The 285,613-nt window shown below is 39.7% G+C and overlaps 17 protein-coding genes and 2 long non-coding RNA genes across 51 annotated transcripts; 6 read left to right on the top strand and 13 right to left on the bottom strand.

Annotated features, from left to right (window-relative positions):
- Window positions 1-38,370: 38,370 nt before the first annotated feature.
- On the bottom strand, window positions 38,371-46,593 carry LOC127376975 (NLR family CARD domain-containing protein 3-like). Its single transcript, XM_051424470.1, has 5 exons — window positions 45,064-46,593; window positions 42,782-42,955; window positions 40,244-40,420; window positions 39,466-39,512; window positions 38,371-39,089 (listed from the first exon to the last, which is right to left on the bottom strand). Exons 1-5 carry the CDS (start codon window positions 46,530-46,532, stop codon window positions 38,563-38,565), a joined length of 2,394 nt encoding a protein of 797 aa, XP_051280430.1. The 5' UTR covers window positions 46,533-46,593; the 3' UTR covers window positions 38,371-38,562.
- A 739-nt stretch (window positions 46,594-47,332) lies between these two features.
- LOC127376990 (NLR family CARD domain-containing protein 3-like) lies at window positions 47,333-51,703 on the bottom strand. Of its 2 annotated transcripts, XR_007887596.1 has the most exons (6): window positions 51,544-51,703; window positions 51,282-51,386; window positions 50,901-50,977; window positions 49,708-50,328; window positions 48,636-49,343; window positions 47,333-47,540 (listed from the first exon to the last, which is right to left on the bottom strand). XR_007887596.1 is itself a non-coding variant. In XM_051424501.1 (5 exons), the coding sequence occupies exons 2-5, from the start codon at window positions 51,335-51,337 to the stop codon at window positions 49,057-49,059; spliced, it is 1,041 nt and encodes a 346-aa protein (XP_051280461.1). In that variant the 5' UTR covers window positions 51,338-51,386; window positions 51,544-51,703; the 3' UTR covers window positions 48,449-49,056. The 2 variants fall into 2 exon arrangements, 1 of the variants encoding a protein (XP_051280461.1); XM_051424501.1 differs by lacking the exon at window positions 47,333-47,540 and having other exon boundaries at window positions 48,449-49,343.
- Window positions 51,704-66,823: 15,120 nt separating this feature from the next.
- On the top strand, window positions 66,824-69,162 carry LOC127377450 (uncharacterized). Its single transcript, XR_007887692.1, has 2 exons — window positions 66,824-66,911; window positions 67,293-69,162. It is a non-coding gene; the product is annotated as an uncharacterized LOC127377450 (long non-coding RNA).
- Window positions 69,163-69,839: 677 nt separating this feature from the next.
- selenok (selenoprotein K) lies at window positions 69,840-72,568 on the top strand. 2 transcript variants are annotated; one of them, XM_051425323.1, is made up of 5 exons: window positions 69,841-69,957; window positions 70,466-70,556; window positions 71,016-71,087; window positions 71,610-71,705; window positions 71,899-72,568. In XM_051425323.1, exons 1-5 carry the CDS (start codon window positions 69,939-69,941, stop codon window positions 71,900-71,902), a joined length of 282 nt encoding a protein of 93 aa, XP_051281283.1. In that variant the 5' UTR covers window positions 69,841-69,938; the 3' UTR covers window positions 71,903-72,568. The 2 variants fall into 2 exon arrangements, with proteins under 2 accessions (XP_051281284.1, XP_051281283.1); XM_051425324.1 differs by lacking the exon at window positions 71,899-72,568 and having other exon boundaries at window positions 69,840-69,957; window positions 71,610-71,700.
- Window positions 72,562-77,754, bottom strand: actr8 (actin related protein 8). The gene is made up of 13 exons (XM_051425322.1): window positions 77,512-77,754; window positions 76,845-77,015; window positions 76,611-76,721; window positions 75,900-76,004; window positions 75,587-75,760; window positions 75,059-75,152; window positions 74,808-74,940; window positions 74,482-74,635; window positions 74,240-74,335; window positions 73,958-74,098; window positions 73,533-73,842; window positions 73,147-73,310; window positions 72,562-72,999 (listed from the first exon to the last, which is right to left on the bottom strand). Exons 1-13 carry the CDS (start codon window positions 77,644-77,646, stop codon window positions 72,877-72,879), a joined length of 1,911 nt encoding a protein of 636 aa, XP_051281282.1. The 5' UTR covers window positions 77,647-77,754; the 3' UTR covers window positions 72,562-72,876.
- A 2,311-nt stretch (window positions 77,755-80,065) lies between these two features.
- On the bottom strand, window positions 80,066-85,327 carry LOC127378154 (uncharacterized). Of its 4 annotated transcripts, none has more exons than XM_051426838.1 (10): window positions 85,222-85,327; window positions 85,028-85,124; window positions 84,903-84,927; window positions 83,313-83,429; window positions 82,672-82,775; window positions 82,397-82,445; window positions 81,821-81,847; window positions 81,562-81,714; window positions 81,134-81,408; window positions 80,066-80,941 (listed from the first exon to the last, which is right to left on the bottom strand). In XM_051426838.1, exons 2-10 carry the CDS (start codon window positions 85,109-85,111, stop codon window positions 80,528-80,530), a joined length of 1,248 nt encoding a protein of 415 aa, XP_051282798.1. In that variant the 5' UTR covers window positions 85,112-85,124; window positions 85,222-85,327; the 3' UTR covers window positions 80,066-80,527. The 4 variants fall into 4 exon arrangements, with proteins under 4 accessions (XP_051282798.1, XP_051282796.1, XP_051282797.1 ...); XM_051426836.1 differs by having other exon boundaries at window positions 82,397-82,523; window positions 85,222-85,326; XM_051426837.1 differs by having other exon boundaries at window positions 81,821-81,850; window positions 85,222-85,326.
- chdh (choline dehydrogenase) lies at window positions 85,214-94,609 on the top strand. Its single transcript, XM_051426830.1, has 10 exons — window positions 85,214-85,345; window positions 86,613-87,036; window positions 87,185-87,415; window positions 87,672-87,838; window positions 87,975-88,126; window positions 88,570-88,699; window positions 88,924-89,058; window positions 89,462-89,604; window positions 91,055-91,157; window positions 91,321-94,609. The coding sequence occupies exons 2-10, from the start codon at window positions 86,642-86,644 to the stop codon at window positions 91,737-91,739; spliced, it is 1,875 nt and encodes a 624-aa protein (XP_051282790.1). The 5' UTR covers window positions 85,214-85,345; window positions 86,613-86,641; the 3' UTR covers window positions 91,740-94,609.
- On the bottom strand, window positions 94,288-182,147 carry cacna1db (calcium channel, voltage-dependent, L type, alpha 1D subunit, b). Of its 18 annotated transcripts, none has more exons than XM_051426811.1 (50): window positions 180,928-182,147; window positions 174,253-174,721; window positions 173,649-173,754; window positions 143,929-144,068; window positions 142,746-142,888; window positions 139,018-139,170; window positions 137,113-137,309; window positions 134,865-134,968; window positions 134,409-134,578; window positions 128,945-129,019; window positions 127,098-127,185; window positions 126,912-126,938; window positions 126,278-126,438; window positions 125,942-126,167; window positions 125,521-125,728; window positions 125,065-125,185; window positions 124,708-124,822; window positions 124,501-124,561; window positions 124,288-124,348; window positions 123,903-124,050; window positions 123,639-123,768; window positions 122,749-122,808; window positions 121,092-121,198; window positions 120,810-120,897; window positions 120,552-120,659; window positions 120,342-120,394; window positions 120,081-120,227; window positions 119,629-119,830; window positions 119,129-119,287; window positions 118,587-118,697; window positions 117,373-117,456; window positions 113,761-113,802; window positions 112,732-112,860; window positions 112,190-112,255; window positions 111,986-112,077; window positions 111,714-111,873; window positions 111,472-111,599; window positions 111,203-111,299; window positions 110,927-111,029; window positions 109,116-109,217; window positions 104,858-104,994; window positions 104,242-104,358; window positions 103,436-103,887; window positions 101,233-101,259; window positions 100,838-100,978; window positions 100,409-100,566; window positions 100,028-100,140; window positions 99,704-99,838; window positions 98,885-99,070; window positions 94,288-98,667 (listed from the first exon to the last, which is right to left on the bottom strand). In XM_051426811.1, exons 1-50 carry the CDS (start codon window positions 181,058-181,060, stop codon window positions 98,362-98,364), a joined length of 6,846 nt encoding a protein of 2,281 aa, XP_051282771.1. In that variant the 5' UTR covers window positions 181,061-182,147; the 3' UTR covers window positions 94,288-98,361. The 18 variants fall into 18 exon arrangements, with proteins under 18 accessions (XP_051282771.1, XP_051282769.1, XP_051282773.1 ...); XM_051426809.1 differs by lacking the exon at window positions 122,749-122,808 and adding an exon at window positions 122,603-122,662; XM_051426813.1 differs by lacking the exon at window positions 122,749-122,808 and adding an exon at window positions 122,603-122,662 and having other exon boundaries at window positions 123,903-124,011.
- LOC127378155 (uncharacterized) lies at window positions 109,227-111,600 on the top strand. Its single transcript, XR_007887872.1, has 2 exons — window positions 109,227-110,129; window positions 111,170-111,600. It is a non-coding gene; the product is annotated as an uncharacterized LOC127378155 (long non-coding RNA).
- On the top strand, window positions 179,249-188,875 carry dcp1a (decapping mRNA 1A). Of its 3 annotated transcripts, none has more exons than XM_051426832.1 (9): window positions 179,249-179,414; window positions 179,780-179,820; window positions 180,479-180,606; window positions 182,679-182,745; window positions 182,883-183,021; window positions 183,489-183,590; window positions 183,953-184,573; window positions 184,704-184,925; window positions 186,239-188,875. In XM_051426832.1, exons 1-9 carry the CDS (start codon window positions 179,283-179,285, stop codon window positions 186,317-186,319), a joined length of 1,533 nt encoding a protein of 510 aa, XP_051282792.1. In that variant the 5' UTR covers window positions 179,249-179,282; the 3' UTR covers window positions 186,320-188,875. The 3 variants fall into 3 exon arrangements, with proteins under 3 accessions (XP_051282792.1, XP_051282793.1, XP_051282794.1); XM_051426833.1 differs by having other exon boundaries at window positions 179,250-179,414; window positions 183,956-184,573; XM_051426834.1 differs by lacking the exons at window positions 179,249-179,414; window positions 179,780-179,820; window positions 180,479-180,606 and having other exon boundaries at window positions 182,295-182,745.
- A 1,908-nt stretch (window positions 188,876-190,783) lies between these two features.
- On the top strand, window positions 190,784-206,528 carry LOC127378151 (transketolase). The gene is made up of 14 exons (XM_051426829.1): window positions 190,784-191,057; window positions 193,099-193,216; window positions 193,723-193,836; window positions 194,916-195,013; window positions 198,061-198,252; window positions 198,998-199,116; window positions 200,015-200,211; window positions 200,428-200,592; window positions 201,550-201,706; window positions 202,575-202,705; window positions 202,876-202,959; window positions 203,151-203,244; window positions 203,360-203,482; window positions 205,718-206,528. Exons 1-14 carry the CDS (start codon window positions 190,951-190,953, stop codon window positions 205,903-205,905), a joined length of 1,887 nt encoding a protein of 628 aa, XP_051282789.1. The 5' UTR covers window positions 190,784-190,950; the 3' UTR covers window positions 205,906-206,528.
- Window positions 206,529-209,117: 2,589 nt separating this feature from the next.
- On the bottom strand, window positions 209,118-214,917 carry LOC127377319 (uncharacterized). Of its 2 annotated transcripts, XM_051425079.1 has the most exons (8): window positions 214,788-214,917; window positions 214,477-214,656; window positions 213,470-213,570; window positions 212,272-212,358; window positions 211,719-211,866; window positions 210,930-211,009; window positions 210,729-210,822; window positions 209,118-210,304 (listed from the first exon to the last, which is right to left on the bottom strand). In XM_051425079.1, the coding sequence occupies exons 2-8, from the start codon at window positions 214,586-214,588 to the stop codon at window positions 209,895-209,897; spliced, it is 1,032 nt and encodes a 343-aa protein (XP_051281039.1). In that variant the 5' UTR covers window positions 214,589-214,656; window positions 214,788-214,917; the 3' UTR covers window positions 209,118-209,894. The 2 variants fall into 2 exon arrangements, with proteins under 2 accessions (XP_051281039.1, XP_051281040.1); XM_051425080.1 differs by lacking the exons at window positions 214,477-214,656; window positions 214,788-214,917 and adding an exon at window positions 213,728-214,415.
- A 150-nt stretch (window positions 214,918-215,067) lies between these two features.
- Window positions 215,068-217,928, bottom strand: nsun5 (NOP2/Sun RNA methyltransferase 5). Its single transcript, XM_051425078.1, has 4 exons — window positions 216,772-217,928; window positions 215,878-216,088; window positions 215,543-215,707; window positions 215,068-215,353 (listed from the first exon to the last, which is right to left on the bottom strand). The coding sequence occupies exons 1-4, from the start codon at window positions 217,694-217,696 to the stop codon at window positions 215,164-215,166; spliced, it is 1,491 nt and encodes a 496-aa protein (XP_051281038.1). The 5' UTR covers window positions 217,697-217,928; the 3' UTR covers window positions 215,068-215,163.
- A 477-nt stretch (window positions 217,929-218,405) lies between these two features.
- On the bottom strand, window positions 218,406-228,511 carry mybl2a (v-myb avian myeloblastosis viral oncogene homolog-like 2a). 5 transcript variants are annotated; one of them, XM_051425073.1, is made up of 14 exons: window positions 228,435-228,511; window positions 228,217-228,287; window positions 227,915-227,974; window positions 225,871-225,973; window positions 225,538-225,609; window positions 225,219-225,311; window positions 224,876-225,096; window positions 224,583-224,703; window positions 224,209-224,262; window positions 223,723-223,964; window positions 222,835-223,537; window positions 221,584-221,826; window positions 220,407-220,607; window positions 218,406-220,258 (listed from the first exon to the last, which is right to left on the bottom strand). In XM_051425073.1, the coding sequence occupies exons 2-14, from the start codon at window positions 228,225-228,227 to the stop codon at window positions 219,659-219,661; spliced, it is 2,724 nt and encodes a 907-aa protein (XP_051281033.1). In that variant the 5' UTR covers window positions 228,228-228,287; window positions 228,435-228,511; the 3' UTR covers window positions 218,406-219,658. The 5 variants fall into 5 exon arrangements, with proteins under 5 accessions (XP_051281033.1, XP_051281034.1, XP_051281032.1 ...); XM_051425074.1 differs by having other exon boundaries at window positions 224,876-225,042; window positions 228,217-228,495; XM_051425072.1 differs by having other exon boundaries at window positions 228,217-228,494.
- A 3,501-nt stretch (window positions 228,512-232,012) lies between these two features.
- Window positions 232,013-245,719, bottom strand: sgk2a (serum/glucocorticoid regulated kinase 2a). 2 transcript variants are annotated; one of them, XM_051425646.1, is made up of 13 exons: window positions 245,466-245,719; window positions 243,316-243,383; window positions 242,645-242,703; window positions 242,261-242,318; window positions 241,388-241,471; window positions 239,057-239,188; window positions 238,126-238,238; window positions 237,899-237,935; window positions 237,698-237,784; window positions 237,373-237,468; window positions 236,236-236,391; window positions 235,710-235,799; window positions 232,013-235,260 (listed from the first exon to the last, which is right to left on the bottom strand). In XM_051425646.1, the coding sequence occupies exons 2-13, from the start codon at window positions 243,334-243,336 to the stop codon at window positions 235,099-235,101; spliced, it is 1,095 nt and encodes a 364-aa protein (XP_051281606.1). In that variant the 5' UTR covers window positions 243,337-243,383; window positions 245,466-245,719; the 3' UTR covers window positions 232,013-235,098. The 2 variants fall into 2 exon arrangements, with proteins under 2 accessions (XP_051281606.1, XP_051281605.1); XM_051425645.1 differs by having other exon boundaries at window positions 242,645-242,706; window positions 245,466-245,718.
- A 1,474-nt stretch (window positions 245,720-247,193) lies between these two features.
- On the bottom strand, window positions 247,194-266,201 carry l3mbtl1 (L3MBTL histone methyl-lysine binding protein 1). 2 transcript variants are annotated; one of them, XM_051425828.1, is made up of 22 exons: window positions 266,128-266,201; window positions 264,253-264,448; window positions 262,500-262,687; window positions 261,013-261,142; window positions 260,141-260,303; window positions 259,455-259,593; window positions 259,248-259,296; window positions 258,422-258,510; window positions 257,797-257,901; window positions 257,511-257,646; window positions 256,665-256,756; window positions 255,913-256,064; window positions 254,767-254,843; window positions 254,322-254,407; window positions 253,763-253,873; window positions 253,206-253,347; window positions 252,511-252,616; window positions 252,167-252,355; window positions 251,994-252,043; window positions 251,334-251,491; window positions 251,170-251,232; window positions 247,194-248,974 (listed from the first exon to the last, which is right to left on the bottom strand). In XM_051425828.1, exons 2-22 carry the CDS (start codon window positions 264,416-264,418, stop codon window positions 248,840-248,842), a joined length of 2,526 nt encoding a protein of 841 aa, XP_051281788.1. In that variant the 5' UTR covers window positions 264,419-264,448; window positions 266,128-266,201; the 3' UTR covers window positions 247,194-248,839. The 2 variants fall into 2 exon arrangements, with proteins under 2 accessions (XP_051281788.1, XP_051281789.1); XM_051425829.1 differs by having other exon boundaries at window positions 252,511-252,613.
- A 269-nt stretch (window positions 266,202-266,470) lies between these two features.
- On the bottom strand, window positions 266,471-271,414 carry LOC127377719 (serine/arginine-rich splicing factor 6). Of its 2 annotated transcripts, none has more exons than XM_051425834.1 (6): window positions 271,221-271,414; window positions 270,627-270,787; window positions 268,837-268,955; window positions 268,507-268,709; window positions 268,273-268,359; window positions 266,471-268,100 (listed from the first exon to the last, which is right to left on the bottom strand). In XM_051425834.1, the coding sequence occupies exons 1-6, from the start codon at window positions 271,325-271,327 to the stop codon at window positions 267,653-267,655; spliced, it is 1,125 nt and encodes a 374-aa protein (XP_051281794.1). In that variant the 5' UTR covers window positions 271,328-271,414; the 3' UTR covers window positions 266,471-267,652. The 2 variants fall into 2 exon arrangements, with proteins under 2 accessions (XP_051281794.1, XP_051281795.1); XM_051425835.1 differs by having other exon boundaries at window positions 270,654-270,787.
- A 1,072-nt stretch (window positions 271,415-272,486) lies between these two features.
- Window positions 272,487-278,601, bottom strand: eif2s2 (eukaryotic translation initiation factor 2, subunit 2 beta). Its single transcript, XM_051425836.1, has 9 exons — window positions 278,457-278,601; window positions 276,670-276,853; window positions 276,248-276,348; window positions 275,934-276,063; window positions 275,749-275,849; window positions 275,194-275,342; window positions 275,030-275,086; window positions 274,796-274,881; window positions 272,487-273,924 (listed from the first exon to the last, which is right to left on the bottom strand). Exons 1-9 carry the CDS (start codon window positions 278,469-278,471, stop codon window positions 273,749-273,751), a joined length of 999 nt encoding a protein of 332 aa, XP_051281796.1. The 5' UTR covers window positions 278,472-278,601; the 3' UTR covers window positions 272,487-273,748.
- Window positions 278,602-279,178: 577 nt separating this feature from the next.
- On the bottom strand, window positions 279,179-284,744 carry LOC127377722 (charged multivesicular body protein 4b). Its single transcript, XM_051425840.1, has 5 exons — window positions 284,404-284,744; window positions 282,392-282,569; window positions 281,591-281,705; window positions 280,859-280,985; window positions 279,179-280,547 (listed from the first exon to the last, which is right to left on the bottom strand). The coding sequence occupies exons 1-5, from the start codon at window positions 284,585-284,587 to the stop codon at window positions 280,483-280,485; spliced, it is 669 nt and encodes a 222-aa protein (XP_051281800.1). The 5' UTR covers window positions 284,588-284,744; the 3' UTR covers window positions 279,179-280,482.
- Between the last annotated feature and the right edge of the window lie 869 nt (window positions 284,745-285,613).

Genomic DNA, 285,613 nt, shown 5'->3' with positions numbered 1-285,613 from the left:
CTCTCTCTCACACACACACACACACACACACAGGACTCCTGCCTGTCCTGATTAAGTTGTGACCCTGCTGCCACTGACCACTGGACACTAAACACTCCCAGACCAGGATAAAACACAGCTGACGCACTGGGGAGACCACATGGGGACTTCCATTATGCAGAAAAAAGAAAAAAAACTGAGCTGTGGAACTGCATGAGGAAGTCATTTAAAGTTCCTTGTTCTGCTCAAACTGGGCGTAATTTCAGTTCACTGCAGCAGGATGCGAAAGTTTCCTGCCATAATGACATTTGGTCCTTTTACACTCGAAACGTTTGCTGGCGTCAAATTAATGTGCTCTGAATTACTGTCATGACTGTCATCAGTTGTCATCAGAACACAGTTTCATTTTAATTTGATACAAAATTCTTACTTTATGCTCTTTATTATCCTCAGTGTTCCTCTCTGTTATATCAAAATTAATATTAGAAGTAAATAAATTCCTTAAAAATACACCATGTATTTTTCCTGGACAGTGAGTGTGGTGGGGTCATTTTCAGACAGATTTCGCTGCCATAGAAGTTCCTCATGTGTACATTGTAAGATGTCTGCAGCTCTGCTCTTTAAACATATTGATATATAAATAATTATTTTCCACCACTGGAAAGATTCCTCATATACTACCAGCATATGCCAAATTTCATATACTTGTTGAAATGTGAACTTGTTCTCCACTTTGTTCTGAGAGATAATTGTCTCTAATGTATAATTTACTCCAGGTTTTCCCAGAAACCAACTGGATTGTGTCCTGTGGTGGGAGGAGCAAAGGCGGGTCAAGACAGACAAACAACATCTTTATTCTTGTGCCAAACACCTACACACTAAGACACAGAACCCCACACATATTGTTGGAAGATCCTGTCCTTAACTTTGTTTCATCCTCATTCCCTTTAAATAGCTCCTTAAAGTGAAAAGCACCATGTTCTCACTTAATATCCATGTCCTACTGTAGTATCTCTGTGAGGAAACCTGGTTCTTGTAAGGATTTCAATACAAGAATAAACACACACATGCGCACACAGATAGCTTTATCCTGAGTTAAATCCCAATTGAGCAACCTCTCCTGTCCTCAACCTCCTCTCCCTCATCTAAATCATCCACCTCTCTCTCGTCCCCTCTCCCCCGCAGTGAGCACTCAGTTGGTTTCCAGTTGAAAGCATAAAAACAGCATGTGAGGAGAAAAACTACCAGTGACTTCATTATCAAAAAAAATGCCAACATAAATTGTCCGAATAGCTTCTCGGAATACATTTTCCTGTATCTGGCATTCCTTAGCAAACATTTAAAACCCTAATGTGCATTTTAGACACTAACAAAATGCAGGAAAGTGACTAATGTAAATACATCATATTCGGTCTAACTTGAGAATGGCTTTAATTACGTACCAGTAGCTGCAGGAATATAAGCATGTATGTACAACATTACATATGACAAGCAGGGGCTAGTAATAAAGTACAAGTGCTGTACTGTAATTTTGAGATACTTTTCTTGAGTAAATCAATTTTATGCTACTTTATTCTACTGGACTACATTTCACAGGGAGGCCTGGTACCTTTTACTTCCCTCTACATTTATTTTAAAGCTTTAGTTACAAGTGACTTTACCAATTATTAAGGCAAAATATAAGCAGTACGTAGCCTACAGTAGTTATAATTAGCCCCACTTCTAACACCTGCAATATTCAAGTGATGCTTACTGTACACATCAGGGTCGATAATTATAAGACATTATTCTGAAATTCTGAATGTGTAATTTTACTTTAATTTAAGTACATTTTAATGCTAAGACTTCTGCACTTTTACTTAAAGGGCAACTTGGTATAACAATCTGGGTCAGTCAGGAGCAAAAACAAGCACTTTTAATGGTCGTATTTTAATGATACGCAACTGCCAAGGATTACGTTTCATGTTCAGCCTGTTTCACAGCTGCAGACTGCTCTCACTCAATACTGGACCAAATTCAAACTTGTTGTCACCATTAGTCACTTTGACATAAAAACATGGTTGTGTAATGTAGGACTTTTACTTGTAATGTAATAGTTATTTCTACACTGTTGTATTGTTACTTTTACTTAAAATAGAAACAAGGAACTTTAATTCTTTGTTGATTCTGGCGGCCCCTGTAGATAAAAGTTCTATTTTTTCCACCACCTCATTTCATTAATTTCAAGGGTAACCCAACCAAATCCAGCCAACCTTCCTGCTGATGGTCTCGTTTGTGTTTATGTAGGTCATATAAAGGCATCAATATTAAATTGAGACTATTTAATAATCGGTTAAGAGTCATTGTAGTATGTTTAGTAAAAGTTCTGTGTCCTACTTCCACCTCTGACTATAAGTGATTATCTGCATGACTAGTTTTTAGTTTTGCCCTCAGTGTTAGCATCAGAAGACACTGAATGAAGACAGCAGATAAAATCCTTTTTGTGCAGTTTAACTACTGGTTGTTCTCAGATATCTGTTGAAGTGTCTGTAGTTGGCAGTATTCTTTGTTAAACCCATAAATGTTTTATTAATAACTGTACACCAGACCCCAAGATCCTGCCCATTCATTCCAATAAAAGTTACTCACCCTACACATGCAGCACTGTAGTGCGTGTGTGCATTGGTGTCCTTTTACCCAGCCTGTTTGTCCCATAGACCACAGAGAGACAAGCCACTCACATAAAAACAGCTTTATGAGGTTCTATGAAAGTTTTATAACTAATTCCTAAAATCAGAAAATAATATTTGATCTATCAAAAGTTATATTGATGTCTCTTTTATAGTGGAGAAAAAGTGCTTTTTGGGCCGCATCAAAAAAAAAAAATCTGACTACAGCTGTTGCTGATGCATAAAGAAAAAAAATACATTGCTTGCCTCTATCGCCTTACACTCTCCTCCCAGTGCTTCCAGTCTTACCTGTCACTCATCACAATTTACCATCTACAAATGTAGAGAAGACTTAAACAATAATCATTAAATTAAAACAAACAGCCTGGTCGTGTGCGTCCACTCTGTGAGGACAAAGTGATGACTGTTGTGTGGTTTCTACAGCACGCCGAGGTCACGACCCAGAACTAAAGGTTAATGTGGTTGATCAGTATGATGGTGTCATTAACACGTAGACACACACACACACACACACACACACACACACACACACACACACACACACACACACACACAAAGACATTGGCCATGGTCTGTAACCTCTTGACCCATAGATCACGGTGCCAGATGTTTATTTGTTGATTCCCTCCTTAAAGACATCCATCATCACTGTCAGAGTGGAGGAGGAGAGTGTGTGTTTGTGTGTATGAGTGTGACTGTAGCATTATGGGTGCTGAGTGATATGCTGTGTGTCAATATTTAGATCCAATAAAATTTAAGAGATGACATGGGTGGTCGTGGTGTGTGCATGTGCTCTTGCACTTGACTAGTTTGAGGTTCAGACTTTATAGTGAGGATATGTCTGGACAGTTAAAGGGTTGTTAGAGGATTAAAATTAAAAAGCTATTATTAGATTATGGGACAACAGTTTGGGCTAGGCATGTAAATGTGATGGTTGAGATTAGGGGTTAGAGAATGCACAAGAATAGAAGTTCAAATGTGTGTTTGTATATAAGATTGATAGGTTACCCATGTATTAATCTCATTTAGCAGTGTCACCTTTACTACTCCCCTGCAGACAACGCACACACACATAAACAGTCTACACACTACCAAGACTAAACACACACACCTCACAAATGTTTAACACTCCCTGAAGATTAATGAAAACCTCTGAAAAACTGAAACATGCTTCAGAAAATAGAAAGAAACATTAAATAGTTTGTGTTTATTTCATGTTCAAATAAAACAGCACTGCTGTGTACTGCTGTACCTACAGTGCATTTCACCTATTAGTCTCATTGACTTCAGCCAGTGATTTGCTACATTTTCCAAAATTACTTTAACAACCCCCAACATTCAGCTGATAAGATAATAATTAAGAGGATGAGAGTGAGACATTCTGAACATGTGTTGTGGCTGCATGGAGTGGACAACAAGAGATTTCTGCAAGTCTGCCCAAATGTTTTCGACTATAAGATGTCTTGGTTGTTTCTGTTTCAGTTGGTTAATTAGTCATGTGACTCCCCAGTATTACAGTCCGAATTAAAATCATACAAAATGTGAAAAAGTATTGCATTATTTCAAAGCATAATGCCTTTATTTCTGTCAGTTCCCTGAGTTGTGGAACACAACACACACACATTTTTAAAAACACACCTTTTCTAGACCAATTTATTGGTTGAAAATCTTTTTGCCATTAAACTCTTTTGTGGTTGTGTTTGGCCCCAGCATAAATAATTCAAGTTCATCATCAACAGCTGATTCTAACATTTTCATTACAGATAATCACCGTCAGACCAGAGCTATTAATTTCTCTGTTATTAAAATTACATTTCATTTTGGTATTTTAAGTACTTGTGGATAGGATTGAACAGTCTGCTACCAACACTGACTCTGTTGTTAATGAGCAGTGATGTCACATAGCCAAAACTAACAGCTAAAGTGGATTGACTGAAATAATATTTTTCTAGGTTACATATCACATTTTTCAAAACTTAACTTGCAAGTGGTGAACACACACTCCAGACGCAACACACTGCCAGAGGTTACTGGCCAACTAAATCAAACTCAGTGTATTGACAAATGAAAACATTCAATTTACAACAAACTTTTCACTTCTGATTAAATGAAAGTCACGAGCCAAATTTCTAACATTTCTTTTCAAATATATTATTTTGCCTAGAGATGATAAACACCAGCCCTGCCGCTTCTGCGGTCCCACTCCAGGCTTTAAAGGTGGGCTGTTTAATGTCCCCTAACCCTCACTGCGTAATGGTTTTCAAACCTCTGAAACAGGGAAAAACAAGGTGCCACCTTAAAATTTATGAGACATTAAATTTCTTTCCATTAAATCTCAGCCAATCCATCATCATTAAGGCTTATCGAAATAATCACCAAGCCTGTAAAACAACTTCACTAGTGTTTCGGCTGAGGCGATAGGAAGAGGTGTGTGTGAGTTTATGTATGTGTGTCACCCTCTGACTTTCTTTCAGTATAGGGAAGGAATACGTGTGTGGCTTAGTTGTCTTTCACCCTTTAATCTCCATGTATTTCTCTTTGTTCTCCACCTATTTCCATCATCACAGGCTTTAATAGCTCTGTAACCTCCCTCTGTGTGTGTGTGTGTGTGTGTGTGTGTGTGTGTGTGGGTAGATAGCATATGTTGTAACCTGCGATGATATGAGCTTTTTGTTCCCCTTATCTGTCTCTAATTCTTACATCCCTGCACATAATTAGATACACATAAATCCTTCTCAGTCCAGTCAGAATTATAAAAGGAACCAGTGCTTTTATTTAGATGAAACTTATATTGAATTAAATTGAATTTTCTTATATGGAAAGTGGACTGATGTGGCAGCGGTTAATAACAGATAGAAGTAGCATATTATTGAGAACAGATATATATACATATGATGTAAAATGTGCATAAAAATGTATTTGATGGCCTGGGATTAGAACAAGTTGCCTATGTCTACCTTTACAGGTTGGTCTGGACCACTTGTAAATTCCGTACCTAAAAGAAATATAAATACAAGACAGGGTGGAGTTTATATTTAATAGCAGAAACAGTCCAAGAACGAGGTCTCCAGGTGGATTGGATACTTTGTTTTTGGACCCTTGAAGGATATCAGTTGTTCTAATGAAGAACAAAAATTCCGTCTCTTCATGTTTCACTTTCCCACCCTCCGCTGACTCTCCTCTTTTCTAAGTTCTAAACACTTTCGGTCACTTTCACTGTCACAGTCTCTATGCTTCGTTGACACTCAGTCAAGCGCCCCCGCTTTTCCTCTCCTCTTAAAAGCCAACACCGCCTTTCCCTGTCGATAGACCGAGCCAGTGGATGCTATAGAGCGTGCCCAGTGGAGCCCGATTACAGCCCCCAAAGGTTTCTGCTTGGCAGATCACAGCTTTATTAAAACTTTAAAATAAAAACAGTTTCTAAAGCTCATTGTAGCTCAGCTCAGAGTCGTCATCTCGACATTTCCTGCCAAAATTTACTTAACACTTTTTTCGGCATTTGACAACTGCCAAATCAGCTCCTCTGTTGCCAACATTGCAACCTAAAGTGAAAACCACAGCACCTTGATCCGAGACATGTTTATGTTAATAATGTATAAATGCTTAAAGTGTGATTTCCCCTTTCTCTGACAACAAAATGGTAAAGAAATCTCTTTATATCTATTGAAGAAAATGGAATGTGACATATTACTGACCAAAATGAAGCGCCACATTTAGCTTTGATAACAGTTGTGTGTTTATCCACTAGCAGAGGTCAGTATATGCCAATGTAAACATAACTAGGCCTACTTTCAGTTTATTTTCTACTTTTAGTATAACTCTGTGCACTTCTTATTGAGAAACTTGTAGCTTGCATGTCTGCTCCTACCACAGTTGGCAGCTTCATCATATGACTTGGAACCAGAGCCAAACTCACAGTATTGAGACATTTATTTGCAGAGCTGTATTCAGCAGCGGTTCAGTGTCTTTCCATCACAGTGACATTATTTGTCAACGTGTGATCACAAAGAAGTCAAGGGAATATTGCTGAAAGCTTTACAGTACAATAAAGGGTTAATTTAAAGGTCCAGTTTGTAGGATCTAGTGGCATGTAGCGGTGAAATTACAAATTGCAACTAACTGAACATCGCTCGCGTCAGTGTTCAATGACCTGGGAATGATAAAGGGCTATGAAGTGTGTTGAAAAAAAACTAAAAACTTGCATAAAAAACTTCATGGTCCTATCTTCAGCCAGTGTTTTGTTTGTCTCTTCTGGGCTACTGTAGAAACATAGTTATATGAATATTATATTCCATTTCTGCCAATAGAGCCTCTTAAATGTTACACACGGGACTTTTAATATAAATAATATAGAGCTATATAAATCATTTACACTGTGTATATTATTAATGTATTAAATAGATTCAGTGTACACTGTGCATTCTGATCCTCTGTACAGTGACGATTTGTCAGCACATTGTCAACTTTGGTTAAACTTTCATCAATCTCAGTTGTACTATATTTTGAGCAAAAAGCTAACTTTAGCATGTTAGCATACTACTTCCATCAACACAATGGTCTTGGGCAATTAAGAATTATACCAATTAGCTAAACAACAATCACCTGAAGAGAAACATCTGTTTAACCTGTATTGTGACGAGTCTGACTATACCACTATGACTAGTCGCCATAACATTAGACTCAATTTATACTTTGAATTTTGCATTGAATCTCCCAAATAAACTTCAAACTATGTAACAGAAATTCTAGAGTGATACTTCTTTTGAACTCTCAGATATGTTTAATTTCATGTCACTTTGAAAGATATAAACATTGTTCCATTATTCAGGTAATCAGCAGCTATGATGTGATTTTCCATTTGGACTTTTGATCATTTCCTTCCTTCCTTGAGACACCCAAATATAAAACCACGTCCTCATCAGAGTAGCTAAAGACTGGACTGGTGAAATATATGTAATCATGTAAAAGTAAGGCAACAAGATTTAGGGAAATGTGGTCTTAATTTTGATAAACTCCAATGTTCTTTCACTGGTATGACACAGTGGCTGACTTTTCAAACGTTATCATTGATGTATGTTGACTTAATATATGTTACATTTTGCACTTTTAACTTTTAACTCTTTGTCCATCTGGCTCGCTCTCTACCTTTTTAAGTCTTTCTGTAATTTCTTCTTTATGGGGGTTGAAAGTTTATCTAATTTATTTCCCATTGTCTCCTTTTAATTTCATGAAGCAATATTTCTTTCTTTCACTGCCAGCCTCTCTATGACCCCATTCATCTCTCTCTCTCCGCTTCCCTTTCATCACAAGCTCTCTGACACTGATGTCCTCAGTATTTCCTTCCTTCCTCTGTCTGTTCTCCTTTTCTTTCCCGTGCTCTTTTATCTCCACACTTTCCTTTAATTTGTTCTTATTAGTCTTTCTGAATGTATTCCTCTTCCCCCGTCTAACATCCACCAGCCCTGTCTGCCTGTCTGGACACATACACACACACACACACACACACACACACACACACACACACACACACACACACACACACACACACACACAGTGCTTCTGAACAGCTTGACGGGCAGCCACATGAATGAATTACATAAAGTTTGATGGTGTGTTAATGTAATATATTACATCCAAAGTCAATGCTTGACGCAAATTCATTTTTACTCTACTGTGAACTAAGTTATCATAGCCCTGATCAATCCGACAAGCATTTTAAAAGACCCGACAAAGTATTAATTCAGATTTTTTACTAATCATGATGTAGTCATTTCGGCATCCTTTTGATCAGTTCATTGCACCGAAATCACAGCAAAATCTGTTTATTTTGGGCTCATACCATTGTTATAAGGCAGATTAAAGGGCAAATATTCATCTTGCATTACTTGCATGAGTAACATGAGTAAATACAAATGCATTTGGTGCAAACACACCATTATTGCATTATGCTATGCAGTATGTTTTAATTTTTTTGTTGATTTTTTAATTTTAAAAATATAATTTTTACCTTATACCATCTTTACCTCTCTTACCTTTATTTTATCAAAAACATGAACATACACCAATAGCTGAGCAGGAAACAAGCTGATAATTTTACTGTTTCCTATGTTTACCTAAAACTTCCTCTGTTTCTATTGACATTTTACTCATAGTTTTTACTTTCTTTACCTCTGATGTTTCTCTCTGTGACCCGGTGTATGACCACCTGAAGTAATTGTTTGCTCCACATGGTACCAATCCATTTAAACATTCAGATACATTACACCGGTGTGTGTGTGTGTGTGTGTGTGTGTGTGTGTGTGTGTGTGTGTGTGTCTGTGTGTGTGTGTGTGTTCTTTCACACTTACACTGAAAGTGAGATGGTAAAAAAGAAATATACTCCCATTATGAGAATTTAAACCTTTAGTGATTTACAACAGGTGTCCAGTCCAATTACCTCTTCCATATCCTAAAACTTTACTGCACCTCTCACTACACCTGAGAGACCTAGGTCACAAGGTTTATGGCTTGAGGTAAAGAAGGGCGGCAAGAGGAATGGCAGAGCTGAGGAACAGAGGGAAAAAAGCGGCTGTAGATGAAAACTGAGAACTGAGAGAGGAGATAGAAAAAGATAGATGGAGGAGCAGAGAAATGTAGCCAGAGTGGAGGCATGAAAATGGAAAACAGGGAAAGAAGGAAGGTGTCCATAAGTAAGACAAGTGAGGTAAAGAACTGAGGAAAATTAGAAAAAACAGAGAGGAAGGAAATGTTGAAAGGACAACAAAGCGAGGGATGGAGGTGGAATATATATAAGCAGCGGTATGAAGTGTGATTTTTCTTCTGCTTTCCAAGACAAACAGAAATACTCTTAGTGGAAACAAAGTAGCACTGACTGCTCATTCTTTTTGACTTTTAATGACTCTATATTTGGTTGAATATATGAAAATACTCTTAAGGTCTGAAATAAAAACATAAGGTTGAGGTGAAAGTCCCATTGAGCACAAGGCTTCTGTTTCTGGACAGAAGTAATTACACACCAGGATAAATACAAAAAAAAATTACTTTTATCCTGTATCAGCTTTATTATCGATCATCCTTTCATACTGGTTCTTCCACTATCTTCAGACTCACATTTCTGACTTTGGGAGTCATGGGCACTGCAAAAGTTGGTTATCAAGAGATGGAGTTTGCCCTCCTACAACTTGATCCAGCAGCTTCAGAGTTTTCCATTTTCAACTTTCTGTATGCCTGAGGATTCCTGCTGCCAAAATTTGACAGTATGAAAAAGTGTAGCAACATATATAGTAACGCTGAATTACATTAATTTTTCAAAACCATTTCCTCTTGTTTTTCTGGTTCTTCCTGCTCTGAAAGTAACAAACAGATTTCTTAATCAAAACCAGAAAATATTGGTCAATAATTACTAAGTCATTTGATTATTTATCCAACCTTTAAAAAAAATAAAACTAGGGTGATGTTTTGTTAAATATTTTGTTGTACCCTTTTTACAGAATGAACTAATGGTTGAAGATACATCTGTAGCCTACCTGAGGAAATCATACTGCTCTTCTCCACTTGCTGATTTTCATTTCCTAGATATAAAGTGAAGGGATTATTCTGTTATTATTTCTAGAGGGACTAATAATCAAATTAAATCATTTCTGAAAGGTAACCACTGTGTGTATAAATCAAAACTGTAGTCTGTTACATCACACTTTACTGGGATGTAATAATTTGACTGGAACTTGTTTTAATCTAAACTATGTGAACACAATCCTGAAATAAAACAACTGGGACAAAAATCTGGAGTACACGTCCGTTTGATGGCAGTCTTTGATAATGAGTGGCTTTTAAACCTTAATTGTTGGTTTTAAAATGGGCTTTAATGGATGGTTTTAACCAAATAAGCTTCACCATTATATTTAATGATGATGGTTTTACCCATCTAAACATGAGAGTGTGATTTAATGAGCCGCTTTACCCACATAAACATTAATGTTTTTAATGGCAAGTTTTAACTGTAGAAATATGGGTTTGTTTTTTCTGCGGTTTTGACACTTCTTCTGATCCTGCCAATCCTGATGAAGCACAGACTGCCCCTTTAATCCCTCACAGTCCCCCCACCTCACCTTTAAGTCCGGCTAATATAGTACGGCAAACATAACTCACAGCCAGGACGCTTAACGTTTTCCTCCAGTGAATGAAACCCATTTTAGTTGTAAAGCTGAAGTCGACTGGCTACGTTTATAGTCTATAGGCAGTCACATAAACACACACATCAAACATACATGGAGACCAAAACCACTCTCCATATGCACAACAAAAACAGCCCACAGCCAACACTGTCAGCTACACATTATGTTTATATGCAGCTATCCTGCATTAGTGATGTGGAAGTGGTCTGATATTCATATGGAGCAGTGAAAAGAGATGGTGAATGAGTAAGCTTTGGCTTTTCACACAAGTTGTTTGTGTCTTGTATTACACCGTACCTAATAATTTTTTCAATATTGCACTATTGATTGAAATTTGTGCTGAGCAGGTAGTGTAAGGTGGGTTTTTAAAGCTTTTTCAGATAACAGAACAGCTGCCTGCTGCAGCCGAATACAATTACAAATATACATACATTATTGTTATAATGTATGGATTATAACCACTTTAGCTTTGGTCAGATGCTTCATTAAATCCTGTAATTACAGTACTGGTAACCATGAAAAAGTCACAGATGGGGAAGTGAAGATGTTGGATGTTATTCATATTCTATGGCTGAAGAAAAAATTTATTCCGGCAGTTTCTATGGATGTTGAAAATACAAAATAACTGCATTCTTTTCATTCTTAATCACAACTCTGGAACTACTCTTAATGTACTGAATGACTAGACAATACCTGTGGAGTAGGACCTTCTCAATGCTTTTAAAAAGAGCAAGAAGCATTGGTTACTGAAGATGAATTACACTACAGCTGTAAAACTGTCTCCAGGTCTGTTTTTGATGCTGAACGATAAGTAACCAGAGGTCATAGGTCTGGAGACCCTCAATAAAACCTGTGTGAGGTGATTAACACCCACTGTCTTCAAGAGTAGTGGAGAAGAACACATTTGTATTTCCATTTTCTTTTTCAAGGGGCAACATATATTTTGGCTTCTGTTCACACACATATCCACACACACACACACACACACATCAGCCCACACATCAATTTCCATGAAGGCACGCTCATTCACACACATACACACACACACACACACACCCCTCTTCAGCCCTCAGGCTAATTTTCTATTTCCATGCGGTGCCTTGTCCTAATCCTTGGTTTGACTGGTGAAATGACTCCCGAAGCTAAACCATACACACACAAACACACTCTTACACACACAAACACACACACACATAGACGGCAACCTTCCCACCAGCAGCCCTGAGGAAGCCCTGAAGGCCTGTTCAACCTCCACTCACAGATGCAGATGTGTTTAGGTTGCGTGAGGTCGTTGTAGGTATATATTATCATGGACTTTGCTTTGACAGTTATTGGTTAATGAATATATACTTTTTAAAACTTTGCAATGTTTAAATGCATTTTAATATAATTTTGAAGACACATGGTATCATAAGGAAATAAGAATCCAGAAATTTTTTAGCTGTTATGTATTGCACTGGGATTTCACAGGACAGTAATTCAACCATTAGCCGGTTTGTGAGGTAAGATACATAAAAGCACATGTGGATTGAGATGATAAGACGATGAAGCAGTTGATAAAGAGTATGCAGAAAAACAAAAATATCCATGCACAATATTTGCATTAGATTTATAAACCCCTGCTCAAGGATAATTCCATACAAGACATCTCAGTCAACATGAACTGTGCACACATGTCTGATGCCCAGCTCACAATTATACATAGATGTCAGCAACAGATCATCAGAGTGCCAAAGCACACACTGTGAACTAGTAGACGACATGAGCCTTTTGATTGGTGGCACGAAAATTTAGAGCTTATTAATGAATAGATTCCAATGCAATTTGTTTTTTAATCTCTATAAATAGACACACACACACACATACACACCTACAGTATAAAAGTTAATTTATGTTGTTTATACATTCTGAAAACATGAAAGCTTATCATCAAAAATATCACCCTGAATATTTTGTCCTTCTATAATACACTTACCTCACTAACAAAAGTTTGTTTGCAAACCTGCAACTAGGCACCCCTATTCTTGAAGCAAGTGCTTTTTTGAGTGGGTGCTTTCATAAATACTAGTTCCATTTAGAAAGTGCCACATATAATCTTTATGTAATCATGCAGTGGCATTAAACAATGTATGGTAACTTTTATGATTTGAGAGAAGGAAACAATAAATGTTATTTCCAGATGCAGCAACACATCAGAAAACATGGTAGTTGAAGTTGAGCAGCAATAGCCACCATGACTGAACAACAAATCATCATCAAAACTCCATGGAAAAAGAAGATAGTCCACAGAGTGTTTAATGGCCAGGATAACTCTGGCATTTTTCCTCTTTTCCCTTTGAACTGTCTCTCCAGTGTGAGCAGCTCCTCTGTGACATCGCCCACTCTGCACAACAGAGAGAGAAAAAGAAATTCCACCATTTATGAAACAGATTCGAATGGATTTGATTTGGTACAAAACATCAAAGAGCAAAAAATTGCTGTCTGTTGCTAAGCAAACACATTGTTGATGACCCTGAAAAAGAGACCACAGATACAGAAACGAACACACACACACACTGTATACACACAAACACACACACACACGCCACAGGCATACATAGAGTTGGTATTTTGCTTCCTGATGTGAAAAGTCTTAATCACAACTCAATGGAGCAGTCAGATTGAGAGAGACAGCTTGGTGTGCACAGTAGTAGGTCTGACACACACATAGACACACACACACACACACACACACACACACACACATAATTCATACAATTCATTCCACAAACTCAGACCAGTGGTGGGCCCTGCAGACTCCCTGGGGACTCGCAGATTAGCCTTGGCCAAAGCCACTAATCCCCTCACATACCTGCACACACACACAAAGTGAACCAAGCCCAGCCTCAGTCAGTGCCTCTGCCCTGTGCTGGCCACATGCAGTCTCATTCAAACGAGTCACTGAAAGGTGAGGGGGATCTACTTCAGAGTGGCCTTCTACACACACACACACACACACACACACACACACACACACACACACACACACAGAAGAAATGAGGAATGGAAACTGAGGGAGAGAGGTGAGGGGGTTTGTCTCCAGAGGGTTTACTGAAACCGCTCTGCTCTACCTTTAACCTTTCTGTTCTATCTGCCATCTGAAAAAACCCATGTCAGGAGAAGAAAACATGAAATGCTTTCTGAATTTTGTTAGAGTCTGACACATGAGCAAAATCAATGATCCACATTTTAATGCCCTCTCAAGACGAATGCATGGGAGGGGAAGATTAGGCCCACTGTAAGATTTCTAGTCTGATGATCTTGTCCTATTAGGCAGAGCAGTACATGCATGCTGGTGAAGATACAACTTTGCAAGTGTACAGCTATGTTGAAAGAAATCACATGTCTTGATTTGTCTGCTGTTCACTCCTCCTCCAACACATATATTAAGCCCATTTGCGTCCTTGTTGAAAGGTCGGATAAGAATTTTGCTCTAAACAATGTGCAGCAAGAGTTTTGAAAGTGGAAACTAAATGGGTGTGCTCGCAGAACAAAATTATTTCAAAAAGAGTTCCAGTATCAAGAAATATACTTCTAACATGCAATGCACCATGTAAAATAACCTACACTTGCACTTGATTCAGGTAGGTGGTTAAACAACATATAATCACTCGGGGTAAAACTTTACCACAAGTATCTGATGGTTTCACAGCGGCTAAGCTAACTGCGGCGTAACTAAGACGAGGTCATGAGGTCAAAGGTTAAAACCACACTGGCTCCTACTGGGAGATTCAGTTTCCTAAGGTGTGTGTGTGTGTGTGTGTGTGTGTGTGTGTGTGTGTGTGTGTGCACAACTTGTTTAGCCACCTCAACACACCGTAACAATCACTCTCCTCCTACTGACCACCAACTCAATATCCTGTGTGGTTCGGTATGTTGGTTCAGAGATGTTTGCTTCTCTTCTTTGCTTCTTTTCTTCGTCTTTTGTAGCCGTAAACTTTTTTTCTTATTTACATTTGTCATTCTTTCACTCGTCTCTTGTTACTTTCAATATGTCCCTCATTATTCCTTTCTGTACTTGCGTTTCATTCAAATCATCCACAGTCTCTTTTATTCTTTTTCACTTGCATCGTGTTTGTTTCTTTCTGGCTCTCTCCTTTTTTTTTGTTTTACAATAGGCTTTTCAATTCTTCCACTTATGCACTCAATCCATCATCTAGACCCGCTCTCAGATCCCCAGATGCCTGTTGGGGGACAAATCCAGCACCAAACTAAAAGCAGATTACGCTTCCTTCTTAAAACGGGAAGATGAAGAGAGAGAGAACAAGAGGCGGTCCACTTTTAAAGGATTATTGGTTTTAGCCCCTAAAGAAAGAAAGGGATACCCTTCCAATTTTAAAGGATTACCTTTCTGCCTTGAAAAATGGACAATGCCCAAGAAGAAACAAAAATCCGCCCTTTGGGTCAGGGTTTACTAACAAGAATCTGTGCATTTTGCTTCAGGATTATCATTGTATTACACCTCTTCTGTGGCCTGTTGGTGGTCTGTTATAAAACCTGAGCCCAACACAGTCCCACTCTACTAGTGCTGGGCACTATGAACAAAAGTGTGCTTCTACTGTCGGATTACAAAGGTTTTCTTGGCCCCACAAAATTATACAATATATTCAGGAATCAGAACGCACGAAACTGTTATTGTTATAATTATTTATATTTATAACTATTGTGTAACTATTAATACAACATTCTTGAATCTGTGGAACATGTATTTTGTAAAAAAAAAAAAAAAAAAAGAAACATTTTCCAAGTAAAGGTTTACAGCACCTCTTTGTCCCTTGTATTGAACACATCATTTTCGATGGATGTTGCAACCACCAACTTTAAAATCTGTCCCTGCCTGGATTCATGACCTCCATTTTTCTAAAATCCTGGCTATGGTCCTAAACATAACCACTCTTATTCACAGTAGCCCATCAAGAGACAAAGACAGAAAAAGGGAGGAGAGCAGAAAATAAAAACCAGCAGGCAGAAAAGTTACAAAACAAAGAGGAGAAAGTAAAAAAGAAAGAAGCGATTAATAGATAGTGAAAGTGTAGAGGGAAGGGTTGGGATCCGACTGAAGAGTCAAAAGAGGGAAGATAGAAGAATAATGATAGAGGAGAAAGGATGAGAAAGGAGAATATAAAGACAGTGGGAGGGCTCTTGGTATCCATGGAGGTAAATAATGAGAATCTCATGACATGGGGCCTCCAGGAAATCGTCCCACTTTTCTCTATCCTCCTCCCTTTCTCTTCCTCCCTTTCTCTCATTCCACCCCTCCTCTTCTCTCTGTTGTTTTCATCTGTGCCCCTCTTAACTGACTCCCCTTTCTCTTCCAAAATCCTTCCTGCCTTTCTCTCAACCCACACATGTATAAATTAATCTCAGTCTGATTTGCATAAGAAGAGACCTCTTTTTTTTTTTATTATTCCTCTTGAAGTGGATCAGTCATTAATGATTAAACAGTGATTACTGACGTGTCTCCCTTTTGACTCTCTCCTGTCTGGAATGTCATGAATAAAAAGCTAATCTGTGACACAAATTGGCTTTGCTGATATCGGTGCCTCTAGAGGAATATAACTGCTGTTTTCCCCTCGTGAGACCTTGATCTTTATTTGATATTTATCACCTTTATGACTTCATTTTCTTGCTGATCTTGATTATATACTCAGCCTATTTGCTGCAAGCAAAAAACAATTAAATCATTTTGACCACTAGGGGGCAGGAAGACATCAAAACAAATTCATAACAATAAACAAGTGAAACCATAACCTAACATCAAACAGAGCAATATGGACATCCTTGTGGAATTTCATCCTGATAAACCTTATGGCTTTACAGCTTTATAGCTCTGTTTTCATCCACCAAGTGAGTTCAAATATGTGTGGGTAGAGTATTGTTATCTCTTGTGCTGGGAGAGGCTGCCCAGTTTTATACAAAGTTGTATTGCTATGGTTTTGTTCGTTCAGATAATAAAACAATGAGTTGAAAGCAGTGGTAATAGGCTGGGAAATCTCTGCAGCTCTGTCAGTATTTTGGATGATGCTTGTGTGAGAGGACACTGTCTCTTTTGTCCTGTTTGACAGGGTGAAATGTTGTTGTTATGTTTTGAGGAGAAACTCACATCTTGCACGTTAATTTCCCCAGTACAAACCACAATGAGAACACATTTTTTTCATGACTGACTGTGATGGACTGTGAATTCAGGTCATAAAGAGGAACAAGCCCAAAGGTAAATATATAAAGATGAGTTTAGGTCTTTGTTTATAACCGCCCAAAGCAACTTTCCAATCCCCTTCTGTCCCTCTGTCCAGTATCCACCAAGCTTCATTTCCTTCTCTTCTTTCCCCATATGTTGCCTTAACCCTCTCTCCTCTCTTTTTCTCCAAGATCCCTCTGTTATAAAATTCCATTGGGCTGCTAAGGTGATAATAAAACCATGGACATGCTGTGTCTCTCTCTCTCTCTCTCTCTCTCTCTCTCTCTCTCCTCTCTCTTTCTGTTGCTCTTTCGTCTCCCTGTGAGTGAGTATATCTGTGTGTGCTGATGAGATCATGTGATGATTTAAGAGTGTTTATACCATTGGATTGACTTAAGAGTCAAACCACGGGTTGACTTTACATAAACCTTCCGGAAACATCCCCAGACCTACCAGTATGTGTGTTTATGTGTGTGTGTGTGTGTGTGTGTGTGTGTGTGTGTGTGTTGTCCGTAATGGATGTGTCTTCACTTTGGGGTCAGCGGGGGTAATCCCCACCTTTAGAGCAAGGATAATCAGACCCATCACTACAAATGAAAATCCTACACAAACACACACAGACACACACAAATTCACACACATGCTCATTGTAAAAGGATTTCTGCAGTTTTGATGAACATTATCCTTACTTTACTCACTGGCTTGTTTTCATTTGAAATGGTTTTGGATGATTTACACTCCTTTATCATTCAATTATCTAAACCCTGAGTCTGGCATATGTTGCATGTGTAGATGCCAGTTAACCCTGTTTTGGTATTGATTGATTGCTGAATCATTTAATAATATCTAATATATCAAATCCAAATTTCAGAGAAGGGTCTGATTCAATCCAACATTTAGCATCTATGTATACACACACACACACACACACACACACACACACATATATATATATATATATACATACAATGCCTTCTCTGTAGTTTCTTCACAATAAAAGCCTCCATGTGATTCGCCTTTGCAATCATGTGAAACAGGTCCCGACAGTGCTAGGAGAGTATTCTGAATGGTGAAAAATAACAAATTATCTTTCAGCTAAAATGCCTCAAGATCGACTTCAAACTCTTCAGAATCAACCAGCTGATAGCAGTTGACGGATTGGTGACTGCATTTTTGGATTTTCATTCTGGCCCGTCGAATGCCTTCTCTCGTGTGTGTGTGTGTGTGTGTGTGTGTGTGTGTGTGTGTGTGTGTGTGTGTGTGTGTGAGAGAGAGACTGTTAGGAGTGTGTGTTTCCATAGGCTACTTTGTCCATGACGAGGATTTCCCTGATATGTCCAGCATTGTGACAACAAGCATTACACCCTCATCATTCTACTGTGCACAACTGTCACTACACATTAAAAGCAACATACACAAACACACGTTCTCATATGAAAAAACAAACATTCATACTTTTAGCGAATATATTCACAGACACTCGACCTTTCATGGCATGTTACAAATACATGCACACATTCTAAACAAGGCATCCCATCATAACCTGCAGCACACACACTCTTCATTCCCCCAAACTCTCTCTCTCATCACTTCCAGAACTGAACCCAACTTTGTTAGTGTGCGTGTGTGTGTGTGTGTGTGTGTGTGTGTGTGTGTGTGTGTGTGTGTGTGTGTGTGTGTGTGTGTGTGTGTGTGTGTGTGTGTGTGGTTTTTTTTACGCATGCTCTCCCCTGCTGAGTGACAGATATCTCTGCCAAAGAGGCAATCCTTCAAGCCTACATGCACACGCACACACACATACATACTGTGTGTTATGAAGATTGAATATCACAGTAGCCTCAGATGATCCAAACCAATTCTCATCCTGAATTCTTGTATGAACCTGCAGTGATACACAGATCACAGCAGGAATGCGTGTTAAAAATGATCCAGACCAGAGGAATGTGTTGATGTGTGAGTGAACAATACACACACACAGCAAAACACAAATGGTCTTGCACATGCTAACACACACACATGCTATAGTTGGAACGGAGCGCTCTGATTTGGTCCGCTCAGCAGGGAATCTGTTGTCACAGTAAAGTTTCCCATGGCTGGACTTAAGATACTATTATTTTCACATCCTCTGGCACAGGGACGAACACTGAGCCTTATACACTGCCTGGCATCCACAGGGAAAATGTTTAAAAGAACATACAACTTCTGCCACAATTAATCAGCTACGGGTCATGTTTGAGGAATTCCACATGTAAATGGTTGATTTCTTTGAACAATCTCAGTTATGTGTTAAAATTCTCCAAAATGAGATCCTTCCATTGCATTGTCCCTCTGGAGAACTGAAATTCACACTTTTTAAAGGTGCTAGGTGCCATTTTAAAATCAATAATCACCAAAAGTTGATTGTATTTCAACTTCTTTGCACAGGTCCACTGCCTTTTGTTTTGTTTTTTTCACCCAGTTTGGTCTGAATACAGCCTAGGTTACAGATCACCTAAATTATCAACATTTAAAGTAAAAAGTAAGTGGGTCCTGATAACTCTTAACTTATATTCTGTAGTTGGGCAATGTAGAAAAACCTATTTTCACTTTTTCACTGCTCCACTGTAAAATCTCATGATACTGATGATGATGATTAAATACACGTTTATTTTGTTATAAAAGGTTCAGTGTGTAACATTTAGGAGGATCTATTGGCAGAAATGGAATATAACATTCATAGGTATGTTTTTATCTACAAAGGCCGCAGTGTTGAACCGCCATGCCTGTACAGTAGGCCAGAACAGAAAAAATCACTAACATCACACTAGAACACTGGCTCTGGTCACATTTCATGACCACCTTAGTTTTTCCCTCACAGTTGGAAAGGGAGAGTGATTTCTGATCTAATTTATCTTATTTTACAGAAAATTCAGTTAACATCCCTGTGCATGTATTTATTTGGCACTAACACAAATGTAAATGTGATCATTAAAAGGATTTATGCATGTAGATATGACTGCCTACAGCATTTTCACTGGGATTCTTTGAGAAAACTGCTCATGGAATAGTCTGGAGATATCTGATAAACAAAATACATACCCAGGTTTACATAGGTGATCGGAGTGAGTGGCTAAAATACAGTTAATATTTTACAGGATAACATTAATTATTTCCAAATTGTTTGGTCATTTTAATGAATCTCCAGGGGTTTCCATGACTCGAAAAAAAATTAGTCTCTAAATGTCTTTGTTTTTTCACGACAGGAACTGTGAGTATTATTTTTTGTAAGGTTTACTGAAGCTTAACATGACATGGTTAAACTGTTACAAATGCAGTTGCGAGAACAAAAGAAAATAAATGTCCACTCATATCTTCAAATGTTTGATTTGAAAGAGACCATATTCTGTTTTATGACTTATTAAGCCCCGTCTTTCATTTTTTTCTATCTGGGGGATGTCTGTAATTTTTTTATGACTTATAAGTGTTATGTAAGAGTGATTGTTATTTGGAGAGCCTAACTGTGCACTCTCCTTCATGCCTCTGGGCGCATGGAGAGCTATTTTCTCTCCTACTCTGTTCTGGACTGTTATAGTGCATAACCATTGTCTCTGCAGTAGGTTTTATGTGATTTTACAGTCTCATTCCCTTATTTTAAATATCAGTTGTCAACACATTCTCATTCAAGGTTGCCAAATACTGACATTGATTTGCCATGTACCTCATAAGCACCAGGTAAGGTACCCTTCAGTATTTGACGCACTGGGAATGACAACAGGCTGGTATTGCTGGCTACTGTCTGTGCCATATGTGCACATACAGTGTGATGTACTGCGATGTGCTATTGCTTCGTCTGGCTACAATCACTGCTGCCATGATCAAGTCTGAGTGTGACACCCCTCAGATACCACCAACTCTCTGAAGTCTATCATTTTCACCAAACTGAATGTGGCTATTAGCACTGTTTTTTTGGGGGGGAGGGGGGGGCGTTGCAATTAGGCTCACTTGCATGGAAAGAGGCCAATATTGCAGCAACTGTATGCATATTACATAACATAAGTGCTTTGAGAGTTTCACAGTTTCTTTTTTTTTTTTTTTGTTCTGATGATGTAAAAAAAACGATGTTAGTCTAACTTGGAATATGTAACTAAAAACTTAAAGTTGAATTTAACTCAAAGCCTAAATTTAGGAAATTGAGTTAAAAAAAAAAAAAATTTGTTTGCTGCCTTGAAATTTTGGGTTTTATCAACTTTTGAAAGTTGAATGGAGTGTAGACACTGCTGGTGGTGAAAGAGTGAAGAAGTGACAATCGGGATTTATATCACCTGGAGCAATATACAAATAGAACCCAATGGACATCTGTTTCTGATGAAATGTGAAAGGGGTGGAGATGGAAGATATCAAAATGACAGCTAAGAGCAGAAAGGAACAATTTTAAATAGGGTGATAACAAAGAGATGATTGGCTCACATATTGTAGCAAAATGAACACCCTCATTATTTGGCTGCAGAAAGGGGTTCTTAAGAAGTTCTTTATTTGTTTTGAAAACTAGGTGGAATAACAGTATTATGAATTGTAATAATCATGCTCTTATTTGTGGTATGGTAACCTAGAATCAGAAATCACAAGAAAGATCATTTTAAGAATTCTTTACTTGGCCCATCGACACATTGCGCACAATCTCAATGAAATCTGCCTATGTGTTGTAGACATTCAGTGTATTTAGATAATATGTGTAATTCTACCCACTGAACACATTAATTATACAGAAGGTGACTCTGTCAAACTACTGGATGATTCTAAGAGGATCAGTCTCCTGACTAAAAGTACAGCTGTAAGAAGCCCCACTGAATGTAAAGTTTAGACAAGCATTTCCCACAGAGTTAGTCTCCCATTTAGTATCAGCAGAGCAGCTCCAGGTTATTCATCTTAATGACATTACATTCTTCCAGTCCTCTCCTCTGGTTTGTGGCTTTGGAATAGAGTTGTTCATGTTCACAGAGGCTGAACGGTCTGTCCCAAAGACCCCAGAATAACAAATTTCAAAGTTGGTATGTGCCTTTCTAAGTTCAGCTGGTATTTGCCTTTAAGCTCTTACCAGCATTTATATATACAATACTGCACAAGGGCAGAAAACCTCCCTGAGAGTTTATTTGTGTATGAGAGGAGCAGGATGGTCCCTTAACTCACTTTATAAGCCTGGTAGATTCTACTGAGTTTTTACACAAAAACACAAACTGTAATATTTCCATCACGGTCCAGCACAGAAGAATCAGACTCTGTATGTTTTCTCTCTCTTTAGACATAAATGAAAATACCTGACAGGCATATACTGTTCTGTGCACTTCAGACACACATTCTCTCAGTTATAACCAAACCATCTGCAGCACCCACTGCTGCATTAAGCCTGCAGGTATGTCGGACAGTGAATGGGAGTGATTTGCAATGTATGTTTGAACGTTTTGAACATTAATCACTCTTTCAGAAACATGATAATCGTTCCCTGGGTACGTTGGTCTGTCCTGCGGGGGAATTTGTATAGGTTTGCAAAACGTTTTGTGGGATTTTAGTCCTGCATACCAAATCAATGATTAGTTTAGCTGATTTACGTCCCAAGAGTTGGAGAACTTATGTTGGACATATGAACCGCTGCTGCTCTATATTTCTTTTGTTTCCAGGGGTTTTACGCTGGTCAGTCTTGATTTAAATCTCTGCATGTATCCTGAACTTCTTAACATTAAATTTTGTACTGTGATTTATTAGATTAATAAAGGTTATACGACCAGAATTTATTGGCTCAATGATTTACAATACATTTATAAATATATTTTTCAGTTATATCTACACCACTTAATTAAAACACCTTTAAATAACTGCAGATATGTGTCCTTATTTTCCCCTTGGAGAGTCTGCATCACTTTGAAGGTCTTACATATTGAGCCTCTAAAGAAGCCTCTTTTTGAAATATCTTGCCTGAGGGTACATCCATTTTAAGTTAATTGAACTTTCACCTTTTGTGGCTATTTTTCACTTAAATCTGACCATTAATTCCAAACTATCATAACATTTCAGGAGTGGTTGATTTGATGTTTGGTAAGAGAGTCACTGTCTCTTTACTGTATCATGTGCAATTTGTCGTGTTTTCCTGCTCTATTTACATCATCCAGCTCCATTGGGCAAGATATTTATGTAAAAATAAAGCAGCTTGTGGAAAGCTGAAATAGTGAAAGCTCATGATGCATTCAAGTGATGGATTTTAAGGAACTGGTTGTGCAAACTTTATAAAATTATAATGTTACACGGCAAACAACACAAGTATTTTTTCCAGGATGTAGGAGGCAAGGTGGAGTGCACGCTGTCAGCTTCCACAGTGGTTCTCACAAGGATCGGCCTGCCTTCACTGACTTTGCCATATGTGTTTTTGTAATTATGCTCCATTACTTTGTGCAATTTTGAAATAAGGGAGAGTTGAGACAGGCACTAACTGGTCCATTTCTTGCAACATTGCTTATGGTAGCTTTATTCCCACAGCACTGCTTCCCAGATTTCTAATTTATTTGCAGTTTTTCAAAGTTTTAGATCACAGAGAGCATTGTGAGCCATTCTCTTAAAAGAACATTACTTTCACTTCAGACGGCAGTGTGTATGGCCTTCCTTCACGTGTCTGCTGATTTAATGCAGTGCTGTAATTAGAAACACCTCTGATGGTATGATAAGCAACACCTGAAAACGTGCAAAAAAATAAAACCTTATTGAAGTCGACGGTAATATTTTGTGCTGGACATGAGTTGGTGTTGATTTTGGCCTTCTCTTGCACTTGACTGTCTGTCAAATTCTTGCTGGAATGAATTGAGCCTGAACAACCTTTATCCTACAGATCTCTATAATTTAATCAAACCATCCATTTCCAAGAAACTGGTCTTCAGCTGAGGCTGCAGCTGTCATGACTCTGACCTCTGCACTAACCTGTTAAATATAAAATACAAAAACAGCTGAGGAGAGAAACGGGGAGAAAAGGTTGAAAAGATGAACGTAGACAGAAAGAGACCAAAAAGAGACAGATGAAGAGACAGAGACAGAGCACTGTCGATGGTATATTGAATCTGGAGGTCCCAATGGAATAGGAAAGAGGGTTCTGAACGCGCTGACCCTCAACACTGTTCTTCCACACCGCTTCACTTCTTCTGATTTATCACCCCATCATCCATCTTTCCACAGCAGAGGAGGAGAAAATGGGTAACAGTGAAACAAAACAGAAGAGGAAGGAAAATCTTACCGAAAGAAGGAAACATTAAAGGTGAAATGGAAAGGAAGAAGGACGAGAGCACTGAAAAATTGGAGTGACACTTAATTGTAATGTATCTGTTGTAGTCAAGTCTTTTCTCTGTTAATGAAGTTTGAATTTGTGTTGGTGGTGTCACTACTAACACAGATTTTCTAAACAAACAGCTGTTAATGCATCAAGACACATTCCTCCAGACTGCCAAAGGGGGAAAGTTCAGGGAAAGTAAGTACAGAGTTTGAATAAAGAATAACAAAACAGATGCTTATTCACAAAAAATGCAGAATTTGACTTAAATAAGAACCTGATATTGTTAAATAAATTAAATGGAATTAGGATTTGGAATTAGAATCACAATATTTGTCATGGCAAGTTGGGGAGAGGATCATAAGAGGAGGGCAAGACAAAAAAGGGGGTGAACATTGGAAAGAAAATGGATGAAAAAGTCAAAAAAATCCACAGGGTGAGGAAGAAGAGATGAAGGCAGGAGGGAGGGATGAAAAGAAATGAGGACAGCGCTCAGGGACCAGCAGCCGTTTCAGAGGTGATAAATGTTGTTTTGACACGTGTGTATCCACAGGCCCGAAGGTCACAGTTTAACAGAGGGAATGAGGGTCAGTTTAAAGTCTGGGTCAAGTAAAATATGATTCCCTAAGTGACGGGTTTGGAATTAAAATGTATGGGTCAGTGTAGCTCGATAGGTGAAGCATGGCATGAGAGTAAAAACAGTTAAGGTTTTTGGGTTTGATTACCTGACGGGTCACATTTAGCAAAATGAGCGTAGTGGCTGTAAAGTAAGATAATGTGTAAAAAGAAATCCACCAGAGGGAAAGGAGGAAGGGAATACATGTAAGATACATACACAGAAAACAAATAATTTAAACAAAGAAAATAAATCCTTTTTTTAAGTAATTTGCTCAAATGTTGATCGACTGCACAAAATGTTGGAAATATACAAATGAAACTAAGTGAGATAGATATTTAAAGGGACATTGTGTAGTGTTTTAAGTATTTTATTAGCTAAAATCAATGTCTTCATTCATAAATGTGTCCTCATTGGTGTAAAATTACCTTTGCCATGATCTGACTTATCCTCGTAAGCGAAGAATTTCTTATCTGTATATACATTGGACGGGCAAGGCCATGGAGGCTTTCATGTCGTTCCGCCATTTTGAAAAACTATAATCTTCGAGAGGGACATAAAGCACTAGCCTACCTGTCTAGCTAATCTACAACGTTTTCGTTCGGAGCCAGCATCACTTGACTGAAACCAGCTATAACGGAGAAGGAGATCAGTGAGAGGCGCTTGTCACTGCCCCGGCACATTTGAAAGTCTGCACTGCACTTTGGTTAATAATGGAGGATCACACTTATGCCGAGCCACAGGAGAAGGAATCCTCGTCGCCAAAAAAGTGAAAAAGGGAATTAAAAAGGCAACGTGACCGGCAAATTCAAAAAACAAAGGTAAACATCGGGGTAGCTTTTCCCAGGTGGAAACAGCTAATGAAAGAGAAAGACTTTCAAAGGGACGCTGAAGTTGCCTGCTTTCTCCTCGACAGGTAGGCTTCTTGGTACACAACAGCTACCGTAGTTGCAATATGCATTTGAAAACGTGAGGCACTAGAGAGCACTATTCGTTTGAATGCAAAATACAATTTCACCGCTAGATGGGAGAAATTCCTACACAATGTCCCTTTAAAATATATTTATAGAGACATGAGAATAAGGAAGGTTGACAGGAAGAGAGGTAGAGCAAAGTAAAGAAAGGAGAGAACATATGCATAGGAAAAAATGGGAAAGAAGTAAACAGTTTTACAAAAAGGAATGAAGGGAAAATATGTTTGTCATCAGTGGTTTTTACTGGTCACTATCAGCCTCCATGATAACTGTGTTAATTAAATGCTTATTGTTGTTGCACTTTTGACCAGGAGACACAGACGCCAACTCACACACACACACACACACACAAAATCTGGAACCAATTACTCTTTACCTGCAGGCGGCTCTCATCGAACACACTGTGTTTGGACATGGGTAATCAACACTACTCTGCCTGTGTGTGTGTGTGTGTGTGTGTGTGTGTGTGAGGGAGGGAGAGAGAGAGAGGAAAAGAAGGAAGGAGTCTCCACCATGCAGAGCAGTGGCCATGGAAAGACACAGTAATTGTTAAGTCTGATGTAAGCTACCTGCAGGAAGTGGAAAGCGTGTGATTCCCCACGTCACAAACACACATGTCTTGACCTTGACTTTACAACACACAGCCCTGCTAATGTAAATAAGGTTATATCATGTCCGACCGCGGGGGAAATGGAACAGATTACTGAGACGGAGCACACGCTACGAGACTCTGACACCAGTCCAACATGTCAGGACCACATAGATTGGTGGATTGTTCTTTGTCTCCAAATAAATTTATTTTGGTCTGGTCTCTGATATTGTCTGTGCTCTTGGCTTGTATTTCGGCCAAAGGCTAACAAAAATAAGCTTGAAGAATTGCATCAGAATCACAACATGCGCTCTCTCCATTCTCTTATGTATCAGGTTTAAAACCACTTTTGAACTGTCCACCCGCTATTTTGGTTTTACTCAAGTTTGCCCTGTCTCTCTCTCTGACTTTGCCTTGGAACTTAGTTTTGGCTGAAACCTGACTGCACAAATGAGATTGGCTCATCCTGAAATCAACAACGGGTGATTGCAGTTCAAGATCACACACATTGTGTCTGCCTGGAGCAGCTGGAACAGAGAGGGGGGTAAAGCTCTTCAAATCAATTACACTTTACTTATTACAGGTTTAAAGATAACCACACTATGTTACTAATCTGTCAAAAAGTAGTTTGTTAGTTTTGTCAAGATACTCAAAGGCCACCACAGCCATACGTCGCTTTCTCCTCATTCAAGATTGACAAATCGAAAACAAGACATTTTGGAGGTATTTGCTGGCAATGAACTCCTAGCTTAGCCCCAGTGACACATGCAGCACTCCAGTGAGTTTTCACCTTCCAACTCAAGCTTAAAAGACACCACATGTAATTAAGACAACTCTGAAATTACCAGAAAGCATATGTTGGCTCTTTTGACAGATACTAGCGATCTCCCGATCTGGGTAATAGTCTCTTTTATGTGGAGTCAATTACAATGTATGTATGTAATGTAAACTTTTGTCACTGCACTCAAATATTAAATCAAAATCCAAAAATTGTCTAAATACTTCAAAGCAAAACTTTCTTTCACAATTTTCTGATTTCAGTCTAATATGTTTTATTGCTCTCAAATACAATTTATTTGACTGCACATTAACAAAACAAAGATTAGACCCCTTGACTCCAGCCCTGCACCACATCCACATCTTGGACCAGTCTCTGCAGTGACACACAGAGACAACATTGAGACACCTGTCTAGTGTGTATTAGATAACATAATAGTTTGACTACTTGAGCAGAATTCATAATGCACCATCTCCAGAGCAGCTGCATTGCTGATCTTACAGGAGGGAGGAGGAAATAAACTTTCTTAAAGGATCAAGAGTAGCATATTATTATTAATCTAGACAACTCTTTTAAAAACCTAACATACAAATGTCAATATTCACATCAGGTTTCATCTAAATATGTTCACAACAACATAACTGGGGCTAAACCTGGTCCAAAGCTGATCAAAGCTTTCACTGTACATTTGCGTTGTTTAGGAAAACCATGCAGCATGTCTTTCTTCACCATTTTTCTCAAAAGTGACAGAGACATAACTTTACAATGAGCTCTTCCAGGGTTTCCTGTCCTTGGCAAGACTGTACGCTACAGCTGTCCCTAAGAGACACTCAGATATCCGGATGAAACGTATCCAGTCACAACAAAGAAAATCAGACAAGCTAAGCACAAAATATATGCATAAATATGACACTGCTGCACACATATGAGGCTTCATAATGTCCTTGCTGCCCAAATACAACCTCCCTACGAGTCAACATAGTTTTAGTCTTTATGTATACGCTTGAGATCTCATCATGACACGCGTGTCTTATAAATGGGTTCCTTCCCCTGTGTCATAGCATCTTATTAATCATAACATCCCTGGTGTTCTTTACCTCCCCATTCTCCTTTCATTCGTGAAAGCCAGCCACCTCCACCAGCCCTGCAGTGACCTCGTTCTTCCAACCATTACTCAGATCACCTATTCCTCACCCCTCATTACCCCTGAAACCCCTGCCTTTGCCTCTCCTCTACCAACCTGTTTTTTGTCCTTTTTTTTTGCCTGCTGTAAATGAACTTGTCTGATTCTACATCTGAGTTGTGCATTTTGAGTCCCCAGCTGTTTACTGAGGCTTGACAGGTTTTGCTTGTTTTGATCAACCCAAAGCCTTAAAAAATACATACTCTTTAATTCCCCTCTGTTTATTTCGCACTTATTCTCAATTGCTGATCAACTGTGATTTGCAATATCAATGTCATTTAAAAAAAAGGATTTCAATTTTACTGATTTTACTGCATAATGTACCTTATTAAGTAAATAGCTGTTTTAAAAATAGACTGAACTCAGTGACCTTGTTAGTGGTTAAGAAAGCTGTTGCAAAATGTCACATATTTCATCAAATATTGTATTTTTATGAACAATATAATGCGTAAATGTCCTACAAAAACAGTCTTTGGAAAGATTTTAAAGTTTTGAAAAAATGTTTTATATCTTGTCGATAAAAGACATTTAATATATATATTTAATATGTTTGCTGTGTGGATTGTACACAACAACAACGCATTTTACATTTTGTTCTTTCCCATACATGTAATAGTGTGCATATGTGACAGGAATGGTCATATATCCTTCAACACTCCCTGATTCTCTTCTCCATCCTGACTGTCTGCACTCTGTCTCTCAGCAAGCGTGTGTGTGTGTGTGTGTGTGTGTGTGTGTGTGTGTGTGTGTGTGTGTGTGTGTGTGTGTGTGTGGAGGGGAGAGAGAGAGAAAACAGGCTGATGGTGGATCATAAATAAAAGGACACTGCTGTATGTTCTTAGTGTGTGCTTCACATGAAAGGGGGAGCCAATACATGGAAACACATGTTGCCTATGTGATAACCTCTGTCATAAATTTACAAAGAAAACAGGATGCAAAAGAAGTATGGAAGAGAAGGAGAGGGAGACAATGAATGAGATGAAAGAAACAGATGCAACAATAGCATTATGAATCAATCTTAATTTAGATCATTCCAGACTTAAAATATGTCTGATGAGCCTATAAAAATCCACCAGTGGAAGAAATTGAAGTGGGTCATATAACAAACAGACACAGACAGGCTTCCCCACTCATGTTTCTGACAGGAGATAAATGAGGAAATAGAGACATATTAGATCAGAAGCTTTCAGTAGAACACAGTAGATTATAATAGAAAGAGGAAAGCAGAGGCAGAAAAGATTTATTTGCTCTGTCAACTCTTTTCTGATCCTTTAAGTGCCTCTCTGGCTTCAATCCAAATTCAAAATCACAACTGTGCGCTAACACACACAACTGTCACCCATGCACAGTCCATCCCATGATCCGTCTATGAGGATTAAGTGTCATGTGTGTTCCAGATACTCTTGGCTAAATGATTTGTAGTCAGCAGTGGCATTGCAGCATATCAGATTTTGTTTATTCAAGTGGATCTTTAAGTTTGAATATTCTAAACTGGTTTGCAATGTTTAAGGACAAAGGAGAGGAGTTCAGATATCTAGAAAGAGCTCAAAGTAGAACTACAGCTCCTTTGCATTAAAAAGGAGCCAGTGAGGGTGGTTTAGCTTCTGATTGGGATGCCTTCACGATGGCTCCCTGTGGCTGAAAAGAGGAGACTCTGGGGGCCACTAAGAACATGTTGGAGGGACTAATATGCCATATGGCCTGGGAACCCCTCAGGGTTCCTCAGATAGAACTGCAGAAAGTGGCTGAGACAATGTGGCAAGTAGGAGCCACTGGCTACAATACATCTTACACCCTTAACCCCGAAATCTGTTCCATTACTGTCTCAACAGGACAGTGAAAACATGGTGGCAGTGATATAGATCCTCTTAAAGAACACAGTGCTGCTTAATGAGGAGCTCAACAATTGTTGTGTATTCTAACATGCTTATATTTCTCTTTTACTAGCCGTGAATGAATAGCTGCTGGTAGTAAGGTGCGTGATGTTAAACAAATCAGACAGTGAGAGAGGAGAGGCTGATCTTATTACCGATTATGTCTTATTACATCTCATCAAGCATTTCATCTTTGTCCTGAACAACATAAAAGGTTTGAGCTGGATTTCCTGACTCAGACTTGGTTTTAGGGTTAATATTACAAGAAAATTCAGGTTTAAGGATTGGGATTCAGGAATTATGTTAGGAAATGCCTGTCAGTGAGGGTTCTCATGAATAGACGTGTGTACACCTAATAAAACATACAAATGTTTTAATAGAAGGTATTTTAATGTTCTTTCTCCCTCTCTCTCTTTATCCCTTCCTATCTTACCCCATCAGCTCTCATCTAATCACTGAAGTACCAAAGGGGGGTGACCTCATCACCCCAACGCCATGGTAACGCCCCGCAGCCGTGCACCCTGGGTCCCTGGGATCCTGGGAAGGTGGAGGAATGTGGAATGCGATTGGTCTGTGAGAGGCGGAGTGGACGTGCAGGGTGGGAGCAACCACCTGAGGATGGATGGATTAAATGACAGCTTGAATACACACACACACACACACAAACACACACACACACACACACACACACACACACACACACAATAACACAACTCAGATGTACAAACTGTGCTAATACATATCACACAGACACACAGGCAAACACACAATATGTTACTTCTGTTGGCCAAAGTATTAAATGACATAACACTTTGGACCCACACACTCACACACACACACACACACACACACACAAACATTATTACACAAATGTGATACGTGTAAAGAAACAGCTATCAGAGTCTAATTCACTTTGTCTGTCCGGGCTGCAGGGCACGGGTTTGGAGTGGTGGAAGTGAAGGGTGCTGAAAGCCCTTATTTTCATTCATTCACACAATGTCAAAGTTGAAATATTTCAAATACTTGTGTTGCACTCGCTTTACTGTGGCTTACTAAATCACAGCACAATTACAGCTTCCTTTTTGAACTGTTAAAGCAGTTCTGATGTGCCTGACAATGTAAATCAAGCGAACCTCACATAGTTGACCCTGCCAGTGAATGGGATCTATGCCGGGGAACCAAACAGCCGGTTAAAAAGAGACACACAAGAGCAGACAGTAAAATCACAAATCATTGTTCCGAATGAATGTTCAGGTTAATATTTAGAGAGGCTTTAAGGTTTAAATATTTAGTTTAGACTCAAACAGGGAAAAGAGAGAGAAGTCACGAAGAGACAGTCAGATGTGGAGGAAAGTAAATGAGGTCTACAGCCAGCTTTGAGACTTCTGCACACTATCTTTATAAGGACCAAGTTTTGAAGACATTTTGGAGAAAAAAGGATATTCTGGACAATCGTTATTTCTCTGCATGGCTTTTTGAAGGTTAGAACTTGGTTGGGGTTAAGGATAAGCTTACATTTTGAATGTTTAAGATCATGCAAAGGGTTGGGACCATGGGGTAGGATAAGGATATGATTAAAGAACTCCCGAAAACTTCCTGGAAAAACTGTTCCTTTATATAAAACAGTGCATCTTCTTCTCTCAGGTGTATTTTAAACAAATGGCCTATATACTTCTACATACAAAACATGTGAGATTGTGGTAATGCAGATCAGGTAGCACAGTGTAATTGTGCTTATAAAATCATGCTTGCATTTTTACCTACTCAAAACACCTCTCATTGCAAACAATGGCACAAGGAGCAGTTCTTATGATTTAAGTTGGCTTTAATGCATGCACAGATCTATCCGACAACTGTGTCATGTATCTTAAGATTAGCTTTCACTTTTTTCATTTTGATTTATTTACAGTTTCTAACTTAAGTTCTAAAGCAGTGACATTCATACATTCAAAGCCCTTGTTTCCATTCAGCACACCCACACAAACACTCATTCATTCAGCTCATGGCTTGCTGTCTAATCAAAACAAAATCTTCAGGGACAGAGGCAGAGCGAGACAGAAAGAGCGTGAGGCACTCTGAATGTGTTGTCAATTAGCAGCAGCAGATCAATGGTAGTGAGAGACAGAAGCCGAAACAGGAAAGATCCTGAATGAATCAAACAGGTCTGTTGTTTTTATGAGGTCTCTGATGTGGACCCAGAACTAAATGTTCAATTGTTGGTTTTTCAGCCTCTTCAAAGATTTGGTCAAGAATTAGGTTTATAGAGACACTGAGGCAGCTTGTGCAAAGAGGCCTTCAGTTTGCTGGTTGCTACATTGTCCCCGACGTCTCCTTTCAGTGCACATTTTCCCCTCCTTTTGCTCCAGCTTTCATTCTGGCCTCTCCTTCATGGGTGTAATTCATTACCGCCTACATTCAGATGCTCACACACATGCACACAGACTTGCACGCACATGCATTCTGCTGTGAAAGAAAGAGAGGCATGAATAAATGAAATGCGGCATTAAATGTTATATAAACACTGTGTGTGAAAGTCTGTGTCTTATAGGAATCATGTATAGTTATACTACTAGTTTACTACTTTTGTAATCTGTCTATTTTTAAGTACACATGTTTATAGCAGTATGTGAATTGGCCTCCAGGACAACAACCCGAGTTTCTTATTTGAGCTGAAATTATAAAATAATGTTAAGGATATTTGACATTTAGTTTCTCAATGTTTAGTTTTGAGTTAGCTATGGGAAATTGGAAATTGGCTCCCAATTTATTCAAACTGGGGTAGGTGGGGTATCTACAGAATGAACACTGCAAGCTGTGTTCACCCTAACCAAGGGCACTTTTTCAACTGGATAAAGATGGAGGGAAAAGTAAATAAATTGTGTCTGATACCTGCCTGACTGTTCTAAGAAAGACAGGGAGGCACAGAGCGAGGAAGATAGTGAGAGTTAGAGAAAGACAGACATAAAAAGAAAGGGCAGAAAGACGGAGACAAAACAGGGATGAATATAGGGAAGTGTGACACTATGAATATCTTCCAGGAGGGACTGTCATAAGATAAGATGTTCCTTTATTGATATAGAAAAGTACAGTGCGTATCTGTAGCGTTTCCGAACATAATCCACAGTCCTAATTATGTGAAAGAATAAATTCCAATATCCCAATATGAAGAGGCTTCAGCAGTCTGACTTGTGGCTAACTTAATGTACAAAGTTACAATCTCTATGGGTTGCTCTGCCCCCCCCCCCCCCCCCCCCCCTCCCCCCCCTCCCCGTGGGTCTGGGGGTGCGGCCTCCATTCTCCTCACCTGCTGCCTGCTGTCTCACCTGCTCTCTAATCATTCATCATGCCTCAGTCTTCAAGAACCCCGGTCTTCCTCCCATTCATCGCCAGATTGTTTCAGCCTATGTGGTGGTAACTCTCGTGGCTCCTCTCAGTATTGAGTTAGGCAACTTCAAGCTCTCTTGTGTTATCCCTGTGCGTGTCCCCTTGTCTAACCGTTTCTCTCCCGTGCCCCAGGGTCCCTTGTGCAGTTTGGCTTCCTGTGTCCGCTCTCCTGTGCCTCTGTGTCTCCGGTCTCTTCCGCCATCTCACCCACCCGTTCCTGCTGTGGCCGCCCCTCATCCCCCTGTGTGTGTGTGTGTGTGCGTGGAATAAAACCCCCCTTTAAACCTTCCATACTGTCTGGGTGTCTGCTCCTGGGTCCAGTCCTAACACCAGCCCTGTCAGAACAATCTGGCCAGCATGGACCCAGCGGACCCAGACTCCGTCCGAAGCGCACTGGCCTACCAGGGACAACGAGTGGGCCAACACGAGAAGGTCCTCGACGGGATCGTGGCAGCCATCCAAGACCTTCGCTGCAGTGTGGCCGCCCTTGGATCCAAGCTCGATCAGGTCTCCACTCCTCCCACAGCTCCTACCACCGCCACTGAAGCAGCTACTCCCTCTGCCTCCCCAGCCATGCCGCATGCAGCCTCTCCCCCCCCCGCCCCGGGAACCACACGTTCCCTACACCTGAACGGTATGCTGGGGATTTGGGGGCTTGTGGGGCGGTTTCTGCTTCAGTGCTCACTAGTTTTCCAACAACAGCCGTTGACCTACAGCTCTAATAGCCCCGGGGGGCTTTTGTGATTAAGCTTATTGTCAGGAAAGCAGCTCAGTGGGCAACCGCCCTGTGGGAGAAGCACTCCCTATTTGTGAAAACCTTCCAGCGATTTTCTGACGGCAAATTTTTGATCATCCAGTGCGAGGGAGGGGGAGTTAACCCTTACTGAATCTTCTTCAGGGCTCTGGTTCAGTAGCTGAGTTCTCAGTCGAGTTTAAGAGTTTTAGCGGCAGAGAGTGGTTGGGATGAAGGAGACTGTTTTCGTTGCAGATTTTCGTGCATGGGCTGTCGGAGGTTATGAAGGACGAGTTAGCGGCTAGGGACAGCGCTGCTACCATTGACGAGCTAATCTCACTAGCAATTAGGCTTGACAATCGTATTCGTTAGAGACAGGGGGGGAGGGGGGGGTCCCCACAAGCCCCTCCTTTCCATGCCTTACCCAGAGCCACCATCTCAGTAGATCCCCAGTTAGCAGCCCCATGCAAACGCCCCCTCGAGCCAGGTACCCCCCGAGCCCGTAGAAGAGCCTATGCAATTGGGTCGCACCCGCTCCAGGCAGAACGCAACCCCGGATGAGGTCCGGGTTATGCATTTATTGTGGCCCCAACGCTCACTTTTTGGCCCTGCCCCCCCCCCCAAAAAAAAAAAAGGGAGAAAGGGGTGTTGCTCCTGTGCCCAGACCCCCCTTCCCCCCTCCCCCCCTCTTTCTCTTTCAATGAAAAGCTTCCCTTCCCTGGAAGTTAAATTCCATTCCCCCCCAGCCCCAGGTCGCCCCAGGGGCCGAGGAGAGTTTCATTGACTCGGCTTTCGGCTTCAAGCCAACCTTCCCACTATCAAACTCCCTGACAACCAACCCGTTGCAAACGTAAACGGGAAACATTTAGCCAACATTTACTCGGCAAACCGTTCCCCCTCACACTTATCCTTTCTGGTAATCACCGTGAGGAGATTAGCTTACAGGTTATTTCATCACCCAACACTCCCGTTGTATTTAGGTACCCCTGGCTAAAACACACCCCCCCCTTTTTGGTGGTTTTTCTCCCTCTCTCTTTGATTTGTTTGTTTTCTTCATTTTTTTTTTTCTCGTCTCTTGTTGTTTAACTTTCCCCATTCCTCTATACCCCCCCCCCCCCCCTCCCTTATCTCCCGTCCCTGTTGATTACCCCCCACAAGGGAGGGATTTTTTTAATAATTATCCTGCCGTCTTCTTACCTCCTCATAGGCCATATGATTGCGCTATAGAGCTGCTCCCTGGTTCCACTCTGCCGTCTAGTCGCCTGTATAACCTTTCCAGACCTGATGTGAAGCCATGGAGAAATATATAGGTGACTCACTAGCGGCAGGGCTTATTCGAGGGTTTTTTTTTTAAAAAAAAAAGCCTCGTCCCTCCGCCCTTGCATTGATTATCGAGGGCTTAATGACATCACCATTAAGAATAAGTACCCTCTCCCTCTCATTGACCCGGCATTTGAACCCCTTCATAAGGCTAAAGTGTAAACCTGAACGCATAACTTTTAGTTAGGATCAGAGGGGGGTGGGGGGGAGAAGGCCTTTAACAACCCCTTTTGGCGACTTCTTATATTTGGTGATGCCCTTTGGTTTGACAATTCGCCAGCTGTTTTCCGGGCCTTGTTAAATGATGTGTTGGGGACATGCTGAACAGGTTCCTTTATTGTCTATATAGAAAAGTACAGTGCGTATCTGTTGCAGCGTTTCCGAACATAATCCACAGTCCTAATTATGTGAAAGAATAAATTCGCAATATCCCAATATGACGAGACCCACCACTGAGCTTCAGCAGTCTGACTTGTGGCCCGCTTTAATTACCCCATACCCCTGGAACCTTTTTTCTTTCCCCCAAAAAAAAAACCTTTTTCCCGAAGAATTTTTTTCTCCCCCGTGCGGCCCTCCCCCCCCCCCTTGTGGTGGGGTGGATGCCTCACCGTAATGTACAAAGTTACAATCTCAGTTTTAAAATTCCCACTTTTTGTTATTACTCCCTGGGCCCATTCTTTTTTTTCCCATCACATTTCATCATCCCACAATCCAACGCCAACAGAACGGGCTAACCAGCAACGGGCTGCCTTGCGTGCGTCGCCGCCCACATCGGTCTCCGTTTTTTTTTTTTTCCTCTAATTTCCTTTCTTCCCCAATTTTCCCTCCCCTGCCACATTTGGTTTTTCTTCTTTTTTTCTGTTTTTATTTTTCAATTTTTTTTTTCTCGGTCTGGGGGGGGGGGGGGGGCCGGGGGCGGGGGCCCCCGGCTTTGTGCGGCCGGTTTTGGCCGCGGTGTTGGGGAGCCGGCCTGAGAACGGGGGCTGGAACCCACCCCCCGCCGCCCCCCCCCCCACTTCCCCCCCTCCTCACTACACCTTTTTTTTTTGTTTTTTTTTTTTTTTGGGGATTTTTTGTTGCTTGTTGATTCTTTGGTTTTTGTTTTTTTTTTTATTAATTTTTTTTTGCATTTTTTTGGGGGGTTTTTTTGGTGTTTTTTTTTTTTTCTTTTTTCTTTTTTTTTTTTTTTTTTTTTTTTTTTTTTTTTTTCCTTTTTCCCTCCTGCCCCTTTCCCCCCCCCCCCCCCCCCCCCCCCCCCCCCCTTTCCCCCCCCCCCCACCCTCCCCCCCTCCCCCAGCCTTTGGGCCCGACCGGGGGGGGGGGTTCCTGGACCGGGGTGGGGGGGGGGGGGGGGGGGGGGGGGGGGGTTGGGTTTTCCCGTCTTTTCTTCTTGTTTTCTTCCCTTTTTTTTTTTTCCTTCTCCCCCCTCCCCCCAACCCCGGGGGGCGCCGGGGGGGGGGCCGTTTGGGGGGGGTTTTTTTGTGTTTTTTCTCCCCCCCCCCCCCCCCCTCCCCCCCCCCCCTTTCTTTTTTTTGTGTTTGTCTTTTTTTTTTCCTCCCCTCCCTCCTTTTTCTCCTTCCTTTCTTCCTTCCTTTTTTTTCTTTTTTTTTAACCCCGGTTTTCCCCCCTCTCTTCCTCCCTTTTTTTTTTCTTTTTTTTTTTTTTTTTTTTTTTTTTTTCCTTTTTTTTTTTTTTTATTTTTTTTTTTTTTTTTTTTTTTTTTTTTTTCTTTTCCTTTTCCTTTTTTTTTTCTCTCCCCCCCCCCCCCCTTTCCCTTGTTTTTTTTTTTTTTTTTCCCCCCCCCCTTTCCCCTTTTTTTCCTGTTTTTTCCCCCTTCCCCCCCCCCCCCCCCTCCTCCTTCCGCCCCCCCCCCCCCCCCCCTTTTTTTTTGTTTGTTTGGGATAAAACCCCCCTTTTACCCCTCCTCTTTTTTTTGGTTTTTTCCTCCTGGTCCCCTTCTCACCCCCCCCCTTTTCATTTTTATTTTTAAATTCCCCCTTTTTTTTTTTTTCCCCCCATCACATTTCACAAAGAAACACTGTCCAGGAAAACAAAAACAGAAAATAAGAACTGTCCTCCATCACTTACATTGGAGGCATGTTATAGTACACACATACAGGTAAGTTTAGTTCAATAAAAGTAGCTTTATTTTTTCCATCAGGACATTGTACATGCAAAACAACATAAATCACAAAAATCCAAAACTTTTCTCTATCTTTGCATTCATGTCCTGCACTAAATAAGATGTAAAAAATAACAACAGATCATGGCAGTAGTACAGAGGTTCTCTAATAACAAACTATGTGTTAGCATACAGATACATACATTATAACATAAAATACACTGAACAGTAAACACATTTAACTCTAAGGAACTCTTGAATACTTATTTCTTATACTTTATACTTATATTTTCATATCAGCTCACACAAACACAATATACATTATACACATTAGTAAAAAAAAAAAGTTAACTGGCAAGTAAATGTTTTGACAACATGCTCTGAAACAAATGCGAAACAGGTAAAATATATACATTAGTTTTACAAAAAAGAGTTTTCTTCATCACATCATTAACTTACATTAACAACTTGGGATTTATGTTACTTCATGTCTTCTGTCACAATGTTAATATAAAGACTTACAATATGAACGGGTAGAAAAACAACATGATATAGTCATGTTCCACATTATGGTAATAAAATGATGCATGTATACTTTTCTCTAATCTATCAAAATGTCAAGTGGGGCATTGAGTGATCACTACATGACGACATCACAGAGGGGTTCAGTCTATCTCACACAAAGTCGCAGAGCCGCTCTCAAACCAGAAGCCTGGGAAGAGGGGCTCTGTGAATTTGGCTTCGAAGGTGTGTATGAGGCTCAGCTTTCCAGATGTGACACTGTAATAAGTCACAGTACCACCTTCCCAATCTAGTAACACTGCTATTTTGTGGCAAGGGGGCCCTTTAATATGTCTGGATGTCTTCCCATGTCTGGCAGTGTATCCAGTCTTCGAGCAGATCAGACTCCAGGACATCTCATTGCATCCCAGGCCACCACTACTGTCCCATTTTCTGCTCACTCCTCTATATGTCACTACAATGCCGACCGTCCCTTTCCACTCCACTTCCCAGTAGCAGAGGCCCTTCTGACCCTCCTCACATATGACCTGAGATCTCATAAACCGGTCCTCATTTTCAGGTCGTTCCACCTTCTCCTCCACCCTCCCTACAGTTTTTACTTTCCTGTTTCCTTCAGAAAAAACAAGCCTCTTGCTTGCTGTGTTTTCATCAAGCTTCAGATCTGCACCATCTGATAGAGAAACAAAGATTATATAATTCAGTGCTTGAGTGTCTGTGTTTAGTGTTTTTTGTGCAGTTAAAAGACTATAAAACATTGATGTTGTTTAAATGAAATACAAACAACATAAATTAAAAATGAAATCTAAAGAAAGGTGAATATGAATTGTTTGAAATGTTGAATTGGATTTGAAAGTTTTAATTATCTGAACAATATAATGACCATGTAATAGTTAATACGTTATTGGAACCTATATGACCAGTTAAGTTTAGGGACAAAGACATATTATTTGACATTCATTTCAAATGTATCAGACATTAGCATAGAGTCAAAGCTTCTACAGAGGTGATAAATTATTGGAAATAATTTCCAGAAAAATACTTTTTACACTTCTTCAGTCCTGGCTTTAACCGATGCTCTCCATCATGGTCCAAACTACAAAAACATGAAGACAGTGTTGTCACAAACAAAAATTTCCAAATTGAATACAATGCTTTCAAAAGCCTTTTGTGTTAAAACCTCTAAAATAAAAACAACGTTTGCAGAACAGAGCGATATTTGCAACCTGTGATGAGGAGGTCACAAGAAGATAGAGTTTTACTTTAAGCCAAAAAGATTGGCAACCACAGAGATAGAGTTGCTGATTGCTAAGGCTTGAGATAGACAGAAAGGAGCCATAGGTCGGACTCGAACCCATGGGTGCTGCAGCAAGGACTCGCCTTGGTACATTGGGTGGCAGCTCTACCAGGCATTATTCTTTTTAATTTTTTTGCAATAGAAGACCTGCTAGCAACCTATAGCTTTTATCAGGCTTGTATAAGCCCGCAGTAAGAGGCAGTGTTAGTTGATTTTCAGCATGTTGGATGGATATCTTTCTTAAAAACGGGGTCATGCGGTACTGATTGTCACAATGGGTTCTCTGTGCATTTACACCTTGCATCACTGTAACATGCGTTTTTCCTTCATCAAGATAGTATATCCAGATACAGATTGCATGTTAATGTCAAGTGCAAATGGGGTCACAGTGAGGTTTCTGGCTTTGCACATTTCCTTTTATCAACACCACAAGTGATTATTGATTTTGGTAGAGTGTATAGATCTAGTCTCAAGACTAGAGGAATCAGCTATATCACCACAGATGTGCACATCTTGACATCTTAACATACCAGAGTTCCTTCAGGCTCATATTTGGATCCTCTGCTATAGCAGTGAGCTCCATCTTTCCATTGGCTCCTGGGTGGTTGTAGCTCAGATCCAGCTGTTTCAGGGATGACTTTTTCTCTGACTTAAGAGCTAAGACCAGGGATAAGCAACCTTTCTCTGTCACCTGACAACCTGACAACCTGCAGAGTACAAAAATGTACACACACACAAACATGTACACACACACACACGCGCGCCATTGAAAATCATGCAGTAACACAGCTTCAAGTGTAATTGTTATAGTTACCTGCAGTTTATACCTGATGAAACATTTATTTTCCATGGCCATTGTATTAATGTTAATTGTATAAAGGTTTGATGATCAAATGCTACACTGGATGAACTGACATTCTTTTTCTCAAGCATTTTTTGTAAAAAAAGAAAGAAATAATTGATATTAGTGGGCACATTTATCCTGGCTATCTTGGTACAGTTATGATAACAATGTGTTTTATGGGGAGCTGAAAGGAAACTGAATCCAGGTTATTTTCCAAAGGTAAGAAAACCTCATAAAAATTACACTGTGCATGGTGGACAAACAGTACATATAATTTGACAGCATGTATAATTACTAGACCAGCTAGCTATCCAGCCTTTTCATTGTGCGCAAATCAATATCAAGATTTTCCTGAACGATAGGACCTAAAATAGCGAACTGAATAGAGGACAGGATGTAGGAGGATTGCTTATACAAAGTATCAGTAAGTTCAGAGGGGCAGTGTGGGGGCTTGTGTGTTACAGTCGCCATCCTGATAAACAGACAGTTTCACTGGGGAATTAATGGACACCCTGCAACCAATTACCAATACCCAGACCAGGGTATAGGCCAATTTTTTTTTTTTTTTTTTTCAGTAAGATTGATAATAGTAATGTTCAATTTGAGAACGCATGGAGTTACAGAAGCTAGTGAATTGGGTGGATTCCTTGGGTAATCTGGTTTTTGCAATTTTATGCAAACATGAGCACATTAACTCCCTAGCAGGGTATTTAAGGAGCTGGTGCAAGGACGAGCACTCACTTGCCTTTTTGGGAGTTTGTATTCCATTCTGACATAAATGTACTTCACCAAAACTTTTTCTTCTCTGCTTAATGGACTATATGTGAGGGGCTATATGTGAGACTATATGTGAGGGGCTATATGTGAGTAACTATATGTGAGGGGCTGGCATCTAAATCTAAAGCACCGCCCTGTTAGGTAGAGTCAGAGGGAGCTCCCCGCCTTCATAAGGACAGGTGAGGGCAATTAGTGCCTCTTTGTCTGAGGCCTGGTTGTGTGGCAGGATTGCTGTGTCATGCAGGTAAGGGAGAGAGGAGGAGGAAAATGTTATATTGCCTTATTAGAAATCTAATGAGATTTTTTTGTATATTTAGTTGTGGTGTGACTGTCCTGAGTGATCCAGATGGAGCATGCTCTGTAGCCCTGTGCTGAAGAGGTATGTCTCAGTGAACTTTGGGGCTTCATTAAACTGTAGATATATCACTAATATGATAAAATCTCTTCAGGCAAAGACTCAGCTCCTCCATCTCCCCTTTTAAGCCAGAGTAGAGCTTTCAACTGTTGCGTGGCTTCTTAGCAGAGCCTCACATGAACAGGGTAACTGGAACCAGTATGGTAATGTAGGAGGGTCATGCCCTCTGAGGTATGTTGTTGTCAGCTGATGAGACTGACTTTTATGTTTTTCTTTCCCCTTATTACAGATTTAAGGCCAGACTGCTGCTTTGCCTGAGCCAGTTCGCCAAGGCGGTTGGCGAATGTGTTACAGACTGTACAACTTAAATAATCTGTAGATGGTTGAATATTGTCTTTTTATATTGGGTGTAGTGACCCTGAATGTCTGTGAATCTGAGCCAACTGAATCTCATTGTATTTTCCGTCTTTTGTTTTGATTAGGCAGTGGGACGACCTGCGGGGAGTAGTCGTGGAATATGCACCCCTCCTTGCATGCAGTGTGGTATGTTTGAAGGGTAGTGGTCACTTCACTGGTTTGTAGGTTTGGCTTTCCTTGCAGTGCAAGTTGTAGTGTTTGTAGTGATCAGTGTGCACACAAGATGATTTCTATTGGGTGATAGTCTCCCCGCGGTGAGTACCCTGTTCTGCCTATTTCCCGTGACCATTTAATCTTATTGTATGTTATGTTATGGTGAAGCCATTTGCTATTTATATACTGGTTGTTTCGACCATTTTAGTATTGTGGAATAAACTAATTTTGACTAGTTTTATGGTTTCTCTCTTCTTTTTCAGGCCAGTATAATTTATTTTTAATATTATTGGAGAGCTGAATGCACGTCTCCCGCTTTTCTTGAACCCTTTAAAAATTGTGTCAACGCTCAGATGGTTGGTGTCTAGGGCTGGTATACTTCTATTCTGGGTATCAGTCCGCGTTGTAACCTGGGTGGGGTCACATATACCTAAAACTACTCATAACAACCCACCATTCTTGTTGATGATACTGTGTAGGTTTTCTGTAACTCACAATACAATAAATGTAATGAACACTTACTTTAGAATCTCCAGCTTACAGTGAAGACTCTTTAGGCCATCAGCAATCATCTGCACACCTGAATCCAGCAGGTCATTATGACTCAGGTCTAGCTGTGTGAGATTAGACGGGGAGCTGAGGACTGAAGATGACAGACCTTTGCAGGATTCTTTAGAGAGCTCACACCAACTCAACCTGTGAACATATGTGTTATCAGAAATCAGAAACATCTGCAGTGATAAAGACACAGAGTCACTAGTGGAGTAGCAAAATCATGATTCCTCAAGACAGAAACACCACAGACAGGAAGTGAATCTCAGTCGCTGCTGTGCAGGTTAACTGTTTAATACATTTGGATAATGGAAAGTGAGAAAACCGTGAGGTCATTTCTTGTTTTCCTGAACATGTGATACCCTCCAGTCTCATCTGACACTGAGTGTATGCGTGTCTGTCCATCAGTTGTGTTATCTCTGTCCCCCAACTGCTCCTTGATTTGAATATCCTCACTCTTGAGAGCTCTCTCAAAACTATTACTTTTTATTTACATTAGTAGTCGCATTGCGATTACACCAAATTTACACCAACTGTTGTACAATGTACAACCCATCCACAAGAGACTAGAGCCAAAAAACCTCAGAGGTGGAAGGGAACATGTCAGACCAGATTAAAGAATCAATTCCTTTGTGGCCCTGGGTCCTGCTGCCTCCTAGGGGAACTGAACTAGACCATGCCCCATTCTGAATTCATCACGACACAGGAAGTCAGAAAAGCAACATCTAGGACTCCACACAATAAAATCTCCACTCTGTCACCCATACCAATAAAATCTCCACTCTGTCACCCATACCTTTGTTATGTTGTCAAAATTGGGACAACTGAAGTACAATAGAAGTAATTAATTTCATTAAAATGCATTCATGTAAGGATCAATTAAAAACTTAAGCTGTAATTTAATATAAACAGTTAAAAGTATGGCTGTAAGAAATTCTCATGAACTTCCCCTTTAAGAGACTCGTTGCCATTTGTTGACATAGCAACAAGGGAGAGCGAGCACAGAGCAGAGAGGAGAAGCAGAGAAATTAACTAGCGCAATACTTTAATGAAAAGCTGATTTAGAAGCTGAAAAGTAACACCTGCTTGGTCGGAGATTCGTGAGAATTTTATACGAGTAAACCACCATGGTTTTGGTAAGTTTCAATTCTTTTCGTTGAAGCTTTGTTGCAATATAATGAACGCTACCGAAGCGCTAACAGTGTAACTGGGAAAAGCTATAAACATACTGTTAAGCAGTTAATATTGTTTGGTTTTTTATATAAAAACTAAACCAAATTATTTCAAACCTAGGTGAGGGGAAAAAAAGGAAAGTGAGTTATACTTTACTTTTTTTTTGTTACCTGCAGGACTATTCACTGGTTCTAATATGTGTTATGTGTATTGTCTAAATAAAATTTCAGTAAACTGTCGGCTTGTGTATTTTAAGTACCTGTGCTACACAACACAGTGGAAAACACTCATTGCTCCCTCCTGCAGCTCAGGTACTCTAGCTAGCCAGCAGGTATGAGGCCTTTGACAAGCAGAAATTCCATCTGCTAGCCAGACATCCTCTCATGGCTCCCCCATTGTCTCCACCGAATCTTGTTCCTTCGTTTTCAACAGCAGTTAGAATTGGTTTAAAATGTATATGTTAAATTATTGAACATAGTAAAGAATAATTAACTTAATTAAAATATATTTAATATAAAATATTAGTTAAAAAGTTATTTGTTTAAGAAAGCAGCCTTCTGAGTATCTTGTAGTAGTATAGTTGGTGCACAATTCACACACATCAGTCATGGTTAAAAAATGTTATGGTGACACAGTCTTGTTTGCGTTTGGATACTCTTCAACTCAAGCTATATTTGAAGAAACTGGCATCAAACCCAAACCTGTCTTGAAGACAGAGTATTATATATCACATCTCTTCTCAGATTTAAAACCACTGCTCACCAGACCAGATTTGAGGGTGATTCTGTGCCAACTTAAGGGTTTTAGTCTCAGATAAAAGAAATGTGTGTGAGACAGGCAAATTGTGGTAAAAGTCTTGCAACTTTGTGAGCACAATCTGGTACAAACTGCAGGACATAATGATAGGTCACCTTTTAGCAACAGAGCTTCACCCCACTAATGGCACATTTCACTTTGTGTATCAACAAAACATGGGCCCATTATTCTATTTTCCATGGCCATCATGGAAAAGGTAAACAGACTTCAGTTTTGAAATGCAAGATCATTTCAGAGACAGCATAATTGTTGAAAGTACTTACAAAACAGTTTTGGAGACTTTGACCACCGGCAACATTCCCAGCAGAACTTTCTCTGATTTCAGGTACTTTTTCAGGTCAAACACATCAAGATCCTCATCAGATGTCAGCAGCACAAAGGTCAGAGCTGACCACTGTGAGGGGGTGAAATTTTCAAATGTGTGTGTTTCAGAGTGCAGGTACGTTTTTACTTCTTCCACTAGAGAGTGATCATTCAGCTCATTCAGACAGTGGAAAAGATTGCAATTTTTATCAGGATCACTGTTTTCATCCCTAATCCTTTCCTTGATGTACTGGATTGTTGCCTTGTTGGTCTCCTCGTTATTTTCTGTCTTGTTCAGCAGCTCTTGCAGTAGATTCTGATTGGTCTCCAGAGAGAGGCCTAGCAGGAAGCGGAGAAACAGATCCCAGTCTCCATTTTTGCTATCTAAAGCCATGTCCACTGCTGTCTTGTAGAAGTCAGAGGCAGCAACTGTTGAAGCGGGTTTTGTGAGCAGATTTTCACCTTTGTCATTGAATGTGTGAAAGACATGAAAAGCTGCCAGGAACTCTTGAATGCTCATATGGACAAAGCAGAACAATTTCTGTTGGGACAACCCACAGCCTTCTCGTTTAATCTGAGTGAATAATCCAGAGAAGACTGCAGTCTCTGTGATGTTAACACCGCACTCCTTCAAGTTTTCTTCAGTGAAGAGAAGGTTTCCTTCTTCTAGCCCCTGGAAGGCCAGTTTCCCCAGAGATATGACTGTTTCCCGGTTGCTTGTATAGCAGCATGAATCTGTCTCAGAGCTCTCACCTGTCTCATCTCCACCATACTTCACTTTACCCTGTCGGCATTGTAACAAAACAAAGTGTATGTACATGTCAGTCAGAGTCTTGGGCATCATCCCTTCTTCGTCTTTGTTCATAAGGTCTTCCAGAACTTTTGATGTGATCCAACAGAAGACAGGGATGTGACACATGATATAAAGACTCCTTGATTTCTTGACATGTGACAAGATTTTCTCAGCCAGATCTTTATCACTGAATCTCTTCATAAAGTACTTCTCCTTCTGCTCATCATTGAATCCTCGCACCTCTGTAACCCGGTCCACTTTACCAGGAGGGATATTGTTGGATGCTGCAGGTCGGGACGTGATCCAGATTTGAGCTTTAGGAAGCAGATTTCCTTGGATGAGGTTTGTCAGCAGAACATTCAGTGAGGTTGTCTCGCTCACATCTGTGCAACTGTTCCTTTCAGTGAAGTCAAGATTAAGGCGACATTCATCAAAACCATCCAGGACAATCAGAATTCTGTACTTGTCATAGTCTGTTATTTCTGATGTTTCCATAGCTGGGAAAAACATATTAAGAAGTTTCTCCAAGCTATGGTCTTCCTCTTTTCTCAAATTTAGCTCCCGAAAAGAAATTGGAAACATAAAAAAGATGTCCTCGTTGGCGGTACCCTCAGCCCAGTCCAGTCTGTACTTCATTGTAGCAAATGACTTTCCGATGCCTGCCACTCCGATCGTTAGCACAGTTCTAACGGGTATATTTTCTAAAAAAAAGAAACTGGTTGTGAAGAAATGTCATGATATTTAATTAAAAAATTTCAAAAAAAGAAGCCAGCTAAGTAAATTCAACATAACACTGTTTCTCCAGTAAGTATATTTTGTTGCTTGTTGTTTGCACAAGCTAACAAATATATAAATACATTAATAATAACTTTAGTACATAAAAACGTAATTGTTAGTTAATGCTTTTTTTTTTTTTAACAATTATTTGATAACTTAAAATTTTACATGAAAATTTAACAGCTAGTTAAAACAGTTATATTATACAGAATCGTATCTTCAGGGGGGGAGCGGACTGGCGATACTGAACAGTAGCATTAAAGGATATAGCTGTTAATTATGGCAATTTATAAATATACTATCAACAGTTAAACAAGTTGAAAAATACGTAGATTCTTATTTTAAAGTCACGTTAGCTAGTATAAAAGATTTCAGTATTTGTTAACCACTCTCACTTATACATTTACACACTTTACAACACAATAGCTTTAAATTTGCTTATATTAGGCTAAAGAGGACATCGTTTAAAAATACATTATATATAATTTAAACATTATAATATTTAAATACAAACTATATTAATTCTAGATATTTATTACATTTATATAATCTAATTTATATCGGTAGTCACTTCTATTTACTCAAACTTCTTCTCCTTCCAAATACATTTATACTAAATTGATCATCTTACCTCCATTTTCTTAAATATATAATCTTGTGTCACTGGTTTGAACTTTGCACCTTGAACGTGTCTGGTTTCATGCTGAACATTGACTTCTCCCCTCTCACCCTCTATGATGTAGAGATCTGTGAAAATCTCCTTGAGAAGGGCAGAGGTTTTCTGCCTGTCGATCCCCTCAGTCACAAGGGTAAATTGCTCCTTCAGCTGAGATTTGAGTTTCTTTTGACTTACAACATCAGGTTTACCTGTAGGAAAGTAGCAAAAGTTATTGTGGAAAGAAATAGATAAACTGTGTTTAAATGTTTGGAGTACAATCATAGTGCAGCTCATTAAATCTAAGGTGCATTAATTATTTCAAATGTATCATTATTCTTTATAATTACTTTTCTACTATTCTGTTGTTAAAATTGCATCACATCTGGAGAGGGGTGCCTCATGATTCTCTTTAGTCAATATTAGAATACTGTAAGCCTTGTCCCTCTCATGTGTGTAAAATGGGCTAGGCAAACATAATAAAGGCCTTTCAGTATATAGAAGTCTAGTGTAACACTACCTCTAATTTACAGCATAAATTTGGTTTGATTTGACCGACATCTCTTTGACATACTGTCTATGTTATTAGAAGCCTTACAAAAAAAGTGGGTGTTTTTCAGGGTTCTTTTTAATTTAACTAGTGCACTGCCTGTAGGAAATATGTATTGCTATAGAAAAGTGGGAGGTTAAGTAGATTTTTCATGGCCAAATAAGGTTGTGTTTGAAGGTGGGACATCTTTCTCTGTCTTGCGAGTGAGGGAGTCAAACAGCGTCCAGTTCACTGCTGGTGATTATGTATAATTATGTAATTTAGAGTGAAAAACGTAACCTCGTCACTTTCCAGGATGTTTGGTGGGTCAGGATCTCAATCACTACACATTAGGGCTCTGCAGTGATTGGCTCTGGTGCGCACGTGGCTATGGTGGCTATGGTAATGCTAGCGGAATTCGTAAATCATTTATGAAATGATTTATTAACGGTATCTTTGTAGTCGGACAAAGCCGACGTTGCACACCCTTAAACTACACAACAGCCATGTTGAAACTCTCAGGTCAGTATGATCCTGATCTGCAGAGATATTTGAGGCACACACACACACATACACACACACAGCCACACACACACACACACACACACACACACACAGACAGACAGAGATTTCTTGCTTTTATAGAGAGATGGCTATTTTGAGTATTATTGCTACCTTGTGACCATTGCTTGATTTTAAAACACTGATTAAGACATTTCAAACATGCTTGGATTCAGTAGCTTCCCTTGACTGCCTTCATCCACACCCATAATCTTACATCGTATTTATGTTGTCCTGTCGACACAGTCATCAGGCAACTGATTGGCAGCTGATGGTCGAGATGTGATCCAGAGTCGGGCAGATGGAAACAGGGTTCCTCGGATGAGGTTTGTCAGCAGCACACCCACTGAAGCTCGCTCTCTGACATCAGTTAAGGTGGTGTTGTCTTTAAAGTCAAGAGGAGGTGTATAAGCATCCAGTCCATCCAAGACAAATAAAACTTTGAACTGCTCAAAGTTCGAGATTACAAATTAATTTGTTTCCTTGAAGAAATGATTAAGAAGTCCAAGCAAACTGAATTTTTCCTCTTTTATCAAATTAAGCTTGGAGCAGTTAAGTGGAAATATAACTTCATCAGCTTTTGCTGAATCCAGAACCAGTGTGAAAAGAGACTTTTTCTCATTTTTAGCCCACTTTTTTTAAAATTTCTGCACATGGAAGGTTTTCCCAATATCAGGTTCTCCAACAGTCAGCACAGTTCTCATTGTTTGTCCCTTTGCAGCTTTGAAGATGTCAGATACTTGATTCACTGGTTTCACAGTTCGTCCATTTCTTGCTTCATCGTCAACCTCACTTCTTCTGTCTTCTCTGATGATGTGCTCTGTGTTTTTCTGGTTTGGATGATTTATTTCTTCATCTTGAGTGTTTTCTTTACGTAATATTTCTTTCAGTCTTGATATCAGCTTCTGCCGTCGCTTTGAGGTTTCTGAATGAACAGAACAAAGGTCAGAATATTATTGATGAAGGTAACAGTATATGTAGCATGAATTATTTACTTTTAGAACATAGCCACCAAAATTGATTTATAGTACAACAAAATCCGCAAGTAAGACCAAAATAAGATTTTTAAGTAGGGTTTTTAAATATTAAATTTTTAATTGAAGCACATTTGTTTGAAATGAAGCTTATAAAAGTTTATCAGATGTTTTCCATAACATTATAATATTTTGGATGCAGCTTTTGCATTATTTCATAGTAAGAAAATCCCAGCCTGACAAAATGGCACATGATACGGATCACACAATACTAAGTATGAGTAATGAAAATATTTTACTGTCATTGTTTTATACCTCGACATTCAGTCACTTTCTGAATATATTCAGGAGGAATCTTATCAACTCCTGAAGGTTGAGAGATGATCCAGAGATGAGCAGAGGGAAGCAGTTTCCCCTTGATGAGGCTTGTTAACAGCACATCCATTGAGGCTGACTCTTCCATGTCAGTCAGTTCTTTGTTGTTTTCAAAATCCAGAGGAAGTTCACATTCTTCTAAGCCATCAAGGACAAACACTACTTTACACTCATTATACATGAAAAAGCTTCTGTGTTTGTCATCGACAGAATTAAGAAGATCTTTCAAGCTTTGAACTTTGTCTCTTCTTGTATGGAGCTCGCTGAAATGAAATGGCACTATCAAGTCTATGTTGTTGTTGGTTTTTCCTTTTGCCCAGTCCACCATGAACCTCCTTGTTTGAAATGTTTTACCAACAGCAGCAATTCCTTTCATTAACACTGTTCGCACTTCTTCTTTCTTTGACTTCTGAAATATTGCATCATAGGTTTGTGCTTTGTTGTTTTTTTCTTCTGTCCCATAGAGTTCTGTGTCAGTTTCATGTTTTCTAAGTTTATCTTCATAGTGACTGAGGATTCTATTCTTCAAGGCTGCTGTGAGTTCATCTCTGACGTCTTTGTCTAAAGAAATGATAAAGATAATACAAAGAAAGAAAAATGCTGTAATTGCATTGTTTACACTCCTAAAAAATATAATGCAAGCTATATAATTCCATGTCACGTGATGTATGAGGTAGGAATACAAACATGTATCAGGAGACTGTTAACAAATAACAAATATGTGAAGATTCAAATTGGTCAGATGAAAAATTAATCATGATATCTTTGTATGAAGGCTCAAAGACGTCAGTTTCACTTAACAAAAGGAAATACACATTGTTTCACACAGTTATACTCTACCTCAGATATAGGAGGAATCTATGATTTGATAAAGAGAATTTAAGGCTTTTGTCTGAGAAAATCTTTTTCATAATCTGATGAATTTGTCATAATTTGAGTTCCAATCTCATTTTGATCAAGAAATTGTCAGAAAATTGTACTGTGAATCAAGTATCATGAATTGTCCCTAAAAGTGTGTTATACCTGCAGTTAAATGTCTGTATGAATTTGCAATGTTTTGTGTTTCGTTTTAATTAATTTGTAAAAATGTTTTAGTTGTAAAGCTAATAAAGTTTTTGTGTTGTTCCTTGTACCTTTGCTCGCGTCACCGCCATCTTCTAACTGGTCAGGTTCCACGGAAGTTGAGACTGTTCTCTGTGACTGGGGAGGGCTTCAGCACAGACAAAATATTTCATGTTTGTGTCAATACAGAAAGTACATTTACTGTGACAAAGATTAGTTTAATTATTTATGTTTGAGGTGAAATGCATCTCCCAAGCTTAACTGTTCTGGTTTGTCATTTTTTCATATTGTTACTTTGTCTTTGTCACGCACAAGTAGTTTTTCCAACATTAGCTAAGACTCAAGCAGGCTTCAGCACAGATTGATTGCTTTAGCACTGATTTAAGTGACAATAACAAACTTGTCCTTGAATCTCTCTATGCGAATGCACCAACATAACCAAAATGTCGTACCGCAGTTCTCCTTCATTGAAGTTGGTTGGTTCATTCTTGGACCGGTCACTTCTCATGGAAACATTGCTGGGTGCAGGAGAGACTGGTCTTTCTTCCTCCAATGGACTTTAAAACAGATTTAAAATGTTTTTACATTGCCAAACCAGAACACTTTTAACATCTTTAATGATATTTTGGACTTCAATATGGCGATTACAGTTTATTTTCAAGTTGACTCTGAATCTCTCTGTGTGAATGCACCAACTTAGCCTCAATATCTTACCCCAGTTCTCCTTCATTGAAGTTGGTTGGTTCATTCTTGGACTAGTCACTTCTCATGGAAACATTGCTGGGTGCAGGAGAGACTGGTCTTTCTTCCTCCAATGGACTTTAAAACAGATTTTAAATGTTTTACATTGCCAAACCAGAACACTTTTAACATCTTTAATGATATTTTGGACTTCAATATGGCGACTACAGTTTATTTTCAAGTTGACTCTGAATCTCTCTGTGTGAATGCACCAACTTAGAGGTGTGTGTGTGTGTGTGTGTGTGTGTGTGTGTGTGTGTGTGTGTGTGTGTGTGTGTGTGTGTGTGTGTGTGTGTGTGTGAGATTTCACAGCCCCTGTACACATGGTCAGCACCTGTTCACTGCTCCCCTCCATGTCTTTTTATTACACATGCAGCTCATTGAACCCTCATTACCCTTCGACCCAGTCAGGGTGGAAGGGTAATGAGACCTCTTCCCAATCCTGCTTATCTCTCCTCATCTCTTTACTGACTTTGATGTGTAAGCATTACCAAACCTCATACCTGGAATAGCACGGTTTAAATTAACATAGAGATTGTAAATGATAAGGCAAAGGACCAATAACTGTAAACCGTTACGGACGCACATTAGTCAATGGAATAACAAAAAGTAAAAAAAAGAAAAAGAAATTAAATGTTTTTTTTATTACATTTTAAAATGGAATTATTTAAAGACAGAATACAGATATATACTTATCTGCCAGATTTACTTTAACTTGATTTAGTACATTATTTAAATAAAACTACAATATTCAACACATTTGAACTGGTCAGTTTATGAAGTATTGATAAAGAAATACTAGTAAAGTTTACAGTGTCAGTTTCACACTCTTGCAGGATTGCAGATGTACGGAGCCCCTAAAGGGACATGGGGGAAAAAAAAAAAAAAAAAAAAATGAAACGTTTCTAGTGCGCACTAGATACTATCTTGTGAGCACTAGATACTATCTTGTGCCCACTAGATAGGATAGCATTGTGGCAATCAACACATGGCTCATTTGAATATTAAAATTAGCCATGTGTTGATAGGTCACCACACGAAAATGTAACCAATGAAATTATTTTGACACACATTTTAAGCCAATAAGTATTAAACTAACAAGTTAATGTGTCAATAGGCGACCGTTTTTGTTATTTTCTCAAAAGGAGGACAAATGAGTGTCCGGCTGCAGGACAGGGCATTTAAATGCGGGCTGTAACAAAAAAGGTTACAGATTAATTTACATTTATTTTTTAGTTACAGACAAATTAGTTTAATACTCATTTGAATATTAAAATTAGCCATGTGTTGATTCGCCACAACAGGGGATCCATATCTAGTGCACACTAGATAAGGATAGTGCGCACAAGATAGTATCTAGTGCACACTAGATAGTAAAAATCTAGTGCACACTAGATAGTACTAGATAGTATCTAGTGCACACTAGATTGTACTAGATAGTACTAGATAGTATCTAGTGCGCACTACATAGTGCACACAAGATAGTATCTAGTGCTCACAAGATAGTATCTAGTGCTCACAAGATAGTATCTAGTGCGCACTAGAAACGTTTCATTTTTTTTTTTTTTCCCCATGTCCCTTTAGGGGCTCCATACAGATGTGATCTTGGTTTGTTTGCACAAGATTTGTGGAAAATAAGGAAAGTGAGAGAGAAAGACAAATTGTTCACTTCTGTGTTTGAATATGTCTTATATCCATCCATTACTGAAGTCCAGATTCAGAAACATGTGCGCTGGGTCAACACATTTACAGTAAAAAGAACCTGATGATAGACCTTTGCCATATTGAAATATGTTTACATTCCTGTGACACCATATAACCAAGTGGCAACCTCTGTGGCTGAGAAATAAAGGCCTCATATTAAAATATGTAATATAAATACTTCACAGCAGTTTATAGCCTCACACACAAAATTCCATGTTCATGACAACTGTACAGGGGATGAATTCTTATATAACTCACCCATTTAAATTATGTGAAGCTTCACATGTATTTATTTAAGTTAGGCAAAAACAGAACAGCAGGAAGTGATACTACAGAGAACAATGAAAGTTAATAAGTCATAGTGTGTGTGTGTGTGTGTGTGTGTGTGTGTGTGTGTGTGTGTGTGTGTGTGTGTGTGTGTGTGTGCTGCCAAACTGAGGTTATTTTATGTAATTTTAACTGTAGATGGAACATTTTGTCATGTGATGCAGTTGATCCTAAATTACTGCATATGACTGCCATTATGGTGTCATAACTGTCACACTGACAGGAGTTGTATGGTTAATGAAAAAACTGGGTTATAAAGTTAACACTTGACAGCACTTGACCCTCTAAGGATTGCAATGCCGGCCTGTCGGTCGATCCACCACTGGTCTAGACTCATACATCTCAACAACTATTGGATGGATTGACATGAAAGTTTGTAAAGCCATTCATGCTCCCCAGAGAATGAAACAACTTTGGCAATCCCCTGACTTTTCCTCTAGTGTCACCATGAGTTTGACATTGGTAGCTTTAAGTGAAGTCTTAAAAAATATTATGTGCACACATCCATGTCCCCCTCAGGATAATTGGAATAACTTTGGTGATCCCAACTTTTCATCTAGCACCACCAACAGGTCAAAATAAGTTAATTTGGTAATTGACCAAATACCATCAGCCTCTGAGCTGGTGCATCAGCTGTACCCCCACTGTCCCCCATCACAAGGATTGTAGTGGAATATGTCTATGCACATCACATAATTACTAACATTAACTCTAAAATAAGGAACCAAAGCTTAAAGTATAGATTGCATCAAAGTTAAGGAATAGATAGCATAATAGACTTCCTGAAGAATTACTTATTGGTAAGAGATTTGATATTGTGGGTACATCTACTGGGATTTGAAGAATATCACCACGTGGGAAATGTGTTCCTATAATCCCCTTCATCTATTTTCACCCTGTGCTTTTCTCTCCCTTTCTTTCCTCTAACCCTCTTTATTCCTTTTCCATCTGACTTCCTTCTCTGCCACTCTGCTTTTATTTTCTTTATTCTTTTGTCAAGCGCTCCTTCCTGTGGGTAAAGTTCAGTTAATGAGACTGTTGGGGGCCACAGCCTCCAATTCAAAGAAACATAAAACACACACGTATGGATGCAGCTCCCTGCTGTGCCTAAAACACAAACGCATACACACACCAAGGCCAAAATCTTCCGGTGGATGAGCTCAGCTCAGCAGAGTGTGACATAAACACCAAAAACTTGGGCTAACATGCTCACTGAACCTTTGAAATGCGTTAATCACCATATTATCCAACACGCTGTATGTACAGCCTGTCTTGGTTATTTTAAAGATGAGAATGCTGATCCTATTTGTTGATGCAGTTTCTGTGAAAAATCTTAAAATCTGACTACTACTAACTACTCTACCTGTAACCTGTAACTATAGGTTTGTTTGTTTTTTCCTAAAACAGCAAAATTACTTTGGAACATGGTGAATTGTTTGGTTATCAGACATTGAACACCAGAACTGAAAAGCCAGAAAAACATATACACAAATCCGTGTATCAGTGCAGGATGAGAACGGTTAATGGTTGTGTGGTCTGTGAGGTTAGCGCAGGCGGCAGAAAAGAGAAAGAGGCAGAAGCGACGCCTCATATTAAGACAAATGTACCTCCTTTGTGGTTCATGCTTGTGTGTTTGATTTCATAAGGGTTTTCTCTAGGTGATTCAGTTTAGGTAATAAAAGCAGTTCGGTTAGGGGGACTGAAAGATTGTGCTTTCAGTTAAATGCCAATACAGTCATCATGTTATGTGTCGTGCTTCCGGCCACAGTAGACAATCTTTCCATAACCTTAACCAAGTGCTGCTGTTAGCCATAAAAGCAGCAGTTATTGTAGGTGAAGATTGGTGTCAGTGTTTAACAGATACATTCAGTATCCGCATTTCACAACTTGCCAGATAAGTTGGTTTCATGTTGGTAAAAATGTAATGTCCTTCAAAAATGTATTTGTTGTTGCAAAATAGAAGCAAAAACGTAATTTCTGTGAGACAGGGTTGGTCTATGAGAAAAGGCCACAGTGCCACCAAGCAGTGAGTTTCCGTGGTTTTTGTACAGAATTATAAATCCGTCTTTGTGTATTATTATAAGAATTTAGACTTTATTTAGCCGAAGCCGTTCAATTCCTGAGTTGCGTTCATGCCAGAGCAATCATTTTTGAAAAGCATGAATGAAGAAATGACAGAATACCATTTTCTCCTATATATTAGCCTCCTACACTGTGCAATATTTTCACATTTTAACAGAACAGCAACAAGCAATCAAAATACTTTGAGAATTCTAGTCAGTTTGTGGTAACAGGTGTCTGCAGGTTGGAAAAATAGCAACCATCAACTTTACACCCTTGTATTTATCCATTAATCCGTTATGTAACAAAGAAGAGTTTACATGCTGTTTAAGTTTACTAGCTAAAATATTGTTTATGGCCGTCAGAAGAATAAACTAACAGGACGGTTTCACAGCCAAGATGCTGACAGCACTAAGCTTAGCAGAGAGCTGAACCCCATGTTGTGCTGTGAAATATGGTGGCGTGTGATATTTTACTGCTCATGTCTTGACTCTGAGGTGAGAGAGGGTTTTAAAGGATTAAGAGTGATGAATGATGGGGGATTTAAGAGGGAAAGATTCAACTTTAGACGGACTTGTTTCTATCATGTTTGAACTGTTCAGTCCAGGTCGATCAACACGAGGTACAGCCTAGGAGCAGGAGAGGGTATGATTTATTTGTGTGTGTGTGTGTGTGTGTGTGTGTGTGTGTGTGTGTGTGTGTGTGTGTGTGTGTGTGTGTGTGTGTCTGTGTCTGTGTCTGTGTATGTGTGTAGATGGGTCATGTAGAAAAATCCACACATTCAGGGGTTGGTTATATAATAATGTTTAAAATGTTAGACTGACATGATGCAATGATATTATACAGAATGGGGAAGAGAGGTGGGGGTTGGGAATAAGTGTGTGACAGAGACAGGTAAGCAGGCAAAATGAGTTAAAAGGCCCATCAGACTGTGGGTTACTGAAGAGAAAAGTTTATTTTAGCCAGAAGTGTAATTACCTGATATCTGTGCTCATATCAGTCACCCTCTCAATCTCTCTTTATCTCTCTGTCATGCCTTTCTGTTTCTTCTCTGATGCCATTCTGTTTTTCCCCATCATGCTTGTTAATATTCCCTTTCTTGCCTCTCTTTCATCGCAGTCAATTCCCCGACTCTCAGTGACAGATGACCCGGCAGCCATCGGAGTGATTGGCCTGCTGTTATCTTCTCCTCACTACTAATATGATGTGTGTGTGTGTGTGTGTGTGTGTGTGTGTGTGTGTGTGTGTGTGTGTGTGTGTGTGTGTGTGTGTGTGTGTGTGTGTGTGTGTTTGTGCTGGTAGACTGATGGAGGTGATATGAATATTCAGGAACAAAGGAGGCCTTCACTGTGGGATTAGGGAATCAGACGGTACATCAGCCTGACATTCCACAGGGACTCACTGACTTTGCGTGGAAACATCAACCTGACCTGTATAAGCACTACTGGGATACAGCTGGGCATCAAATGTCACCTAAAAGAAATTCCAAACATATAGATTTCCTTTAAATCTTGTGTTAATCTTCATCCTGGATGACTGGGAGTCTATAATTCAGCTGCAGAAAATGAACATGCAGTGGCACGTTCAAGTGGCGTCCTCAAACTTAGCAAAATGATGATTCTGTTGAAACTGTGGTCACTCCCCAAGAAAATTAATTTAAGAATGTTATTTTGTTTTTGTTTGCTGCTGCACAAACTTGATTACTAATTTTGTGTGGCGCTCAGATAATTTTATACTGACAGACAGAGGAACTTGTGAAAGCAACAAATGGCACAAGCAATGAGGTAAACACACCATTGTAAAGCTAGAAGCTTCTAAACAGGATTTCCATCTAACAGCAGCTGATAGAAGCACACACTGATTCACATTTTGTTCTGCAGTTGTTTGTAAGTCTTTGAAAAGGTGGTGGAAACGCTGTACTAGTAAAGACATGTATGTAATGGTAGACAGAGAGAAAGACAGAGGTGAAAGTGAAAAGGACGAAAATGAAAGAGAGAGACGGGACAGAGGTGAGACCTGTCCCAGTTAACCTGGTCGATAGCTGTTAGAGACGCTTCGCTCCTCACCTGTCAGAGGCGGTTAGAGAAGATAAAGTTGTTATTGGTAGTGACCTGGAAACACAAAACACAATCTTCGGTGTCCTAATGGGGACTTTCTGATGATTACATTCTTAGCCCTTTTTCCTAACCTGCACCTTGAGAATAGCTCATGTGCCCTTAACCCTAACCTAAACCTTAATCTGTGTGTGTTTATTTTATCAGCATTGTGTGGTTCTGTGTGTGCGTGCACCATAATGAGTCCCTATTTGTTTGTTGGACAGTCATAGGAAATAAACTAAAATTAAGGACTAAATTACAGACACAATACTAATAAATTAGAAGTAACTTAAAAATAAGGAAAATATAATTGTAAAAGAATAATAAAATAATACAATTTCACCAGGCAAATCAAGTGCCACTTTTAATGTTTAAAATAGTATACTACTAATTTCATAAATTAACTGCAATGTCTCATTTTCTATCTTACATTATATGGTTCATACCAGGGCTTTTAAAAATAGTATTATTTTTATTATTCAGAAAAGAGTTTGAAACTTTGCCTGCAAAATTTCAACATTAAATTAATGTTTAATATTATTATCATAATTTTCTTTTATTTAGAGACCCTGATATGATCAAAAGCAACTTTTTAGCGCAACATCTGCTGTCCTCCCTGCAAGAGGACCTTATTTACAGTAAACTGAACATTGTCTTCTTACAGAAGGAAACACACCAACTTTTGGTAGTATTGAGACATAAAATCCCCTTTATATCTTTTATCTGAAACCCATTAGAAACTGAAAACAATGACCCTTATTTATAATAGTATCTGCGTCACCCAGTGTATGTGTACAAAAAGGGTGTAAGATAAGGTGTGTGTCAGGCACCAGTAGTTTCAGATAAAGAGGTTTTAAGAGAATCAGTAGACCACCTTTATCAGTTTCTTGGAGGGAGGAGGTGGGAAACAGGAAGGTAAACCTGAACTAAATCCTGCTTTCTTTAAAGGATGTTTCGCAGACCGCAGTACAGTCATCTCTGTCTGCGGGCAGTTAAAGAATGTGACCCTGCAGAGTTGTAGCACTAACCCTGTAGTGCACAAAATTAGAAGCTCAGGAGGAGGAAAGTTTCCTATTGAAAAAAAGAGCATTTTTCACAAACGTGGTATAACGAATTGTTCATAATGCAGAGCAGATTGTCAGATAGTTTAAAGTAGAATTCTGCTGTTTTATTCTGAGAGCATCGTCAGGGCTTTAATTGTTTTTGACCCTGCATATTCAAGTTCCATAGTGAGATGCAACTTTTATTATTTTGTTATTTTGTATTATATTGTTATTATCTTATCAATATGCATCTAAACCTATAACTCATTTCAACAAATGTAACAAAAAATTAAATGTATCCAAGTAGCTAAGAGACAAAATATCATACACAAGCAATACTGAGATATAACCAACACTGTTGGATAATTCTAATTTTCCATCAGAACTTCCTGCTTTTTCATGCTCACATCTCTGGAACAGCATACCTTTAAGATTTAGCCTGAACTGCACTGCTATTAGTGGATCATCGGCCCCTGTAGTCCCATCCTGTGTGGGGTGGAGCGGCACTGAAGGGACAAACCGGTCTGGATTTACTCATGCTCAGGACATTATTCAGCTGGTTGCTGTGTTAGCAGGCTGCTCTACTCTGCTTTTTTTTTGCTGTTCCCAGGTGTGCCTGAAAGAAGGTTGAGTGTCTAAATGTTTCCAGTGAAGGAATTTAACCTCTGAACTCCAAAGGAAAGTGCTTTTCATTCATCAGTACACTGGACACACACTCATACAGTCAGAAGCAAACACACTAATAAGCACATATGGGAACACACACACACACTTAGTTATAAGCTGCCATGTTGATTCATGAGGACATGGTGCGTGATCATTTCCCTAAAGGCCAGACTCTGACCTTTTGCCCCTCCAGTGGCAGAAAGCAGTTCAGGTCTCCCTCAGAGAGGTCACTTCCGTACAGTCGTCCGTCCTCTTTCCTTTTTCACCAAAGTTTGTCTCATCCATCGCTCCTCACCTTCTCTTCACCTTTAATCTTTGCTTTCTCCAAACGTTTTTGGTCCCAGAATGTTTTTTGGTTTGTCATCCAGAAATTCACTATTACCAGTCAAGTCAACATGTAATTTCCTGCATCTGCTTGTTTTATTATGCTGGCTGACTTGATGTATGAACTGAACATAAACACGCAGCATGGAATGACATATATGAGCAATAAGCATATAAGTGCACCCCCACTCATTGGTGGTACTCAAACTCTGTAATTATGTATGTTAGAATATTTCTATTTTAATACCAAGTTCCACAAATTCTACAACATTTCTGAGGAAAATATTGTACTTTTTACTCCACTACATACGATTTACAGCTATAGTCATTAGTTACTTTACAGATTAATATTTTTCATAAAAAATTAAATATGAAACTTAGCTCTACCCTGACCAGTTGCAACATCACATGCTACTTTCAAGTGAATGCATCAAAATAATATAATATATAAAAATATTATATATAATATAACAATTTTGTATTTTTACAAATTTTTTGTAAATTTGATGGACAGGGCTATAACTTGTAATTGAATATTTTTTAATTTATACTGTGTTATGGCTACTTCTATGTGAGAAAAAGGTCTAAGTATATGTCAGAACTTTGTACTGGGAAATTGTTATTTGGATGAATTTGGTTAAAAAGAAACAAAGCACTGTTGTGACCACATATTTTATATTATATTTTATTCTTGCCTGTCACATGTGCAAGCAAACAGCGAAAACAAAACTTTTTTTTTCGAGGGCTTTGATACTTGAATTAAATATGAAGTTTTGAATGAACTCTGAAGAAACTTTAAAGGCTTGACATGGTAGTGCTCAGTATTAAGAGCTTCACAGCTGCTTTATAAACCTCACTGTCCATGTGAACACACAGAAACAGACAATAAATAAAAAAATGTCCTATCCTTTTCTCTGGTTCCTATTTCTGCTTGTCAATCTGTTACTAACTGTCTAAATCTCCTCCTAATTTGTAATTAAGTAATTTGTCCACTGTTTCCTATAGGCTATCATTATCCACCCTTATATATACACACAGACCAGTTCCAATCCCTCCTGGCAGTTTCCTTACTTTACCCTTATCAGCTGGAGCCAAATATTGAGTCTAGAGACACAGATCGCCAGCCAAGCTGGTGATCTGTGTATCTAATCCTAACCATTAACAGCTGAAACCTGATAGCTGCAACAAGGGAAGGGAGAAAGGGAAATAGAAAGAAAGAAAGTAAGAAAGAAAGAAAGAAAGAAAGAAAGAAAGAAAGAAAGAAAGAAAGAAAGAAAGAAAGAAAGAAAGAAAGCTCAACATCCTGCTAACATTCACGTGCCTGTTCCCTTCCCTCATCATTTTCTCCTTTTTCCTAATTTTTCTGTCCTAATTCCTACATCAGCCGTATGTCTCCAGAAGGCCAGATAATCCTTAATGAAACGTAAACTAGATAAATAATCCTTTCTGTCCATAATTACACTCACAGTGCACACAGTTCTTCCTAGGGAAATCCACCCAACATTTACAAAATCTCACCTAGTCATGCTCGCACACATATTTGTGTTTCCTATTTCTGAACACACGATTAGGTTTCAGGTAGACGTGCCAACACTAACACATGCACACTCAATATACACTCAGTATTGACCCCTTTATTGCTTTCTCAGACTATTGCCTCACTGTCAACACCTACTTTTACTTAACACTCAGATGCTGAAAGAAAATGTAATTTGTCATTGACGGGAAAATACTCTGTACAGAGGACTTTAACTTTATTAAATAAGATTATATATAGCAGACCACAAATTTATGCCTTTTTAATTTCAATTTGTCACATGCAGTTCAAATATATGGTGGCAAATGTTCAGATAAGTGAAAGAATGAGCTGGGAGAGTGGAAAACAGACAGTGTGTGAACTTGTTTCCATATATTTCATCGTGTAAAGTGACTGTGTTGAAAGCTCTTCTTATTGTGAGGGGGCCGGCCCACTTGTGGCCAAGAGAGGGTGTGAAAAATAGCCAACCCTGCTCGTCGACACTAATGGACTCATCCATTACACGCTTGTGAAAACACAGTCTAAGAGGAAGAACATTAGCAACAGGGGTCTGCTTGTGTGTGTGTGTGTGTGTGTGTGTGTGTGTGTGTGTGTGTGTGTGTGTGTGTGTGTGTAGGTTTGTGTGACCAACAATTGATTGTCAAAATGATGGATGAGTATTTGCATGCACACCTGTGTGTATGTTAAGAGTATATATGCATGCATGTGTTTAAGGTGAAGGTGTGTTGCAAAGAGATGAATGTGACCACAGTTGTTTCCCCTGTTAAAAACTAATCTAAAATGATTTACACCCAGTTTATAATCTGAAAGTAGAAGTCCATCTTAAAACACAGGATGTAAAAGTCAACTTTATACCTGTTCTGAGTTATTGAGACTCCTTTCTAGGACTGTACAAAATGAGTGATGAATATAATTTGAGAAATAGCTGAAGTTCATTCAGGGTTTACCACTATGTCACCCTGAGTCTATTCACAGAACAGATAGGGGCTCCACGGTTTCCTTCACTGAGCTTTGTCAGAGCTTTCCCTCTGCACCCACAACTGCAACCCCCGACATGGAGGGAACTCTGTTGAGGATGATCCCACCATGAGCAACAAGGAAAATTCATATTGCAGAGTGGTGTACATAAAAAAACTTCCTGCTCAATGTCAACAAAACCAGGAGCTGATGATTTAAAAAAGGGTTAGGGTTTACATCAGTGGAGCTGAGGTGGAGCAGGTGAACAGTTTTAGTTCCTGCAAATCAACATCACAGAGAATCTGAAACAAAAAACAAAAGCAAAATTCCTCTGCCAAGTTCTTGTTAACTTTTACAAAGCCCAATAGAAAGCATCCTTTGTAGAAAACATTATGGGGTGTGCATGGCCCAGGAAAGGAGTGCTCTGCAGTGAGTAATTAAAACCACCCAAAACATCACTGGTACTGGTAGCATCAGTCATATCAGTGAGGTGAGGTGCCTGCATACCCGCCACAGCCACAGCCTGTTCACCCAGGTTGTGAAACGCCTCAACTCATCCTCTGCACACTGCCATAAAAAAAAATATTTTCTTGTGTAGTATAAAGAGACTACAACTTGTATTTATTTGTGCCATCTTGGGTTGTAGAATTACAAATAAATGAACCTCAAACCTTAATGAAATCCATCAAATTGATCCACTGACTTCAAAAAATACTAAGAAATGTATCTGGATTTTGATCAACTTTGTGGTAAATAAATAGATAAATGGTATCAATATGCAAAAGCATTGCAGCCCCTGTTTATAATAATAATAATAATAATAATAATAATGTAATAGTAATAATAATTAATGTTTATATATAATATATATAATATTTATATATAATAACAATGTGCAATAATTACTGTGCAATACCATTCCATATTCACTGTGCAATCTATTGCCCATGTGCAACTTCTGCTGCTGCTACTATTTGTGTTATCTGTTGTTTGTGGATTCGTACTGTTTTTTCTCTTGTACATATTTTCTATTTATTATATTCCTACTCTTACTGTTTTTTTATACTGTTTTTTTCTCTATCCACTTTGCTGCTGTAACATTGGAATTTCCCCATTGTGGGACAAATAAAGGAATATCTTATCTTATCTCTTATCTTTTAAACCTTTTTGTTTAATTCGAAATGTTTATGTTGTTTCCAGTGTATTTTGTATTTCTATTTGTTTTGTATTTTGCAGATGTAAATTTTTGTGCCACTTATTTACCATTAAGTAAATGCTTATATTTGTATAACATGTATTTATAGTGTTCTTTTGTGTATTTTTCAAGGAAGTAAACATATTTCTAGTATTTATTTTACAGTGACATCAACTAAGTATTCTGTTGATTATCGAAATGTGTTCCTGTTGAAAATGTCCACACCCCAGTAACTCTTTAACCTCTCACCTCTGTGAAACACTTCTGACTCTACTTGAATTCTCCACAATTCCAAACACAATCACAGAAACCCACATAAACATAAACACACATTTGAGATCAGTATTGGAGCACAGTGAACAGACCATGCAGCCTCCATTTGCATTTTGTCTCATCTGTTCTTCCTCACGCATGACCCATCGTTTCCAGAAAGTTCTGTGTGCGTGACTAACATAGAGAGCAGATTAGAAAGAAATCAGGAGTGTGTGTGCATGTGCCAGAGGAATACATTAACATAAGCAGCATTAACAAGTTCAATATAACACCTCTCGTCTCAGTTCGATTCTACTTCTCTTGTTCTCTTGTCTTTCCATCCCTCTTCGTATTACTGTTTCTCATCTTCTTCTTTCCTCCTCGTCCTTCCACCTCCCTTACTACTCAGCCTCCCTCAACCTTTCCTTGCCCGACACATCCTCCATGCTTGTATTACAGTACAATCCTTGTTGCAGCTTGGGCGTTCAAGTACATTATCAATTATAGAAAAGAGAGGCATTAAAGCCACTTAGAGCAAAGTGACTGTAACCTCAGATCTCAGCAGTGTCGCCTTTTCGTAAAATGTCATTAGAACTGAAAGGAATAATGGCCAAAAGCACAAAAACAAGACCAAGATGGTTAAAAAACAACACATTCTTGTAACAGTCTGATCTCTCTTACTTCCTGTTCCTCATTTCTATGACATCAGTGACAACATCAAAACTGTAACGCAGCAATCTTTCAGTATACCAAAGCATTTGACCTTGATTAACCTTTAAGAGAAAAATGCATCAGTGTCATCATACTTCATTTAGAAATGTCATACTTCTGGGGAAAAGGGGGATAATTTAATTTGTGAATTGATTTCCCCTATATTTCTAAAAATCAAACACCCCTGACAAAACACAGAAACATATTAAACATCCTCTTTCCTGTACATCACAATGCCGGATGTGCAAAAGCAACTTTTCGACTCAAATAACTCTTCATTTCAGCTGATTGCAGAGTCTGCTGTGTGTCAGCGTGTAACCTTGACAGAGAGCGTATCTTACATTAAGTGAGAAAAGAAGACAAATCTGGCACTGCACAGCACAACCTTGTTTCCTTTCCTCTCACTTATCTGGAAACACTTTTACACTACATTGCACAATTGAGCTCTCCACCTGTACACAGCAAGGAGAGCCATCAGCAGCTGACAGCTGAATGGCATCCAGAGATATGCAGTAATTGCTGTAGTTTTAGTAAGCTAGGGTGTATTATAAATGTAGCAGTGGATTTTCTTTTCTAATTTTTAATGATAATACTATACTGTGCCACCAAAACAAAACAAAGTATGGTTGATTTTTCTTTTAACTTTCAACTGGAACAAGTCTTTGCACACTTGGCACTCACACTACGTACTCAAGCAGAGCATTGAGTCGTATGAACGATATTTGACCCAACTCAAGTCAGAAAGAGAAAGAGAGTGATGAAAAAAGAAAAAATGCACAGAGCACATTCCAGCAGTGCTGAGTGTTTGTCGGTGGAGCTTTACTGACATCGGTCGACATTGAGATGACAACTGCATGCTGGCTGCAGTCCACCACGTCTTCATGTATCTGTTTCTGGGTGTGCCTTAAGAGAGCTGATCATCTGGGGTAAAGGAAGGGGGGTGATATGGTCCTGGAGGGAAGACTTGGAACGGACAGAAGAGGGAAGAAAGGGTGAGAGATTATGTAAGGGAAAGAAACTGAAGCTATTAATCCAGCCGCAGGGCACAATTTGATTTCACTATGTGTGCTTTAGTTTTATAAATATTCATTTTAACGTGGAAAAATACACTTCGTTAATATCCTCCTTACTATCTCTCTTGTTCCCCGTGCTCCTGTGTGGGACCACTGTTTGCCTCACTGTTGTATTTGAACTTTGACCCCTCTGCATGGGTCAGCCTTCAGAAGTACAGCTCTGTTTTGTCTGAACTTTTGGCCCTTTGACCTTCAGTCTGGGGCCATGGCCATCAGAAGCAGCAGCAGAGAAACACCAGTGTGGTTACAAAGCTGCTTCAGAGAGCCTTCCAAGTTGTAGAGCTGTTTCTTTTTAATTTATTAGTCTTTTCCAAAGGGTGGTCTGAGAACCTATGGGCTCCTTGTGGGGTCAGAAATGTCCTTATCAAAATAAGGAATATTATCACTGTTAGTTTGTTAATGAGGAGCTAGTAGACAGCTAGAGATGTCAAAACTGTTTTGTATCACTCTACAGTCTTTGCTGCCCTCTGGTGGTCCTAAAGTGAAAACAATGTGATCTTTCATTAAAAATACAGTGCACACCATTATCCTCAAAACATATGAATGGTATCTGACAACAACACTACATTTTCAGTTTTTAACCCTATGTGAGAGCTTTAGTTTATAGATACTATACAGATTGAAGATTCAAGTGAATTTGTAATTTCAGCCACAAATGAATTTCAGAACACAAATGAATGAAATTTCTTCAGAACCAACATCTGACGAAACATAAGAACATCTTAAGTGTGTGAGTGCTTAAAAACAGATCTGAGTCAAACTTGATGTTTGCTATTATTTTACAAATGATATCATCACTTTACAGAATGTAATGAAGCGTTATAAATGAACTATATTCATCAGTAGCTACAGTATAAAGCAGTTAAGTACTGCTAACATATAAACCCATCACTTATAATATAATAGGCTATACATTATAATCCCATACTCTCAAACTGTCCATTCTGTATAAGATGATAATATTTACTTAAATATAAAGGATAGTAACACTTCTTTCAGCTCTCGACCTCAAGATGTGTAATTGTGATCACTGTTCAGAACATCAGCCGTGTGTTTCTATAGTGACCACCGGAAGCAGCAGCAGATAAAGAATAAAGTGCTACATAACAGTCCATTAGTCTCCCACGGAGATTAATCAATAATAAAGAATAATCTTTAGTTGCAATTGAGTTACTTCGGTAGTATTGTAAAGAGTATATTACTGCACTGCTGTTTACGGCTGAGTACTTTTAGTAAAGTGTTAAAGTGAAACATTGAGTGATGTAAAGCAGCAGACCTGCCGCTTTTATTGTGAAAAGCTGGGAGCAGAAGCAGTGGTTGTCTCCTGGTGAAACACAAACAGCTCGGAGATAAAGTAGCGGTGGACAGACAGACGGACTGACAGACTGACTGACTGTAAGTACAACACACCACAGTCAGTGCACACGCTAATGAGCTTCATTAGTCTCTGAATGGCATTAAAACGATAACACTATATCCTGAATATGTATGTTGTTGATGGAAGCTAATGTAGTAGCTCGCTACCAGGCTAGCCTACATTACAGCATCGACAGGGACCGTCGAGTGGACTGAACACCTTTGACTGTCAGCACAAACCAAACTAACTCCAGTGAGCCTCTGAATGTGTGTTAGCTGCTGCTGGCTCTCTGCTCTGCTCTGTATACGCTTTATTTAGTCCAGCTGCTGTAGTTGTATTTACCTGCCTCAGGTAACGTTAGCTCGGTTAAAGTGTAAATTTCCTGTGTTTTTCTGTTGTCCTTTTTTATTCCTTTACAGGCACAGCGCAGCTCAGCAGCCCCTCAGCTGTGGATCTTCCCCTACCCTTGGATCTCCCTGCTTATACACAATAATGCAAACGCCATATGACAGAGGACTCTGGAGCACCTAAGTAGCAATTACAGAGCCAGGTGGTATCTGATAGCTCCAAAAAGCAGTAATCAAAACAATATGAGTGACTTAACAGAGTTTGAAAGATGCCAGATAGTTGCTGCACGGCTATCTGGTGCATCTGTCACAAAAACTGCACAGCTGTTTAATGTGGCCAGAGGAACAGTCTCCAGAGTCATGACTGTGTATGTCAAACATGGACGCACAGCATCAGCAAAGAAAAACAGCGGGCGCAAGTCAAAGCTCACTGAAAAGGACAGACAGACCCTTCTCAGAATAGTTGATGAACACCCTGAGTATACAGCCTCAAAGTTAACCACAGAGCTGAATAGACACCTTTCTCACACTGTCTCAGTGAAAACTATACGGCGCGAGCTTCACAAAGCTGGTATTTTTAGAGGAGCAGCCAATCGGAAGCCAGAGGCCGAGACTGACACACAAAAGCCAGATGGAAAGAACACTGAACCAAATCCTGACACACAAAAACCTGTTGAAGAGAGCACAAGACCTGAAATGCAAACAAATTACAAAGAGTTTGGCACACAGAAGCCTGTGGAAGACAAAACAATATCTGAACCCCAGACTGGTGTCAAAGAGTACAAAACAGAAAAATCTAGAATACAACCCGAACTCCAAGTCGATGAAGAAGAGTACAGCACACATACCCATGGTGCCGAGAGCACAGGAGCTGAACCTCTGACAAGTGAAAACAAATAGTATTGTTGTCTGATGTGTTTTATTTCAGCCTTCAAACATCCAGATTGGTGATGTTAAGGGAAAACCACAGTATGCCTTCACCCCTTAATGTTCCCAACTGCCCATCGAGCTGTAATAACATGTCAGTTTTTAGATATGATTATTTATTTTGCATGAGTGCATCATGGTGCAATATTCAGGCTTTAACCAAGCTTTTCAAATTCCAAAGGGTTACGAAGCAAACATGTCTGAAATATAGACTGTTGAGATTTAGTCCAGATTGTTGAACTCCTTCCTGTAGGTGTTGAACGGTATGTTGTGGTTTTGTTCATTGCAAAACACTCAACTGAATCCAGTTAATGTTCCTTACTTGTTAGACCAATGCCATGCTGAGATGATAAATGCTGATGCTGTTTGTGTTTCACCTTTTGAGGTTATATGTACCAGAAAAACCTCTTGTGGATAATATGTGGAACCAGGCAGCAACTACAATCCCATAAGAGACTGAAATATAGTTTCTCTACTCTCTGTAATAATCCCCCAGCTTACTTTTTGAAACAAGATGTTAGTTTGTAGATCTGCATAATGTATCTTGTGACATGTCTTAGTGGAGTTTTTATAAAATGAGAAATACTATATGCCAGGTTTCTGAGGCCATCGTGCTCAGCTGCAGTGGTTGCTGCTTTGCTTATTCACTCTCAGTTTCACCCAGGCTCTACCCAAAACCCCAGGTTTCAGAACGTCCCTTCAGCAACCTCTGGGATGGTACAGATAAAGCACTTTTGTCTACTTTTATAAAGTTAAAATGATTCAGTACAATGAGAAGTTCACCTGCACTACTTACTTTTTGCTGTACATGTATTGCATGATAATTGATGACCCCACCATGAGGTATTGAATCTCAGTCATCACGTCTCTCTCATGCTGCCTTTCTTTACTAAATTTCACATTTGTAGCACCTGCATGTGCATAGCTTTGGCAGGGAAGGGAGTGAGACGCAGACCGTCAGGCAACATATGTAACGTTTGTACTGCATATTAAAACATTACACAAAAACACACAAGCTGTCAGTGCTTTCTGTTGTTAAATTTAGAAATTTACTGTGCTCTGGTACTGTTGCAGTGATGGTTGTCTGATTTGTTTAGCTTTTATGTGCACAATTCAAATCACCCTTATGCGAGGACACAAAGCCACATCAGCAAACAAACGATAAATGAATGGTAAGAACCACTCTAAAAAGAAAACTTTTCAAGAGCTCAGAAAAACAGCCATGTTTTCAGCTTTGTTCCAGTTAGTCCAGGTTTTTTTAATAGTTTATTTATCTTAATAAATAGCAGAATTTTCCGATCCTATGAAGAAAACACTTTCAAAATAGAGATACATGGTTTTTACTGGACAGGTAGGGTATGAAAAACTACTAACTAATGTGTATTTGCCTCTGAGATGTAGTGGAGTAGAAGTATAAAGTTGCATAGAATGAAAATACTTTGTAAAGTAGCCTACAAGTATCTCAAATTTGTATTTGAAAGACCCCATAAAGTTGAATGTAACTGACCGTTAAACTCTTATGAAAGCTGGATTTATTGCAGTGATTTGTTTTTATATATATAACAATTATAATGAATGACATCTTACATATTCAAATTCACGATAGAAACGTGGGTTGAATATTGCCTTATTATTACATAAAAAGACGGTCGGTATGACAAATACGCTGTATTTTATTTTTATTTTTTGTACGGCTGCACATGCGCGTCCGAGAATGACGCAAAAAATAACGCAACCGGAAGTGCTGTGCTAATCGTAAACACAGCTGAGAAAGCTGCTACTTTGTAAAAGATGGTGTACGTGTCCAACGGTGAGTGGTGTCTCCTGTGTTTTCAACTGTTTTCTCGTCTTCAGGACAAATATATAGCTTTTTCGTGTATATATATATATATCGTGTTCTCTGGTGAATATTTACTGTTAAAACGAGTAATTTTGACATGAATGTGTAAATGTAGCAGAGTGTTTGGCTAAACTTGGCTAGCGAGTTAGCCTGTTAGCAAGCTAGCCTGGCTGGATCTGCGTAGCATGAAGAACTGCTGAGTCCTCTACAACAGGGTATCTCTGTACCTCCATCACTCAGCAGACTATTCCGTGGAAACTGCAGCAGTTTATTGAGTGTGCTGTTTTGAACATGAGGCGAACATTGGCCCCGTTTCTTTAAAGCATCTTAACTGAGGCTGAGAACATCTTAGCCCCCAGACTTGTAACGTTACTGCATCTAAGATGTGTTTGTGTTAGTTTACATCAAAAGCTATTCCGTCTTCCATCACCCGATCCCTGCCCTCTCACCCTAATCCTTACGTGTGTCTCTCTCTTAGGTCAAGTCCTGGACAGCAGGAGCCAGTCACCATGGCGACTGTCCTTCCTGGTCGATCTCTTCTGGGGAGCAGTGGAGTTTATCGGCCTGTTGTAAGTCAGTCAGTCAGTCAGTCAGTCACATAAGTATTGAATCAGAGAAACCAAAAGGTGACGAGAGGAACCACATAATATGGGTTTTGGAATATATAGAAATAATAATAATGATAATGCTGGCTTTATGAAGGACACAAGGAAGAAGGTCCATAGCAATAACAAAGGAAAGTGGTGGAATATTAAGATACTTACAAGACTATGGTTTTAAAGCCATGCCAGCGGCCCTGTGAGGCAGTGCTTAGGCTTAGTGCTAAATGCTAATGTCAGCATCCTTACATGCTCACAATGACAACGTTAACATGCTGATGGTTAGCAGGTGTAACTTTTACCTTCTTAATTTAGGGCATTCGCATGCTAACATTTGGTAATGAGGTTTATGCTGCTGATGTGGGTAGGAATGACATTTGTTTTGCAGGTATACTGTAATTCACTCTGATCTTCTTTGTTCATCACCAGTTTTAAGACAATGATTCAACCTAACATGACAAAGGATGGAAACTGTGCTCCGTCACGCAGTGATGGCAGAGGGTAGGTCCCGGGTCTTTCACTCACACACACACACACTCTATCCTAAACACTGAATGTAACCTAACCTGATGGAGCGTAGTCTGTGGCACCATGTACCACAGATGGAACTAGCTAAGGGTTTTATTTACAACAGGGTAACCTGTTAACAGAAAGAAAAAAAGTTGGTTCAAATTGTGTAAACATCTTTTATTCTGTGCATTTTGTTGGATCGACATGACATCCACTAGTTATTAACAGCTTATTTAAGAATTGTTCATAGTCTAAGGAAAGTCCTGACCTGAGAGCTGCAGAGTTGAAATATTATCTTGTGCTGTTGCCCACTACAGCGTTTGAGTGAAGTAGGAGAAGGAGTACCTTTCTCATTTATGGTGCCAATCTGCTGCACTCCAGTTTCAAATATCTCACACAAGCAATGAAATGATGAATACAATAAATAGAAGTTATTATATTTACATTACATTTTTTACATAAGACCTTAATACCATTGTCCCCTCTCCTTATTCACTTCTGTTGATTTTGCAGTCCTCCAGGTCCCCCCGGTGGCAGGAGACGGATGGGAAGGATAGCCCATGGTGGAGGTCCTGACGCTCCACCAATGGGTGGAGGAGGATGAGGAAGGTGAGGAATAGTTCTTTCTGAATAAAACATTACTCATCAGATAAACCTTATTGATAAACCTTCTATTTCTGGAGCCTATAGTGAGATTAGGAGTTTAAAAATGTAAACATTTCCAAGTTGTTCTTTCAAATTCCCCAACATATTTTTGGAGATTTGAAAATATTAATCCTCCCTCACCCTCACTTCTCTGTAGGTAAACGCCTACACTAAATGTGTAGGCGTGGGGCCTGGCACGGTGTCTGTTCACTGAGAACCTAAAGAAAGATGGTGTCTAATCGTGACATCACTGTGCTGAAGCCCCTCTTCATCGGCTGCCGCTGCCATTCGCAGTTTCTTGAAGCCATTCTGGGAATTCCTACACATAGGGGCCAGAATGGCTGATACAGCAGCTAACCGCAACACTTCCTCCCATCTTCCTGCTTTAGACCTTACACTTTCCTGTCACAACAGTCTCCTGCAGGTGTACGTCTCGGTTATGATCATCCCTCCAGGGAATCATGGAGTTAGTCTGTTTTGTATCCTTCTCTTTGAATAAAAATTGTGCTGTGAAAAGATGTTCCTACTGAGTTTGTCTTATGATAGCATACTTTTGACTCTGTACTTCAATATTGATAATGTCAGAAGAAGTAGATTTATAAGATGATTTTGTATCTGAAATACAATGTGGATAATGGCAGAGCATGTGAATGCATTTGTCATTCTTTTAACTCAGCTATAACAGTTGCATAATGACTGTAAGAGTTACTGGGTTTATGAAGACAGATTTGGGTTGTACTGGAGGCTATCTTGTATTTAAATTCAATATGTTCAGAATTTCAAGAAAGGTGGATTCTGTTTGTTCAATAAAATGAAACTATTGTTTATCCAAGTGTCCAAGGCTTTATTTACACAAACTTCCATAAACAGGAAAAGCAGTAATATTTACAGAATATTAACAAGTAAACACAATGACCTCATTTGTGTTTTTGGTGGATGAAACAGCCAACACATCTGAAAATTAAGACGGATGACGTTTTTCAACATACTTTCCCACTAGAGATGGTGTTGTGATTTTAACATTTGCGTCCGCTTACATGCTGCCCACTCCTCCCACGCTATGCCTCCTCACGTAGACGAGGTGTAAATTCAGGTAAAATCTGTTGTTTGGTTTCACCAGACAAAGGCAGCTCTCTCACGAAGCATGCGGACACCAAAGCGCTGCCACTCCCCCTGGTGGATCCACATCTCCTGGGTGGTGTCCAGACACGCCAGCACTGCTCCCCCCTTTCCATGATATCAGCCGAGGGTCCATGTCCTACAGCGCATGCACATCAGCAAACGGTACATTAGAGGAGCTGTGTGTAGCTTTCATTCTACTAACTCCCAACCTTTGACATACTCAAAAATGAAGGCCAGTGAACAGCATGCTACTTTACATTCATGTACAACATATCCCATATACCTTTGGCCTTGTGATGACTTCCACGTTGTCTACCAGCCTCCTGAATGACGGCGGCATCTTGTTGATGATGCGGTGAAGCAGAAACTCCTGAGCACCGTGAAACATGAGCCCTCCTCCCACTACCAGGATGGAGCTGTACATCTTGCGTTTGGTTTCGTCTGATGCTGTCGGCAAAAAAGACGAGGTGAACAGGACATTTGGAGCACTGTAAAACATCTGCCCTCCTCTACATCCTTTGTTTATATACATTTTCTTATTTACAAATTTCTCACTATTTCCATTTTGAGACCCAATTTAATTGTTACAATCTCTTTCGAAGAACTTTGTTAACTTCATGTCTCCCTGCTTGCTATGCCTACATGGTCCCTTCTTCTGTCCTTTCTTACCACAACAGTCGATGCTATGCAGGATGGCCTTATCCAGACCCAGTGCTTTGCTCTCAAATTGGCTCATGATAGCGGTCTTCCTGGAGAGGTGAGCAGACAGGGGCTCCTCCACCTCTCCTGCACCCATCAGGCACTCCCCCTGGGCAGGTCCGAGCTCCATCTCCCCCTTCATTCCTCCTCCACTGCCGCCACTCCCACAGCCCCTGGGCAGGTCAGAGAGCTCCCCGACTCCTCCCTGACCGCTCATCTCACCATCCAAACCTCCACCTGGTCTGGAAACGGCCTTCCGGTCTGCAGCTGATTTTGAGGACTGATAGAGAAAAAGGGAAATATTAAATTTAAAAAATGACCACAGAGCTTCTATCTCAAGAATTTAGTTAATTCAACATGTGAAATGTGCATATCTCTGTGTGAGCATGTGTTACCTGGTCCTGTTTGCTCTGTGTGGACAGCAGGTAGTGTTCATCATGAGGATCCTCTGAGTCGCCTTGGGAACGGTATTGAAGTGATGTCATCTTCTGACCCACAATGCCAAATGTGGTCGGGTAGAAAAGACCCATTGGTGCCTACAAGCAAGAGGGGGACACAAATAGAGCCATAGATAAGAAGTAATTGTAGTACACAGGCTGGAGACAGAATAATGTAAAAAAGTATTTCAAAACCAGTCTTGAAAAGTAGAGTCTTCCACAGCTGTTAAAGATAAGTACCTCTAGTTTCTCATCTCCTAGTCGAACCTGGTAGAGAAGAGCTGGGGATTCAGGCAAACGTGTCTGGAATTCATGATCTTGTAGTCCTGATATGTCCTGTTAAGGATAAGCGAAGGAAAGACACATTTTGGATCTGAACGGCAGATTTTTTAATCCTTTCTTGAGAAGCAAATGTGGCGATCTAAACAGGATTGCTTTAATGAAACTGATCCGAAAGACCCCACCCCCTGACCAATACACACTTGGTCTAGATGGCAGAAGATCTCTTTGAGATGCTGCAGCAGTTGACAGTCCAGTCTGCTGGACAGCTGACAGTCTCTGTAGGGGAAGCCCGCCCTCTGCAGGAGCCAGAAGAAAGTACGGGTCACATCTGAGCCACCATATGCCAAACACAACCTGCAAGTCCAGCACACAAAAAGAACATGCAGTGTAATACTCATCATAATCATCATTTTTAATCAATCATTCAATATTGTTAAATATTGTAAAAGGGATCCATGATATCTGTAATTATAACCTGGATGAATACATTTAAATAAATTTAACAAAAAGGGGTTCTTAGGCCCACCTAGAGTTTCGGTGGGAAACCCCGTCCTCTACACAGCAAAGACTGGTCTTCTGGTCTCCAACATCCACGACACAAGCACTGCTCAACCCACTGCCAAAAGTAGCACACACCGACTCCTGGTGCACTATGATGGCTATAAATACACATACACAGAAAACAGGAAGAGGGTAAGGGGAATGGCGAGGAAGACAGGCTGGATGGTTTCTTAGCCTGCCCTGAATAAGCCGTACATGCATATATGTGTGTAATACCTGAGAATCCCATATTAAGCAGCAGCATGTTGACAACTTCTTTGATGTGCTGCCTGTTGTAGATGTCAGGGACCAATAGGATGCATCTGTAATACTGGAAACCAGTAAAAAAAAAAAAAAAGGTGAAGCATTAGTGTGAGAAGAAAAGCTTTTCCACTATTAGAATAGTCTAATTTTGAAGTTTTTTTTTTTTTTTTCTTTAATTAACTCTTCGCTGTGCTTTTGGGACCCTTAACATTTAGAGCCTGAGTTTTGCTGATTCATCTAACCTTTAACTTACTTTGTAAAATGCTCCTTCCTGTGAAGCTGTGCTTCTAGGTAATGCTACAGTTTTTAGCATGCATTAATCTTGTACTTTTTCTTACATTTTAATGTTCCTTATTTTGGGGCCTTTAAGTTGATCACATTGAATAAACTTTTACACACGAAGCTAAATAATAAATATTTAATAATAATAATAAAATAATAACTTTTATTATAAGCCTTTCTTTGTCCGTCGATACAAAGAGGTGAATAGGTTTCTCATACCTTTAAGTCTTTGAGGGGGATATCCAGTTGCTTTTGAATGACGTGACTCCAGATCGTCTCTAAGTCAGCCAGGACGGCGGTCAGCGAGCCTCCGGGACCAGCGTGCACATTGAGCTGACCTCTGACCATAGGCCAGTGGATGTTATAACAGTCAGATGGATTCACATGAAGAGCCTGCATGATGGCAGGATGGAAGGGTGGTGGGAGAGAGGGAAAGCAAGATAAAGAAAAATGGATAAAACTTAAGTAAAGCTAGTAAAATGAGTTTAAGTAATGCAAACAGTTGTAGTCTTATTTAATAGGATGCACTGACCTCCTCTCCCACCAGATGAGGAGGATGGTGGGCTGTGTTGGTCCACTTCACCCTGGAGCTGCTGTCTAGTACCGCCGGACGGATCTGACAGTTATAAGCCCTGGCCTTAACACACACACACACACACACACACACACACACACACACACACACACACACACACACACACACACACACACACACACACGTATGAAATTCTTCTATACATTTCTGCATATGAAATCTTACAGCACTAGACTCTCAAACAGTAGAGTTATTCATTATACTTTAAATCAGCCATTCAATCCATTTTTAAAAAAAAATTTATTGATAGTGACAGCTGGAGAGAGACAGGAAAGGGGGGCATAGAGAGGGGATAACACGCAGCAAAGGGCCTCAGGTCGGATTCGAACCCTGGGCTGCAGCAAGGTACATGGGTCGCCAGCTCTACCAACTGAGCTAACCAGGCACCCAGCCATTCAATCCTGTATTTACTGTGACATCCTTCACATGAGCCATGCAGCCCAAAGTGATTCAAGATTCAAAAAGGTGAAATGTCACTTAAAACCAAACAATTTAAAAGCAAGATAAAGAGGTTTAAAATGTGTATGTTCCAGTGAACTCTGTAAATTGGTTTCATTTGAATGGAAGGCTGCTGCTGTCGGTGAATATTACAGTATTACATATGCAACTATTCTTTTACTTCCAGATTCTCTATTACATAACACACACCTGTTCAGCCGACACAGGTGTCCTCCGCACTCCGTTTGACATCTTTTTGGACCAGATGGCCTGGTCGACCATTTTAAGCCCATTCTGCCTCTGCTCATTACTCTCTGGTTTCTGTCGGACAGTGGGGGAAAAACAAGGAGGGTAAAGGACAGGTGACACACAGTACAGTACAGTACAGTGGAGACACAGAATAAAAGACTGCATTGTGGGTGTATTCAGGCATGAGTGACTTACATTTAGACCTTCTCTCAACAGCCAGGCATCTTCATATCTGGGCTGTCCACTCTGCTTGTGCCTGCGCGCTATCACATGTGGGATTGTCAATGGAAGGGTGTCTGTTGCTCGGCCAATGCGGAGTGTCCTTGAACCAGGGTGGATGACAACTACAAAGTTGCTCTGTATTTGCTTTAAAAGAGGAATAAAAACAGAGAGAGAGATTATCAGCATAAGCATAACGATGCTGCATAAGGAATACAGTACATGGCCAAAAGTGTGTGGACACGTGAACATTACACCTTTAAGCAATTGCAGAATGTCTCATAACATTAATATTCTGCTGATGACAGCCTCCAGTCTTCTGGCCTTCCACAATATTTTGGCACCTGGCTGCAGGGAGCTGAGCCAACAACATTTAACATCTTAATAACCGAAAGAACAACCAACAGTAATAAACAATAATGAAAATAAACTCTTGTGTCTCCTTTCGAGTAAGAGATGAGTTCATGTAGTGAACTGATATTAAGATCCGGTCAGTGCAGAACACGGTGTGTGTGTGTGTGTGTGTGTGTGCTAAAAGCTACATATAGCTAAAGCTGAATTACAGATATTCAGATATTAAGCTACATACAGACATATAAGCATTAAATAACAATATTAAATAGTAATAGGTTTCCCCTCCTACCTCCTGAAGGGGGTCTGGGATGGTCGGAGGAGCGATGGGTCTTTTCACCCCGCGCTGTTGCTCCTTCTCTTTCTCCTTGTCTCGTTCCTTATCTTTCTCCTTCCCGTTGTCCTGCTCTTTCTCCGCCTGAGTCATAGTTGTTGTTAAACTTAATGGACTAAATGTTAAAAATAGTGAGCAGCGACCTTATTGTGCCTGTGTGGTGCTTCTTCGTCTTCTTCTACTACTACTACTAGTAGTACTTCTTCTTGCTCGGGTTTTAATGGCGGTTGGTGAACCAGTTTGTAGGTGCGTTACCGCCACCTGCTGGACTGAGTGTGGAGCAGTAAGATTGACAGGAAAATAATAAAGAAATAAAAAAATAAAAAAACTATTCTTATTCTTATACTATAATCTTTCTATTGTTTTTGTTATTTTTAAATAATTCATTAAAATATTATGTACTTTGCATGATTTCTTCCCAAGTACATTCTCCAATGTAATATTGTGTCCCTCATCAAATGCTGATATTAATTCCCTCCTTTGTTTATCATATTTGCTGCAGTCTATTATTCTTATCTATATACAGTTTATTACAATGAGCACACTAGGGTGCTTGCCTATGATATGTTTGATTTAATCCTATGTATCCTATTCTCAGATGGGTATATTTGGGCTCCAGCTCTGTATTCCACCAACTTACATGTTTTTCTATTGTAAAGATGTCTTCCGATGTCACATAAGTACAAGGTATTCCTGCTTTTTTGTTTTTGTTTTGCGTATATGATGCTTAATGATTGTTTTAACGTCTGCTTTACTTAGTAGTACTTGTATGTCAATTTGCTGTAGTTTTATTGATTGTTTTGCTCATATATCCACCTTCTCATTTCCTTCCACCCCTACATGAGCAAGAACCCAAAGGAAGGAGACACATAGTCTCCTATAATATAGCCCATAGTATGTGATAAGTATATCCTGCCTAGATGAATATCTGTTGATGATGTTGGTTGATATAGTTTTGTACTACTGTCCCTTTTTGTACCAGTGCAGGTTTCTCTTTCAGTTTTTGCAGCAGACCTTTATCTATGGATGGCATGATGAATCTCCAATGTGATATAGCTTATGATGGAACAGTGGGGTTTACATTGGCCTACATTTTGTGCCTTCGCTATCCGCCCAAAACTGCAAAGGTCACACAACAATATTTACAATAACTATTTAAAGTTTAGATAGATAGATAGATAGATAGATAGATAGATAGATAGATAGATAGATAGATAGATAGATAGATAGATAGATAGATAGATAGATAGATAGATAGATAGATAGATAGATAGATAGATAGATAGATAGATATACTTTGGGAAAGCTGGGAAATTGCAGTGTAGCAGCAGCATTACACACAGTTACAGCACAATGAGGTATAGAGAACAACCTAGACATATCAAAAAAGCATATAAAATGCAGTATAAATTTTTTTTATGAAATGTATAAATAAGCGGTATAATAGTAGTGCAAAGTAAAAATATAAGGTGCAGTGAACAGATTAGGTGCTTGGAGACTGTATTGTTATGATCAGAGTTTTAGCTGTTATTGTACAGTGTGATGGCATTTGGCAGAAAAGATTTCCTGTATCTGTCCCTTCGACAGCAGAGCTGGAGCAGCCTGTGAGAGAAGGTGCTCCGCTGTCCGACCACTGTGTGATGGAGAGGGTGCTGATCATTGTCTATGATGGATAACAGTTTATTCAGCGTTCTCCTCTCCACCACTGACTCAAAAGACTCCAGCCTGAGACCAAGTACAGAGCCAGCCTTCTTGATGATTTTATCCAGTCTGTTGGTGTCGCTGGCTCTGATGCTGCTGCCCCAACACACAGCAGCAAAGAAAATGGCGCTGGCAACAACAGACTGGTATTACTGGTTTACTAACTAAAGTATTACTGGTTTACTATCATTAGCCACAATATCCTACTGATTATTCATACCAGAGCAAATAAAGTTATAGCAGCAAAACCCCTGCGTGTATTCAGTTGAACTCTGATTTTTTTTTTTTTATGGACATCCCTTCTTTTGACTGAGCCCCTGGTCTACTGGGCCTCTTGACATCTCCCCAAATAGGATAGTTAATTAATCACTTCTTGGACACATGCATTATACCAAATTAAACAAATACATAATATTGACTTTTACCCATTCTCATCATTTGAACTGTGTACTTATGTAGTGTAACAAACTATATGCAACTGCTGCTATTTATAGCTTTGGCAGAGAGCCCAGTATCATCAGCTGACTTCTTTGATGGACCAAAGTGTTCTCCATATTCTTTGTGAATATTTAAGTATAAGGATTTTTATTGATATTTCTTATTGTATTTAAAGAATACTTCAACTACTAACACAATTCAAAAGGACAACATACAACCATCAGTTTGTATACCCACTTATGTCTACTAAAGCATACAGAGAAGCAGGGTATCCTGGAAACACACACACATCTACTATACAACCAACTCCAGTCCTCACTGTGTACTGTGGGAGAACAGGCAAACTTCTCCACATAGAAAAGATCCATAAGGCCAACATTCAACTTTTGGTTTAATAAAATAAGACTAGGATTATACATACTGTATATTAGACTAACATAGAGATTATACAAGATGATGCAAGCTGTCAAAACATGTTGACATAAAAACAGCATGGTAATGAATAAAATAAGAGTGGTCAAAATTCCACCAATATATCTTAGTTTATAAAATAAACAAAAAAATCCTGATTGTAATATATTATGTAAGAGAGCATGCAACTTTTTACTTTTTTTGCAAGTTTTTAGTTAATAGCTAATTAGAAAATGAATTCTGCTAATAACCACCTGTTTTCTCTTTTGATATTTAAGGATTGCAGATGAAACAAACACAAGTGCCTACGTCCTTGTTTTAGTAACAAAAAGCACAGGTCTATGTCTATCTATAATGAATAAATGCATATTGGGGATAAAAGCATAATGAAAAAAGTCAGTTATTCACCAATTCATAAAGATGCTTAAATAGTGGTGACTACAGATTTCAATGATTCCACCTCTTTCAAAATTCTTTGCTGATGTTCGACTAGCTTTTCTATAGCTTCCCTTAACTTCACTGTACTCTGTTCCACCCCTGGTCTGCACACCAGATTTGGTATCTTCTTGTTGTCCTGATGAAGACTTCTGTACAGCCTGTTCAAGTCCTTCATCAAACAAAAAGTTTTACAAGCCCTCAGTTCCAGTGCTAGGTTACTAGGCCTTTTTTCACACTTCCCGCCCAGCTGCACCACCCAGAACTTGGCCAAGTCATGGGCGCTCTTTGCGTGACTCGCCACCATGTTGAGGATCAGGGGAAAGAGGTCATGAGCTGCAGCTGGGATGGAAGGATCTGGGAGGATGTGGTTGGGAGGGTAGTCACTGGGCTGTGAAGAGGGCTGAGAGAAGAGAAGAGAAGAGAAGAGAAGAGAAGAGAAGAATAAATTACACACAACTACAACAAAACGTCAAGGATTGCCGACTTGGTGACATCATATTACCAATAATACAATAAAAAGTCTCATCAATAAAATCACTCTTAGTCAGACAGCAAGAAACAAGTGATAAATGTTACAGATTACAATCTGTACCTGTGGGCAGACGATGAGCACTCGATCTGCAGCCTTGGCCTGTTCTGCCAACCACCGCATCGGCCCAAGCTCTGCGATTTTCCCCTGCTGCCACATGTCGATAGCCACGCTGCAGTCACCTTGCCACTGCAGGAACTCTGCCAGGGCCACCACGGCCCGCTGGAAGGCTAAATTTTCAGCAGGGTATACCACAAGGACAGGGACAGGAACCACGGGAGATGTAGGCAACATTTTGAAACCCAACGATGTGGCAAATTTGGCTCCACAGTTTTTATCTCGGGGGTAAAAGAAAACATTGGAAAGAAGATGTTAATTAGCTTAGTTAGTTAACCTGTAAAAGACAGGTGAGTGAGCCCATGCATCTGCTACAAGGGAGCATTTTTGCTAATGTGACATTTGTATAATACATTCTTAATCAAAGTACTTACAGATTATGTAGCAGGTATGTACCAGGATCATCAAAACGGCCAGTACTCCAAAGACACCCACCACTATGTTGGTAAAGCTAACATTAGCAGGGACCGTTTCTTTTCTCAATCTTGTTGAGTCTTGTAGAGTTGTACTGTAAGTCGTGCTCTTAACTGGAGTGAAACATTAAAAAAGTATTGTTAAAGATACAATAGTTGTCATAAAGTATTATACATAACATACATGGCCACACATGCACAAGTAAATGAGATTGCTCACCGATAGGAACGATAGGTTTTGGTACATCTGCTAAGAAAACAAGAAGGTTTACATATTTTAATACTTTTAACATCATGCTGCCTGTGTAGAAACAACATAGCATCCTTAAAGGACCAGTGTGTAGAATTTAGTGGCGTCTAGCAGTGTACTTGCAGATTACAACACCCTCGCCTCACCCTCTTGTGCCAAGCTATCAACATGGTGGCTATCAACATGGTGGACTCTATAGAAGAGGATTCACTCCCTCTGTACATAAAAAACTGGTTCATTCCAATCTAACATAACACGATTCTTATTTTGAGGTGACAAATTAAAACATACATACGAATATAGAGATCCTTCTAAATGTTACACACTGGACCTTTAACTGAGATTACAAAAAACATTTATATCTCTTATACATATTGTAGAAATCAAATGTTTTGATAAGCCTTGAACAGCATAGTATTTTGTTATAATGTGCTATTAAAACAGTTTGAATGCAATGTTTGGAGACATTAACAGCCTCACAGTTCGGATAATGAACTAACTGTTGCTGAGTATCAAAAAAGTGAAGAATAACAAAAAGGAACTTACACGGTTTAGGTATGTTAATGTTGAACTCCTTGTAAGCAGAGCCACTCCCCTTTTGAGGCAGAGGGAGATTGGCAACTTGGATGCTGTTGAAGCCATAGCTTACTCTTACTAAATAATGAAACCATTTCTAGATTTGAAAAGATGACAATCATTGCATTGAGTGTAAACCTTTCAACCTCACATTCAAACCAGTCAATTCATTCATTCATTCAAGTTCATGCTGTCAGTTGCTGATTAAACAAGATTATTTCTAGTCAAGGTTCCATCCATGATACCTGCATTGATGTAGTCAGGTTGGCCAAAGGTGGGTTGTATTCACAGTGGTGTGTTGGTTCACCGAGAATTACGATCCTAGTGCCTGTCAAATGTTGAATACTAGCTGCAGAGAGACAGAAAATGTCAGGGTTTATAGAGTTTAAAATATCAGTTGGTCAGCGTTGACCTCAGATATCGACCAGTCAGTGTCCTTCACTTTCATGATAGAGTGTGTAAGTAAGTAAAAATATTTGAATATAAATGTTTTTATCTTCTGCCTTGTGCAATGTCACCTCAATCAGGCTAAAGTCCTGTTTATCAAGTAAATCAAATGAAGAGTTTCTGGGAAAACTCTGTTATCAGATAAAAGTTCGCCTCTCACAATACTTCCTATTTCCAACTTAACGGGATGGTAGTCCCAAAGTTGCAAGGTTGGTTTTCCGCCTGGGGGAGCTAGGGGGAGCTCCCCCAGGCGGAGCACCGGAACAGGCCATTTAACCATCCAAATGATTTCTAAACGGGTTTATTAAGTTGAAATAGTTGCCAAATTCTCCATTAAAATATGTGTTCAATATCAATTCTGAAGATGCCATGTCAGAGAACTGTGTTAAGGTAACTGCCTTGTGTTCACATGTAAAATGTACAACGTGTTATTTCCTACCATCAATGTTTATTGCCCAGCTTATGTTCAGTGTATATCGTTCTTCCCCTGTCAGCAGCTTCACCTTCAAGTCCGCCAGAAAAGATGGAGAGATATGTGTGACAGGAGGGGGTTTACCTGGAACAAGAGATTCACACATTGATAACGTCACAATATTATTATCTGAGATTTAATCAGATGTTCTCTGTAATTCAGATCTTGAGGTTTATTGTACTTTCTGTTCTCAGTTTATGTGGAAACACTGAATGTAAAAACATTATATTCACATTAACAAGAATCTGGAACTATATGATAGAGATTTTAAACCTGAGGTTTAAACAATTAATTTGGAAAAGCATTACTTCATATTGCTTAATTTCAACTAATACAGGCTTGGGAAGCTTTCAGTATGTTTATGACACCCACAGTTTAGAGAACAGGAGTTTTACCCTCACTTACAGCTTTGGCACCAATTTGATAGAATGGCCAGTGGATATAATTTTCATGGAAGAACATTATCAGGTTTTTTTTTATTACTCCAAGAAGAAAATATTTACAGAATGGTAGAGCAGATTCTGGGCAATGCTGGAGATAATGTAACAATTCAATGGCCAGAGATAGCAACAGAAATAAAATCAATAATGGGTTTGAGATGGATTATAGTTTTGGCACCACATATTTAGGTAATATAATCCAACTATCAAAAAAGCAATAACTAAGAAATAGTTAGATAAGGACCCACCAACAAAAGGAGAGTGGATAGCAATAATAAAGGAAATATATCAAATGGAGAAACTGACCTGTTCTCTAAAGCTTTGTATCAATCAATTCCATAAGTATTGGTCCAAATGTTGTATACACATGAATATATATATATTTATAGAAAGAAAGGAAATGTGACTTTTTTTTTCTCCTCTTCACTCTCCTTCCTCTTGGCTGTGGTCTCCTCTTACTATCATATGCATAACGCCTTCATAACCTTTTTGCTCTGATTAATTGCATTACATTTCAGTCAGGCATTTCAACAAACTATCCCTGACAATGCAGTCATTTATAATTAGCGTTTTGCAGTCTTAATAAATTATTTAATGTATGTATATAGATATATTTATATATATATTTATATATATATATGTGTGTCCTTAATGTATTATATGTTGTATGTATATATGTTGTATGTAGATTTGGAGTTGTAACTTAAGTAATTTCCCACTGGGATTATTAAAGTATTTCTGATTCTGATTCTGAATATTTTGTTTTGTGATACTAGTTCAAACCACTGTATTGATTTTTGTGTTTAAACCCCTACATAGCAATGTTAAAACAAATATAAACTGAGGGCTATGATCTTGGATGATACATACACACATACATTATATATAAATCACATGTAGGGCCTTTAGTGCAAAAATAAAGCTCAAATATTGGCCAATTAAAATAAAACTATCAATACAAAATACCAGCAACAAGCTTAAAAGATTGGTCTCTGCAGTGACCAACAGATACCTCTTCATATCGAACAAGCTTGAATTGGGGCTTTAGCTTTTAAACCAACATATTATTGATATTATATCGGATATCTCACCCAGAATAATAAACATCACAACATACCGTAAAATTCATGACACTCCACTTTCTGCAAAAAAGAAAAATCAGAAAAACAATAGATTACTTACTGGTGAATAAATCCCTTTAAACTGAAACAAGAAGGCAACTTGCTGAAGTCGATAACTTACAATTTCCTGTGAGTTCACCTGGACCCAGACATACGAGACAAAAATCAGTGTGACTCCCCTCATCATCATCATCATCATCATCATCAGCAGCAGCAGCCTTAAGAAAACAGTAGAAGAAAAATGAGAGATACTGGCATATTTACAAGTCACAGCATCTTTAAAACTGACAGAGAGGCGTGTGAGTGACCTCCTACCTGCGGGGCACTGGAGTAAACAGTTTCAGTGAGACGCTGACCTTGTTCGTTAACTTATAAATACATCCCGATAAGCCCCGCCCATCGCCGGGTGGCCATCTAGTCCCAGTGCATTACGAGAAAGGTATGTTTGGACTCTTTCTGCTGCTTAACTTCAGTAATTCACCTTATACAGTGTCTTTCTGTCTTTGTTGGCATTACTCGGGCGCCACGTCGGTTCAAATTACACGTAGTTTTTTAAAGTTACATTGAGTTATTTACTGCGGTGTAAACTGCAGCGAGCCTCGTACATCGCGTCCAATAGTTCATCTGAGGTTAATCAAACTAACGGTTAACGTTAGAAATAAGTCTCAATGGCGCTGCCGACATCAGCCTAATCCCTCTAAACATATTAAACACTGTCCCAACATACTTTAAAGCGTGTGGAGCATCTGCGGTGTGTTTTAACGAGCAGAAATATGTCTGTAAATGTAGCTGGGTGCTGGTGTGGACCTATAGACTGACCGATAAGCTAACGGTTGCGAAATTGGCCTTTCATCGTAAACATTAATATTCAGACTGAAGACAGAGGTTAGCATCCTGCTGCTTCACGCTTGTTGGGATTTTTCTTATTTTTTTCCAGTTTATTACACATTTCAGGCTGTTTGCAGAGTTCAGCCTGACGATAAAAGTGCTAGTGAGTATCTGTTTTATTGGTGTAAGAGTGCTGACCTACTTAGATATCCCTGCCTTGTCTTAGCAGAGAAGACTGCACTTTCTCTGTGGAGTAAACGCACTACGGAATAGCCCTTACACTGAATATTTACAAGAGCAGACAGTTTATTGCAGCCTTTGCTCTGAAACCCTTTTACACAGAATAGACTTGATACACACTCCTACACTCCTACACACACACACACACACACACACACACACACACACACACTAACCTTTAACACAAAACAATTACATTTACTTTTAAGCTGACTGTGCAGTGTCTGGGTTTTATCATGATGAATCACTAAGTGAGACTGATGTATAGAGGAGTGTTTGCTTCTTCCTTTTTGAGACACACAGGACTCTATTTGTCTAATAAGATACAGGCATTTGGCACTTGATGACTCAAACAGCAGTGAGTGAACCGTGACAAATAGCCGGGGCTCCAGCTCCAAGTAATTTCTAGTTGTTCCTTTAACTGCAGGTAATTTAAACAGTATGAGCTGAGGCTATGAGGAGGAAAAGGTGTGGCTCAAGTAATAATTAATGAAATGTCAACCAAAAGCCTCCCTGTGCTGTCCCTCAGTGTTTGCGGACATGTAAATTTCATTCAGTTATCAGTTATAGTAGTTTCTGTTCCAGACCCAGATTGCCCCCTCCAGTGTGTCCCTAAATGTTGCTCTTGTTATTTACAGTGAATGAAGAAAACCCTCCCAGAACCAGGATGTTGTCTTTGGCCACGTTAGGCCAAACTGGAGCCCGACGAGTTGTGACCGTGACTCGAGGGAGATTTATGAGGGATGGCAGGTGCCAGTTCACTCGTTTCTCAGAATCTCATTATGTTCCCAGGACCAGACATTTCAGATGCTTTAGTGCCACAGCTGCTCATCTGAATGCTTCATCATCAGCTACGCCCGGTCAGAAAACACCCTCCTACAGTTATGTCATCATTGGGGCTGGGTCAGCGGGCTGCGTTCTTGCCAACCGCCTCAGTGAGGATGCCCATGAGTCTGTGCTGCTGCTGGAGGCTGGGCCTAAGGATATGCTGCTGGGCAGCGTACGACTGTCATGGAAGATCCACATGCCGGCTGCGCTGACCTACAACCTCTGTGATGAGAAGTACAGTAGTTAAATCATTGCAGTGCAGTATAAGGCTACTTTGTTTGCCCTAGTGTCTGTCGTTCATTGCTACACACTAGACTGTTTCCAAGTGTGCATTAACACAAATTACTGCAACACAAATGTATTTCTTTTAATTTCTCCTCAGGTATAACTGGTACTACCACACTTTACCTCAGGCCCACATGGACAACCGGGTGATGTACTGGCCAAGGGGCCGTGTCTGGGGCGGGTCTTCTTCACTCAACGCCATGGTGTACATCCGCGGACACGCTGAAGACTACAACCGCTGGCAGAGAGAAGGGGCTGAGGCTTGGGATTACGAGCACTGTCTGCCTTACTTCAGGAAAGCTCAGTGTCATGAGCTGGGAGAAAACCGGTACCTACCGTTTTATCCTGGGTGATCAGACTGTTTATTCATAAGGTCTGACTGGATGATTGCTGGCATGAAAGTAAATGAGATGTTATCTGATTACTACTTGTACACAACTTCTTACAGAAAGGTAGCACTGCTGATAAGATTGATATCTTTGCAGTATTGATCGTTGAATACCTATAGATTGATAGATAGGTAGATAGATCTGATAGCACTGCTTTCATCTTTGTGACACATTCAATTTGTGTTTTTTGTGTAGATACCGTGGAGGCAGCGGACCTCTTCACGTGTCTAGAGGCAAGACCAACCATCCCCTTCACAAGGCTTTTATTGAAGCGGGGCAGCAGGCCGGATACCCCTTCACCGATGACATGAATGGATACCAACAGGAGGGTCTCGGCTGGATGGATATGACCGTTTATAAAGGTTGAAGGAAAAATAAACTACTATAACTAGGATCTACACATGTTTAACTAATAACCATTGGGAACACTTGTAATGTACACATTTTATGTACCAAGCCTTTCATATTGTCAACATCTCACCTCCCAAATCTGTCCAGGGAAGAGGTGGAGCACAGCCAGTGCCTACCTGAGACCCGTCCTGGGTCGATCCAACCTGAAGACTGAGGTGCGCTGCCTCACCACCAAGATCCTGTTTGACGGCACCCGCGCGGTGGGTGTGGAATACACGCAGAATGGACAAAAGAAAAGGGTAAGATGGATAGAATTTCTATGTTTTAAAAGATTGGGAATAGAAAATGATGTTGTGAAAGGTAATATCACTACTCATGTCTTTATTTATGTAGATCTTTTTAGCTTTTTTTAGCCACACTAGCGAAGTCAGAATTTTCACTTATCTAGTAAAAAAGTCAACATTCATTGTTTTCTTACTTTCTTGTGTTATCCATGACATTTTCAATAAATATGCATCTGCCTGAGTGGTTGACCTATTATACATATCATATCATAAAATCAACACCTTCACGGTTCCCGGTCAATATATTCAAATGACTTCCGCCATTAAGGTTGACATTTCCATGTTATAATTATGATGAGCATTTATCTCACAGCACTAGCACAAAAGCATCTAGCGCGGTTGCTGACTTGCAGTCTTGTTAAGTGATTCACACATCAGTTTTCCTGCTCTTTCGTCAGGTGTTTGCAGATAAAGAGGTAATACTGAGCGGAGGAGCAATCAACTCCCCACAGCTTCTCATGCTGTCTGGGGTAGGAAACGCTGATGACCTGAAACAACTTGACATTCCTGTTGTTCAACACTTACCGGGTACATTTTGTGCACTTAGAGATGTGTTTTGTAACCCAGGAGGTGCAGGAGTTATAGAGTTATTTAATATAAGCACATTAAACACATCAAACACCCAACATGGATAGATTGACTTATTTTTACCCATTTCACACTTTCAAACAGACCAGACCTGGAGTGCATGGTATTATAATGACTGACATTCATGCCTCTCTTTGTCCTCTCCTCTTTCTGTTGTTTGTCAGGTGTTGGCAGTAACTTGCAGGATCATTTGGAGCTGTACGTCCAGCAGCAGTGCACTCAGCCCATCACCCTGTACAAGGCCCAGAAACCTTTCCACATGGTCAAGATAGGCCTGGAGTGGCTCAGCCTGTTCACCGGTAACCAAAGGCACCGCCACATGCAAATGACAACACACACATTGTTCACACGTACTACAAAAATAGTTGTTTATATCACTGAACAAACATTCATAAAAAGGAGTTAAAATCATTTGAAAATCCCCTTCCTTCAAGTCAATTTCACTTAATCTGTTAATAAAACAGGAACGCACCCATTTGCTATTTGACCACAGCTTGTACGTCACAGCTGGTGTCTATCACAGCATTTAAAGGTATCTTTTAATGGGCATTCTTCATCAGGACTCATGAATCATTGTGTGAAATGTGATGTTTACTTGGACAGAGTACAAAGTGGGCAAACTGCCATAAACACTAACAGTGTCTGTATGAAGTGTCTTTCATGTATCCCACCATTTCACTTACCACAATGATTGTTCCATAGGCTATGGAGCTACAGCCCACTTGGAGAGCGGAGGGTTCATCCGCAGTCGGCCACACGTCACACACCCCGACATCCAGTTCCACTTCCTGCCTTCGCAGGTCATTGACCACGGACGAGTTGCCTCTAAGATAGAGGCGTATCAGGTGTGTGTGGCTTGTGTTTAGGAGACGGTCACTGTGTTTTGTCATTAATACACAGGTCATTTGCCTTTGACTTCACATGGTGTGTGTGGCAGCTTTCAGGATGTATGATTGATGATATTGTTGCACAGGGAAATGTGTGACTTGTGCATATATGTTGTTGTTCCTGTATAGACTGAAACTGATAACACCTTCACATAATGCACAAAACCACAAAGGAGTGTTTATACACGTTGTCCATTCCATTAAAAACCACAATTACCACAGGTGTTTAATGAAACAAAAGGAGCTAGAGATTTCCTGAAAGCAGTTGCTCAATGTTATTTATAGCTTCTTTCAGAGTACTGTACCCACCAGGAACAAATAAAGATTATGTCATCGTTACCAGTTTTTATGTACGCTCCAGAAATCAGGCTTCTGTTATACTGCATTTTTTTAATTTGCAAAGGACTTATGAATACCATTTGGCATAGTGTTCACCTACCTAGACCTAGAAAAGATAATAAAGCAGTGGGGTTTTTTAAGTGTGAACTGGATGTAGGCGTAGTCAAGAACGAACAGTGGTTTCTTTACTTTCCCCCCTCACACAATATAGAGTCTGATGTTTTCCAGGAATAGATTTTTGAAGAAACTCTTGATTTATCTGTGTAGCTGCTCCTGACGCGAGGGGTTTTTATTGCACAGAAGAAGGTTTAAAGTATGTGTGGTTTTTTTCTGAAATCTGGAATCAGTTCTCAGAAAGACCCAGAAGTTCTTTAATAAATGTACTGCTCTACTGATTTTTATATTTCCAGAAATCTCAAACACTCTTCTAACCATCTGGATGAAATATAATTTAGATAAAAAAGATTTTAACCCATTTCTTAAGTTGGGTCACCTTTTTTTTCATCCAAACAAAGACGGTAGTTTTAGTTTTCATTGGTTTTATTATCTGTTATGCTTGTCTATATTGTTTTACATTGTATTATTTCATTTTTCACACAAAAAAATTTAGGTTTATGTTTTTCTTGTGCCCTCCAAAAAGGAAAAACAACAAAAACAAGGAGATATATGTGTCATTTGCTGCTGTCTGGATAAGAAATACAGTGGCAGCTTGAGAAATAGGTTAGATAATGTTTTATTGTGCAGCAGACAGGCTATGTTATCATCCAAGTGATTGTAGAGTCTGAAGATTCTGAGACTTCAGGAAAGCAGTAAGTATTATTAAACAGCCTTGTGGGTGTTTATTATTATGCTCAGCTCCGTGGCTGCAGCGTAAAAATGGTAAAACATGAGATGCACAAACTGGAGCTAAAGCCATACACACAGAAAGACATACTGGTTGCTGTAATCATTCTTCCTCTCATCTTCATTCTGGCAGGGAAGCTATACCTTCTAGCTTGACTACACTGTGATTATTGATTAATATAAAACATATGAAACATATTAATGAGTGATTCTGTTCGTGACGCAGGTTCATGTCGGACCAATGAGAAGCGCAAGTATCGGCTGGATGAAGCTGAAGAGCGCCAATCCTCTAGATCACCCGATTCTGCAGCCGAATTATCTTTCCACGGGTAAGATTCAGTCATGGATCAGTACCAGATTCATCAAAGGTCTCGAGAACTTCACTCTATCTCCCAAGAGAATAAACTTTCTGAAACCTCATTTGTGAATTTCAGTTGAGTTTTGTAGCACATTCCTAATCTATTAGTTTTTATCTTCTTTATCTCCTGTTAGATATTGACGTGTGGGAGTTCAGGGAGTGCGTCAAACTCTCCAGAGAGATCTTCGCTCAGAAGGCCTTTGACATGTTCCGTGGGTCCGAAGTCCAGCCCGGTCCTCAGGTCCAATCCGACGCCGACATCGACGCTTTCGTCCGCCGTAAAGCTGACAGCGCCTACCACCCGTCCTGCACCTGCAAGATGGGCTCACCTTCTGACCCGATGGCAGTCGTCGACTCCAACACCCGCGTTCTCGGTCTGGAGCGGCTGCGCGTGGTCGACGCCTCCATCATGCCCAGCATCGTCAGCGGCAACCTGAACGCTCCGACCATCATGATAGCAGAGAAGACTGCTGACCTCATCAGAGGTCGCCCTCCTCTTGTCGACCCAGAGGTTCCCGTGTACCATCCGCCGACACTCAACACACAGAGATAAACCAAGAGAGCGAGGAGCTGAAGGAGAGGAGTAACAGCCGGCGCCATTCAGCACTCGAGTAAAAGGGTACGTGTGGATCAGAAAGAGTTCACAACATAATCAGTCATTAGACAACAACAGCAGTGTATTGTGTGTTTGATCGGGAGCTGATCACTTTGCCTTTGATCTAATATCGTAAATGAATAATGTGAGCGTGTTGTCTTGTTGATTTGCACACAACATAGCGTATCAGTGTTAGATGTGTCACTGTTGCACACTATTAATTATGAAGGGCTGATCTACATGATCTAAATTAAAGGCCATAATGGTGTTGAATGCAGTTGATTTTAGCAGTTTACCTCTCAGACATCGTTTATGTCTTAAGTAATCTTAAAACTAATGTGATGAAACTTTCAGGCACCCTGATAATGGTTCTTTCTCCTGCTTAGTTTGGGAAGCGTTCAGTGACTAAAACCAGCTTTTAGCTCAGGTTAACTGAGGTGACTCCTCAGATTGGACCAGCCAATTCAGTTGATTTTACTTCTAATTTGGCTAAACTTTATAGAATTTACTTACAACCACACTAAAACCCCTTTTCTTGCCTCATTGTTTTAAAGTTAGACATTTATAAAGTTCAGCCGTGTGCTGGAACTTTCTGATGGCACGATACGGTTGCTAGGAAGATTGCTGAGCAATCGCAAATCCACTGCGAATGTAATGGAAAATGCTGCATTAATATGACTTAATTTGCCTAGTATTGCCTTGTTCAATATGAACAATGCCCCAACTTTGATATGTTTGTATGTGTTTTGTGTTAGTTGTGTTGCACACTCTGAAGTTGATATGACTTACAAACTGCACAAGACTACAGTCAAATATAAGCCATATAAAACAGCTGCAACACAAACAATGCCTTAACCCTGCTTCCCATTAAAACTGACACATGTTTTCAATGTTCTAGTATCACAATGGAAGAACGTGACTTCTACCACAACAACAGAACAGCTATATATTATAACTCACATGCTTTTTAAATGCCTTCTTTTTTTCACCCCACTGCATTTCAAAACCACTTTCTCATCAGCCTTCATAGATTGCGATTTCAAATGTTGAGTGATCGTTGTTGTTGCTAAGTGACTCATTATCAGCAACCCTTGGTTTCAGGCAGAGTGTTAACCCAAGCAGTCTCAGTAGCAGTTTTTGTTTGTCTGGCCAGATCATTTATCACCACCTTCCTGAAAAAATGCAGATTCAGCCGCTTGACAAAAATACTGGTTTGTCGCACACACTAAGAGAGATTTCACACTAGTCTTTTTGGAATTTGGTCATATACATTGTTTTTAAACCCAGGTTAAGAGAAACCATACCAGACTCAGTTTAACTGTGGTAGGATCCATGTGCAGTCACCAACTTCAATCCTCACTCCCACAGGAAAATGTATGTGTATTTTTGTGGTGAAACCGTTGTTTGAGGTATTATTGTATTGATGATGAGACAACAGTAGAGATAAAATGCCTAAGACAGTTGAGAATTTTTCCTAAGAACTCTTGGGCTCTTTTTTACAGCCGTGCCTGCATAACTTCCGCCTTTTCCTTGGTACATGCTCATCACCGATCTTGTTTTCTGGCAGTTGTAGCGCACAAGCACACACTGCTGCTCCAGACAAGTGGATTGTGGGTCAGAACAGTAGTAAAAAGTGATGACAATCGAACGCACAAACCTGGAGTTGCCTTTTTGCATTGCCACCAAACGTGATTTTATATCACAATCAAAGTATTGACATGAAGCAGTTCAAGTACCAATATTTTTAAATAGTCTTTGTGTAGTCTTGCATGCGTACAGGGGAGGAATAAAACTGATCCTCTGTGTGAGCTCTGTCATGCTGTTGATTGCTTTGAGTGATCTTTTTCATATATAAAGGTATTCCACCTTTTGGTTCAGGCCAGTCTGCTTGTGGTTTAATGTAAGTAGCAAATTATAGCTCAGAATATCCAATCTATAGATACTGTGTTAAAAATACTCTTGTATGTAAAATATACACTATAAAGCAAATCTTTAGCTTTTTTAAATGTTTTGTGGATGTTTACAAAGAATCTTTTGAAGATGATTATGTATACCTGATCAGATAATACCATTGGTGCCTCTAGAATCATTATGTTCTGATGTCAATGTCAATTACCGTAGATATACAGTATGTGACTGATGAAGTCTGTTCCACTTTGGTCCAGCCAGGACTAATATATGTTGGTATCTTCAATCTGAAGTATTGATTTAAATCATTTTTTTGTTATCAGCTCTAATGGAATCAGCACAGTGCCAGAATGCATTATAATCTTATTAAGCATCGCACTACACTATGAAGTATCTTCCTTTCTGTGACAATTAATGTTTACATTATATGCAGTGTTGTACGATATTACTTGAATTTTTAACTCATTTGTGTCCCAATGAAGGAGTAACATGTTGATTGTAAAGGGAAAACTAGTGTGAAATTTCTTCCAGCCTTTATGTTTGCATGTGTTTTTTTTTTTTTCCTCTTGATTGTAAACAAACACTTTTCAGACCGTCCTGACCTTGTCCTCGTGACTTTATTCAGTGATCCTTACAAAAATCCTCAGCAGGTTAATTTCAGGCAAGAATTCAAATGTACAAAACAGGGTTTTTGTTTTCCATTGGTACAAAATCTATAATATAAGGTACTAGAACTTATGCTACAAAGTAGATGGAGCTATATTTTTTAATTTCCATACAACAAATGGGTAGAAAGCAGAAATCTTCAAGTTCATCACTTATTTTTTTTTACGAACACTGTACAGATTTCATACATTGTCAGTTCACCTGTAAAGCAGTGGAACAGTACAAAAAAATAAAGCTGTCAGTCGCACAACAAAGCTTTGTGTTGTTTTTTTGTCACTACAGTTCTCTGAATAAGTCTAAATTTGGATGTATTTGGATAGTTGTACTGTGACTAAAGCGCGGATGAGCGTTGTTTCTGTTGCTGCTGGACTGTATAGTCATGTGCCAATCAATTTAGATTTCATTAAAATAGTTATTTTTGTAAAAACCAATCAACGATAACAATAAATGACTCATTTCTTTCTTATTTAAAAAATGGTTTTGATCTAGTAATTAGTATCTGTTTCTCACTCCTCAACATGTAATTTACATCAGACAGAAGCCGCTGTAGGAGTTGAAGAAAACATGGCCGGCTCTTGAGCAGGAGGGCCCGATGTTCAACCATCACAGGTTTGATCCCTGCAACAACCATAGAGTCCAATCCGACTGCACAGGACACTGCAGCCCTGCATTCTATGGGGTGCTTTATCGGCTGCTCGCCTGCTCAGAAATGTGGGATATGCAGCAACTATACAAAGTGTAATATGGCTTTTGAAGTGCTCCTAATTACTAAAATATTTTTCAAATTGTCATCAGAATCCAAAACTGAATTACTGGCTGTATTTGCACAAAATCAATATATTTTAAAATGGTAACTGGGGGATTGTGTGAGGGATTTTTTTTCAGATGTTGGTTCAGATTTCAGTGCTACACATACTAGAAGTCACCTGTCAATCAAACACTGGAGATGACTTTCCTGTCTTTGGATATGTGAGTCTCAGATCACCATTAACCAGTCCTAATTTTGCCCAGTCAGATTAATCACTGCAGAAAATGATTTTAATTACATTATTACTACTTTAAATACCTTTTCTTCAATTTTGTGCAGATGCGGCCTTTCCCACAGTTTTCCCTGACACATTAACCAACACACCCGGATAGGTACAGAGGTATTAATAACATTTGTCAAAAGTCTTAATTAAACACAATGTCCATGCAGTTAAAAAATGCATAAGTCATATTTATCAGCTGTATTGGCCATTAAAACCTGTATGTGTGAATCTTCCGGACAGAAGAAGGAAGGAGTGCATTTACAGTACATATTCCAGATACCAGCTCATATCCTGCTGTACGTTAATCTTTATATCTATATTATCTGTATGCAAGACAAAAAAATAAAAAATCAACAGCAAACTCTTTTCAATATTGGCATCAACCTTTTGTCATTATTGTACACATGAAATGTGTATATGTCAACAACATGAAAATGAAAAGTAATCGATGCATCTGGAGTAATATTTGAATATTGATGTGCCTGTAAATGCACTTAATGATCCCTTGTTTTGGTTTTACATCCGAAGGAGCCCTTTGATAGCACAGAGCAAACATGTTGCCCTGATTATTTAAACTGAGGAAAAACTTGCCCTGCCACAAGCCAGTGTTGGTTTGTAAAACTTGACCTGAAGACGTTATTACAGTTGGCAGTGGTAGACAGTCACTGGTTAGTGGTGGAGCAAATGTGAAGGTGAGAAATGTTGCTTCTCTTCAGTGTTTTTATCTACGAGCAGGTTGTGAAGTTCTCCCTTCACAGACAACAACTGTTTTAGACATCTTGCGCACTTAAACTGGCATTGAAACAAAAAGGACTCCTACATAAAAGGCAACATCTAACATCAATCATTTTCATTTCATTTCATTCCAAAACACACAATATACACCCAACAGCAATATACTGAATTTCTATATTCAGAAAAATATAGTTTTGCTTGCTTTCTGTTGTGGCATTTTAAATATACAATATGTAGATGGTGACAAATAGCAAATATGTGTCAGACCTTTATGTTCCAGATCTACTTACTTCATCGGCCACATCGTGAAACAAGCCTGAGAGAAATTACACTGCTCAGCAAGTGAAACTCAAATGTGACGTGCGATTCACAGAACTGAAGTGGCCTGAAGGAAAGCTTACCGGCTACAGCGGCAGTAAATATGACTAGGGTCAGACAGACGATCCTGTTGTGGTGACTTTGTGCTTCAGCTATGAGGAAGGAACATCTGGATTTCCTTTTTTTTTCTTGTTGTTTTTTGTTTTTGTGTGTGGTCATGAGGAAACATATTATTAGTCGATGTCTCATGCAGCAGTTTCACAACCCAGACTGGTAAGACCGCTGTACCACAGCATTATACTGTATTTGTCATACAGAAATATAAACCTTTCCTCCACAGTTGTTATCATTCTCAGTGTGAATACTGAACTTCACGTTCAAAAAGTCTAAAGCAGGTCTGAGTAAAGCGAATCATTGCATATTCTGATTGAGTTTGTAACAATGAAATGGTCTCTCCTCACAGTTTTCAAGGGGCTTTGATATAAGTTAAGGATCATCATGGAAACAAGTCTGTGACATTGTGGTATCCTAAATTTGCCTTTATTTTCAGGGTGTTTAAAGTAATCAAGTCAATATAATTGGTGTGTAATTAGTGTCTCTGTTGTTGGTGTAAGGGGGGGAAGGACTTACAGTATGTTTCTCTGTGTGTCACATCAGTGTGCAGTGAAACAGAAGGATATGCCTGAGGACAAAGTCTTTTTTCGTTGATATGTGATTTCCTTTTCAAGTCAAGTACCGAGACAAGCAACGTTAAACCCTGAAACCCTGAACTGTGAACCCAGAGCAGCTCCTAGATTCATACCTAGCAGCTGCGATGGCTTTGGATCAGCCTGATCGTCACTGCACTGAGAGCAGCAAAAAACAGAAAATAAAATCAAGTTGTTTTGTGTCATTTGAGTCATGGAGGTCAAAATGTAATGTAAATAACAGCAGCAGATCAAAACTGCATCTGTTATCGTGACCACGAAAGGTTAAATCACACATTATATACATGAAATGAAACTCAGCTAACTCCTGGAATCACTGGGTAGCCATAGACATTTTGCTGCAGGGCAATGCAGCTTTGCAAAGCCAGCTTCACTCTTTGGAGACTAGATCAATGTGAAATCACTCCCACCAGTTTACAGCTGGTCTGTCACTGGTCAGTGCTTCTGAAAACGTTCAGTCTCTCATCACTGTTTTCAGTAAAACCACACACATTTCATACAGTGCAGTCTGTAAGTGTTTAGAATGGTTTTATGTTTTAGTGGCTCCTCATTTTGAGTGAACAGTGTATGTGGTCTTCATACAAAGTCGCACAATGTCAGGATACAACAATGACAGGCTCACAGTCCCAGTTCACCCAGTATGGATGCAAACACCCTCAAATTAAAGCCTTCAAAGTTGTCGTTTCATTTCAAATCCAATATGCTGCAGAAATATATGAATAAAGAAGTACCAACAGACTGCACACATAACGTAAATGTTATCACATCATCATAACTGTGTATCAACTCTCCATTTTACCAAACTGTCTGACTTTCAGCTGCTGGATGTTGTTAGTAAGACTAACTTCACAAGCTGTGGGCTGGCTCTGTGAGGCTGCCAGGTTATTCTGCTCTCCCAAACCATTGTCAATAATAAAGAAAATAGAAAACAACCTCTTGGAAGTATCCTGAATTCCTGCTAAACGACAGGCGTGCTGGCAGGCAGATTTTCGCTGTGGTTTCAAAATCTGCTGAATGTATCTCTTCCGTGAATCCATCCGTTTCAATTCTCCACTCCACAGAAAGAGAAAACAAGGCACTTTGTTCTCTTATCCATCCATGTTTTACATGTTCTGTCTATTGCAGGATGCACCTGAACAGAGACATCCCCTCACTGTGGAACAGTAGTAGAAATCCAATTGAAAAAACCTAAATAATCCCATGTGTGAGCCGCTGCTATAGCGACGTGATGCATATCATCTCATCTGTTAGGTCCTCCTCGCATTTCACAGCCACGTACGGCTCCTCATCGCTGTAGTCACGGATACTGCGGTCTCTAAGATGCGCAGTGGCATGTGGGTCCGTGCTGACACTCCCCGTTTCACCAGTGTTGCTGTTATCCATACTGCCGTTCAGCAGGTTGCTGGCAGCGCTGTCCATCTCATCAATGGTCAACTCGCAGGCGTCTGCGATTTCATGTTTGGTCGCTGACACAAACTTGGGGTCCCTGGCATATTTCCCCAGACCCTCAGAGATCAACACCTGAGAACAACAAGTGAAAAAAATATTATATCAATAAATTCACTAAATATCAGTCAAAGCAATTATCAAGAGGTTTTTTGACATTGAAAATAATAATTACATCCTTCCTCTAAATTACAGAATGACTGTGATTTATATGTATTTTTAATTTCCACAGACAGATATTTTTCAGATGTGGCCTGTGATCCATGGATAAAAGAAATGTTTTTTTACTCACAGCCTCCACCAGACTGTTGGCACTGCCTCTCTTCTGCAGAAAGTGTGGGCAGCTCTCTGCAGGTAACTGCAGACGGGACGGAGAGTGGCTGCGGCTGGGAGGACCTTCCAGACCGTCTGTATACCACGAACTCCTCTTCACTGCGTTGGGGATGCTGCCGACGCTGCCGGAACTGCGCCAGTCCACCTGAGTACACAGACACACACACACACACACACACACACACACACACACACACACAGACATGCATGTTTTTACACAAGACACTGATTGAGATGCTAATTTTATAAATGAGATCAGATTGGCTGGTAGATATAATGGCATAATCAGTATGAAGAGTAATCAGAAAAGCATTCACACATTTTCACTTCTACAGTAAACATTTTTTCTGTCCTCACACTCTCTTACTTGTCCTTATTAAGAGAAGAAGAAAGTAAAATTAAGATAAACCACTTGTTTTTGGGACGTTCCTCCGTCTGTCTTCCTTTTTTTCAATTTTAGCCCACTAAACCAGAAATTAGCACATTTTTAAACCTTAAAAATTCATTTAAAATCAGGTCATACACACACTTTCAAAAGATCACTAAAGTTTAGGCTCATCTTTAAGTCTATCCGGTTTTCAAACCTGTGAAGCTTAATAAAAACTATTCTACATGTTTCACCAACATTGCTGTGAACAACCTTTAGACTTGGGTGAGGACTGTTAACATTTACTTTCACATCTAAGGCAATATTAACCTAATCTTGGTAAAATGAAAGACGATCTGTGGTTTATCTTAAAATGTGGTCTTTTATGACACAGTTTATCACACATCATACTTGTATGAGTGGTGTGTAGCAGGGCGAGCAGTCATGACTGATGGGCGAGGCAGGTGGCGTGGCCCAGGAGCGAAGCGACCGTGCAGGAGACAGGTGGTAAATTCTGCTGGCATCGAGACCGGCCACCGCCATTACCTGATGTTGGATTTCCCAGGTCACGACAACAAAGAAAAATCAATAAAGGCCCACATGGGGGTAGGGAGAAGAGACAAAACAGGCCTCTTACTTGCTATTCTTGTAACAATTGTGTTTTGTTACAATATTGTATATGAATTTATCACAGTATTCGTGAACAGAAAAAGGTGCATGTGTGTGTGTGTCCACCTGTTGCTGCACGAGGTGTAGTGGAAGAGCTGTGCAGGATGGAGAGGCAAGGGCCTCATCCTGACTACTTCTTCTACGAAGACACTCAAAACTGAATGTTGGCCTGTTTGAGGCTGAGAGAACACACAGGAACCGAAAATGATGATGAATGATGACTGTGACAATCCTTAACTAACAAAGTTGTTACATTAGTAACTTACAATGTGCAATTACATTTGATTATAATTAGATATGTGTAATAAATCTTTAAATACTGACTTAACGATCATTAAGGAGAAATAATTTCATCTGAATAACATAAAATTGTCAAACATTAAATCTGACAGTGTCGGGGAATCACAATCACCAAACAACTGTAGAAGTTATTCAATAAGTTATCACCTTGAGGTGAGGGTAAAAACCATCTCCTAGGCGAACGCCTGCCATCTTGGTAGATTGGCTGTTGGTCATCGTCATAGTAACCATCAGACTGGTGGTCATCCCTGGAGACCTCAAGGTCAAAGTCTCCCTCTGCATCATGCTGGTCCTTATTGGACAACCTGTGAAACAAAAAGAGCATTTCTTTATCAAAGTGATCCAGCCGAAGGAATTATTTTCAGTGTTGTATAAAAAAAGAGACTAGAAACAGGTAGCAAACAAGTAGATTGATATTGTGTTGTTACTGGTGAGCATTGCCAGGGATGCACCAAGTGCTCATTCTAGATATATTGTAGAAGAATGTAGCTGCCAGTCAAGAGAGAAAATACTTGTATAAAGTCACATTAAATACAAACATGGCAACAGTCCACGTGGTGGAGTGTCAGCTAGTACCTGTCCCTTTTGAGCATAATGTCATCTTCGTGAAACTCTTCACCACTGTAGTACTCTCCCGACCCTCGCTCATCATCGCTGTCCCCTCCCCCTGGCTCCTCTCGACGAATGGTGGGGTAGAGTCCACCGCTGCTTTCTGACCTGGCATCGAAATTTCAATGATACAGTGAGTCAAATACTGATTAGTGCAAATTTGACAATAATACATATGGGAAGGGTGTCTTCAGTTGCTGTTTGTTGGAGGTTTATTTCCCCACAGTGCTCGTTCACTATCACGTATATTGAAACTTCTTTGCCAGTGAGAAGTTTTCACAGCATGTTTTGTGACACACCCGCCACCAAAAACAGCTTAAAGTGAAATTAAGCTCTGTTAAGTGGTGACATCATGCACATACCTAATGTAGGCCTCATAGTAGCGCGTCCTGCTCCGAGGACGGGGAGGGGTCAGTCACACAGGCAGGGGTATTTGCAACAGGAGGGCAGGAAAGGAGAGGGAAGAGAGGTTGCATGCAATGACAAAAGACAAGAAGACACAAATTAAAACGCTTACAAGAATAGATTTTTGTTTTGGCAGAGAAGAAACAGTATGAATAGTAACGGCCGAATAGTACCTGACTTTAAATTATGAATAGCTTCATTCTAAATGTGGCTCACTTGAGACTATTACATCAGTAGGAAGTTAAAATGAAAACTGTTGTCAGCAAGGTCTGTGAATGACCCAAAGTAACCAGGACTTTGTTTTGGGACGTTGCTTTTACTTATTGAATTATTTAATGCTGTGAGCACAATGAACCATATTCCATCCACCTACAGTGTATCAAGTATGTATCTGTAAACTCCCATTACCAGATAATCTGGGTCGAACATCGGCACAGACCAAGGTTCTGGACCCGATGTCTCCTCTGAGTGTCAGGAGGGGTGAATCTAAGGTAAATAAGCCAATAGCTCCTGTAGTCTGAGCCCAGCTTTTCTGTCCCAAAGCATACATGGGAAATTACTGTAATGACATTTCCGGTAATATGTAATATACAAAACACATTTATTTTCTGTTAAATCAAGTATATTTGTGGGGCCCAAATCTACACGAAAACTAGGAAAAAACAATAACACAAAAAGAAAATCTTTGTAGAGGCAAATTAAAGAGTGTAAAAGCAAATTACAAAGAAATCCAAAGAGAGGATTATAATATATCTCACAAAAGGATTAATTATTTGTATCTTTTAAAAATAAAAATATTCTATATCAGTTTAGGGACAACAAGTCTTTTCAGTACCTGCTCAAACTTAAAGTGTTTTTGCTTATCAAAAGTTCATTAAGTATCCGTAGTATGATTAATGAAATGAAATATGAATGCAGCACATGTAAGACTCACAGTGGAAATGTCACCTAATATAGCACTTAGGTGATATTTAAAAAAAAAAAAAAAAAATGTAATTTTTTTTTATCATGCATTCATCAATACCAGGAAATTGGGAAGCTGATCTGATACATGGTAATGGTCTTTGGGACAGGAAACTGACCCATAAAGTACAATCAGTTGTGTGGGCAGAGAGGAACCTATGTGGGAAAAAAGCAGACTCGTTCATCAGTCGGGGGTAAACACAGAGCAATGAGATCTAGTCATGCTGAAGGGGAGGCTTGTGGGTAGTTTCAGGATGGGTTTCTATCATATGCAGCCTTTTTTTCCATTGTTCTCCATCATCTGTAGAAAGTTTCAGAGAATAGTCTAGCTTTTGGACTATAGGTTAGACAAAATAAGTCACATTGTGCTCTGGGAAACTGTGACAGGCATTATTCACTATTTTCTGACATACAGCATAAAGGCCAAATGATTAACTGAGAATAAAATCTGCAAAGAATGAATGAAAATAATCATACGTTTCAGCTCTCATGTACAGTGATATATATAAGTAGGTATATACAATAATATTGAATTATCTCCCATCTATATCCGCTTGGCTCCTCTCAAACACTTATCAAACATGCTTTTTTTCTTTACTTTTTTCAGTTTCACTTGCATCAAATGTGAGCATCAAAACTTAGATTGTATATCTGCAATGTACAAGACGCTTCTGGGGCTGCTTTGCTCTCCACAAAACAATATTCTCCTTTAAACAGGAAATCTTTTCTCACATCAAAGTCTGTTTAGGTCTTACTAGCCTACCTTATTAGGTAGTACTGTTGTATGAAAATGTGTATCAAGTTGAACAGCTGTATACATGGTGTGTGGCTCCAGAGGAAGCTACACAACATTTGACAGGTGATCACTTGTAGCTCGCTCAGCTGTTCTGCTTGAAGCTCGAGGCTCGTGGCAACGTTAGCATAACACACATGAATCTCAGCGGTCGCGTTGCATTGTGGGTAATGAATGCATGGAATAAAAGTGATGATATCTCTGGTTCTGCTGCACCATTTTTATCCTTTTCTAAAACTCTCCATTTTTCCAGTGCAATGCTAAATCACTGGAATACTATTTTAACAGAGAGGACTTACCACTTTTCCAGCCCCTTGCTGGTTACATTTATAATAACTGCAATAGTGGGGAACTTTTTCTGTTTAAAACACTTTAAAATCACAATTAGGTCTCAATCCACTGACCTTGTGGAGTGTGACTTCCAAAGTTTGTCGTGTACTCCTTTGCTGTATGTGGACACTGATGATCCAATTTTGGTGGAGGAAGGACGGTCTCGCCTTAACAAACAGTTCTGCTGCCTCCCATTGGTCATAGAAAGAAGTGAGGGCACGTTGGCATTGTTGAGGTTGGCATTGGAGGGAATTGGCGATTGATGGCAAGTGGAAATACAGTGAGGATAATTATAGGAATGAGGGTGGTAATGATGATTGTACTGGATGGGTGAAGAGTTCATGTCTGTCTCCGCTCCTCTGTCGTCGTCGCTGGCTCTCCTGCCTGTCTGGGTGTGTTCAATTGAGGCACTGCAGGAGGAGGGCAGGATCTGTAGTGGCCGTTGGGTGACGGTGGTCGGGTGAGAGTAGCCTTGCTGATCCATACTGACATGGTTGACGTGGTTCCCAAAAAGACTGCCATTACGCTGCAAAGAGACACCAGAAAACCAATGAGAACACTACACTATAAACACACTAAACTATTTAAAGTTTGAAATTCATACAGCTTGATAATAGCATTAATACAGTAACCTCTAAAAAAAAAAAAGGGTATATTGCTGTGGTTACCGTAGCTACAATATGATCCTAAAAATCCTACAATCTCATATCTGAAAGTGTATCAGGTGTTAAAAACTGTTCTAAAATCTAATTGTAACACATTATAACTAATTGTAACACATTATAACAAGGTCATTTAATTTTCTTTGTGAAAAAAACAATACAAACACAAACCAGCATATTTTTATATGTCTTAAAACATGTCTGAAGCGGATGTTTACCCTGTAGATTTCCTCGTCCTCCTCCCCGTTAGCATCTACTAGCCCCTCCTGTTGCAGGTCACATGATATGGCTCGACGGATCTCTGGTCCAATGTCATGCAGCGTGCGCAGGCCGGCCTGCAAAGAGAGCAGCTATAATACCAAACCAACCAGACATTAGAGGCGTTTTATCTACATTTGTACCTCCATCTGGTTGAGTGTTAAAGTCGGCCAAAGTTTCAGCTTTTTCAGATGCAGATATTCTGCTGATTACAGGGTGATTCATAAATGCTGGAGTGAGAGCAAATCTCATATCTTCAGCAGGTTTTCAGCACAGTGTGTAATGGTCACATATTTAAACTGTTGTATATGTAGAGTGTAATCAGTGGCATGTTATGTATAGACAGGTTATGAGTATGGACTTTAATTGTATTTCTGTTCCACCAGTATGTATTAAATGGGTGCAGTGCAGAAGTAACCTTAGTATGGAGCGTGCAGACAGGTGAGGAGTCAGAGTTGATTTGAGTGCTAAACTTATCTCAGGATTGTTAAATCACATCCAATCTGTCCGATGCACTGGTGAAGTGAATCTATAGGATTGTATTCCCATGAAAACGAGCGTGATACATTGTCTTACCTGTAGAGCCATGGTGGTGTTCAGCCTCTCCCACGAGCGCCTTCCCACAAGACCTTGCTCTTTGCGCCTCTTGAACTTCCTGAAGTAGTCCTGTATCAGGAAGGTGGCATAGAACTTCCCCACTGTTACCTCGTCATCTGAGTGGACAGACCAGACACACCAAAGCCTCCCAGATCAACACCAAAATACCGAAACACCTCAACACTAAAAATCTGTCTGCATCCAGAACATAAAATCTCCCTCAACGCACATCTTAGTCGCTACTTAATCACCATCTAAGAGAACAGAAACACATCTTGGTAGAAAAGTCAAATTGCACTTAAAGTATTAAAACCGAAATCCATTAACAGTAAAACATCACAATGATAAAGCACCGCTGCTGCAGAAGGTTGCATGAAAAGACAACATCTTGACAATGAAACACCAAGATATGATCATGAAGCAATTTATCGTAGAAAAATGTTTTATCTTTATGACTTATCTGGATTTCAGGATGCAACACTATGTTATTACCCTCTGCCCTATATCATGAGTCAGACCAGTTCAAAAAGTCAATTCAAACTTAAAAAACATAAACAAAGATGTAGCTACACCTGCTATCTTCCTTGGGACTGTTTAAGAATCAGAGCTGATGTGAAGGGATTTCAGTCCTTCCGGGTTCTGTTATTACAGAGCTGAATGTCATTTTAAAAAATCTGAGATTCTGCAAATGACATTTATAAACACACACTGCACAATGTGTGCAGCAGGTTTTAACCCGATATCAGATAACATCTAATTCTGCAAGCTCATCCTGTTTCATCTTGCATGTGGTTTTGACACACTCTCACACACAAAAAGAAACATACACACACGCATGCGCACACACACACACAAACTCACTGGACCTCTTTATAATTCTGACAAATTTACTGTGAATTAAAATAAGTCTAATCAGTTACTACTACACATACCAGTGCTGCACCATATGGTGACCTACTACATTTAACCTCAACTAGAAAAGTCAGAGCAAGTAGTAGCAAGAAGCACATGCAAGAAGGCAGCGAAGTAAAGAGTTCAGAGGAGCAGCGAAGGTTTAGATCTATGGTTGCCCTTTCAGAGAAAACACAAACTACATGTAGTAACTGCACACTCTATCTGCCATGCAAAAGAAGCTAATCAAGTGTGGGTCTAATTCACTCAGACAAGTGGTTGCTGAAGCAGACAGGGGAGAGAGACAAAAGAACAACGGAGGCTGAATCATGGTGTGTAGGAAATCTGGGGGATTTTTTCGTCGTCACCTTCCATTCACCAATTTTAATTTGAGAAGAACTGAGTGAAGGTGACTATTGTCACATGAGACGGATGCTTTAAAATGGAAGGATCATTCAATCCAACAGTAAGATGATGATCCATCTTAAAGCAGCACCTTTCTCTACAACACCCGACGCAGCCAGAGAGAAACTATGAAAGGCTCTGTTCAGAAAGAAAACCTGTGAACAAAAGCGTATTCAGGGACGTAAAATGTCCTGTTTTTTTTGGTCTGAATCAGATGCTTATGTTGACTTCCTAAACTATATAACAGGCACAGGACATCTGATATGTAATCCATATTTTCAAATGAACTTTAATTGATCAGATAAATCACATGTTCATAACACACCTTTATATATATATAATATATATATGTTGCCTCTATTTGACACATTTTCACTTAATAATAACTATTATAATAATAATAATAATAATAATAATAATAGAAGCAGCTACATTTTCGGACTGTGTTTAACTGACTCACTTGATAAATGGATTTTATTTTCCTTTAAAATGCATCAACCTGGCATGGACAGATCCATATACAGTATATTTTGTGGCCACAGTTGACAGCAGGTTTATCTTTCTGGGCAGAGCCTGATGAAGTTTTTAAGAAAGAGGTATCAGTCGTTTCATGCCACCTAACTAAAACAGAACTGCCCCAAAGAGCTCAGGGCGGCAGAAAGAGAAGACAAGAAGGCCAGCGACTGACTGAGCACTCGACTGAAAGCAGAGGAAGCTGTGGAAGAGAAAGGCTTGGCAGAAAAGATGAAAAAATGAGAAGAAGAGGGGTTAGCAAACTAATGCACACAAAGACATGCAGTTGAATTAAGCCAGCAGAGCTCAAGCATTGCGAGCAGAACAGTGGAAAAATAATATAGGCGCAACTAGAGGCATCTGTATGTACATGTAGACTGGAGGTGCATTCATACTTGTTGACAAAATAATCAGTTACTTTAAGTCTCTCATCTTTGTCTGCTGACTCTAAAAGTGTATTTTCCTTTGCAACTGCTCTTAATATAATGTCAGAGCAGCCATAAATGACTAATATTAAGAAATTATTGGCATATTCCATTTCATACTCATTCAGCTATTGGTAATTGATGTATGCAAATAAAGGTTAATACCTTTATTTGCATACATCAATTACCAATTACCAATTACCAAAAAGGAAATTGGGGGCGCCCGGTTAGCTCAGTGGGTAGAGCTGGCGACTCATGCACTGAGGTTGAGCCCTTGCTGTTCGAATCCGACCTGCAGCCCTTTGCTGCGTGTCATCCCCCCTCTCTCTGTCCCCCCCTCCTGTCCATCTTCAGCTGTCTCTATCATAAAGGCAATAAAAAGCCCAAAAAATACTTTAAAAAAAAAAATGAAAAAAATAGAGGAAATTGATGGTTCACCGAGACTTGTTCATATCTAAATCTGATTAACTCTGCCAGCTGAAATTCTTACACCTAAAAAAAAATCTTTATGAAAGTTCAGCTAAGGGCTTGGCCTGTGTCAGCAACAGAATAACTATATATCTCCATTCATATGATAGAGAGGGAGAGCTAGAGGAAGCGAGAATGCACAGCCAGACAGAGCGAGATTAATGATAAAGACAACAGTTTAACTGTGACTGACTGCGATAAGGAGGATTTCATGTTGGTTGTGGTCAACAACTGGGCCACACGCTTCAGAAAAGTGAAAAACAGGATGCCGAATGCCTCTGATGGATTAACCCTGTATCTGTATCTTAAAGTGATACACCTATGAAAATGTATATAGCCATGGGTTTAAAAAGTTTGTAATCAACTTTTTCGCATAGGGCAACTGTTGTCAGTTTGGATTCATGGTTTCAATAGATCCTAATAGTAATTCCTACAAACCAAAAGTCATTTCTCACAGGAGAAATTCTGACAGTGTCACTACCATTATTGCTTACTGGGACAGTAATAAAACAAAGCCATTGTTAACGTTATTAGTAACACGTGCTTTTCCTGCAATGACAAGGCAAAATGACTGCTGTGAAAAAGGCCTGTCTGGCAGCATAATCCACTTCTGCGCTGTCCATCTGCATGATAAGTGTGCTCCAAACAGAAGACAAACTAAATACGACTTAACACTTTTATTTTTTGAGCTTCAAAGCGTTGAGAGCACCGCATTTAGTTGTATGTGTGTGAAAAGATATATATACATACATACATATGGATGGACAGCAGAGAAGTGGATTATGCTGCAGGAGTAGGTCAAAAGGTTTCTATGTGTGTTGATACATTTTCTCTGCTGTGAAAATTTGTCAATAGTGGAATTCTGACATTAAATTGCCATAGTGTCTGTCTCTGTGTGGAAAAATGATTAACAATTAACAGCCAAAAGACTTTTTTTGGGTGGAGTATCACTCCCCTTCCTTTCTGAAACCTCATAATTTTATCACACCAACATGTATTGAAAGTTAAGCGCAGGGTGAGTTGTTGTTGATGCACAGTATATAGTGGCAAAACAATAGGTGAGACTGCATCCAGAAGAAGAACATACCTCAGCAAAGGACAAGTGCCTTTCTGTAATTCATGTTAATGGAAAAATATTTGCATTCAAATGCCTGCCAATTGTTTAACATCCTTCCTCCTTCTATTAATACACAGATGTGCAATTGTTTGCGGTGTGACCTTCTCCTGCCATTATGTCAATGCAAATTTGATACCAGATGTAAATGAATGTTACAAAATATTATGTTATATTTGTGTCTGGCGGCAGCTGTCCGTTCAAATATACTGCAGTCCACATGTCAGGTTTCCATTATTCATTGTTAGGAAAAATACAAATGAGAAGCAGCGTGTATTCAAATCAACCGAGTGGAAGAACGGTACAGAGGAAGAGAGGAACATGCTGTTTGAAATGTGAATGATGGTGAAAAGCAAATGATTATCACTGTATACTGGAAGTGTTGCCCACGTGTGCCTGTGTGTGTATAATGACCACTGACCGCCTGCTGGGGGCACCACTTGGTCCAGCAACTTCATGCTGGTCCTCTTCCAGATCTTCTTGATCACAGCTCTAAGCTCCTCATTGGCTTGCTCCAGGTTCCCTTGAAATGACAGAAAAGGTTTAACATATAAGTGTAAGTTTACTTTGGTTAAAAGCACCAGTAACTTGGGGGACAGCCTAGTTAAGGGGAACTACTTTACTGATGGGTATCAGAACGTCATTCATGTGTGGACTGTGGGTTTGTTTTTGTGTGGCCTGAGCATTTTGCTGAGGGTACACCTCCATTACTGTCAAGCTCCATGATCCATCAGCAGTTGAACCTGTTGGGGCCAGTCCTTCACCTTTTGATGTCTCTGGTTGTTTTACATTTTTCTTATGGTATGAGAGGGTAGGTATTAGCTATATCTATTTATCATGTTTCACAAGTAAAACACACGCAGCTTGAGTCAGACGTGAAATACGTGTTGGAACACAACGTTGTTCCATGTTCCAGTATACCATATGTGCAGTATCATTGCAGCATGCCTAACACCCTCAGGCCTTTTTTCCTACACTGTACTTCCATTTGGGTTGCAAAATGCACCAGCTACCCTTTTCCACAGTTGATGAATAAGGTAGTTGCTGGGGTTAGAAGGACGCACAGGGTATTTAGATGATATCATTGTACAGTGATACTTGGGAAGAGCATGTACACTGCATCAGAGCCTTGCGTGGGACAATCTTACTGTAAATCTGACTGAATGCACGTTTACAGAGAATTTTGCAGAAATGTTTCCACATAAGTTTCATCTCTTACTAACCCGTTGTTCAAAGGTCAAGTTCGACAGGTCCCGTCAGTTTGCTTTTGAAAATATATCAAATAATAATGTCAAGTGCTTTTTCTTCTTGTCTGGGCAGCTGCCTGTCTGGGAGAACTATTTCAGTTACAGGTAGATGCCAGCAACGTGGGAGCTGGAGCTGCCATGCAGACTGGTACTGATGTAATTGACCACACTATCAGTCTTCTTTCCAGGTAATTCAACGTTTTTTGGGGCCTGAAATACGAGATCTATGTGGGTGGAGGTAAACCCCTGGTAGTAAATTATTTCTCTCTTTATTGCTGAGCTGCCAGGATGCCTTCTACATGGCCCTCATTTTAGATGAGTTTTTGTTATTTTCCTTATTCCTTCCACACGCACACTACTCATCCACACCACTGATGACTTATGTATGTTATGTTTGGTTCAATAAATACATTTGTTGCAACCCTGAGTCAGGTTTGTAACATATTTGTAGTGATAGACGATTTGCACTGTCACTGCTTACCTGCTCATCCAAGTGCCCCCTCTTCATGTTTATATCTACATTTATATCATTTTGTCTTCTTTTTGTATTACATATATATATATATTACATACGTAGTTACATATATTAAATGTGCCCTGTTGGACTGTGAGGAGAGACATATTGAACATCTATACCTCCCTCTTGTGGCAAAATGTTGAATTAGCACTACTACTATAATAAAAGTCAAAATATCATCATGTAACTTGGATTAAAAACAAACTGCATGAGGCATCCCAGAGGAAATAATACATAAGAACCTAATTTTCTTCCCCTTTTTGCACATAACTACCATGATTATGTGCTCTGAGTGCTGACATACACTCAATACTGTGCCTGACGTAGTGTAGACGTAGGTGGAGGACTGAAGCTGTTGCTGCTGTTTTGCAAACCTGCTCCTCACAATTTATTTAATTCTTAATTAAATTAAAGGTCTCTCTTTTACCCTACAGAATGATAATGCACAGCTCAACAAAGCAAACTCACCCTCAGTCTTTATCTTAAGAGCAGTGCGGACCAGAGCAAACAAGGTGGCATTAAACATGACAGTCCCATCACTGTTCAGGGGCATGTTCATTGCCACCAGACGCTGCAAGAGAATTCAAAATACAGATTAATAAGGATGCATCAAATGTGAAATTAGTCAAAGTCAAAGCTATGAATTTATATGTTACAAATGTTTTACAGTTTTCATGTATTTCTGATACCCTCTTTTCTATTTCTGTATAGGTGTGAGTTTGTTGTTGAAGTGTGGAAACCCACCTTGCAGGCCACTCTGTGAGGGCAGAGCTTGCCGAAGCCCAGGGGAGGCTGGATCCTCCTCAGCAGAGTCACTACATCGAGGTGTTTTATCCTGCCCCTGACATCCAGATAAATTCAAACAAAAGGCATTATACCACTGAGCACAGTCTTCACTACCGCCACAGGCCCTGATACTGTAATAACAGATAGATAGATATTTAGAGTTTTATGGCTGTTACAAAACAATGACCATCCCATCTGTCTCTACAAAATGGGACCTTGGTACTCACTTGGCTTCCGGGTCGTATTCGGACCAGATCCTTTTAAACTCATCCAGGTGATGAGGCCCAAGGATGGACCAATCACGGGTCAGATAGTCAAAGTTATCCATGATGACAGCTACAAATAGGTTGATGATCTGAAAACAGGACATGCAAAATTTTTCATGTCATACGTCATCGTGTACAGGAATGTGAATGCTCAAGTCTCAAACATTACTGGCACTGAACACAGTGAAATGTCTGAAGATTACCAAGAAAGCACAGAGCATGTAGAAGCTGATGAAGTAGATAATGGCAAAGCCGCTGCCGCAGGTTCTCTCCTCTCCAGGGTTGTAGTCCGACTCTGAATCACACAGCTTCCCGGGCAGACAGGCCAGCATGATCTCCTGCCAGGCCTCACCTGTGGCACACCTAACATAGAACAAGAAACAACATTAACACATAAGTAGAATAAGGTATTTAAGCATGTACTGTAAAATGATTTCTAATGGCTTGTAAACAACAATTTAAGCTACACAAACACCTGAAGAGCATTAGGACAGCTTGAGGAAAGGTTTGAAAGTTGTTGTTGCGGTTGATTTGCGTTCCGTCCACCATGGCTATTTTCCCAAACACCTACAAGCAAAAATAAAATGATTACAAAATAATGAAAACTGAAGGCAACACATATCCCGCAAGATGTTGACAGGTTCCTGATTTTCAAGAATATACATGGAGACCATATTACCTGCATTCCAATTACAGCATAGATGAAGAACAGCATGGCTATGAGGAGAGCAACATAGGGTAGAGCCTGGTTGGGAAAAAAGAAAGAGTGAGATTTTGTGCAACTATAATAGCACTGCATAAAGTTGTCATTTATTTTCTATGACACTATAGCACTGGCACTGCAGGAATATTTATGTACAAGAAATTAACCTGACAGCAATGTGTTGGCTAATGTAATGCATGCACAGACACAATCAGTACAGTTGCTGTGCAGTGTCTTGGTATCATGTAAGGCTTCAGACTCACGGACATCATTTTTTCAAACTGAATTTTGTTTGGATTTCCTCTTCTCACCTGTACCAACATACTCACACTAACACAACACTTTGACTTTTTCCAATGCTATTTTCCTAAGCCCTATTTCTTATGTTGTACTCATGACAAAAAAGACAACTCAACCTTAACGCTACCCATAATATGCCTAGTGTAGTCTCTGAACTCAATGGTTTATAATGCAGATTCAAGAAGGATGTCTTTTGACTGCAGACATTATAGTCTCACCTGGAAGGACTTGATGAAGGTCCACAGCAGAGTTCTGATTCCCTCCCCCCTGCTCAGCAGTTTGACCAATCGCATCACTCTGAACAGGCGGAAGAAGGTGATTGAGATGCGGGCACTGTCCTCCGTGTTCTGAAGTGGAGGACACGAAGAGTGATTAGGGGATAAAAAACAGAGAAAGCGTCACATCCAAACACAGAGATAAAGCTCTGTACTCCTCATTCATTCATGCATGCAGTCAGTCACACATGCATTCTTTCAATCATCATGTATAAGTCATATTAACTAACAGGCAACGTAAAAGTGGATGAAAAGGTTATGAAGAAATCTTCCCATTTGTGCACTTTCTGGAACTCTGCAATGACAACAATCAATGTGCATGCAGAGGTAACCACGTCTTAAACACCATGCCATAAACAGACCTGGAGGAATTACACATACAGTACATTTAACTCTGGATGACTGATTCAAAACAGGCAACAGACAGAATTTGAAGTCCCAAGACAAACAAACCAAAAGACAAAGTGTTTTACAATCGACTTTTTACAACCGATACAAATATCAAGATGGATCTTTTACTGTCTTGTTACAGTACAGTTGCATAAGACCTTTGACAAGAAACTCAAAACAGTGCACTGACTATACAAAGTTGGTAATTTGATTATTATTGCAAGCACTTGGGCAAGCTATGTTGAAATGAAGAAATGAGACAAAAGACCATACAGTGTTCTCTGTTCCTCTGTGTCATGCCATGCACCCAGACAGGACAAGACCTCAACAAAAATAAATCGGCCGGACCATGGAACTGGAGCCAAAATGCAACAGGTCAATCAAGTGGATTAACAAGACTCTGACAAACATTGAGAGTTCAATCACAAACCATCACACTTCAGTGAATAAGTGAGACCAGAAGCATCTCAATGTTTTCATCAGAGCGACAGAGTGACAACAAAAAGATCTTGATGCTTTGACTTTTGGATGATCACAGAAGGGTGAGGGGCTTTAATAAAAAAAGGAGGGTCTTCTTCTTACCCCTGGTTCCACTATCACCTTGACGACAGGAATGGCTGCCGACTTGAAACCAAAAGCCTGAGGTTAATCCAAGTTACACAAACCAACTGTACAGCACCAAACCATTCACAAGTCAGTGCTTCCGCAAACATCACATATCATCATTACCTTTGATTTATTCAACATGTAATTACAACAAAAACGCTCAGAAGTACCTTCACTTAAAACAACAACACGTTACAATTGAAACCACAAACAAGAACATCGTCATCGTAAAGCGTTAAGATTGTCATGCAAAAGCTTTACCACATATTCTCAGCAGTAACAGCAGACATCAGATACAGACATTCAAAGTTGAAGGAAATTTTTTTTTTTATCAAAATACTATATAGTTTAACAGTTTAACAATGCAGAGAAAACTTTGAATATTATTAATATTGTTTCTTACTACTGTCTACATAGAATTTTCCCCATATACATCTTACATTTCACCCAATGATTTTGCAAATCATGTTGGATGTAATAACATAATTAATTGTTTTCCATTGCTTTGAAATTATAAATATTAAGAATATAATTAATAATATTAAATTAACTGGAGTCCTGGCTGACACAGACATCCTAGAAAAGAAAATAATATTTACATAAATATAATAAGGATTTTTTTAAGTTGTTTTTTTCTGGCAGAGACACAAATCTTTTCCTGTTGACAGTGACTAACTGTCTTTCCAAGACACCATGATGTGCTGTAAACAACTGTCTACTTAGCTCTTACTGAACAACCTCCTGTACCCCCAAAAATCTAGTTTCAAAGCAGGCCACTCAACTAAGACAGTCCTTCTTCATGCTACTAGAGCGAACTCCCTGTCTTTTGTCCTCACGCTTTTACACGTGTCTCTTTAATTTGACAAAGTGATCCACCATATCCTCCTTTCCACCCTTAAAGGATTGGGTGTCTCGGGCTTTGCACTCTATCTGACAGGTCGGTCCTACCAGGTGATATGGAAAGGATCCATGTCTGACAACAATAGTTCCACAAGGCCCTGTCCTGGGCCCTCCCATACACTCGCATGGCTTCTCTTACCACTGCTATGCCGATGACATCCAGCTATTCTTGTTGTTCCCCCCAGCTGACACTGAGGAGGAGTCATACATTGCTCCTTGCCTGGCTGAAATCTCAAAGTGAATGTCAAGTGAGTCCCCTCACTGATACCTATCCATTGACGACACCATGGTGGCTTCTGTTGCAGCAGAGGATTTGTGTGCTCATCCAGGCACTTGTCATTTCCCACCTCGACAACTGCAACTCCCTTTCTTGCTGGACCCCCTGTGTCTGCCATCAAACCAATCAACCCAGGTTTTCCCACACCACTCTCTGTTTGCTTGCATTCAGTTCAAAACTCTGGTGCTGACCTACAGAGCAGGTAAAGTGGCTGCTTACAACCATTCAAACCATGGTCTAACCCTACACTACGGCCTGACCATTGCACTACTGTGCCTCTGGACGTTTAGCCGTCCCATCACTCAGAGGAACCTGTGGTCGCTCATTTCGGTCAAAGCTCTTCTCTGCTCGGGCTCCACAGTGGTGGAATTAGCTCCCCACTGAAGTCAGGATAGCTGAATCACTGTCCACCGTACACTGCAGATTCCATCTCAATAACCCTTGCAAGGACTTACTTATGTCTCATTTCTAAAAAAAAAAAAAAAAAAAAAAAAGACTAAACTCATCTGTAAGCCCTTGCACTACAACACTAAACATTTTTTTCGGCAATTTGCTTAAGTGATAAGTGATACACTCCTTTTCCCTTTATCTAGCCCTTGCTCCTATGTGGTTTGAATTAAGTTATTACAGGTTGTCTTGTGTCTGGCGAATTAATGTAATGTATGTAGCGGTGTACACTAAAGAAGACACTCAAAACAATAAAATATGGATTAAACTGAGTTTATGACTGAAACTAAAGTTTACTGTGATGGTTTCTCTAGCTTGAGGAAGTTTTAAGTCTTTTCAAATAGCATACACACCAGAAATACACTGTATGCTATATGCGTATGTGTTTTCTCCTGAAAGACAATTAACTGAGATCTCCAAATATGGTGGCTGTGTGCAGGAAGCATTATATTTAAAGGAAAAGGAGAAATGAGATGATGTCCGTTAACATAAAAAAATAACATATATATATTAATGGCATTGTTTAAGTTACAGAACCGAACAGAGCATATTCAGCAAGTGCTGACATGCTCTTAGGGTATATTTATCTGTTGCTCTAACTCAAGAAGGTAATATTCAGACTTTCTGTATGCAATATTTATTTTGTACATTACATCACATGCTAGGGTTTTATCAATTATGGGATACAATGTGTTCTTTACTTCAAGCATTCACTCAAAACAGGACAAACAAACATATCCATATAGACAAGCCTGTAGCAAGCATGTAATCAGTGTTAACAGCGGCAAAGCAGGACAAAGAATGGCCTTGAAGTAGCAGCACAGCAGATTCAAAGAAGTTACAAAACAATTTGGCCCAAAATGATCACATCGAAGATTTTTAAATGATACCCGAGCTGCATTCAATAACAACAGTTCCCAATAACAATTTAGAAGCTTTTTAAAACTGTTTCATAAATTAATTGTAAAAATTAAAAAAATAAATAAATAAAAAAGGGATTTTAGGGACATTATTTGTGATACATGCTGATGTTAATTTTTTTAATTTGTATTTAATGTGTTCACAACCTGTAGTTTTTGTTTGCACCAGAGGTGAGTGACAAATTACAGCACAATAACACATGAAAGTCTACCTTCACCTTTTCTCTCTTTATTTCTGTTCAGTTAAATTATTATTTAAAGGCACACGATGGAAGATCTTTACCTTAATATAACAGCTTCAAAGTCATTTCGATGGTAAACGAACTCTTAGTATAGCGAATCATCCCGATAGCAAATCTGGAGAGGGACGCCGCTGGCAGAACCCGCAATGCAAGTCTGAAAGGTGGCGTCCCGCCAAATCTCGCGAGAATCACAAATTGCTTTACGGCGCAACGTCACATACATCAGCGATATAAGAAGCAGCCTCAATGGAAGACACTAGCAGGCATTCACTCAGACGTTTCCTGGTCAGTAGACATCTTCAGAGTCTATCTTTGCCTGTTCGATGTCCGACGCTTCCATCCTACTGAAATGTACCGGTATACAGGGGGGAGGGGATCAGGCCGTGAGTGCAGCGACGCAGAGCCGTATATAGAGACGGCTCTGGCGAGTGGTATTTACGTCAGTTAACGTTGAATACAAGTACTCTGCAGCAACTCTAGGGGTAGCTGTTTGACAAAACTGGAAAACTGCATAGTATGCCTTTAATGCAGAGTGGAGCGTCATGGTACTCAACATCAAACTCAAACATACATTTAAAAGCAATAAACAGTAATAGTTAAGCAACTCCATTTTTTTTTTACTGTATCACAAAGCTGTGGTTTTAGTTAGCCGGGTTGTTTTAGTTGCTGGGGTTGTGAAGTCCATTAATTTATGTATGAAAAAGAAAGTTGGGATCTTGAATGCAACTCTGATGCTAAAGCAAGGCCCTCTTGCTGGGAGCGTCACAGTAAGACAGGGTATGTATGATAAATGACTACTTACATTGATCTCAGTGATGGCAATGTCAACCACGCTACCCACAACAATTAAGGCATCAAATGTGTTCCATGCATCAGCAAAATAGTTCTGCAAGCATAAGCAACAAAGACATACAGAAAAGAAGAAAGAGAGAGACAGCAGAACATAAAAGAAAAGGAAGAGGTAAAAAAAAAGAAGAGAATTATGAAAGATAGAAAGAGGAGAACATCAAAAAGTTGTGATTTGATATAAGAGAGTGAGGTTGAAAGTCAAATCCTTCCTGCCACTGAGTCTGTGAGAGTACCAACTTCTTTAATTTATAGAAATCGGTTTGTTTTTAATTTCTGAAGTTATTTTTTACTCTCACTGGTGCAGTGGCGGGCTAAAAGAAATGGCCACCATAGACTTAAAATTAAACAATTTCACAAGATCTAATCGGTATGGAGCAGTGGCTTGATGTAATAGAAATGTTTGTATTTGTTTAGTTGTAGACACAGGTAGTTGATTGAAATGTTTCGAGCCCATCAGCATGTATTTGGTCTATGGTGCTCATCAACCATTAGGTTCACAACAGATTCAACAGACTTTAGCTCAAGCCAACCTAAAAATATATCACAAAATTAAGACAGGAAGGAGGGGAAGGAGGAAAGATGTGAAGGAAGGAAAAAAAAGGAGAGAGGCTGTGGGAGAGCAGGAAGAGGTGAGGACAGAGTTTTACATACTGACAATCTTTCTACCTGGCTGAGTATGATGTCGACTACACTGCCAATCACCACCAGAGCATCGAAGACGTTCCAGGCGTCCCCGACATAGCCCTGAATGTGGCAGCATGCACAGCCAGCAGGAGGAGAGGGGAAGGCAGGAGAGGAGGGGGATGTAGGGAAGTATAAAAGGTAGAGAGGTTATGATGAGGAATAACGGAGGGTGATGATAAGGAAAAAATGGAAAAGGAGTCACAGCCAGTGGGCAAAGAGTCCATGAGGGGAAGTAAGAGGGACAAGAAGAGTGTTTGAGGGCTGGGTTAAAAGGAAAAGGGGAGTGCTCTCAGATACAGTAAAAGCTCAAAAACATGAACCCTTGGGATAAAATATAAAGGGATATTCTCTAACGAGAGAAACAAGATGATTTAAGGAACTAATGGTAATTTTGCATATATTTGCTTAAATATTGCAAAGGAGAAGAGAGGAGAGGAGAGGAAAAGAGAGGAGAGGAGAGGAGAGGAGAGGAAGGAGACTTACTCTGGGTTTGAAGGCGATGAGCTTAAGGATCATCTCCACAGTGAAAACCCCAGTGAAGACCATGTTGAGGATGTCCATGGCATAGTTAAACAGATGAGACTGACCATGGTGCTGGAAAAAGAAAGGCAGACAGACTTATTAGAAATAGGAGACAAACATTTATTAATAATACATGTACTCTATTTTAAGTGTATCTGTATTAGTAGTTGCCATACAGTACACTGTCCTCTCAAACTCAAGGTTTTACCCATTTTGCTTTTTGGAGCATATAAAGGCAATAAACCCACTCTTTAGGCTGCAATAAAATATTACACATTAAATTATGTCTACTACTACTATGAAGATTAGATCTTTTAAGTGAAAAACACAAAATTATTGGTTATATTTTTATGGTTGTTGAGGAAAACATGAAAGAAATAGTTTAAGTTAGATAATTATCTTTTACATTTCCAGACATATACATTATTATTGTCAATGTGAGGATGCTAGTCACTTGCCAGTGTATATCAATTTTGCCTGAGAACTAAATGAAGAGTACTTACCTGAATGGCCAGACACAGGGTGTTGAGGATGATTAGGACAAACATGATGTACTCAAAGCCAGTGGAGTTGACCACATACCAGAACTTGTACTGGTATGGGTTTTTGGGGATGTAGCGCCGCAGAGGGCGAGCTTTAAGAGCATATTCCACACACTGACGCTGCAGTAGTGGTGAGGTTATAGGTGGGAGAAAATCAAGAAACAGACAGACAAACAGACTCATGAACAAGTGTAACATAAAAGTGTAAAGACGCAGGAACTCTGCACCAAAAAGTAATAAGATACAGTAGATGTTTCATCAGCACAAAAGTTAAAACGATGGAAAGATGCATGCATTATTTAGCCAGATCCATTTGGATGGAATCCTTTTTCAGCACAAATATTCTTCTGTGGAACACTTGTTTAATAATTCAATATGAACTGTTTTTCCTACTAAACTTAAAATGTTCAATAAAAGCACCAATACACTGTAACATCATATACAAACACTACCTAACCTACCTGGTTCTTGTCCAGCTCGCAGTTCTTGTACTCCTTCTCCCCCTGTTCCTGAAAGGTGACGATAACAAAACCGACAAAGATGTTCATCATGAAGAAAGCGATGATGATGATGTAGATGATGAAGAAGATGGAGATCTCGATGCGGTAGTTGTAGATCGGACCCATGTTCTCTTTGTTAGAGTCGATTGCCTTGTACAGTAGACTGCAGGGACACAGAGAAAGTCAAGATAATTAAATTTTTATTTGAACAGTAATTCTCTGTAAGTTTTGTTTGTTTAAAAATGCATAGTATACTTTAAGTCTCAAAAAAACAATGCTCAAGTGCACATTTATACACACAAAATAGTCCAATTATAGACATAATAGACTCAGAGAGGGCTGGCTGTTTCTTGCTATTACTCTCCATAGATGGTCAAATATGAGTTCTGCCTCAGAGGTAAAGCAGTACTTACGTGGGCCATCCTTCGAAGGTAGAGACGGTAAAAAGAGCCATCATGGCCATGAGGACATTGTCAAAGTTGAAGTCACTGTTGTACCAGATCCTCTCCTTTACCATTGGCAGCGCTGCGTCCCCGTTGTTGTAGAGAATGTAGGTACCTCTGTTATTTAAAGAAAAACTATTAACCTCATATACGCGCAAGGACATACAAAGAGATACTGATGCAGGCAAATATCCAAAGCTGGAAACTAACAAAAAGCATCAAAAAACTTACTTGCAGTCCTCTGGGCTGGACTTTGCGTCATCGGTGCAGCGATAAAATTTCCCCTTTGTAAAGAAAAAAACAACGGAGAAAGTGGGAGGTGCTCTTCATTTATGTATTCATGTAATTAATGTATTGTTTTAAACTAGAAGAGTCTATTGATTTGGTTGTGACCCCATTACCCTCTATCTATCTTTCCCTTGTTCCATCTTTTCACTGTACCTTGAAGAGCTGCACTCCAATACAAGCAAACATGAATTGCAGCAGCGTGGTGACGATCATAATGTTGCCGATGGTCCTGATGGCTACAAACACACACTGGACCACGTGCTGCAATGGACACACAGTTATACACTGTTAGTGTACATATATAATACACAGTACAGTATCATAAGCAAAGGTGCATGGTATGCATAAATATACTTGGGAACACATTCTCACGATACACACTGCACCATGCTGTGTTATTAATATTCTGACCTTGAGTCCCTTGGCTCTGTTGATGGCCCTGAGTGGACGGAGGACTCTCAAAACACGAAGAATTTTCACCACTGAGATAGCAGAGGACCTACAGAAGACAGACAAACACGCTGGTGGATTCAGCTGTGCACTTTCAAGTAAATGTTGTCATAGATGCAGTCCTTTAAGCCCTGCCACAAGCAGAGCCAAGAGAAATGTTTTTACATTATGGCAAAAATACAACACAGTTGCTCAATGATGAATTTAAACTAAGACATAAAAGCATGAATGAACAATACATACTGAATGCCGAAGGAGACCAGAGACACACCAACGACCAGCAGGTCTAAAAGGTTGAAGTAGTTTCTACAGAACGCCCCTTTATGAAGGAACGCTCCAAACGCTGTCATCTGGACAGAGGAAACACAAAAGGATTAAAGACAAATCTACACATAACATATCCAGGGAGACAGCTTCATGTCAGGTTGAAATGGGATTTAAATGACTTTATTAATGAATGAATTACTAAAATAACATTTTGTTTGTACCAAAAAACTTTTGCTGAATTTTCCATTTTCTTTTTGTATATTGCCTTACATTGACATTGATATTGTATTTCAAACCTGACAAACAAATGCGTTCATGACAGCAATGCACAAAATAATTTGATTTGCAGTTTCCCAGCTGATGGTTCTGCATTGTATTGTTAATTATGTTGTGTAATAATATCACTTAGAGCAAGCTTGTAAACATACTTTCTAATATGTTGGTTTCAATATTCTAGGTAATATTGAGAAGGTAAGCCTGGATTCACACTCAAAAGCAACTTACAAGGACTAAAGAAATTGTGTCACACACACGCACGCACACACACACACACACAAATAGAAAGATAGAAATAAACAATGCAAAATGTTCAGACAAGACATAGGGCACATTATCCAAAAGCCACTACACTAATTTCCAGTGTAGATTAGGCCGGGGAATGTACTATAAACACTTTCCAAAACAGAGCCTTTAATTTTCTCATGATCGAATTTTAGGCTAAGCCTTAATACATGAGATTTACCTGGTGCAGGCATGCAGCGAGCAAAGGGGTAAGGTAGAGGATTTTGTTTTTACGGAAAAAATAATACAACTGTTCCTGATTTTTGTGGAGCACATTCTTTGGGCGTGCATTTGCTAAAATAGACATAATCAACAAAATTAAGGAAGGGGGCACATCTGTGTGTTCAGTATGCAATCAGGCAGTGGGATATAAAGCTTGATGTGAGTTCAAGTTCAAGTTCATCTCTCCACAGTCCAGAACATTTCAAATTTGACAAATATCCTTCTAATTAAAAATCAAAAAATGTTTTGTTGTTCAAAATGTGGGAATCTGTTAGTCAGTGGTGTTGACAAAGATTCAAAGTTTAAAAAAATGATAATAGTTGGTGAAAGGTTTAAAAATGCCACCAGAGTCATAGTGCCAATCAAGTATATTGTTTAATCTTAGTAAAGTTAAAAATAAAAAGAATTTAAGATTTGGGAACAGCCCAACAAGTATTTGTACTCTGGAGCCACTGGTCCATAAACTGGTCGAGGATGAAGAGGGGAGGTGGGCCAGGATGGAAAAGTGACGGACAGACAAAAAAGTATCTGATGAAAACGCATGATCTCCACGTTGACGGGTTGGCGCCATGACAACAAGACAAGCAGGCGGCCATTTTGACCAAAAAATATAGAGACAAAAAATGAGGGGAAGGAGGACGTGTGCAGCAAGCTTGGAGGTGGTGGGTTGTTGCAGAGGCAGCGCAACAGTTTTTATTGTTTACCTTAATAAGGATCTCAAATGTAAACATACTAGTGAAGACATAGTCTGCATAGCCTAGGATCTGAGGAGGCAATCAGAGTGACATAAGCACGCAGGGTTACTGAAGCTCTACCCAGCACAGCACAACACAGCACAAAGGTCATTTACCTTCAACAGGATCTCAACAGTAAAGATTGCGGTGAAAGCATAGTCAAAATAACCAAGTATCTGCAAGAGGCAATGCACAAGTTCAAGTCATTCCAGGATAACAGCACAGTAAGATACAGTATATAGATACAATATAATTAAAGCTATCTTTAATGTAAAAATAGTGTTATCAGTGTAACAACAGTGTTCATAGCAGCGGCAGGTCTTCTGATTAAACATTGTGGTTAATTCAAATTGAAAAATGAAATAAAACTTCTCTAAACTCCTTAACATCAGTGACATCAGTCTTCAATTAGTGCCATAGTGGTATTGTCAGTATTTTGATATCATATTAAATCATTCCTAAGTAAAAAACATAATAAAGTACAATATAATAAGTCCTATAATATGGATGTCAATGTGGAAAAAAGGGGTTTGATAGCTGCTGTGTGGCAAACAATGTTTTGTGGCTTTACAGAAAAACATTTAACCAAAACAATTACTGTTGGTTCTGCATTTTAATAAATATACCTGACTTCTTAACCTAGCATCAAAATTCTGCACATGTACTTTGTGTTTTTATGTGGCTGACGAGGTGGTAAAACTGTGTTATCTGATTGTCATTTGCCAAATCATGCTCTCCATGGGCCTTTTTCACAGCAGACATTTGGGTGTAATTAATTATATCAATGATGGTTCGGTTCTATTCCAGTGTACCGTAAGTCATGACAGGAATGTATTATTTAATATTGATTATTTACAGCTGTGCTATTGGATAAAATCTATTCTGTGATAAAGGTGGATTGTCAGAAACAGCGTGACAAATAAACCCCCCAAACAGGATCAGTTAAGAACGTGGGGTAGTGTTGTAGGGCAGTTCAAGACTACAGTCCCGGTGGTGGTTTACGTACGATATTGCGAGCAGAGAAGTTGCGTATTGGATCCTCAGCAGCCAGAGAGACAGAGCTGAGCATGATGAAGACCAGGATGAGGTTTGTGAAGATCTGATGGTTGATGAGCTTATGGCAGAATACACGAAACCTACAACAATAAAACAAAAAAGGGGGAATGGAGAGAGAAAGAGGCAGAGAATGTACAGTGAGTGTAACAGCAAGTCAGATTTTCTACTATTACTGATTTTAGACCTGTTTTTGTGATTTCTTATTCTGACTCACGGGTTAGTGCTGCTGAAGATAAAGAAGGCGCTGCCCGTCGGGATGGGTGGGATCTTCTCTTTGATGCTCAGTTCAGACAGCCTCTGAGGACGGGGTCCTGACGGGACTTCTGGGAGGTCATCATTATTGTCATCATCATTATCACACACTAGGAAACACAACCGAGTTATTTTAATCTTTTTTTAATACTTAACATCTTCACAAATGTAATGTGTTAATATAAGTTGTGTTTTGTCTTTCTTGTTTGGATCCACATTTCAACACAGGTTAGGTGATTTCTGTTGATTTATTGTTCAATAAAGTTGTTCTCAGTAGAACAGATGCCACAAGAAAATAGTACTAGAGACCTGTATCTCCTCCTCACTTAAGACAAAGTCACTTTTACCTGGAGAGTTGATAGCAGGATACAAGTCTTTGTCATCCTCCAGCAAGACCTCTGCTGGCACCTACACACAGTGTAGCATTAGAAAAATGTGCAAATATTGAGATGAAAACTACATTAAATAATGCACTTTGAGGCAGGTGGTTGCAATGAATTATATTCTGTTAATAATACAAATTGCATGATTTATGAAGAGAGCTATTCTCTATCTTTTACCTTGGTTTCTCCATCCTTGTTTTCCATTATTTCAACTTTCTTCTTATCTGTGCTTGCATCCCTGTTAGGGAGGTGAGAAACCAACAGGGAGTAACTAATAAGGCAGAAGGCTATTTCTTTCTGCCAACAGAAAGTGCTTGTGACAAATGTCTACAAAAACTATTAAACAATTAAAATGTGTAATAATGGAGGGGTTCTAAGCCGTACTTGGCACTATTCTTCCTCTTCTTGGCCTCTTCCTCCTCTTTCTGTGCTGTGTTGAGGCTCTCAGCGTCTGCGAGGTTGTCAACAGCAATGGCCAAGAAGACGTTTAGTAGGATGTCTGGTCATGTGACTTAAGGAAAAAACCCTTGCCAACAAGTAAAACCCACCCGGGCTGCTCAATATTAGAACACAACGTTTTCACACATGCAAGAAATGTGTAAATGTGGATGTTTCTTTGTTGTATGTATGTGTGTGAGCATGTGTGTGAGCATGTGTGTGTGTGTGTGTGTGTGTGTGTGTGTGTGTGTGTGTGTGTGTGTGTGTGTGTGTGTGTGTGTGTGTTTGTGGTCAGTAGGATACAGTTTCCACAGATGAAGAGGATGATGAAGTAAATGCAGACCACCATTCCAGAGGAGGATGGACCGCCATACGCCATGATGCCATCATACATCACCGTATTCCAGTCTTCTCCTGTCAAGATCTAGCAAACACAATATAGCATGGAAGCCGTGTCAATCATTTATTCTGTGACTAATTATACGTATCAACATTGTACTAATTAGTGGTTAAAAACACGTATGGCGCTGTGTGTTCACATTGTGCCGCTCTACACCAACAGTAATATGAATTCCTGAAGAAGCGAATTGTTGAGACCAGTGATGTGACAAAAGTGTATTTATTAATCACCACCCCCTCCGATTTATATTCCACTCCACTCAGCCCTTATGCACTTTTAAGCCTCCTTGTTATTGCACACGCTGTGATGTTATAATTGCAAATCGTATCTGAACAAAGTTAATAAAACCAAACACTTACCTGGAACACAGTGAGCAGGGCCTGGGGGAAGTTATCGAACGTGCTCCTTTTAGTCACAGTCTCGTCAAAGTTGAACTTGCCCCCAAAAAGCTGCATGCCAAGCAGGGAGAAAATAATAATGAAGAGAAAGAGCAGCAGCAACAGGGAGGCGATGGACTTCATGGAGTTGAGCAGAGAGGCCACCAGGTTACTAAGAGATGCCCAATGACTGCAGAGGAAAAAATATATACATCAAATTACCAGAAGGACAGACACACACACTTACACACGTTCGTGAAGGTAATTAGAGGCAAATACGGAAATTCTAATATTTGTTAGACAAGGTAGGACCACTATCTTCTGCATCAGCCATTATTTTTGTTCGAAACATTTAAGTCATCTCTATCGCATCCAGAAAACAAACAGCCTCTCTGTTGCTCACCGTGTGACCTTGAAGATCCTAAGGAGTCGTACGCAACGGAAAACAGAGATGCCCAGGGGAGACATGATGGCCAGCTCCACCAGGATGGTCTCTACGATGCCTCCACACACCACAAAACAGTCAAAGCGGTTAAACAGGGACACAAAGTAGGCCTGCAGCCCCAAACTGTACATCTTCACCAGCATCTCCAAGGTGAACATCGCCAGGAGAACTTTGTTGGCTACATCTGGAGAAGAGAGAAGAGGAGAGGTATTAACTTCAGCTGAACAAAGTCAAAAAACTGACCTGAATACATGTTTTACAACCAAACAGAACAGAATAGAGCATAATACATACCCTGTACTTCAGTCAGCCAGTCTGGCTGGTTGTAGTGCTCAGAGGCGATGGTGAGAGTGTTGAGGAACACCAAGATGATGACCAGCCAATAAAATGTCACCGATTTCACGGCTGCACGACACTTCCTGCGACAGAAACGGTTCCACCGTCTCCACTGTCGACTGACAGAAAAATCCACTTTGAGATCAATGCGCAGAATATGTACGCCATATTCAGAAGAATTTAGTTCATTAGACTTAATAAACCATGATTTTATTTCAGATAGTAACATTTTTTATTGAGTTTAACACATTTCAAACTCTTCCGACTTTGTACTTAATGTATATGGATTTGTTATAACATTTTATTTCTCACATATACATTTACACATGTGGTGACACAAGATGAACACACAATATCAATATAAGTAAACTGGACAAAAATGTAAAGGATTGGGGGGAAATTTAGGTAAGTAAACAGGGAAAAAACACAATGATGAAACTGGAGTGAGATCAGGATAAAGAATAAAACAAGACAGACATTGGATCAACCGCAAAAAATTAGGTAAGAATGAGTCATGCAAGATGAGTTGAATCAAATAAATGAATGCAGAAGGCATTTGCCATGCAGTGTCATACAGTACCAAGGTACTAACCTGCACTTTGACTTAGTAATTTTTTGACTGGGGAGAACAAAAGACGAAGCAATTTTAAATAAAGGGCAACAACGTTTGAGTCACATTTTTAATGTGTAAAACAGCCATTGTGTCCTTGATGGGGTCAATAATAACAGATCAACCTCTGTTCATTAGCTTATCATAATAATAATATGTCACACTCACCACAGCGGTCCACAGCAGGGTGATTTGTCCTCCACTCCAGTGTGATTCTCTGTGTTCACCGACTCTGTCTCACTAGTGGGCATGCTCGCTGTGGTGTCACACACACACATACACACACAGAAAAAGTAACATGAGATTATAAGGTGCCAAGTTAACAAAGAGGTTTAGGACAAAAAAATTGTGTCCTGATGGAAATAGATTATAATAGATTTTCCTTTTGACACCCATGCATTTTTGGTTTGGCTTGGTTCCAGCCTGACGAAATGCGTTTTAAGTTGAACGCTTTTAAATACAGAAAGAAAAACATATTGAATAGAACGTCAGAAACTATTTTCTAATCTGCTGCACAGAGGATCACACATTAGACTATTAAAGGATGTGTAATGTAAGCCATCACTATACAAAAAAACTCAACTTTCTTGTGTCATATAGCTTATAGGCCAAGCCAAACCACTGGAAAACAAACACAAAAAAATGTAGGTGTAAATAGAAAATGCTGGGGTGACTTGACATTAATGAAAAGGAAATTCTGCCAGGTTTGTCTTTAAATTTTTGAATATTTTTGAGACTGACGGTATCAACTTTGGAGTTGCACTGTGTGAAAACCAACTGTCCTGTTTTGTGAACACTGCAAAATGATGAATTTGAAGGTCTCTGCATAGATCAAGTCACAGTGAGTACATGCTCCCAGACCTGAGTCAAACTGGACCTTGTAAATAATTCTTTCTTCATTTTTTCAAACCATTTGTCAATTGGAAACACCATCAGAATATAAATATTGTTACTCAGATGAAAGGGTTTACTTGTGTTGAATGCTGAATCTTTTCAGTACTGATTGGTCCTACAATTAACTATTTGGTCCAGGTCTACATGCTGCAACAAGTATTAGTTACATTGTCACAGGATTACAACATACAGTATATTGAAAATCATATATACTGTCCATGCATAAAATATTGTCTTTATAGGTGACAAATGAAAGGAATTCAAAATGATTGTGATTGGATGAGGGATCTGAACACAAATACTGTGAAAATTCTCATTTGCAGACATGAGAAAAATAAATGTATTTCCATACATTTACTATATATTATATGGTCAGAATGTAATATTTAAACTGGTACTAATATGAACATGAGCTGAATACATTTTAAAGAGTTTCATTTCCTGGTCAAAATTTTAAGTCAAGGATTTCAAGCATGTCTTGTGGCAAATAATTGGCTGGAAACATCTAAATTCACACAGATTTTTCACATTGAAATGTATTACTCATTTAAAGTTTGAGACTAGGCCTACCATTTATGAATAGCAATTTAGTGACAAAAACATATTAATACTGTGTCTGTAAACACTTTAAAGGTGTTTGTGTACATATGCTTCTGTGTCATCCGCTTAAGATGAAATCATTTTCGAGGTGAATGGCAATCTTTGGTGTATGCGTGTTTTATTCGTAACAATAGTGCTACTGTTCCTTAAATTGAAAGCCACATTTCCCATAAATTTAGTTGCTTCCTGAAAAGATGTTGCTGCTCGCTACACGTCCCCCCATCAGCCTTTCATCTGTTCTACAGTACAAAGTGATGATTCGTTTCACTGGCAATTAGGATATTCTGGTAGGGAACAGTGTGATGCAAAGGATTTCAGAGATAATGGATGATAACGTGTTTTATGTTTCATAAAATTAATTTGCTTATGATACGGAAACAAACAACAGAGGGCATGCAAACACAAAAGCAAAAACAAAAGCGTAAGCAAAGCACATGCAGGCGGAGGCAACCTCCACGACAAAGGTGAACTGGGCAAAAAAACACACACTCCCAGACACTCACGCACACACATACATTTACCCTGTGTCTCTGTGGACTGAGTGAACCAGCCAAACTTTCCTTTCTTCTTCTCAGTGAGGTCAGCCAGCGTGACCCCTTGGTGTTACCAACATGCAGTTCACACAGCCAGACAGCAGAGGAAGCAGTGAGTCAGTACACAGCAGAACGAGAGAGAGAGAGAAAGAGAGAGAAAGAGAGAGAGAGAGAGAGAGAGAGAGAGAGAGAGAGAGAGGAACGTAGGGCAAGAGACAGCTGCAATACAAACTACAGTACAGGCACAGCTACCATGTCCAGAAAAGCTACAAAACATTTGTACAGGACATACATCAATATCATCTTGGTATAACAGACTGACTGCATGGATCCGAGCCTGGACTATGTTGTCTTGCTACAGTAAAATTTTCTAGCATAAATGGGATTGGCACGTAACAGGAGAGAGAAAGGTAAAATATGCCATATGACGACACAGTAAAGAAGCTCGCTTTGTGCTGACAATAAATGCTGAATAAAAGATGTTTTAAAAAGATATTTGCTAAATGAAGCATAATAGCAGTAGTAGGCAATAGTCATAGATAATATATATATTAGCAGATATATGTGTATTAGCTTATCACAAATATGCTGCTATTGGTATTAATGTCAGCTGATAAATAAGAAGAAATTGCAGTACAGACATGCCAATGATATGTTTGAGGTAGTTTTGAAACAGCGTCGTCTTTGGTTGTCTACCGGAGATCACTGACTATAAAATGTCTTGCTGTATGTGTATATCTTGGTCTCAATTCCAGCAAAGTGACTATACTCTCTATCCAAAATGCAATATTGGTTTGGGCTTCATTTTAGATCTATGATTTCTGGACAGAGTAACTATTAGTACCACATTAGACTGGGAAGGATTAGCACTAAACAAGACTTCAGTAAGAGAACACAAGATAAAAGGCAGAGAAGAGAACAGCTGTTGGTGACAAGAGAGGAAGATGTGAAGAAACAAAAGGAAGAAAAAAGAGACAGAGGGAAAAAACTAATGTTAGCGGCAGTCTATAGACAGTTTTTTACAAGGCACACAGACACTGCGGGAATCAAGGAGAGAAAGTTAGTGTGTTGTCTACAACAACAACAGCAGAGGTAAAAGCAGGGCAGTTACTAGAGGATAAAAAACTGACAGGTACAAAGACCGACTGCACTGTGAATGGTTTTAAGGCACTGCAGCAGTATTAGGAAGAGAGGCGAGGCTGCAAGCAACAGCACCACAGGCCAAAACAGACTTATTCACACGACTTTTACCATAAGTAAGGCTCACGACACACACATTCTTCCAAAGGAGCGGATGGATTTCAAATGATTTACACCCATATTTCATGTCCCCACACATTCAGATTGATTATGGTCAGGAGGGCACTGTCATTAATTACACAACCAGGCTCCAGTCCAGGTATTCAGTTATAGGGGGAAACAATCATCATATATATCCTGCAAAATCTATTTCATCATTTGAAATTAATTATTAAAATTGTGTTTGTTTTTGCTGCTATGGACTTCGATGCAGGAGAACCAGAGATTCTGCTGTTTTTATGTCTTGCATTCTTCTACCTCCATTATCCATAATGCAACTTGACTGCCCACAATTGGGTCAGAGAGTCAGGGGTGTTATGCTAGTAGTGGCTAATACAGCCTAGAGCCTCAAGCAGAGATGAGAAGCGGGCCACAGACGTCTGATAAGCTCTCTTTTGTCCAACTCCAAACCCACACAGATGTTTTTGTTTTCAGCGTTGTAACGCTAAACTGACGTTGCCTCAAGTGACATAATTTAAGGGACATTTATCAGACTTAACACAGCTCCCACAAACAGCTTTATACAGCTTTTTTCACATTCGTAGTAGAACTCCCAAAGACCTGTGAACTGATGGTATTGCTTATGAGAGCAATCTTAGATATGAAAAGTAACTGTTCACAATTGCATTTACAGTCAAGCATTTTTATATGATGCAACCACAAATTCAATGCAATGTTTCAAACCATTCGTCTATAAATCTATATCTGCTTATCTTTTGGACTGCTAGGCATTCAGTCACAGGGCTACCAGATAGACAAACGCATTCACCCTCACATTCACATTCACAGGAAATTCACCTGGCTTCACCTCATCTTTGGACTGCAAGAGGATAGAAACCCAAGCAGACATGGGTCTGGGGGTACGTGCATACCTCATGCACCCTGATCTGACACATGCAGACCTCATTGGGAGGTGACAGTGCTTATCACCACACAGCCACACAGCACCACCCTATTTTCATCTTTGATAACGACTGCTGAAGAATGACAGGAACATGGGAGGAGCGAGAGGGGGGATGACACGCAGCAAAGGGTCATAGGTCAGAGTCGAGCCCATTGGCCTTGGTACATTGGGTGTCAGCTCTAGGTGAGCTATCAGGACGCTCCAGCGCCATCCTATTTTCAAACCAAATGGAAGAAAGAAACTAAAGAGGGTAAAGAGAACTTAAAGAAAATAGCAACAACAACAACCACAGGACCCTCTTCCCTGTTTAACATTTGGCATTGGTTTGCTCTGCTCTGATACAATACAAATCTCTGTCAATGTAAACAAATCATATCATCATATATCCTGTATCATATCAAGTGGGAAATCTAAAGTATGGCACATAAATTCAGATTGTATGTGATGTGATGTGGTCCATACCGAAGCTACTGACCCACAATTCCCTTATTGTTTTAAGCTAGCATGTATGTATGTATGTATGATTACATTAAATGTAAGGATTTACATTTAAAATGTGCCAAGTCAAGTATTCAGAAGTAGAGCCACAGGAGGAGAGTCTTTCAGCGGTATATAGCCCAGTATGGCCATGATATGAATGAGACCAAAGCAAATAAAAGCTTATGACACATAAAAAGATAAAGCCAGATAAATCCATGCTGTCTGCCTGTGAGTAAATGTTAATTACACAAGCTCTCAGATGAAACCCAGACTGTTGAATCAGTTTCTTTAGTAGCTCAGTCAGCTAGAGTGACAGATCTTATCCAATATATATGTTAAGTCAGGGAACTCTATTTATAAATAGCATGGGAAATGACTGTGCAGTCAGTCAGTCTCTCTTTCACACCTTTGGTTCATTGGTTTATTTTCTCTAAGTTACTTTCTTTTTTTTTTTATTCAGGCAGCCCCTGTGGACTAAAGCTCTAATTACAAGGAGAATCTGACCAAATCTGACCTGGTGGCAGGCATTGTTATATAGTTACTATATAACAATAAGTTAGTTCACACTGAACTAACAAACCAGAATCAAATATATCTGTGAGAGAAAGGGAATTCTTAACCTGGGGTATGCAAACTGAAAATCTTGATATGCAAATAATTATTCCCATCACCACTTTGCATGAAGTCAGTGTGGGTGAGGTAAGAGATTATTGTGAAAGTAAGATTTCAACAGCTGCAAATTTAATCACAGATTAAAAGAGAGAAACAGAGAGTATAAAGTGTTAGAAAATGTTCTTCTGAGCATCACGGATGCATCAGGAAAGTGCTTTATAAGTTATTAATTTATTATATTATCATTAAGTGATTTCCTTGTAATTCAAGTACATTAAGCATTATGAGAACTTCAGTTACAAACTAGCCTACTTTACTGTACTTTTCTATCAATTGTTGTTCAGAGAATCTCTATACACAATGATGACATTTTAGTTATTTTATGTTTATGAATCGTGTAATCTCATGAAATACATGTGAAGTGATTTTTGTGAAGTGAGTATTTTTAACCAGAATCTAATCAGTATGTATGTCTGTCACTACACTTCCACTCATGTGGAACGTAAGTACCATTTTGTTTATGATCCAAAGAACGTGACTTAAGCATAGAAATACTGCAGAGAAAAATACACAGACCTGGAAGATCGTGAACAACATGGCAAATTTAAGCAATATTGTATTAGAGTCCACTCAGAAAACAGCTATGTAAATTCTACTTTTCTCCATCATTTTGTCTATCTTTCATGTTTTGACAATAATGTAAGAGAGAGGTGACAGGAAACGTTAGTCTTACTCCTCCATTATGTGTACTGCACTGCTGCACTCTTCTGGACAGACACTGACTGCACTCATTTGATATTTGCAAAACACAAGATTTCAAAAACCAACACCAACATATAGCAGTGTGGGAATTATGAAATTACAGAAATACTAATACAAGCAAGTACTGTTCCAACAATAAACCTCCTCCAGATCAGAATAAGCAAAACATTGTCTTTCCTATGAACGCACACACACACCAAACATCCACATTTACCCCTGTGTTGTCATGGTGACCAATACTCACAAGGCCACGCCACAGAAAAGACCAAAAATCACAGCACTGCTATCGCCCACTTTCTTCGTGCTAGTTCTGAAGTCGTTACCATGGCTAAAGTTTTCACTCGCTTACTTCACAGCACTGTTGCGCCACACTAAGAAAATTTTGCAAATCGCATAGCACCAATCCAGGAAAAAAACATAATGGAGGGGCAGTATTTATTTCTCTTTTTACTTCTCTGTGAACAGCTTATATTGTTTTTCACAGAAAAAGAATAACAACTGCCCCACCCTGCAGAGAGTTTACTGATCAATTCATTGGTAATAATCATGAGCAGTACTACAATGATATTATTTGTATGCGTAACATTTCCAACTATATGGGTATATATCTATACTACTACAACATATTGTGACTCACACAAAAGAGATAAGGAGGTAAGGATAATTCTATCCTTGACATATGTAACAGTAATGTAAAAATATAAAGGCACTGTAAAACACCAAAGAAAGAAGAGAGAACGTGTCTTAGGAGGAGTACGGTAATATTAACCCATTACATGCTTCATTTAGTAACAATCATTTTGTACGGATTTTTCAGAAGATGAATGTTTAGTATGTAACCTGAAGGATTCACTCTTGTAGAAATGGTCTGTTGTACCAAACTGTAGATGATGCCTGGAAAAAGATATATTTTACTGAATGTTGAATGTAATGTAGAGTGACATTTGCATTTACAGTTGGCAGCATGTGAGACTGTCCCTTTGTACGGAATATAAGATTCAACTGTCGTTTGTCAGCAGGTAATGTCTAACTGTCAGTGTGTTTGTATCTGGTCACTCGTCCCAGGCTTGAAAGAGTCGGTCAACATCTAATTTTTGGAAAAAGTCATATATTATTCTTATTATGTGTCAGTGTTTTTTATTAACAGTCACACAGATGTCGGTTTGTTCCAGATAAACATTTCCTTTATGATACATTTAAGGCAAAGTATCAGTGAGCTTGTCCGAGTGGAATAGATGAGTAACGGTCTGCCTATCAATGGGGCAAAGAGATGTGCAATATTATTTAAAAACAAAATAACTTAAGGCTTGGTAACACAGATCTGTTTGAATTCTTCGTTTTCCTGCTTTTGACAAGGATAGTAGTGACAAAATGAATTAAATCCAGGTAACTCACGGTTACGCTTGCCCTCCTCGTCTCCCTCCTCCTCGTTCTCGGGGTCGATGTCCTCGGCCTGGGTGATCCAGTCCAGATAGCCCTTCAGGTCTTCCTCTAACTGCTGCTTCTCACGTAGCTTCTGGAAATCTCCCCGAGCTTTGGCCTTCTCTCGTTCTTTGGAAAACTCTCTGGACAGGGCAGAGCATAATTAAACCTGAGTCCGAAAATACTGTACAGGATCAGAACAGACGTGTGCCTGACAAGCACCAAAACAATCGATCCATCCATTTTCTAAACCTGTTTATTCTGTTCAAGGTCACAGCACTGACAACCATATGGTTGCTGATATTTAAAATGTACTGAACCATTAATAACTGTTAAATATTCTTAGTGTTTCTCACAAATTGGCAAAGTTTAGCAAGAAAAGAAATACAAAATAAAACAAGCAAACATACATGCTAACTCAAAACCTACCCACTCAACACACCCAACACCAAGTTGAGAACAAAGAAGGATCCAAAGATGACCAGACTGACAAAGTAGACCCACGGCAGCTCAAAGCCCATTGCATCATTCATCTAAACAGAAACACAAGCAGACAAGGAGAGAAGAGAATGACACATATTAGACCTGGTTTATTCATATGGTATGTGTCACAATTGTGCACAAATTCTCTTCTTTTTATATTCATATATAATATATAATACATATATTGATATGTGTCACATATGCATACAATTCTTTCCCATTTCAAAACATGAAACATAAAAGGCCAGAAAAGGAAACGAGAAGAAAAGAAGGTCTTAACATTCTCATACGTTTACTCTGCAGACTTTTACAAAGATCAGTGTAATTGAGTCTGCCATATAATCCAACTACATCTTTGGTCTGACAGCTGTTTTTTGTGTGGAGCCATTTAAGTATTAATGACTAATAGACTGGGATGATGGTGGGTGCCTGCAGTTTTTCACAGCTTCTGCCAGTAAAAACCACCTCGACTCACTTCCACCTTTATACATTTATTACACACATATTATCATCTATGAACTGAATCAATGGAAGAAAAACTGAATGCTCCGGGTATTCACAGTTTACTTCAGGGACAGAAAAGAGTAAAAGAAAGAGTAAGTAAGTAAGAGTCCAAGCACATTTTGCTTACTAGTCCAGTACTGGATTTTAAATAAAACTGAATCAGCTGGATGCAGTTCAAAATCCATAATGTCCTTCAGTCGAAATAAATCTTCAAGAGTGAGCTACAACAAAAACTGGAGCAGGAACTGTGACCACTAGAGGGCACCATGTGAGAGACAACGGGGTTTGTAATAAGTGGAGGGGGTATTAGAGGATGAGATATCTATTAGTAATGTGGCTTTGGCAAATGACCACACTACAGAGCCAAAGTGCGTTTTAATAGAGCTGTTTGGCAAAGAGACACTAAGAGTTGAGTCTATTTATAACCACACAACTGAGTTTTTCACAGTTCAAATAATCTCTACACACTTCGCCCTGTGTACATGCATGTAATTCTATTTAAACACACATATTCCCTCCAAAAACCCCACTCCAGCTGGCATGGCAGAGACCCCTCACTCCAGCCACAGTGCTGCCACTGACCCAGCAGCAATAGTTAATTGATTTCTGTAAGAAAGGTCAGAAGTCATATTTAATCCAGCTGTCTGTCCTTCTATCTTCTATTTTCATTTAGGTTTGTCAGGTCTCCTTCGCCATTCAACAGCAGTATTAGCATGGGATTGCCATGGTAACACATACATGCATAAGAGAAATAAGAGTGTGTGAGGGAGAGAGGACGGCAGAGAAAGAGAAGGAGGAAGGGAGGTTCATTATTTCATAGATGAGGGTCTCCGTCAATACAAGGATGTGGGTGGATTTTGATGAAAACTCATTCTCAGTTCAGCTTCAATGCTGAGTGTTTTGGATAATTAAAAGCTGTTGGTGATTTTTGCTAATGAGAAGCTGAGAGTTTTTAAGTGAGTGTGTGTTTTTTTTTTGTTTCTTGTTTTAAAAGACTTGTCATCAACTAAAAGAACGGTGATGGTTCAGGTTTAGACTCAGGCTGTAGCTCTCAATGAGGACTTCTTGGTAATAAAAAAAAATCACGTAGCTCAAATTTGTAGGAGAGACAGTAATATAATGTCATTTGAGATTTAAATATTATTCTTGTCAATAAAACCTTCTAAATTATCTTGAGACATAATTATTGTGATCATGTCCTATATAACACTTTTGTCATCTTATAAATTGTATCCATGTTACTTCTTCCAAATATACTAATACAATGGTAATGACTAAAGTAAAACACTTGAACTGTTGCTGAAAGGTGCTATACAAATAAACTTGCCTTGTCTTACCTATATAATGCACATTACCTTGTGTCACATTAATGTCATTAATTTCAAGATAAGACTCAATAAATTGGAATACTACAATCCTCTAAAATTAATATTTTTTAGATAAAATATGATGTCTTTGTGAGGAAACACTTAAATGCACTTTCCAGCAAATAAGGCAATAAGTAGAACACCTTGGTTTCATCTGTAATCTAACAAAATCCCCAAGATGACAGGCATCATTTCACAGTTTTGTTGAGAATTCCCAGAATCAGCAGAGTTTTAAAGTAACACAATATTTTACCTATTAATGGTTCTTTCAGAATCAAACATCTCAAAAGTGAGACCCATGGATTAATAAGCCAATAAATTACCCAATAAAGAACGTCAGTCCAGCCCTCCATGGTGATGCACTGGAACACAGTGAGCATGGCAAACAAAAAATTGTCAAAGTTGGTGATGCCGTTGTTGGGGCCTTGCCAGCCCTCTCTGCAAACTGTACCATTGAACAGGCAGTGACGGCCATGCCCCGACACTGCACACGGTGTGGGTTCTTCTTCTCCCAGGGCACCTGTGGGCACAGAGTGAGACAGATGAATCTACTAATCTACGGTATGTCTACTGGTGTTTGATAACGGCTAATAATAAACTGAATTAAACTTTTTAATATCCCCATCGTGGTTTAAAACACTTCATAAGCCCACCATATTAAGTATGATGTTAAGATGGCTTGATTATATGATAGAGAGGAGTGTAGTCCACATGGAAACACTAATATGACATAAAAACAACAGCACACTGTTTTTGGACGTACAGTTACAAAATAAAAACCTTCCACAATTCCTAACATTTTGGTATTGGTTGTCCATCTGTTTTGGAATCTTTCTTATAGTATCTCTATGATATACAAGGATTTACATGGATTAGCTATTAACATCCGACCCCCTACTGTCTTCAAAGACTCCAGCAGTCTATTGGCTGTTTAACGCTGAGTGTGCTTCTGCAGCCTCTGCTTTGTAACAACCTTCCCTTTAAAAGGACACCTTTCTCTTTTTTAAATCTCTCTATTAACTAAATTTATTTTACTGGTTAACCCATGCCTTGACTTAGCCTCCAATTGCACTAATATTTTATTATTTTGTGTATTATTTCATCATAATTTGTCCTAATAATCATTATCATTGTTACAATTACTCTATATAAATTTTTTAAGCTATATCACCCATATGCATAGTAGATGAGCCCATAATATGTTGAACTTCCACTTTTAAAATATCCACAACACATGCGCACGTGCACAAAACCACACATCTACCCTTGTTTTTCTGTAGATATACCCCCCTCCACCCGTGCACACATAAAAACCACAACCTAAGTGCCTTTCTCAGGGCCGACAGAACAGACACGAGTGAGGGGGGGATTAAAGGGAGCTTCCATCTCGCTCTGTCATGACCTCTCGACTTAAGTCTACAATGCTTCTCCTGACGTCCAAGCCAACAGATCAAAGCAAGAAAGAGAGGAAAAGATTAGGTGAAAGGTGTGTATGAGAGAGAGAGAAATTGTCATATTCCTGTATAGCCCACTACTTCTTGTGACTTAAGCTGGCTCCTGTCTGGCAGCCATTTTAGAATATAACTGTGGTTTTATGCGTGTGTGTGTTCGTATATATGTACATACTTGATATTTATGATTGACAACCATCATCTATTTATCCTTAGTTCTTAAATAATTCTGCAACGTTGGAAGCAATGCTAGAGTAAAGGTCAAGCCTGTTTACATAATAGCCAGATATTAGTCATTTAATCACTGGATTTAATCCACCATCTGTTGTTCTGTCCTGTTTTCAACAGCTTGTTACCATTCACATACAAGGTACATCTGTCCATTCATTCTCAGGGATGAAATCCTGCATCTATCTTACAATGAGATGTATATGCCTGTTCATAAACTGCATAAACATAAACACTGCAATTTCCCAGCTTGGGATAAATAAAGTATATCTATCTATCTATCTATCTATCTATCTATCTATCTATCTATCTATCTATCTATCTATCTATCTATCTATCTATCTATCTATCTATCTATCCATCTATACTGTAGACTGGATGTGGGACTCAACTACAAAGGGTTTAAAGGGTAAAAATCACCCTTAGAATAAATTTCATGAAATTCTCCAGGCAAGCATCATGGCTGAAACTGCAGGACAAAAAATCTGCCTTGATAGAATGACACTAAAATCAAATGAAACCAAATTAAAACCCTCTGCACCACCATACCTGTTTGTATCACGTAGCACGTGGCATGCATTTTGCCAATGAAGAGCTCCAGGCCAATGATGGCGTAGATGATAATGACGAAGAGGACCAGCAGAGCGATGTGAAGCAGGGGAACCATGGCTTTAATAATGGAGTTTAAAACCACCTGTAAACCTGCAAGCATACACAGAAGCCAAGGTCAGAGGGAACACACAGGCACACACAGATATACATGTAGCAAATTTGAGTTGCCACCCAGATGAGAAAAGAAGGAACAGATATTTGTGCCTTATCAGAATTAACAAAAATCTAACCTAAAATATGTCTTTATTTCTGCATCAAGTAACATTTATTTTTGAATAAAACTTAGTAGTCCCACTCAAAACATATGTTGTGTACAAACTAGAACAGAATGATTCACTCTAATTATCATTGAGTTCATTTTTGTTATTCAGTCAACAGCCATACAGAAGTTTCTTCCTTCTCACTCCAGGAATTTGGAGTCATTTGAAATATAAAAACCAGGGCTGCAACTAACATTTTTATAATTTATTATTATTCTATTACTGAGCAATCTATTTTGATTTGTGTCTAAATTCCTTATATTGTTTGACCAACAGTCCAAAACCTAAAGACATAATAAAAACAGCAAATGCTCACAATTGAGAAGCTGGAACTATGTACAATGTTTGGTATTTTTTGCTTGAAAAATGTATTACTGTTAGTCAGTTACCAAACAGTTGCCAGTTTCTTTTTTTCGATTGACTAATCAATTAATCAGCCAATTGTTTCAGCTCCAATAAAAGTAACAGGCCAGCAAGAGTTCAGTACATGGTTATTTAGCTGGCGGCTAGCACTTGGACTTGGGCAAACCTCTGTGTATCCTGCAGAGCACTTGACACACACACACACACACACACACACACACACACACACACACACACACACACACACACACACACACACACAATAAAGACGAACAGTATGCACAGAGAAGCAAACAGACTGATGCACACTCATAGAAACACATGCAATCAATCCAATTTATCAGTTGTCATAATGGCATTATCTATATCTCTCAAAGCCTCATGATAGCTCTAAATAGGCCTCTGTGGCATCAGCAAACAAGCTGAAATACCACAGCTTAATTAAACTGCATATACTAGCCAACAAAGACAAATGTTAAACTAGAATAGAACTGAAAATGTCGTTTCAGTTCAGTTCAACTCCATCATTCCCGGAGGTCCTTTCATCCCTGAGACCTGTGAATGATTACGTTGCTATGGCAACTCAAAGAATGCAGACGGTTAGGGCAACTTCATGTGAGGTTGAATGTGTGCAGACAACAGACACAGTGAAGGAAGAAGTATTTCCTGGGTGATAAAGAAACAGATGTGCAGATTGATATATTTGGAATTTTTATCATAGCTTCTTATTTCTATTTTGGTAAACTTATTTTATCATGGATGTTATAACAAAAGTTCAGTGCGAGATGTTTATTTAGAGGTAGAAGTCCTTCAATTACAATCACTATAGATTTTTCCAAACCAGACATTTATTATTTATTTGTGTCTTTGACAGGTATAAGCTTCATTCTGTTTCTGAGCAGGATAAACAGCCAGAGACAGCAGTAACGCTAACAATGCAGTTTCTTGTGTGGCGGGTTATGTTGAGCTGGCACTAACCCTTTGTTGCCACGTGTAACTGGCTAAAAGTTAGCTAGCACTAAATCTGTTTCCTCAGTATTTTTTAACTGAGCTAACACTCCAATTGTGTTGTTTATGCAGAGTATACATGTGTACAGTAGAGATACTGTAGCCTCAATACAGATGCAATATAGTCAGACATGTTTTGTGTCTGACTGTCCTGTGATCTGTGGAAAGGCCAAGACAAAAAAAGAACGATTCCTGCAGCATTGGAATCTAATAATCAAACCACAAGTTGCATTCAACATGGGAACAAACAGAGGAAATTGGTATATTCAGTGTTGTAGCACCCCTGCTTACACGTATTTCCCCACAAAATCACTGGGATGGGTTAAACAAGATAGCAACTCAAGACTATGTAAGTTGCACACAGTAAACAGTATCAAGCATTAGACTATGAAAAACTGCACCAATTTTCATTGCCTTCTTTGTCCAAATGAAATTCTAGTGTGGGTAATTTCACTTGTCTTCTTCAATGTCACCATTCAATGGATATACTGTACAATTACATTCCATCCTCTGGAGTAGCTACTATGATTACCATCTTATGTGTCTTGCTTTTTTCCTGCTACTTTCTGACCAGTAGGTGTTGGTCATTTGAGTTAATTACTGTATCTTCAAGTAATGTCTGTCTTGTGGATGTGCGCACACTTGGTCCCTATGATATTTCGCCTGTCTTGTCTTTTTGATATCTCTAGTATAAAGAATGACAGATTGGCCAATATGGTGATCATTATGTGCCAGATTACAGGTGTGGGATGTAAAATCACCTTCCATACAAATATAATCAAATTGTAAAAAAAAAAATTTAAAAAAAAATAAAAATAAATAAACATACACATACACATACACAAAAAAGAAACTGCTATGGCTGTCTGCCTCATAGGTTCTCTCCTGGGCCGCTGCACTGAATGCACTGCATGAAGGATAGGAGTGACACAACGTCACTTTCATTGATTGATAATGAAATGTAGGTCGAGCTAAAACGAGAGCATAATTCAAAACAACCGCAATGGTAATGATGGCAGAGAGCTTACAACCCAACTAGGCCGCAGAGAGAGTGATTTGCACTCAGATCTATCTAAAAACCCCTGTTTGGAAATAATCTGGATTTTGGTCATTAAACATTCCTTTACAAGTAGTTAGGTATCTCATTGTATTGGTTTGCCCTCTTATGGACGTTAGCAAAAAGAAATATTCGAGTGGTTCGAACCTGTGTGTTTTTTCAGAAGGAATATTTAAACATCATTTTTGGTTACTTTTGACAGTGCACTACACTACCGGTGTTTTCACTTATGTTGTCTGATTAGATCTTTCTCAAGACTGTGTGGGTGTGTACACACTGTGCTTCGATTGACAGCTATCTCACTCTTCTGTAACCTTTATTGCACCTTTATTTTACACCGTTATTGTGACTCGGTCCCATTTGCACTTGTCATTTAAAGTGTCTCATATGTGGATTATGTCACACAGTATGTGCATCTCAGGCAGTACTGTACAGGCTAAACAAGAGCAAGCTAAGCAGCCGGGACAAAGGTGCACGACTTCAGAAACAACATCAACATCTGGCTAAAATGCGTGTGTTTGAGGAATCAGATTTCAATCCTTCTCAAAAGCTTCTTTGAAATGATATAGCTATTCCATTCACCAAAGACTCGTGAAGTGACAAAGTGTAAATGGGGTATTCCCAGCATAGCTTCACCCAACGTCAGCTTATTAAAGGTCTAAATCAGTGGTTCTTAACCTGGGGTCCCAAGGGTTCCTTGAAGGGTTTCCAAGAGGAAAATGGGGAATATTTTTAAGAATGACTATTCTGTTAATAAGTTTCACACACTTCACTATTTATCTGCCCATATACAATACAGACATCCCTGAGACTACATCTATCAAATACGGGTCCACGACCTACACAAAAAGTTTGAGAAACCCCTGGTCTAAATAGCCAGAGTAATTGAAAACAATTGTGTGGGTGAGCAGAGCTTTTAACTAAAAAAAAAAAAGTTAGGACAAGTGACTTGACTTGAGAGCTCCGTGTTAACTCACTGGGAACTCCAGAGACAAGGCGAAGGGGTCGTAGCACGCGAAAGGCTCTGAGGGCCTTGACATCAAACCCCCCAGGTTTGCCTCCAGACTGGCCACCAGAGTCAGCGTCTTTGGTTATCATCTCCAGAACCACACTGAACAACCTGGAGAGGAGAGTGGGAGAGGAGAAGTAAAGGGAGAGGGAGGAAGAGGTTTGAGAAAGAGGGAAAAGAGAGCAGTGACAGAGATGTCATAAAAACAGAGCAAAAGAGATGAAAGCAAAAGAGACAGAAGGCAAAGAACAAAGCCATGTGTCTCTTTGTAGTTGTCTCTGTGTACATGCACCTGTGTGTGTGCAAGTGTGTGCTCATATACATGCTTTATGTGTGTGTCCTTTATGTCTGTACGTATTTACCTTCAGTTTTTCACACCTCATCACAGTTTACATTGAAGTCCTACTGGGGCCAGGTGGTCTACTGATAAACCGTCCCTCTCAACAAGGCCATGTGTGTACGTGTACGCATGTGTGTATGTGTATGCATTTGTGTGTATTTGTGTGTGCACTTCTGTCTCCGTGTGTGCGTGTGTCGAAACATGACCGTCATCTTGCCACTGGACATAATGAGTATGATAAGCTGGTGATCTATGGACAGCTAAATGCTTGTGCATCTATGTGTATGTGTGTGTGTGTGTGTGATATTGTGTGTCGCGACCGCCTATAATAATCAGGTTGGTGTTTCCGACCACTAGATGTTGCACAAGACCACCAGCATCTCAGACCAGACTCCGTTAACAAAACCAGTAATTTTACCGCAGATAATCGTAACACACTTCAAACTGAATGGAAACAAAAACCTTCTTTGTTACTTTCAAATGAAAAGGGTTTTAGCCTTTAGTATATACTGTTTTTGAGTTCTTGTCCCCTGCATTGAATGTCATTAAAGGGTAAACCAAACAGTTGTCTCTCATTCCGCGCGGTTTGCTACACAATATTTTATTTTTCTCTCCACAACCATTTGGTGTCCACTCGAAATTATCTCTTGACCCCCCCGATCCCCAGGTTGAGAACCACTGGCATAAGCGATTGTTCTAAGTTTGGATTGTTTAAGCTTGAGCTTATGTAAGAAATAATCTGTGTGTCTGTGTGTGTATGCCTTTGAATGTGTGTTTGCACATACATATTATGTACTACCTATAAACTCACCCCACAATGACGATGACAAAGTCCAGCATGTTCCAGCCGTTTCTGACGTAGGAATTTTGATGCATGACCAGGCCGTAGGCAATAATCTTCAGAAATGTCTCTATAGTGAAAATGATCAGGAAGGCATATTCTACTGTTTCCTGTATAGAGGGAAAAGAAGGAAGAATAGAAGGAAGGGGGAGAGGGAAAACATAAAGGAAAGAAAAAAATAAGTTATTAATGTTCAAGTTTAGCTAACCTTTACCAAAGAAGTTCACTGTGGGACAAACAATGTGTATGGGGGTTTGCCAAAATAAGAGGCAATGAGGCAAACAGGTATAAAGCACAACAACAAAGAAATCATTTCCCTGGTTACCACAATAGTTGGCATGGCAACTGGTTTCTTTTTTTGTCAAAGCAAGCAGAAAAGTATCATTGACTTTACTTTGATCAGATCCACAGCCTCATGACTTCTGCTGACTTTCAGTGAAATCAGGCCTCTAAATAAAGAATGCGTGTTATGTATAATGACACACTCACACTCTGCCACAACACACACAGTTTCTATGCTAATCCAGTCCTGTTGTAAAAACGTTCAGGACAGGTCCCCTGCAAGCTGATATTTGATTTGAACATCCCTTCACCTCGAGAGGATTTACTGACTGTAAGACCCTACACTTAATGTTAAATCTCATCAGCTAGTTGACAAATGAGAGCAAAATATTGATTTGTTTTGGTTACAAAAACAACAAATTTGGATGCATAAAGAATATGTTTTTAATTGATTGATTGATTGTCAGTTCAGTAACACTTTATATCATAATAGGGAATTATGGTGTAATATGCACTGCTACACACACACACACACACACACTGGCTGGTATATGAGGAGTTTATTTCTGGATGTTTGTGAGCCAATGCAGCCTGGTAAAATACATTTGTGTGTATCTGTTTGTATGCAAGTTATTACAGTCTTCATGTGTGTAATAAAGCTTTCTGACGTAGCAAGAAAAGCAGCAGCGGGGCTGAATTCATAAATCCAGTTTTAATAATGATATAGACATGAGAGGGAGCCAAAGGGAGGAGAGATAAATGATGAATTTATCCGATCTGAAATCTACATGCAAGGAACGAAGTGAATTTCATGAGTGGGTGGAGTAAATATAAATATATGTGTGTCATGTCCCATTTTCTGAGTAGGAGCTTTAATATCATATCGGCTTGTTCCAGGTTTCTGAGACTCAAGATTCAAATACAAGGCCATAATTTTTAGTCCTAAGGGTAAAGATATCCATATATTTGCAATTTAACATATTCTGTTATAAAATACATTGTCATTCTACTTTAAGATATATGTAGGCCTATCTTAAAGTCAGAGGGTATATTTTGTTCACTAGAAGGACACACAACATGTCTTTTTCACCTTTTTTCTTGATTTAAAAGTGGATATGGTTCTTGGTCATACTGTAGCATTCACAGAAAAAACCCATTCAAACCTCATACAAGAACTTCAAACAATCGTGTATTGTAATCATTTTATAAGCAAGGTTTTCCTCTAGCAGCATTGTGAAAAACTGTCATTTTATGGAGGGGTGTGGGTGGAGGAGACCTGTATGAAATTATAGCCCTTATGCCTTGGACTACATTATGATGCATTCAGGTGACCCTCACAAACACAGCGGAGAAAGTGATTTTTTTTTACAGAAGTAGTTTGGAATAAAAAGAAGAACTGTGTACAAAGAAACCCATCAGAACACAATTAAAGGTAAAGGATGTCACAGTATTACCAGCACTGTTTGATTGACTGATGATCTCTGGGAAATGCAGTGCAGAAACACTTAAGCACTGACGACTTAAGCAACTAAGATGTTGCCAAAAAATATATTTTATAGGGGCACAACAAAACCGTCATCTGAAAGATGAAACTCCTCAGTCATACTGTATGTCCCTGCTGCATCATCAGCATGTTTCCATGGTAACAATGTGTCTCGTAATGGAAACAGGTCCATGAATTTGGACATTTCCACACACATCTATTTATTGTGCTTACACATTATTTCACTTTCTCACCTCCACTTTCTTTCTCTCTCGCAGAAACACCTTTCACTCTCCTACGTATCTCACTTTTCTCTCCCTTTCTCTCTCTGTCTCTGTCTCTCCCACACAAAAAATCTCTCTTTCTCTCCGTGTGCGTCTCTCTGTCTGTCTCCCTCAATGCAAAAGGTTAGTGAGTTGGCAGGTTTTAAGGCCCATTAAGCTAAGCACTTCTCTTGTTGATTTAAAGGACCCAAAGTGCACATGGACAGCGTGCACAAAGACTCACACAGACACATCCATACGCACTGAAAGACGACAACAGTAACACACACACACAGACTTCACACCCACACACACAGGCAGAGAGACCTGCAGTAGTACACACACACTTCTGAAAGGCAGCAAGCCAACCAGACAGACAGTTTCACACAGGGATTATAAACGCTCCTGGCAATGGCGACTTAGACACAGCCGCAGTAAGGACGTCTACTTAAACAGCAGCCATTGTGAAAAAAAAAACACAGCTACCACCAGTTAGTTCTGTAAGTTTTACCTCCATGACTACATGACTGCTCATAATTGCACACAGTCTAATTGAATATCTTCTTCTTTTCAGGCAGCCGCTGGCTTTCATTTATTTCTGTTAAGTATAAAATTTCATTTGCAGTCTCTTTAAACTTGCTTGAGTTGTATAATCCATCACAATGAACATCAACTGTGCACATTCTTAACCATGCCATGGCTCTAGAGACGGCAATATAAGGCTACCCAACTTTGGTCCAGAATGAAATATCTCAACAATTATAAGATAGATAAAACATGATTCCTGAAGATGAACTAACTTTGGTAATCCACAGACTTTTTTATCTATGAGGTTGAAATTAGTTTTTTTTTGTGAAATATCAGAACAACTATTGAAATTTGGTACACACATTCATGTTCCCCTCAGGATGAATAGCTGATGATATGATATTGGTGATGCCTTTTCTACTGCCATCTTTAGATAAACATTTTAATTTGTCCAGTACTTTGGTGTATAAATAAAAAACTAATGACATTCCCATCAGCCTCAGATGTTAACATGCTAACACGTTAAACTAAGATGGTGAGCACATTATACCTACTAAACATCAGCATTCTTATAGTAAACATGTTAGCATGCTGACATTAACTTTTGTGCCTGAGCTACAGCCTCACAGAGCAACTAGCATGGCTGTAGAATCTTGTTGGTGTCGTTACGTTGTTGTTGTGCAGTAATGGAGTTGAAGTTCAGACTGATTTAGAAAGCACTGCACTGTGTTACTTGAAAGCAATTATAACTCACTGTGATGGATTACACAAGTCATGCAAGAGTCAGCCATTTGATCTTCCTGCTGTTCCTTCCTTTTCATTATGCTTTGCAGCAAATATTCAGCTGTAATGTACATTATTCCTGATTCTTAGTAAATGGGCCAAAACATGCTAAATCACTGCTATGGTCCTTTTATACTGAATAGCCCAAATGCTTCAGATGAGCAACTCTGCTGCCGTGTAAATATTGATTTTTCTGCAATGGCTGTGTCTTTGTCTGATTCCTAATTGTTAACTGGTGTACGCTGAGTAGTGTGTCATTACAGAAGCTGGGTGATGACCTGTTAAGGTCAACAAGTGCTATGACTCAGAGCTGTTTCACGCTGATAAGAGCCCACACGAAGCACACATGAACACACACCTGCCTCCGTCCAATTTAACATTCTTGCTCCATCCTCCTGTTGTTTACATAGGTCTGAAATATCCGCGCCTCTTCTTAGTCAACAGCTGACAAAGTGTGTGTGCATATGTGTGTGTGTGTGTGTGTATCTGTGCGAAGTTCAGTCAGCTGCATTTAGACTGTGACCTGGGAGTAAGGCTGGAGATGGAGATTACTGCAGGACAATGGAGACAACAAATAGCACTTGATCTTACATAGTGGATTAACACACACACAAATATGCACAGTAGATACAATGCACATGGAAGAGTAAGTAATTACATGAACACCTAACAAAACAGCGAGAAAAGAAAGTAAAAATTTGATAAATGTATTTATTCATTCAGCACCAACTTTACACATCAACACCATCACCTTAAGACAGCGTGTTGGCCTACATATGTCATTTACTACTATAATTTTGCAGCTGATTATTGAATAGTTTGATCAAGTGATGCCTATACTCCGTGTTTTAAGACATGCTTTGTGATGAAGGGCTATAAAAAAGTGTAAGTGCAGCAGCAGCTTTCAGAGGGCAGGTGCATGTGTGCAATGCTGTTAATTCAAACAAAACACTTCCTGCAGCTGCTTCAAATTAAAAGCTTTCCAGTGAAAGGACTGGATTATGGCTTTACTGTGAAACAGCTGCAGGGAGAGCTGTAATCACTGTGGGTTGCTCAGCCTGAGTTTATTTTAGTTCTAACTATGTAAATACACTATTTCAACTTCAAAGTATAAATACATAAAAATCCTTATCTTAGCAGATAAAATAAATAAGCTGTTCCCTCTACTGGTGTAGAGGGAACAGCTAAACTATTATAAACTATTTTTGAATGCATTTTCAAAAGTTTCAGTCAAACTAAATGTTTCAGAAACTCATTTTGCATTCAAGCCCATAGTTAATATAATAATATGAGGAGACAAGCTGTGCTCATGTAATTCCTCCTATCCTCCCCGCAGGGTACAGGAGTGGATTTAAGGCAGAAAAGTAGTAGCTGCCCTATGCCCTATCACATACCTTGTGATAGTTATAATACACAGACATGATATTATATAATAAATATTAAATCCCTTTCATTTTCACATCTGCAGGGGCTTCCTGGATAGTAATAGAGTGTTCGAGTAACATGTAGGCCTAAAGCTATTTCTGTGTGACAGAATTAGAGTGGGGTTGAGTGCTGACCAGGAGGTGGAGAGAGAGACGACAAGTGGCACCCGAACCCTGTCAACCCTCTGCTCGAGACAACCCTTTGTTCCGTTAGGACTGTGGAGGAGACTGGGAAATGTAATGCCCATACTGGTATACTGGAATAGCTAGAGAGCTGTTTGTGTTCGTTTTTTTTTTTTGTTGTTTTTATGTAAACTGCTTCCCTGAATGATAAATGAAACAGTTAAAGTTATAGGGCTGTCCAAGCCCAGTGAAAAAACGCTGCACCAGTGCATCGTGGTAATCTCCTTCTGTGCTTGTAGTACAGCTGTGATAGGGATAACGTTGCCATGGAAATCAGGCTTGTTTCGTGTGTGGGCAGAGATTGAGACTTGAAGTTGGGATACTCAAGACAACTGCCTCTGGTACAGCATACCGGTCAGATAAATAGGAGTGTGCACTGAGGCGCCACAGTGAATGTTTAGTCCTTTAACTTGAAGATTTTCAAAATAATACTTTATAAATCTGAGCAGCACACATAAAAGGGGACTTAGCAGTGTTGAAGACACTTTAAGTACGTTTTATTGGTTCTCCCATTTTGTTTTAGTTTGAAAACATCGAGTTACAATTTACAATACATTTTGTAGGGTCTCAATAGCTTATTTAAAATTCCTCTAATGTGTGCAGTAATTTTAAGCCTTAAAGAGACAAACATATGTTTGGGGTTGGGTTAACCTCGATTGATATTCCCACACAGTTTTCGCATTACGCTCATGCAAATGCAGCTCAAGTACAGTATAGAATAGAATTGAATTTCCATGAACACTACGTCCATGTTTTTCCACAGTGGTTAACTGCCAACGGCTACGGTTTGTAGTAAAGGCAGGAGGTAAAGTGCATTTGTCCTCCTTTCACTTAAACCTTTACCTTTCATGGCTTTAAGATGTGTTTACTCTCCACAGCACTACACATGCACACAAAGCACAGACAAAACAAAGCAGTTTAATTGATTTAAGGAGGAGTAGTGCGTCCTATAAGCTCTCAAATCCCTTGTTTTGGGAACTGGACAAGACATTTTGGTTGCTGAAGCCAAGTCTCTGTACAGAGCATGAACAAAATGTCCTAGATGATGTTTTTTGTTATACAGAGACTGCGGAGCATGTTTTCAGTCAGGAGGACTCAATAACTGTCTGTTTGGTTTGTTTGTTAAAAACACACAATAGAGTTGTCTCGTGAATATGGAGAGATTTAACCCTCTACCACATACCAGTCAGCTTTATCCTCGCTATTATCATGGCTTTAACGGTTGGCCTAGTAACCTGGCTAAACCACAACCACAACAAACTCTGTCTCCTAAACTGTTAAACTAAATTATTTTCTGAATAAATAAATTCTAAAATCAGGTATTTATTATTCAGAAAATAATTTTGTTCAAGGTTCATGGGTCTTCAACGTTTTTCAGGCCAAGGACACCTTAGCTTATAGAGACACAGAGTAGAGACCCCCTACTACATATATTGTATAAAATTGTGTTGCATATTAAATTGGGCCTAAAAACCTCGGGCAGCCTATAGTGCCATGTATATCATACCTTGTTATTGTGCACACAATAATAAGCAATTAAAATAAATAATAATTATTGACATATTGATTCGTATTTTCATGTTTTAATGTTAAACATGCATGTAGACATTAGCTTTGCTAATAATATGTTCATGTTAATGTGTATTTTCAGACATATTTACATTTTATCAAAATAAATATTATCAAACAATAATTTGACGCCCTCTCTGCATTAGCTCTGATGACCCTCTAGGGGCCACAGACCCCCTGTTGAAGACCCAGGCTGTAGTTGTTATTGAGGTTCAGGGGTTTAGAGAGGATGCAAGACACTGGCTTATTGATTGGTATGTATCTGGTCGAGCTGATCAAAACTCAAGTGGTTTTCCAGACTTACATCTTGTAGTGAAACTGAGCTTGCGAGGTGCTGAGCAAAGATATCCCACTACATTAGTAATCCACTGTGAGTATGTCTGCAACATCATACTGACATATGATGAGTCAAAGTAACACTGTGATAAGTGATTTTACCTCATATATAATAATAATAATAATAATAATAATAATAATAAAGAATAATTCTGTTCTTGGAATCAAATTCAATTTAATCTCAAAATGCACCAAAATGATAACTGCTGTCATCCATGTAAACAATGAATCTGGTCTGAGTCAGTACACTGCAGTATATTCAAATACAATCTTAATTATGTACATTCAGTGGTTTTACCAATGGTTTTAAACCATTATGTGTTACCATTATTATCAAGCCAGTTTGTGTGAACCAGAGAGTGATTAAAAAACAAACAACAATTGTGAGACCTACTCGAACAAACAGGCTGCTAAACAACATTTAAAAAATGTTGTGAAGTGTAATTAAGTCATTAACTGAAACCATTGGTAAACACATTGGTAATCCTTACAGATATTATATATATGATATATGATGATGTGTCTTTCAGCAAGACACCAAACTCCTACCTGCATCACTGTAATACATTTCATTATAAATGATTAGAAATCTTGCAAATGTAAATATTTGAGACCCCATAGAAGCCATAATCTTATTCAGTAATATTCTTGATAATATTCTTATTATATATATTTTCAAACTTTAAAGAGTGACTATAATTTTTGTTTAAATGAGTTTAAGAGGTTACAGTGTTTTCAATTGCCACATAACATCTGCCCAAATGTGCACCAGGGGAAAATGTAGACCTAGGCTAAATGTAAAGTTTGCACAGGGTAGTTTATTTGTGAAGGTTTGAAATGACGTTATCACAACTAATTTTTTATTCTTTTTGTGGGTTTTGACTTTGGCTTGGAAAACTGCAACCAATCATTGGAAGAAGTAAAGGATCAGAGTAACCAGATTACAGCAGGGCAGAGAGACAAAAATAAAGGAGAGGGAAGGATAAGAGAGTAGAAGGAATACGGAGAAAAATAAATGAAGAAGAGAAAGACAGACGGAAGGAAAGACTATCAGTGTAATGGATGGTTTAAGGACACACAGATAGGGAGTAATGGCAGTTTATCAACCATCAGCTCACTGATAATCTGTTTGTGAACCCTAGATGAACTCATAAAGAAAATCTAGTCGTCTGGCTATGAATACAAAGATTTGGGGCTAAAAAGGAAGATAAAAAAGTTGTTTTGCATTAGGTTCACACAATAAACTGTAACTTCAAATTAAACTCATTTTGACCTTTTTTAATCCCGGCACAAGATGAACACGGTAAGCTTTACAAAGGGTTAGTGAATCAGTACACTTTATATTGTAGTTCTTCGTATGGTTACTGTATTGTACCCATTGGGCAGTAAAATGGTAAGAATGTATTACTCCAATAAGAGAAACTGGTAGCAGCAGTGGCGAGTTGGCTGTACTCTGCAAGTGCCACATTATGTTGTGTGAATCTTTGCAGTTATATTAACAAGTTAATTTTTTTGCACTGTCCCACCACACATGACCACCTAATTAATTATCTAAATGTGATTTTATCTGTCTGATTGAGATTGGTTTCTCTAATCTCTTCTGTGGATACTGCTGCATTTACAAAACATACATTATAGGATAAGTACACAAAGGCACTGCTTGGATAACAATGCAATGTATTCAAATGTTTGAATATGTGTCCATAGCAGTCTATAGAAAAAGATAAAGGAACACCAACTCCGCACAAATACAATATTATAGAGAAGTAGCATTAAAAACACAAAATAAAACAATAAGCTGTGACAAGAGTCTTAGAGTGAGGGCTACCTAAAGGGAGAAAAATGTCAGCGGGGCCACTCTGTATACGCACATCCATGTTTAATTGATGCTTTCAGTAGAATAATATAGCTGTGTGTATTTTCACATTTAGTTATTTTTTTATTTATGTACAGGGTTGAACCAAGTTGTGGAAGTTATTTTTTCTCTGGTCATAATATTAACACCGTAGGATTTTATGCGAAATCTGCTGATAGATTGACAGAACTGAGAGTTCGCCCAAACAAGGTAAACTAATTAATAGTTAGATGATCGGGATAGATGATCAGAATTTTAAAGTTGCAACTCAGCAAGGGCTTAGGCCATCATTTAGGGTAAATAGAATTAACGGCAAATGCTTAAGGTCAGAACAGGGAAGCGTGGTTTCAACTCGGCCAAAGGCATACAAAACATATCAATAATGTATTTAAATGTTTTGACACAATAGAAGCAAAGTAGACTTCCCTGGAGCTCAACAAAAAATGTAAGATTGAGATTACAGAACATGCTCTGTGGGCACCTCAAAGCTACTTGCAGGCAATCCCTGGGCTACAATATGTTACTATTCCTCTTCATGTCATATTTAGATGTTAACCCTGTCAGCATTTCCTTATTCTGCTGTAAAACTGTAGGTCCGAATGTTTACTGTTATAGTAAAGGAATAGTTTGATATTTTGGGACAGATTCATTTTCTTAATGAGAGTTAGATGCTACCACCACCTGGATGCAGGGGGAAACAGCTAACCTGGCTCTGTCCAAAGGCAAAATACATCTGTATACCAGTAACTCCTCTAAATGAACATGTTTTAGCCTATTCGTTTGATTGAGTTTAAAAATGTTTACATCCATATTATCTCTAGCTTTCAAACCGAAAAACTCTTCCATGTTCTTATCTTACGAAATGACAACATCAAATTTAAACACATATTCTTTGTGCAACCAGACCAGCTTCAGTCTCTGAGTTCACAACCTTAATTGAAAATGTCTCAAATTAAAATGGTTTATTTGTCTCTCAAAATCATTGATCATGTTGTGATGACGAGCAGCTGGTGAGTGTGTCTCACCCTCCATACGAATTATGCTGCATGATTTCCTGCATTTTACAATCACACAAGCTTTGTCTGTGACCATAAACTGCAAATCATCATAAATCCGTCAGAATCAATCGGCCCTATATTATCTGCATTCTAATGATTTGTTATTGGAGCCATTACACATTATGAGTTGGCTAAAATGTAAAAAGCAGCACTTTGCACACATAAGCAGCTGAGTTTCATGCTTACTTCAATCCTCTTGTGATCATCATCACTGTGATCGAATTGTGAAAAAGGTAGTTGTAATGAGTGTTTGATTATGTGTCTAAAAAGCGGTTTAGATTGTTCCATCCCTTGATTATTGATATTTTAAGTCATTTCGTTCTTCTCAGTTGTTTTGCTTTCAGCCTGAAGGAAAATAAAACTCTGACACCCTTACATCTCCTCCATCACCTCTTCCATCACTCTTTGTTTATGTTAAGGAGATGCTGTGTTAACTGTCAGCTGTTGTTTAACACACTGAAAGGAAGGATGTGAGGCAGATTTGTATTTACTATAGTGCAAGACAAAAGGCTGTTCAATGACAATTCTCTTTGTGGGAGATTCTGACACTATAAGGACATTTTGTCAGGTCCCCTAACTTCTCCAGGGCAACGGTGCAGCTTGCTCTGAGAACAACAACAAACAATATACATTTAAAATTTTACAGAGCAAATAATTCTGCCAGGATCACAGTATGTGAACTACTACAACACTCAGTGAGGCTACAGATAATCTGGCAGGACAGATTATTGCACATATGTGTGTATATAGATAAATATATATTTATATACATATATATATTATGCATGTGTATGTGTGTGTCTGCGTGTGCTTAAATTGATCAGAGACTAGGCCTGGGCCACCATCATCATGGCTGACCTACCTAATAGATCAGCTGGGACACACACACACACACACACACACACACACACACACACACACAGAGCAATAAGCAGGTTCACTCGATGTCACTACCCTCAGTGACGATAACACAAGCTGACATAACGCTCAATGCCATGTGGCTCAGGCCAGTGTGTATGTTTGTGTGTGTGTGTGTGTGTGTGTGTGTGTCTGTGTGTGTGTGTGTGTGTGAGAGAGAGAGAGAGTTTGGGCATTCAGTCTAACCCTGGTCATCCCCAACTCCACCCAACAGGTACAAACTTTATATTTATTAAATCCTCATTGTTCAGCAGACAAGCTGTCTTTGATACGAGATCAGAAATGTCAGAGATCTGTGTGGAGATCTACAGTCCCCACTCTGGGGGACTCATACATCAGAGGGTACAGAACAAGAGCAGGTAGGATTATAAAGGATCTTCATAAATCCACCAATAAAGTATTCCAGCTTTTACAGTCTAGCGCCTCTGTAGTCCTGCAAAGGGAGACTAAAAAGAAAAAGCTTCTTTCCTCAGGCCATCAGGACCATGAACACTGAATATTTGCACTTGAGTGTATACAAAATGTTATTATAGCTTATAGTTTACAATTTTTTATTTTTTTTATATTGAAAAAAATACTATAAAAAATACTTACTTACTTACTTACTTACTTAAAAAGCTCAGCACCTACCTCAACACAGACCAATAACACTTCACTGCATTCAAAAACTTACATATTTTGAATCTTTATATCTTTGAACTTTATCTTTAACTTTTTTTTTTTAATTTTATTGCACACTAGTCTTTTAGTGACTTTGTGACAAATAAAATCTTGAATAGAACCAGAATCTCAAAAATGGTGGGACGGTGGATTAAAGACATCACAGCTCTGTCTTCCCATGTTTCCTGTTTGCATCTCCACTGTGCAATGAGGACTTTCTGGCAAAAACAGTTTATGCAAATTACAAAACTTCACATAATCATTACAACTCACATGCTGTCAGAGAAGACTGTGATTGGGATTGTGGTTATGTGAAATTTTGCAAGTCTCCATGAGGTGCCACCATGTCTGTAGTGAGAAAGTTGTTGCAATGAACCAACACAGGATTTTACTAATACTACTTAGTAAGATGTAAACTGTAACTAGTTTTAAAAAGTCAGGGTGTCTCTACTGAATCAACAACCTCCTCTGCTGACATCAAGTATTAGTATACTTTTATGAACAAAAACAACAAAAAAGTCTAAAGCCACGCTTGTGGCTCTGTGGGACTGTACTTAGGCATAGCTGTGCTTTGGACTTATGTTATTGTCAGCAAACACAGTGAAAAATATCTATATCGCAATATTTTTTTGTGATATTTTGTCGGATCTCAAAAACACTATCGATTTTTGCTAGATAGCAGTGTAGTAAACATAAACTGAGGACTATGCTGTTGGATGTTACAGTGACTGTAACAAATATAAATACAGATCAAACTGTTCTGGTTGCATAAAAGCATACTATGACAGTTTCCCTACATTTTGTTGTTTTTTTAAATCGCAATATTGCTTTGCTTTCCCTTGCTAGTACCACAGCATATTGAATTATATCGTGTATCATGATACGTATCGTATCGGCAGACTCTCGCCAATACACAGCCCTAGGATTCATTCTCTGTTCAGGATGAATATTGATACAAACATTCACAGTAACCCATTTAACAGATGTTGAGATATTTCAGCCTGGACCAAAGTGGTAGACCGACCGACAGACTGACTAACTAACAGACTCACGTTGCCATCCCTGCTTATATACTTGTATTTATTAACACTAAAGTTATTGATAGACCAGACTTTCTATTTTCACATCATGGCAATTAATCAGAGCAACACTGGGTAAAAAAAAAACAGAAACCATCCCAGGTTTTCGGGTAATATGGGAGGAAAATGACTCAACATTATCTCATAATCAGCTGCGAATGTGTGAGTAATAATTCAGCACACAGGAGCAAACAAGCAGCTCTGATTGTCGAGCACTGAGTTATAGACTGAAGATTTATATTTTCCAGCTATTTTAACCTTAATACCTTTGAGTTGATATGAGGTCTCTGCTTCTGCAGGTTTATGTATGAATATATTTTTGTAGTGTAGATTTTGAATGTCTTTGTATGCTCATATGAGAGTGTGCGAGAGTGAGAGTGTGTCAGCGTGATTCTGTCAGTGTGCTAGTGTGTTTGAGGCCATGTGCACGTATACGTGAATCAGCCAGGCGGCCAGAAGCAGGCTAATCAGCTCCTATTAGCCTATGTTCCCATTGGTCTTAATAAGATTAATGAGGGCCAGAGAGGGCTGCTCATTGCTTCAGAACACAACCACAAGCTGAGAAACATAACCACCAATATCATCACCATTAGTGCTCGTCTTATTCTTACAACAAGACTAATGGAGGGTTTTTCTTACACCTACAGCATCTGATACTAAAGCCCCTTTACGTAGAAATGTATAATATATTCTAAGCCTCTCTGAAAATAATGTTCAAAAAGTAAGATTACCAACACATACACACACACATACATGGAGAGTGCCCCCTGTTAACAGTGGAATCAGGTCTCCTTTGCATGGCTGTCCATCTCTCCCTCTACGTGTTTAATTCATAAGGGAAACTGAAGTGGTTATATTATGGATGCTTCAACGGGACATTAATTATCTCCACCTCTCCTGTCTGTCTCCTGCAGGTCAAAGCTGCACAATTTGGTCAAATACATTATGTCAAAAATATACAAAATCAGAATGACAGGTCACATGAAATCCTAAAAAAGAAACAGGTTTCATATCAGCTTTAAACACGGTCTAATCCAGAAGCAGGTTCCACAGCTGACCTGTCACTCTCATGTACAGAAAGCAAGGACATAAAAAAGAAATGCAAATTCACTATGAATCATCTGCTGTCCCACATAGCTGCTGCCTTCATTGTTTCACCCAAGAAAACATTTCCAAAGCTTCTGCAAGGTGCATCAAATTTGGTGCTCATTTGGGTTGAAGCCACTTTCTCCATGTCACCTCCTGTTAAATTCTTCTAGGAGAGGAAGGAAGACTGATTTATATTGTCAGCCTCCCGCCTCTCTTCTACATCATGTCTGCTTCTCTCATGTCTCTGCCTTTTGGCATCCCTATTCCTCTGTCTGCTCCTCTCTCTTTCTCTGTCTGTTTCTGCACTTTTCCCCTTTCTCTCCCTCTATCTTCACATCTCTCTCTCCTCCGGATACAGGGGTCTGTCCTGTGATATCATGTTCGATGTAGATGACATAAGATATGAATATGGAGGAGAACACTAATTGCTAATTATTAAAATGATAAGTCTTGCCTGACACACTTTAATGGGGAGGAACTAAACCTAAGCAGACAAGCAAAAGCCATTGAAAGAAGAGTCATGAGGTGTTCAACCTGTGTTGTACATGTGGTCAAAGAAAGTTTATAGTTATACACACAAAATATTCCCAGATTTTATTATATATTATATTATTATTATTGACCTAAGGTTTAAACTAAGGTTTGAACCCTTTGTGACTGACTCATGGATTAAAGTATGCTGTGCTGAGGTCAGAAATGGGCCTACTGGACCCTAGATTAGGCATTGTTGCTATGGTTACCTTGCTATAATCAGATTTAAACTGACGTGTAACTGGTTGACTATTAAGACTACAAATAATAAGTTATTCGTCAGAAAGAAAAGGGAAAAAACTCACAGGTTTTGTAACATTTATTCGTTTTTTGTTTTTTTTTAAGTAAATAACCAAATTGAACCTCAGAATCACTAACTATTTGTACTTGAATCCATGTTTCTATCTCTTCTAGCTGTGTCGCAGCATTAGTCCAGACAGTGGTTATCGATGGTGCAGCAGCCGAGTTCGGCCTCTGTGCCTTCCTGTTCTCTCTACTGGTTTTCCAATTAAGCCCATACTAGCTAGTGTCTATTTTTAGTCGTGGATATTCATAATCCTGAAGCCAAAACAGCGAGCATGGCCACAAACACAGTCAAAACAGCCAGCGTCGGCACTGGCTGACCACCAAAGGCTATTTAATAATCCAGAGTTGGTATTAAGATTGACGACCATCAGAGATCTGTCTTGCTATAAAAGGTAAACAGTCGTGTGTAGGTTGATGTGGCTTCATCAGTCTACATGCGTAATAAGTAAGCGACGATACAAAAAACACACACACACGCATTATCAAAGCTGCTGATCAAAGCTGCTCAAAACAGCATTAATTCAATGAGCCGTTGAGTGAGTTTAAACATGTTAATAACAGATAAACAGCAGGTCCAAGAGAGAAAGAGGTAAGAAAGGAAATTCACCTCTCGTCTTCCTCCTGCTCTAATTTCTCTTATCCTTCTCTGCTCCTCTTTAATTCTTCCCTCTCTTATCCCGTCCTCATTATGTCCTTTCATTAGTTCCTCACCTACAATCTTAACCTCTCCTTCTCTCCCTCCTCCTGCCATCCCCTTCTCTCACTCTTATTATCTCCTCCTTGTTCTCCTCACACCCCTCTGCCCTCTCTTGACCACTCTCCTGCCCTCCATGCTCTTCTCTCAATTTCCTGTTCCTCTCTTTTCTCCTCTCAGTCTGCCTCTCGTCTCTTCTCTACGTCTTTTCCTCTATCCTGTTGAGAGCCTTCTCCTCAGATACTCCACAAGTCTCCATGGCCACAGTTGTCACGGCAGCAGGCTGTGCTGTATGTAAAACGAGGTGAAGGAGCAACACAATGAATACAAACACCCAGCTAGTTCAAAAACATGTACAGTAGATGTACATGGCACCTTATAGCTTCAAACATAGACATCACCCATGGAAGCACACGTTAACATCCGCTCTCAGTTTAAGCAGAACCAGTGCAAGTACAGCAGAGTGACTGTACAAAATATCATTGGTCAAGATGTTAGCTAAAGCAATGGGTAGCCTATTACTTCTTTTTGGCCATGTTTACTCCTGGAATACACAAATGGACAGCTCTAAGTACAGGTGTGAATGCACCCAAGATGCACTGACCACATTTTGACATACCGAATTCTTTAAGCAGTGAGTACGTGAATGTGAAGCCACAGTGCAAGTCCATAGAGATACATTACAAGTAAATCTAACATCTTGGGGGATTTGGTTTGCCTGGAGCATGCCAAGGAATAGACTGTATTGTTTTCATTTTGCCCGTGCACCCATGTCTTGCAAACTTCTTCTTCTTTTAATTTTTTGCAGTCTTGGCACAGGAAGTACCTTGCTACCTCCCGCCTGTTAAAAACAACAAGCATTTAGTCTTTGCAAACGGAAGTGATGAACCTGTTTATTTGCATGCAGACCGGGAAAGATCCGCTCACAAGTGGTCACTTGAGACGTGAATACTGAGATGCATTCTCCTGCCAGGTGCGAACTGAGGTACTCCGAACTGTCCACTCCTGACCAAGGTTTACACCTGCCATGTTGACAATAGGACCCAAGTTTCCATTTGAGACAAAGTCCTATTATTTCATCTCCATATATATTTTATTTATATATTTTTATTTACTTACAGATATATAGATAGATATATTTGATATATTGTGCTGGACTGGAGGTATAAAAGCTTTCACACAAATACAATGAACTTCTAGAGATCATATATAGAACAATGATCTATCTAAGAAAGCTATCATTGGCTGTTTTGCACCATTAACTTTCATGTCAAAGTGTACTAAAATAAAATACAGCATTTTTGCAGAATGTCACTGAGTAAAATGTTTTTTGTTTTTTTTATCATAAACAATATGGCAAATGTAGGAACAATTATTGTGTCTGAGCTATTCCTGCTATGTGATTATTAATCATGTGATCACTTTAGAGCTGCTTTTAAAGGTTACTCTTACACAATAAATGAGTCTTAATCTTCTCTTCACAAATAACTTTTTGGATCTTTAGAGCATTCGTAAGTGTAATTCTTAAATGTTTGATAAATACAGGCCGTGTCGCCCTTGTTCACAGGGCCACATCATTTATCATGACCTTCTCAAAACAGTTACAAAACCGCAAAGAAAATAATCATATGACTGCTTTCTGGTCTGAACATAGAGTCTCTACAGCTGCCTGCATGATCACACAGGTTGAGCCAATAAGTTTACCTAGACAAGCAATTCTGAAGCTTGCACTAAGTAAATAAGCTGTGGAACAGTCACAACGTGCAATAAAACCTGCCAATAAAAGATTTCAGCCAACAAACTGCAGGTTTAAAAGCAAGTTCTTGACTCAAGCATCCAGCTGTAAAGGAGAAAACTGTTGTACACTACAAAGAGATTTAAGTTCTCATTTATCCCACAAGCCATAAACCTGCTTAGCTGAAACAGATAATCTCCTCATCACATTTCCTGGTCATTCAATCTACTGCCACTTTCATTATTCATTTTGAACAGTTTGTTTTGAGTAATATACATTTGTCATTTGAAACACAGAGCTCCTACAGACCTGTAACTCAACATTTGCTGGTGCAAAATGAATCATGTTACTTTTTTAAGGGACGATAAATAATCCAAACAATAACAGCAGATACATCTGCAGAGTTATAAAATGATGAAAAGTTATATAGCATTTGCTTTCTTTTTACAACATGTGTTGTTATTTCTGTATCAAAGAAAACAGCTGAAGTAAATGTCCCCCTGACAGAATTCAGTGAAAATCAGTTTCTTTTTTCTCTTGTTCACATCAAACACAAACACCTGGTCGTGTCCACCTAAGGCAGGTTCACAGGGAATCGGGTATACTAACCCGTGCTTTGTGCTTAAATTTGTATAACATGAATATTATTTGTTTTTGCTTCTCCTCTTTTCATTAAAATTCAGTTTGTTGAGTTTCTAATCAGCAACTTGGGTCAAGTCCAGCAGAACACTGTATTTTTAGTCCCTTGGTCCGGTGTACAAGGCTTAACAGTGCATTCATTAAAGGTGTGCTCTGCTCTGCAGCTAGTGTATGAACAAGGTGAGGTTTTGAATACAAAGCTTTGAAATTACATTCTGTGTGAGTGTGTTAGTGTGTGTGTGTGTGTGTGTGTGTGTGTGTGTGAGAGAGAGAGAGAGAGGGACACACAGAGAGAGAGAGAGACTGTGTGCGCATGTGTTTGTGTCCCACATTCCCTGCAGTGTCTGTCGTCCCTGGGCCTTTGGGTGCTAAGCAGTCGGTCCAACAGGCCTCTTGACATCTGGGCATCTGTCACCCAACGGCCTAAAAATCTGTAAAACCCCTGGGCTCCATTTAAAATACACAAACACTTGCATAACACTCAGACATGCTCACACAAGTCTTGTTGGATATGTGTGTGTGTGTGTGTGTGTGTGTGTGTGTGTGTGTGTGTGTGTGTGTGTGTGTGTGTGTGTGTGTGTTACAATGTACAGTTTATTCATTAAAAGTAATATTAGACTAAACATAAATATTTAAAGTGTTTTATGAGCAAAAGTGGCAAGAAAATGTAGCCTTTTGCCTCCAGGTGGTGTTACAGCAAAACGCCAGAAAAGCATTTTCTGATGAACATTTTGCTCACATCCACAGAAACAAATATTTCTTCAATGAGAGTTTGTGTTCTTATGAATGTAGCGGTCAGTATTTTTGTGAGCATGTTTGCTGTAGAGAGACTATATTTAACACATGATAATGATGAAGAGGAGTGACAGCTCAGAGACGGAAGGAAATGACTCACAATGATGGGACTACACTCTAATAAAGCTGTATGATCACAGATGTCCTGAGGCTACTTCAACAGTGACTGCATGCACACACACACACACACACACACACACACACACACACACACACACACACACACACACACACAAAATGAATTTATGCTTCTTACTTGACACAACACACAACTTACTCTTGTGGTCAAAGGTGAATTTTTTACTGAATTCTCTCATGCGCGCACACACAGAAGCAACACATAATCACTACGCCTGAAACTGATGTAAACATCAATCCAGTTAATCAAATATATTACCCGTTAAGGAACTTTGTCCAACCAACTTCATCCGATATTGTAATTAAAATATCCTGCCCATTGATGTGCAAGATTGTCCACAATGACCTCATACACCCAGAGATTTTAAAGAGATGGAAACCGCAATGTAAATATAGGAAAATCTCTTTTTAAATAAACTGGTTAAAATTATTATTGCCCTCCATGCTCTTCTCTCAATTATTATAAATTTTTTGCTTAGATCTGGAGTTATTCAGTTTACAATAAAGCAGATAAATCAAGCAGATCCTCATTTAGCAAAATGATCAAAATGTATCAAATTTCATGAACGAATTCACGTCATGGTTGCGGATATACACACATCCTTCTCAATCCAATTAACGACATTCAATTAACAGCACATTGTCACATTTCAGAAGCTGCACTTAATAGATTCCTCTGTGTTTTGTTATTGGTTAACTGACTAAACTAAACAGATGATAACTTTGAACATGTTGCAGTTCCTTTGTTAATAACACATGCATGAACTTTCTCTCTCTTCTCTCTTCTCAAGGTGTGGTAGCCCAGTAAACAACTGCTTAGGAGGAACACACACACACACACACACACACACACACACACACACACACAGACCTGACACATGAAAAGTCAGTGAGCTTTAACAGAGTGTAAACCAACAGGTTAAATGAAGCTTTAAGAACATTAACTATGGTCTTCTTCACACTATCCCACGCACTCTCCATCTCCATTTCCTCTCAATCCATCCCTCCATTCTGCCATCCGTCCCTTAATGCTGCAGGTTTAGAGATGCAGTCCCATATTTATTAGCCACTTATATCATACAGAGTTTGTTTCAATTTTAAGACTTTAATTTATGTCGAAGGCCAGTGTGTGGGCAGTGTGATTGCTTTCTTAATGGGTCACAATGTAGAAATACCTACAGTATACAAGTTGTGGAACACCTGGTGACATTTGGACATCTGGATGGGGAACAAAATTTATTAATCATTATGCTCCCTCAAATTGTGGATAAAAGCTGTAATTTTACACCAGAAAACCAATTGTAAAAATTTTTTGTATATTTTATGCTGTATTCAATTAGATTTCTACTATATTATACTTGGGCAGCACAGTGGATCTGTGGTTCGCACTGTTGCCAAGAAGGAGTGTTTGCGTAGGTTTCCCCCACCTTCATAAACATGTATGTTATAGGTTCATTTCTGTACAGCGGCTTCCCACTGCTCCTAATGCGTAGGATAGAGAGTGTGTGACAATAAAGTTGATTCTATATTTCATAGGATTGTATTAATCCTGTGCTTATTACTGCATTACATTGTATAATTCATTATATTAGTAGGTATATTGTGTTTATTATTCACATATCTATATCTATGTACTTTTACTACATAATAGTAACAATAATAACCACAATAATATTCTGAAATAAATTATGGCTGCTGGAGTTGAACAAGTTAAAAGTATTGTAATGTATATGTTGTATCTAGCTATTTAAAGGTCACTTCCATAATTTATTTAATCTCTTTTTATTCATTTCATTAAATACTTATTGTGTGAAAATGTGTGAAATCACCTTAAAGCATTATTTGTCATTTTCATGTTTTAATTCTAGTTGAGGATTGTATGTTATGTTAATTATTCGTTTGTGTCCCAGATGTTTTCTGGCAACTGTATCACCAGATAGTTCTGTAGTCACTCTGTAATCATATTCAATTACGTTTTTCTTTCACATTCAGTGTCGACATTTTAATCCACATATGGAAACTTCAGTATGGTTAAAGTTAGGGTAAGACAGTCATAGTGTTTAATAAACTATGATTAAGGTGTGGTAAGAGTTACACAACCAGAACAGGTTAAACCTACTACAAGGAGTTTTTAACAGGGTCATGACACAGTCTCAATTTAATACTGAGGCCACTACATGACCTATAAGCACCCAGGACAGTGAGTAGCGATCAGCGATATTCTATATAGCAGTTTCTATATAGTTATTCTCAATGCCTGCCACCGGGTCAAATTCTGTCAGATTCCCCTTGAAATCAATTAAATGAGGCAGTGGAAACACTGTTGTCTATGGGGCCGCCAGAATCAGAAAAAATTAAAGTTCCTTGTAGGAGCTTCAGGGAGGGTTGTGGTTACAATTCATAGAAAGGTAAATGCTAATTCCATATCTGTCATGGGACATGTAAGGAAGTCAGGCTCACCACACACCCATCCACAACCCTGACCTCCCCTGACTAAACATTGGCACTGAGTGTAAACTGTGAGCGGCAGAATCACTTAATATAGTCATTTCTAGGGATAATGTCCTGATTCCAGTCGTTAAAAACATTTATAATAATCTGAAAAGAAGAACAAGCGGCAACTTGTTAATGAGAGGGTTTCACCTCCAATACTGCACACTCACATAAAGACACCTACATCCTTGCTCACACCCACCTACACATATAAACTATATACATCCACACACCTAAATGGAGACATAACACTTGATTGCAAACAGACTGAAGACAGAAATTATTACAAAAACAGTTGGAAGTTCAGAATGTGTGAGGATGCGTATATAGGGTGTCTGAGTGAGTATGTTTGCATCAATGTGCTGCCCTAAAGGCTGACAACTTGCTAGGTCAACAACCAGTCACAGGCTGCCCTAGTCTGTTCACCAATACAATCAATTAATCTCTCTCTCACTCTCGTTTTAGATGCTTTAAAATGACAGCTGATACCCAATCCTGTATCAGATATGACTGAAATCAGCATGTTTTTCTAATATATACCATAGTAAGTAGAATCACATACAATAATCAAACTGTTGCTCTCAACGCTCAGTGTGTTACGATGATATTATCTCCATTTGACTTCACTGAATTCTGAGGGATGGCCTGTGGTGTGTCTTTTTTTTTTACAATACACACATACAAACACCACATGCAAAGAAAAAGACACGCCCACGGACACACACAGACACACACCCTCACTCACGTGCTTGATGGAGCAGTGTGCAGCTTCGTGCGACTCTCATTTCCCCTCCTCTCTAAACCTTTAATCCCTGACTGAGATAAAAATGACGCCATCTGACATTCTGTTCTCAGAATCACACACACGCAAAAATGGTGGCAAACTAAAAAAACCCACACACATCATACATGACTGCAACGCATACACCTATACACGCAAACAGGTACTATATGTATAGTTGCACATAAACAGACTTGTACACACACAGCATTGTTTGGGCAGATATTTTGTCCTCTGGGAATGTTTTCGTGCACTGAGGTCACAAACATACAAACATTTTTCTGACTGATAAACACATATATATATGAGCCCACACTCACAAACACACACGTACAAGTGAATGAACCCACTCCTGTTCTGCTGTTTTGTATTAACCTGCCCACCTTCCAGCATTCAGGTTTTATGATTGCTGTTATACAACCAACTCAAACATCTTTCTGAATCACAGCGAAGAGAAATGCGCAGACAAAAGAATTACTTTACATTGCCGACGACAGGAGTCCTGCTCTCTTCGTGTATTTGTTCTGATGGATTGTAAAACAAGTTCAACATGCACCACAGACATAAACTGCAAGTCTTTAAAATATATTCTCATTCATATTATTTACATATACTAAAGCACTGTGCTTTCCAACAGTTTTTAATTTTAAGGTACTGGTATTTTTCTTGGGCAAATCCTCAGATTGCATGAAATAATCAAAAACCTTCTCCTATAAAATGAATCCCATCAAGGCTAAAAAGCCAGACAGAACTTGTTTGAATCTAATTAGAAAAACTCTGCTTGATAACAGTCCGGGTTAAATATGTCGTCTTTGACCTCGACTCATCTGCAAACTGATGGAGACAGCATAGACCTTAAGTGAGCACAGACTCTGAAATACATTCAGCATTGTAAAACTGGAGCTGAAATTGGGCTCAACCTGGGAGAATTACCATGAAGATTTAAATTTTACATTTGGAGTCTGGATGTTTTCTGCTGTGTGCTTTGACTTGATGTCATGACTAAGCTCATGCACAGTGAAACACCCCTGCTGCAGATCTATGGTTTTAATCAGAAAATTATGTGGCTACTGTGCTTTCAACTCCCATATCCAACCCTGCATTAACTAAAATATGATTTACCCTTTGATCTGACTCATGCTGTTCATGGGAAGACTCACCCACATGCAGTTAAAATGGACTGAAAATGAGGACTGAATGTGGACACAACCAGTCAGGTTAACTAACAAGGGCTGGCACGCTGGGAGGATTCATTTTCTTGTTCTTAATTATCACAGACTATTATATTGATTTAAAATATCCTCACCATGCACTATAGCACTTACAATACATTTTCTCTCCTGACTATCACACCTTCTCCCTTCACTTCATGCTAGGTTTCTATATACAGCAGGTGCTCAGGCAATGAGTCAACATCTTCTTTCCATATAAGCAAAATGATCATATTATTCATTGTGATTCAAAGATCTAAAACATTAAGGCCTGAGATCTAAAATGATTCAGAATATGTCTTTAAATTATAGGATTATGTTCTAGTAAAACACCCGATTTAATTTAAATTATGTGATTTTATACTATACTATACTGGACTTTTATATCTTATACCAGCCACTTTTATGAAACAGCCAGATACATAGGCCCCTGTACTATTTTCACATGTTTTTAGAGTCCCAGCTTGAATGCCAGTGGCAGGGAGAGGTTGGTGAGAGCAGGTGTGTCATTTTTGATTTTTCAGTTGCATCATAAATGTTAAAGCTATGACACACCCAATGGCCCTAAAACGCCAACACACACTGTCCTGATGAGATTTACTCTTAGTAACATGACCTTACATAATTCAGCTTGTATACTAATCTGTCACTAATTGATGCTGTTGTTGCTGCAGTGGAACAACACAGCCGAACTGAATGCAGCTTCACTGACAGTGAAAGCACGGACGGTTGGAGAGATCACTGTGGGATGGCCCCTTCTTACAGATAACATTGGCATATGTGTATGTGTATGTTATTCAGCCTAAAAACTCTGATCTGAACCTCCGCAGGGAGGAAGTGAACGTGCTACGTAGCCGTGCAGCCAAACTCTGTTCAAACTCTCGAGTGGAGATCCCACAGTTTCCAAAGATACCAAATACATCAGGCTGAAATTTTGGGAATTGTGTATGAAATAATGTACAAGACATCTAGTATATTTCAGTTTGGTGGAAATCTGAATCATATGAGACTGCAAGAAGTGGAATTAGCCTCGTTGCGACCGGCCAAACCTGCACAGAGAGTGGTTTATGTTTTCAGATTGAGAATAAATACTTACAGTGATGATGGGAAATTTTTGTGGTTATTGCTAGAGTTTTTTTTAATTAATGTCATGATTAATCCAATAATTTGTTACTATTCTAAAATGTGAAATTCAGTTCTAAAAAGACAACTGTACCATCAATCACTTATAGACTTTACTTTTATCATGATCATATTGTTCTATAGTCTAGTCTAGTTTTCACTGACCTGACTGAGCATGTCTGAGCTTTAAGGTACATATATGCCTTTAAGTCATTCACTCAGAGACACACACACACACACACACACACACACACACACACACACACACACACACACACACACTCTGCCTCTTACCCCTACACTCATATAGCAGATTCATATAGGACTCTTATAGGATTATGAGCTGATCAGCAGTGTATGTTAGTCAGGTAGCGGTCAAAGGGGCCGTCATAAGTCTGCTAAATCACTAACCGGCTTAATAGGATATTAATCATTCTCCACTCAGCACAGGAAAGGGAGGCGGAGGGGAGAGAGGAGAGAGGAGAGAAAAGGAGGTGGGGTGTGTTGTATAGAGAAAAGAGGAACTGGCAGAGGAGAGAAGACAGAGAGGAAAACAAGAATGGAAAGCGTAGGAAGAGGCTGAGGCAGTAAAGTAGACAGAAAGACAGAGTTAGTAATCTGAGAGTGTAATGGAGAGATGAAAAGAGAGAGCAGGACAGGAGTGTGAGCAACAAACTAAACAAAAGGTCACAAATAAGAAAAGATTAACGCTGCAAGACTTCATGATCAATTTCACATTGCTACCCGCGTGTTATATTTAGGGTGACTTCTGATATCTATGCATGTAATTCATGTGCAATGTCAACACGAGCTGACAGCGATGTCAGAAACACGTACAGGATAACAAAATTATTCACATTATTTTATGAACACTGTTTGTTTGAACACATTTCAGTGCCTGAGAGTCTCTACCAAGTTTTATATTTCCTTCCTTTGTTGCGTATGGTTGTCCTTAATGCTAATGCTGGCTCAGCTAAACTGCAGGGAAACAAAATGATAATAGCGAATAACAAGATTAGGGCACATCATTTTTAACTATGGCTCAAAAATGGGAATTTATTTGAATTTATGGTACATGTTTAAAAAATAAAAAGGGGTGAAAACTGGATGAAAATGAGGTTAAATTCTGATTATATCAATATTTTAATATAAAATATTTGTTTTTGTTAGTTTTACTGTTATTTTTAGTTGTAATTATTTATTTAGTATTTTGAGCATGATGAGGAGCTCTGTTGTGGGTTTATCCCCATTTATTTCTCCACCTTTAACTCTGGGATGAAAATCTATTTCAATAATTAGTTTTGTGGAAATCGATCAATGAGGGTCCTATTGATATTGCCAATAGATAGATAGATAGATAGATAGATAGATAGATACTTATTCAAATCAGTACACCGCCACACTTGTAAGCTCCCACCGTACATCTCTCCATCCCCCCCCCCCAACCTCCACTCATTTACTGGCAACTAATCCACTGCCCAGCTTAATCCCTCAACCTCCTCTCTCTCTCTCTCTCTCTCTCTCTCTCTCTCTCTCTCTCTCACTCTCACATACACACATACGCAAGTTGTACACTTTCTCTCTCCTCCTGCACACACTCTTGTATAAAATAAAACACAACTCAAATACACGATTATACAGATTTTACAAACTCACTATGAGCGGTGACATTTCTTTACTGAACACATTCTTGAAGTTAACAACAGCCCTAAATGCTATTTGAATGAATGGAAAATTCAGCCTGAGAATCAAACTGAAACCTGAAGTCTGCAACCTGAAATTGACCAACTGACTTAAAAATCGAAAGAATTATTTTATATTCATTTGAGGTTCATATGAATATAACTGTAAGTGTGTATAAGAGTTGCCTCTACTCATTTTCATGGCTCATGTTCACATGAGGACTTATTTTAGCTGCAGTAGCTGTGTCCCCCCCATCTACTTCTCTTCCTCTTTCCCATCCATTGTATGAAGGAGCCGATCAAACAACACCTACACACTCTCTAAAAAAGGATGAAGCAGGAGTTGTGGAAATACTACTGTGGTGAGAAAGACAACCCATGTTCCCCAGAACTTGAATGAATTTTTGGTTGTTGGTGCATTAACGTATTTTCACTGGAGTAAATGTACAGCACATCACACATAACTATGTTTGCTAACTTCATTAGTAAGCAAACAGTTATTCTATACCGTAATAACAGAAGAGTTGAACAATGTAAAAGTTCCCTCGTCTACAGTACAATTTATTTCCACCTTAAAGGTCCAGTGTGCAGAATTTAGTGGCATCTAGCAGTGTAGTTCCTGATTGCAACTCCCTCACTTCAACACATGAAAAATGCAAACAGCCCCATCTATAGCCGGTGATTTGTTTGTCCCTTCTGGGTTACTGTAGAAACATGGCCGATCCGCAGCGTCTGTAGATAAAAACAGCTCATTCTAAAGTAACAAAAACACAATGATTCCTATATTCAGGTGATTATACACTAATTACAACATACCTGTAAATATTATATTCTATTTCTGCCAATAGATCCTCCTAAATGTTACACACTGGGCCTTTAACACTGTCCCACATTCAGTGGCTGCAATCAAACGTGCACCTACCTAAAGACTGAATTTATGAACTGGACTAAATTTTATATGAGATCAAATTCCATGCTCCAAGAATGACACTGCATATATTTCCTATAAGCCCCTTCTTGTAAACTACTAATTCTAGGTAAACCCACAGTATATCAACAACAACTCTACAGTACATGAAATTATTATGACAGAGTAAGTAAAACCAAACATTTTTTTAACAACTGTTGAATAAACCAATCTTGAAGATATGTGATAAAAACATATTCTTAGCAAAGAAAAATATAAATGAATGACAAATTAAAGACGATTGGACGTCTCAAGAGCAACGTTGCATGAAACTCTTATATTCTCTCTGATAGAACCGAGAAGCAAAAATCTGGACAAACATTCATACTTTATCTTTCACACACACACACACACACACACACACACACACACACACACACACACACACACACATATACACACACACACACACACATATACACACACACGCACACACACACACACACACACACACACACACACACATATACACACACACACACACACACACACACACACACACACACACACACACACACTGTACAATGTGCAGTGAGGAGCGTAGACTTGGACAGCGTGAATAATCCCCATCTGTTGAGGGAACATGCTACGTTTCTCTGTGTCCGTCTCTCACTCGCTCACTCCGCATGCACACGCACACATAAACATACAAACAAACGCGCACACGCAATCCCCTAGGACGCTAAGAAGGTCCCTTGCCAGCCGCAGAGAAAAAAGCAAATGTTTGCACTGCATGACAAAGTCCTCTGAGGACATTGCTACACTTGTAGGATTAAACTACTTTCAAAAAAAATATACTGCTCTTTTGGCAATAAAATCTGAGCTGAAATAATTTGAACTGAATAAACACTTTCCTTGTAGATATGTTTTGGCTGTACGGCAGCAAAGCAGGGTAAAAAACAGTCCTGAATCACTTCCTCAGGAGGTTTTTACTGCGGGGCATAGATAGCCATATACTATAGGTTTCCACTTAGTGTTGTTGAATTCTAGGTTGTTGCTGCTATTTATATACTGTAGTCACACGGAAAATGAAAAATGTTTGTCATCTATTCAGACTTGATTTGTGTAATTCTGTTTTGGTTTTTTTCGTTCAAAGACCCGGAAATTATGGCTGTGCACATTGAACGCGTAAATCCTTACTAGCATTTGTTTTGACTAGTTTGAACAGCCAGATGCCTCAGGTCAGACAGAGTGAGAAAAGTCACTGTGGAAAGCCTGGATGTCTGCTGCTCCAAATGGATTAAACATCATTTTGACAGTTTGGAACAAGATGGAGGGGTGTGAGGGGGAGGTTGAATCTCAACTATAATTTTACATCAACTGAGCATGATAGAGCTCTCTATCTCTGTTAATAATCTAGTTCTGTTTGATTTAACAGAGATTCATTTTGCCATCTCTCTACTGGTTGCTTCTGGTCTTTATTTTCAGAGAATACAATATCAAACAGTTGACCTAGCTAATAAGCTACATGCTGATGATGGAAATCTTTGTCAAAAACCTGGAAAGCAACTATCAAATAATAGGAAAATAAAAGCAAAATAAAATAAATAAAATCTAACTGTAACTCTAATTCTTTTCAACTTTCAAAGGCACCAAAGTTTCTCCTACGCATTTGGACGGGTGAGCTTTATTCAGTTGGTTGCAATCTGCAACTTCACCACTAGGTGCCACCAAATCCTACACACTGGTCATTTAAAGAGTCGCCCACTCAAGTTTTTTCCGATATTCTGAACTGTTTGGTTAGTTATGCTGGGATTTCATGAATTAATAAGAAATATACAGTACCCCATCCAAACAGGTGCCACAAAAGTAACAGGACATTGTTTGTCTTCACTTCATTTTGTTCCGCTTTCAACGAGAATGTCATGAGTGTATCAGTTCATAATCAGTAATCAGATCAGAGTTGGATTCATACGTTGTATTGTATTGGATGGTAATGATCCGTTTATAGTCTGATGCTGTCAACTTACACTGTAATTATGGAAGCAACACAACCAACTGGTTTTCAACTCTCACTGCTTCTCTGTCATTTCACCTCAGTGCTGCTCTCGTCCAACGGGGAGCTGCTGTGACACACAGAGGAATGACCCTGGGTGTGCGTGTGTGTGTTTGTGTTTGTTGTGTGTGTGTGTGTGTGTGTGTGTGTGTGTGTGTGTGTGTGTGCACCAGTATTTGTGTGTCAACAAAACGATGAAACCTGACACATCCATCCAAATATTGCCGGGAAAGCCCTCTGACGCAACCCACATGTCAAGCCAATCACGCTCATGCAAAGGTGTTGTGTCTGGCCTTTGTGTGTAATCTGGCTGATGACAAATAGTGGCACGAGCAGCTAGCAGCACAGCGCATGTGTGAAAAAACTCCTTTAACCTTTGCAGGCGACATCTGCAGAACTGCGTACAGAGCAAAGGAATATGCAAAGCGACTAAGTAATTAAAGCAATTAGTACCATCTCCTTCATCTCTTCAAAGCAAAAGAATCAATTCACCCAAATTACAAAAGACATACTTTCTTACTAACCCATTGTGGTAGAAGAGTCGTGGAAATTAGCTCTAATGAAACCAGCTGACTATGAAATCTGTGGACTTACAGAATTACAGGGACATTGGTAATTCTAGCAAACTGACACTCTGGGACCATTTAAATTACATTTTTCTGATTCTAATGCAGAGAAAAGATTAAACTTTATATAGCTGCCTCTTTTTAATTCAAACTATTTCAGGCGCAACACGAAGCCTGTTCTGAATGTTCCTTATTGTTTCTAAGTGCATGTTGTTTCATACAAATAAACTAAAACGTCAACTAATAAAGGCACTTTTTTAGTTGAATAAAGTGTACTTACGCCTACATTAAAACACGATCAATGTGTTCTTTAACAGTGTTCAGTAGCCGAGAATACACATTTCAAACCCTTAACATCCTTCCAACATGCTGATCTGTAACATCACATCTTATTGTTGCCTTTAACAACAACAGGGATATATACATGGCAGCACGGCGTAACGAGGGATGTTCCATATATTTCTGTAAACCCAACTTAATCCATTTCACTACCTAGACTTTCTGTATTTTCCAGTGCCACTCACCAGTTCTTGGTTGGTAGAGTTGGAGTCGTCTCCGGGGAAGGGGATGTAGATGGCTAAGGCCACACAGTTGGCAAAAATAGACAGCAGTATAAAGATATCAAATGGTCTGGAAATGGACTGTTAAGGAACACAGTTATCTCAAACAGAGAGACATTTGACAAAAAAGCTAATGGTATCCTTCGACAGTGCAGGGCTTCATATATTTAAGTTGATGACATGTCCTTGTTTTCTCTCTCTGTCTTTCTCACTGTGGAAGAAAAAAGCAGGCAGAGAGAAACTGTGCTATTAAATAAAATAACAAAAGTAATATATTATTAAAGTTAAATGCAGTTGATAATGATATAAGGCTTAAAAATCTAAATTCAGCTAAAAATGTAAAAATAAAGCATCTTTGTTCCATCAATCATTCATTAATGAACCCAACCCATCATCTAACATTTCATTTAAGCTTTCACACAAAGCTGCCTTCTATGTATTACACATTCATTCCTACGCTAATCTATGAACCAATCTATCCATACAAACAATCATAATCCATTCAGATACCCAAGCATCTGCCATCCATCAATTCAACCAGAGCCTCTGTCTCTGGGCTAAAGGATACTTCCACTCAACCAGGCTGATGCAGGCCCTGCGGATCGGGTTGTTGAGGGTGAGGCAGAACAGAGCTCTGGGTGGCCTGCTGTTAGTAGATCCTCCCTGCTTTTTGCTTTTAGCATACTGCTGCCTCTTCCTCTGCGCCAGTGAGCCCACAGGCGGTGGTCCAGTGGTGCAAACTGAGGGCCGTGAACTCATGTCGGGCTTTGCACTATCGCCCTGTGCTTGGCGTGCAGCGCTAATGGCGGCATGCCAAGCAAGTACTGGGCTGACACCAGAACCAGTGCCACCGGGGCCCTGGATGCCACTGCTGGCCCCAATGAGGCCAGAAGAGGAGCCGACAGGCTTGCCAGTGCTGGGCGGGGCCTGCAGGGGCTCTGGCGTATGGAGCTGGTGCAGACGGGTTTGGCTTTCTGACCAGAGAGCCGAGGCGTCGTTGGAGGGAGTGGTCCTTCTGTTGCTGGCATACTGTGCCCCTGGAGGGTGGCAAACAGAGACAAAATGGTTATAACATTTGGATGCTGTGAGTGAGTATAAACAAAAACATCTGCAAACATCATGTTCCCCATGCAACAGCTGATGTTATGTCAGCGTAGCTCAGGAAACTAGCTAGCATTTTTATGAAGTTTTTATTTGTAGAACAATAAAACAACCCTAGTGAAAATGCAGTCTAAAGGTTGCTCTTTGCCTATTCTCCAAAGTCATTGCTATATACACTGCTGTCTGCCACTGTGTCATTTCTGGTGCAACCACTGGGGGGAACCAACATTGAGCATTTAAAATTTTAACATAGCAGCTTTAACATTAACTACTTAAAGTTATATGAATTATTTACCATAGATTTAATGTCATATAATGCTGAGATTGTTTTAGAATAAGCCTATAAGGAGCAAAATGCTTTCAAGATGAGGTAAAAAAATGTATTTGTCTGTTGCTCCAAGTGTTAGTGATAACTGGATAATATAAACCTCATATATCAGTATCTATTCTGCAGGACCCTTCTCTTCCCATAACTCAAGTAATAGGTGTGTAATGTGTAACTACAGTACTTCTGCTTTTTACAACAAACGGTAAAGTGAAGCAAAGACAAAAATATCAGTGAGTCTGATTTTCTCAATACAGAGTGCTCACTTGCTGCGAGTTCAGTATTTCAAGTTTTCAATTCCTGTGAACAGAGAAGTGCCAGATTTTCACTCGGGCCAACTGGAGACATATAACGAGCTTCAATTATGGCACAGGAGATACTAATTTTGTAGTTTATGCAGATAAAATCTGTGTAGTTTTGCACTGAAGTCCTGCCTTGCACAACTTTGATACTTGCTGAAACAAGGACAAAGGAAGATGAAAGCTGAACTTGAAGTTGTAGAAATGAGACAGACAGAAAAGTGAGAAGAGGAGGAAGGATTGGTTTGAAGGGAGTGTGGAAGAGAGAGAGAGCAGAACAGCCTGCATGAATGAGAGAGACAGAGAGAGTCATTAAAATCAATGCAAACCACGAGTGAAAAAGACAGTGCCCTTGAAACAGTCACTTTGGTTGACTGCAGCTCTACAGCAGAACCACAGCAGGGACTACCAACATTTTGTCATCTAACTAAAACAGAACTCACACTGGGTTGATTAAATCAAAGATCATCCATCAGAAATGTATGTTAAAAGCATCATAACTGACTGAGAAAGACACAGAAAGAAAGATAAATGAATCCTCTCATAAACGACTGATTGAAAGGATGAATTAATACCCGGTATAGACAGTTGGCACCAAACTCCTGGTCAGATTCCTGATCTTTCATTTTTGATCTGTTACTGTTATTTAGATCAGGGTTTTGTTCATGTTAAGACCACAGTGAGTCTGTATTTTAAAGATAGTTGATACTGAGCAAGGTAACGTGAATTAACCCAATCAGATCAAACAGGTGAGATATGCTTGGAGAAATATATTTCAACACAAAGTCACAATTTCTAGTCTGAATGAGGGGGGTGATGATTCTGCAGGAAACTCCTCATAACATGACTACAGGTGCAAGATAACAAGTGCAGCCTGTCATATAAAGACGATAACAACCTGTCTTGACATTTCTGGGACGCAACGGGAATGATCCCAGCTGCCCTGATGGACGCCGCACATCTGGCACAGGTTGCTGGATAACAACTGTTGACTTTCAGCTGCTGTTCTCGACTTTACTTTGAACCTGTGGTGGCTTTTGTAAAAAAAAAAAAAAACTACAGCGTTTCGTTTGTCCACTTCTAACAAGCTAGCCTGACTGACACTTAAAAACTAACGGCATTCACTTGAAAAGTTGATTTAGCGTCTCTCGGTTCATTATGGAGGGCGCACAAATCCAACGCATCCTCCACTAGCTGTCACATGGCTCCTGAACGACCACTTGACCATAACATTACAGCAAACATAGTCAACCATTTTTTCTGAGAACAACTCGTTTTCCCAGTGGATATGATGACCGCTGTCATTACAGTCATACAGCCGAGAACAAGCACTCACAATGCCAACAGTCTGTCTGTGGACTAAAATAAGTTATTAAATATAATCACATAGAATAAACAGACATCCAGAGAATAAACCCAACCAGCGCTCTCGCCCCCTCTCTCTCTCTCTCTCTCTCTCTCTCTCTCTCTCTGTCTCTCTCTCTCTCTCTCTCTCTCTCCAACTCTCTCCTCCTGCGCTTCACGCACCGCGGCTCTTTTTTTCTTTTTTTTTTTTTTTTTTTTTTACCTTCAGACTGTTCATCTGCTTCTTGCATCCTCGCTCCACATTGAAAAGATCCGTTTTAAATCCAACTCATCGTTGGGGGAAAAAAAACATCCGAAAGGGAGTCGACGCGCGAGCCGTTAACCTGAATCATAAAATGTTTTCCGAGCGCAGACCCTGAGAGGAGCGCCAAACATTTTTCGCCACATCCGGGTGCCTGCCTGCAGATTCACGGCGGATCCGAGAGGACGCGCTGACAGCAGCAGTCAATCCACTGCTGTCAATTACTCTCAGTGTGGCTGCGGATGGTCAGATGCAAGTTAGAGCAACCACAGGCTGCAGGATACTGGAGGCGCATTCAAACTGGGAATGCACCTGTTGCTGCCCGTTGCACGTCAACAGCGCGTATTAAACGTCTCCAACTCCAAAGTGAGGTCTTTGGCAGGATGGCCAAATGTTTCCAGATAGACAAAGCTGGTGATTTATGCTTTAAAAAAAAACATTAAAACAGCAGTTTCGAATAATTCGGATGGCATGTGAATGGATGCAAGACATCCATCTTTATAAAACTGGGCAGATGACAACAAAGCAAACGAGTATTCAGTCTGCTGACTAGAGCCTGTTGCATACATTATATTAACAATGTTTGTATAAATTAAGAAGCATGTGACACAGTGACACAAACACAGAGAGACGCCCACAAATCAATGGCCTGGTCTCAAATCTGAAATTGACATTGTTGCCTTATGTCTGTTTGACTTTAATTTTAAAAAGTTTTTAAAAATTTCAAAAAGACTAAAAACTCATTTTCCAAACCACGACTAAAAACACAGCATTTGGACATTGGTAGGCCAACAACATGTATTGAATCTGCTTAATCTGACGCAAATGTCCCAGTTTTACACTGACTCACGAATGCAAAGGAAAACACTCAGATCAGTGGAAAGTGGCAGACTCTGTATCTGACTTTCTCCTGTCAGGATCATTTCTGAATAGAAGGATAAACAGCATGTCTTCATCCTATCCACCCGGTTAAGCCCCTAAAGAGTAACTCTATTCCAGGTCCTGGACTTACCCCTCAGGGGTCTTCCCCTTATAATGAACGGCATTCTGTCACCTGGCTCTTCTCTGGGGCCTCATAGCGCCGTTTTCTGCCCTCACTCCTCGGCGATTGGAGAGAAAATGAGTTGTCGGAGCTATGCTGGAAGGTTACCAGTGATTGGATTACCTGTGCCTCTATGGGGGATAACAGTTTCACAGTAGCGCGTAATCCTCCGATTATAATCCCTGCCCCAATGTTCCCTCAACAGAGGCAGGTGATGCAGGCAGCTGCAGCTCAACTGGACCAAACAACCGATCAGATAAATGTTTGTTTAAGAAATGTATATATGATGGTTTTAAAGTATTCTTTGCAAATATTCACAATACATATACAGCACTGGGGTCTCTCCAAGGATATACTGATTTGAATTGTTTTATGTATATTTTCTGTCTCCAGTGTTTAATTTTGGTTTGGCTGCGTAAAACAAAAAAGCCAAAAGGGTTTGTGAATTAACTTTAACTTCAAACAAGTGGTTCACTAAGTGAAACTCACACTCAATAAGAAAGGATGATAGCAGCTCTTCACTTGTAGTCTTGTACAAAGACTCTCACCACATGTCAGACTGACAATAATAAGAGCAGCAGCGCAGCCCTGTGGTATATAACATGAAGATACTGTCAACATTTTTATATCTATTAGAAAGAATATATCAGTCTTTGGTTCACTTTATTATTTTATAAGTCAAATGTGTCTAATATTTATCACCACCATCTCTTGTGTCTATTTTCCCCTTAATTATTCCCACAGTTTTCTCTCTTCGGCGTTAGCCTAATTAAAATATATGTTGCATAACTAGTTTTTATTGATTTCTTTTGATTTTTTTATTGATTGATTAAATGTAATTTAATTCAAAACGCACACACAGCAGTAAGCAAATTATTTGGCTAAATTATTGTCAATTATTTCCAGGTTTGCACTTTAAAAGGAATAATATTTCTGTCATCACATGAAGGGATTTTAATCTTTAATATCATTTATTTATTTGTAATATAACCAGTTTGATATCAGAAAGCACACCGGCTGAGGCTGAGCTCATAAAGCAGACCACCATTTCCTACAAACACTATGATTTTAAGCGGCACTCTAACAAATTGTGAATGGCCTAATTTACATTTCAGATTAATCTCCGCGGATTAAATAAACCTGTCGGAAACTTTTTTGGGGGAGCAGCGGAAGTCATAAGTGTCTGCACAAATCCGTCCGTGCGGGAGCAACAATCACATCCAAGATGGAGACCGTGAATGCTGGACATATGATGAGCCTAGCAGCCCTACAGAGACAGGACCCGTACATACACAAACTGCTCGATGTTACCGGACAGGTTGCTCTCTACAACTTCAACTCCAAAGCCAACGAATGGGTAAGTTTATCAAAACAACCGGAACAGTTTCGTTTGTTAGCCATCAAAAGCATGCTAACGATTAACTTAGCATGCTAATGCTAGCTCCTCGATAAAACATTAAAAGCACTCAGAAATATGTTAGTATTTGTTCAACTGTAACTTCCCCCGTATGTCCACAGACGTACTGTTCAGATACCAGTGTCTCTGTGTTATTGTGTTGATGACTTTCTCGATAATAAGTTATAATCTTTATTTTACCTGCGCTAACAGAAGTTGTGTAGTGACGCTAACAGGCTGCGTCCGTCGCTATTATTCAGCATGTTTAGGGATTATAATCTATAGCTGTTGTTGTTTCTGACTCATAATGTCACGTATCGTTTCAGGAGAAGACCGAGATCGAGGGCACCTTGTTTGTTTATGCGAGGTAAGCATTTAAAGTGTCTTTAATCACTGAACACGACGACCCTGGAGGCTGTTTACTGCACTTACGTTACGTTTGTTTGCGCTGCCAGTTGACGTATTGTGCGCACGTGTGTAGGCCGCAGTCTTTGTAAACAAACATTGTGCTGCGTATTTTATTTACTCTTGTTTTAATACTTATTACTGCTTTGTGCACACACTGGTTCTTCATTAAGCCTCATGTGATTGTATGTGTGAAACCCGTACACTGTTTCTATTCTGAAAGAATAAAAAACTATTCAGATGTGGTGATTGATCAATAGTTGTTTATTACAATAAAGTATAAATATATTGGAGGTAATTACTTTAAAGTAGAAGGATTTTTTTTGCGTTTCTCTTTACATTCAGATTTGTTGGCTGTTGGTCATATTCAATAGGCAACTCTGGTAACTTATGGTCATATGCCCTAGTTTTTAAAATGTAAAAAAATAATGCCTCAGCTACTTATGGAACTAATACATTGATTGATCAGTAATGAAAATATCAGTCAGTTGTAGTCCTCCTTTATCACTGTAGTGATAAAGGAGTAAACAGTGCATAAGTGCTTAAGATGACGTAAAGTGTGAGCAGAGGTGGTTTTTATATTTTGTCAGAGTATTAAGTGTTTGTAATCTTCATCTAAGGTCTGCCTCGCCTCGCCATGGCTTCACCATCATGAACCGACTGAGCGCAGAGAACCTGGTGGAGCCAATTAACAAAGACCTGGAGTTCCAGCTGCAGGATCCATTCCTGCTCTATAGGAACGGCAACTGTGAGTATTTTGTAGAATAGAAGCTCTAAAGCAGTAGACACCATACACAGTGCAGACATATTTCTAGTTTGCTGTGGACTGAAATTTGATGTAGAGATTATTATTCACTGTCTGCGATCCAATATTTTTTGAGAGGTTAAAGGCAGCAAGAGCCATGAGCCCAACATAGAGACTCAACGGTCATGAAACTTTGCTGTATCAACAAAGACTACATCAAATAAATGTATACACTGTGCATACTTAGCAAGCAGACAGCAGTACAGGTTGAGCTGACATTCACTATCACACACACGCATTAAATGAAACAGAACATAATGTTACCTCTGAAAATGCCGAACAAACACCTCCCCAAGGTTTTCTGGAACATCTCTTTTCCCTTTTGCTTGAAGTCATTTTGCCGTCTTGGAGTCTCATTTAGCAAGAAAATTTCTTCTGAACAGCTTTTTCCACTCATGACCTAGCAGACAGCAACAGTTTCAGCTTGGTTTTCCCACAGTCAATATCATTCTGCATTGGGTCAGCAGCCAAAAGACCAATGTGTTTGATTACTAATCTGACTACTCCTTGATATATATTTTATTGTACAAGTTGTTCTTTATCCAGAGAGGTGCCAGTACTGCAGTAAACCTCCCTTTAGCTTTATGGAAAGGGTTCAACAGGAAGTAAGCTTAAAAGAAAGTAGTGATGAAATTTCTCAGATCTTCAAAAAGTAACTGACCGCGTTGCCACCGAGGTAATCTATTAAAAGTCTGAACAGGAGTTTCATCAAGGCAATGAACAAGGAATTTGACTGTTTTCCCATTTGTTTGCTTATGAGAAAAAATAACATGGCCAGGGTCAACGTCAAAGTAGACTGCTCTCCTTTGGGACATGGTTTGCCCATCAGCCTGGCTGGTATGGACGACATGATGCAATTTCTTGTTAGTACTGAATCCAGAGCAGCTTCTCTGGTGGCTTCACTTGAGTCGAAGTGCTGTTTTTAGCATTTTAATTCCTCAGAGTCGGTTGAGTTGCAGACAGATAAAACTGGGTGCTGTTGTTCTAATGCTGGTCGACCGTGTTCCTCAGTTATGTTGGAGATGTTTCCACAAATACAGTCCCCTTTGCAGGTTGACTGGTTGGAGTTAATTTTCTCTGATGGTTTCTTCTCCTGGCTTTTATTCCATTAGCTGTTTTTGACTACTTGTGTAGTTCTCTTGTAGTTTTTTTCAGTCCATTTGTGCTCTTCAGTAATGTTACTCACTGGCTGAGGAAGCGCTCAGCTCTGTAGTGCCTGTGTTTGTTTGTGCTCCTGTGAAGCTGTAGTTGTTGTGGTATAGATTCCAGGTTTCTAATCGTGAGAGAGACAGAGAGAGGGAAATATCTTCAAGATAGTCGTAAAACGCCCGCCTCTGCTGTGAACTGGAAAAAATAAAGAAGCATCGATGAAGGCTGAGTGGGAGAAAGAAGTTTGAAGAGCCAACAGTCCAACACAGGGAGGATGGATTCTTCAGAGAGATGTTGATAATGAATGGTTATTTGTGTCTTACTCCAATCCTTTTTGAGTGCTGGTGAACTCACTGCCTGAGGCTCATGTGTGTACTCAAAGTTGTTAAGAGAGACCAGTCTCCACACACACACACACACACACACACACACACACACACACACACACACACACGCTTCTCTCTCTCTCTCTCACACGCCTGTTTACACCTCTACATATTTCCCCTTGGTAGCAGTAGATGCTGCAGGGAGGCAAACACTCCAGTTGCTAGGTTACCTCAGCTTCTTGAGGGACCTTGAGTACACCTGTGTTTTATCACACACGCACACAAATGACACACAGGCAACGTTCAATCAGCTAGCTATTGTTTCAGCAAAAATACATACAGACATACAGTTTGCTTTTTTTATTTAAATTTTATAGTGCAACAAGTAGTCAGTTTCCCTTGGGTGACGGTGATTGTGGTGTCATTTGTTACTGTTTTGTTTAGTGCACCCATTAACTTAATTTATCAAGGAACAAACGTCATATGTGATGCTGCTTCTGCTACACGGTGTAATATATAATATTTGTGATTTTCTTGCAGTGGGTATCTACAGTATTTGGTTCTATGACAAGAGGGACTGTCAACGCATCGCTCAGCTGATGGTCAAGTAAATATCCAGACATGTGTATACTGTATCTGTGTTTGGATGAGATAGGATTCATCCTTTAGGTGTTTGTTTAGAAGCAGCTCTACTTTCTTCACAAGGAGTATTTGAATTTAAATAACGCTTTAACTCTCCCCCAGGATTGTGAAACAAGAAGCAGACCATGCCCAGAGAGAGTCACCAGAGAGGGCAGAGCCGCGGAGGACCAATGGTGTCGCAGAACCACGGCCCATCGACATCCTGGAACTGCTCAGCAAAGCCAAGGAGGAATACCAAAAGGTGAGGAGGCAAACGCAACATGTTTCTTAGGTTCTTAGAAATGATTTCAATACTAGCATTTGTTACTTCCTAGCTATACAAGACTTTACATTTTCATTGCAGATAATATGTACAAGGAGCTTAGATCAGACTGTACACAGTAAAAATGAAGCATTTGTAGCTCCTGTACAGTAAAACACCAACGCAGAGTCTGAGGAATAGATTCTGGATTTTTCATATGCCGATGGAAACACTTTCACAGGTCTGACTCAGCAGGTACACATTTATGAGTCACACACATGCAGATCTGAGATTACAGTGGTACTAAATGGAGAATTATTTCAGGTGTGGGGGTGCCTATTTAAGCATCTAGAGGTGAAGTCTGAATTAATGCCTACTCTGGTACCTTAACCACTGCTTTTTGTGTATTTGGTTGTTTGTTTTTTATTGAAAATACCATTTAATTTCTGTTTGTGTGTGTGATGCAGGCTCAGACAGGTGAAACAGAGGTGTCTGCAGAGCTTAATATGAAAGCAGCGATCAGCGCCACAGAGCACGTGCACGTGCACAGCACACCAAAACCTGAAAAGGTACATACATTATACAAACATTTATGCAAAGTAATTCTTTGTCTGATTATTTATCCATTTATCTATATGGTTATATTTTGAGAGTGTTGTCATGCTGTTAACTTTGGCCGAGCAGGTTATTTTTATCAATCAATGAATTACCTCCTATATAAAATGGAGAACAATGCCCATTGCAAGTTTAATGTGGGATCTCTACATTGCTGGTTTGGTCCAACCAACAGCCCAAAAGTTAATAATATTCTGTTTACAGTAATATAAAAGAGAGAGAAAGCCATAAATCCTCACATCTAAGGAGTGTTTCAGCACTGCTTTGTTTTGTGATTGGTTTCCACCCAGCTCACAAATGTGTTCTTTTTACCCAGCAGAGTTCTCATACAATGGTGAAGCAGATCACAGTTGAGGAACTCTTTGGCTCGTCCCTCCCTAAGGACCCCTCTCTACCCACCATGCCCAAACAGAACACCACTACTGCATCCAGTGACCCCTCCACTGTTTTCCTCCAGAAACAGGCTTTTCCCACTCCAGCCCACCAAAACCCTCTCCTCCCTCCCCATCTCACAGCCCAAGACCCTGGGTCAAACCAGCGACATCAAGCCCCTGGCCTGCTCCCAGCTCCATACACGCTACACCCCAGCCCTGTTTTCCAATCAGTGGTCTCCAGGTCAGACCCTCAACCTCTGTGCTCGGTCTCCCCTCTCATGGTGCCTCCTGCTGGCTCAGAGCCCCGTGCCGCTCCCCCTGGTCCTACAACACCGTCAGCAGCTGCTACGGCCTATTTAGGACAGGAGATACTCGGCACGCTCAAACCGTCAGTGTCATCTGTGGGTTCGGACATCCACAAACCTATCCTCGCACCCAACTTCCTGCCAAGCACGCTGTTCCCACCCCACAGCTTCCAAGAGCCCATGGGGAAACCCCTTCTCCAGCACAGCAAAGAGATAGATGTTTTCTCTCAACCTCCAAACCTGATCAAACCAATGTCTGTGAGTATGACGATCTGTTTTCTGATTTCACCATTATCTCATGCTCTCATGTATTCGATTATACCATAACAGATTAGGTTATAATCCAGCATGTCGTTTGTTCTTGTGCTCTTTCCTTTTCTATTCTCAGGCTGTCCCCATGAGTCCAGGCCTTAATGTTCCAGGGCCAGAAATGTCTGTGCTTCTCTCCCCCAGCGCCTTCCAGCAGTCAATCAATAAGACAACAGCAGCCGCATCAGTGGTCCCTCCTTCCCCCTCCGAGCCCCCCTCCACCTCTGTAGGAGCCATAGAGTCTCCACAGGCGCCCTGCAGCAAAACACAACTACAGGAGACTCTGATACACCTCATTAAGGTACAGCTAGGGCATAAAATGCATAAAAGCTTTACTTTCAGCACATTTGTGTGGAAAAAGTTTAGGCTTTTCCCCAGACTCAAGTGTAAAGTTAAAGTCTGTTCAGCCCAATTAAAAAAAACTAAAAGAAAATCTAGTAAGCAGGTAGTTTTGGTTTAATTTTAGGGTGTCTGCACCACAGGAACTTTCCCATGGGACCAAAAATCTTTTGATCAGAGGAACCAGGGACTAAAACCATGTTTTCACCACAGGAACATTCCCCAGAGACTAGGAGCCTTTTGAAAGTTTCCACTGCACGTACTAGGGTCTAAATTAAGTTCCAGGGACTTTATTTTAGACTTGCAGTGCTGAACATGTCTGACTGATCGAGTACTCATAGCATTTTATTTCAGCCAGCATTTTAAAAAATCTGCAGCCGTTTGTTGTGCTTCAACACATCACCATGGATCGACAGTAGAAAGCACACGACAGATGGTCCAACGTCATCAGTTGGTCAGCCATTGCTTTTACATACATCAGTAGATGAATTTGCCTGATTCTTGCAGATCTTTCGGCCACGGTGGAAACGCAGACTGAAACAGGCTGAAGAAGCCTTTTAGTTCTTTTGATTAGTAGGTCCTGGGTCTAAAGGTTCTGAGTACTTTAGGTGGAAACGTAGCTTAAATTCAGTCCCTGTGTGATAGTTCCCATGTGGCAAAACAGCCCCTGCTCCAGTTAAAGTACTTTCTGATAGTTTAGGAACTTTTGGGACTGACAGTTGACGATTGGTCAAACACAAACCCAGTGGCACTTACAAGTTGTGAACAGGATGCTGTTAGTATCATAAATTGGGATGCAGGGTGGACATTTCTTGACCTTTTGTTAACTGTAAAACCTTCACAGATCTTCATGGTTCTTCAGATGTGCTGGAAAAGCAAACAAGAATGTTTAAAAGGGACTTCTAGTTCTTAGTTTGCATTAAATTTTTTGCATGAATAACAGTCAAGTCAGGTTTTATGAAGATGTTCATTCTGCCTCTGCCCCAATATGGTCGAGGTAAAAGGAATTTAATTTGTTAAATGACATTTGAATAGATCACTAGCAGTCTAAAGTTTTAATTTGAACTCCTGTCTGCTGAACACTGATTCTGAAAAGAAATGAGTGTTTCAATGTGAATCTGTGATCTGTAGTTTTAAAAGTTCAACCTTGAAAACACTAGACGTCTAAACTGTTTTACAGATTGTTTGTTTCTAATGAAAAGGTGAATTGTCTGCACACACACACCCACAGGTATAGTTTGTTCACTCCTCTCTTGTTACTTCCTTCCTGTCTAGAACGACCCAGACTTCCTTGGTGCCATTCACGACGCTTACCTGCAGAGTCTGTCCAAGGACTTTAGCAACATGAAGCTATAGTCTACTTCAACCACCGCTGTTACTTTCCGTGCTACGACCCCTTTGTGACCTGTGAAGAATCCAGAAGTTATTGGGAGTTAAAAGAAGTGCAGATAACAGGTTTATGACACTTCACTGTACACCACAACTCTTCAGAACTAGTCTGTGTCCTGAGGGTTACTATTAGCATGCACCACACCATTTATCCCTTTGATCCTGACTAACTTTTTGAGTTCTCGTCTGAACACTGATGCTGTCCTGGCTCCCCGCGTTATTGTGGATCGTCTTTTTGTCCACTTATATTGAACCAGAACTACTGTGGGACAGAATATAAAAATTCCCAGCGTGGCCTTGGGTTGTCGTTTTTACTTTATAAATATGATAAAACTGTCGGCCATGTTCTGGTAAAGTTTAGCGGTTGCTGGTTTAATTCATTTGAGGACGGGACCACAATGTGGAGCTTCTGTGACCTCAGATCTTTTCTCTTTTGACCTTGGGACAGAGAATCTTGCAGCTTGAACATTGTGGAAATCACAGATGCTGCTTCTCTTAATCACCTCACGTCTTTGGAGATCTCGCAGTGCGAGGCTACGGGGACTGTGATTACACTGACACTCCAACTGCTTATTAAGAGAAAGACTGCTGTGCTGGGGACTTCAGGACTGTTGTAGCAGACAAACTGTCCCACTGTGTGGTGTTTAAAAAGGACTACTAATTTTTCTTTCTTTACGTATTAAACCTTCCCCCTCAAAGTAATGCTGAGGTCTGTATATTTTTGGTAACATCAGAGACTCCGAATAGCCGTTACAGTCTTTGTGGCATTTTGTGTTTGTCAGTGTCGGGACCGGACTGTTGAGAAACGTTTTTAACCCTTGTCCCAGGAAGATCAATAACTTCAGTTATTGTTTGGAGAAGCACTTGCAGCTCAGAGCTCAGACTAAGAATCACTTCCTCTCGGCTGCTTTTTTAATGTTATGTTAGAGACTGTGACGTGTTCAGAAAGACACAGACGAACGCACAAACCAGCTTCTTTGCAACCTTTCCTTTCTCCACATTTATCTTATCCTTGCTCTTTCTCTCTCTTTGTCCTTCTCCTCGTCTGTGTTGTTCATCTCTCCTCCACCAGCTGAGCTCGCAGTACTTTATGTTCTGGGAGGGGAACGTGCAATAGATAACAGTCGCAATGCCTTTAGGGATGCCAGCATTTTGGTGTATTTTAGGATGGTACAGTAGAGCTAAGTTTATCTGAACCTCTGGGTTCTGGTTCTGCAGCTGAGCGATAATTAAAATATAAAAACACAAAATTCTTCATTTTGGATTATTGTTTACATTCATTCCTTTTTAAAATTAAATTGCTCAGAAAATAGGGGGGACTGATCATTGATAATTCGTTTTATAGCTTCAGTATGTTTCAAACCAGTGGAGTTTATACCAGTAATCCAAATTAATGGTGAAAAATATAAACTACCTCCATTCCTGTCATTTTGCAGTAAAAGGCTACTGCAGCACAGAATGGTCAACCCTGCAGACTGCAGCGGTAACGGGAAGAAGCACATCAGTTTCTTCCTCGTGTGCAACGTTGAGTGGCTGTTGTGTGCCGTTCATGAACAAAGAAAACAAATCTTATGTACATCAGAAAATCAGCTTTCAAATATTAAAGAGGTTAATTATGTGGCATGTGTGCATTTTTAAATACACACAGCAGGTCGCTCACAGGTCTCATTATCCTGTTGTCACAAAATGTTCAGCCATATATAAGATCATTGAAACAGTCTAGAAATAATGTAAAAGCATGAAGATTTCAGTTGTGAGGTACAGTGATGTTTGACGTCAGCAGTCGGTTCATTAATGATCGGGCTCCTTTTTCACATGTTAGCGTTAGGATGTCTGTTCTACAGTTCTCTAAGCAATCAGTATACCAAGTCATTCCAGATGGAAATAGATGTTGGAAGAGGACGTTTTTTTTAATTTTTGCAAACAACATGAATGAAAAAAAATAATGTAATCAACCATTGGAAACAACTTAAGGAGTGATATGAATTTCTGCATAAATACCCGTCTTGATTGTGATACCACGACGTTGCATTTGGCTCTGTTTGAATGTATTTGACGTTAACTCGCAGTGTGTGCCTGTCTTGTTTTCTTCTGTGTCCTGTATATTTAAGTTGAACTCAGATCCACATTCTTTCAGAACCAGCTGTTAACCATGTTTTTCTTTTGCCAAAATTTAAATTTATAATGAAGAAAGGACACGTCTGCAGCCAGAGAGTAAATCAAACAATTTGTACATTGCTTTGCCCTGTTCTAATCTTTCATTTCAGAGGTCATCTTGCCAACATTTCTGGCATGTGTTGGTTAAATAAACACACACAGGAAGAATGATTGAATATTTTTAATGCCGGTCACATATTTAAAATTTTAAGGTTTTATTTTACACTTTTGGGATAATTTATCTTATTGGCCAGAGATATGATTTTAGGGAAGTCTTTGCAAATTACATTAATTTTCTAAGATTGTTGTCACTGTGCATAATTTGGTTTATCATGACTATTTTGTGATATTAAAGATTTGAAAATAGGGTTGTCTGTTTTTGTTTACTGCTGAGAGGATCTGTTGTGTTTCTATCAGCTGTTAATGGGATTTTTATTTTTGTATGTTTTAAACAAGCATTTTCTAAAAAAGCCTCCTAGGTTATTCCTTTTGCTGACAGTTTTTTGTAATGGCCTGTAGAAATCTAACTACATGATATGCTATTGTTTCTTTTGTTTTAATCCATTCATTTTCGGAAGTAAAGTAGATCAATGCAGTTTCTGTGTTTGACCACAAGATGTCACTGTGTGCTTACTGTTGTACTCAGCCATCCCTGGTCCTAACTGTCAACATTAAATGGTAATCAGTTGGTTTCATGCCCACGATGCAAGGGTTTATTTCATCAGAACTTGATCTGGGAGGTGTTCTGGGTTTAAGTGACAAAACAAAAGTCTCTGTCCTCAGTAGGGAGATCTTGATTAACTAGATTGGCCAGGAGAGTGTCGTTATCTCCCCTTTGATTGCCCTCTCTGGGTCCCCTGCTGGTCACATGTGGACGTACTCTTATCTGAGCCTGGCTTTGGATTTCTCAAGATCACAAGAGTAGAGGTTAGCCTCCTAAAAGTAACCTTTTATAACTGTGTCAAACCAAAAAGTTAAAATAACACTTGGAGAGTAAAACATCCATCCACCTTTAACCTGACTGGCGTGTAACTGCATGTAGGTGTAGCCGGTTTGTAGTGCAATTAATCAGGTCAGCCTCAGTGGGAAATGTCATTAAGGTAAGATTAGTCATTTGTGATCCTTCCTTCCTCTCTTAAGTGCTGTAGCTTCGCACGGCAGGTACACTTTATTCTTTAAAGAGATAACTGTCTGTCTCACACTCATGCTCAGCTCTGTATGTTTGCCAATTCTTTGCTGTTCAAAACTTATTAATGTCAAACACACCAGAACACACACACATTGGACCCTCCTCTGGTAATCCTTGGATCCACTTAAAACTGCCATTAGCTTATATTCAACCCAGGCATACAGTCTGATTGTGCACTTTACTTTGTCTTTACTTACACAGTAATCACCTTAAAAGCCAACATTTTAATGCCCTATCCTCATCTTTTTTATAAATATATTTTTTCCTCCAAAAACATGTGAATTCTGTTTAGAGGAGATTTGTTGGTGGTATTGCAGATGACCACTTACCATTTCACATCTATACTGCCACATGGTGCGGCTACAAGAAAAGTCCATTAGTGGGAAGGAGCCAACTGAGAACATATGTGTAGGATATATATATATATATATACACATACATATACACAGATTTTAAAACGTGGACGGGGGACAGGGAAGAAGAGCATCAGGGTTTTATTCTTCTCAACAGAATCTCTTAAATGTTAAAATAGAAGCTGTATAAAAGCTGGAAGGTATCACAAGTTTACATTTTGAACATGGTTTAATTATAAGTAATATTATTTTTATATCAGGTGAAATTAAGTGTACTCCACTACAATAAAATATTAAATATCAGTTAATATGAAAGGATCTATCGATCGATCTATCGATCTATCTATCTTGTATTTGAGTAAGTAAGAATATAAGGCTCCCTTCATTTAATGTAAATATGAACCAAACTAGAGAAATAAGGAGCTGAAATTGTTAATAATTCATTTTGCTTGAAATTGTACACTTTTGTTCTTTATGCAGGTTGTTTCCTTTTTATTCTCACTCCTGAATGTATGTGTCAAAGGGAGAGGGAACTTAATATAATACATGTATTGAGATTGAACCTGACCACAAAGTGCCTGACTGTGTGTAAGCGTGTACTATTGGCTGTGCTCACGCGTGACAGTTTGGAGTAACTGTAGGCTCCTTTTAGCCCGAGATTAGCCATATTCATAGGCTTTGCTTGCGAACACGCCCCCCTCCCCCCCCCCCCCCTCTCCCCCCTCCCTCTGCCTGTCAGCTCCAGCGCCAGCGTCTCTTTTTAACCCCTGCTGCCATCGTCCTCTTGCACACTCGCAGCCTTCATTCTCGGGCCAGCAGACCGGGGACTTTTAACTCTTAACTTCTTTTTAACGAGCTTGTGTGTGCGTGTGTGCGCTCTTCTTCGGTGCATCGGCCAGATGGAGGACTACCATAAACCGGACCAGCAGACGGTGCAGGCGCTCAGGAACATCGCCACCCGGCTGCGGATCAACTCCATCAAGGCGACAACTGCAGCGGGCAGCGGGTAAGAGGGTCCATATGGAAAGGTTAATCCACGCTGGAGATAGAAAGAAGTAATGGGGAAACAACTAAACATGGTTTCTGTCCTGGGTCGGTTACTACATGATTTAAAGCACTTTACTGTTTAAAGTTCAAAGTGACCGTGTGCTGGAATTTATAAAGAAAGTAAATTAAGACCATTTCCTGATGGACTGACTGTCCGCAGCACAGCAGCAGCACAAAGCTACAGAATGGCTTTATTATATTGCAGATGCAGAATATCTGCGACCTGCGAGGTGTAGCATACTGAAACTGAAGGACTTTGACTTTAAATTGTCTTAGTTTCGCGGGGCGTAAAACAGTCCTGTGCGCAATATGCATCGTGCGCAATTTACGCACAAAGAGTTTATTTTCCTTTTCACATCTGGATTTCAATTCACGAGCGCCCTAAGTGTCTGAGAGCAACGACACTGGATGCATTTATTTAACAACCGCTCCTTCAAACCATAAAACATTTATTAAACGGTGTCGGATTTGCTGCAGAGAGTGCTGCAGGTGCACCAGCGGTATGCTCTCCCTGAACCCCTCGCGTACTCTGCGATCGGTTATGTAAAGGAGGAGGAGCGGAGACCGGGTCGGTGCGTGATCCCGTGCTGCCAGTGGTGCAGCTCGTGGGGCGGCAGCGGAATGGAACCGGGAGACGCACGGACGCACGGACGCGCTCCTGCCGCTCCGTCCCGCGCCTGCGTGCGTGCGCCGGTGCAGACGTCAAGGAGATATAATGAAATAGGAAAGACACGTCCGGTGAGACATTTCAAAATAAAAAGGGGAATTGACAAACGCACTGCAACGTTTTTGGGGAGATAAAAAGAATAAGTGATTAAAATGAGAATAAATTGTGTGACACTGTCATTTCTGCGTGCCTTTTTTTAACATCCAGATATGGCTATCACACTTGTCATAGTCTACACAAAGTAGGTAGTTGTTACCTTAGACAGGCCTGTTGACTCTGCAGTTGCTGTATATGTCTATTATATACTGTTGCCTATATTTTATTATTTTATTTCTCATGATTGATCTCCAGGTAGGCTACTGTTCTTCAAGTCATTTGAGACAGCTGCTAGTGAAAGGCTGTTTGAATGGGAGGCTTACACCTGAAGCACTCTTGTTCCTAGTAACCATAGGATTGAGCCTTAAGTAGCCGAAAAATTATTAAAATTCCAGTTTGAGTTTCCAAACCTTAACCAAGTCTGTTGAGATGTTAGTGACAAAAACTGCAACATGTACAGAATAAACAGATTGTGACCTACATTTTCTATTCATCTTAGTTTTTATTAATTCCTTTGTCTTATCTGGGTCAGTGTTATAGCACTTTTCATAGAGCATCCTTCATCCCAAATAAACGTTGTACTTATTCGTCATCTCCTACTGGTTTTTGCTTATTGGATATTATTTGATTACATTTTCCATTTCAGGAGTGTAAAGAAAAAGGCCTTCAGTGGAGGAGGCCAGAGTGAGGTATTACTGGCATGTGGTTTGAAAATAAAGAGAAGAATAACATTCCAGATATAAAGCCTCTTATTAACCTATGTTGTATTGAATTGTCTTGACTTTAACAGTTTGGGACGACACATTGAATGATGTCTTTGTAATGTATGTGTGAGTGTGCATGTATGAGAGAGAGAAAGAAAGACATCCTCCAAATGCATTTACACTTCTGTGTGTTTGTGTGTGTGTGTGTGTGTGTGAGACAGAAAGACATACTGTATATGTACTTACAGACTGTCTGACCCTGATAAAGTCAGCCTGCCTACTGTCTGTCTTGCGTAACTCTCTGAGTACAGTTGGTCTGGCAAGAATTAACTCAAAGAGTCAAACTCCACCTCTGATTGCCACTTTGTGTCTCTTTTACGTCTGCATTCTTTCTCCTCTCTCCTCTGTGTCTGTGTGTGAACAGTATGCTCTGAAACATGGTTATAGATTTGAACTGAGTAATCTGGAGGCACAACAAATTTTTTATTTGGATTTCTGTATCTAATTCCTGTCTCGCCATCGTTTTGTTGCAGTCATCCCACATCATGTTGCAGCGTGGCAGAGGTCATGTCTGTACTGTTCTTTCATACCATGAAGTACCGACCCGAAGACCCCCGTAACCCCAACAATGACCGCTTCATCCTCTCCAAGGTAAAACACACACATCTAAAACAGCCGATTTACTAATTATAAGGTGACACATATTTAAAGACAGTGAATGTGTTTATACATGTGCATACATATATTTATTATTTATTTATTATAGTGTCACCAATGTCCAAATAACTCATTTATATAAGGCTGTTACACATTTATTACTATGCCTGATGTCTGTAAGATGGCAGTGGCATATTCCAGACTTTACTTTGCCTAATGTCATTCCTATGGAGCCCCTAAAGGGACATGGGGGAAAAAAAAAAAACTTAAACGTTTCTAGTGCGCACTAGATCACTAGAAACTTTTCTTTTCTTTTTTTTCCCCCATGTCCCTTTTAGGGGCTCCGTACATTCCTGATTTGATGCACTGATTTGAATGCTGTACTTATGTTAAAGCTCCTTAGGCTTGATGAGCATTTTATAAACTGTGATAGCAATTCTTGAAAATCAGGTACAGAGTATATGATGCTTCACTCTAACCTTTCACCTCTGCGTCCCCAGGGTCATGCTGCTCCTGTGCTGTACGCTGTGTGGGCGGAGACAGGCTACCTGAAGGAGAACGAGCTCCTTAACCTCCGCAAGGTTGACTCCATCCTGGAGGGACACCCTGTGCCGGTGAGGTGACGTTCAGACCTGCAAGAAGTTCTTGGTCTGAAAGTCTTTTATTTTAACACATATGCATTATGAAAACATTAAAACTCTTACCCCACCATTCTTTGTGTTGATTTTGGGTATTTTACTGGTATTTTGACAGTAAATAGACGTACGATTATACAAGTAAATGAATATTGAGGCAATGTTTGTGGCCTGCTCTTCATCCATTAACACAGTTATTGAGTCATTGTTTTTCTGATTAGACTTCAAAACTGTTCCCTGAGCTGTTTCATGATATCTTTTACCAACTCAAAGGTCATGTTGCAAACGTTTTGTGCTTAAGGTTAAGTTTGACTTTGCTTCTGGCTTTTTCCTGCATGTGGCTGTCTGCCAAACTTTGCTTGCTCTGAGCTTATTTGGGATTTAATCTTAAAATATTACTATTACACTGGATGTAGCCACACTGACACCATCAAATATGCAAACTCTTCCTTTCAGCAATTTAGAATAATCTCATCTCAATCTTGAATATTTCTCACACTGCAGTATAAAAATGAAGAGGCAATGAGCTTCCCAACAGGAGCTCCCAACCTGGGGAATTGAGACCATCCAAGTGGGTTGCAAGATAAATCTCACTATGATTAACAGGATCATGAAAAAGAATAATTAACAACTTTATGCAGTACAAAATTTAGGTATACGTATTCCAACCTTTCTGTAATCTTTGCTTTTTCCCCTCTAAAATACTGGATAGTTTTACCTCTTCAGGCCAAAGAGCTAAATAATGATAACTTCAGATGTATATCTCCAGACAAAACACATGCTGCACGTTCTTTGCATATAGAGACATGAGCACATAGATAACAGACAAACTGAATGCAGGCAGAGACACAGTGACAAAGATGTTCTTGTGTGACAGAGATGCTCCGTCCTCTGCTCCTTTCTCCTCTGCTGCAGACATTAATGCAACACTGTTCGGCACAGACTGTAGCCACTATCCTGACAACATGACTGTTTTATGCTTTCTGTGTTTGCAAACTTGAGCTATCCTACAGGGCTGCAGAGTAAGATGCATGTTTTGTGTGTGTGCGTGCTAACAGAAGCAGCAGTTTGTGGATGTGGCCACTGGATCTCTGGGTCAGGGGCTAGGAGCTGCCTGTGGAATGGCCTACACTGGAAAATACTTTGACAAGGCCAGGTAACATACACAAAAACACACACACACACACACACACACACACACACACACACACACACACACACACACACACACACACACACACACACACAGATTGTCCTTGAAAAGAAAACGAAGACATGCATTAAGCAGCCCAGCTTGCATCTGCACACATTAAGGTAGACGGTATGAAATTATGCATGACATAATGTACGCTGCAGCGAGCCGTGGTGACATGTGACATTTCAGCCTGCAGCTTTGCATCCAACCGTACCTGACAGGCCTGGTCTGGGTTGACATTTACGCAGCCACTCGGAGAGCCAGAAGAGCTGACCTCTGATCAATTTTACATCCAGATCTGTATGAATGAGGAGCCATGCTCAGCAATCTGAGATCAGGAAAAACTCCAGGAAGAGATCAAGTGATTTAATTTGTCACAAAGGTGGAATTCAAATTCAGAAACTGAGATTAAATCTTTTTTTTGTGTGCACTTCTGCAGCTGTTTACATTTCAATAGATTAACAGGCCTGAAATCACAGTGGTCATCTACAACTCAGCTGAATGTTAGCAGGGTTGCAAATGAGTCCTCATGTGTTTCCTTTGTTCTAGTGTGATCTAGAAACAGCCTCGTGGTTTTCAGTCCAACAATAGAGAGAACGAGATAGTTGTGGCCTGCCATGGGACACAACACATTCCATTCAAATTTTTCACAGAAGATCCAAATATCTGAGCCGAGCTCTGAATTTCAGCAACATAGTTTGACACATTTCATTGTGGACCAAACGGAGCAAGACGCTCTCAAAGGCAATTTTGTTTTTTACACACAACAGATGCAGCGAAACAGGCAGCCGGGGAATGCCGTACATGTAGTCTGAATTGGCTGCCCTTGATATCTCTCACTCTGCATTCTGTGTGCACTCGATTGTTTCTGCTCTAATAATCACACATGCAAGAGCACAGTCCCCCCTTCATCTCTCTGCCTCACCCTTTACCCTCATCTCTCTAAAAAGAAGGCCAAGCTGTGCTTCTGTTGCATCTCTGTATACATGGTAGATTATACTGTATACACCATGAATATGATTCTGTGTACGCCGTGTGTGATTGTGTATGCATGCTGTTCCCTTGCGATGCTCAGAGCAACTTGTCAAGCTAATTCGCTGCAACATAACAGCTCAACACTCACTTAGAAGGCTGCATCGGTGGTTTCATAACATAATGTGAGACAAACTGATGAATGGTAACTGTATCAAACCCCTAATAGAGGTTCACCTACACTGCAGTGTGTAAGTATGTAAAAGCATCTGCAAACTGGGATGGAATATGTCACATTTAATGTTTATTTCTGGTTAAACTGTAGCAGGAAATGAATCCTAAAAACAACCAAACATACCCAGCATCTTCTCTGAGGGTGTGGTTTATTAAAATACGATACATGAATGAACCCGTCAGATACACTTATCAGCAGTGCTGAGATAACTGACACTGTTCATTGCTTCATGCTTACGTGACTGGTTCGATACTCTGCAGTTGTAAACATGTAAATATGAGATTATTGGATAAAACACATACAGGGTTCCCCCTCATGCTCATTCAGGCTTTGGTTAACTTAGCTCATCACCGAGTGTATTGACTGGAAGTTTCTTCTTCGTTGGTTTTGTGTTGGCAGTTTGTAATGGTGTGGGTGACACAAAGTGTGTGTGTGTGTGTGTGTGTGTGTGTGTGTGTGTGTGTGTGTGTGTGTGTGTGTGTGTGTGTGTGTGTGTGTGTGTGTGTGTGTCAGTTGTACAGGCTTGGGCTCTTTTCAAGTAGAGGTATCACCTTGTCTTGATCTGTTAATCTCAGGTTGCAAAGACGGGATAAAAGAATGAAGCATACACACACATACACACATCCTCCTCACACCTCCTGAGGGATTACTTTACTCCTGTAGCTGAAGCACTGCCTCAACCTGCTGTAGTTGTACTGGATGCCCTTCAGACTACTACTGTGTGTGTGTGTGTGTGTGTGTGTGTGTGTGTGTGTGTGTGTGTGTGTGTGTGTGTGTGTGTGTGTGTGTGTGTGTCAGTAGCATCACGTTATTCTTGCTCTTGTACCACGTTGGTTTGGAAGACTGTGTAGCAGTTTATCACAACCTGCAACTTTGACCTCTGATACCTGCATTTTTAAAACCTCAAAATAAGACTAAGTCGCCTTTATAGTCTACATGACACATAGTGATTAGAACATTAGATTTTAGATTAGATTATACACAAAAAAATACAAATATCTAAAGGTCAGGTATTCTATATTTTAATAAAAATGTGGCATTTAGTTTTTGTGTGTCTTTATGCTATGAGTCCCCCAGATATGGTAAAAGTGATCTGAAAGCAAGTAAAGATAAACATTACTGATTACAAACTTAATAGAGAGGGGCCTTACCCTCCTGATCCTGCCATTACTGTAGACCAATGCAGGCTCAAACTGCATTATTACTGAACACAAGCTGCCACTTTTTCCAGATTTGCTTCAGAGCATCTGTATATATCATTATGAATAGTTTCAGAGGAGGAGTGGATACCTTTTAGAAACTGCAAGGTAGCACTCTCTTTTTATATTTTTCCCCCTCCACTCTCAAATCTCTCTCTCTTCTCTTCACCTCTGAAGAATTCCTCTCTCCTCTTTCTTCCCTTCCTCCTCTTTTTTTTCTGTGCCGTGTGTTTTTTCTTTGCGCTGGGGGTTGGAATGCGTGCTGTAATGCGACGTGTCTCGGCCTATCTTCCAGCTTTAATGAGAATGTGTCTATTTGACTGGAAAGCTGTCAGGAGTCGTTACGCCATGGGAGCAACGAGTGAGGATGATCAGAGCGCGGCGGGTGGAGTGTGTGTTTGTGTGTCTGTTTGTGTGTGTTTTAGGTGTGAGGGTCAGCTGTCACATTGAGCCCTATAGGAGGCATCAGTGGATGGGAGGATGTGCCAAAAGGGAAAATGGAGCTGATATGGAAAATTACACTTCTCCACCGTCAATTCATCTCTTTCTATCATTCTGTGCACATTTACCAAAAAACCTGAAATCTCTCTCTCTGTTTGTAGCTATCGGGTGTTCTGCCTGCTGGGTGATGGAGAGTTGTCCGAGGGCTCGGTGTGGGAGGCCATGGCCTTCGCCTCATACTACCAGTTGGACAACCTGGTGGCCATCTTGGACATCAACCGCCTGGGTCAAAGCGACCCGGCTCCACTCCAGCACCATGTGGAGAAGTACCAGCGACGCTGTGAGGCCTTTGGGTGAGCTCGGGGGGAGCTGCTGGTGAAAGTGTGCATCCTTTAGATTAGACAATTATTTGAGTAATCAATCTAAAGAAAATTAATCAACAGCAACTTTGATAATCAATTAATTGTTTGTCATTTGTTGAGTAAAAGCGGCAAATATTTGCTGGTTCTTGGCTCATAAATTGTGTGGATTTGTTCTTGGTTTTATGTAATTCCCCTTTAAATAGTAAAAAACAAGCAATTTTAATCACCTTGTGCTCTTGACTAAATGATTAGTCAGTTCAAATAAGAATTCACAGATTACTCAATGATGGCAATAATCGTTAGATCCAGTTTTATGGTCCTTGTTCATTTATAGTTTATGTTTGTGTCAATGATGATGCAGCATAACTTTCTGCATCTTGAAACCCTGAAAACCCAGTGAAACATACTGCAAAAGTCAAAGTTGAGAAGACATCTGACTTTTTGAAACAGTGTCCAAAGAGTCTATGATATATATATATGTGTGTGAAAATCTTGGGTTGGTGTCAAATCCGGCCTCATCCCTCATCCGACACTTGCATTGTATGGGCTAAAATGCTGATACACTATAAAGTGCTGCAGCGCCATCACAAGTAGACTGAAAGATGGTGTTGATTTTAGGGGCATGCAGGAATCCTATTAGGATTATTAAATAAAGGTACCCAGAGTTATATTCACTCAGAATGCATAGCAACACACCAGAACTACGTTTAAAGTTTGATCTCCTTTGTTTTCCCAGCTGGCATGCCATCATTGTGGACGGCCACAGTGTGGAGGAGCTGTGTAAGGTGCTGAGTCAGCCCCGCCACCAGCCACTTGCCATCATCGCCAAGACTATCAAGGGCAAAGGCATCCCAGGTACAACAATCAGTCACACACAGTCATCCACAGTATGTGAATGAGTATATGAAGTTGTTGTATAAACCATATAACCCCTATATTCAAATGGTGATATCCAACCGATGTTTCATAACCACAGCATCGGGCGTTTATTGCTCCAAAAGCCTGTTTCTAAATGATGACTAGGTAAAACGGTGACAACTGACTGGGAATAATATTTCTGTCAGAAGTTTTCTTAACTGCCTCGGGGACCCACCGTCAGTGCAGAGGGGCCCTATCTCGCTGTAATCCAGACAGTGCTTTAGTGCTTTAGCTGCTGCAGCTCGGTAATCCCTCAGAATGTGTAGGATACACTCACTGCAGCAGCCCATTGTGCTTGTGTTGTGATAACGGTAAAGGGGAGTGTGTGTGACCACGTGTATTGGTGAGAGAGAAGGAGACACAAAGAAAGGTAAAAAGACAGTTGTTATAACTGCAAGGTGTGTGTATCTAAGAGAGGAATATGTCTTTGTATACATAGAACACAGAAATACACAGAAATTGTGAGTTTTGTTATAAGCCCTTGGTCTCTTGGTTCTAACCTTTCACCTTTTGAAGTAGTCTGTTGTGACCCACTGAAGTGGACAATTGTTAGGAATGCGACAGCTGGCCAGCGGTTTATCTTATTTGTGTTTGTAATTGCACCTGCATACATGTAGAGGAGATAAGTAAGCAGCATATCAGGAGGAATTTGGTTTGGAGAGCATTTCACACACGGTTTACTTTGATCACATAAACAGTCTATGTTTGTTTGGCACCACTTTTATTGTTAAGTTTGTTTTTATAACTTCCGCTTTATAATAAATTATTATTGTCATGTATTATACTGCACTACAGTAGCAGTTGTATCACTTGTGTTCGTGTGTGTGTCTTTCAGCGGCTGAGGATAAGATGGGCTGGCACGGTAAACCCCTGCCCAAAGACATGGCCGACAGTGTGATCAAAGAGCTGCAGGGCCGCATCATCAGCTGTAACAAGCGCCTCTATCCTGCTCCACCCAATGAGGACGCATCCCCTGTCAGCCTCCGCAACATCCGCATGCCAAGTGCACCCAGCTACAAATCTGGAGACAAGGTATGATCAGTGGTGGCAGACGAGCTCAGATGTCTTGAAAAATCTCAAAAAGTTAATATTATGTTGTTAATATTTGCCTAAACAAATAAAGTTCACTTAATGTTAACTTAACCTTTCAGATAGAATAGAATAATTACATCCAAGCTGGGGTATCAGCAAATAATCTGTCTGTATTGAATGTAGTTAACTGATTGGTGTTTGTCCCTGTGAAACCAGATTGCTACAAGGAAGGCGTACGGCATGGCTCTGGCCAAGCTGGGCCGTTACAACGATCACGTAGTGGCTCTGGATGGAGACACCAAGAACTCCACCTTCTCTGAGCTCTTTAAGAACGAACACCCCAACCGTTACGTGGAGTGCTACATCGCAGAGCAGAACATGGTGAGATAGAGATGTTGGCTCTCTCTGTTGGATGACTGGAGATGTTTTGAACCTGTGCCCAAACTGTGAAGTTGTATGGAATCGAGACGTTACAATTATAATACAGTGAATAATCTAATAATACAAAAAATAACTTTCTGTGAATAAAAGGAGACTGAATTAAGATGAATCTTAAGCTTAAACTGAAGCTAGTTGAATATAGATTGTAGGTAACTTTTTCTTTGAGCACATCATAGAGGCTATTAAACATCCATTCACTAAATAAGATAAGATCATTTGACAATATATGACGTGTCAGGTTCATTTGATCAGAATCAACGCAAAATAAAAGTTCCTTGTTGCTTTAAACAAGACGAAGAGACTACAGCTACTAGCGGCTCTGTGAGACTGTGCTTTGAGCTGAATGCTCATGTCAGCCTGCTGATAATGTTAACAGGCTGATGCTCAGCAGGTTGTTTACCATATGCTCCATCTTAGTTAAGCATGCAAACATTAGCTAATTACCATTAAACACAAAGTAGCAGCTGATACCAAAGGGAATGTGATTTAGTTTTAGGAGGTTAAAACACTGAAACACTTATTCACAATGAAACTGGTCTTTATACTACAAGTGTTAATGGAGTAGTAACAACCTCAGACTTTCTTCCCTTCTCCTTCTGTGTTCTTGTGCCAGTAATAGCATTTAATCATAAACAGAGGTTTTAGACAAAATTGAAATTGTAACCTGATGATGCCAATCAAAAGTTATGGGATCGCCACAGTGGTTGCAGTTTATTCTGAGACATGAATGTGTGTAGTAAAAAGAGACATTTCACTAAAAACCAAAAATGTAAACTTCACTCAGCGCTAGAGAAGAATTTAGGGGATCACTGAAGTCAGTAGGATTCCTCCTCTTGATACAGATATCCTCTTGATAAAATTGGACCCTCCTCTCTTTCTCTCCCTTCTCTCCTGCAGGTGAGCGTGGCAATAGGTTGTGCCGTGCGGGACCGTAACGTGGTGTTTGCCAGCACCTTCGCCACATTCTTCAGCCGGGCCTATGACCAGCTCCGCATGGCCGCCATCTCTGAAAGCAACATCAACCTCTGCGGCTCCCACTGTGGTGTCTCCATCGGTCAGTTTATGACTCCCTTCTCACCAATCATGACCTTAAAGAGCTGACCTTTGACCCTTTCAGTGGTACATCTTGTTGGTATCATTGTTACACAGCACATTAATAGTAACAGCAGGTGGCCTTTTGATGATAATGAACATTTTGTTAGTGTATACCATTGTGGAGAGATCTTGTATGCTAGCCGAACCAATATTATACTATTATTATTTCACATACTCAATATTAAAATGATATTATTGGTCCTCCAGATGAAACCAACCCCAGACTCTGTGACTTTTGGCCTGTAGTTTGAAGTAGCCACACTCATTATGACCTTCACTGTGACCCACCTTTCCTCTCACTACACCTTTTCCTTCAGTCCAGTTTGGCACAATTATGTTTTTGGATTGATTCATCCCACTGAAGTATATATCCAAGCTGATTTTTAAATGCTGAATAAGCTTTCTTTGGAAGATATTTATTTTTTTGTGTTATCACCTGTTGCTTGCTTGTTTGATTTCACTGCAGTGGGTTGAATCTCTCCTCAGTATGTCGTGGTTTTAATTTTCCTGAATCCTAAACCTTTTTCCCCAAAACTTTTCACCTCTTCCGTTATTCTGTTGTCCATCTTCCTCTCCTGGTATCAGCACTCTTCCTCCTCCCCCTCTCTGTCTCTCTGTGTCATGGAGGTGATGACAGAGCAACCTGATTCTCTTTCACCTCCTCCCCTTTCTCCTCCTTCTCCACCTCTGCAGGTACATTGCATGCCCGCCTTTCCAGACTGAATGCATGCCATACCAGAATTTATTTTTTCCAGTCTACAGCAAACACTTGAGTCGTACTGTACCTGACTTTTGTCTGTTTGGTCCTGATATGTGTTTATAATTAGGTGAGGACGGACCCTCTCAGATGGGTCTGGAGGATCTGGCCATGTTTAGAGCCATTCCCACAGCAACCGTCTTCTACCCTAGCGACGGTGTCTCCACTGAGAAAGCTGTGGAGCTTTCCGCCAACACAAAGGTACCCATAGTCACCTGTTATAAGAAATGAAAAAAGGTCAAATTTAAACCCTGAGCAGAAATATTCTAAAGATTTAGAGCAGAGTAAAAGATAAGTTGTAGGGGATCCAGTCCCCCAGTTATGGTCTTAAAGAGTACAGACTCATCTAGGTTATTACTTGTTTGTTTCAGGGGTTGTGTTTCATCCGAACGAGCCGCCCAGAAAACAACATCATCTACAACTGCAATGAGGACTTCCATGTTGGTCAGGCTAAGGTTTGTACCACCACCATCTTACCATTCCAAGATGCAGTTTATGACACCACATAATTTACATTTATTCTTTAAACTCTTTGATGCTCTTTGGACTTTTAGCCCTCATTATCATTATTAAAAAGGACTATTCTGACTGTGTGCAAATTTCCTAATGAACCCCACGAACACATATATCTTCCCTTCCCACTCAGGTTGTGTATAAAACCAATGACGACCATGTGACCGTGATTGGAGCAGGAGTGACCCTCCACGAGGCTCTGGCTGCTGCTGAACAGCTGAAGAAAGGTACAAAGAAAGAACAGACATTAAACAAATGAAACCAACCTATGTCAGCATAAAATATACGTGAACTATCAGTCGGACTGAGATGCATCCTCCACTTTCCTCTCTCCTCCCTCAGAAAGAATTAACATCCGCGTGATCGACCCCTTCACCATCAAACCCCTGGACTCCAAGACCATCATCGACAACGCCAGGGCCACCAGAGGACGCATCATCACAGTGGAGGACCATTATTATGAAGGTGAGGAGACGGGACTCACAAATCACCTCACAAAAACAAAACAAATATGGAAAATTGGAAAAAAAATACAACCGAATGTGAAATATTTTTTTTACAGATTCCCTCCAGACATCTATTAAGACATATACAAATAGTCTGCTTGGAACAATAATGTGTGTGTGATGTGTTCTTTTCCCACAAAAATAAAAATAGTATAATTCCTATTTTAAAGTCCTTAAAAAGGCATCCTCTTCATCTTCAAAATAGATTTTTGAATGGAGGGGGGACTTTTAATATTCTTGACCTGCTCATGCGTGGTGCATTACAGCCTGTACCATCCAGGGTTCAACTCCAACCTGTCACACGTCTGTCTGATCTACTGAATTTTATCATCATGTCCAATTAAAATGAGGTCACATCTGCATGGAGTCCACCGCATTAGCAGGAGAGCTTTAAACGAGCAGGCATAAGGATTATTATGCAGCTGCTTGCGTATTTGTGCTGTTTGTGTATCAACTCATGAATAAAAATGCCTAGAGCAGCAAAGGACAAAGGTCTGTCTGCAGATAGAGAAGCTCCAATGAGGCTAGAGTCTGAGTGAGGGAGGAGAGAGAGGATGAGGATAGAAATAGAGGACAGAAGTGCAGGGATGCTTTATGTGGCAGACCATTGGGGTGGAGATTGTGGGTGGGAAGAGAGATGGAGGATATAGAAAAGGTGAAATAAACAGTATATAGAGTGGGGAGGAGAAGAGGAGGAGCTGGGAGAGCCTGTCAGTGTTTCTTAATTTCAACTCCAGCCTTTGGGCTCTCGCTGACCTACATACAGTACCGGCATGACAAAAACGAGTGTCCAGAATTTGCTTTCTCTCCTTCTCCCCTCCTTTCTCTCTTCTACTGTGTGCGTGTGTGTGTTTGTCGTCCTACATGCAGCTGCTTTACACACATACACACCTATATTCTGATTCATGTGAGTAGTTGATTACATGCAAGTGAACATGTTACAACTCCTGCCAAGCTTGTACACGTTTGTGGAAACTGCAGATAAGAAGGAAAGCTTTCTAAGAATATTTTTGGTGGTTCTTTGTGTGTGTTGGCAGACGGATGAAACCAAGTGGGACAAGGGGGGGAAGTGGTGTACATATAGGTAAATGGATGGATGGCTTTAGATGCATTGAATGCTAACAACATAATCTGTCTTCAAGCTTTATTAAAGTTATGATTATGTTCAGCTTTTACAGTCTAGTACAGTGCAAGGTACCCAAATATGTGTGAATATGAACAGAAATCCACAGGGTCATTTTTCAGCTACATTCTTAATACTATACTAATGTTCACAACAATGCAATGTTTTGACAGTTGATATAAATTGGTATATTGCATTCATTTCTTATGACACAAGATCTAAGCTGTTTGAAATACTACGGCCAATTTCAAATCTTAAACCCTCACAAATAGATAAAAAATGTGTTATTCCAAGGAACTTATCTTTTCTGAACTTGCTCCAGAGCCATCACACAACCTTCCGTACTATTTCTGTTTTTATCAGCTACGAGTAGGTCTTCAATTTCTATTGTGTGTTGGATTTTCAGACGTCAGTATCCAACAACACACACAAAAAACTGAGAAATTCTTGTGTACATGCAGGCATTTTTAAGTATTTATTTTCCCTACATGAACACACAACAAACTCCAAGCATTAAAGCAGAGATACAATTTGCATATAATATGCGATTTGGATACAGAACATGTCTCTCTAATGTACACACCAGCCGCCGGCTAGTTCAACCAAGTGCTGGGAAATGTTATTAGGTAGGACTAAGAACATCTAATTACTTTGTCATTCCTCAGCTTTCATGTTCACTCAGTCACAAATGTTTGAGTGACAGTTTGGAGTGAGAAGTAAAGGGGGGTGAGAGAAGGGGAGGAGAGTCTTCAGGGGGGTGAAAGTGAGGCAGAAGAGGATTGAGAAAGTCTTGGGAGGGTGGCGTCCGTCCTGTCAGCCCACATCACATCACTGCAGAGCTCAATTGCCCGTGGAGGTGCGAGAGATTTAATATGATAGAAGGGTGGAAATCAAAAGATTAAAGAGCAAATGAAAGACTTCTGAATATAAGATGATGATAATAATAATAATAAGAAGAAGATAATCTCAATATTTGGAGAAATTCAATTTTTTTAAAAATCTTTGTGTTTGATTTGTGTGAACTGACCCTTTAATCAATAGTCCTGACTGCTCTTTATTCTGATTCCTCAGGTGGTCTGGGTGAGGCAGTGTGCTCGGCAGTAGTGAACGAGACCGGCTTCAACGTCCACCGCTTGGCAGTTTCCCAGGTGCCCCGCAGCGGCAAGCCCCACGAGCTGCTCCGAATCTTTGGCATTGACCGTGACGCCATCACTCAGGCGGTCCGCAAGGTGCTCAGCAGCTCCGCCAACGCCAAGTAAGCACGTTGCAGCAACGGCAGCAGCGGCAACAATATGGTAAAGGAGTCCGTGGTTAACTGGTGATCACCATGGAGACAACAAACAAATAAACCACCACAAAAGGAGGGGAAGCACTTCTGGCCCACTAAAGCTCTCCTGCTCACAAAACAATCTGAAGCATTCGTTAGAACAAATAAAAAATGAAAAAATGAAACGTTTTCTCTCTTTAACTGTCATCAATGTGGTTTTGAGACCCCAGATTTTACCCCATCAGTTTGTGAGTTCAGTAAACACACCCCTCCCCTTCACACACACACACACATCCACACCTCCCCTCTCTAACCCCCTTCCTACCTCCCAGAGAAAGTTCTGGTACTGCTGTAGTGTTTCAGTAAAAGCAGTGAACGTGGTTTGGAGTAAAGTGAAGTCTTTTTTTCTATTTTCTGTGGATCCCCTCTCACTTCTTCGACGCAGCGTTTCGTACGTCTGCACCCAGTACGACTTTGTAAATCCCACCCCACTAGATCCAGCAGGGTGAGGAAGAACTCTGGTTTGGTCTGTTTGAGCACTGACTGTTTTTAACCCTTTTGACCCTGACTTGGATGGGACTGCTTCACACCAATAAAGGGATGGTTTCTTCACAATATCTGTGTGTGCGGTCTTTCTTGTGGGTTGTGGTTGCATGAAACACGGTTCAGTTGTCACAGTTACAGCATCCTATTAACTCACATCTGGGAAAACAATTAATTTTTTTCACTGTTGCGTATGTGTTCAGCCAAGGAAAATAATGTTCTGCCCTAGCCATTATTTTCTTACACTCAAAGTATTATTAGCTCTGTAAGAAGGCTGAAACCTTTGATAAAGACTCTTCATTATTGTTAATTTGTTCTAGTGGTGACGACATTTGGACAGAACACCAAAACTATCTCCTCTTGTGTTCCACAAGGTTTTCATCTCATGCCACCAACAGATCAGAAATCCCACTTATTCAAAACTTACATACACAACAGGGATCCCTCAAAATGAAAAGACCTGTCATCATGCTAACTGTACTTCAGCATGTAACACAGCATAGCACTAGTGTTAGTGTAGTACATTAGTCTTGGCTAAGAGCAAGTCTTGCTCCTCTGCCTTTTTTTGATGGTCTGTGTTGAGCGCAGACTCTCTGGATAGTTTCTTTCAAAAGTCACAGTTCAACAATCCGACTCTGTCATGTCCTTTCTGAGCATCCAATTTCAACCAGAGTAGATCGAATCACAGCCACCATCAGAACATGATTTCTGTTTTTTAATCCAAACTGAGACATCTGTCCACCAACATCTGACATCTAATCGTACAAAATGATGATGGTGGTTTTGAGAGGATATAAATTTGTGTGTCCAGACTGGATTATCAAGAAGTCATTTTGCCTGATTACTCCAGATCCTCCATATTTTTTTGTGATGGCCCTGACAAACAAAAATTATTAAACTATTATGACTAAAATATATATAAATGTACTGTTCTGTATGTAGAGGTCATCCTATACAGGCTGCATAGTGTGGTTGGTTGAGTTTAGGTTAAAGAGCCTGGTTGAAGTATGTAGGATCACACAAGCCCACATCCACCATGTGGTGTGCATATTTAATGTGTGTTAATAATTGAAAAGCCTTCTGAAAAATTCACGCAGGCTGCAGTGTGTGTACGTGACAGTAAAATACGCTGTGTGTGTGATATTTTGTATGCCATTTTAATTTTTCCCCATTGAGGATAAATTAAGTAAATCTTCTTTCATTCAGATTCAGTCAGCCTGCACTTTGCAAATATTGGCAAAGCCCCAGCATTAACTCAATTTCATATCAACATTTACAATTGTCATTACAATAATTTATAAATAACAAAGGTATTGTAACTGATTCTACACTAAATGGAAAAAATACAGTTTGACTATTACTGTACTTTAATTGTAGTTGGATTAAATCTTTGTATCTCCAAAGTGTTTCAAGAAAAACAAGCTCAACTTTAGCTTTAACAATATTTTTTGAGCTATTTAGATTTTGAATGCCTTCATAAAGAGAGTAGTTCTGAAAATGATTTTAACCAGTAGAGAAACTAAAAATCAACAAACCTGGAGGTAGAAATATGTCAGCAGTTACATAATGATCTAAAATACTCTCGTATCTAGTACTAGTTTTTGTAACTATTATAACTGAAGTAATGGATCAGATTTAGTATCTATCAGATGATACCTTTGTATTATGGCGTTTATTCTCAGGTCAGCGGGCCGTCTCTTCATGGAGCTGAGAAATTTGTATAAATCTGTATTAAATGTAGACACTGCACACAAGTTTCACTTAAACCAGTTGTTTTAAAGTGTTTGTGAATGCGTGTAGATCTAAGGTGGCGCAGAATATCAATAAGGTCCTCTTTGTCCTTTTAACTAACAGTGTTATCGTCCTGTACTAAACGCCATACTGACTGAACTCCAGGTGGTGAGAAGGACCACAGAAGATTGGATGTGATATTTAGGACGACCTGTGACCTCGCTCCTATAGCGCAGCAGGAGCCTGTCTGGTCTTTGAGGTGGACAGAGTGTGTCAGCTGTGTGTGTGTGTGTGTGTGTGTGTAGAGAGAAAAGTAAAATGGACTGACATATTGTGTGTGTGTGCATGTACTGTAGTGTGTTCACATACTGTAGGTGCTGGGAGTGTAGACAGGCTGGGCGTTTCTGTCTGATGGCCGTCTAAGCATATGTCTGCATATCTGTCAATCTGTCGTATGGATTCTTCTCCACTAATAACGCACACTCACTTGATCGTACATATGAACACATGCGGAGTGGTTCATACAGCTCCTGTCAAACTGAATTGTTGCTACCTCAGCGACTTCAAAATATACATACTATACATGCAAATATGCAAAAAAACACATTAAAACATGCTCCCAGCTGCCTGTACATAACAAACACACACACACACAAACACACACACTCCCTCACCATTCATACAAGGCAGCACATGCTTCTTATAAGTTAAATTTATACAATGATGGGAGCCTAACATTTCTATAACGTGTGTGTGTGTGTGTGTGTGTGTGTGTACTGTCGCTGTCTTGTCATATGTAGGGCCAGACAGTGCTACAGGGTTCCCCACTTCCTTCCACCTCACTGAGCCCCTGCCCCCCTCACACACACACATACACACGCTAACAGTCTACCACATGGCCAATTTCTCAGACACAAAGGAATATCAATGTACAGTACATTGTCTCATGATATAATTTTAAAGGGTCAGTTACAAAAGTATACATATATTTTGAGATATATCTACAGCTGAGACAACGACATGAGAAAAACTCAACATTTCTTTGCAGGTACAATGTCTCGCTTAGTAAAGTATAATGGTCTTCTTCATGCATTGCAAAATACCACAAGAGTTTAGTAAGAAAAGATTTGTGATTTAGGTGAAATGATCCTTTAATAAATAAGAACCCAAAAAAGACCAACAATGATTAAAATAAGTTGTATTATTTAGCTTTACAACACACTCCTTGAGGTGATTTTAAAGCTCAGATTCCCATATGTAATTATGTACACAATATAGAATAATATCACAGCTTAAAATGACAACTGAGAAAGAGATACTAAACTTTGTCTTAATTATGTAACTGAAAGACTTCTGACACTTAAATGCAAACACTGATTACTGTGTGTTTGTGCATCTCAGTGAAACTGTCTTCAAGCCTGAATGAGAAGCTTCTCCCCCACATTAAAAAGCACTTAAGCAGTGTGAGCATAAAGTGTTCAATCTGTTTAACAGCATCAAATATTCAGCAGGTAAAATAACTGCACTTTGTATGAGACACAATCTTCAGTTGTACAAAAGGAACAGGAAATTTCCAAACCCTAACCCTTTTATTCTTTTCTACCATGGGGCTTTTCTGTGTGAGATGTTTCTACTGTCTTTTTTTGTTTACTCCTCCTCACCCCTTCTGTCACATCCAGTCAGTCAGTCCTTCCCCACCCAGCCCCATTAACTCCTGTACTCTTCCCCGCAGTCCCCGATGAGCGCCATGAGGTCCCTGGAGCGTCGTGTCACTGCTTCAATGGCGGTAAGATCTTCCGCCGTCAGCTTCAGGTCAGGGCTGCAGCTACGCAGACTGTCACTGATGTGTTGCCCCGCCCCTGCGACGCCCAGCCGACAGCCCACAATGACCCCGCCCACCGCAGGGCGATCCAGCACATAGCGCGTTGCCACGCTGGCCACTGAGCAGTCGTGTCTCTTGGCAACGGTCTCCAAGGCGACAAGGAGGTCCTGGAAAAGGTTCCATCCACCCCAAGTGTCGATCATGTTCTTGTACTTCGAGAGAGAGGCGGTGTAAAGGTCCGCCCTGGAACCAGGCTCCACCTTCCCAAGATAGCGCTCCGAGAGTAGACCGCCAGCTAAGAGAGGACAGTGATGGAGGAAGAGGAGGGATGGAACAGGGGCAGATGAGGGAGTCGGGGAGGATGGAAAAAGATGGAAGGAGGAGGAATATAGGATGGAGTAGGAAAAAGGAATGGAGGAAGAGAACAGATGAGATGGAGAAGTTGTTGAAGAGAGAGAGAGAAAAACAAGAAGGGAGGGAGGAAGGAGACAAGATGATGAAGGGGGAGGGCAGAGGAGAGAGGATGTGTCATCACGTCAACTGACTCCATTTTAGAAAACCACCATTTTAAATATTTACGCCATGATGGTAAATGTGCTTCTTATAATAATGAAGATCAAGTGAACCTTCTTTGTCTACCGGAGTGATATTTCTGTATTTAAATAATGCAGATGATATAAACACAATGACTGGATTTAAAGAAATGGGTCGTATCTCACCCAGAGTGCCGTAAGTGAGCAGCTGAATGTTGTTAGCCAGACAGAACTGCTCCATCTTTGCTGCAGGTCGCTGGTCAATCACAGAGTACTGAACCTGCACAACAGACGCATTAAATACACAGACAGATAGATGCACTGACGGAGGAGGAGAGAGAACTCATGAGAGTCTGATGGAGTATTATACTAAAGTGGAGGTGTTACCTGGTTGCTTGAGATGCGGATGCCTCTGTTGGTGATCTCCTCCAGCCTCTGAGTGTTGAAGTTAGTGAGGGAGAGCTCACCTGAGGAAGAAAAAGAGGAAGACCTGCAGAGGTGAGACCTGAAGTGTTCTGAGAGTTAAAAAATCCAAGAAACCCAGAAACTGATCCCCTTTCTTTTGTGGACACTTCAGGCATACTGTACTGCCTTCAGACAATACGTGTGAATCTTTATAGTTGTGTGTGATCAGCATTAGAGCCTGATTCTTTTTAAACATTTTGGTCTGCTGCTGACATTATTTTGTTTAAATAACCCTAATGGCCTTCCTCAGCAGATTAGGTTGCTATAGTTGAAATGTGATAGAAATCTTTAGGGGTAAGGGTTAAGTAAGGGGACCATGTGTTAGGATTAATAATGACCCCAGGGTTTAAAACACACGAGGGCTCGACTAACTATTGTAATTTTCAGTGCCACTGTTTTTTTTTTCTGTATAAAACTTATATTTTCCCGTATATTAAGGTTACTGAAAAATATAGGCTCACTTGTTGACATGCTTTGAACTGCATGACAAGCCTACAAAACATTTATTATATTGCAATTTCTCAACACTGATACTAATACTGATCTGTGATGAGCCACAATCAGTCTGCTGATGTATTAGAGTCTAATACTGTATGTAATATGTGTCTGTATAACTGCATGTAAATTAAACATAAAGTGTCCCGGTGTGCCAACTTATTGTTGTCTCTTGCGGTATGTACATTTCTTCCTCCATGTATTGTGTGTACGTACGTATAAGTCCCTCCTGCTGCAGGTCGGATAGGTGTCCCAGGGCATCCAGGTATCTTTTGTCTCTATAGTCCCACCAGTGGAACTGGACACAGTCCAGACTGCCCACCTGCATGCGGGTCATGGAGCGCTGCAGCGCCTTCTCCACCACCTGCACACAGAGAGACACTGCAGCTTTAGTTTCTACTTTCAACAGTAAAACTGTGGATCTTTAAAAATAACAGCATTTCAGTTTCATAAACCTGAAGGTCCAGATTCAGATGTCTCTACATACACCAACACAAACATACAATGCCAGACAATATTAATAGAACAGAAGCTGATACCGACATTGTTTATTGGGAGTTAAAAAAAAACAACACACACATAATATAAACTATCTTGATACGAATACATACGGAGCAGGACATTTCACAGAAAAAAAATAAACCAGTGAGGTGATTTCCTGGTTCTTTATAAAGAAACACACTGCTCTCTAGTGGATACATTTATTCTCAGCGTAAAGCACGTCAGGCTCAGTGTGTCACTCTTCTCGACGCATATGTCAGCAGCTCACCTTGCGGTCCATTGGTCCTGGTCTCGGCACGTATTTGGTCAGACTCTGCAGAGCTGGGCTGTCATTCCCAGAGGATCGGCTCTTCAGCTACAGATCAGACATTATCATCTGTTATCATGCACAATATCTTGCAAATTCTGTTTTTTCCTGCCAAAAATACTGTAAACAAATGATTTACAAACGATGCAGGAGTATTTGTTGATTGGCTAATAGTAACCTGGAAAGCATGTGTAATGAGACAAGCTGGTTGGATGAGAAGAGCTCTCTGTGTCTCTCTACACATTATTCCAGGTGAATGGTTGAGACCACGGTCGATACCATTAGACTGTCACAGCACATCAGCCACAGAATCTCTGATCTGAGCCACACCGGGACCTCTCTGTGTGTGTGTGTGTGTGTGTGTGTGTGTGTGTGTGTGTGTGTGTGTGTGTAAAAGAAAGGCAGAGAAAGCATTACCTACTTATGCTTCTGTGAAGCTTGTGTGTATGAGTGTAGTGTGAGAGCATTTCTTAATGTGTGCGTTGAGTATCTGCAGCTCTGTGGAGAATACAGACATTAACAGCTGGATGGAGTAATCAATAACGAGGCAGGACGGAGCTTACAAGAATATACACTATGAATGACAACTGTGTCCCTCACAATTACCTCAATATAGGAATTTCCAAGGAATTTCGGAAGTTTAATTCTGGCTTATATGCAAACAAAAATGTGTTTCTGATTTAGATCTTTTTACTTCAGCATTATTCCCAAACATAAACCTGGGAATGTTGTCACTGGTATTTTCCACTAGCAGCCTGTTTTTCTTTATCTCTGTTGTTTCTTGCTTCCTTTCTGTCTCTTCTTGTAAATGTCACACCCAGACACACACACACACACACACACACACACACACACCTCTGTGGAGTGCCAACTTCAGTCTACAACGGCACATCAGCACCATCTTGTGTTTCAAAACAAAAACAGGTACAATGTAGTCACCACATCTCACTGCAAGATCACTGACGTCTCTATAGAAACATTAAAATAACTAATAATTAAACATTACTCAATATTTATCTGATTGTTTTTGCCACATTGTCACCTTTTATAAAAACAGCATGCACTGAAAACTGACTAAAAGAGCAGATAGGACTGTGTAAGCGCTTATTTAACTACACTGTGTGTCTGTGTGTCTGTGTGTGTGTGTGTGTGTGTGTACCTGGCTGTTGAAGTGTCCAAATATTTCCTCTGCTGGCCCATAAATGTCTGCCATATCAAATGTGGTAAGACCAGCGTCTACATAGGCCTGCATGGCCTCAACTGGAGGGAGAAGAGGCAAATTATTATTATTATTATTATTAATTAACAGCAGTTAGGCTATGCTGGAGTAAGTTAGAGAGGGTGTGGTAATCAAACTAGTAGTTTTACTATATTTTTGCAGTAGTGACTACAAACTGTAATTACAAAAAAATCTGACCTTTTTCACAGCAGCAACTTTGACATGAAATAGTAGGGTAATCACAGGTGTTACCAATGATCCTCATTTAGGTTCTGTTCCATTCAAGGTCAAATAGTCACTGGAAAGGCTCTGCTACAATAAATGGAATGGATCCTCATTAGTATCATTGATAACACCTGTTTACACCCTAGTATTTCATGTCAAAATGACTGCTGTGAAAAAAGCCAATTTGGTCCACGTGAAAAGCCCAAATGGGATTGTCTTTTTAGGACAGATTTAGACCTCAGGTGTATTCCAGGATGCTAAAACATTTTCCGTCAGTGTTTAACGTTTTGAATCGAATTGTTTTTGTTATATTTTGTTATAGTTTCATATCGCATTTATATTGTCATATTGTAGCTTTGCTTTACTTCAACTTTTTCCAGTTTTGAGTAATTGGTAGCTTGCAAAGTCATACTTAGCTACCCCAACACCGGATCACATTGTTGCACTACTAACATATGTAAATTATTTATAGTATCTGTTTTACCTTTGAACACTTTTTAAATACCTTCCTGAGATTATTTAAACTCCTCCAGTCTGTTACACTGTTACAACACAACCCTTTCACAATGGAAAGGTCACCTTTAAACCGTTTTTATAGCCCGTAGTGCAATAACGTTCCATAGCATGCAGAGTGCAGTTCATATGTGCTACAAATGTGATTTCACAGACTCTTTTCTAAACTGGCACACCTGGTTGTATATTCCCATGATACCTGAGTTTACCTGCTTTGGCTTGATCCACCGCTCCGTGAGCCCCGGACACCTGCCACATCCCGTTCAGAATCCGGCAGACCTCCAGACCTCCGGACAGTCTCACTTTGGGCACCGGGGACATCGTGCGGCCAGTGCCGGGGAAGGAGCTGCTAGATGCGGCCTGTGCTTTGAGTATAGCTCCTCTCTTCCCTGGTACATAAAAGGTAAAACATCGATTGTTTTTCTCCTTGTCGCATCATTGTATTGAGTTGTCAATCAACGTTGTGCATGGACCCGTTTGATACTGCAGAATATAAACAACATCAACAACAATTACTTACTTTTTCCCTACAAGAGCCAGAAACACTGCCACAACAAAACAGTTACAAAAGATTTTGCATAAGTGTGTTACAAAATCCACGAGTGTTTCAACCAATAGCTGACTCTGTTGAGCCGGAAATAAACTTCTTCTTCAGCAGGTTGGCCGCTGGTTTCCTGCCCCCTACTGGACACAAACTGTAACTTCTCTTTAGAGAAATAAAACACCTGAACTGGTCTTACAAATGTAAGACAATAAACCAAGAGCAGAACATCTGGCAATAATGAGGCAAAGAGACATGATACAGTAAAAAACCATCTTTACTTTTCAGTTACATTCCTACATAGAGCAGTCCCTGCAGACAACATGCTGTAAGCAGTCCCATTTTAAATGTATCATCACTCCACTGTTGCTGCCTTCTTCTTTTTCTTCTTCCTCTTCCTCTTTCTCTTCTTGCCAGGTGTGCTGTCATCCTGTCCTGCTGCAGGTGTCGGTTTGTCCTCCATCTCTGAAGCTTCAGACTCTTCTTCTGAACCTGCGGGTCTCTTCTCGCCGGTGGACGGGCTGCGTGGCGTCGACTCCACGTCACTGCGAATGCACAATATGTTTAGTCTAGATTTCCATTTTACACATTACAGGCATTGAAACAGCATTAGAATAACAGATGTGATGTATTTGAATGTAAATAAGACTGAAAGTATCTTTGATTTACTAATCCTGAACCAATTGGACTTTTAATTACAATTAATTAACAATAAATCGCACCCCAATATTTACCATATCTGAACTGCTGGCTCCTGCTTCTTATTCCCAGCCTCACTGTATCTTTCCAGCAGAGCCACGAAGAAGCCATGCGTGCGGGTCTTGGTGGTGCTGGCACGCAGACACTGAGTGAGCGGCTCCAGGCCTCGTTCAGGCCACTGACCCAGCAGGGGAACCAACCTGCAGGAGGACACACAAACAATTAAAACTAAATCCTGAAGTCCAGCAGTAAAGCCTGCATGTTCAGAGACTGACAGCTGATTCCACGTCCGTCCCAGTGTTTCACTTTAATATTAAAGGCAGAGCGGCGAGGGAAGGATTTAGATTTAGTGAAGGTGAAGAGTTGCTACCTGAAGCCAGGGTTCTCCTGCAGACAGGCCGCTACAACGTCCTCGTTCTCCTGGCGGTGGATGGAGCAAGTGGAGTAGACCAGGCGCTTCAGCCGAGGGAACCTGAGGCCGTGGTTCAGGCACCGCAGCTGGAAGGAGGCCAAGGAGGCCAGACGAGCCTGATTCTTCTCCTGGTCTACAGAGGAGGCATCGTCCCGGAGACACACCATACCTGAACCACACACACAGATTACAGAAATCAAATTAACATCATAATGTGTTTGTTTAGAGGCACACTAGTATTCTGGTATAAGCAGAAATCTTAAGAAGATACTGAGATGTGAAATGTCTGTAAATATCAAAAGTAGCACTCAATCAGCAGTATGATGTCCCCTTTGACAAAAACATTATTATATGTGACATTATTAGATGTTTAACTGTTGTAGCTGGTTGAGGTGGAGCCTGTTTATCTACTTCAGATACAGTCAGGTAGTTTAGTCCAGTGGTCAACCTAGAGTTCAGGTCAGAGGCTCAAGATTACATTTTTCCTCATTGTCGTGCAACTGTTTTGTTTTTGGGTTTTTTCATTCTATATAACGAATATAACTTAGTTCAATAACTTTGTTTCAGTGTCTCGCATCACTTCATTGATTCTGTCTGGTCCACTATGGAAGTTCTGCTAGTTTGTTCCCTGCACTTATAAAAACATCTAAACTAACCCTTTGGTTTGGCCACAATCTAGTCAATGGTTGAGTTATTCTATAGTTCCTACATAACTATGTAAATAGCTATATAGCTATGTTATAAGCTATAGGAACATCTGAATCCAGAGGTCCGGAGAGAAAGAGTGAGAGAAAAGGTCAAACGTGCCCGACACATCATGTACACACAGCGACAACTGCTCACTCAACCTACCTGATCCACTGCAGGATGGATCCAGCAGGACATACTCTACATCTTTATACTGCGGGCTTTCAGGGTCCACCTTCAAGAAGTCCTGGTTGGCCAGCTGCTGACAGGTGACTCCAGCTCGGAGCAGGAGAGTCGACATGGTGGCCAGGCGCTTGGCATCCAAATCAAAGGCAAACAGCCTGCCCTTGTTCTTCAGGATGGCTGCCAGGTGGCTGGATTTGTTCCCTGGGGCGGCACAGGCATCAATGAGGTGGCTGCCAGGCGTGGGGTTGAGGAGGAAGGCGGGGAGGCAGCTGGCTTTGTCCTGCAGAATGATGTGTCCGGCCTTGTACAGGAAGTGGTCATGGAAGTCAGTTTTAGGAGAGAAGACCAGCAGCTCTGGCAGGTGCATGTCCCTCACAAAGCTTTTCTCCTTCAGGGTGAAGTCATCCAGCCTGGAGGCCTGTCCCAGGTAGGAGAAACCATCCCTCTTCAGGTAGTCCACAGTATCCTCCACGGTGGTCTTCAGGGTGTTCACACGCGCATACCTGGGCAGCCGGTCCCCGGCGGGCTGCTGGACGCTGACCGGGAGCAGGTCTTCATTCTTACTGACCTTCTGTTTCACTTTCATGCGGGCCAGCACCGCCTGCAGTCTGGAGCGATGCTTCATCATCATGGCCTTCCAGGAGCCGCCGCACTTCAGCCCCTGACCCATCAGCAGGTCGTAGACCAGCACCTTGGCCAGGTGGATCCTCAGCTTGGTGGCTTTGAGCAGCTTGGTGGACTCGATGATCTCCTCCAGGATGGACGAAAACTTCTGGGTCTCACAAACCAGGGCGAACAGCTGCTTGATGTTTGAAAACTTACTGTCGTAGACTAGAGTTTTCAGCGCGCCCTGCTTCCTCTCGGCTTTCTCCAGGATGTCAGCGGCTTTCACGTACAGAGCCATGGCGACTAAACTAACTTTAAGCTAGCTAACGAGCCGGACTACGTCGCGAGTTTATCCGCTACTTGTTGGTTTTTAACTTGTGACAACTGGCCGGACGCATTCCTCTTCCTTCAGAAGTTTCCTCTTCCCTGAGCAGGGAACAACAAGCGGCTTCTTCTCCTCATTCAAGTTTGATAAAAACAATTTCGTGAATACTTTCCCAGCAGCCCTGCACATGGCAGAGGACGGGTCGTGACTCCGGAAGTAAAAGCTGACGCACTGTTTTCGTCTGACGTAGGAGGTCCGTCTGGCCAATCACCGATGGGAACTGAAAGATATTATTATTATTATTATTATAATAATTATTATTGTTGTTGTTGTTGGGGCACTTCACTGTCCTTTTACTAAAATACTCCATAATAAACATTTTTATAGAGATTTAAATTACAGCAATGCCTCAGACATTTTCTAAACATTAGTAAAACATTTAAGTCAACGACTAATTCATATCCCAAAACCATCTTGGTAATAAAAGTTTTTTAATAGTTTTTGATAGTTTATAATCATCCTAATCTTTTCAGTCGGATGAAATAAACTACTCTAAATGCTATCCTGTCCATCCTTTCTCTCTTGCTCCCTGCTGATTACAATATTAGTTACTTTCTACCCAAGATAGCCCTCACAGAAATCACAAAAATGGACTTGAACACATGAAACCATGGGCCACAGGTACAGGAACTGTAGAGAAAACTAGCTTTATTTTTTAATAATATAATAAAGTACATTCTCTGGATATTTCCACGTGGAGACACAAGGACCACTGCACTAAAATCAGTTAGCTGTCATTCAATGTGAACAGTCTTATAATGACCACCAACCCCCATCACACATTACAAGTTAAGAGCAAAAATAGTTGATAAATCATTAAGGCTCCTGAGATTCATTGCAACAACTTAAAGTATCACTGATCAATAAAAATGAAAAATATAAACAAATTGTAAAAGACTAATAAAATAGACATGGCTTTTACAAAATGTTGAAACGGTGCCTAGTCTCAATCAATTTACTGCCAAGCGACCCGTCACACAGTTCATCTGTACTTCATCAACATGTCGATGTGTACAGCATACAAAACAAATAAATTACACACAAAAATACAGCTTACAAAAATGTACAGTTCATTTCCAGTAACTTAAACCTTTAGGCACTAAATAGTCCCGCACTCACTAAGGTATATCTGTTCAGTAATAAATATCAAATTTCTGCATTAAGGTAAATGTGTAGTGACGTTAAAGCACTTTCATTGTAGCATCTTTCAAATTATTTCAATGGCACCAACGTTCACTGCTTTCTTCCACAGTGTCTGTTCTTAATACAACCAGTTTGAGTCAGTCAGAAGATTGTTTATTCTATAGACACTGACCACAGATGCTTCTTTTTCTCCTTTGTCTGTGATGAGGTTGATGTTCACTACTCTGGACTGCATTTTTAAAAAAGGCATAATTCATACTTAAGATTAATTTTTTACAGTGTTGAATTATGCCCAAATACAACAAGTCTTTATCATATAATCTTTTTGGAATTTTTATGTGAAGGACAAAGAAAATCTGCCTTCACTTTAAACACTTGCAGTCATCTGAACCTACAGTTGTCCTGCTGGTTGCCACTGTTTGTTTTTCCATACAAAAGGGATCTGATTGTCCTCATTTCTAATATACTTTCAATATATTTTGCTGATGTTAACTACTACTGCAAGGTAGAAATTATGCTAAATTGACAGTTAGTTTGATCTAATTAAGAAATTTAGTCAAGGGGGAACCAGTCAAGTCATGGGGATGGTGTCAATTGGGTGTGAAAGTGCAATTCATAGTAAGTGAGGGTGCTGAGTTTATGTTTAATGCAATGTGACAAGTGTGGAGAAGTAAGTGTGGAGATCTTTTGGGTGGAGGGTAGAATGATCATACCCAATTGTCATTTGACCTATCAATGTTTAGCCCCACTGGGCTTTTTAACAGTCTTTGTTTTTAAATAGTTTTTGTATAGAAGCAGTCTCTCTGTGGTATGAGGAGGCAGGCGGTTCCTTTTGGCTCTCACAATGCACGCTGCCATTGGACACAGCCGGTCGAAGCCCCCTGAGGTGGCCGGTATTGCCAGCAGCTTCTTGGCGATGCCCTGGAGCTGAGGGAACCGAGTAGCAGATTTCCAGTACAACAAACTGTTGTTGCTTTCCCACAGTGGTTCTAATAAATACACATCAATCTCGGACGTCTTCATGGTCTTTGCAGCTGGCTGGAGGAAGTTAAAGATGGATTTGCGCTTGAGGTCGTTTCCGCCGACTCCGTCACAATTGTTGTCATCTGAGCTTCCACCAGATGCCTCCATCAGTGTGTTGGCTTGGCTCTCCTCTTCACCATCCTGCACCTTTTTCAACTCCTTACTTATCTGGTCTTTATCTGCCTCTACAGACGGAGATGCTGAGGCCTCTGTGCTTCCTAATGTGGCTTCCAAGATGGCGCGGGCCTGATACTTTGACAGAGGTGTTAGGAAACCTGTCTGGTCCTCGAGTTTGGCATCAGAAAACGGCTGGAAAAAAATGTTCAAGCCAGGGTTAGAGTTCTGATTCTGAGCATGGATAGCTATGATGTACTCACATATGTAACACGGAGCTCAATATAAACACAGAGCTCCACAGAAATGAATAAAATGGCCATGATTTTGGCCTAATTCATACCTGGAGTTTGATCCTGGGGTCGAGCACAGCAGCTAGTACCATGTCCTTCTGGTGAATCAGGGACTGGAAGTGTGTGTAAAGGCCTGTGCGCAGGGCCTTGCTGAAGTGGGTGTAGTTGGTGACGAGGCTCTCAAGAGTCTTATCAAGGCCAACGAGGGAAGGTATGATGAAAGAGATGGTCAGTCCGTTTCCTTGCAGGACCTGGGTTGGAAGAGGCAAAAAGGAAATTATGTCACATAATCTTCTGTATACCATACAATACAATATACAATAATACCACACCATATAATACTGTATTCCCATACATGTATACAACATTTCTATGGAATCCAAGAAGAAAAATCTGCCATTAATCCTTCGTGCTGCAACATTAATGGATTTGTCATAATGTTTCTGTTTGCTTTGTTTCAATAATTCAAAGTGCCGCACTCAGAACAAATGTCTGTCACAGCCTATAATATATTTATCACCAAAAAAGCAAATACCACTCTAGGTTTTGTTTTAATAGCACAATGCTATTTTAGGCTGACATTGCCTAAGGTGCATAAATATCAAAAGGTCCAGTGTGTAATATTTAGGAGGATCTATTGTCAGAAATTGAATAGTACAGATTAGTGTATAATCAGCTGAAAATAAGAATCACTGTCTTTTTGTTATAATGCAATAATGCAATAAGCCGTTTCTATCTATAGACAAAGCGAGTCACCTTCCATAAGTCTGCCATGTTGAACTGCCATGTTTCTACAGTAGCCCAGAACGGACAAACCAAACACTGGCTCTAGATAGGGTCAGTTGCATGTTTAGTGCATTTCACGGCCAACATAGTTTCTCCATCGTGCTTGGAAGGGGTGGGAGGAGCGAGAGAGTTGAAATCTGGAACTACACCGCTAGATGCCACTATATCCTACACAGTGGTCCTTTCAAGATTCTAATTTCAATGTCTATTACTTGAAATGATGACGACCCTGTTTATTCTTTTCCTAATCTGACTACTTGATTAAAAAGAAGAAAAACAAGAAAATCTGGCAATTCCAGTATAAATAGGAGAGGCTTAATATTAGGGTTTTTAAAAATGACTCATATTCCCAAGTAATATAACATTTAAAAATCTTACATGTGATCGCTACAATCGACTACATACATGATACATGAAGTTCTTATGAATGTTTTTCATTACCTGCAAGGCTTCCCCAAAAGGCTCAAGGAGACTGAGGATGTCAATCACTTGCTCCCTCTTGACCATGACCAGGGGCGGGGCGCTGGCTGTGTCGTTAGCCTCTATGCGAGCCTGGGCTAGAAGAGTCATGATGGCACTCCAGGCAGACTCCTGCACCATACGGCGTAAAGACAGTATCATGGAGTTCCAGCGACAGTTACTGGAGGAAGGGCACAGGGACACGTTGCACTCCTTCAGCAGAACCTAACCAATAAAATGATACAAAATGATAGCATTAAATCAATTCAGGAAAAGAATATCAGATTTTTTGTATCTCTGTGTAAGAATTGTATTGTCAGACCCCAATTAACAATTTTAAAATGTATAACTGATGCTCATAAGATGCCACTTGGTGATTTTACATCAATGGGCAGCTCACAAACAACCCTTCTCAATCAATACAGCTCATGTCAGTTAACTAAAAGTAGGTTGGGGATGAAGATCATATTTCTTAAAAAGGTCCAGTGTGTAGGATTCTACAGTGGCTACAAAATGTGCTAAAAAAAACCCTCACCAAACTGTCAAACTGTCTGTAATATTCTTTCCACTGTTTCAACAATCACCAACTCCGGTGTCTAACCATCTCCAACAGAGCTAGATGTGAAAATATTCTGGCTCTACACGCTGTCACTGCCTCTCTGAAGCCCCCAGCCTCCCTCTGTGAATGAATCACTCTGTAACCGTATTCCCTGTTGTCAAACTAGCTGAAATAAACCCTTAATTCACCGCAGTTAGATGTGAATATACACTGGCTCTACAGCTGTTTTTCCTCTCACTCGCTCTTTGGCTCTGTGTGTGTACTGCACTGCTGAACGCCTGTCTCTGAGCGGCTCTTATTCTTTGGAAGAAGACCATTAAATTAGCAAAATAAAATGACAAAAAAGGCTTAATATGATGGAAATGGACTCAGCCAATAGCCTTTATATTCGTCCAATCGCTCAACCCTATCTCTCATCTAATGTGCAAGCTTGGAGACTTTTCATGTAACACTGACTAAACCTTGATTTTCAGAACACTGTTTGAAAGAGTTAATAATCAGGACTAATGAAACAAGACACTCCAGTACTGCTGCTATATATTTGGGTGTAAAAATCTATAAAATGTGCAAGATTCTCCTGGATCATATATCTTTGCAAAAACAATATAACGCAGTGTAAAATACACTTGCACAATTATTTTTTTAATCTGTTTTTTATTTTTTATTTCTCCTACCTCGCTCCAGTAGGCACTGCTCCTAAAGAAAGCCACCACATTGTGGACCTGTGAGAGCAGGTTTTCCACAACCCTGGAGTTCTTCAGTGCCTCCTTAATCACAAGCTGCAACGTGTTGGCCACACAGGTGGTCCTGGTCCCAATCTGCAGCTCTGAAAATGGGGACTCTGCTTCAGACATCTGGTCTGATAGAAAAGCCACTATCTCATCTCCATCTGCTTCTCCTCTGTTGGATGAACACATGATCTTGTAGTCACAGAACAAGTTGTTCCCAGCCAGGGCTTCTTTGGCTTGATTGGCGAGGACGTAGCCAATGCTGCGAGAAAAGATGCCGTAGCTCAGCAGCACACCTTCAAGCTCCCTGGCCACAGCGGTGCTGAGATTTTTGTGGGTGAGGTGACGGAAGGCCACAACGGGACGGCGGATCTGCCAGGAATCACTGACAAAATGGAGCTGCACAACAACGATGGGCTCCTCCACTGGATGGGATTGATCCCCTGCCCAGAGGTCAATGGTGACATGAATGGCGCTCTCGCCATCTTTGGTTTTGGCAAGGCAGGCTTTAAGGTCACGGATGAGCTGAGGCTTTATGGTTCTCTCCACATCATCATAGAGCTGTAGGCCCATGACACGCGGGGATAGCTTGTTGTATTCAGGGCTGATGGTACTCATGAATGACCTAAAGCCTGCACCTTCAACAAAACTGTGAGGAACAAAGTAAAGATACATTGGTACGGTGCATTTTTCAAATTATGATGGTGATCTAGACTGGTAAGGATGCTTGCTTTAAAGTCTGGCGACATATATGTTTCTTTGACTTGGGGCTTAACAAACTTTGAACAACAACCCAACAAGGACACTGTAATCGCCACTAGCAGTACAAGTCACCTGAGTGGCAGCATGTCTTCTGCGATCATCCTTAGTGCGGCATCAACAAGCTTTTTCTGGTCCACTGGCCCAGCTGGAGCAGCACCTGAGCTGGAGCTGGGACTGGAACTTGAACTGGGGGGCAAGGAGGGACTGGGGGAAGAGAACTCTTTCCTGGATGCTAAGGTCTGTGAAAGCTGAACGGCCGTCTTCCCATTGGCTGTCTGAGGTTCCTTCTGCTTCTTCTCTTTCTTTGGCCTGACCTGAAGCAAAGCAAAGAGTAGGAGAGTAAAACAAGCTTGCCAGCTGAAAAAATCATGGAGGAAAATATAAAAACATTTAGGAACTTTAAAAATCAACAGTCTATACTCGATATCTAAACTGATTATTGTATTGTTTGGGAGGTATTTATTTAACTGAGGTAGCTGTGAAATTTGTATGTTTTACTTTAGATAAAAGTTTAAAAACAGCTGAGTCATAAAAGAAAATCAGTTATAGCAAGCTTACCACTATAGGAGTTACGGGTTCAGTGTCTAATACAACATCACACTTGAAGTCCACCTGTAACACAACATATAATGTAAATGCACAACAGTTTTTTTGCTGCAAAATATCAGAAAAAACACAAAAGCGTTTCTTTTTCTTTCAGTCTGAACAGTTAGACACATAACGATTAGATAGTATATTAGTTGTGATTTCATAATATGTAGAAAATAACATTATCTTGCATCTTTTTGTAACTGTAACCAACCATCATTTTAATTAATATATAATCTATTACTTGTTCACTGAGAAACAATTGAGAATTTTTTATTTAAATTGGTAAAAGCTGAAAACAAACAGCCTTATACAGTATGTGTTAAACTCAATAAGTACTGTACCTCTCCTTCCACAAACTGTTGAATATCAAGGGAAATGCTGTCAGCATCGTCTTTGTACAAGCCCAACTCTGCTTTACGTTTGATGGAGCAGTTCCAGTGATTTTTCACAGAATTGTCTGTCCTGCAAGGGGAATCGAAAATATACATTAAAGTCTCTGGGACCCTGGTTAAAAGAGGGAGACACGTTGCTACGTTCATCCTGTTATTTTAAGAATAACAACCAAGTAATGCATTTCACTGCACATCATCCACCTTGTTAATGTCAGCAAATCAATCCCCACTGACCAACCCACCTTCCAGGGAGCAGCTTGGCAATCTCAGCCCACCGGTTCCCCATAATAGAGTGGGCTTTGTAGATGATGAGGTCTTCTTCATTGGTCCAGGAGCTCTTTTTGACCAGTGGATCGAGGTGGTTGTGCCAGCGCTCACGACACTGTTTCCCCATCCGCCCCTTCAAGTGCTTGGCAATCAAAGACCAGTGTTTAGTGCCGTACCTGCCCACCAGCTCTACTATCTGTCACAGCAAATACATTAGTAAACACATAAGTACAGTGAGAACAAGTGAGATAGGACAAAATTAATTACAAACTATGTTTAAGCTAAGTCTGTATCAGATGTTCTGTGTAGTTTTTTTACCTTTTCATCTTCCTCTTTGGACCAGAAACCTTTGACTAAATCGGGATCCAGGTGCTTTTTCCAGCGGTGCATACACTGGAATTCTGTGCGTCCCTGTCAAAGCAACAGGAAATGTCATTATTACCCAAGATGAAAATAACTCAACAAAAAGGAAAGATTGGGTAGAATACAGAGATTTGCATTTTATAACTTCAACGACATGACAAGACACAATGTTGCAAGCCCTTTGCCTTTCTTCTGTTTTTATTAAACTTCAGAAGTTTACATTGATGATTCATTCTTTCTTACTCAATTGATTTTGATTCTGCTGAGTACTTACGGGCAAAAAACTGGCAATAGTTTTCCAATCTTTCTTCCCAAAGTTGCTCATCAGGATTTTTAGATTTTCATCCTGCACACGAACAAATCAGTTCAGATACAGTATTATTTAAGACGAGCTTTAAGGTCAGCTTCAGGTAGAGGTTAACATGGCATTGACGATAACTAGTGAACTCACTGATCAACAGAAACCTATGTGAAAAATGTGTCCTTCTTACTGGCAATAATGTAATAAACTACTTAAAAATATAGTGCGTTGCTGTAGATAATAATGTCAACCGATGAATGTCAGGGTGTTGTAAGGACACAGTTATTAAGTCTTATTTTCATTCACCTCTTCCAGAGTCCATTTGACTTTGCACTTGGTACCATCCTTCTTCTCTGCTGTGTCCGAGTCAGTGTCAATGCACAGATTACTGTCCCCTCTTTCGTCCATGCTGCAACCACACAATAATTTAAATAAATATACATTACTGGATTTCAACATCTACAGATTATTCAGAGTGAAAAGAAACTCTAGACAGTTATCAGACATCTTGGTATACAAACTATACATTGATGTGAACATATGATATGGTTGATGTGGACTTTAAAGCAAAATTATGTAATTTTTCTTTCTTCTTTTTAAAATAACAGCTTTAAAATCATTTTGATGCTACACTGAGTTGTAATAGAGTGAATGGTGCCTCTGTCATTCCCACTCCAATGAGCCTGTTTTTGCACTATGTAACTTTTGGCTCTGGGTCGGAACAAGAGGCGCCGCTAGAGACGAAGAGACCTAAGAGGACGACGCTAAGAGAAAAGGACGGAGAGGCCCCCAGACAAGAGTAAATTTCAGATTGGCTTTTAGTCTAGGCTGCAGACAGACGGTGAGCCGGCCTTCTGGCTGTTTGACTAGTAAGTACTTTTAGCTGGCTTGCTATGTCTTGTGGCGTTGCACTTGGTTGATGTTTGGCTGTGTTAGAAAAGTTGTCGACTTGCTAGTTTTTTGTCATAAGTAATGTAATCATAACAAATGCATTTGTACAGCTGTTCATATTTACGATAGTGGTATTGCGACTGGTGGAGCCAAATTGCAACAAATACCAAATCCTACATAGTGCTGCTTTAATGTAATTTCTCATAATTTAAACAAACTTCCTCTCACTTTCAGTGCAATGCTATAGAGTCTGAAGCTGCAGATGTAAAAAAAACATGGCCTTGTATTAAGCTAGCCCTTCAAAACAACAGCAAACATGGCATTCCCTTAATTAAGTGTGTTTAAATAACGAATTAAAGAGACGCCAAAATTTAAACACCATAAGCACCCCATTGCTGATTCAGTGGAAACACAAGTTGTATGCTGGCTAATGTCGCCAATGCTTACATTTCATATAACCTGCAAATTAGCATCAAGGTCTATACTAAAGACAATGCATGCAAATAGTAGACAGGAGTTATTCAGGGAAGTAAACAAATACAGAAAGATCCTAAAATAAAAAATATAAAACAATCCACTACAACAGCTCTGCCATATATTCTACCTTCACTAAGATAATGATGTTCAGTTTTGATTGACAGTGTTAGAGAGGTATTAATTAACTGTATGTTTATGAATGAGGTGGTAGTTTGCAGTGGTGTTGAACTGAGCTTCATTATATTAGAAGGTGTTTGCTATTAATATTGCTATTAGAAAATTAGGAATCCAGTTTTACTCTCTTATCCTTTACCAGTGGGAAAACATTTGAAACTTTGCGTTCAATAAGTTGCCACAACAGCTGTAAACAGTTAAAACATGAATGTTTAACATACCAATAAAACATAAAAAACAAAATATAACTACATTGTCATTTAATGTTAGCTAACTTGTAGTCGTTTCCTTCTGTAGCTACAAAGCCTTTAATTTAACTTTCCCGTCTCACAACCTATTTGACAACCATTACATTATATATTGTGTAAGTTACCAAACGACCTCACGTTAACGGTCCACAGAAAAGCTGAGATAGCTTACTAGCTAACATCAGTTGCTGCCAACCAAACGAAATACCGCGACAAAAACATGAAACGTTCAGGTATATATCTCAACAGTGCACTTTGCAATTCTTAAAACTAAATTATTGGGCTTAATTTGTCAAAAATGAGCGACAAACTAATGAACTTACATTGTAACTCGGCTATGAGTTCAAACTAGCAAACTTGGCTAGCAGGTCCGCTGAACACGCTTGAAGGAAACGTTGACTGTTAGTTGAGAACGTGTGACGCCCCTAGCGGCGGATTAACGCCAATACACGAACCCTGCCCACCTAACAACGCTGGTGTAGGTGAAATGAGGTGTTTCTGAAAATGTCGATATTAGTGACAGTAACAACAGAGACAGTAGGGGGAAGAGAAATGCCTACCTAACCTGAAGATTGTGCAGCTGTTTCTGGAATACAGCCGGGTCCAGCTCTCCCAGCTCACTACCGGGACACAACAGCACAACAACGGCTTTTAACGGACATGAGGGACTCACTCACACTCTCGCGCACACACAACAAAACAAAACAAAACAAAACAAAACAACCACACTTGATTAACAACTGTAACGGCGGGTACATTTAAATTATTACCGCCGTGAGACCTGTCCATCGTGATCATAGCACAAACACACACGTTTTACAAATAGCATTAAGTCAATGATAACATCCACAGACACACTTACCCGCGCGACATCCCTCCTGTGTTTGTAGTCCGCTCCAGATGCAGACCGGAGCTATCGACTGCTAACGTTAGCTGCAACAGTTAACTAACGTTAAAACAAAGTGACTTTTCAGGAATACACAAAAGCTCGAATGACATACGCTGAATTAAATGTGTGCTGATTGTTGAACTAACAGAACCAGTTGAGGAACTTGTGGCGCTGTATCATTAGACATTTACCCGGGACTGAAAATCAGTGGTCTGTTCAAGAGCACCACGACCACAGAGCTACACACACTCCCCGGAAACGATCCGTGTGAGTGACGGTTTCAACCGACGCTAACGGCTAACGGCCGCTGTTGCGCAGACGTTGGCTCCCCTCCGACATTAACATAAACACATATGTTTAAAAACATAAACAGTCTCATCTAACATCCTTAAACTTTGCTCTAACTCTCGTGTAAAGACACTAGTTGAGCATTAAACCTTAAAACTAACCTTAAATTAACTTCTTCACGTCACTAGTGGGTAAGTTATTTATGCTAGGCTATATGCTACAGGCTAATCACCCATATAAATAGACTCATACAAACGTCACCTAACTTCTGTTAAATTAATACCATAACATACCAACATTAACCTATGATAGGTTCATATTTTCATAAATGGTAAAACTCATAAATTATTATCACAACATTGTGTCGAAAATAACAACAAAGTCTGATCCATGTAAGCATCATTTTATTTATTTCAGATTGATTTCTGGTTTGTCTCCGGCAATAAGTTCTCAAAGGACGGTGTTATTGTGGCACATGTAGGTCCTGGCTGTGCTTCGTGTCATAATTCATAACATTAATTTTCCAGGCAGTGTGTGTGTGTGTGTGTGTGTATGTGTGTGTGTGTATGTGTGTGTGTGTATGTGTGAGTGTGTGTGTATGTGTGTGTGTGTGTATGTGTGTGTGTGTGTGTGCCTTTATGAGGTCACAGATGATAAATTGTACAGTCTCGTTCACTTTGTCTGTTCCAACCGTTTCAACGTCCTCCCTGTTTTCTTCAGCAGTGTTGCTAAGCAACTGTTGGTCCTTCACACTTACCTCGTACACTTTCTTAAACCGCCTTCTTTCCAGCGCGTTAACGGCCCTTTCCATATCAGAGAAAACAACATATTTTTGAATGTTTATTGTTGACACAGGGTTTGCATCTTACTGTCACATTAATGTTGCGATCTTTATCCAAAACTAGTAAAACTCTGTTGCCCAAATAACGGATGTGTAACTGTGGTTAACTTACACACAGTTCTGTTTGTTTGTTTGTTTGTTTGTTTGTTTGTTTGTTTGTATGAAGCAGCCTTGACTTGAGCATTTTCATACATTAAATTCTATCAATGAGTCAATCACTTTGTTCGTGTGTGTGTTCCTCGTTTTGGCCACTAAGTGGGGCAGTTGTGCAGTAATGTAGATGGTGAGCTGTTGTCTTCCCCCAGGTGAACAGGTGTGTCTGTTAGGATCAGTAATTGATACTTTGATCACTTTGAACAATTAAAATGAGTCTCTGCTGGTTAAGGTGACCACTGCTGGCAGTGATGTGTTTGTGTAAGTGAGTGTGTGCAAAGATAAACTTTGATCTGCCTCTTTTCTGATCATGACCTTGCTTTATTGTTGTGATTGATTTATTACATAGTTTTCTATTCTTTTGTTTTATTTTTCTTGAGAACCAATTTGTTACGTTGCTATATAAAGTTATCATCTGGATTTTATCACACAACACTAAACACATACAACTTAGTGGAGAAAAATATAATTATAAACCTGTAATGATTTTGTCTGTTCTCTCTCACAAATTGTTCATTTTTATAGTGGTTATTGATCCTGATTAACATTATTCCATGTGATATGGGTGTTTGCTGTTTTAATGTTTGTACACACATTCCCTCTGCCCAGTATAACCACAGCTGGGGGTTAAGGGTCTTGTTTTAGGTCACCTCAGTGGTGAGGGCTCTTTCATTTTCACCACTCAAGCCTACTTCCCTCACCTTTAGCCCACCACTGCCACTAAAGGCACTTACTACTTTTCTCTTATTTGCTTCAGACACTGGTAAGGAAAGTAATAAATCACCTGTACCATATCACATAATCCAATTCAATGTCCATAAATTAAATTTTTTATTGCAAAAATATTGTTGATCCACATTAGTGATAATATTTGAGGGCATAGGCTGTAGTGTTCCTGTGGATAACATTATATTCACCTTTTATCCACTCTCTGTCAGATATAATGTAACGATGATATGTCATGGTTCAAACTGATGTGTGATAGATTATTTATTGGGACTTTGAAGTGTTTGAGCTGTCAGAGTAAAGAAAAGTTACTAATAACATGATATGTTCAGAGCTGAAGTGTGAAAGGTCATTGTGTTGGTGTAATGAACAAGTTTGGTGCCAAAAGGACTTTGAGCAATAGTGTGCTCACCCTCTATAGTCTAGTAGCACGTTGCCTCCCTCAAGTTGCACAATAATCACCCTCCTGCTTCGTCTGATCTGAACTTTATTCAAATCTCTCAGAAGTTAATATTGTACTAATATTGTAGTGCCCAGCCACAGTTTACCAGAACAGAGAGGTGTGTGCTTTTCAACTAAGGTACAAAAATGATGCAGTAGTGATTCCAAATAAAACAAAAACATAAAACAAAACATGTTTACTGATGTACAGTGTATGTAACATTTGCACACAGTCGTAGCCTCTACTATCATCGTGCCAAAAGAGGATGCAACTCTCACACACAAGCATCAAAGTGTCGAACTGCTGCTCTCTTGTACACAAAAGTAACAACACAGTTACCTGCTGGGTGTGTATTTGTTTGTTTTGGGTTCAGTAATCCCACTGTGCTCTGTTAGCAGCATACACGGATGAATACAGTCGACACCGTTGGCAACACACACACACACGCACATTGTATACCAAACTATTGGAACGTCATGGCTGGACGACCCATGCATTAAGGGTGATGTGATTGGCCGTGTTGTTGCTAATAAAAGCTGCAGTAATGTCCACTGGGCAGCGATCAGACAGGATTTAATCAAGTACAGAATCATCCAAAAAAAGGTAGGAAGTGGTTTCAATAAGTAAGTATTCAGATCTTTTATATTCTTTTGTTACATATATTATAGAATTATCACTGATGCATTAATGTTTGAGCAGCACTTGTTGTTGATCAAGGTGGAACTGATTCTAACTACTTTATACTGTTTAATCTGCAAAACCCCAATCTTATAAAGACATTTCTGTCTGTAACCAAGTCATAAAACCTTATTTAAATAGGGAATATGTTTTTTATTTCCACTACTGGCAGATTATATTACTTTTTATAAGAAAACTAACGTTTACGGACTCAATTTTAGACTAAAATTACTCGGCAAGAGGGAGATATGTTGTTACCGATCAATGCAATGTTGTACTAGTTAGTTACAGTGGAGGACTGAAGGCCTCGGTAATGAAATTCACATAGTACGCTTGACTAACAGTTGTTAAAGACAAGTTTCATCCCAAGATCCATTTACTAAAACTATATCTTCACCTCCATGAAAGGGTCTGATTTTGATTAAAAAAAAAATCCACTTATGGCTTAATACACTCCTCTAAACCTACCATGTAGATTAATAGTCTATAGCAGCAATCCTGTACGTCGTCATTCAGATGTTGTGACTTTTTATAACATCCGACATTTACAAGCTGCTCACTGATAACATAATTACAAACATTACATTATGTTTCTGTTATGCACACATGTTTAATGGCTCATCCAAGAGAACAAACAGAAATGTTTTGACAGCTGTTTGATTTATTAACACATTTTCTATGTACATACACACAGGCTAGAATTTTTTGCTTCGGTTGGTATCAGCCCACTATGATGCTGCTGCTGGCAGCGTGACCTGACAGTCTTTAACATCAACCTCTCTGTTTACAGGATCAGTCAGGGAATAACAGCTCGACATGCAGGGTTACAGCTTCAGAAGGCAAATGGTGAACAAGGAGGGTCAGAGCTTGTCGGAAGAATTACCCATTAATGATTTAGAGGTAGACGATTTTCCCTGTTAGTGTATTTGGTTTAATGGAAAAGTATTTGATACAGTATCCTGTGAATTTAAAACTTTGAACAAAAGCAACAGAAGTGTTTTAAGGAGGTAAATAGGAACACACTATGTTCGGGAACTGGAAGAGAAGAGTTTCTTTAATATCAAATGTACAACAAGACAAGTATTATATGTGTATATATATAAATGAGAAAATGAAAATAAAATGCAGGGACATCAGATGTACAAGTATATTACCCATCACTGCCAACCTCAAGCACCATAGATCATCAACTTCATTTCCAAGGCAGAGAGGCACTTCATGGTTTACACTGATCACATTACAGTACGTACTCTTATTGCAAAGCTGCGACTGTATATTTACAGTCGTTACACACAGCATTTCCAATATAACATTCACTTTTTAGCATGTATCATAAAACAAAACTAATCAATATCAATGTCAGCTATTTACAGGCTAAAATAATCTCCAGACAAACATTTGGAACACGTTTCCAGTTAACAACACAGAAAACAAAACCACAGTCCAACGAAACAAACAGCTTCATGGAGCATTTTTTAACAGCAGTGCATCATCTACAAATGCATTTAGACACTTTGGTATAATTACCATAAACAAATGAGACCAGAGTTGTGAGGACTGAGAGCCTTACTGACACACCATGTTATATATTACTGTTACTATTATTTCTATCTTTTTCATCTTTGTTTTTTTGTCTTTATTTAAGAAAAAGACATATTGGATGTGATGTGATTTACTTTTATCACTTTTGTCACTGCATAAACTTATACAGATGAAATCTTCAGCTCTCTTTGCACTGGAACACCAGTAGTAGTAAGTAAGTAGTAAGTAAAGTGAAGTTAATGTACTTTATAATGACAATTACACAGTGAAGTTTACGAGACTGATGCTGCACAGTAATCCATCTGCATCTGTGCCAGAAGTGCAGCAGTTTCCCTGTGAAGTCTGTAGAAGAGTGTAAAAACAGTGTAAAGCCAGTAGAGGCTGCCAGTCATCTCAGTTTTTCTTTAGCATATAAATGTGACAAAAGCGTATAATGTTAATTGTGTACTGGTGTTAAAATGCAAACACTGCATTGTTGAAACTACTTTTTTAAAAGTGAACTTTTTCATTGCGTTTTCTTGACATCAACCCCTGTTTCAAAGCACTGCTCAACCCAGAGGTTATTATGTTTGTGTTCATTCAGATCTATATTGTATTAAAATAAGATCAGTGAGACAGAGGAAACTAAGGGCTCTATCTTCCTGCATGCTTAAAGCCAGTGTCAGGGCAATTTTTGTGGTTTAAGCTGGCAGAAACACAAAAACACCTTTCATGTATGTTTAGGAATAGTTAAAGATAGTCTGCTGCCAAGCCAAATTTCTAAGTATTTGTAGGACTCTGCCAGAGTAATATGGGTGCCATTTAAAGTTTTAATGGTCGGAAAGTCAGAGTCACTGGTGGAGGTGGAGAATATCAAGTGCTTGATCCTTTCTGCATTTGAAACTATGATTATATAATAATTAGAAAACATCAAAGTCAGAGACGAAGTCAGTGCCTGGGCTGGGGTGGAGCCTGGGGCATATAAAATTGTATCACCAGCAAAAGAAAAAGGACACTGCAGTATTGATTAGGAAGAATTAAGAGTTAAGAGTTATTTATGTATAAAGTAAACAGCAAAAGACCAAGGATAGACTGCTGTGGCAACCCATGTCTGGTGGTAAGATGGCTTGACTGTGTATCATCAGCGACGTCTAGTCTGCGTTCTCTCTGCGACGTCAGTGGAACCAGTGAAGCGTGGCTTCATCTCAACCTTTAGACTGTAGTTTGTGGAGTAGGATTTTATGATTGACAATATTAAATGCTTTTAAGAGCTTAAAAATAATTTTCTTATCCAGAGAGGAGATGATGAATGACACTGCAGCTGTGATTGTGGTCTACTCAGTTTAGTGAACTGTCAACTGTACGACTCTAACCAGCCGAACCCATATTTGAGCAGCTGCTTCACCGATAAACATCAGCTGTCTGTTCATTCTGCCATTGACATATTTAGATTGATGTATATTAATATGTTTTGTATTTGGTTTACTTTGGACCTCAGCCTCTCTCTTTGTTCCACCTGCTGCTCTTAAAGGGGATAAGAGGATTTCATTAGATGATTCTTGCATTTCTGAAACTAATAATGTATTCAGCCTGTTTTTCACGCTGTAACAAACTGCACCGTGTTGCTCTCGTGGTCACCAGAATTGCAAAAATTAGTGTTTGCACCAGGAGATTACGCTTATGTTTACACACTTTTTCAGGAAAATAGAGCCCTAAGTTTAGATGTACACAGGAAGACAACATTGTGTTTATTTTTTCTTTTTAAACAGTATGATAAAAGTCTGTGCATAAAGGAAATATAAAACACATATTTTGAGTAAATCCACCCTCACATGCTCTTTACTCCATTGCAAATAAATGGAATAAAGATAATTTTCACTGCACCTTAAAGATGCTCCTATTTCTTGTGAGCTCTGTATATTTGGTAACACGTTCATGTCGATCCTCTCTATCCCTCCGAGAACAGACCTGGGACATCCAGGCAAAATGTTTACATATTTTAACCTTAACTGTCTCCATTGCAGGCATGCTCCCTTCCTGCCACACCCTCAAGTGGAACAATTTGGAAATCCCTGCTGTACTCAAACACATAGATGGGGTTTCTGCAATGGTACATGAGGAGCTCTTATGTTCATGAGCTCTTAACTCAAAAGAGATGTGATCACTCACTCACCCTGTTCAGACATTTGAACAGTTAACTCCTGCCTCACAGAAAACTGTCCTCATTGGCGACAAAAGAGAATCCATTGAAGGCGTTGCTGGAGCTGGAGCTGGTGCTGGCGCTGAGCTCCGGGGTTTGACTCACTGAGTTAGGAACCATTTCTCTGGTGAACTCTGGATCAATATGCTGAGTGTCAGCTGGGCCTCTCTGAAAGGAAATGGAAGTGATAGCGTATACATGAAAATGTTATTTTCATAATATGCCTTTATTGCACCTTTATGACAAACATCATAAGTGGGGAGTGATGATTTGAGGTCTTAAAAAACCTCAAGAAGAGTCAAAAAATGTGAATGAACAGTAAGAAGCCTCATAAAGAGGTTGGAATAGTGAACTGTTCTCATTCATTTATTGTACTATTTTTAAAAGAGGATAAAGGGATTTAAGAAAATATGTAAAGATTAAGATTAGATTAGTGATTAAGATTAAGAAAATAATATAAGAAGGGGTTTTGTTGGCTGATGCCGCTGGAAAATGTGTTGAAGGTAAAAGACTGTAGAGGAGACATTTGAGAAGGTAAACAGAGAGTGCAGGAACTGACTTAAAAAGACCTAAAAAGAAAAAAAAGCAGTTAGAGCTCACAGCCTGAAACAACTCACCACATTAGGGTTGTAAGGAGGAGTTATTCTCTTGTGGTAAAGGTCGTCCCAGTTGATTGGAGAGAAAAAGATGTGGTTCTTTATTTCTAACTGTAAAAAAAAAAGAAGAAAAGTTATATATGTATACATGTGTTAAGTATTTAGTTATACTGACATTTTCTATTCCTCCAAATAAGAATTCAGACACACTTATGAGGAGAAACTGTCACTCCATTAGACGTTTGTGCAATTATGATGCTGTTTTAAACAATGAGAAATAAATATAATATAATAAAAAATATTTTTTCTGAGGGACTGGGTGCAGATCTGTTCTCAGGAAAGGTCCCAAACCCCTTTAAATATGTTTTTAGGGGATAGTTGCCCCAACACTGAATAAGCCGAATGCTCGACTAAAGCAAAATTTTATGGATAAGTCCTTTAAAAAACATCCTTCGTCTAAGACTAGGCTAATTTCTTGTCTGGTAAACCATCCATTTTATAGTGCAGCAACAGTTGAAGAACATTGTTTCTAACATAACACACTCACAAAGTCAGCGATGGCCCCGAGGCGTCTGTGCTGGTCCTTCTGCAGGAGACCCACCAGCAGAGCGCTGGCGGCCTCAGACTTTCCAGGAGGGAGCGGCAGCGGCTTGTGGAGGATCCCATCATACATTTCACCGACGTCACGGCTGTAGAAAGGAGGCTGAACCGGAGAGATGGGTATAGACATCATTAGTATAAAATCACACAATGCAATTATATGTGCAGGACGTGGCGGACTAAGGCTGTTGGAGCATTGCATTTATGGTGAAATAGCTTAGTCAGGGTCAGGATGAGGACCCTAGAGCAGGAGTTTCTTAATCGAGGATCACGGCCAACCCTATGTTCCCCTGTTGTTCCAACTTCAAATATTCAAATATTCCTCCTTTTGCTGTGGACCCTTACAACCTGCTCAAGGACCCCTGTTGGTCCCCTGACCCCAGTTTGAAAACTGCTGCCCTAGAGGATACTTTCTCAGCACTTTATCAGGTTTTGTCTACCATAGGAGCATCCAAGCATCCGAACATTGGTGAAATTGGGGCAAATTGGATAACTTAAAATTTGTGATTAAGGATGGGATTAAGTGCAGTTCATCCTGACAGAAACATGAATGTCAAACTTCATAGCAATCCATCTGATAATAGTTTAGAGTTTATTTCTGTCTAGCCCCACCGACTGATCAACAGGCCGACACTATATCCACAGAGCTATGAACAGAAGTCCCCCTTCAGTCAAAACTATGTTTTTTTTCTTGTGCAGAGTTTGAATCTAAAAGGATCCAGTATGCAACTTGTACAATGTGATGTAGAAACTTGAAGCCACCAGTCCACATACACTGAGAATGGACTTTACAGTGAAGTAGGAGACATCTTGTGTCAAACAGGGAAATTTTAGAAATGAACAACATTTGCATATTCAGAGATATCTAATGTTGAATTCTCAACTGTTGAAATTATACTGTTTTCTCCAAAACATATCAGACTGTTCAAGCAGAGTATTATATGTCCTAATATGTGTCTGGAGGGGATCTTTAATATTTTAACATCGCCATCATCCAAAATTTTCTGAGCACATTCATGATCCCTAGAGGAGGAACCTTTTCTATTCTGGACACTCCAAATTAGCCACACACAACCACACATACCAGGCTGTAGATCATCTCATAGAGCACTGCTCCCAGACACCACCAGTCCACTGTCCTGTCATATGGTTCCTTACGAAGAACCTCTGGTGCCAAGTACTGCGGACAGAAAGACAGACAGAAAAGATAGAATTAGAGAAAAAATGGGTAAATCCTCTTTTTAAAACGTGGTTAGTTAACAATTCTTCAGTAATAAAATGTCACATTGATGTCACTGTTGAGTTCTCACCTGTTAATTAGAAGTAAAAAACCCTCTTAAACCTAATAATGTATCATATACAGTATGTTATATGATAAATCATATAATTTGTTTTTATGTTTTACTCACTTCTGGAGTACCACAGAAAGTTGAGGTGGTTCCCTCCGGTTCTACGCCTTCTTTGCACAGCCCAAAATCTGTCAACACCACATGGCCCTGCACACACAAAACACAAGCAGGAACTTGTATTATGCTAGTAGAATTACAAATACTACAATAAAGACTAAAACATATTGAGTAGCTGCAACAAATGTGTCGAATCGGACTCACCTGAGAGTCTAAGAGAATATTCTCTGGCTTCAGATCTCTGTAACAGACACAAATGAGCAGATTATCAAGATAGAAGGTTAAAACTGAATTGAAGTGAATTTACTGTTTTGTGTTGTGCAGTACACAGCCTAAGCATCTACAGTATTGATGTAATAGATTATGATTCAGGCCAACTCAGGAGGGAGTTTTAACAAATAGAAGTGTGAGTTTGAGTCTGTTGGTCTGACCTGTAAACAATGTTGAGAGAGTGAAGATAGCCGATAGCGCTTGCTACCTCGGCTGTGTAGAACCTCGCTCTGGGCTCTGAAAAACACCTCTCTCTTTGCAGGTGGAAGAACAACTACAGAGGGACAGACAGAGAGAGAAAGATGAGTGGATGGATGGAAGAAATGAAAAAAAGAGCTGTTAGAAGAGGACAGAGACTTGAGGGATAAAGAGACAGGAAGAGGACAAAACCAAGGGAAGTACAGGGAGAGATTCTTTTGCAAACATAAATTTAAAAAACTACTTTCAACTAGGGTCTGGGCTACATGTTTGATATGTGTAAATAAAGGATTACTTATCAGGACATTGTTGTGTCCCGGCTGAACAACAAAAAAACAAAATGTACTGTCCCGTTCATTGACACTGTGAACTGTTTGATACTAACAGCCTTAGTTAACGTTAGACCCTGTTAAATACTACAAAAGCTAGCTTGGTTTTATCCAATATTAGTCACAGATTAGTACAATTATACAGATATACAAGTGAGACCATGAGTGTGATCATTAGTAGCACACTTCTAATGATAATGGTATTGCTGATAATGATGTTTTTATAATACAGATATAAATAACACAAACATAAAGCTTCATGTCTACCAGGATGTTACTAATTGATCTCTGTGCAGTTGCAGCAGAGGAGACACACATATCGTAAAATCTACAAAGTCTTAATTATGTTGACAATGGCCTTTATTATAGGAAACATCAACTATCTGAAAGTCAACATGGTTAACACAATCATGCACCTTTAATTAAGCCAATAAAGCTGTCCAAGATTCAGCTGAGTTCAGGAAGGAATTTCCATCAAAGCAGCCAGCACATAATCTTTAACTTTATGCCATTAAAACATGTATTCTATGTTTATTTATTCACTTATTTACTTTAAGACACATACCTCTCCCCCATTCACGTAGTCAAGGACAAAGTAGAGCTTCTCTGGGGTCTGGAAGGAGTAGTGGAGCCGAACCAGAAACGGATGTTTCAGACTCTTCAATAGCACGTTTCTCTCCGCCATTATGTTTTTTTGCTAAAAAAAGAAAAGCAAAAAAAAAGTTGGAAACGTAGGTAGGTTGTGGTCTGTTTGGATGGCTAGACAACCTGCACACAAACACAGAAACACGGTTTTTGGTGTCTTGTAATTTCTGATGTTCGACTAAAAGACCCTAAATAAGACGTTGATTGTTTATTTTTAGTGAAGTTACTGTACACACATGCCTCTGGACAAAAAACTATACTACATATATATTTATGAAATAAGAGGACTTAGTGATGCTGAACAACAGCCCACGCAAGAAGAAGTTGACAAGATGAAGCTACAACCAGAGAGGCGCAGTGAGAGGGAGGTGTAAAGATGTTTAAGAGGAAGAGAGGAGTCAAAGGGAAATGAGAGGAGAGGTGTAGAATCATAAGGGAGTGGAGTATGAGAGATAGAAGAGGAGACAAAGAGGTATTCAGAGAAAACTACAGCTGTTTCTCTCCAGGTTGGCATCACATGTGTGAGAGTGGTCATTATAAAGACATCAGAGTGAGATGGTGATGACCACATTAAATCTCAATCCCACGAATACACCAAACATACAGAGAACACAACAAAGACACTGAATACTGAAGGATATTAGTTACGGTCTCTGAGACACAGTTCAATTGGTGGTATTTTAGCTATGAAGTGGAAATTTTGTTTTTATTTCTTGATTTTAGAAAATGTTTTCACTTATTTAATCACTTTCACTTTAAGTGAGCACAGTTTAATTGTCTTTACGTATATATATATGTATATATATATGGGTTTTTCTTATGTTTAACAAACACAGAATCCAGTGAGCATGTACTTCTTTTCATAAACAACAAACACAACCTAGTTTAATTTATTTATTTTAAAAAGGTTAAAGTTAATTTGCTTCATTTTTCCTTTTCTATTTTAATATCTTAAAATAAATTCATAATAATAATATGATCACATTTGGAAACAAAATGTGTAGATTTGCACAAAATTCTTCTTTTTCTCTTTTATTTCTTTGTTCAGTAAAGTTATTTTTCTAAATGAATTGATCTAAAGGTAACATTTCAGTAAAGAGTAAAAAAAGAAAACAACTGAAGAGAAAATGTTTGTCTGGGTTTTAATTGATTGTTTAGTGTGTGTAATAATAATAATAATAATAATAATAATAATAATAATAATAAATAAGCAATAATAATAATAATAATAATAATAAATAAGCAATAATAATAATAATAATCATGTATAATTGCTTAAATGGTGTTTTAGATTCTCTTCCTCCCAAATGAGACCAAATGTTTGAGGGGAAATACTCCAGTATTAGCCAGTGAGCGAGGAACAAACTCCATAGACAGCTACACCCACAGTGACTCAGTCAGCAAACCTTAATGAGGGGAAGGTCACAATATTCCTTTTCTTGGACTTTTCCTAGAAGTTTAAACTGAAATTTCAGAAAGTTAAAGAATGACACAGAATGAAACAGACAAACTCTTTTCTAAACACTTCCACTAAGCAGAGGCAAACACTCCAAATGAAAGCCGGACAAGTTGTGTTTGATCAGATAGTCTCATTGTGTTGTCGGACAAACACAGAAGTGGCTCAGTTTATTTTCTAGGAGCAGTAAAATCTGTCCTTTGTACAGAACAAGCTGTAGATTAGATAAGACTGAGATTGTGTTGCTGGGCCAAAACACTGTTTACTAATAACACTCAAAGATACTCACACACATTTTCCTCTCTGCTCGCTTGGAGATATTTTCCACCTCCATCTACTTCAGCAGAGTGCTGTGTAGTTATACATAATATTTACATCAATGTATTTTGATTTCCTGATCACGATCTCTCTAAAAAGAAAGTCTGCTGAATCTCTTTTTAACTCCGTCTTTGTAGTGCATCAGTTCAGATTTTATATATCTTTCCCCTCAAGTCAATAAAGTATATCTTATCTTATATGTCTAAAGGCAGCATTATTTGTATTATTTATTCATATTTTTAAGAATATTTTGCTGCCGGGAAATAAATAAAAAGTTTATATTTTGATCCAGATTGTAGAGTCAAAAGCATTGTGTCTCTGAAAATCAAAACTCTCTTTTATCATTTTTAAGATGAAGGTTTTAAGCATTTGGTGCAGCTGAGTTGATGATGGAAGAAAAATGATGAAGATAGAAAGGAACAGCTGTCATTAAAAATGGATAAGCCAGAACTTTAACAGTGGGACAGCAGAGCCCACCTCTTTTTTCTTCAGGATGACTTTCTTCTGTAGCACTTTGACGGCGTAGAATTTGTTGTCGGCTTTGAGCTTGGCGAGCAGCACCTGCATGAAGGTTTGTTTGTTAGCGGCCTGTTTGGTAAACACAATCTGCACCAGCATCTCTAACACAACGCTGTCAGGACATTACATCAAACCCCTCTGAAAACACAACACAGATATGTGATCTGTGGAAACAGATGATACTGAGGAATATGAGAAGTGTGTTGATACAAAGAAAAAAAAAAGATCTGACATCAGCCTGAAGCCATAAAATTATTATTACTTTTATGTAGAAATACCTGCAGAGACAGGAAGGTAATCATTAAGAGTTCATTGTATTCTTTATGTGAAACACTCCTCTGCTGCCGTTTTATTTCTAGTATTTTGCTGTTCCATTGACTGGATGATGTTGAGGTAACCTTAAGAGGCCTCAGTGGACTGTAAAGTTAATGATTCATGAAGCAGGCAGCACATTTTGATCAGACAGCAGTCAGCAGGTAGACTCTCTCTGACCCGCTCTGCAATGTCAGCAACAGCTCACTATCTTCCCTTCTTATTCTCTCTCTTCTGTCTGACAAGGTCAGTGTGATAAAGTCGCCGCAGCTAGCTGGATCCACGGACACTGACTCTTAATCTATATGACCCACCATTAATTCCTCTACTCTATTAGATTTATTATTCTTTAAAGGCACCCCAGGTCGCCCAGTCCAGCTAAAACTACTTTCCCTGAGAGGTCCCTGCTGGTGAATATGTGACCTGAATGAGTTATAATAAGGAAACTGATGAAAGAAAAACACAAGATTATATTCAACAATAAAGAGATAGATAAATAAGTAATTGTTTCAGTGTTACCTTTCCAAAGGTGCCCTTGCCAATGACAGCCAAGAAGTCAAAGTCAGTGGGCCTGGCACTGAAACAAGACAGAGAGGACTCTATTAATGCATTGTACTGTTTGGCAGACAAAGTTATGCAACAACCTCTAAAGCACTTTATTTATCATAGCTCACAAAAGCTGCCTGCAGTAATATGTTAAAACTGGTCTGTCTAATCAGGAATCTGCATTCTGAAGCATACAATACAAAATTTAGTACATACATCATTAAAGAAGCTTTTTTTGGTAGGATTTTTACTGAATTGAATCACAGATCCAGACCATTGAAAATACACTCTAAGCTGTGTGTCTTAGCAGAAGAATCCCTGTGTGTGTAACATCAAAGAGATCTACACTTTACTGACTGTGGGTTTGCTGAAGGTCCCAGGTTGACGTCATCATGAGGAGAGGAGGACGGTGACCGCTGCTGGAGGACAAATAAACAAATACTCAATAAATACCTGCTAACCAATTTAAATCACTTTCATTTACTTTCACAATTCAACATCAGCATCAGTCAGTGTCCATCACAGTAAAGCTGATAAATCGAGGTGAGAATAACCTAATAGGCACCACTCTCGCCATTAAAGGCCGCGGTCATTTAATTAGAACATATTCAACATTTTTATTTGGAGACAAAATAGTCTCAACAAACTGGTAACACAGGAGCCGTGGCAACAAAAAGCAAAGAATATTCAGCCTGAAGACAAAAACTTGAGGATTTGAGTCACATTGCATGATGACTGTGTAGTTACAGAACCTCTCACTGTTAGAGATCATCTGTCTGATATGTTTAATGCATTCCAGGGAAAAGCTGCAGTGGAGATACTGTGACATGATGACCTGAAATCATGTCTGGTAGACTACAGTCCAACACAGACAACCACATCCTGGATGCATTGCTAATAATAGTTTTTAAACGGGGCTGTAGGCAGATCGACTGTCACATGGTTAAACAGGCCCAAAGTGAAATACAGAAGAAGCATCAGGCAGACGTTAAAGAGTGATTCTAGTACTGAGACTGAAATGCACTCACATTACAGTGTGCCATGGCCATTATCCATTCCACTCCCACTGGAGATCCAGCATCAGCGTGTGACAGACCTGTGAGAGGAGAGGAGGTATTGAGGGGCCAGCAGCTGTGCAGGATGCAACAGTTTGGGATTCAAACCATCAACCTTTATCCCTTCAACCTTCTCACATTTCACGGATAAGATTTCTTCTCATGAGCCCGGACCCAGAAGAAGCTTCCGCTGTGTGTGTGTTTGTATTTAACTGCTGACCTCAGTGTGACAACCTGCCTGAGGATCCAGAGGAGCTGGTAGTTCTGGTTTATAAGGAGCAAGATGCTGGAGCAACAGAAACACAATGAAGGACATTGTGTATATACTGTGAGTGTGTGAGTGTGTGTGTGTGTGTGTGTGTGTGTGTGTGTGTGTGTGTGTGTGTGTGTGTGCATGTGTGTGTGTGTGTGTGTGTGTGTGTGTGTGTGTGTGTGTGTGTGTGTGTGTGTGTGTGTGTGTGTGTGTGTGTGTGTGTGTGTGTGTGTGTGTGTGTGTGTGTGTGTGTATGTGCATGTGTGTGTGTGTGTGTGTGTGTGCAGGGACTGTATCAGTGAACACGTTTACACAGTAAATATTGTTGTGTCATTCACATATGCCAAAACATATGGGATGACCGAGGTCACACACACACACACACACACACACACACACACACACACACACAAGAAATGAAACAAATGTCCCAATTATTCTAGTTTCTAGGCCTGTTAATGTTTTTATAGGCATAAAGACAAAATCTGACTATTTATTTTGCAGATAATTCCTCTATCAGGTTGCATTAACTGTAATTATATAACGTTGTGAGGCGCAAATCTACATTAAATGAATCCAGTTGCACCGACAAAAATATCCTGCAATAGTAAAATATCTGATCACAAGTTAGCTGTTTATTATTCAAGCTATTATAAGATTAATAAGTATTTGGAGAACAAATGTAAGCATCTTTAGTTTGACTAAACCGACTGAGTCACATTTTGGACTTAACACTTCTTCACTTGAGCTGTGCTTTCAACAATGTAATTTCCTCTTTGTAAATTAATCTACATGTTATTGTTATATTGTTAACTTCTTACTGTCCCCTAAGAAAATACTCTAATTAAGGCGTCTTAATTCATAAGACGTAAGGAGTCTGCTGTGCAAAATGTATATTATTTAAAATTGTCAATTTCACCAACTTGTAACCGTAAGTTTTTCCACATTCACTATCTACATGAAGAAAACACATGATGTACACATTGAATAGGAAACATGGGAATTCAGTCCACAATGTGTAATATTGTATGTAATACATTTGCAAAGCATTCGTGGTTTTTCTTTTGCAGTTTGAATAAATGACTGCAAGATAAAAAATAAATCCATCTCCTGACTGAACTGAAGTCAAGGAAAATGAATCTGAGACCTCACAGCGAAGCATTATTAATACTGTGCAAAGAGAGGTATTTAAAATGATCATGCACTTCACTATAACTTTTTTTAACCACACTGATCTTCCACAGGCAAGTAAAGCTGCCACTTTTGCCAACAAAAAACAGGGAAAACTTCTGAGGCAACCAGCTGCTTGCTGTACAAAGGTTCATTCCTCAGAAGAGGCAGCAGACAGAATCACCAAATCACCCCAGACTCAGACAAGAGCTGTAATACATTAAACTGTTTCAAGAATACCTCAGTAAGTTTTGAGATAGATACCACAAATGATAAACTAACAATTCATTATCAGAAAAATTATGACTTTTCATTAAAGAAGAAAAAAAGTCTGATAAATATGAATCAGCACAAATTCAAAGACCAGAGAAACAAAATAAGAGGAGAATCCTAAAAAAAACCATCACGGCGTGAACTCTACATAGACTGAAAGTGATCACAGGGAGATCAATAACCTGAGGTCACTGTACACTCAATACGTGTTTCAGATATAATGTTGTTTTACTGAATATTAGCATTATACCACAGCAGCACAATAAGGTTACTAGCTGACAACTTTTAAGAACAATACAATGCTGGTGAGGAGAAAAATCCACTAACAGGAAATAATCTGTGTCATTTATTTAATGTAATAAACAGGCACTAACAGATAATGCAGATAATGCAGGTTATTAGTGTAAAACAAGTACAGTGTGCTCACCTGTGTGCAGAGGAAGAGGTGGTCAGTGTGCAGGCAGTGTACTCTGCGCAGACACTGAGGACACTCAAAACAGATTTGAGCTGGCAGAGCTGCAGAAGGCTCACAGCTGAAGCGGATCTGAGGTCAGTTTTTACTTCTTTATTTCAGACGGTCATAGAGGAAGGTCGACTTCAAGAGAGTGAATCATTGATGAGAAGTTAGAGGCTTCAAATGAGGCGGAGCTTAGACCTTTTGTGACTGTGTGTGTGTGTGTGTGTGTGTGTGTGTGTGTGTGTGAGAGAGAGAGGGTTGGTTGCCCACACTTCAAATAATTTAACTTCCGGACTCTGCTGTACACTTTCAAAATAAGAGTAGTAGCTTTGGAAATGTTACTAGATTATATTGTATGTATATGTATGTAATACATATAATGTATATTCTATTTTGTAAGAATAAAATATCTTTTTTGCACAGAATATAATGATTGAATAATACTCCTGTAAATAATGTAATGTTATAAGACACTGCTAATATTCAATCTTTTTTGACTAGGCACTGTAGAAAGTGTTCAATATTATGGAAAATGTGCTTATTTTCTTTCTTTCCAAGAGTTAAATGAGATGATACCAAAAAACTGGAGCCAGGAGGCAATTAGCTTAGCATAAAGACTTAAAGGGGGGAACAACTAGCCTCTTTCCTGAATAGGGATGAAACCAACGAAACACAAATTGTGAGTGTGTACATGTTAACCAAACGAGATGCAATATGTTAATGAACTTTAGTGTTAATAACTGTGTTTTTCAACTTCAGACAGACCTAGGCTAGCTGTAGTAAGCTTTGTAGTTAAGGCATCATGAGAGTAGTATCCATCTTCCCAATTAACTCTCAGAAAGAAAGAAATTGGTAATATTATTTGACATAACATATAAAATACCTATGTATAGATCTGTGACCTACCTTAATAAGTAATTAAAAAAAAAAGATTAACTGCTGGACACAGGATGTCTCCTACTTTCTCAGTGTATGTGTGCTGGAGATTTCAGGCTTCCATGCCCTGTGTAAGACGCATATTGAACTATGGCTTTTAAACTAGTTCTGATCAGAGCAATAGAGTAACATCATAAAATCGTGCTGGCATGTACACATCTTAAACTTAATTTGAAGAGAGCACAGAGAAACTTTCCAACTTGAGCATGAAAACATTCTTTTAACAACAGTCTCTGCACAGTGAAGCTAAAACATCCAAGTAAAGCACCAATAAGCAAATCACATATTTGAGTGGATGGGCACTTTAAAAGCATTTTAGAATTTTCCACTCCTGCAAGTAAGCATACTTTTATTTTGATAGCAACAGAGCAAGAGTGTCTCCAGTCTCCTTTGCATCCTCCTTTCAAGGGATAAAAAATAAGCTCTGCACACCTGCTGTTCCTTCTCGTATGAAACATTTACCACCCAACAGAGTCCTTTCATTTTGTTGTCTGGCTGCAGCAGCAGGTTATCAGCAACGCCAGTTTTTCTGGCCTCTACAGTGGAACAAGAAGATAAGAAGCGAAAGCAGAAAGGGCGTGAAAGGAGTTTTCACCACCACAGCCAAGTGTTGACGACAATATGCCCAATAGGGGGATGTGATGATAAGCAAAGTAAGTTTATAGTCAATATTACAAATATTACAACAAACACACAGCACACCTGCACAAGCACAGGAAATGCAGTGTGTGTGATCACTCAGATAAGACAGGAGGCAGTGGCTTTAATCAGACAAGACAGCTTTGGACGTTTATTAATTATATGGATTGAATGACATTTGTGACCCAAGATTATCTTGACACACACACACACACACACACACACACACACACACACACACACACACACACACACACACACACACAAATCCCACCAGAGAGACACACAAAGAAGTAAAATACCAAGAGCCCTTAAACTGTCCAGTAAAATAACGTTCGTCTCACAATATCAAATCCATACAGTATGTTTTAACCAATCCTGACATAAAATGTAAACATTTCAAAGAACACAGTTTCCATTACATGTAAACTGCAGAGAGCTCCATTGATTAGATCCTAAATCCAAGTTTATAGTGCTAAAAATTTGGATTTTTGCACTCTCTAGTGACCGAGTGTGGGAACATCATATTGTAAAGTCCCTTTAGGTTTCACAGTTGTGCTAAAACGCCAATGCAAACTGTCTCATCTATTAAGAATTGCAAAAATAATAATTTAAGATCTTCTGCATATAGATATAAAAACTCAAAACACTGTGTTGTTTAGATTCTATATACGAGGATAACAGTTTAAATTACAGGTCCTGCATCACTTGAGTTTTCACATTAACGGCAGTACAGCATGGAGAGGCAGTAAACTCAAACAACTAATATTTAAGAATAATCGTAGAACTGAGGAAAGGCTTTCTCTCACAAACCTGAACCTTTTTTCCTATGGCCTGAACAAAACAGCTTATTTATTTCATTTTCATTTTTATTATGTTACAGTGTAACATAATGAGAATATATAAGAATCAGTTGGATAACAGAAAGAAGCTGTAATGTTAAGTGTTACCGAGTACAGTACTTCTGTCTCAACTGTTTTATTGCACAAAACGTGAGGCTTGTAGGAGCCTCGTCTACTGCATTTAACTCCTCTTACTTTTTGGCTATGTTTCCCCCCCTACCTTCAGTCCTCCCCTTCCTGAATTTCTATTAGTACATATAGTATCGAGTGTTGATTTTGCCTCCCAGGTCAGGGGCTTTTGGACTGATGTCGGAACTGTACTCCTAAAAATTTAGTCCCAAAGCGTATGTCGAGTCCATCTCTGCAAGGTGGTGGGTACAGTTTCAACTAATCTGTGTTAAAGGCTTGCATCAACAGGGATATACAAATAGTACAAGTATCTCCTGTATTGCTGTGAGCAGCAGCAAGATGTTTCTGTTGATACAGGACCGTTAACACTTCAGATGACCCTAGATACCTCTTTGCAAAAATGTTCCACTTTTCCACACAAAGTTTTAGCCCAACATAGCACAGACTGGCAGATGTGTAACTGTTGTGAAAACCACCAAACTCTGAAAACCTGTGCTGTACTCCTATCCACCCTCCACACCAATTTGTCCGCCATTGTAATGACATTCCTCCATTATTTTACAAAAAAATATCTGTATTTTCTAAGTCTCTCTCTTCTTCCAGCCTCTTCTTTATTTCCCCTTTAACCCTGATAGGACCTCACCTCCCCCCTCCCCCCTCCCCCCTCCCTCTCTCTGATGGGTACAGGACACCAAACACATGAAAAAGGGGCCAGGGTCTTTTCCCTGCAACAAAATGAATTTGGCACATGATGATCGGTGGACCAGTCCCCCCGCCCCCCAGTGAGTGACGGCGGGATCACTTGAGTCCTTCGTCTGTGCTCTTGAACATGAGAATGGCGTTGGAAATCTTGAGGGCAGGGCCTAGCTTGATGCTCATGATCTTCACAATGTCGGTCTGAGTCAGCAGCAGGAAGGCCTCCCCGTCAATCATCTGGGGAAGACGCAGACACAACAGTGGTAATGTACAGGCTTTGGAGGTGAGAGGTGAAGAAAAGGTTTGTTTTATCTGCCATAAGTACTCATGGGGGGTGGACCAAATAACAGAAACACATTATAATAAAATATAACAGCCCTGCAGATAATACCGAAGATCATCTTAGTCTGTTGTTTTTAGATGGTCAGAGGTGTTCATTTGATTGGATGGACATTTCTAACACTATAGTTAGTACAGTTTAATGTTAACTGAACTTCTTACAGTGGTGGAACAAGTCTTCAGATCCTAAAAGTACTAATACAACAAAATAAAATTACTCCATTAAAAATTACACTTGAAGTCATACAATGCAGGATTTTCATAACTTTGAATGGTTACAAACAGCAACGGACAAATCCTACACAGTATTATCAGCAGAACGTACTTAAAGTACTGAAAGCGGAAGTCCTCATTCTGCAGAAAAATGGCCTCTATAAACAATAAATTATTAAATATGACATTATTAGATTATAAATACTGCTGCATCAATGCATAGGGTTGGAAATTAACTGTTGTCCCACAACTATCCCTGACTAAACAAAAATTGTTCCAAACTGAATATAATGAATATAGTTAAATAACTTTGTTTCAGTAACTTGCATTGAATTTCTGCTAGTTGTTCCCTGCACTTATATCTGAATGAAAACACTCTAGGTGTTTGGCCACAATTAGTTATTACTATTTGTTTAGTCATTGGTTACTTACTGTGTTACTGTTTCTTATTTATCTCTGTTTCATTAATAAATGTATCAATACAAACTGCAGTGCAAATGCAAACCTGTTTCTGACAGGTATATGGCAATGGAAATTTACATAGATAGATAGATACTTTATTTATCCTGAGGGAAATTCAAGTATCCAGTAACATACAAAACATACATTAAACTAAAATTAAAAATAAAATTGACTTATAACACAGTAGCCACAGTAAACAGTGCAAATGGAGGTAGAAATTGTCCGTTGTCTATTATCTATTGTCCTCCCTGCCTTGACTAAGAGCTGTTGTACAGTCTGATGGCCAGGGGGACGAAAGAGTTTTTGAGTCTGTTGGTGGAGCTCGATTGAGACAGCAGTCTGCCCCTGAACACACTCCTCTGCCTGGTGAAGGTGTTGTGCAGAGGGTGAGTTAAATGTTTAAAAAAACACACTTAAAGTACTAAAAACTACACGACAGATACGGAGCTACTGGATAAGCGTCCTGCTCGCACCGGCGCCGGATGTAATCCACACACTTTTAACATTATTATTCAATAATCACAAACTCACTACAGGAACACTGTATATTTGGAGTCAAACAAACTATTTCAATATTTACAAGCTCAAACAAAGTATTTACTTATAAGCTAAAGGAACATCCTAATCCGGATATCTGGAGAGAGAGAGAAGGTCAGACGTGACCCACAGGCCACACGAACTGACTGCCTGCACATGGCGTGAGAGGAGAGGGAGAGACCCCAGGACTGTTGGCAGATGAGCTGTAGACTGTGATTACTGATAATATAATAAATTAAAATGTAATATTTGAAAATATTTCTCACCTTTTTTATGATTGTCTGAATATTTCGCTAAATTTGTCGCTAGTCAAAGTCACCAAGTTGGCAGCAGTTGGCTCACATTTTTAAAATTTGACCACCTAACAATTAAAATGATATTCCATGATGTATAAACATAATTCATTTGTAATGATCAATTTCTCTATTGTCCCAGACACTGTATCTTTGTGTCCTGGGAAATCCTTAATTTGGAGTGCTGTCACTGCCAATGCCTGTCAATGTAGCATTTTATTGTTGTAGCTGGTCGAGGTGGAGCTAATTTGAGCTATTTCACATCCAATTAGGTAATTTAGTCCAGTGTTTCCCAACCTTGGGTCATGCCCCTCCAAAGGGTCACAGGATAAATCTGAGTTGTCTTGTCGAAACTAGGGCCAGAATAAGGCCGGCTATGGTCATACAGTTGATATAGTGACATCATGGGCCATCCGTGGCTACCAGATCTGGTCCACATGTGGACTGTAACTCATTGCTGTATTTGGGCCGAGTGTATGGGCCAGACCAATTTAGTTATGTGGGACTGCAAAGGACTGTTTACATTTGAAAATGTGTAACAAATGAGGGAATGAACCTAATATTTTATTCACGTACACGTGGTCTCACCTCGTCTTTGAAGACCCGAGCCTGTTCTTCACAGCCGATTAGATTCTGGACAAACCTGAAGACCTGTACCACAAACACATCCGATAAAAGTAATATGATAAGAGATAGATAAATCAGAGAAGGAGAATAAATGACTATGTAGGTAAGCGGTAAGCTTTGCTCACCTCTTCGACGCTCCATGCTGCCACCTGGCTGGCGTGAATGCCTTGAACCCCGGGCAGCAGCTTACAGTGCTGCTCCCAGCACAGAGACAGAGTCCTGTCTGACTGACTGCTCAGTGCCGACATAAACAGTGACGGATACACTCCCTCTGAGGACATGTCTGAGGACAGACACACACAGAAACATTCAACAGTTGTTGATTTATGGTCTCTTAGATAAATATTTCAGATTGAAACTGCCAACAGGTCTTTTTTTACAGCGGACACATTATTGCAGGAACAGCACAGGTGTAAATAATGAATGGCTCTGTTCCATTTAGATGTCCTGGCTTACCCGGAGACTTCAGTGGAACAGAGTCGTCATTAACAATGATTAAAGTGTTAATTCCACGTGTGCTTTCCCTGCAAAGACTAGTTCAAATGTTCAGCCAACAGTTCTCCAGTCTGAACATTTTCATGCCAAAACTTTCAACATCTTTCACAAACGAGGAGTTGTTGCCAGACTGTGTTACATCTCTGGACAGATATTAATCAACACTCAAACCTGCAGGTGACATGAAAGTTTACCAGGGAAATACATAAAGCAGGATAAAGCTACAGGTTTGACAGGCTGACACCCTTAAAGCTGCCAGGTAATAGATATTGATAGTGGGTATAACTCACTCTGGTAGTCTCTCTGTTGGTTCTTCCTGTATTTGGGAGGACGGCCAATCCTAAAAACAGAGGAAAAGTTTAATTTGAGACAAAAGCAAAAATGCGTGCACATACAGACACACACACACACACACACACACACACACACACACACACACACACACACACACACACACTTTTACCTCCCGCGGTAATGGGTCTTTTTGGTCCTCTGGCCAAAGAAGATGTTCCTCTTGCACTCTGAATCTGACAGTTCGGCCTTCAGCCTGCCCTGGTTACGCTCAGCCAATGGGCAGCCAGATATGCAGTGATGTGCAGTGAAACGACCCGTCACGTGGCCTGAACCATCACAACCAGGAGTCGGACACTTCCTGTTTCAAAGACAGAGCCCCCCAGTATATTTTCAGAAGAGCGAGTCATTTAAAAAAAAAAGTTTTCTACGGCCCCGGGTATTGATGTGTATTTTGAATGTTTGGCCCTGGTGTGTAATGCCTTTATTAAATGACCTGATGAGTTCAGTGCTGACCTGTTGTGGAAGCTGTACTTGTTGGCTCTGGGGTGGCTGATGGGTTTACACGGAACAGAGGAGGGGTAGGTGGACTGGCCTGTAGCAGGAGGTTCCCTCACACCTACTTACATTCAAACACAGACAGATGAACACCTAAGCAGCTAAATGGAATTCAGCCACTGTTAATTTCATTATTTACACCTGTGCTTTTCCTGCTGTGACATGTCAAAATATCTTAAGTGAAAAATACCAATTTAGAGCAGTATATACTGATAACAACACATATGCACCGAGCATCAGGTGGTCATAATGTTATGGCTGATCAGTGTATATCAGCAACATACATTGAACATAGTTCAGAGGAACTGGCAAAGAAAATATTAATTAAATGTAAAAAAGTTATAAACCAATCCAGAATCTATAAGAAGCTCAGTACCAACAGAGTAAATGTGTAATTTCAACTGGGAAATAAATCGATGTTTTCACAGAATGTTCTTATTTAAATGAGCATTTTAATTGACCAATTGCAGTTGCTCTATTTCCCAGTTTAATTTTCATTTACGTGGCACCCTGGGGCCTTGCAGGGGTACATTTAGCTCAGAGCAGAAAATACTAATTCTGATACAGTTTAATGTTAGCTATCAAGAATAAATTTGATATGAATTTTTGAAAGAAATCGACTTCCAGGTTTGATTAAGTGACAACGTTGCTACCATGTGGCTGCTGTGTTTTGGTGTCCCGTGGAGGAACTTTGAGGGGGTGACCAGTCGCCTCACACCAGCCTGCTGGGTGGATGTCGGGGTGATCTGAGTCCATCCACTCATCATAGACATGACTCCAGCCATCATAATGGACCTGAAGGAGGAATAAAGATGGAGCAATAACACATAAAAAAATACTGTACATGCACACATGCAGCTCCACTTGTATAATGGGTCCGGGGATGGTTATAAAGACATACGTTTTTATGATATCAGTACATATAAGCTCTTACTGCAGCGGGCACATAAAACCCATTAGTCCACAGCCCCAACAAACACTTACTAACACACACTGTAATGGACCTGAGGGAGCTTGAGAAACATTTAAAATATCACACACATACAAGATCATAACCTTCATAACCTCAGATGTTTAGTACTTAAATCCTCAGAAATACAAGCTGACACCACACACACACACACACACACACACACACACACACACACACACACACACACACACACACACACACACACACACACACACACACACACACACACAGTATTACCTTAATGCGATGAGTGTCGACCTCCTCTACTGTAGCCACTCTGATCAGACCAGGACTTCTCTTGTCCACGGCTTCCAGTTTCATCTGAGGCTGGAAGCTGTGGGCTGCACGCTGGAGACAAGAGGATGATTACTTAATAACCAAACATGTCAAACATTCTTTACATGTTTTCCAGCAAACCTGCTTGTCCTTTGTAGTATTTAATTGCAATGTTTTTGCTTTGGTAAAATGTATAAACTGTACAGTATGCACATACAGTAAATACATACTGTGAGCTTATAAACAGGTAGTAATAAACTCTTACAGATCCATCAGCTGTGATAACATTCACGATATAGTGTAAGTAACTGATATAACTGGGACTGTAACAAACCACAGATCTCATTAGTTTTAATTACTCTCCTTTAACTCCGGCTCCGTCTACACCGTCGCTGCTATTTCCTGCCAGCCCATACGACAGAACCACACTACAGTTAAACTAGAGGCCCAAGTGTAATCTTTTCCTCATTATCATACTGTGAGTTGAATCCAAAATAGTACATTTATTCTTTGTTCTCACCACTTTAAAGGCGTCAGCGGCCACCGCCTTGGCACCAGTCTCCTCCAGGTAGAGAGACCAGGAGAACCGGCCCTGGTCTGGGTAATCTGGTGCAGCCAAAAATAAACTCACATCAGTCAGTGAATACAAACAGAAACATTCATCCCCTACATGCCACCTTGCACATTTCTGCTTTGGTCCCACACCGGTTGCCCAATGTTCATCTTATATGTCTAATATGAGCTAATCTGTGTGATTATTAAGCATAAAATGTAAAACCCATTACAAATCTTTAACATGTGTATTTCCTTATTTACATGTACATTATATTTATAGTGTTCTGTACATATTCCCCTGAAAGAAGCAAAGGGGAATAATTTGGCAGAGTTGTTTTTAAAGTTAATGACCCATGCTATGACTATGAACTATGATTAAATGAATGATTAACAGGGAACACACTGGTCACCTTGGGGTGGTGTTAGAGGGAGGTTCCTCTCCTGGCACCAACCAATAGGGTGAATGTACGGACTGCTGGAATCACACCTGCATAGTTCAACAAACAACATCAACGTCCAGCATTGAGTGAAAATAGACATTTCTGAGAGGTTACGGCAAAATTGGTAGAGACAGAAAAAAAATGACAGAAAACAAACGAGTTGGTTATGAGTCTGTGCAAAAAAGATCTACTTTGACCGGCGTGTTCAATAACTGTACATACAGCTTGACAAATTGTACAGCTCTACTGAGATAGCTTCAACACACTGATAAAAGAAACAGTTGTATACGACAGACACAGTTAGCAACAAATGCAATTTCATTCAATAATACAAACACAACTACTGAATGCTGAATTGTTTCCCTCTGTACTGAATGTGTAAGTATTCAGTACTTAGTATAAGTGTAAGACTTTATATGGTGATAATATGCACTAGAGCTGGTTTTAATTCAACCAAACAGATGAGATGTGAAAGCACTATTAAAGGCCCAGCACAGTCACACAGGTGTTTTCACATTTTTTTAATGCAAAATATTTATACAAATGTATAAATAACTAGATTAGGAACTGAAAAAATAGCAATGAGTGAATAACTTTACAGAATTGTGCTTATGTGCTTTTGTATGTTTCTGATATGCCATCAACCTGCCGGGACTGCAGATTAGAAATTAGCCTGTAAAATCTGGCGCATTTACATAGTGGACTCATTTAATGTGCATTGTCCCTTTTAAATATTTAAATAAACTTCAATTATAAACATACAGATGGGATGTCAAACACAGTATATGGACACTCACACAACCCTGAGAGGAGGTCTAACTCAGGCCAAATGAAAACACCTGTGTGAGACGACCAAAGGTACAGCTTTAAGTTCAACAAAGACTAAATATTTCAGGCCACAGGATACAGAATTTTTTAGTAAACTCTAACAGGCATCAGTGAGCTGCCTTAACAATGTTGGTTACGTTTCTCTTGATGACAGAAAATATTACAAGAGATCCATAATTATCATGTTTCTTTGGCAAGTTCTTAGAATAACAAAACCCCCACAGCTGTTCATAGTTATTCTAGATTATTTCCCAAAGCCCACTCATCCCCGATGTTTCTGAGGCTCACCAGTAGTCGTATGTGTCATCCCAGTTATCAAAATGAACCAGGAAGCGGTCATCCACCACGTCAGTGACGGTTGCTACACAGATGAGGGAGGGGTTCATACGGTCAACGGCCTCCAGCTTCATTCCTATCTCAAAACCACACTTCACATCGATCTAAACAGAAAGCAGAAATATTAGAAATTACTTGGCAGGTGCACATTATAAAGTAGAGACAGACAGAGCTGTGGACTAGTTGATAAATGATGTGAAAGTTATACATAAAAACTAAATAAAAGTAAATCGTGCTGTTTGAGTGCTTGTAATTGTGTTTATGAAATCACTAATCACTAAAATGGTGAAAGACTGCTCCAGGTTGATATATTGAAGCTTGAGCGCTGCAAGCACTAGCGTGCAGAAGGAAGTCAACATCAAAACAAACACCTATAAATCCTTACTATGTCCTCACAGTATTAACATAAAAGTGTCAGACAGGACCCCAGGCCTGACTTTGACAAAGCAACACAGGTAGCAGCTATAAATATTTGAATACCGTCACATTTTTCATTTGGGCACTTTTGGTATTTTACTTTCATTATCTTCTTAAAGTCAACGTGTTTTCTGAGAGCAACAGAGGTTGCAAATTGTTTAAAAGAAACAGTTTTTTAAATAATTTCTTCTCATTGGAGTTGGGGTTTTCCTAACCCTAAATCATTCACCTCATCCATTCATGCTTGTAGATAATACAACTACCGTATATTATATAGTGGCAGTTACCCTCCCAGGACTGGCAAACAGTTCTTTGGAAGCCACTTGTGCTTTAGTCATTCTCAGGTAGTTGGTCCAGGTAAACTCCTCCTCTTTACAGCCTGTAGGGAAGACAGGAATACAGAGAGAACATTAAAGGATTCATGTTTTAGGAGAACAACCCAACATTTACAAGAATAGTTTCACATTTTGGGAAAAGCTTATTCCCTTTCTTGTCCAGAGTTAGACAAGAAGACTGATACCACTCTTATATGTGTAAAAATATTTAAGCTATAGCAAGGGGCTGTTAGCTTAGCTTAGCATAAAGACTGGAAACGGCGAGCCTTGCTCAGGTCACGAAACCCACCGACCAGCACCTCTAAAACTAATTTATTAACATTTTGTATGTGATTTGTTTGATATGTTCAAAAAGAGTTTCATCGTTATCGCGAGGTTGCCGGGCAACAGTGGGGATTCCACAATGTTACTGCGCCTGTCCAAGAAATAGTTCTGCACATAACCCGCAGTGAAACGATGTGGTGCTTTTTATGCTTTGGTTTTTTTGAACAAATTAAACAAACAAGACATAATGTGGTTTTAGAGGCTTAATGCTTTCCAGTCATAATGCTAAGCTAAGCTAGGTGGCTGCTGGCTCCAGCTTAACATTTACTTAACAGACATGAATGGTATCGATCTTCTCATATAACCATTGGGAAGAAAGTGAATGAGTTTGTTTTCCAAACTGCTGAACTAGTTCTGCAGCTATCCTGTGAAAGGTAAGATTAAGCAGAAGTGAAGGTCCATGCTATTTTATTCTATTTAGACTGTATTTGGTCTTTGGTCTTTCATGGTGTCCAGAGTGCTGTCACCTCTGACCTTTGGGAGTGTGCAGTTTGTGTCCTGTGCTCTCACACCAGCCTGCGGGGTGGATGTCGGGTGAGTTGGCATTCACCCAGAAGTCGTGGCAGTCAGAGTAGCCGTCGAAATGGAGCCGAAGCCGGTAACCACAGACCTGGATGATGACGTGATACATTAGAGAAATAAAAGCAGGCTGGAGAGCTCCTCTTGCATGCAAAGCAGTGAGTGAACAGTGATCTTTAATCCTAAATAATCAGCCTGGCCATTAAGATCCATCGACCACATTAATGGACGTCTGACTCACCTCGGCCACAGTGAGGACGAAGTACATGGACGGATGCTGCGGATCGATGCCTTCCAGCTTCATCCCTTGCTTAAAGCCGTTCTTCACTGTAGGCACTCTCTGGGACTGGACACATGGGATAAAAGAGCACATATTTCTATACAGACCACTGAGGTTGAAGTAAAATGATGTGATGCTTGTTTGAAAACTCAATCTGAACGAAAAACATAGAAAAGATAAGAACACAGCAGATGGGCTAGTGGGGATTACAGTGTTTTTATCATATACTTATAATTTGATTCTCTTCAAGACAAAGCTTGTGTTGAAAAAATGTTTATATCGTAAGAGATCTTATTGTGTTTTAATTTTAATGTTTATTCATCATACTCTGTAACAGAATCAAACATATTAATGTCTGCCTTTGGCTGCCTACATCACTTACACGCAGGTAAATTTACATTTCTCATTTCCTCTCTTGACAATGCTGCAGTGGGGCGATAGAATTGGCCCCTTGCTGTTGGCAGAGCTGCAGTGGTAGTAAGAGAAGTAATACAAAATAATACTATTGGGTATACTGGGTGAACCCGTGTGTATGTGGCACTAGCTCAGGCTGAAACTACAGTCTGAATATTAAACTCAAACATACCTCTTGGAAAAGCTTGTTGGGTGCAGCAACAGCTTTGCTCTCCTCCAGATACTGAGCCCACGTCCACTGCTCTGTCTTACTGTCGCCAGCTTCATCAAAAATATAAATGAAGCACATGGTTGATTAATTTATGCAATGAGCATTACAAAAGCATATTACCAGAAAATAGACTCAAACTGGAAGAAACATGTACAGGAAGGAGGAGGGAGACAGATTCTCTGAGCAGCTGATGTTTGAAGATCTCTGATCCTGTAATTTCACACACAAATTCTGAGTGAAAAAGTTCAATCTCTGATACCACTACAACATTATATTAGCATGTCCATGTATCTACCTGCCCTGTCTACAGGGAACAGTATTGAAAAAAAGGAATTAAAGTACTTAAAGGATGGACAGACCACAGGAAAGGTATTAAGGACGTACAGGGACTGGATGAAATAACAGGATCACTTGAGGCTATAACACGATTCAGTGCTGCAGCACTACAATAAATACAACCCACAATTTATTGATAGTGTCAGAGAGACGTTGATTCAACTTCGGTCATTTTCGGGGCTTTTTTATGGCCTTTTAATGGATAGTGTGTCATTTTCAGGTCATAATTTGTGGTGTCGTTGTATGAAAGTACATTTATATTATCAGAGATATGTTATCATGACTTGACATTGTAAGGTGTCTCCCTCTGTATGTAAGGGGAGAGTAGGAAGGGAGGAAAACAGATGTACTGGACAGCAAAACAATGTTCAAATAAGTGCAGAAAAAGGATGAAAGGTGATATAAGAGACCAACGAAAAGTTAACAAATGTTAAAAAATGATTAGTCCCACCTCCTCTGATGTGTCTGATGTCGGTTTTAGAATCATCCATTTTCTCATCCTAAAGAAAAACATGTAATATCTTTGTGTTATTTGGACTATTTGACCTTCATCAACCATGTCACTTAAAATACTTCAGCCATTTTCATGCTTATCTTACTAAACTCATCAGATATCTTTATCCCTGGATGTTAAATGGAAATAACAATGCTCTCCCACCGTGCCTTCGATGTCAGAGTCTTCCTCAGAGGGACTCAGGTATTCCTTCCTCTTCCTCTTCCTCATGGGTTTCAGATGATCGGGGTTAAGGGAGGAGACCCTCCCACCTGCTGGCACCTTCTCTACCCCGACACTCCTCCTGAGGTGCGGAGGGGACAGATACAGTGTTCTTCAAGTCTCAACACATCACGTTTCCTTATTTTTTCTATTAGCATGGTGTTCATTTCTGCCTCGTACTTTAATGTTTCAGTGTTTTTTCCTCTCTGTATTACATTCAAACAGATGTTGTATTGAGAGTACACTCATATTCTCTCATTTTAATACTGATGTCTCTATATGATCTACATAAACAAACAAGACCATCAGCAAGAAGATCGGCTATTTCTATATAGTTATTCTTAATGCCTGCCAACAGGTCAGATTCCCCTTGAAATCAACACTGGACTACACTCATTCATCTGCCACTAGCAGTAACTAGTATTAACACTTTGAAAAGGCACATTTAAAGAGGAAATGACCCATGGAAACAAGAAAAATACAACCATCAACCAAATAAACAGCTTTGTAAACAGTTGGTGTGCCAGAACATACAAGTGAGCATTGAAACATGATTGATTCACTGAGACATATTTTAAAATAATACATTCCATACATGTACAAAGGAGAAGCAGCTGTTACCAACATACTTGTCAGTGATGGGCTCTCTGCGTAGCTCATCTGTGTAGGTCCTCTGAGCTCTAGGATCGTGGTTCTGTTGTCCCGGTCCAACCTGGACTTCAGGTTTGACCGGCACAAACCTCTCTGGCTCCACGGCTGCACCTCTCACGGAGACGACAGGAGTTGACACATCTGACAGAAGAAGTTATTAATAGAAAGCTGATACAGATTTAAATTTAAAATCTAAATAAAAAACTCTGCGGTTCTCCTTTGACTTTCATTGATTTGTATTTACTGAATTAACATGGGTGCTGTTACGGCATTATAACTGTATTTCTGGTTACTATTATTATTTTTGACTATTTCCACTACTTATTACTTTCATCCATTTATTGTCTGGATTTGGATTATTCTACACATCTGAGTGATGCCTGCTTGATATTTCTGCAGCTGCACTCTCTTCACTTGTTAAGAGGAGCTCTGCTGCAGCTGATGTAATTATTGCTCATTGCTGCTTAACACACACACACACACACACACACACACACACACACACACACACACACACACACAAGTGATGATCACTGGAAAGGGCGTGCTGTGAAATACTTCTAATAACAGTGAAGCCATATAAAGAAACAGTCCTTAAATAGCATGACACCTGCAACACCAGCAAATAGACTCAGATGTTTTATTCCTTCCATGAAAAGGCTTTACTAATCAAATATGTGCTATAATACAGGAGATGCACACGTGGTACATCTGAAAACAAAGCCTGTTTCATTAAAGGCGTTAAAACTGGCAGCTTCTAGTTCTGAAATGTTTTCAGTGAAAATTAAAAAACTGCAGTATTTTGTGTTCAGTCCCTGACGTTACTAGCCTTATGTAACCATGACTCTACCTGGCCTGTCTGCCGGAGCACTTTCTGCGTCAGCAGATCTCCCAGAAGTCCCGGCTGTTGGTTCAGTGCTGCTGCTGGTGGTCCCTGGGGTGATCAGTGTGCTCAGCGTTCCTACGTCACTCACACAGAACTACGACACACAAACACACGCATCAATGGATCCATCTGTCAAAATGTGTCTTGATGTTCACCACGTCGATTCAACCCCTTTATTCCTGCGTTTATTGGACTATTTCAAAATAGTCTAGTTTCTTCCAGTTGAGAAGTCTGGAGTCTGGATTTAGTAAGATATTGTTCTGATTAGCGTGGATCAAATTTGGTTTATCCTCCTTTATACTGGGTGAGTTCCAGTGCTTTCTGATCCAAATGTTACATTTTAATTCAATTCACGTACCCAAAATTTTAATTTTTCAGGTCTTTTCATTGTTAATGTGGCAAAATGCTTCCCTGAACAACTTAAAAGGGAACAGGTGTGAGATCAGATTATATCTGGGAGTCTTGGGTGCTTTCACACGTGTGAGTTAAAAGTGCATCCAGTAAGTGCGCTGGGACTGGATTATCACTAACCAGCAATAAAGCTCTAATTGTTTACACTGTTTACATGACAGTGGTCAGTTGAGAATAAAATGTCCTTGCCTACATTCATTTCAAGATGTAATGGGTATATTGCATTGTTCAGTTGGCCAATCATTATTTATCATCCCGTCAAGTTCCTTGTGTGATCGGTTAACAGGAACATTAAATCATGAGTACCTGGTACATACTGTACATACAATGACACTATTTAATGTAGCCATTAACTCCACGTCTAAATTGTGTAGTGAGCCAAATACATCAGTAATCTCAGAATATGTTACAGTATTTTATTTTATTCATAGATTATTGTTTAATGAGTGGATTCATTGTTAAGTCTATAAAAATGTCAAAGGTCGTGACAAATGGTCAACATAGCGTTTGTTGATATATATTTTTGAAAAAAAATAAATTTACCAAAATATGAAAAAATCTTCACATTTGACATTAATAATTAAAATGTGTAGTTTTTACTTTATAAAAGACTTAATGTATTTACTAATACTAATTAATGTATTATTAATTTTCTGTTAATCCACTCATCAATTGCTCCACAAATCATATCAGACCTAATCAATGATGATGTAATGGGTTTTTCAGTGGATGTTTGACATCTGACTGATGTGCACCTTGTTTATTGTCATCTTTCTGCAGTTGATCTTGTGAATAGACATTTCCAGTGATGTGGCTTATTTAATTAGTGTGTGAACAAAATCAATGAGACTTTACCAAGTGAGCCACCAGGACGATCTATAAAGCTCTTTGAGGAGAAAACAAGCAAATGAAAAATAGCTAGAAATCCTTTCTAAATAAGATACTGTGAGGGAAGATAGATAGTTTGGCTGCTACACCCGGAGGAACTAAATATTAAACAGTCTTTACAACACGTGCTGAAGCCAGAAACATCACTTCACCTTGAGGTTGCTGCTCGGCAGGATGGCCATCCCCTCCTTCCACTCTAGGACGTGGACTATGCTACAAGCCCCGCCCACTTGTGCTGTCAGGGTGGGTGTGACCGTCTCACTGGCCCTTCCTCCTTTACCTGGGTCTCCCACGGCAACAGCTGGAGTGACCTCTATCTTCTGATGGCCGGGAGCAGGAGCTGATGGGAGAGGTGCATTCAAGTTCATTAACTTTCTACTTCGTTTATCACAATCTTCTGTTAACATACTTTGTGTAACTCACTATAAACCTTAACAGAAAAGCAAATTCACCTCACGGTACAGAATGGTAGTGTGATCAACTGTTAGCCTGTGTACCTGGAGACCAGTGTTTCTTCCACAACCATATATACCGTCATAGTACCCAACACACGCATTGCACACTTGTAACATTACTCAGACAGTTTAAAAACAATGATGCAGAAGAACCACAGACATCGTCTGTTTTAATTCCACACATTCTTCTTTCTTCTCACAAGCAGGCGCCTACATTACCCACAGTGCACCTGACCCCTAACTGTTTGGTCGATTGGAGTAATGGCAACGCTAATGTAGTCTCGAGCGCTGGCCTCAAGATGAGGAGTAAGCTCACTTCTTTCGAACGCTTTTTGGTTTTTCACTCTTGTAGTCTTCAGCGCCAACTGACGCTGACTCAAATGACATCACTTGAGGTGACTTATACTGACACAATCCAGTGCAAGCATCAACTTTTAAAGGGGATACGTACATGTTGCATTTTCACATCAATAAGTCATTGTTAAGTAAATACTGAGATATATAGACTATACATTTTAAACAATAAAACATCCTCTAGCAACAGGACAGTGCAGCAGCTGACTGCTCTGACCACAGTATCTTTGGTCTTATATCAAGTTGTGACAAGTAGAGGTGCAATTAATGATTATATTCATTATCCATTCATCCATTTTCTGACATGCCCCCTTTCAAAAGTGGCAAAATGCCCGCAGTTTATTATTATTTTTTCGATCAATCATTTGGTCCATGAAATGTCAAATATGAAAACAAGCCAGAGCTGACGTCAAAAAACCCCAAAAATATTCATTTTATGATAATATGTGACACAGAGAGAGCAGCAAATCCTGCCTTTTGAGAAGCTGGAACATGAGAAACAAAATAAATAATCAATTATTTGCCTAATCTTTAACAACTCTAGTTAAACCTTAAATAACCATCAAGGGACCAGATGGTCACGTTTTATCCTAGGAATATTTATCATCCAGGGAAATCTAACCTTCCAACATATCCTGGCTTTGTTAATCAACGGGCCTCTCATAAACCCTCATCTGTGCTTCTAGATTCCTAATTTAGACTTTTAAGGATCCTTGGTTTAGGTCCTGAGATATACTCCCAGTGAATGAGATGAAACATTGTAGGAGTGAGTGAAAAGGAAAATAGCTGTGACTTGTATTTTTTGCCAAGTTTTTTTAACTAGTTTTTGCAAATAATGTTGTGTACTTTTTGCCTTTACAGTCTTCTTTACAGTGGAGAGACAGACAGGAAACAAGGGGAGAGAAGGGGGTTATGTGACGTGTGCTGTAACCATTCAGCTACCAAGCCGCTCCCATCCAGACTCTCTCTTTTGAGTGTGACACCAGACCTTCAGTGGTAGATCAGAATCAGTGTCTTTATCGGATTATATACACTATACATGGAATACGCCTCCATCCCCAGGTTAAAGAAAGGTCTCACTAAACCCTGTGCTCACCTGGTAGGAGGAAAGCTGTGGTGGTGTGAGGCGGGGGCCGCGCCTTCTTGGCCACACCATCACTCCCGCAGATGAGGATGGCCTCGCTGGGGGACGAGGAGGCCGGGTCCAAAGGGGTGCGATCGGGTTCTTTGGGTGCAGCCTCCATGTTCACTTTGGCACTCATAATGGTTTCCCTGTCCCTTACTCCGGAGCGCTGGGAAGCAAACAGTGTGAGCAAGGGTGTAACCATGGAGTACACATTGTGGAGGGAGGGAGGGTGGGTGGTCCAAATGAAAGCTTTATTAAATTGCATTTCCCACAATTCTGTGATATTTGTGAATATTTGCGCATTTAGAAAGTAGTTTTTAAAGGTTACATTTAAAAGGCACAGTCTGTGATGCCCCCTCCACTTCATTTTGTTTTGGTTGTTTACTGATTTTAAACACATCCATCCAGGTGGAGAGGATAGCTTCAAATGGGTAAAAAATGATCTTGTCTCCAGTGGCCTGAAAAGTGATCAATCTGCCAACACTGCGCACAACCAAGTCGGGGATGTGACACACTTAATGTTTTCCTAAACAAACAGAAATACATTGAAATAGTAAATAGGAGCCGTATACTTGGAGGGATGGATTGGTACTCCTTCTGCACTAACAGTATGTGTTGGTAGAGTTTTTTGGTTTGAAGTTTTGTGGTCCAGGTCCTGTATAAAACCATCCTGCAAGAGGGATTCTGCTGCTACTCTCCGTGAAGTTTAGGTTTTCTCCAAATGTTTTTAGTGAAGTATCCGACTCAAGGTTCTAAGGACAGAGGTCTGTTGGGCAGATTGTAAATCTGTGACGTAAATTGGTGATGTTGGGCTACATAAATAAAACAGTTATTATGGATTCTGGAAAATGTATTGCTTTTTATTTTTCTTTCTTTTCTACAGTCGTAAAACTGAATGTTTTTAATGCATCTAATGTTTTTTAATGTTAATGCAGAGGACAACTTCTATTAGAAGAGAAAAACAACAGACAATACAAGATATTCAAATCCTGCTGGACCACACTGCTCTAACATTTATGAACATATAGCACTATAAGGCCTCCGCATTTACATTATATTACATTATATGACAAGAGAACCTAATAGGCACTTTTTTCTCTCAGATTATATTTCCTGTCTGTATTTTTGTCCTAAAATGTCTCTGAGACACATTGATCAAGACTGAACAAATGTAAAACTACAGGATAAAGACTTTTATTGGAGATTTCCCCCAACAAATATAACTTTTTAAGAGTGCCATTTTACAGAATAATAGATGCCTTCCTCCATCAACAACGATGACCCTGTGTGACTTTTTAACAGCCATCCATTACCTCCAATAATAATAAAAAAAGGGCTATATACACAAGCCGCCAAATACACACACAAAAAATACATTTCACTTAAAATGGCGGAGGATCTGAAATCCTTGAGGCAAAAAAAAAAAAAAAAATGTGTAAAAGCAGTGTCTCAAATCCTGTGAAAATCCCATTTACTGAAAAATGAACCCTGTCACCCATTCCGGCAGCACCTCAAATGAATGAACATTTTCACCTCACAACAACGTTAAGCATGTCAGATATTTTAGTCCCCTCGGCGCAACTGCTTCTGCTATTTAAAAGTATTCAACCCGATTAATATAATTAAACGGGTGCCATTATTGAATATATATTTTTTTTCCAAGACGAAAAGCTTTGTGGTGAATACTATCCATCACGCCAAAGCGCGTTTGCTTCAGAAATAAAACACAATACTTAACAACGAAGGTGGTTAAAAGGTGCTCGTGTCGGCTACAATTAGACCAAACTTATAAATGTCAAATTAATTCGTTTTTGCAGATCAATTCGGAACTGAAATTTGGCTTACCAGCTCTTATCTCCTGCGGCTCCGGGACTCCGACTGCGCATGCGCGAGTCCCCTGTACAGTCACCGCTCGTCGGTTATAATGTAACGCCAAAAGACTTGAAGCGATGGTCGATATGTGAAAATAATGTAGTGGACTATCGATTAGTTTGGGGAGCGTTCAATAACAACTGTTGGGTCGTTTTTACTTCAGATTTAAAATAAACCGCTTCTGCAAAACATTGATCTCGTTCATCTTTCCCCCTTAATGAAAGAGCATTTATTATATAATTAGCAGGATATAGGTCATGTCGTTACTGCAGTCAAGGTTTTTGTAATCCAGACACAAAGAAACATTACACGGTGAGATTTTTAATTAAGATCTTTAATTGAACATACAATAAAAAAGGACATTTTTCTGTTAGATCTCATTCGCATGGAGGAAAAATATGAATCTGTTCCAAAAGATGGAGAGGGGGTGCATTCAGCAAGTCTGATGATGTTCGTGTCTTATAAACCCACAAGTCGACATCTCAAGAGATTTGAATGGATGTACCCGTTGGGTACAAAAACTCCAGTACTAGCTGCACACTTTAAATAAGCAGAGGCTTAACAAAACCCTTAACCCCTGGATTAAACTCAGAAAACAAAACAAAAAAAATGAAAATGACTATTAGAAAAAGCAGGAAATGCGAGACAAACGGGACACTGCATTTGAGGCCATGACACTCTAGTCAAACTGAAACCCACAAAGTAAAAAGGGCCTTCCACAGATCACCTGCTCAAGGTTACAAAAGACAACAAAAACCCCACTGGTGGCAACAAAAACGTATAAATCCATCTGATGCTGATCACATGGTTTATGTACAAGAGGTTAAAAAGGGATCATTAAATGTCCACCTACAATGCAAGTTGTTCAGACGTGAAATACAAACCCATATCATTTTCTTGTAAATATGCAGTTCTGCATCCCGGTTGTGCATTTCAGAGTGCTGCAAGACAACAGAGACTGACTCGATTCCTTGAGAAAGCAATTAGTGAGACTTCAGCTCAAAAAGTGAAGCCGCTTCAATGCTGTAACCAAATGCTACTTTTCTCCCACAACCATGCAGTTTGGATGAGTATGAAACAAATCAGACAAGATCTGTTGCAAACTGAGATGCTGCAAGTAAAATAAAGAACTTAATTTTCGCTAAGCTACACACAGCTTTGAATTAACAGTCTGGTGTGAGAAACAGTTTACCAATTAAGATTACATTTTTGAGATAGTGACTAACCACCGTAGGTTGCAGCTCTAAAGATTTTCAAAATAATTCGGGAGACGACTGGTGGTTTGAGAGGGTGACAATTGATCCTGAAAAAGTATCTCCGTCACTGTGGTGCATCCTCTTAATAAAACTGCGTCTACTCATGTTTAAGACAAGTGCACACTCGAAGGAGAAAAGTAGACAAGTCAGGAAGCATAAGCCAGTATGACGACACTGCTCAATATGTACAGCATAGGGATCAAGCTCAACAATGAGAGAAACACCTCTCGTTTATGATTCCACTAATCCTGAGAAGCTGATCTAGACCGTGAGCGAGACCGTGAGCGAGAGGCTGAACGTTTCTCCCTCGACTTGGATCGGCGGTCATCTTCCTGTGGGGATGGGGAGCGGGAGGCTGATTTGGCGGCACGCTCCTCCTTCCCGTTCTCCATTGGGGACGCTGAACGACTGCGAGACTTCTTGTCACCACACATCTCCTTGGATCGACTGCGAGAATCTCGCTCCGACTTCACCTTTGAGCGGCTCTTGGAGCGGGACTTGGATTTAGATTTCCGGTCGGCTGAACGAGAGCCAGATTTGCGGGAGCGTGAACGCGACTTGGACTTGTGGGATCGCGAACGAGACCTGCGGTTGCGAGAACGGGATTTGCTTTCTCCTGACTTAGAGCGAGACTTCCTTCCAGATCTGGAGCGGGACTGATGACGTCTCTTGTTGCTACGGGAACGAGACCTGTAAGGAAAAAGAGAAACATACATTACTTCATGTTTTGTGCAACTTCGTCAATCTAAAAAAGTTAATTACAGGGACCCAATAAAGTGTATCTACACCTTACTTATCTATGTCAGTACCTTAACTACAACTCGTATTTGTGTTTAAACTCTCATATCAGATCCATTCTCACCTGGAGTGGGATCTGGAGCGACTCCTGGAGCTCCTGCTCCTCCGGCTTCTGCGGCTCCTGCTGCGGGAGCGACGGCGACTACGAGATCTAGGAATGACAACACAAAGTCAAAGACAGAACTACAAGGTATCTTGTGTAAGAAGAAATCCGTGTTGTGAGTTCTTTAGCAACACTGAGTTAAAGAGGAGTTTGGTGTGTCTGAAACGTTATTATTTAGTGGTCAAGTGTTCCCACCTGGAGCGGCTGCCAGAGTCAGACCTTCGTCTGCGAGGTCGGTCCTCCACCAGACGAATCTTCCGCCCGTTGATGTCTGTGCCGTCCAGCTTGTCCAGAGCCCTCTTCATGTCCGAGTGGGACCGGAACTCGATCACTCCCTCATTTGTGCGTTCCTTGTGGGCATCTGCATATGTCACCTCTCCGGCCTGACGCATGAAGTCCTGGGAATGCAGAAATTGTGGAGAATAAAATATACTGACACACTTGTTCTGTGTAAATCACTTCACTGGTCTGATTATTCAGCAGAGTTAACCGGGGATAAACAATGGTTTGTGTCAGAATTTGTACCTTGAGGTCCTGCCAACTGCAGCGGCTGGATAAGTTTTCCACGATGAGGCGGTACTCTGTACGGACCGGAGGTCCATATTTATCCCTGCCAGAGCGGCTCCGGCTGCTGTAACCGCTACCTTTAAAAACAACACCACATGAAAAAAGTTAGGAACGACTAAAATGGCCGAGACACAAAGAACTACTGGCCTGGGTTGTTAAATGAACACAAGGCAGTGACTGCCAGATAAAAGTCCAAGGGGGTATAAATTTGAACTTATTAAAAGGAGTCCTTCTGATCCCTTTTTCAAACACAAAGCTTCAGAAAAGTATCTACAAGCCACTGCATGGGCTCTTTGTATTGTTTGTATTGTTCAGCATTCTGAAGTTGTCCTCTGCTGCAAAGAACACCACTGCATCTGTTTCCAGCAATACAGAGCCTGTCTTACTCCGGTACATCACACTGTGATGCTTTAGTTGCATAAACAAATGGACAGTGATGTTCTTTCAAGACCTCTGAACCCTGTAACACAAACAGAAAGGAGGTATCCACATAGGTTGTGGTCAAGGACACCGTTCAATCAAATTGAGTAAGAACGGTGTAAAGAAACACATACACCAATCTTTTGGTATTTGATATTTGACCGGGTGTCAGTCTGAAATTTTGTTTTCCAGTTCTCACTTACAACATTTCTTTTGACTGCAAGTTCTTTACTAGAGCCGCTCCACTTATGTTTGCTGTCAACATAGAAACCAATGGCAATCCTCACCATCGCCCCTGGTCTATTGGCAAAAGGCTGCTGTCATCATGGCTTCCGGTTAGGTCAGCCAAGGATCAAGGGGGGCAAAGGTCACACACACATTGTAAGGTGAAAGCCAAGGCCAAACGGGACAGGCAGTCATCTTAGCCAGTCATCTTTAGCCTCAATGGACTCTCAGCCTCAGCCCGCAACTGGACTCTTTCAAATTGAAACATCAAGGACTTTTGTTAATGTTGAATATAAAAATGTATACCAATATTAAAAATACACATTTCACATAAAAATGTTAGTCTAGTCCTAATGATTGAGCTAAAGCTACACTAGCTAGGTTTGTGGTGATCATTTGTTATTAGCTTTCTTCAGTGGTGCAAACAACAAATTTGAAAGTTCACACCTTCAAAACCTGGCTCACCACTTTAATTATCACCCAGGAGAACTTTGCAACCCGTGTGCAAGAAAGCCCTGCTTTCAAGCTATCTTAGCTAATGCCAACTCTACAGCCTAGACTCATGGACTCTGCTATTTGAGGGCACTGACTTGCATATTGCAGTTCCTTCCCAATAATTAACCACAGACCAAACAAGGGTGGTTCGTGATCACTAGGGAGGAGCAACAACCTGCAGGTCATCTGCCCTTGATGTTTAAAACTGAGGAAAACTGTTCAGCAGGAAGAGATCAAACACACAAAAACATGTAACTGGACTTCCTGAATAAGGAGAATGTAGATCAGTCCTGTTTCATAGGAACTTCTCCATGTGGTCACACTACTTTATGATCCTAAAAGTGAATATATAATGAATATAGTACAACTGCTTATAATGTTATAGCAACTAATTAAGTTTGCATGCAATCTGAGCCATAGTAAACGTGTAGCAAGGGAACACATTGACATGGGATTCAAGACTGCTGGTTATAAACCATGACAATGTACCTGAACATCAAAATAAGTTTAAGTAAGAAATAACAAAACAGCTCTCTGTGCAGTCCACATCGACACCTCACCCCAAGGGGAAGGGGAAGAGAGGGTATCTTGTAATAGACCGCACTTACTGCGCCCACCACCCCAGTAACCCCCACCGTAGCCATCTCGGTCTCGCCGCGGTCCCCGGGCATGTTCGACGATCACCCGCTCCCCGCACAGCTCCTTCCCGTTCAGCTCGTAGACGGCATCGTCGGCGTCTCGGTTGTCCTCGAACTCCACGAATCCATAGCTGGAGAGGAAAGACAGTGTTTAAAAGGGTAAAACAGCTACACTTTATCCAATCACACACAGCGTGGTGTGTTCATCCACTGGGAATGAGCTAGTGGTCGTTAGCTCGGCCCGTTAGCTCCGCGCTGTAGCAAACACAAAGACGCCATGTTGGCCATGCGACATTTGCCACACGAGCAAGACGAGAAGTTGATGAACGAAACAAAAAATAAAGAGTAGAGTTGTAGTACTCACACAAAACACACTCAATACGCTCAACTTTACAAACTGGCTCGACTGCGAAGGTGAAATATATTCGCTTAAAGTGTGAAAGGCTCCCGTAGCACCACTGACGTCGTTAACATGAACGGTTAGCTTAGCAACATGAATGCTAGCTGGGCAACGTTCACTAACCCCGGTCGCGTTCCCACCCAAAAACTAAAACTTAAACTCACCCGTTCTTCAAGTCGATTTCCATAAGCTTCCCATATCCGCTGAAAAACCGCTGGATGTCTTTTTCGCGGACATGATAACTCAGTCGTCCGATATAAACCCGAGGCATGATTTAACGCCCAACGTTGTTCTCGACGGTTCTCCCCAACGGTCCGTTACCTAGCTGCCGCTGCACTGAGGGCTGCTGGGAGCGCGACGAGCTTCTCTTCCAACGAGCCGTGTGCGACGGCGCAAGACCAGCCAATCAGCGCGAAGCTATTAGTACGACACTTCCGGTATTGTACTTAAAATTAAATAAAACATTCTTACAACAATCTGGAAAGTTTTTGTCATGAATTTATATGTATTTTACAGAACAGATATTAAATGTCGCGACGGTTTGAGATGAAGCTGAGGAATTAATAACTAAACTTTTTACTAAAGGTTAAAGTGTGCACAATAAAAGAAGTTAGTCTACTTAAAAATATCCGGAGGGATAGATGGAGAATGTTAAAGATGTTGCTTTGGTCTAGATCACTAAAAACTGCTTGTTTTATGTTGAACACACTGAAAACAGAACATTTATCTTATGAATGTAAATGTGCTAGTGCCTTGTGGGATTATAAAACACATACTACTACACATACTGACAAGAGGAAATTAAATAACTTAAACAAGTTTTGTATCCAAAAAATGACAGTAAGCATTAGTAATAGCTGCAGATTGCTTATAATAATTGATATTGATGTGAATGTGGTTTAAGTGGACCTGACAAACTACTAGTCTTACTACTTCATTTTGTATTGGGTTAAATAACATTATATTTTATGATCTTAGTGCTCTGCATGTAAAATCTGATCCAGCAGAGGGGCACGCTGAACCATCACATAAAGTCTAACAAGTATGATTCTCCTGTCTAAAATGAGAAGTACAGTCAAACAAAATCAAAGTACTCTACTGCCAGTGCCTCGAAAAAGTCCAATTAGTTATTAGGACAGTAAATAAATACTTTACCAGCAGCTTCTACACAAAATAATATAAACAAAAGTGAGTTAAAATAATGTTATGGATAATAAAACATAATAAATGACACTTTGTGGTAGAAGGTGGCTAAGCTGAGCTATATGAATGCATTATTGGAATTAACGCTGAGAACTCGAGTCATTATGGTTATATTTCCACTGCAACTAACTTTTGAAACTGAATATTCAACTAGATGCATATAAATGTTCAATTCATACTAGATCCAGTGACAACATGGATGCAAGCACAGAGAGAGCAGTCATGGAGAGAGAGAGAGTAGAATATTTTATTTTTGTAAAAACCAGGTTTTAAAATGATTCAAACCAGACCTCCTTATCCACATTCTTCTCTAACAAGAACAGAACCAATATCATGTATATAGTATCACTGGTCTTAAACTCTCCGTATTCTGGCTAGCCTGTGGTGTAAATTTCTGTAATCACACTTGAAAATAATGTCCTGTTAGAGACTGATCTGAGGTGCCTGCTCAGAAGCTGTTTATAGGGGGAAGCATGTGGGTGTTTGTGTTAGGGGGCTGGCATTGGCTCAGGAAAACTGCTCTTGTTGGCAAAATTAATTCAGTTATTTTTTTTTAGGTCCTTTTAACCGATTCTCAAGTGTTTTATCAAATGTGTCAGAAAGAAATAACCAAGTACACAACTGCTCATCAATGCCACAAAAGCACTCACAAACACACTGTATGATTTCTATGTCTGTCCCACACACAAGCTCTCTATTAAAAGTCGTGAGACGGTGTTTTCCCCTTTATCAGCCCTTAGCTGCCTGGCTTTGTGGTCATCTCCTGCTATAAAATGATCAAAAAGGAGTCAGTCAGACTCGTTACAGTGATAAACCTTCCTTTATGAACTCCAGCCTGGTGACTGAGTTTTATCTTTGATAAGCTAGGGCAACAAATTCTGGACCAGCAGTTTTGTGATTTGAGGCCAGACCAGAAACAGGAACACAGCCTTTAGTTTAAGCAACATGGAATTAAAGAATAAAGAGGTGACCACATGAGCCACACGGCTGCAATTAGCAGATCAACTTAACTTTACTACAATTTGGCTGGTTGCATGGAGAAATGTATTCCTTATCCTAGGAAATATTCATGTCTGGTGTGTGTAAAGTGGGAGAAGAAGGAGGGAGAATTCAAGCTATATTAATCAGGATTTTCTTGCAGGAATCAAGAATCACAGCAAATGGAGAAGAAAAAAAAAGAAGAAAAAAAAAAAATCAACCTAGGTGGTGGAGGGTTCATCAGCCAGACAACAAATCAAATGCATCCAACAGTGTATGTGGTACACATCATCTGCTTACAGTGTCTGAACCCCATCTGTCAGCGTTAGATACTCTCTCACTCCCTGCCTGGTGAGGCCACGACACGACTACACAACAGCCAAACCCTCCCGCAGTTCGATTCAGAGAGTCCTTTTAGCGAATCAAGGGGGCGTCCAACCTCAGCTTCGACCCTTCTGAGGGGGGGAAAGGGGAGGCCGAGAGACGAGGGGGAGCCCAGTTTAGGTGGTCTTTAGTTGGCTTTGGCGCGGAGCTGCGCCCTCTTGCCCGTCACAGCCTGGAAGCCGGTCTTGATGCTGGCGACGGAGCACCGGGAGTGGCACGTTTCACACTGCAAGAAATAGAGGCGAGTGTCCTTCTGCAGGATGGTCTCTGGGGAGCGGCAAGTGTGACACGTCACGTACTCCTCTGCAGGGGGAGAAGAGTTATTAGCACAGCAGCACACACACACACACACAGGAGTTCTCTGTATTTATTTTATTTAGTTCTATAGTTATTTTGTTCTTGGTAGAGAAGTATGTGTGGAACTCGTTGAAAAACAGTTGATTAAAAAGTACTCACTACACTAAAATGACAGACTCCTGATGGACACAGATTTATTTTTCTATTCTCCACTCCAGCGTGTCAGTCACATGCACCTCAGTAAACTCCTTAACTCACTTTTTGAGATGTGACTGCTTTCAGTTGTTGCGAACCAAAACGTAAAGTAGCTCTGAACCTAGTCAGGCCTAGTGCAGCTTTGAGTGATAAATTCTGGTCCGAGGTGTGATGAACGACGAAGCTATATTATATCAAACCTATTTTTATTAAACAGCAGCTCTACTTTTATTAAACAAAGCCTGTTTTACTAATTAAAACAACATTTTAATGAAAAAAATAATTTCAATAAGAATTTTTTTTTTTTTTTGAGACGTCCACCCCCTAATAGAAGATACGTTACATTTACATTATAAATTGATTTTGACATCACTGATGAACTTTGTGGGACCTGTCATTTAATTAGTAACTGCATAATTATTATTTAAGCCATGTTGCCTATTTGTATGATGTTAAGCTAATTAAATCCTTAGAAATAAAAATAGTTGAAGATCAGGTATCTATCCTGGTTGGTGTTTTTATAAATGTAATATATCATTCTTCAAATGAAATAAAATTAAATGTATGAACCAAAACTGAACACAGAAAGTAAGTCAGTTTGGCAGAAAACAGACCAAAACATTAATTTGACAAGAATTAGATTTGAGTTTAAAAATAAATAAAAGGCTTAATCGCCACTTACTGATATATCTTCTCAACACATTTTCTATCTGTTTCTGTTGAAATCTGCCTTTGATCACCAGCTGGTTATTTCCGTCTATAGAACCACTGTTGAACGAAAGAAAACACAAGTTAAAGTCTCCTAACAGTGCACACAGAAATGTTTCCTTTCATTACAGAGAACTAGCGACTAAAGATGACACAAAATCCAGTTAGTCTATTCATGAATTTCGTCATAGTAAATACAAAAACCTACCTTGTTCCCAGCTCAGCCAACAGGAAAGCGAGGAGATGTTTAGGCTGACGATGCAACCTGTGATGGAGTACATGAAAGGTCAGTTTGTAGATTCCATGTTAAAAACTTCAGGTGAGTACGTATCAAAGTGAACTGTGTGAGGGGTCAGTGTGTACGAGGCTTACAGTTTGCAGATGTCTGTGAAGTTGACAAAGGAGGTTTTCTTGGTTCCCACTCGGACCACCTGAGGAGGCTTCATCACAAACTTCCTCTTCTCTCCGGCCACCATGTCCGGGTTCTTCTCTCTCATGATGTTGAAAACTCGGTTCAGGAGCTGAGACAGATGAAGAGTTACGCCAACTGCAGTTGACACCGACTGTTTTACACCAGGATACGAACTTTAAATGTTTTAATAGTTAACTTTTTGGTTTACATGTCCACTGATTTTCAATACAGGGCAAATATCTGTATATAAATGGGTAGAAGAGCGTCAGTATTCCAGGAGAACACGAGCTATTGTATTCTTGCATCTTGTAATACTTAATGGTAAAAACCGAGATACCTTCCTCTTCCACCACGTTACATTATTTTAAGCAACTTTCTTTTCCTCTTATAAATACACAACCAGGAAATACAACATTTAAGTGGATGAAAAGACCAATTTTCCAATTTCCAAACAAGTTGTCTGTTTACAGCGGAGTCTTGGTTTTCTGTCTGCTGTTTGCGTACAGCTGTCCTACCTCATCGTAAGTGTAGTCTCTTTCAGTGCCGGCCCAGGCGGGTCCTGTGGAGGAGCTGAATGAGATTCCATCGTTGTTCTTCCCTTCGTCGTCCTCCAGTGCTGGAAACACATCATACAGAAGTATTATTACACACGTCTTCCTTTAGTTCTTTACTGATAAGATGTCTTGTGACTTATTCTTACCGTCATCCTTCTCCAGTAACTCTCCCTCATCGAAGTCCACTTTCTTTGGCTTCTTCTTTTTGGTAGGGAGCATCAGGTCCAGGTTGTCCTCCTCCAGCACCTCCGTCTGCTCTCCTTCAATTTTCAGTTCCTGATTTGGACCAATGAGAAGACGGTGAGCAATGACCGTGTAAATGTTTTTAAGACAAGGAAGAGTGATGGGAAAGCAATGGTAGGAACAAGAGGGGGTGATGAAGCCAATAGAAACAGACAAGCGACCAGTAATGAGGAGCAAAGAAAGAAGAAAAAATGATTGTGGTGTGGCAGTGACTGACCTTTAATCCCTCCTCAATATCATTATCAAACACTTTCTTGGGTTTCTTCTTCTTTTTCTTCTGGTTGAAGAAGTTCAGGTCGTTCAAATCATCAGACGGCTCTAGAGAAGACAAAACAGCACTGCTTAATTGCAGTTTAATGCAAGCCTGCAGATTGAAACTAACTGAATACTGTTCGCCTTCCTAGTGTGAAACTTGAGAAAGGCGCTCTATAAGTAGTGTTTCGTTTGTCCGTTCTGGGCTCCTGTAGAAACCTGGCAGACTCTGTAGATTTAAGCGGCTCATTCTTAAATAACTAAAAGACAATTCCTATTTTCAGGTGATTAAACACTAATGAAAACATACCTATGAATACCATATTCGATTTGTTACACTGCTTTAACGAGAGCTTTCAGTCGGAGCCTCTGTATTCTCATTCTAACCTTTCTTCCTGCCTTCATCTTCATCTAGATCCATCTCCTTGTCGTCTCCAGCTTCTGGTTCTGCCTCCTTCGCCTCCACCTCTTTAGCCTCTTCTCCTCCCATTCCCTCTCCTCCTTCCTCATCCAGCATGAAGGGCTTCTTCTTCTTCTTCTTCTTCTTGGTCATGTTGGGATCGAAAATCATCTGGAGGAGAGAAAACAAAGTTTTACAACTGGTGGCAAGATTATGAAATGATGGTTCTATTGCGATATGTTTCCAGCTGTTTTATTTACCGATGCGGGAGATAATTTGTACAGTTCAACATGGTCAGCCACTTTCCTTCTGGCCAACGTCAACTATAATTTGTGATTATTGATATTCATGTTTTGGCAGATGTTTAATGGATCGTAAAAAAAAAAAAACATCCTTTGTTTTTCTTAAAATGTCTTCAAATAAGTTGTATCCATTTTTCTCATTTTCAATGTGTTTCACTTCGATCAGTTACAAGCTGATGTGTTTTGATTTGCAGAAATACCACATATGGGAGAGGAGAAGGACATCTCCTCTGCTGATTTGGTTATTTTCATACATCAGGTCACCTCAGAGTGGATTATACTCTTATACTATGACTACATGCCATTTTAGTGTGTTTGTCATCCATTTTTCACCAATCAAAGCCAACTGGGAAAAGTAAACAAAGTTTAAGTGCTGTTGCTCATATAATACATTATTAAGTAACTAAAACTTAAACAATCAGTTAATTAATCAATTAGTCAATCCACAGAAAAATAATCTGTTTAAATTATGTTTAGAAAAAAAAGGCAAAAAAACATATTTTAGTCTTTTATGATAGCTCATCAAATATCTTTAGGATTTGGACTGTCAGAAGAAATAAGCAATGTGAAGACATCAAGCTGGAATCTGGACTATTTTCTCTAATAATTGGATGAAATGACTGATCAAGAAAATAACAGATTAATGGTAAGTCATATCAATATATAACGTTATATATATATATTTCATATAATTAGATGATCAGATATGAGACTTGAAGCGATCAGGGATTTGGTTATACGATGATATTATGATACACACATTATGATTTATTGTCTCAATAAAGTGATGCGGTTTTCTTCAGCCTCTGAATGTCCCTTCCTGGTGTGTCATCGTGCTCAGAGGAACCAATAATGAGAATTAACCAGTTTAACAACTAAACACACTCACACACCAACTTACGTCTCAAACTGTGACTGCACTAAATACAATATAATGATAATGCTGACCCGCATAAATCTCCAATGTATTTCTGTCACGCCTCTGTGTCAGTGTAAAGCCCATGTAGGCTATGTAGAGCTAGCATTAAAGCCTGGTAGCTTTTTGTGTCTGCTGTACAGAGCCGTTAGAGCCGTTAGACCGTTAGCACCGTTAGCGCCGTTAGCACTGTTAGCACTGTAGCTCACTTAACGGCCGGCTAACGCTAACTAGCTAGCCAGCTAACTTCATCCCTTCCTTTGAGGGTGTCGAGCAGCGGTATCAGGGCGGATTGAAGAGCCATGGTGAGTATTAGTAAAGTGGACGGTGCGGTAGATCGTGATACGCTGGTGTACTGGATACGTTCTTGTTTTCGGGCGGCTCGGACCGTTGTTAGCGAGGCTGCAGCCATGTGAGAGCGGACAGGGAGGGGATCAGCAGAGCCGAGGCCCAAAGTCATCCTCGACACCGATCCGGTCCGAAAACCCAACTCATTTCACCCAACACGTCTCCATAGCAACAGAGACTGAACAGCGGACAACCCGAGACCACTCACCTCGTCTCCTGACATGATTGCGGGCTGAAGAGTGTCTGAACTGTGGCTACTTTCTGTCCCTCGATCAGTCCCACACCGCTGCGCCGAACAGTTCTTGCATCAGCGTTGGAGCCGCACTACGCAAGCGTGAAGTCGCCGAATCCTGACGTCAGTACTTTGCGACGCCGCATTCGCGTTGGGGGAGTGTTCAAGAACAACTGCAGCAAACATTGAGAGTTTGTGGAGGTAGACTAGTTCAGTTTCCTCTCGGTCTTGACAGAAAGTTAACAGCTTATTTATAGTGATGTGTTATTATGTTACCAGATGTTACAGTGTGTGTGTGTGTGTGTCAGAACCTGTACAGTATGTCTGTCTGATAGTAAAGCCTTGTCTTGTGTAAACAATGACCTACTTATTTGCTTGTTTTTATTTTTATCACAATTGAAAGGATTTGCCTAATAATAAACACTTGGTAGAAAGTTTATTGGAATATGTTTTCTGAAGGTTCCAGCTTCTCAAATGTATTTGCTGCTTTTCTTTGTCTTCTTTGATAGCAAATTGAATATCTTTGGATTTTGGGCGGCTGGTTGGACAGAGTCACCTGTTGTTGTGTCTATAAAACTCATCATATTCTATATCACAGGAGTTTCCCAGCATGGCTACACAGCAGGTGACGACTATGACACTGAATATACTGATATCACAAGATGACCACGACAAAAGATAAAGCTTCCACTACAATAAAAGAATTGAAAACCTTTAATGATTTTGCAAATAATATTCTCATCTGGATAAATAAAACATAGAAATGCAAACATGCTTGTCCATCCGTCCTTGTGTTATGTTTTTTTTTTTCTATGTAAAAAATGTACATCATGACTTTGAAAAACTAAATGAATTAACTCTTTTCAACTAAAAAAAAAAACGCTGATGTTGTAGATTGACTATAATCTAATATTTTATAAACCACCAGCTCCTTCAAGATGCAGTTAATAAGGTGTGACAATAGTTTATTATTATAATTTTTTTAACATTATACAATCTGAAACAAAAACCCTTATGAGAAGGACCGAGACAGACAGAGCAGGATGAAAGTGTTAGGTCTAACATCTCTTTTCTAGCCGTGCGTAGTGATCTGTATTGTCATTTCCCCATTGTTGCATGCTTCACACAACCTCGACAGATCCTCTCAGTGACGGCAGAGATACAGTATATAAAAAGAGACACATTTGGGATATTTACACCAAATAACAAGAACCACTGGTGAGAACGCCTTTGAGGGAGGGACAAGTCGCTGAAATGGCGACAGGAGGCGAGGAGGGGGGGAAAGGGGGGACAAAGCACGCAGCCTGAAACAAAAGAAACATGTTCGGACTCTGGCAAACACACAGCTCGTAGTTTCTTCACCCAGCTCATGCTCAGCTGTTCTCCTATTTTCAAGAGCGGTTAACAAAAAAACAAGAGAGCAAACGATTGTTATTTTTGTCAAGAAGGGAAAAAAACAAACAAAAACAAAACATCCAGCAAGTTTAACGCCACAAATACAGGTAAATATATGACCTTTAGAGGATTAAGCTCTCATAAAAAATCCCCTGTTATCCAGTGACGTCAGTAACGCCACGTATACTGTAACACAACTCTGACAACAACTCCTTAATCGCACCACAGAGCTCATGGTATTTAATTCAACATGAACTCTGTGGACGCTGAAATAGCCCCGCCCAGCACAGGGACCACGAAGTGCTAGTATTGTATTAAAATTGAGGGTAAACATAATTGGTGACTTTGCCAAGGTAAAGTGATAGAGCTTCAAAATAAAAGCCCCAGCTCGTATTGCAGAGCACCCAGGGGTCTATATTTGTGAAAGTGTCGGGTAAAGAAAGATTACAGCATTTTTGCTTTTTTCGTAGTGTTACATAAAGTAGACGGTCGGCTCTCCTCAGACACACAAAAACGCTCATACACAACATCCTTTCAGTCCATTCATTCCCCCATTGCTCATTTCTCTTCCCTCTCTGATGCAGGTATGATGTGGCGGATGCTGCGTTTACATGGCTTCCATCGCCCAGCGCTGCAGGTCCTCCATGTCGTCCTCGTCGTCCTCTTTCTTGGCTTTTAGGGGCAGAGGAGGAAAGACAGAAATAAAAGCTGTGAGAGATGTGAATGAATTGGTACAGTAATTGTTAACTGAATTCAGGATCAGAACCTGGGAAACAAATGTTTAATGGGAGTTAAATGAAGAGAAGAGTGAGACCACTCTCAGGAGCCTATATTGGTCGGCTGATTGATTAGTTCTAATAATGGAATTTCAGCCGATAATTAAGTCTGATCGTGGAGCCCGGCTGTGGACTCGAGATGGAACTTAAAATCTGGCTCTGTGTGGGGATTTGTTCCTCTCTGCCTCTCTCTCTCTGCTCTCTTACCAGGTCTGGAAGGTAATGAAGATGAAGGCACGTTGGGGAGGGGGACGTTCTCTGATCCCCCGATCTCCAGCAGGTTTTTATCCAGCTCCTCTTGTTCAAGCTCATCCAGCTCCGCCAGCAGCTCGTCCTGAGAAAGACAGCAAACACTTTCAGATGTGGACAAACACAAACAAATGCATACCACACAACAGTTAGTTTAGGGGTGGTATAATCTGGTCCTAAGCTCATGTGTCTGAGATGAATTAAAATACTTAAACTTAAATAAGTCAGTTGACTCGGAATTGGAGATAGAGGGGATTCATTCTTCTAGCCATATTATCCCAGGATGACCCAACACCATAATTGTGGTGAGGTTGTTGTATGAATAAGACCATTCAAAAATAAGGCTGATTCAACAGCCTTAATGCCACAGCAATGACTCAAGAAACACAGACGTCAACATACTGTGTTTAGCCTGGTGGCTTACTAAACAATACTGGACAGCATCAAGGATGATGCTGAACTTTGCTCTGCTGGGTTTACCCTGTCGTACTATCAGTCCATCATTTATTACTGTGTGTTCAACACAGAAAAAAAACAAGTGTGTCAAGTGTGTGACAGCTCTGTAGTGTCAGATTAGCCTGAGACACAATTTACAGTAAATCTCTAAATAAATCAGACACTAGCAGATACACAGCCAACCGTTTTAAAGCAGGAATCAGTTCAGAATCTGCATTTAAAATCATCACTCACCTCATCAAACTCCTCTCCAAAGCCGACAGGTTTAGAGATGGCGTCAGAGATTTCCTGGGCCAGCTCCTGCTGCTCTGTAATGTCCTGCATCAGGTCGTCCACCTTGTCAATGTCCCTGAAACAATACGCAGGGGAGGATACGTGTGAGTAAAACAGAACGGACTATAATATATTCTTCATATTATTATTATTTATAAGTATATTTTTGGGGCTTTTATTGCCTTTATGATAGTGACAGCTGAAGACAAACAGGAAAGGGGGGCAAGAGAGAGAGGGGAATGACACACAGCAAAGGGCCGCAGGTCGGATTCGAACCCTGGGCCGCCGCAGAACTCGGTACATGGGTCGCCAGCTCTACCCGCTGACCTTATTATTAGTTTTTTAAATCACTGATTCAAACAACATTTTGTGCTGATGGGTTTGGTTTGGATTAGGGAGTTATTACTGAATATGGGTCAAATCCTCTGTGTGAAGTAAAGCTGTTCCTCATAATCTTTCTATTAATTTATAGCAGATGGAATCTTTTTCTTTACTCTCCCTGTAATCCCATAAAGGCAATTAAAGGGCTACTGTAGAAACACAGCAGTCTGTAGGAGAGGACCTGCACCCTCATAAAAACATAATAAAGGCTATAATTTCAGTTGATTATACTCTAATGAAAACATACCTATGAACATTATATTCCATTTCTGGAAATAGATACTCACTTACACACTGGACCTTTAAGAAGTACCAGGCTTAAGTCCAATAGATCAGTCAAATAGTAAAGAACTTAATCAGTGACTGGGTCCTCGCTCTTACATGTTTTCATGGGCAGACTTCATGGCCTTGGCAGCGAAGCCCATGTTCTTGAGCACTTCAGTGTTGGTGTTGGCGTTCTCCAGAGCCTCTCTCTGGAACTCGATGGTCGACAGCGTGCCGTCAATCTGAGCGAGCTGCTTCTCATACCGCTTCTTTCTTTTCAAAGCCTGCAGAGCCGCTGAGTAGAGACAGTCAGAAGGGAAGGAGTCAGGATGAGCAGACTGCCACAGAAATAGACCGATTGCATAGAAACATAACTTCAATGACAGTGAAGTAAAGCTGAGAATCATGGGGATTGTTTTGTCATTAAACAGGAATGAGAGACGGAATACATGCGGTTAAACATTTGTCAGCACCACATCTTGTGCTCTGTGAAATTACAGAGATCCATACCACAGACTAATGTACCATGTTAGTGACAGATCAACAAGGAGGACAACTTTTCTCTGGCACTTGGCTGACTGGATGGAAAAGCTGAAAAGTAGAAATCAATCAGCCACAGGAGTCACATGACCACAACCACTAACTCACACCTGATCGGTTGTAGTGACACTATCAGAGTGTGTCATGCTGCGTTGACTCATTCTGTCAACCTTTGTGGAGTCAGAGGAGGAAATAACTATGGACCACAAACACAAAGTACGTACCACGTCCGAGACTTCATTTTTATTTAATGCACTATAACAACAAAGAGTCTGCAACACGGCTACTTTATCAACCTCCAGTGAGTTTTCACTTAATGGATAACTTAAACTATAACGTGTGGCATGGCAATATAGATATCCTATCATTGTAATGACAACAATATTTTTTGCCCCACTTGTAGCAACACTGGTCCATTGCTCAGTCTGTTCATCAGTTTCTCTCTTTCTCCATAATAAACTACATTCTGGCCAGGTTAGTGTGTATGTAGCTTTGGATATTTGTGCTCGCCAGAAGATTGCCACTAATGTTGGTGACCCCCTGATCTTGTATTTTACCCTTAATCAACACTTTCATGCATGGTAAGACTTTTTAGATTATGCACTATTGATATTCATGGTCCCAGAGGATTTATCCAAACATTTCTTGTGACCGGTTGATCAGCCCAAAATGTCCATTCTTACACAAACAATAATTATAATTAATTCAACAGCCAACCGACCAAATTCATCATCTCCACTGGACAAAACACTTTCTTTTTCCTCATGCCAAAATGTGAAACTTTGTCAACAACATTCCAGGTTTGACTTCCTCGTCCTTATCAGGTCACACCTATATCTTTATAATGCGATAATGTTGTAATATGTAGTTATGTATAGTATATGCTCTTCTGGTTATTGTAATACTTTTGTTTCCATATTGCCAATTACTGGTGTTAAAAAAAAAAAAAAGTATAATTTTGTGGGGTCGTTGTATTTGTTTTGTGGCTTTATAATATATAATATACACAATATAGAGTATAATAATGTATCAGGCAGCTGTAGGAACCCCTGGAGGTCTGTAGGTTTCTATACAGACTCATACAGACCAAGGTGCAAACACGCCCACCTCTCTGACAGCCATATCACGTCCTTTGGACATGTGCAACTCCAATGCTCAACCCTTGTCCTGACACACTGAGCCAGTATCTTTGTAGTCTCTCTGCTGTAGGAGATGTAACTCTAGCTGGGTTGTCGCTTTCCTCACCTATAATTCGCTTTAGTATTGTTAAATGGCCACTGATCGATCAGATGTAAAATGATCATCAGCCACAGACAAGCCCAGCCTTACCTCACTGAAAACAAGTCAACGAGAATCACTAATCAGATGATTAAATCCCACACACAATCAACTAAAACATCCACTTATCTCGGGTGGCAGCCACGACCGTGATAGCTGTGACTGTAACATAGGTGAGGCTACCAACAATATGACAGCTAGGGAAAGTTAGCCAAGTGAGCTAACGTGCTAACAGTTAGCTTAGGGTTTTTAAAGAGGAAATATGATGATAAAGAGTGAACACTGTACGTAAACACAACCTGATATCTCACCTCTTTTGTTTTTCGTGCCGTTTTTCTTGGCAATTTGCAGTTCCTGTTCGATCTTTTTCTCTAGAAATTCCTGTTTCTTCGTTAGCATCTCCTCCGTCTCTCGGAGTTTCTGGATCGCCTCCTGTGGGCTCGGTCCCTTTCCTCCTTTTCCTCCTCCACCAAATAGCTTACCTAACAACGACATATCTGGGATGCTACAACACGCTAATTATATATATATATATTAAAAAAAATAAAACAAATCTGTGAAACACCCAAGAAAACCCGCTTAGCTACTTCGCTGCTAGGCTAACACTGACACTTCGCCCTAGCCTGGAAGCTGGAAGGATTGTTGATGTTTTTACTTCCTGGATAAGGCCCAATGACGTCATGTTGCCCGATGAGGGGGTGGGCGTTGCTTGTTGGATCTCTGTCTCCATCTGCTGGACAACAGGAGCCCTGCAGGAGCCCTGCAGGAGCCCTGAACAGTACTGCAGGGCTTTTAATGCAGTTATGAAACCCTCTTTACTTTGTCATTATTGCTTTATTATCCAAAACCTGCAACCTGAAGTTTAGTTCTGTAAACCTCTATATATACAAGTTTACTTTATATAATATCTATCACGCTCTTTAACACTATACAACTGAACTGAACCTTTCTGATCTGATAGTTAGGAGGTGTAAATGCGTTAAAGACCCCCTCCACTCAAATATCTATTATTGTCACTTCACTTAGATGTTTGAGCTTCACTGTGCAGAGTTTGATACTTGAATGTTGTTCTACATTCACTGATGTGTGTGAGACGTGTATCTGGATATATATATATATATATATTTAAGTGTACAAGAAGACATCCAGCATTTAAACTTTTGAAAAGAAAAATATTTACGTATTTAAAGATTATTGAATTTTCAATGTGGTAGGTGACTAAATGTAATCAATTTGATTTTGAACAAAATAATTGTTTCAAAATGTCCTATAATGTCGGGTGGGGATCTATAAGGTTTAAAAAGGGGGTACTCCAGCAATTTAGGATAGCACTTATAAAGTTATACAGAACAGTCAAATGCACTAGTGTGGGTCAAACCTTAAGTAACACTTCCTACTTTGGACCCTCCCTACCTAGTAAAGGGCCACGTCTCCGTAACTCCACTTTACAACAGAGGCTTTCTGTTAAGAATTCGTAGCATAAAGCCCCGAATTACGATGACATTATGGTGACTTTGTTAG

This window comes from Dicentrarchus labrax, unplaced genomic scaffold (assembly GCF_905237075.1).
Source record: "Dicentrarchus labrax unplaced genomic scaffold, dlabrax2021, whole genome shotgun sequence".
Lineage (NCBI taxonomy): Eukaryota > Metazoa > Chordata > Actinopteri > Moronidae > Dicentrarchus > Dicentrarchus labrax.
This window is presented reverse-complemented; position numbering and strand designations above follow the sequence as displayed.

Excerpts from the sequence above, each read along its gene's own strand:
- LOC127376975 (XM_051424470.1), bottom strand. The coding sequence starts at position 46,532 with ATGAAGTACAGACTGGACTGGGCTGAGGGTACCGCCAACGAGGACATC. Across the intron at positions 42,956-45,063 it reads AAAGTCTCCAAAACTGTTTT|GTTGAGTTGGTGTGAGCTCT; the intron begins GTAAGTACTTTC and ends ATATGTTCACAG. Across the intron at positions 39,513-40,243 it reads ATGAGCCTGAAGGAACTCTG|TTTGGACCATGATGGAGAGC; the intron begins GTATGTTAAGAT and ends ATGTTTTTGTAG.
- LOC127376990 (XM_051424501.1), bottom strand. The coding sequence starts at position 51,337 with ATGAGAAGTGACCGGTCCAAGAATGAACCAACCAACTTCAATGAAGGA. Across the intron at positions 50,329-50,900 it reads TGGCGGTGACGCGAGCAAAG|ACAAAGACGTCAGAGATGAA; the intron begins GTACAAGGAACA and ends TCATTTCTTTAG. Across the intron at positions 49,344-49,707 it reads GAAAGTGACTGAATGTCGAG|AAACCTCAAAGCGACGGCAG; the intron begins GTATAAAACAAT and ends CTGTTCATTCAG.
- selenok (XM_051425324.1), top strand. Across the intron at positions 70,557-71,015 it reads GTGGAGTTTATCGGCCTGTT|TTTTAAGACAATGATTCAAC; the intron begins GTAAGTCAGTCA and ends GTTCATCACCAG. Across the intron at positions 71,088-71,609 it reads TCACGCAGTGATGGCAGAGG|TCCTCCAGGTCCCCCCGGTG; the intron begins GTAGGTCCCGGG and ends TTGATTTTGCAG.
- actr8 (XM_051425322.1), bottom strand. The coding sequence starts at position 77,646 with ATGACTCAGGCGGAGAAAGAGCAGGACAACGGGAAGGAGAAAGATAAG. Across the intron at positions 74,099-74,239 it reads TAGGAGATGAGAAACTAGAG|GCACCAATGGGTCTTTTCTA; the intron begins GTACTTATCTTT and ends TCTTGCTTGTAG. Across the intron at positions 73,000-73,146 it reads AAGTCATCACAAGGCCAAAG|GACATGGACCCTCGGCTGAT; the intron begins GTATATGGGATA and ends CATGCGCTGTAG.
- LOC127378154 (XM_051426835.1), bottom strand. The coding sequence starts at position 85,111 with ATGATGATGATGATGATGATGATGAGGGGAGTCACACTGATTTTTGTC. Across the intron at positions 81,851-82,396 it reads CATTAACATACCTAAACCGT|CAGATGTACCAAAACCTATC; the intron begins GTAAGTTCCTTT and ends TTGTTTTCTTAG. Across the intron at positions 80,942-81,133 it reads TGCTCATCGTCTGCCCACAG|CCCTCTTCACAGCCCAGTGA; the intron begins GTACAGATTGTA and ends CTCTTCTCTCAG.
- chdh (XM_051426830.1), top strand. The coding sequence starts at position 86,642 with ATGTTGTCTTTGGCCACGTTAGGCCAAACTGGAGCCCGACGAGTTGTG. Across the intron at positions 89,059-89,461 it reads GTGGCTCAGCCTGTTCACCG|GCTATGGAGCTACAGCCCAC; the intron begins GTAACCAAAGGC and ends ATTGTTCCATAG. Across the intron at positions 91,158-91,320 it reads GCCGAATTATCTTTCCACGG|ATATTGACGTGTGGGAGTTC; the intron begins GTAAGATTCAGT and ends ATCTCCTGTTAG.
- dcp1a (XM_051426832.1), top strand. The coding sequence starts at position 179,283 with ATGGAGACCGTGAATGCTGGACATATGATGAGCCTAGCAGCCCTACAG. Across the intron at positions 182,746-182,882 it reads ATCGCTCAGCTGATGGTCAA|GATTGTGAAACAAGAAGCAG; the intron begins GTAAATATCCAG and ends ACTCTCCCCCAG. Across the intron at positions 184,926-186,238 it reads CTCTGATACACCTCATTAAG|AACGACCCAGACTTCCTTGG; the intron begins GTACAGCTAGGG and ends CTTCCTGTCTAG.
- cacna1db (XM_051426811.1), bottom strand. The coding sequence starts at position 181,060 with ATGAGTGGAAAAAGCTGTTCAGAAGAAATTTTCTTGCTAAATGAGACT. Across the intron at positions 120,660-120,809 it reads ACAGAGCCAAGGGACTCAAG|CACGTGGTCCAGTGTGTGTT; the intron begins GTCAGAATATTA and ends TGTCCATTGCAG. Across the intron at positions 109,218-110,926 it reads TCTTAAGATAAAGACTGAGG|GGAACCTGGAGCAAGCCAAT; the intron begins GTGAGTTTGCTT and ends TGTCATTTCAAG.
- LOC127378151 (XM_051426829.1), top strand. The coding sequence starts at position 190,951 with ATGGAGGACTACCATAAACCGGACCAGCAGACGGTGCAGGCGCTCAGG. Across the intron at positions 200,593-201,549 it reads ACATCGCAGAGCAGAACATG|GTGAGCGTGGCAATAGGTTG; the intron begins GTGAGATAGAGA and ends TCTCTCCTGCAG. Across the intron at positions 202,706-202,875 it reads AGCTTTCCGCCAACACAAAG|GGGTTGTGTTTCATCCGAAC; the intron begins GTACCCATAGTC and ends TGTTTGTTTCAG.
- LOC127377319 (XM_051425079.1), bottom strand. The coding sequence starts at position 214,588 with ATGTCCCCGGTGCCCAAAGTGAGACTGTCCGGAGGTCTGGAGGTCTGC. Across the intron at positions 213,571-214,476 it reads GGTGGATCAAGCCAAAGCAG|TTGAGGCCATGCAGGCCTAT; the intron begins GTAAACTCAGGT and ends TTCTCCCTCCAG. Across the intron at positions 212,359-213,469 it reads TTGGACACTTCAACAGCCAG|CTGAAGAGCCGATCCTCTGG; the intron begins GTACACACACAC and ends TCTGATCTGTAG.
- nsun5 (XM_051425078.1), bottom strand. The coding sequence starts at position 217,696 with ATGGCTCTGTACGTGAAAGCCGCTGACATCCTGGAGAAAGCCGAGAGG. Across the intron at positions 215,708-215,877 it reads CAGGAGAACCCTGGCTTCAG|GTTGGTTCCCCTGCTGGGTC; the intron begins GTAGCAACTCTT and ends GTCCTCCTGCAG. Across the intron at positions 215,354-215,542 it reads GAGCCAGCAGTTCAGATATG|TGACGTGGAGTCGACGCCAC; the intron begins GTAAATATTGGG and ends GTGCATTCGCAG.
- mybl2a (XM_051425073.1), bottom strand. Across the intron at positions 225,974-227,914 it reads CTGCACAATCTTCAGGTTAG|CATGGACGAAAGAGGGGACA; the intron begins GTAGGCATTTCT and ends GTGTGGTTGCAG. Across the intron at positions 225,097-225,218 it reads CCAAAGAGGAAGATGAAAAG|ATAGTAGAGCTGGTGGGCAG; the intron begins GTAAAAAAACTA and ends TTGCTGTGACAG.
- sgk2a (XM_051425645.1), bottom strand. The coding sequence starts at position 243,336 with ATGGCCATGGCACACTGTAAT. Across the intron at positions 241,472-242,260 it reads GCAAGGGCACCTTTGGAAAG|GTGCTGCTCGCCAAGCTCAA; the intron begins GTAACACTGAAA and ends ACCTTCATGCAG. Across the intron at positions 237,785-237,898 it reads ATATTCTCTTAGACTCTCAG|GGCCATGTGGTGTTGACAGA; the intron begins GTGAGTCCGATT and ends TTGTGTGTGCAG.
- l3mbtl1 (XM_051425828.1), bottom strand. The coding sequence starts at position 264,418 with ATGAGTGCCAAAGTGAACATGGAGGCTGCACCCAAAGAACCCGATCGC. Across the intron at positions 256,065-256,664 it reads TGTTTGCCAGTCCTGGGAGG|ATCGATGTGAAGTGTGGTTT; the intron begins GTAACTGCCACT and ends CTTTCTGTTTAG. Across the intron at positions 248,975-251,169 it reads CTCGGGTCTTCAAAGACGAG|ATGATTGACGGGGAGGCCTT; the intron begins GTGAGACCACGT and ends CGTCTTCCCCAG.
- LOC127377719 (XM_051425834.1), bottom strand. The coding sequence starts at position 271,327 with ATGCCTCGGGTTTATATCGGACGACTGAGTTATCATGTCCGCGAAAAA. Across the intron at positions 268,710-268,836 it reads GCAGTTGGCAGGACCTCAAG|GACTTCATGCGTCAGGCCGG; the intron begins GTACAAATTCTG and ends CTGCATTCCCAG. Across the intron at positions 268,360-268,506 it reads GACTCTGGCAGCCGCTCCAG|ATCTCGTAGTCGCCGTCGCT; the intron begins GTGGGAACACTT and ends TGTCATTCCTAG.
- eif2s2 (XM_051425836.1), bottom strand. Across the intron at positions 276,064-276,247 it reads ATATTGAGGAGGGATTAAAG|GAACTGAAAATTGAAGGAGA; the intron begins GTCAGTCACTGC and ends GGTCCAAATCAG. Across the intron at positions 275,087-275,193 it reads TTCACAGACATCTGCAAACT|GTTGCATCGTCAGCCTAAAC; the intron begins GTAAGCCTCGTA and ends ACTCCATCACAG.
- LOC127377722 (XM_051425840.1), bottom strand. The coding sequence starts at position 284,587 with ATGTCGTTGTTAGGTAAGCTATTTGGTGGAGGAGGAAAAGGAGGAAAG. Across the intron at positions 282,570-284,403 it reads CGGCACGAAAAACAAAAGAG|CGGCTCTGCAGGCTTTGAAA; the intron begins GTGAGATATCAG and ends GTCTCTACTCAG. Across the intron at positions 281,706-282,391 it reads AAGTCTGCCCATGAAAACAT|GGACATTGACAAGGTGGACG; the intron begins GTAAGAGCGAGG and ends GTATTGTTTCAG.